Source organism: Mustelus asterias, chromosome 21, assembly GCF_964213995.1.
Source record: "Mustelus asterias chromosome 21, sMusAst1.hap1.1, whole genome shotgun sequence".
In the NCBI taxonomy this organism is placed as follows: domain Eukaryota; kingdom Metazoa; phylum Chordata; class Chondrichthyes; order Carcharhiniformes; family Triakidae; genus Mustelus; species Mustelus asterias.
This window is the reverse complement of record NC_135821.1, coordinates 81,509,580-81,754,299: the sequence shown is the minus strand read 5'-3', so window position 1 is coordinate 81,754,299 and position 244,720 is coordinate 81,509,580. Positions and strand designations below refer to the sequence as shown.

Genomic DNA, 244,720 nt, shown 5'->3' with positions numbered 1-244,720 from the left:
CCCCTCGCTCTGCCCCCCACGCGCTGCTCCCTCGCTCTGCTCCCTCGCTCTGCTCCCTCGCTCGCCCCTCCTCTGCCCCCACGCTCTGCCCCCGCTCTGCTCCCCCTCGCTCTGCCCCCCTCACTGTGCCCCCCTCGCTTTGCCCCCTCGCTCTGCCCCCTCACTCTGCCCGCTCGTTCTGCCCCCTCGCTCTGCCCCCCTCACTCTGCCCCCCTGCTCTGCCCCCTCGCTCTGCCCACCTCCCTCTGCCTCCCTCGCTCTGCCCCCACACCTGCCCCCTCGCTCTGCCCCCTCGCTCTGCCCCCCTCGCTCTGCCTCCCACACTCTGTCCCCCACGCGCTGCTCCCTTGCTCTGCTCCCTCGCTCTGCCCCCCTCGCTCTGCCCCCCTCACTTTGCTCCCTCACTCTGCTCCCTCACTCTGCCCCCAATGCTCTGCCCCCTCGCTCTGCCCCCCACACTCTGTCCCCCATGCGCTGCTCCCTCGCTCTGCCCCCTCGCTCTGCCCCCCTCACTCTGCTCCCTCACTCTGCTCCCTCACTCTGCCCCCACGCTCTGCCCCCTCGCTCTGCCCCCTCGCTCTGCCCCCATGCTCTGCCCCCACGCTCTGCCCCCTCGCTCTGTCCCCTCGCTCTGCCCCCTCGCTCCGCCCCCCTCGCTCTGCACCGCTCGCTCTGCCCTCTCACTCTGCCCCCTCGCTCTGCCCCCCTCGCTCTGCCCCCCTCGCTCTCCCCCCTCGCTCTGCCCCCTCGCTCTGCCCCCTCGCTCTGCCCCCACGCTCTGCCCCCTCGCTCTGCCCCCACGCTCTGCCCCCTCGCTCTGCCCCCTCGCTCTGCCCCCCTCGCTCTGTCCCCCTCGCTCTGCCCCCCTCGCTCTGCCCCCTCGCTCTGCCCCCACACACTGCCCCCTCGCTCTGCCCCCACACACTGCCCCCTCGCTCTGCCCCCTCGCTCTGCCCCCCTCGCACTGCCCCCCTCGCTCTGCCCCCCACACTCTGTCCCCCACGCGCTGCTCCCTCACTCTGCCCCCCTCACTCTGCCCCTCACTCTGCCCCCCTCGCTCTGCCCCCCTCGCTCTGCCCCCCTCACTCTGCTCCCTCACTCTGCCCCCACGCTCTGCCCCCCTCACTCTGCTCCCTCACCCTGTCCCCTCACCCTGCCCCCCTCACCCTGCCCCCCTCACCCTGCCCCCCTCACCCTGCTCCCTCACCCTGCCCCCACGCTCTGCCCCCTCGCTCCGCCCCCTCGCTCCGCCCCACGCTCCGCCCCCTCGCTCCGCCCCCACGCTCCGCCCCCTCGCTCCGCCCCCACGCTCCGCCCCCACGCTCCGCCCCCTCGCTCCGTCCCCTCGCTCTGCCCCGCTCACCCTGTCCCCTCACCTGCCCCCCTCACTCTGCCTCCTCGCTCTGCCCCCCTCACTCTGCCCCCTTATTCTGCCCCCACGCTCTGCCCCCCTCACTCTGCCCCCTCACTCTGCCCCCCTTATTCTGCCCTCACGCTCTGCCCCCCTCACTCTGCCCCCTCACTCTGCCCCCCTCACCCTGTCCCCTCACCCTGCCCCCCTCACTCTGCCCCCTCGCTCTGCCCCCTCACTCTGCCCCCCTCACCCTGTCCCCTCACCCTGCCCCCCTCACTCTGCCCCCCTCACTCTGCCCCCCTTATTCTGCCCCCACACTCTGCCCCCTCAGTCTGCTCCCTCAGTCTTGCTGAACTTTGAAAAGCCGCCGTTTCGACTTCGGCGCAACCGCGCGCAGCGCCCGGCTTCCGTCCGGCGCCATTTTAGCGGCGGAGTCGGTTCGAGAGAAGCGGAGCGGCCGAAAACAACAACAACACCGGGACCGGAAAACAACAACAACACCACCGGCACCGAGAGCAGGAGGAGTGGCGGGATGGGTGAGTGAGAGAGACCCAGGGATCGGCAGCACCGCCACGGATCACCCGGGCGGCGAGTGAGTGGGGTGAGGGTGATGTTAGGGTGGTTGGGGGGGGGGGAGGTTAGGTTCGGGTGGTTGGGGGGGGAGGTTAGGTTAGGGTGGTTGGGGGGGAGGTTAGGTTAGGGTGGTTGGGGGGGGGGAGGTTAGGTTAGGGTGGTTGGGGGGGGGGAGGTTAGGTTCGGGTGGTTGGGGGGGGGGAAGGTTAGGTTAGGGTGGTTGGGGGGGGGGAGGTTAGGTTCGGGTGGTTGGGGGGGGGAAGGTTAGGTTAGGGTGGTTGGGGGGGGAGGTTAGGTTGGGGTGGTTGGGGGGGGGGAGGTTAGGTTAGGGTGGTTGGGGGGGAGGTTAGGTTCGGGTGGTTGGGGGGGGAAGGTTAGGTTGGGGGGGGGAAGGTTAGGTTCGGGTGGTTGGGGGGGGGAAGGTTAGGTTAGGGTGGTTGGGGGGAGGTTAGGTTAGGGTGGTTGGGGGGGGGGGAGGTTAGGTTCGGGTGGTTGGGGGGGGGAAGGTTAGGTTAGGGTGGTTGGGGGGGGGGAGGTTAGGTTGGGGTGGTTGGGGGGGGGGAGGTAGGTTGGGGGGTTGGGGGGGGGGAGGTTAGGTTAGGGTGGTTGGGGGGGAGGTTAGGTTAGGGTGGTTGGGGGGGGGGAGGTTAGGTTCGGGTGGTTGGGGGGGGGAAGGTTAGGTTAGGGTGGTTGGGGGGGGAAGGTTAGGTTCGGGTGGTTGGGGGGGGGAAGGTTAGGTTCGGGTGGTTGGGGGGGGGAAGGTTAGGTTCGGGTGGTTGGGGGGGGAGGTTAGGTTGGGGTGGTTGGGGGGGGAGGTTAGGTTAGGGTGGTTGGGGGGGGAGGTTAGGTTAGGGTGGTTGGGGGGGGAGGTTAGGTTAGGGTGGTTGGGGGGGAGGTTAGGTTAGGGTGGTTGGGGGGGGAGGTTAGGTTAGGGTGGTTGGGGGGGAGGTTAGGTTAGGGTGGTTGTGGGGGGGGAGGTTAGGTTCGGGTGGTTGGGGGGGGGAAGGTTAGGTTAGGGTGTTGGGGGGGGGAGGTTAGGTTGGGGTGGTTGGGGGGGGGGAGGTTAGGTTAGGGTGGTTGGGGGGGAGGTTAGGTTAGGGTGGTTGGGGGGAGGTTAGGTTCGGGTGTTGGGGGGGGGAAGGTTAGGTTGGGGGGGGGAAGGTTAGGTTCGGGTGGTTGGGGGGGGGAAGGTTAGGTTAGGGTGGTTGGGGGGAGGTTAGGTTAGGGTGGTTGGGGGGGGGGAGGTTAGGTTCGGGTGGTTGGGGGGGGAGGTTAGGTTCGGGTGGTTGGGGGGGGAGGTTAGGTTCGGGTGGGGGTGGTTGGGGGGTGAGGTTAGGTTCGGGTGGTTGAGGGGGGAGGTTAGGTTCGGGTGGTTGGGGGGGAGGTTAGGTTCGGGTGGTTGGGGGGGGAGGTTAGGTTCGGGTGGTTGAGGGGGGAGGTTAGGTTCGGGTGGTTGGGGGGGGAGGTTAGGTTCGGGTGGTTGGGGGGGGAGGTTAGGTTCGGGTGGTTGGGGGGGGGAGGTTAGGTTCGGGTGGTTGGGGGGGGAGGTTAGGTTCGGGTGGTTGGGGGGGGAGGTTAGGTTAGGTTAGGGTTGTTGGGGGGGAGGTTAGGTTAGGTTAGGGTGGTTGGGGGGGAGGTTAGGTTAGGGTGGTTGGGGGGGAGGTTAGGTTAGGGTGGTTGGGGGGGAGGTTAGGTTAGGGTGGTTGGGGGGGGGAAGGTGAGGTTAGGTTAGGGTGGTTGGGGGGGGGGAAGGTGAGGTTAGGTTAGGGTGGTTGGGGGGGGAAGGTGAGGTTAGGTTAGGGTGGTTGGGGGGGGGGAAGGTGAGGTTAGGGTGGTTGGGGGGGGAAGGTGAGGTTAGGTTAGGGTGGTTGGGGGGGGAGGTTAGGTTAGGGTGGTTGGGGGGGAGGTTAGGTTAGGGTGGTTGGGGGGGGAGGTGAGGTTAGGTTAGGGTGGTTGGGGGGGAGGTTAGGTTAGGGTGGTTGGGGGGGAGGTTAGGTTAGGGTGGTTGGTGGGGTTAGGGTGAATCCGGAAGCGGGGAGGTTAGGGTGATCCGGGGTGGTGGTGGGGGGGGGGGGGCGGTTAGGGTGATCCCGGGGGGGGGGGGGGGGGGTTAGGGTGATCCCGGGGGAGGGGGGGGGGTTTAGGGTGATCCCGGGGGGAGGGGGAGGGGGGGGGGGTTAGGGTGATCCCGGGGGGGGGGCGGTTAGGGTGATCCGGGGGGGGGGCGGTTAGGGTGATCCGGGGGGGGGGGGCGCGGTTAGGGTGATCCCGGGGGGGGGGCGGTTAGGGTGATCCCGGGGGGGGGGGGGGGGAGTGTTAGGGTGATCCAGGGGGGCGCTTACGGTGATCGTGAGAGAGGTTTGGGTGATGGGGAGGGGGGTGTCAGGGGGCATCTTATGGAAGCAAAAAATAATGAAGGGAATAGATAAGATAGAGACATGGAGGTTGTTTCCACTGGCGGGTGAAACCAGAACTAGAGGGCATGGCCTCAAAAAAACGGGAAAAACAAAGAACAAAGAACAATACAGCACAGGAACAGGCCCTTCGGCCCTCCAAGCCCGCGCCGCTCCCCGGTCCAGGATTGAATCCTGAATCCAGGATCCCCGCCCAATTTTCCAGCCTATCTACATACTAATATCCTATCCACCGAGCTGTCCCTCACAGCTACGATGCTTTGTTCATCACAACCTATTAACTCACCCCTACCCCCCATTCCAGACCATGTGATCTCCAGGGAGAGGCGAAAACCCAGAGTGAAAACCCCAGGGCCAATATGGGGAAAAAAAAATCTGGGAAATTCCTCTCCGAATAGGACTGAGTTGAGGAGGAACTTCTTCACACAAAGGGTTGTCAATCTGTGGAATTCCCTGCCCAGTGAACCAGTTGAGGCTACATCATTGAATGTTCTTAAGGCAAAGATAAATTTTTGAACAGTAAAGGAATTAAGGGTTATGATGAACGGGAGGGCAAGTGGAGCTGAGTCCATAAAAAGATCAGCCATGATCTTATTGAATGGCAGAGAAGGTTCAAGGGGCCAAATGGCCTTCTCCTGCTCCTTGTTCTATGAGATGGGGTGAGCCTAGGGTGGGGGAAGGGGGAGAAAGGATGAGCCTGGGAGGGGTGGGATGTGTGATCGGGGTGGATTGGGCAGGGTTGTGCTGCCCTCTCTCCAAGTTTCTTCATGTGACTAATTCCATGCTGAATAATAGTTTTTAGAAGCTTGTCCGATGTTTGAGGTTTAACTTTATTTAATCAAGGGTTTGGATAGTTCATGTAGCTACTTGATCAGGCTGTGTATTACATATGGCAATGTTAAATTTATTATTTCAGGGTGTTCTGTTTTGGACTTCTATATATTAATCGCTAAAGGATGAAACCTTGTGACTTATACAAATTTACTTGATTTTTATATGCCTAAGACAATAATTGATGTGGTCAGCTTCCTTTTAGGTGAGTCACAATGGCTATGTGAGTTGGGTATTTGCAAACGTGTAACGGAATTTGTAGCAGTTAGTTCGGTTGTTATAGAGTCATAGCGTCATAGAACAATACAGTACGGAAACAGGCCCTTCAGCCCAACGGTCCATGCTGACCATGGTGCCCTCCCAGCTAGTCCCAATTGCCCGCCTTTGGCCCATATCCCCCTAATCCTTCTCATCCATGTATTTATCCAAATGCTTTTAAAATATTGTTATTGAACCTGCCTCAGCCACTTTTTCTGGCAGCTCATTCCGTAAACACATCACCCTTGGCGTGAAGAAGTTGCCCCTCGGGTCCCTTTTAAATCTTTCCCCTTTCACCTTAAACCTATGCCCTCTACCCTGGGAGAAAGATGTGTGTTCATCCTATCTATGCTCCTCATGATTTCATACACCTTAATAAGATCACCCCTCATTTCCGTACATTCCAAGCAAAGAAACCCAAGCCCGCATCTTCCTTTTTACTGAAAACTAATATGTTTCATGACTGGCATTGATTGACATGGATAAAAACAGAGTTAAAATATAACTTAATTTTCAGAGATTTGTGGTGTTAAGTGATTTAGAATTAACAGTTGGTTTATTTAAATTTTAAATGGTCATAGCAAATTTAAATGAGGAAGGCATTTTGAGGATCATTAATGCACAGGCCTGGCTTTTTTTTTGTAGAAAAGTGATAAAATAATATAGTTATAGCCCTCACTTTGGACTTGGGTTGTCGGCTGTAGCAGAGTGACTGATTAAATAACTTGCTTGAATAGGCAAAATTGGGATTTGGTTGACTGAAAATGTAAATTGTTGAAAAGAAAATTGGAATCTATTTGTGTGGTTTCACCCGGCTATTAATTTCTTTTGATCAATTACAATGCAAGCTACATTGGGAGGAAGGCATAATGATCTAGTTCATTAAAGAAAACAAAACTTGTATTTGTTTAGCATTGTTTATGTCTTCATGACCTCATAAAGCACTGCATGGCCAATCAATTGCTTTTGAAGTGCATCTCTTGTTATGTAGTAGGTAAATGCAAGCAGCTAATTCGCACAGTAAGGTCCCTGAGATGAATGATGACCAGTTAACCTGTTTAATGTTGGTTGAGGAACGCATGATGGCCAGGATACCAGAAGAATTTGCTTCTCCTCTTTGGGAAAAAGTGCCATGGAATCTCTTATAGCTACGTGACCATACTGACATTTGTTTATAGCATTCTTCAGGAGTGGGCATCGTTAGGAAGGCAGAATATATTGCCCATTCTTAATTGTCCTTAACAGAGTGCTGGTGATCCTTCTTCTTGAACCGCTGCAGTCATGTACTTGAGGTACACTAAAAATGCTGCTTGGTCGGGAGCTCTGAGATTTTGATCAAGTGATGAAAGGACAGTGAAATGTGTCCAATGGCAATATTATTAGTGCCTGAGCAATTTGTCACAGTAAGAGTTTTAACAACACCAGGTTAAAGTCCAACAGGTTTATTTGGGAGCAAATGCCATTAGCTTTCGGAGTGCTGCTCCTTCGTTAGATGGAGTGGAAATCTCAATTTGTCACAACCAAGAGGAGGGATTATTTTCTAACTTGTATTTGTGTAACTTGTACATTAGCACAAATGCATATAGAACAATGCTGGGTAAATCTGCCAGTAGTTAAGGGTGTATAAACGCTTTATACACTTTACATTTGATTACATAAATTTGAACATTTCCTTCTGCCATGGGCAGTAATGGAGTAGAATCTTAATCATAAATACTAACTTCTCTGATGTGATAAGAATACTTTCTGGAAAAATCATTGCTGCTTTCAAAAACTGTACACATATTTGGCATAATTAAATTTGATAGAGGTATTCAAAATCATGAGTGGTCTGACAGAATACATAGGAAAAACTTGTTGCCATTGGTGGAATGATCAAGAGTACGGATTCAAGGTAATTGACAAAGAGAAACAATGGAATCATGAGGAGAAACTTTTTTCATGCAGTGAGTGGTTAAGATCTGGAACAGAATTCCTGAATGTAGTGGAGGCAGGTTCAGTTGAGGCATTCAAGAGGGAATTAGATGATTATCTGAAAAGGAAGAATGTGCAGGGTTACAGGGAGAAGACAGGGGAGTGGTACGTTTGGAGAGCCAGTGCAAACATGATGTGCCAAATGGCTTCCATCTGTTATCTAATTCTGTCTACAATAATTTGATTTGACATGACTCCAATTCTGATTAGTTTAACCAGTAATGATATAGCATTTCTGAAAAGGATTGAAGAGGAAATTATGAAAATTGATCTTGCATAGGATACAGTATAAATCTTTAACATTTAGAATATGAGAACGAATATAGCACGGATAAAGACTATCCAAAATATAATCCAGAGAATATACTGTGCTCAGTGACCTGGGTTAATCTAAATGCTATTTTTTTGCTTTCTGTGTAACTTCATATGTGTAACTTCACATAAATCTAAACCAATCCAGATAACTAGAATCCACGATTCTGTACTCCAAATTCCCAAGTTACATAGGAACATAAGAAATAGGAGCAGAAGTAGGCAAATTAAGCCCTTTGTGCCTGCTCCGCAATCCTGACACATCCTGCTGTGAATAGTGGTGGACAATTCCACAACACATTGGAGGAGGAAACTCCACAAATATCCCCATCTTCAATGATGTGGAAGCGCAGCACATCAGTACAAATGACAATGCTAAAGCATCTGCAGCGATCTTCAGTCAGAAATGCCGAATTGATGATCCTCAGGGGCTCCTCCGGAAGTCTTCAGTTAATTAATTCACTCTAAGTTATGTAAAAACATAGGAATTAGGAGCAGAAGTAGGCAAATTCAGCCCTTCAATCAGATCATTTGATTTGACAAGACCCCAATTCAGATTAGTGTAACCAGTAATGATTTAGCATTTCTGAAAAGGATTGAAGAGGAAATTATGAAAATTGACCTTGCATAGGATACAGATTACTACCTCAATGGCTGAAAATTGGGAGAGGGGAGTGGGCAGCGGGACCTGGGTGTCCTTATGCACCAGTCGCTGAAGGTAAGCATGCAGGTGCCACAGGCGGTAAAGAAAGCAAATGGTATGTTGATCTTCATTGCAAGAGGTTTTGAGTACAGGAGCAGGGATGTGTTGTTGCAATCATATAGGGCCTTGGTGATGCCACACCTAGAACATTCTGTGCAGTTTTGGTCTCCTCCTCTGAGGAAGGATGCTCTTGCTCCCGAGGGAATGCAGCAAAGTTTACCAGGCTGAATCCGGGGATGGCGGGATTGATATATGAGGAGGGGTTGACTAGGTTAGGATTATTTTCGCTGGAGTTCAGATGAATCCAGGCATCCAGTGGAGGCGGCTGAGGGACTTCACTGGTGCATTCTGGGAGAGGTCGGACCAGCAACATCTACTAAGAAGTGGGAAGCGGAAGATCTGGTGTCAAGGAGCGATAAGCCCGAAACACTACATTAGTGTTTCCCTCCCTCCTCATCTAACTTAAAAAAAAAAGGCTGTGAGAAGGTAAAAGTGAAGATAAGAGTTTTATAAATTTTCTTAAATAATTTCATTGTTGCTAGAAATGTCAGTCAGTGGGGTTAAGTGCTGCACTTGTGAGATGTGGGATATCCGTGACGCTTCCAGTGTCTTGGACGAGTACATCTGCAGGAAGTGCACCCAATTGCAGTTCCATATAGACCATATGGATAGGTTGGAGCAGCAGTTGGATGCACTTAGGAGCATGAAGATGGCGGAAAGCGTCATAGATAGGAGCTTTAGAGACATGGTCACACCCAAGCTGCAGGCAGATAGATGGGTGACCGCTAGAAGGGGCAGGCAGTCAGTGCAGGAATCCCCTGTGGCCATCCCCCTCTCTAACATAGAAACATAGAAAACTATAGCACAAAACAGGCCCTTCGGCCCCACAAGTTGTGCCGAACATATCCCTACCTTTTAGGCCTACCTATAACCCTCCATCCTATTAAGTCCCATGTACTCATCCAGGAGTCTCTTAAAAGACCCTATTGAGTTTGCCTCCACCACCACTCGCCCACCACCCTCTTGTGTGAAAAACTTCCCCCTAACATTTCCCCTGTACCTACCCCCCAGCACCTTAAACCTGTGTCCTCTCGTAGCAGACATTTCCACCCTGTGAGAGTCCACCCGATCTATGCCTCTCAACATCTTATATACCTCTATTAGGTCTCCTCTCATCCTTTGTCTCTCCAAGGAGAAAAGACCGAGCTCCCTCAGCCTATCCACATAAGGCATGCCACTCAATCTAGGCAACATCCTTGTAAATCTCCTCTGCATCCTTTCAATCTTTTCCACATCCTTCCTGTAATGAGGCGACCAGAACTGAGCACAGTACTCCAAGTGGGGTCTGACGAGGGTCTTATATAGCTGCATCATTATCCCCGGACTCCTAAACTCAATCCTTCGATTGATAAAGGCCAGCACACCATACGCCTTCTTAACCACCTCCTCCACCTGCGGGGCCGATTTTAGAGTCCTATGGACCTGGACCCCAAGGTCCTTCTGATCCTCTACCGTACTAAGAGTCTTTCCCTTTATATTGTACTCCTTCATCCCATTTGACCTGCCAAAATGGACCACGATGCATTTATCTGGGTTGAAGTCCATCTGCCACTTGTCCGCCCAGTCTTGCATCCTATCTATGTCCCTCTGTAACTTCTGGCATCCCTCCAGACTATCCACAACCCCACCAACCTTCGTGCCGTCGGCAAACTTACCAACCCATCCCTCCACTTCCTCAGCCAGGTCATTTATGAAAATGACAAACAGCAAGGGTCCCAGAACAGATCCCTGGGGCACACCACTAGTGACCGGCCTCCAATTAGAAAATGACCCATCTATACACACTCTCTGCCTCCTTTGGGCAAGCCAGTTCTGGATCCACAGGGCAGCAGCCCCTTGGATCCCATGCCCTCTCACTTTTTCTAGAAGCCTTGCATGGGGGACCTTATCGAACGCCTTGCTAAAATCCATATAAACCACATCTACCGCTTTCCCTTCGTCAATGTGTTTAGTCACATTTTCGAAGAACTCCACCAGGCTCGTAAGGCACGATCTGCCTTTGACAAAGCCATGCTGAGTATTCTTGAGCATACTAAACCTCTCCAAATGCTCATAGAACATAGAACAGTACAGCACAGAACAGACCCTTCAGCCCACGATGTTGTGCCGAGCTTTATCTGAAACCAAGATCAAGCTATCCCACTCCCTATCATCCTGGTGTGCTCCATGTGCCTATCCAATAACCGCTTAAATGTTCCTAAAGTGTCTGACTCCACTATCACTGCAGGCAGTCCATTCCACACCCCAACCACTCTCTGCATAAAGAACCTACCTCTGATATCCTTCCTGTATTTCCCACCACGAACCCCATAGTTATGCCCCCTTGTAATAGCTCCATCCACCTGAGGAAATAGTCTTTGAACGTTCACTCTATCTATCCCCTTCATCATTTTATAAACCTCTATTAAGTCTCCCCTCAGCCTCCTCCGCTCCAGAGAAAACAGCCCCAGCTCCCTCAACCTTTCCTCATAAGACCTACCCTCCAAACCAGGCAGCATCCTGGTAAATCTCCTCTGCACTCTTTCCAGCGCTTCCACATCCTTCTTATAGTGAGGTGACCAGAACTGCACACAATATTCCAAATGTGGTCTCACCAAGGTCCTGTACAGTTGCAGCATAACCCCACGGCTCTTAAACTCCAACCCCCTGTTAATAAAAGCTAACACACTATAGGCCTTCTTCACAGCTCTATCCACTTGAATGGCAACCTTTAGAGATCTGTGGATATGGACCCCAAGATCTCTCTGTTCCTCCACAGTCTTCAGAACCCTACCTTTGACCCTGTAATCCACATTTAAATTAGTCCTACCAAAATGAATCACCTCACATTTATCAGGGTTAAACTCCATTTGCCATTTTTCAGCCCAGCTTTGCGTCCTATCTATGTTTCTTTGCAGCCCACAACAGCCCTCCACCTCATCCACTACTCCACCAATCTTGGTGTCATCAGCAAATTTACTGATCCACCCTTCAGCCCCCTCCTCTAAGTCATTAATAAAAATCACAAAGAGCAGAGGACCAAGCACTGATTCCTGCGGCACTCCGCTAGCAACCTGCCTCCAATCCAAAAATTTTCCATCGACCACCACCCTCTGTCTTCGATCAGATAGCCAGTTACCTATCCAATCGGCCAACTTTCCCTCTATCCCACACCTCCTCACTTTCATCATAAGCCGACCATGGGGGATCTTATCAAACGCCTGACTAAAATCCATGTATATGACATCAACTGCCCTACCTTCATCAACACACTTAGTTACCTCCTCAAACAATTCTATCAAATTTGTGAGCTCATAAATCTTGTCCCTCAGGATCTTCTCCATCAGCTTACCAACCACTGAGGTTAGACTCACCGGTCAGTAATTTCCTGGGCTATCCCTATTCCCCTTCTTGAAAATAGGAACCACATCCGCAATCCTCCGGCACCTCTCCCGTCTCCATCGACGACACAAAGATCATCGCCAGAGGCTCTGCAATCTCTTCCCTTGCCTCCCACAGTAACCTGGGGTACATCCCATCCGGACCGGCAACTTATCTATCTTGATGCCATTCAAAGATTCCAGCACAACCTCTTTGTTAAAGTCCACATACTCAATCTTTTCAGTCCACCGCAAGCCCACAGTACATCCACCCGAGTCCTTCTCCTCTGTGAAAACCGAGGCAAAATACTCATTAAGCATCTCTGCCATTTCTACTGGTTCCGTACTGATTTTCCCACCTTCACCTTTTATAGGCCCTATTCTTTCACGTCTCATCCTTTTACTCTTCACATATTTATAGAACGGTATAAACAAGTATACAGTTTTGGATACTGTTGGGGGATGGCCTATCAGGGGATAACAGCAGCAGCAGCACAACTGGCTCTGTTGTTAATAGGATTGAGGATTATAGGTAAGCCTATATATAAGCCTAGGTAGGTAGGGACATGACCGGCGCAACTTGTGGGCCGAAGGGCCTGTTTGTGCTGTATTTTTTCTATGTTAAGCAGGGAGGGACAAAGAACACTAAAGCAATAGTTATAGGGGACTCTATAGTTGGGGGTGCAGATAGGCACTTCTGTGGACGTGGAAGAAACTCCAGGATGGTATGCTGCCTCCCTGGTGCCAGGGTCCAGGATGTCTCTGAATGGGCAGAAAGCATTCTGAAGGGAGAGGGTGAACAGCCAGAGGTCGTGGTACATATTGGTACTAACGACAGAGGTAGGAAGAGTGGTGAGGTCCTGCAGCAGCAGTTTAGGGAGTTAGGTAGAAACTTAAAAAGCAGGACCTCGAGGGTTATAATCTCAGGATTACTCTCTGTGCCACATGCCAGTGAGGCTAGAAATAGGAAGATAGTGCAGCTCAACACGTGGCTAAACAGCTGATGTAGGAGGGAGGGCTTCAGAAATCTGGACCATTGGGATCTCTTTCAGGGCAGGTGGGACCTGTACAAGAAGGACGGATTGCATCTAAACTGGAAAGGCATAAATATTCTGGCCGGAAGGTTTGCTAGTGTCACACAGGAGGATTGAAACTAGTTTGGCAGGGGAGTGGGAACCAAAGCAAAGATGAATTAACTGAAGGGGAACCAGAGAGTAGGGCCAGTAAGACCCTGGGAAAGAGCAGACAGGGTGTGGTTGCTGATCAAAGGGGATCTGGTGGACTGAACTGCATTTGTTTCAATATAACAGGTAAGGCACGGGTAAGGCAGATGAACTTAGAGCTTGGATTAGTACTTGGAACTATGATGTTGTTGCTATTACAGATTTGGTTAAGGGAAGGACAGGACTGGCAGCTTAACATTCCAGGATACAGATGTTTCAGGCGGGATAGAGGGGGATGTAAAAGGAGTGGGGATGTTGCACTACTGGTTAAGGAGAATATCACAGCTGTACTGTGGGAGGACACCTCGGAGTGCTCATACAGTGGGGCAATATGGGTAGAGCTCAGGACTAGGAAGGGTGTGGTCACAATGTTGGGGGTTTACTATAGGCCGTCCTACAGCCAGCGGGAGATAGAGGAACAGATATGTAGACAGATTTTGGCAAGGTGTAAAAGTAACAGGGTTGTTGTGGTGGGAGATTTTAACTTTCCCTATGTTGACTGGGACTCACTTAGTGCTAGGGGCATGGATGGGGCAGAGTTTGTAAAGAGCATCCAGGAGGGCTTCTTGAAACAGTATGTAGATAGTCATGGCACAGTGGTTAGTACTGCTGCCGCACAGTGCTAGGGAGCCGGGTTCAATTCCCGGCCTCGGGTCACTGTCTGCATGGAGTTTGCACATTCTCCCCGTATCTGCATGGGTTTCTTCTGGCTGCTCCACTTTTCTCCCACAGTCCAAAGATGTGGGGGTTAGGTTGATTGGTCATGCTAAATTAACCCTAGTGTCAGGGGGATTAGCAGGGTAAATATAAGGGGTTACAGGAATAGGGCCTGGGTGGGATTGTGATTGACTCAATGGGCTGAATGGCCTCCTTCTGCACTGTAGGGATTTTATGATTCTATGATAGTCCAACTAGGGAAGGAGGCCTAGTATTGGACCTAGTATTGGGGAATGAGCCCGGCCAGGTGGTCGACGTTTCAGTAGAAGAGCAGTTCGAGAACAGTGACCACAATTCAGTAAGCTTTAAGGTCCTGATGGATAAAGGATAAGTGTAGTCCTCAAGTGAAGGTGCTAAATTGGGGGAAGGCTAATTACAACAATATTAGACAGGAACTGAAGAATGTAGATTGGGGGCAGATGTTTGAGGGCTAATCAACATCTGGCATGTGGGAGGCTTTCAAGTGTAAATTGATAGGGATTCAGGACCAGCACATTCCTGTAAGGACGAAGGATAAGTATGGCAAGTTTTGGGAACTTTGGATAACAATAGCTATTGTGAGCCAAGTCAAAGAGAAAAAGGAAGCATTTGTCAAAGCAAGGAGGCTGGGAACACACAAAGCAAGTGTGGAATACAAGGAAAGTAGAAAGAAACTTGAGCAAGGAGTAAAGAGGGCTAAAAGGGGTCAAAGAACAGAAAATTACAGCACAGGAACAGGCCCTTCAGCCCTCCAAGCCTGCACCGACCATGCTGCCCGACTGAACTAAAACCCCCTACCCTTCCGGGGACCTTATCCCCCTATTCCCATCCTAATCATGTATTTGTCAAGACGCCCCTTAAAAGTCACTATCGTATCCGCTTCCACTACCTCCCCCGGCAACGAGTTCCAGGCACCACCACCCACTGTGTAAAAAAAACTTGCCTCATACATCTCCTTTAAACCTTGCCCCTCGTGCCTTAAATCTGCACCCCCTAGTAATTGACTCTTCCACCCTGGGAAAAAGCTTCTGACTATCCACTCTGTCCATGCCTCTCATAATCTTGTAGACTTCTATCAGGTCTCCCCCTCAACCTCCGTCGTTCCAGTGAGAACAAACCAAGTTTCTCCAACCTCTCCTCATAGCTAATGCCCTCCATACCAGGCAACATCCTGGTAAATCTTTTCTGTACCCTCTCCAAAACCTCCACATCCTTCTGGTACTGTGGCGACCAGAATTGAACACTATATTCCAAGTGCAGCCTAACTAAGGTTCTATAAAGCTGCAACATGACTTGCCAATTTTTAAACTCAGTACCCCGGCTGATGAAGGCAAGCATGCCGTTTACCTTCTTGACTACCTTCTCCACCTGCATTGCCACTTTCAGTGACCTGTGTACCTGTATGCCCAGATCCCTTTGTCTGTCAATACTCTTAAGGGTTCTGCCACTTACTGTATATTTCCTATCTGTATTAGAGCTTCCAAAATGCATTACCTCACACTTGTCCGGATTAAATTCCATCTGCCATCTCTCAGCCCAAGTCTCCAACTGATCTATATCCTGCTGTATCCTCTGATGGTCCTCATCGCTATCTGCAAATCCACCAACCTTTATGTCGTCCGCAAACTTACTAATCAAACCAGTTACATTTACCTCCAAATCATTCCTCCAAGTCATTGGCCAGCAGGATTAAGGAAAATCCCAAGGCTTTTTATACAAATATAAAGAGCAAGAGGGTAGCCAGAGAGAGAGTTAGGCTCCTGAGGACAGGGGAGGAAATCTCTGCATGGAGCCAGAGGAAATGGACGAGGTATTAAATGAGTACTTTGCGTCAGTGTTCACCAAAGAGAAGGACTTGGTGGATGATGAGTCTGGGAAAGGGTGTGTAGATAGTTTGAGTCATGTTGAGATCAAAAAGGAGAGTTATGGGGTTCTTGAGAAACGCTAAGGTAGACAAATCCCCAGGGCCTGATGGGATATACCCCAGAATACTGAAAGAAGCAAGGGAGGAAATTACTGGGGCCTTGAGAGAAACCCTTGCATTCTCACTGGCTCCAGGGGAGGTCCCAAGGATTGGAGAATAGCCAATGTTGTTCCTTTGTTTCAGAAGGGTAGCAAGAATATTCCAGGTAATTACAGGCCAGTGAGCCTGTAATTACAGGCCAGTGAGTGGTAGGGAAATTATTGGAGAGGATTCTTTGAGACAGGATTTACTCCCACTTGAAAATAAGTGGATGTATTAGTGAGAGGCAACATAGTTTTGTGAAGGGGAGGATATGCCTCACTAACTTGATCGAGTTTTTCAAGGAAGTGAGGAAGATGATTGATGAGGGTAGGGTAGTGGATGTTGTCTACATGGACTTCAGTAAGGCCTTTGACAAGGTCCATCATGGCAGATTGGTGCAGAAGGAATCAGAGGTGAGCTGGCAAGGTGGATATAGAAGTGGAGATGCCGGCGTTGGACTGGGGTAAACACAGTAAGGAGTCTAACAACACCAGGTTAAAGTCCAACAGATTTATTTGTTGGCAAATGCCACTAGCTTTCGGAGTGCAGCTCCTTCATCAGGTGAGTGGGAGATCTGCTAACAAACCGCAAACCAGCTGTTTGTTCGCAGATCTCCCACTCACCTGACGAAGGAGCAGCGCTCCCATAGGATATCATGGGACTTAATAGGATTGAGGGTTATAGGTAAGCCTATATATAGGCCGAGATAGGTAGGGATATGACCGGCGCAACTTGTGGGCCGAAGGGCCTGTTTGTGCTGTAGTTTTTCTATGTAATGCATTTTGGAAGGTTTTTTACACAGAGGGTGGTGAGTGCCTGGAACTCGCTGCAGGGGGAGGTAGTCGAAGCAGATACGATAGTGACTTTTCAGGAGCGTCTGGACAAATACATGAATAGGATGGGAAGGGAGGGATATGGTCCCCGGAAAGGTAGGGGGTTTTAGTTCAGCTAGGCAGCATAGTTGGTGCAGACTTATAAGAACATAAGAAATAGGAGCAGGAGGAGGCCATCTAGCCCCTCGAGCCTGCCCCGCCATTCAATAAGATCATGGCTGATCTGAAGTAGATCAGTTCCACTTACCCGCCTGATCCCTATAACCCCTAATTCCCTTACCGATCAGGAATCCACCTATCCGTGATTTAAACATATTCAACGAGGTAGCCTCCACCACTTCAGTGGGCAGAGAATTCCAGAGATTCACCACCCTCTGAGAGAAGAAGTTCCTCCTCAACACTGTCCTAAACTGACCCCCCTTTATTTTGAGGCTGTGCCCTCTAGTTCTAGTTTCCTTTCCAAGTGGAAAGAATCTCTCCACCTCTACCCTATCCAGCCCCTTCATTATCTTATAGGTCTCTATAAGATCCCCCCTCAGCCTTCTAAATTCCAACGAGTACAAACCCAATCTGCTCAGTCTCTCCTCATAATCAACACCCCTCATCTCTGGTATCAACCTGGTGATCCTTCTCTACACTCCCTCCAAGGCCAATATATCCTTCTGCAAATAAGGGGACCAATACTGCACACAGTATTCCAGCTGCGGCCTCACCAATGCCCTGTACAGATGCAGCAAGACATCTCTGCTTTTATATTCTATCCTCCTTGCGATATAGGCCAACATCCCATTTGCCTTGTTGATTACCTGTTTCACCTGCAGACTGGGTTTTTGCGTCTCATGCACAAGGACCCCCAGGTCCCTCTGCACAGCAGCATGTTGTAATTTCTTTCCATTTAAATAATAAACCAATTTGCTATTATTTCTTCCAAAGTGAATAACCTCGCATTTGTTAACGTTATACTCCATCTGCCAGATCCTCGCCCACTCACTCAGCCTGTCCAAATCTCTCTGCAGACGTTCTACGCCCTCCACACGATTCACTTTTCCACTTATCTCTGTGTCGTCTGCAAACTTTGTTACCCTACACTCAGTCCCCTCCTCCAGATCGTCTATATAAATGGTAAATAGTTGAGACCCCAGTACCGATCCCTGCGGCATGCCACTAGTTACCATCCGCCAACCAGAAAAGCACCCGTTTATTCCGACTCTCTGCTTCCTGTCGGATAGCCAATCCCCAATCCACGCTAACACCCTACCCCCAACTCCGTGTGACCCAATCTTCTTCAGCAACCTTTTGTGAGGCACCTTATCAAACGCCTTTTGGAAATCCAAAAACACCGCATCCACCGGTTCCCCTCCGTCAACCGCACGAGTCACATCTTCATAAAAATCCAACAAGTTCGTCAAGCACGACTTACCCCTCATGAATCCATGCTGCGTCTGCTTAATCGAACCATTCTTATCCAGATGGCCTGCTATTTCTTCTTTAATGATGGATTCCAGCATTTTCCCAACTACAGACGTTAAGCTAACCGGCCTGTAGTTACCCGCCATTTGTCTATTTCCTTTTTTAAACAGCGGCGTAACATTAGCTGTTTTCCAATCCGCCGGCACTACCCCAGAATCCAATGAATTTTGATAAATAACCTCTGACATTTCTTTCAGTACCCTGGGATGCATTCCATCCGGGCCCAGGGACTTGTCCACCTTCAGTTCCGTTAGTCTACCAAGCACTGCCTCCCTGGTAACATTAATTGTATTGAGTACCTCTCCTCCTACCAACTCTCTATCGTTAATATTCGGTAAATTATTTGGAGGGCCGAAGGGCCTGTTCCTGTGCTGTAATTTTCTTTGTTCTTTGAATGAGGCGGGATCTCCAATAGACTTAAAATTCTAACAGGACTAGACAGAGTAGATGCAGGGAGCTTGTTCCCGATGGTGGGGGAGTCCAGAACCAGGGGTCACAGACTGAGGATTCGGGGTCGACCATTTAGGATGGAGTTGAGGAGACATTTCTTCACCCAGAGAGTGGTGAGCCTGTGGAATTCATTACCACAGGAAGTAGTTGATGCCAAAACATTGAATATACTCAAGAGGCGGCTGGATACAGCACTTGGGGTGAATGGGATCAAAGGTTATGGGGAAAAAGCAGGATTAGGCTATTGAGTTGGACGATCAGCAATGATCATAATGAATGGCGGAGCAGGCTCGAAGGGCCAAATGGCCTCCTCCTGCTCCTATTTTCTATGTTTCTATCATGGCTAATCTCTGTGGTCTCAAATCCACCTCTTCACCAGCTCCCATATCCCTCTTTTCCCTTTTTTCATTAGAAATATGTCTATCTCTTTCTTGAAACCATTCAATGATTCAGACTCCACCGCGCTATGGGGCAGTGAGTTCCACAAATTCACCACCCTCTGTGAGAAATAGTTCCTCCTCATCTCAGTTTTAAATCTACCAGCTTGCAACCTATACCTGTGACCTCTTGTTCTAGAAGCCCTAGAAGAGGAAACATTTGGTCTACATTTAATTTATCAATCTGTTTTAAAAATTTATCGATGATCCCCTCGCATCCTCCTAAACTCCAGTGAGTACAAGCCCAAACTGTTTAATCTCTCCTCATACATCATCCCCGGGATCAATCTGGTGAACCTCTGAACTGCCTCCAATGCCACCACATCCTTCCTCAAATAAGGAGAACATAAGAAATAGGAGCAGGAGTAGGCCGTCTGGCCCTTCGAGCCTGCCCCGCCATTCAACAAGATCATGGCTGATCTGAAGCGAATCAGTTCCACTTACCCGCCTACTCCCCATAACCCCTAATTCCCTTATCGATCAGAAAACTATCTACCCATGATTTAAACATATTCAACGAGGAAGCCTCCACCACTTCAATGGGCAGAGAATTCCAGAGATTCACTACCCTCTGAGAGGAGAAGTTCCCCCTCAACTCTGTTCTGAACCGGCCCCCCTTATTTTGAGGCTGTGCTCTCTAGTTCTGGTTTCCCTTCTAAGTGGAAAGAATCTCTCCACCTCTACCCTATCCAGCCCCTTCATTATCTTATATGTCTCTATAAGATCACCCCTCATCCTTCTAAACTCCAACGAGTACAGACCCAATCTGTTTAATCTCTCCTCATAAGCCACACCTCTCATCTCCGGTATCAACCTGGTGAACCTTCTCTGCACTCCCTCCAAGGCCAATATATCCTTTCGCAAATAAGGGGACCAAAACTGCACACAGTACTCCAGTTGCGGCCTCACCAGTGCCTTGTACAGTTGCAGCAAGACCTCCCTGCTTTTATATTCTATCCCCCTCGCGAGAGCAAGGAGACCAAAACTGGCCACAATACTCCAGATGTGGGCTCAGCAACACCCTATACAATTGCAACACTTCTCTACTTTTATACCCAGTCCTTTTGCAATAAATGACCAACATCCCATTTGCCTTTTTTATTATGTGCTATTCCTGCATACAGAGTTTCTGCGATTCATGAACATAGACACCCAGATCCCTCTGCCCGAGCGCATTTTGAATCTGCTTTCCATTTAGGTAATAATTTGCCTTTCAATTTTTTCGGCCAAAATGGATAACTTCACACTTATCCACATTAAATTCCATCTGCCAGATTTTGGCCCATTCTCCAAGCCTATCTATATCCGTCTGTAAAATCTTTATATCCTCTTCACTGCCTGCTTTCCCACCTATTTTAGTATCATCCGCAAATTTTGCTACGTTACACTCTGCCCCTGCGTGTGCAGATCATTGATAGATTGTAAACAGTTGAGGTCCGAGGACTGACCCCCTGCGGCACCTCACCAGTTAGATTTCTCCAAACAGAGAAGGACCCATTTATCTCGACCTTCTGCTTTCTGCCAGTCAGCCAATCCTCAATCCAATCTAGTACTCCCAATCATCTGTGATCTCACCTTCTGGCTCAGTCTTATATGCGGCACCTTGTCAAACGGCTTCTGGAAGTCTAGATAAACCACATCCATAGGCTCCCCACTATCTACCTTGCTGGTTACGTCCTCAGAGAAGGGCAGGACAGTTGGGGAACAATGGCGCACTGTGATTCTAGACTAAGGGCCAAGTGCTGGCAAGTGGGATTAGGTGGGCAGGCCAGGGCATTTCATCTGTCGGTGCAGATTCGATGGACCGAAGGGCCTCTTCTACACTGTAGGATCCTGTGATTCTGAACACAAGCAGGTTTGTCAAGCATGACTTACCCTTCATAAAACCATGCTGACAGTGGTGGATTGAGCTTTGTCTTTCCAAATGCTCATTCATCTCCTCCTTTGTGACTGATTCCGGCAACTTCCCCACCACAGAGGTCAAGCTAACCGGCCTATCGTTTCCTACTTTTTGACTCTCTCCCTTTTTGAATAGGGGCATCACATTAGCGTGTTTCCAGTCTACCGGCCCCTTGCCAGAATCCAAGGAATTTTGAAATATCACAGCCAATGCAGCCACTATTTCTGCTGCCACCTTCTTTAATACCCTAAGGTACCGGCCATCATGTTCCGGAGACCTATCTACCTTTAATCCCATTAGTTTATTCAATACCCTCTCCCTGATAATGGTTATTGCACCAAGTTGCTCTGCATTAACTAGTTTTTGAAAAATCTTCATTATTCTCAGCCGTGAAGACAAAGGCAAAATATTGGTTTCGTGCTTCTGCCATCTCTGTGTTCCCCATTAATATCTCACCAGTATCATCCTCTAAAGGGCCAATATTTACTTTAGTTATTCTCTTCCTCTTTATATATTTGTAGACGCTTTTGGTATCTGTTTTTGTTTTCTGCTAATTTCCTTTCGTAATTTATCTTGGCTCTTTTGATTCTATTTTTGGTAGTCTTTTGCTGAACATTAAAGTCCTCCCAATCCTCCAGCTTACCGCTATCTTTTGCAGTTTGGTATGCCCTAGTTTTTGCCTTTATGTCGTCTTTGACTTCCTTGTCTAGCCATGGAACGTTTTTCTTCATTTTACAATTCCTCTTCCTCAGGAATATACTTTAATTGAAAGGTATTCAATATCTCACTGAACATCCGCCATTGTTCCTCAACTGTCCTGCCCTCAATTATTCGTGCTCAGTTTACCTGGGCCAACTCTTTCCTCAGGCCTGGAAATTACCTGTGCCCAATGCTGAAACTCTAGTATGGCACTCTGTCTTCTCTGAATCTGAAATTCTAGCATGCTATGATCACTCTCTTTCCAAGAAAATCTTTGAGAACAAGACTATTTATTAACTCTTCTTTGTCACATAATACAAAATCTAAAATAGACCCATGGAATCTACAGTGCAGAAGGAGGCCATTTGGCCCATCGAGCCTGCACCAACAACAATCCCACCCAGGTCCTATCCCCATAATCCCGCACATTAACCGTCCTAATCCCCCTGACACTAAGAAACAATTTATCATGGCCAATCAACCTAACCCACACATCTTTGTACTCTGCAAGGAAATCATGCAGACATGGGGAGAACATGGAAACTCCACACAGACCGTCAGCCGAGGCCAGAATTGAAGCTGGATCCCTGGCGCTGTGAGGCAGCAGTGCTATAACCACTGTGCCACCGTGCCGCCCGAAAAACAGCCTGCTCCCTGGTTGGTTCCATAACATATTACTCTAAGAAACAATCCCTCATACACTCTATGAAATCTCCCTCAAGGCTACCTTTGCCAATTTGATTGGACTGTACGTATTACAGAGAAAGAGGTGCTGGAAGTCCTAAAACACATCAAGGTAGATAAATCCGCAGGACCTGATGAAGTGTATCCTAGGACATTATGGGAGGCTAGGGAGGAAATTGCGGGTCCCCTTGCAGAGATGTTTGAATCATCGATAGTCACGGGTGAGGTGCCTGAAGATTGGAGGGTGGCAAATGTTGTGCCTTTGTTTAAAAGGGGTTGCAGGGAAAAGCCTGGGAACTAAAGGCCAATGAGCCTCACATCTGTGATGGGTAAGTTGTTGGAGGGTATTTTGAGAGACAGGATCTACAGGCATTTAGAGACGCAAGGAATGATTAGGGACAGACAGCATGGCTTTGTGAGTGGAAAATCATGTCTCACAAATTTGAGCTATCTGATCAGCAGGCACATGCAGCGCGATTTGGAATCGCTGATATTTCTTTAGGCAGAGTGCCTATGGGGGTGCCTGAGAATGAACGGGTCTAAAAGTCAGATCTGAAACACTCCCAGTTTGAAGTCCACACTGCTCTTAGAATCAAAATGGTAAAATAGGGCCCTAAGACTTTCTATAGATACGTGAAGAGAAAGAGGTTGGTGAAGACAAATGTAAGTCCCCTACAGACAGAAACAGGGAATACATAATAGGGGACAAAGAAATGGCCGAGCAACTGAATACATACTTTGGTTCTGTCTTCACAAAAGATGACACAAATCAGATGCCAGAAATGTTGGACAATGCAAGATTTTGTGAGAGGGAAGAACTGAGGGAGATCAATATTAGTAGAGAAATGGTGTTGGGAAAATTGATGGGATTAAGGTGGATAAATCCCCAGGGCCTGATAATCTACATCCCAGAGTACTTAAGGAAGTGGCTCTAGAAATAGTGGATGCATTGGTGGTCATCTTCCAGGATTCTATAGACTCTGGAACACTCCCTGCAGATTGGAGGGCAGCGAATGTCACTCCAATATTCAAAAAGGGAGGTAGAGAGAAAACGGAATTATAGACCAGTCAGCTTAACATCGGTAGTGGGGAAAATTCTCGAATTCATTATCAAGGACTTTATAGCAGAGCATTTAGAAAGCAGTGGCAGGATCAGACCGAGTCAGCATGGATTTATGAAGGGGAAATCATGCTTGACAAATCTGTTGGAATTCTTTGAAGATGTAACTAGTAGAGCTGACAAGGGGGACCAGTCAATGTGGTATATTTGGACTTTCAGAAAGCGTTTGACGAAGTCCCGCACAAGAGATTATTGTGCAAGATTAAAGTGCATGGAATTGGGGGAAGTGTATTGAGACCAATAGAAAACCAGTTGGCAGGGAGGAAACAACGAGTAGGAATTAATGGGTGCTTTTCAAACTGGCAGGCAGTAACTAGTGGGGTGCCACAGGGATCGGTGCTGGAACCCCAGCCATTCACAATATATATTAATAATTTGGATGAGGGAACAAAATGTAATATCTCAAAGTTTGCAGATGATACCAATTGGATGGGAGGGTGAACTGTGACGAGGATGCTGAGATCCTGCAGAATGATCTGGACAGGTTGGGTGAGTGGGCTAATCAATAGCAGATGCAGTATAATTTGGATAAATGTGAGGTTATTCACTTTGGAAACAAAAACAAGAAGGCAGATTACTACCTGAGTGGCTGTAAATTGGGAGAGGGGAGTGTGCAGCAGGACCTGGGTGTCCTTGTGCACCAGTTGCTGAAGGTCAGCATGCAGGTGCAGCAGGCGGTAAAAAAGGCAAATGGCATGTTGGCCTTCATTGCAAGAGGTTTTGAGTACAGGAGCAGGGATGTTTTGTTGGAATTATACAAGGCCTTGGTGAGGCCCCACAGTAGAGTATTGTGTGCAGTTTTGGTCCCCTTTTCTGAGGAAGGATGTTCTTGCTCTCAAGAGAGCGCAGTGAAGATTTACCAGGCTGATTCTGGGGATGGTGGGACTGATGTATGAGGAGAGAATGACTGGGCTAGGATTGTTTTTGCTGGAGATCAGAAGAATGAGGGGGGATCTCATAGAGACTTATAAAATTCTAACAGGACCAGTCAGGGTAGATGCAGTGAGAATATTCCCAATGGTGGGGGAGTCCAGAACCAGGGATCACAGTCTGAGGATTCGGGTTGACCATTTGGACGGAGGTGAGGAGACATGTCTTCACCCAAAGAGTGGTGAGCCTTTGGAATTCATTATCACAGGAAGTAGTTGATGCCAAAACATTGAATGTATTCAAGAGGCGGCTGGATATAGCACTTGGGGTGAATGGGATCAAAGGTATGGGGAAAAAGCAGGATTAGGTTATTGAGTTGGATGATCAGCCATGATCATAATGAATGGTGGAGCAGGCTTGAAGGGCCAAATGGCCTCTTCCTGCTCCTATCCTCTATGTCTATATCCTCAACACTTGTGTCCTCAGCCCTTTACTATACTGATGCACCTATGATTGTGTGGCCAAATTCTCCTCCAACTCGACATTCAAGTTTGCTGATGACACCACCACCGTAGTGGGTCAGATCTCCAACAATGACAAGACGGAATACAGGAAAAAGGTAGAGAATCTGGTGAACTGATGCGATGACAATCTCTCCCTCAATGTCAGCAAAATGAAGGAGGTAGTGATCGACTTCAGGAAGTGTAATGGAGGACATGCCCCTGTCTACATCAACGGGGATGAAGTGGAAATGGTTGAGAGCTTCAAGTTTCCAGGTGTCCAGATCACCAACAACCTATCCTGGTCCCTCCATGTCAATGCTATATCCAGAAAGCTAACCAACGCCTCTGCTTTCTCAGGAGGCTAAGGAAATTCAGCATGTCCATTACGACTCTCTAAGAGAAATGGGACATTCAACTGATACAAGCCTGTTGACACTGATTTCTTAAAGAGCTCATGCCCAGGGCATACCCAGGATAACCGGCGTGCTGTTAGTAATGGTAGAACTAAATACAGCTGGGAGAGATCTGGACACAACAGCATTGAGGGTACGTTCACCAGTGAATCTGCAGATGCACCATAGAAAGCATTCTTTCTGGATGTATCACAGCTTGGTATGGCTCCTGCTCTGTCCAAGACCGCAAGAAACTACAAGGTGTTGTGAACGAAGCCCAGTCCATCACTCAAACCAGCCTCCCACCCGTTGGTACTGTCTATATTTCCTGCTGTCTCGGAAAAGCAGCCAGCATAATCAAGGACCCTACCCGGACATACTCTCTTCCACCTTCTTTCATCGGGAAAAAGATATAAAAGTCTGAGGTCACATACCAACTGATTCAAGAACAGCTTCTTCCCTGCTGCAATCAAACTTTGAATGGACCTACCTTGTATTAAGCTGCTCTTTCTCCACACCCGAGCATGGTAGGTTGTTGCATAAGGTTAAATCTCATGAGATCCAGGGTGAGGTAGCCAATTGGATACAAAATTGGTTTGATGACAGAAGACGGAGAGGATGGTTGTAGAGGGTTGTTTTTCAAACTGAAGGCCTGTGACCAGTGGTGTGTCTCAGGGATCAGTGCTGGGTTCTCTGTTATTTGTCATTTATATTAATGATTTGGATGAGAATTTAGGAGGCATGGTTCGTAAGTTTGTAGCTGACACCAAGAATGGTGGCATAGTGGACAGTGAAGAAGGTTATCTAGGATTGCAATGGGATCTTGATCAATTGGGCTAGTGGGCTGATGAATGGCACTTAATTTAGATAAATGTGAGATGGTACATTTTGGTAGATCGAACCAGGGCAGGACTTACTCAGTTAATGGTAGGGTGTTGGGGAGAGTTATAGAACAAAGAGATCTAGGGGTACAGGTTCATAGCTCCTTGAAAGTGGAATCACAGGTGGACAGAGTGATGAAGGCATTCGGCATGCTTGGTTTCATTGGTCAGAACATTGAATATAGGAGTTGGGATGTCTTGTTGCAATTGTACAAGACATTAGTAAGGCCACACTTAGAATACTGTGTGCCGTTCTGATTGTCCTATTATAGAAAGGATATTATTAAACTAGAAAGAGTGCAGAAAAGATTTACTAAGATGCTACCAGCACTTGATGGTTTGAATTATAAGGAGAGGCTGGATAGATTGGGACTTTTTTCCCCGGAGAGTAGGAAGCTTAGGAGTGATCTTATAGAAGTCTATAAAATAATGAGGGGCATAGATCAGCTAGATAGTCAACATCTTTTCCCAAAGGTAGGGGAGTCTAAAACTAGATGGCATTGGTTTAAGGTGAGAGGGGAGAGATACAAAAGGATCCAGAGGGGCAATATTTTCAGTGAGTGTCTGGAGCAAGCTGCCAGAGGTAATAGTGGAGGTGGGTACAATTTTGTTTTTTACAAAGCATTTTGACAGTTACGTGGGTAAGATGGGTATAGAGGGATATGGGCCAAACGCGGGCAAATGGGACTAGCTTCGTGGTTTTTTTTATATAAAGGACAGCCTGGGCAAGTTGGGCCGAAGGGCTTGTTTCCATGCTGTAAACCTCTATGATTTTAGCTATGACTGTAACACTACATTATGCACCCTCTCCTTTCCTTCTCTATGTTTGGTATGCTTTGTCATAAACAATACTTTTCACTGTATAGTAATACATGTGACAAATCAGATCAGCCATGATGATCCTGCCTACAGCGGAGCATGCATGAGGGGCCAAGTGGCCTGTTCTTATGTTCTATGATGATCTGTATTGAGTCATTTTATACAGTGGGACAAAACTTCTGAATCTCTCATATGTCAATTTTAACTTGATATTAAGCAGAAACGTGCTCAAAGTGACTTCAAGCTAGCATTTACATAAGTGGTTGGAACAGTGCATAAATCAACATTGTTCACTCTGTCATTCAGTTAATGTTTTGCTGAGTAAAATATGATTTAGCATTTGGTTAATTACTTGTCATCATTAGTCTGGTGTATGGCCCATCCAGGCAAACTGAATATCAGTTATAGATATTTGAATGAATTTTGAAGATGTGAATCAAAAATAATTTATCAATCAATATTAAGTTCTTGTTTGCAACATTTACTGATAGAAATTACGACATGGAGAAGAGTCCATATGCATTGGAAATTTTTAATACATTGGATACTTTATCTATTTTCACACACACTTTGCTCCTTCTACCGTTAAAAGGATTTTAAACATATTAACACCATTTCAGTCAGAATTTTAAAATCTCTGCTGTCCAAAGATTTTTTTATTCTAACTTCCATGTTAATTCTTGTTTGGATTTGTTGAACCTTTCCCCCATTGGTTCTATTGTGTTTGAGACTGATATCACTCAACATTTAACATCCTTTATTGAAGATCGCCATCAGATCAGTTCTTCATTTTCTTGACTGCTGAAAAATAGTATTTCATTTGTTCTCTCACGTAAATCTATTTCCTCTTTGCAGCTCTCCTCCCGGAAACATTATTTTATAGTGAAGTTTGAATCATTGAATTTAAGTTACAAAACTTATTTTGTCAACTAATTTGTTTTATTAACTATATTCCATTTATAAATTGTTAGCTGAAGTGTTGCACAAAGTCAGTCCATCCTTTTCCTACAGTATGTTTTGCAGTAAACTCTTTCAAAAAAGAGTGCTTAATTCCTTTTGCCTTTCCTGTTGCTACGGTGAAACCCATTTACAATGCAACTTCAGAGATAATCCCAGTGGCAGGAGAAGAAACTTTGATTGGGGATCTAACACTTATGGAAATCTATAGGCTTGGATTTGGGAGGCAATGTGTTCAAGGACCTTGGAGGTTAAAGAAAGTGAGTTTGGAGATGGAGCAGTAGTTTGCTAGGACGGTGTTCTCCTTTGCAGATGCTCCTTAAAGGTTACCTCCTTGACCAAACTTTTTGGTCACCCGGCCTAGTGTCTCCTTATGTGGCTCAGTGCCAAATTGGGTTTGGTATTGTTCCTGCACAGCACTTGGGTATGGAACTGCAATTTTTGTTGAATTGTCTCTGTTCACTATGATGTATTCTAATTATTTTTCCAGCAAATAGTAGTGCGAATTTGCCACTGGAGAATTGGGAGCACAACAGTGGCATTTTAACTTAATGTTTGTCATGTCAATGTTGCCTTGTGATGGATTTCACTGTTTAAACATTAACTTTTTTCCCATAGAAACCACGGCTAGTCCAGCAAAAGAAAATTATAGAATGAATCGTTACAAGAACAAAGCATTAAATCCTGAGGAGATGCGTAGGAGAAGAGAGGAAGAAGGGATTCAGCTAAGGAAGCAAAAGCGAGAACAACAGGTATGCCACCTGGTTTGGTTTGGGTCAGGCTTGTCCAGCCCATAGCCCCTTTGTGGCCCTGGAGCAATTTTTTAAAATGCTGGTCAGATAGCTCAATGAGGTTGAGGATTTCTGCAGGGGATTGCTGCAATCACAGCCTGATTCTCTCCTGCATTTGCTGCTGATAAGTGGAAGCACCAGTGGGAGGGCATAACCTTTCACCCCCTTGTTAATGAAGATTCTACCTCGCTCTGCCTTAAGAATATTCAAAGACTCTGCTCCCACTGCCTTTTGAGGAAGTGTGTTCCAAAGATTCACAACCTTCATTGAGAAAAATTTCTCCTCATCTCTAAAATGAGCAACCACCTATTTTTAAACTGAGAAAAAAGAACGAAGAACAGTACAGCACAGGAACAGGCCCTTCATCTCTCCAAGTCTGCGCCAACCACATTTACCTATCTAAACCAACTACTTATATCGCTCTATTCCCCGTTTGTTCGTATGCCTATCAAGATAAGTCTTAACTGCCTCAACCACCTCACTTGGCACTGCATTCCAGGCCCCCACCACCCTTTGTGTAAAAAAAAAAGCTTCCCCCGCACATCTCCACTGAATCTTCCCCCCCCCCTTATCTTGAACTTGTGCCCCCTTGTAATTGTCATCTCTGCCCTGGGAAAAAGCTTCCAACTGTTCAGCCTATCCATACCCCTCATAATTTTATAAACTTCTATCAGGTCGCCTCTCAGCCTCCATTTTTCCAGGGAGAACAATTTCACTTTATTCAATCTCTCCTCATAGCTAATACCCTCCATACCAGGCAACATCCTGGTAAACATTTTCTGCACTCTCTCCAAAACCTCCACATCCTTCTGGTAGTGTGGTGACCAGAATTGGACACAGTATTCCAAATGTGGCCTAACGAACGTTATATATAACTGTAACATAATTTGCCAACTTTTATACTCGATGCCCCGGCCGATGAAGGCAAACATGCCATATGCTTTCTTCACCACCTTTTCCACCTGTGCTGCCACTTTTAAGGATCTGTGGACCTGCACTCCCAGATCTCTGTGTGTCTATGCTCCTGATGGTTCTGCCATTTATTTTATAGCTGACACCTGAATTGGATGTAGCAAAATGTATCACCTCGCATTTGTCCAGATTAAGTTCCATCTGCCATTTCTCCACTCAATTTTCCAGTCTATCTATATCCTGTTGTATTCTCTGACAGTCTTTTTTTTATTTATTAGTCACAAGTAAGGCTTACATTAACACTGCAATGACGTTACTGTGAAATTTCCATAGTTGCCACTAATGCCACTGGAAGGGGTGCAGAGGAGATTCACGAGGTTGATTCTGGAGTTGAGAGGGTTGGCTTATGAGGAGAGACTGAGGACTGGGGCTATACTCATTGGAATTCAGAAGAGTGAGGGGAGATCTTATAGAAACATAGAAGATTATGAAGGGAATAGGTAAGATAGAAGCAGGGAAGTTGTTTCCACTGGTAGGTGAAACTAGAACTAGGGGGCATGGCCTCAAAATAAGGGGAAGCAGATTTAGGACTGAGCTGAGGAGGAACTTCTTCACATAAAGGGTTGTGAATCTGTGGAATTCCCTGCCCAGTGAAGCAGTTGAGGCTATCTCATTGAATGTTTTTAAGGCAAGGATACATAACTTTTTGAACAGTAAAGGAATTAGGGGTTATGGTGAGTGGGCGGGTAAGTGGAGCTAAAGAGAACAAAGAACAGTACAGCACAGAAAACAGGCCCTTTGGCCCTCCAAGCCTGTGCCGCTCCTTGGTCCAACTAGACCAATCGTTTGTATCCCTCCATTCCCAGGCTGCTCATGTGACTATCCAGGTAAGTCTTAAACGATGTCAGCGTGCCTGCCTCCACCACCCTACTTGGCAGCGCATTCCAGGCCCCCACCACCCTCTGTGTAAAAAACATCCCTCTGATATCTGAGTTATACTTCGCCCCTCTCACCTTGAGCCCGTGACCCCTCGTGATCGTCACCTCCGACCTGGGAAAAAGCTTCCCACTGTTCACCCTATCTATCCCCTTCATAATCTTGTACACCTCTATTAGATCTCCCCTCATTCTCCGTCTTTCCAGGGAGAACAACCCCAGTTTACCCAATCTCTCCTCGTAGCTAAGACCCTCCATACCAGGCAACATCCTGGTAAACCTTCTCTGCACTCTCTCTAACGCCTCCACGTCCTTCTGGTAGTGCGGCGACCAGAACTGGACGCAGTACTCCAAATGTGGCCTAACCAGCGTTCTATACAGCTGCATCATCAGACTCCAGCTTTTATACTCTATACCCCGTCCTATAAAGGCAAGCATACCATATGCCTTTTTCACCACCTTCTCCACCTGTGTTGCCACCTTCAAGGATTTGTGGACTTGCACACCTAGGTCCCTCTGTGTTTCTATACTCCTGATGACTCTGCCATTTATTGTATAACTCCTCCCTACATTATTTCTTCCAAAATGCATCACTTCGCATTTATCCGGATTAAACTCCATCTGCCACCTCTCCGCCCAATTTTCCAGCCTATCTATATCCTGCTGTATTGCCCGACAATGCTCTTCGCTATCCGCAATTCCAGCCATCTTCGTGTCATCCGCAAACTTGCTGATTACACCAGTTACACCTTCTTCCAAATCGTTTATATATATCACAAATAGCAGAGGCCCCAGTACAGAGCCCTGCGGAACACCACTGCTCCACATCATGAACACCACTGGTCACAGACCTCCAGCCGGAAAAAGACCCTTCGACCACTACCCTCTGTCTCCTATGGCCAAGCCAGTTCTCCACCCATCTAGCCACTTCTCCTTGTATCCCATGAGCCTTAACCTTCTTAACCAACCTGCCATGTGGGACTTTGTCAAATGCCTTACTGAAATCCATATAGACGACGTCCATGGCCCTTCCTTCATCAACCGTTTTTGTCACTTCCTCAAAAAACTCCACCAAATTTGTAAGGCACGACCTCCCTCTTATAAAACCATGCTGTCTGTCACTAATGAGATTGTTCCGTTCTAAATGCACATACATCCTGTCTTTAAGAATCCTCTCCAACAACTTCCCTACCACGGACGTCAAGCTCACCAGCCCATAATTTCCTGGGTTATCCCTGCTACCCTTCTTAAACAACGGGACCACATTCGCTATCCTCCAATCCTCAGGGACCTCACCCGTGTCCAAAGAAGCGACAAAGATTTCCGTCAGAGGCCCAGCAATTTCATCTCTCGTCTCCCTGAGCAGTCGAGGATAGATGCCATCAGGCCCTGGGGCTTTGTCAGTTTTAATGTTCCCTAAAAAACCTAACACTTCCTCTCTTGTAATGGAGATTTTCTCTAACGGGTCAACACCTCCCTCCGAGACACTCCCGGTTAACACGCCCTCCTCTTTCGTGAATACCGATGCAAAGTATTCATTTAGGATCTCCCCTATTCCCTTGGGTTCTAAGCATAATTCCCCTCCTTTGTCCCTGAGAGGTCCGATTTTCTCCCTGACAACTCTTTTGTTCCTAACGTATGAATAGAATGCCTTAGGATTCTCCTTAATCCTGCCTGCCAAGAACATCTCGTGACCTCTTTTTGCCCTTCTAACTCCCCGTTTGAGTTCTTTCCTACTCTCTCTGTATTCCTCCAGAGCTCCATCTGTTTTCAGTTGCCTGGACTTAACGTACGCCTCCCTTTTCATTTTAATCAGATCCTCAATTTCCCTGGTTATCCACGGCTCTCGAATCCTACCTTTCCTATCTTTCCTTTTTACAGGCACATGCCTATCCTGCAGCCTTATCAGTAGTTCCTTAAAAGACTCCCACATGCCAGACGCGGACTTACCCTCGAACATCCTCTCCCAATCAACATCCACCAATTCCTGCCTAATCCGGCTATAGTTAGCCTTCCCCTAAGTCCACGAGAAGATTAGCCATGATCTTATTGAATGGCGGAGCAGGCTAATGGGGCCAGATGGCCTACTCCTGCTCCTAGTTCATATGTTCTTAATCCCGCGCCTGTTTGGGTCAATGCACCTAACCAGCACGTCCTAAGATTGTGGGAGGAAACCGGAGCACCCGGAGGAAACCGATGCAGACACGGGGAGAATGTGCAACTCCACACAGACAGTGACCCAAGTTGGGAATCGAACCTGGGTCCCTGGCGCTGTGAGACAGAAGTGCTGACCTCTGTGCCGCCGTGCCGCCCTCATCACTATTTGCAACTCCGTCAATCTTAGGGTCACCCACAAACTTGCTGGTCGGACCAGCTAACTTTTCTTCCAAGGCATTTATATAACAAACAGCAGAGGTCCCAGCACTGATCCCTGCGGAACACCACTAGTTATTGACCTCCATTCAGAAAAACACCCTTCCACCGCTACCCTCTGTCTTTTATAGCCAAGATGTGGAGATGCCGGCGTTGGACTGGGGTAAGCACAGTAAGAAGTCTCACAACACCAGGTTAAAGTCCAACAGGTTTATTTGGTAGCAAATACCATAAGCTTTCGGAGCACTGCTCCTTCGTCAGATGGAGTGGATATCTGCTCTCAAACAGTGCACAGACACAGAAATCAAGTTACAGAATACTAATTAGAATGCGAATCTCTACAGCCAGCCAGGTCTTAAAGGTACAGACAATGTGGGTGGAGGGAGTATTCAACACATGTTAAAGAGATGTGTATTGTCTCCAGACAGAACAGCGAGTGAGATTCTGCAAGACCAGGGGGAAAGCTGTGGGGGTTACTGATAATGTGACATAAATCCAACATCCCGGTTTAGGCCGTCCTCATGTGTGCGGAACTTGGCTATCAGTTTCTGCTCAGCGACTCTGCTCTGTCGTGTGTCGTGAAGGCCGCCTTGGAGAACGCTTACCTGAAGATCCAAGGCTGAATGCCCGTGACTGCTGATGTTGGCATGTTGAGGTGCGAATTTTGTCCCCATGGCTGTTCCGTGTGTCTGGCACGGGTATTCGGCCTTGGATCTTCAGGTAAGCGATCTCCAAGGCGGCCTTCACGACACACGACAGCGCAGAGTCGCTGAGCAGAAACTGATAGCCAAGTTCTGCACACATGAGGACGGCCTAAACCGGGATCTTGGATTTATGTCACATTATCAGTAACCCCCACAGCTTTCCCCCTGGTCTTGCAGAATCTCACTAGCTGTTCTGTCTGGAGACAATACACATCTCTTTAACCTGTGTTGAATGCTCCCTCCACCCACATTGTCTGTACCTTTAAGACCTGGCTGGTTGTAGAGATTCGCATTCTAATTAGTATTCTGTAACTTGATTTCTGTGTCTGTGCACTGTTTGAGAGCAGATATCCACTCCATCTGACGAAGGAGCAGTGTTCCGAAAGCTTATGGTATTTGCTACCAAATAAACCTGTTGGACTTTAACCTGGTGTTGTGAGACTTCTTACTGTTTCATAGCCAAGTCAGTTCTGAATCCATCTAGCTGGTTCGCCCCTGATCCCGTGAGATTTAATCTTTTGCACCAGCCTGCCATGAGGGACCTTGTCGAATGCCTTACTAAAGTCCATGTAGACAACATTCACAGCCCTTCCCTTGTCAATCATTTTTGTCACCTCCTCAAAATAGTAAATTCAGTTAGTGAGACATGACCTCCCACGTACAAAACCATAGTCTGTTGCTAACAAGACCATTCAGTTCTGAGACCCCTAGTAATGCAGACGTCACAAAAGTGGGTGGAAAGCCAAGTGCGAGAGGGATACAAGCAGTTTACAAAAGATAGTCATAGGGGACTTAATAATCAGGGGCACAGATAGACGCTTCCATGTTTGTGAAAGAGACTCCAGAATGGTGTGTTGCCTCCCTGTTGCCAGGGTCAAGGATGTCACTGAATAGCTGCGGGGCATCTTGAATGGGGGAGTGTGATAAGGCAGAGGTCATGGTACATGTTGGTACCAATGACAGGTAGAAAGAGGGATGAGGTCTTGCATCAAGAATTCAGGGAGTTAGGCAATTGACCTCTCGGGTTGTACTCTCCGGATTACTCCCAGTGCCACGAGCTAGTGAGTACAGAAATAGGAGAATAGCACAAATGAATGCGTGGCTGAAGGGTTGGTGCAGGAGGGAGGGTTTTAGATTCCTGAACCACTGGAACCATTCTTGGGGAAGGTGGGACCTGTACAAGCAGGACGGTCTACATCTGAACCAGAGTGGGACTAACATCCTTGCTGGCGGATTTGCTGGTGCTGTTGGGAAGAATTAAACTGGATTGGCAGGGGGAGGGAACCCAGACTGTGAGTAGAATAGGGACACAGTATAACATAGAAACGCAATCAGGTCAGAGGGAATACAGCGGTAGTAAGTTTCAAGGGAGTAAGACATGGCTGGAGGACCTCTACTTTAATGCCAGGAGTAGTAAAGGTAAAATGGATCCGTTAAGGATGAGGACTGACACATGTAATTTTGATATAATACCCAACCATGTCTCTGATGGCTGAGCAGCAGGATTGGCAGCTCAACATCCCGGGATATAGAATCTTCAGGTGAACAGAAAGGGGGTAAAAGAGAAGGAGGCATTGCATTATTAGTTAAGGAGGCAGTTACTGCAGTAAGGAGAGATGATATCTTGGAGGGGGCATCAAATGAAGCTTTGTGGGTAGAGTTTAAGAGTAAAAAAGGGACAGCTACGTTGCTAGGTGTTTATTATAGAACCCCAGATTGTCAGAGGGATATTGAAGAGCAAATATGTGTGCAATTCGCGGAGAGGTGTAGAAATAACACTAGGCTAATTATATTTGATGATTTCAACTTTCCCAACATTAATTGGGATAGCCATCATGTTAAGGGCTTAGATGGAGTAGAGTTCTTAAAATGTATACAGGAAAACCTTTTACGTCAATATGTAGAGGATCCAACAAGGGAAGGAGCTGTGCTGGACCTAATTCTGGACCAGTCAGACAGGTGGTTGACCTGTTGGTGGGGGAGCATTTTGGTGATAGTGACCACAACATGGTTCAATTCAAGTTTGTTATGGCCAAAGAAATTGACAAGTTGCAGAGAAAGGTTTTGGATTGAGAGTAGATTTTAACAGAATATGGCAGGATCTGGCGAAGGTAGACTGGAATGAGTTACTTGTGGGGATATCTACAGAAGAGTAGTGGGGGGTGTTCAAAGATAAAATGAGAAGGGTACAGGCCCAACATATTCCCTCTAGGGTAATAGGAAGGCGTAACAAACCCAGAGATCCATGGATGAACAGAGACATTCGGGATACAATGAGAAGGAAAAGAGAGGCTTTTTACAAATATATGGGGAGTAAGTCTGTGGAGGCTTTAGTAGAGTACAGAAAGTGCAGATTGGAGCTTAAAAAATCAATTAGGAGAGCAAAGAGGGGATATGAGAAAGCTCTGGCTTGTAAAAGTAGAGAAAATCCTAAGATATTCTTTAATTATATCAATGGGAAGAGGATAACCAGGGAAAGAGTAGGGCCCATTAAGGATCAAGGGGGAAATCTGTGGGTGGAGGCAGAGGACATTGGTACGGTGTTAAACGAATATTTCACACATGTGAATGAGGAGGTAGTTATGGAACTTAATTTTGATTTGATTTACTATTCTCACATGTATTAACATACAATGAAAAATATTGTTTCTTGCATGCTATACAGACAAAACATACCATTCATAGAGAAGGAAACAAGAGAGTGCAGAATGTAGTGTTACAGTCATAGCTAGGGTGTAGAGAAAGATCAACTTGATGCAAGGTAAGTCCATTCAAAAGTCTGACAGCAGCAAGGAAGAAGCTGTTCTTGAGTTGGCTGGTACGTGACCTCAGACTTTTGTATCTTTTTCCCGAAGGAAGAAGGTGGAAGAGAGAATGTCCAGAGTGCGTGGGGTTCTTAATTATGCTGGCTGCTTTGCCGAGGCATCGGGAAGTGTAGACCGAGTCAATGGATGGGAGGCTGGCCAATGGAGAGAGACTGGGAGGCTGTAGAGAAAATTACCATAGGGAGTAACAAGGTATTGGCAGGCTTAACAGTGAACAAATCTCCAGGTCCGGATGAATTGTGTCCCAGGGTGTTCTGGGAGGCAAGGGAGGAAATTACAGGGACTCTGACCCAAATTTTTAATCCTCTCTGGCCACCAGGAGGGTTAGCCAAGTTCCGCACACATGAGGACGGCCTCAACCGGGATCTTGGGCTCATGTCACACTATCTGTAACCCCCACGACTTGCCTGTGCTTGCAAAATCTCACTTACTGTCCTGGCTGGAGACAATACAAATCTCTTTAACCTGTGCTTAACCCTCTCTCCACTCACATTGTCTGTACCTTTTAAGACTTGATTACCTGTAAAGACTCGCATTCCAACCATTATTTTGTAAATTGAGTTTGTGTCTTTATATTCCCTGTTTGTGAACAGAACTCCCACTTACCCGACGAAGGAGCAGCGCTCCGAAAGCTAGTGGCTTTTGCTACCAAGTAAACCTGTTGGACTTTAACCTGCTGTTGTGAGACTTCATACTGTTTACCCCAGTCCAACGCCAGCATCTCCACATCATCACCGGGAGGTGCCAGAGGACTGGAGAACAGATAATGTGGTCTCACTATTTAAGAAAGGTTATAGAGACAAGCTAGGGAACTACAGACCAGTGAGTCTCATGTCTGTGATTGAGAAACTACTGGAGAAGATTCTGAAGGAGAGAATCTATCTCCATCTGGAGAGGCAAGGTTTGATCAGGGATAGTCAGCATGGTTTTGTCAGAGGGAGGTCATGCCTAACAAATTTGATTGCGTTTTTTGAGCATGTGACCAAGTGCGTTGATGAGGGTAGTGCAGTTGATGTAATTTACATGGATTTCAGCAAAGTCCCACATGGAAGACTTACTAAGAAGGCAAATGCACATGGGATACAGGGTGATCTGATAAGGTGGATTCATAATTGGTTTAGCAGATGGAGACCAGTGGCATACCACAGGGATCCATGCTGGGCCCCCTACTGTTCGTCATTTATATAAATGACATTGATGACTATGTGGGGGGTAGGATCATTAAGTTTGCTGATGAGACAAAGATTGGCCGTGTAGTTAACAGTGAGGTTGTGTCTTGGGTTATAGGAAGATATAGACGAGATGGCCAAATGGGCAGATAGGTGGCAGATGGAATTTAACCCTGAAAAGTGTGAGGTGACGCACTTTTTGGAAGGAGTAATTTGACAAGGAAGGGTCTGACACTGGGAAGTTCCGAAGAACAAAGGGACCTTGATGTGTTTGTCCATAAATCTCTGAAGGTGGAAAGGCAAGTTAATAGGGTGATGAAAAAAGCATATGTCACACTCGCCTTTACCAATCGGAGTACAGATTACAAAAGCAGAGAGGTCACGATGGAGTTGTCTAGAACCTTGGTGAGGCTACAGCTGGAGCACTGTGTGCAGTTCTGGTTGCCACTTTATAGGAAGGGCATGAACACACTGGAAGGGGTGCAGAGGAGATTCACCCGGATGTTGCCTGAGATGGAACGTTTACATAGAACCTAGACCATTACAGCGCAGTACAGGCCCTTCGGCCCTCGATGTTGCGCCGACCAGTGAAACCAATCTAAAGCCCATCTAACCTACACTATTCCAATATCATCCATATGTTTATCCATTGACCATTTAAATGCCCTTAATGTTGGCGAGATCACTACTGCTGCAGGCAGGACATTCCACGCCCTTACTACTCTCTGAGTGAAGAACCTACCCCTGACATCTGAACTATACCTATCACCCTTCAATTTAAAGCTATTCCCTGTTTAAGTTTATAGAGGTTAGATAGGCTTGGGTTGTTTTCTCTGGAGCAGACTGAGGGGGTGACCTGATTGTGGCGTTCAAGATTATGAAAGGCATGGATAGGGTGGATAGGGAGCAGCTGTTCCCCTTAGTTGAAGGGTCAGTTATGAGGGGACACAAGTTAAAAGTGAGGGGTGGGAGGTTTTGGGGGATTTGAGAAAAAACCTTTTTACCCAGAGAGTGGTGACAGTCTGGAATACACTGCCTGGGAGGGTGGTGGAAGCGGGATGCATCACATCCTTTAAAAAGTATCTGGATGAGTACTTGCCATGCCATAACGTTCAAGGCTATGGGCCAAGTGCTGACAACTGGGGTTAGGTGAGCAGGTCAGGGCCTTTCATGCGTCGGTGCAGACTCAGTGGGTCGAAGGGCCTCTTTTGCACTGTATATTCTGTGAGTTGCCTGATGATTGTATCTCTGCTATTGTACCATGTAAGAATGATGCAGAATTAGTTCCAAGAGAAGAAATGTCTACTGAAGTTCCAAACATACTTCTAGGGTCAAGGACAGCCAAATTGCAGCCAACCAAAGAGGAATGGATGTCCTCCTGATCAACTTTAGTATTAACTGTGTGAAATGATTAATGATGCATAGTACTGTGTCTAGTGTATTATTGATACTATATTTAAACATCATAGTAATTAGTTGTCATTGCCATAGAAGTAAAGGGGGGGGACAGATGTTATATATTTAAGTGGTTGCACAATTGTTTTAAGGACTGATGAAATGATTTGATGGTGATGTCATTAGGGCACTTCACAAGCTGATGTTTAATTTCAGTGCAGAGAACCTCTCTTTCAGTAAACGGGTTATCTGTTTACCTGCCCACTACACAAAAAGATTGGATGAGCTTAAGTTGGGTCATTTTGTTTACAATTATTTCAGAAGTAAAATAAGCCAGTTTGAGCACTGCTGACAAGTTGGGTCCTGGTCAATTTCTCAATGAGGTCAAGTTTGAGTTGCTATTTTGGCACAATTAGTATTGCCAATGTCGATTCTATCAGTAGCTTAATTTTCCTCTTTCCACTTTTTTTAAAGAATGCTCAGACTGCTTACTTAACAGTGCCTGATTCCTTTTGAAATCACTTGGTTGTAAAGAACTTTAAGATGTCCTAAAATGTGATTTGACACGATGTGGATGTAAGTTCATTAATTACAAGAAACCTGGAGGTCATGGTTGGAAATTTAGTTTTCAATGTTATTCAGCAAAAAAACATGTTTTTAAACTTGCCTAAATGTATTTATAAAACGGAATTGAAAAACCTTGCATGTGAAATTGAGACATCCTCGAGTTGATCCCTAAAACTGTGACACTCATTCTTGGAAAAATTATTCCATGCTTTTACCTACCATCTCACCCTTTTGGATAACAAAAGAAATCTACAAAGTCAGCAACATTTTTGTTTATCCTTCACAAAATAATTATTTTCTGGAAAAGAGTGCATTATTAGAAAGTTCTGAGATTTGACGCAAAGTATTACTCTCTTCCAGCTATTTAAAAGGAGAAATGTGGAGCTCATCAATGAAGAGTCGGCCATATTTGAAAGTCCTCTCATGGATTCCTATGTCAGCTCAACTGCAGCAGGGGTAGGAACTATATGATGGATAACTGCATGTTAATTAATCAATATCTTCATGTTAATGTTATGGTACTGAATTAACAATTTGGTTATGTGTTCATACAACAAATTGTGAAATTGAATTCAATAAACACAAACATACGGATCAGGAGCAGGCAGCTCAGCCCCTCATGCCTGCTGCATCATTCAATACAATCATTGGTGCTCTGATTGTAGCCTCCACTTCACATTCCCACCTACCTCAGTAACATTTCACTCCCTTGTTAACCAAGAATCTACATTGCTCTACCTTGAGAATATTCAAAGACTCTGATCCCACTGCCTTTTGAGGAAGATTCAGAACCTTCAGAGAAAAACATTTCTCCTAATCTTTGTCTTAAATGAGCAACCACTTTTTTTTTTAAACCGATAAACCCCAATTCTAGATTATTGCACAAGAGGAAGCATCCACTCTGTCGACATCCCTCAAGATCTTGGGTTTCGAATAAGTCACCTCTTACTCTTGGAAACTCTAGTGGATACAAGCCTAGCTTGTCCAAGCTTTCCTCGTAAGACAATACAGCCGTTTCTTGTATTAGTCTAGTAGCCTTCTCTGAACTGCTTCTAACGCATATGCATCTTTCCTTAAATAAGGCGACAACAATACTGTACACAGTACTCCAAACATAGTCCTGTACAACTGAAGCATACCTGCATACTACCAGCCTTTTGTGATTCATGCACTAGAACATCTGGGTCCCTCTGACTCAGAGTTTTGCAATCTCTCACTATTTAGATAATGTGTTTTTTTATTCTTCCTTCCAAAATGGGCAATTTCACATTTTCCCACATCATACTCCATTTCCCAGATATTTGCCCACTCCAAATATCAGAATTGTTACAGTGCAGAAGGAGGCTATTTAGCCCATGTCGACACAGGCTGTCCAAATGAGCATCATGATTTGGTCTCATTCCCTTGATTTTTCCCCATACCCCTGCACATTGTTTCTACTCAAATAACCATCTAAAGCCCCCTTGAATGCTTCAATTTAACCTGCCTTCACCACGCTTCTGGGCAGTGCATTCCAGACCCGAACCACTCGTATGAAAAAGTTTTTTTTCACATATCACATTTACTGCTTTTGCAAATCGTTTTAAGTCTGTACCCTCTCTTTCTTGACCTTTTACCAGCGGTAACAGTTTCTCCCTATCTACTCTGTCCAGCGCCCTCATGATTTTGAACATCCCTATTAAATCTCCTCTTAGCCACCTTCTCTCCAAAGAGTCTCAGCCTCTCCAATCTATCCTCATAAGTGAAGTTTCTCATCCCTGGAACCATTCTTGTAAACCTCTTCTGCACTCTCTCCAGTGCATTCACATCCTTCCTATAGTGTGGTGCCAAGAACTATCCACAATATTCCAGCTAAGGTCTAACTGGTGTCTTGTAGGAGTTCTTCATAACCTCCTTTCTCTTGTATTCTTTGCCCTTATTAATAAAGCCCAGAACACTATACGCTTTATTAACTGCTCTCTCCGCCTATCTTGCCCCCTTCAATGATCTATGCACATATACAGATCCCTCTGCTCCTGCACCCCTTTAAGAATTTTACCCCTTATTTTGTATTGCCACTCCATGTCCTTCCAAACAAAATGCACCATCTCTCACTTCTCCACATTGAACTTCATCTGTCACCTATCTGCCCCCTCGACCAAATTTCTATGCCCTTTTGGAGTGTCCTCTTCACAATTTATAATGCTTCTAAGTTTTGTATCATCTGCAAACTTTGAAATTGTCCCCTGTACACCAAGAACATCATTAATATATATCAGGTAAATAATACTGACCCCTGGGGAACAGCACTACAAACTTTCCTCCAGTCCAAAAAATATCCATTGACTGTTACTCTCTGCTTCCTATTATTCAGCCAATTTTGTACCCACGTTGCTTCTGTCCTCTTCATTCCATGAGCTATAAATTTTCTCAAGTTTATTGTGTGGCACTGTGTCGAATGTTTTCAAAAAGTGCATGTACACCACATCAATAGCATTATCCTCATTGACCCTTTTTGTTAACTCCTCAAAAAACTCCAAGTTAGTTAAACACGATTTCCCAGTTAGAAATCCATGTTGGCTCTTCCAAATCATCGCACGTTTTCTTAAGTGACAATTAATTCTCTCCCAAATACTTGTTTCTGGAAACTTGCCCACCACTGATGTTAAACTGACTGACCTGTGTTTGTTGGGGCTACCAACCCTTTTTGAACATGGGTGTAAGATTTGTAATCCTCCATTCCTCTGGCATCTCCCCTAAGTCTAGAGAAGACTGGAAGATTATGGACAGCTCTTCAGCAATTTCCATTCTCACTGCCTTCAGTATCCTTGGATGCATCTCATTTGGTCCTGGTGCCTTGTCTATTCAACACTAATTTTGGACCCTTCTCAAGTTTCCTCGTCTGTTACCATGTCATGGGTAGCATATGCCACTTTGTAGTTTCCATTAGAACTAGGACAAGAACAAATTACTATAAAAGTTGCTGGGTTGTCATTCATTTGTGTGGCTTTCATATGAGTCTAATTTACACCACGGGCTGACTCGTACCTTCAAAATCACCCATCACGGTGTTTATTTCTACAAAAAAAATCACTACCGGTTCAAAACAAATGTCCCCCACCATCATCTTAAGGCAACACTATATGGCTGGTATCGCCCACATCTGAAAGACCATTTTATAAGTTCAAAAATCTACAAAGCACTGACTTAAAAAGTACAACTTGGGCATGAACTTAGAGGAGCTATATAATGTAATTTTTTTTTTCTGTAACATAGATGGATATACAAAGGCTGACAAGAAATTCTGGTGATTGAGGTTGAATGCATAACTGTATTAGCAGATGATGTAAAACCTCGAAACTTGTATTATTTTGTTGCAAGTGTTTCATTTTCTCTTTAATTCTATACTGATGCAGTTGAGTCAAAATAAATCGGTTAAGTGTTTTCATAATTCAAGCGCATATTTTTTGATGGACTGTTTTCTCTAGAGTTTTTATCTTATGTACTTTTGCAGGGCCAAGCTGGGTGCAGATCCAGACTTAAAAGCAAAATGCTGAGGATGCTGGAAATCTGAAATAAAAACGGTAAATACTAGAAATACAGCAGGACTGGCAGGATCTCTGGAGAGAGAAATGGAGTTAATGTTTTGGGTCCATATGACTCTTCAGAGCTGAGGAGAGGAATAAATTTGATGAATTATATACTATATAAACAGGAGCAGCTGGAGCAGAGTATAAGGTCAGTGATGGGTTGAAGCTGGGAGAGGTTGCAACAAAGTTTTAATGGCAGTGGGAAGGGCTATAGCAGGTGCTGATAGTGGTATAAAGGCAAGATTACTGAATTTTGTTAATGGGAGAACAAAGGTCAATACACAGTGAAAGCAAAACTAAAGAACAAGTTACAGATGGCCCAGTGTGGGGGAATGGGCTTTGCCTTGGGACAAAAAATGTTCTGGATTAATAAAGAGGGTTAAGATGGAGGAGAAAAGTGACAGTCTGAAATTGTTGAACTCAGTGTTCAGTGCTGAAGGCTGTCACATGCCTAATTTGTAAGATGAGGCGCAAGTCCTCCAGTTTGCAGTGGGCTTCACTGGAGCATTTCAACAGGCCAAGGACAGACACGTGGGGATGAGAGCAAGATTCTGCGTTGAAATGGCAAGCGACAGACAGGAAGGTTGGGTTATGCTTGCGGACTGAACAAAGGTCTTCCAAAATGGTCCCCCAGTCTGCATTTAAACTCCCAGTGTGGAGGAGACCGCATTGGGAGCAACGAATACAGTGGACCAAGTGAAATGTTGCTTCACCTGAAAGGAATATTTGTGCCTGGAACAGTAAGGAGGGAGGAGGTAAAGGAGCACATGTTGGACTTCCTGTGATTGCAAGGGAAGGGGATGAGGAGTTGGAAGTGATGGAGGGGAGTGGTCCTTGCAGAATGCTGACTGGCGGGGTGAGGGAAAGATGTGTTTCATGGTAGGTTCATGTTGGAGTTGATGGAAATGGAGGAGGATAATCCTTTGAATGTGATAGCCTGCTCGGGCCCAATCCCACAACTCTTTTTTTTTCCATTACATCAATCACTGCATGTCTGCTTCTTGTTCTCATCTGGACCTGAAAAGTTTATCGATTTTACTTCCAATTTCCATCTCTGATGCTTTTCTTCCTTTCCTTGATCTCGTCTCCATTTCTGGTGATATAGTGACCACCAATATTCATTATAAGCCCATCAATTCCCACAGCTACCTCGACCACAATTCTCACCCTGCTTCCTGTAAGGGCTTCATTCATTCTTCAAGTTTATCTAAATCCATCGCATTTGGCTCTTCTGACATGTCTACCTTTTTCCTTGACCGTGGTTCCCCCCCAACCCCTGTGATTGACAGGGCACTCAAACCATGTTCAGCCCATTTCCCGCATCTTTGCCCTCACCCCTTTGCCTCCCTCCCAGAACCATGATCGGCTCCCCTAGTCCTCAATTTCCACCTGGCAGCCTCTGCGTTCAAAGGATCATCCTCTGCCGTTTATTTCATCTCCAACATGGTGTCACCAAAGACACTATCTTCTGCTCACCCCCTACCACCCTGCCCCTTCTCACTCCTTTCAGGTGAAGCAATATTTCACTTGCATCTTCTTCAGTTTGGTATGCTGCATTCGCTACTCCTAATGCGGTCTCTTCAGACTGAGTGACTGCCTTGCAGGACAGCTTTGTCCAGCCCGCAAGCATGAACCTAGACTTCCTGTCATTTTAACTCAGTATCTTGCCCTCTTGCCGACATGTCTGCCCTTAGCCTGCTGCAATGTTCCAGTGAAGCCCAATACAGATTGGGAGAGCAGCACCTCATCTCCCAATTAAACATGTGACAATCCTTGGGACTCAACAGTGAGTCCAACAACTTTAGACTGTGACCTTTGTCCTCCATCATAACCCCTTTGTCAGACATGTCAGACCACCAAATTGTAGTGGTAACATTGGGAAAAGCATTAGACAGGAAATCACGGATGCATGTGATAAAGGAACATCTGTGATTATGGGCATCTTTAATCTGCATTTAGATTGGGAGAGTCAAATTAGTTACAGTACAATAGAGGAGGAATTTCTGGAGTGTATACGTGATGGTTTTCTGGAGCAATACGTTGAGGAACCTACAAGGGAGCAGGCCATCTTGGACTGGGTGTTGTGCAATGAGAAAGGATTAGATGGCAATCTAGTTGTGGGTGAAGCTTGGGAACGAGTGATCATAATATGATAGAATTCTTTATCAAGGTGGATAGTGATGTAACTGATTCTGAGGCCAGGTAACTGTGATAATATGGGGCATGAATTGGCCATGATGGATTGGGAAACATTACTGAAAGGAAAGACATTGGACAGGCAATGGCAGGCATTTAAAGAACAAATAGGTGAACTCCAGAAGTTGTTTATTTCTGTTTGGTGCAAGAGTGATGTGGAGATGCCGGCGTTGGACTGGGGTGAGCACAGTAAGAAGTCTCTCAACACCAGATTAAAGTCCAACAGGTTTACTTGGTAGCACCAAATACACCTGTTGGACTTTAACCTGGTGTTGTGAGACTTCTTACTGTGCAAGAGTGGTCAGGGAATTGTGGCCATACCGTGGCTTAACAAGGGAAATTAGAGATAGTATCAGATTCAAGGAAAAAGCATACAAATTGGCAAGAAAAAGCAGTAGGCTTGAGGATTGGGAGCAGTTTGAAATTCAGCAAAGGAGGACCAAGGGACTGATTTAAGAAGGGAAAAATAAAGTATGAAAGTAAGCTAGCAGGGAACATAAACACTGACTGTAAACGTTTCTGTAGCTGTATAGAGAAAAAAAGATTGACAAAAACGAATGTAGGCTCCTTACAGTCAGAAATGGGAGAATTCATAACGGGGAACAAAGAAATGGCTGAGGAATTAAATTTGTACTTTGCTTCAGTCTTCACAAACAAAGACATGAATAATGTACCAGAAGTACCGAAAGAAACATGTGTGAGTGAGGAGCTGAAGGAAATCTGCAAGAGTAGAGAAATCGTTTTCAGGAAATTGATGGGGTTGAAGGTGGATAAATCTCCTGGTCTTGATAATTTTCATCCCAGAGTACTTAAGGAAGTGGCCCTGGAAATAGTAGATCCATTGGCGGTTATTTTCCAAAATTCTTTGGACTCTGGCATAGTTCCTACCGATTGGAGGGTAGCGAATATAAGCCCGCTATTCAAAAAGAGAGGTAGAGAGAAAACAGGGTCCTATAAACCAGTGAGCCTAACTTCGGTACTGGGGAAGTTGCTGGAGTTTTTTTACCAAGGACTTCATAGCTCGGCATTTGGAAGGCAGTGGGTTAAAGTTTTCTAAAAGTTTATTTATTAGTGTCACGGTTAGGTTTACATTAACACTAATGAAGTTACAGTGAAAATCCCCGAGCTGCCACACTCCGGTTCTGTTCGGGTACACTGAGGGAGAATTTAGCATGGCCAATGCACCTAACCAGCACGTCTTTCAGAGTGTGGCAGGAAACCAGAGCACCCGGAGGAAACCCACGCAGACATGGGGAGAACGTGCAGATTCTGCACAGGTCGTGACCCAAGCCGTGATTGAACCTGGCTCTCTGGCGCTGTGAGGCAGCAGTGCTAACCACTGTGCCACCGTGCTGCCCCGTGATTTCCCTTTTGTAAATCCATGCTGACTTTGTCTGATTATTGGTATAATCAGACAAAGTCAGCATGGATTTACAAAAGGGAAATCATACTTGACGAATCTATTAGAATTTTTTGAGAATGTAACCAGTAGAATTGACTGAGGAGAACCAATGCATATGGTTTATTTAGACTTTCAGAAAGCTTTCAACAAGGTCTCAGATAACAGACTACTATATAAAGTTAAACACGTGGGATTGCAGATAATGTCTTGAGATGGATAGAAAGCTGGTTAGCAATTAGGAAGCAAAGAGTTGGCATAAATGGGTCTTTTTGTGATTGGCAGTCAGTGACGAGTGGGGTTCCGTAGGGCTTTGTGCTAGGACCCCAACTTTTCACATTATATATTAATGATTGTGAAGAGGGAACTGAATGCATTATCTCCAAATTTGCAGATGATACAAAGTTGGGTGGAAGGGTGAGCTGGGGGAAGGATGCAGAGGTGCTTCAGTGTGATTTGGACAGGCTGAGCATGTGGGCATGTGCATGGCAGATGCAGTATAATATGGATAAATGTGAGGTTATCCACTTTGGTAGCACAGTAAGAAGTCTCACAACACCAGGTTAATGTGAGTCACCTGATGAAGGAGCAGCGCTCCAAAAGTTCGTGATGCCAAATAAACCTGTTGGACTTTAATCTGGTGTTGTGAGACTTCTTACTGTGCCCACCCTAGTCGAACGCTGGCATCTCCACAACTTTGGTAGCAATAATAGCAAGACAGATTATTACTTGAATGGATATAAATTGAAACAGGTGGATACTCAACGAGACCTTGGGGTCCTCGTGCATCAGTCGCTGAAAGTGAGCGTGCAGGCAGTAAAAAAAAAGCAAATATGTTGGCCTTCACAGCGAGAGGATTTGAGTATAGGGATTGGGATGTTTTGCTGAAATTGCATAAGGCGTTGGTGAAGCCACATCTGGAATATTGTGTGCAGTTTTGGTGTCCTTATCTGAGGAAGGATGTTCTTGCTTTGGAGGGAGTACAGCAAAGGTTTACCAGGCTGATTCCTGGGATGGCAGGTCTGTCATCTGAGAAGAGACTAAGTCGGTTAGGATTATATTCACTGGAGTTTAGAAGAATGAGAGGGGGATCTCATGGCAACTTATAAAATTCTGACAGGGTTAGACAGGGTAGATTAAAAAAATGTTCCTGATAGTGGGGGAGTCCAGAACTAGGGGTCATAGTTTGAGGATAAGGGGTAAACCTTTTAGAACTGAGGTGAGGAGAAATTTCTTCACCCAGAGGATGGTGAATGTGTGGAATTCACTACCACAGAATGTAATTGAAAACAGTGTGTCATTTTCAATAAGAAACTAGCTATGGCTCTTGGAGCTAAAGGGATCAAGGGATAGGGGGAGAAAGGGGGGGGATCAGGATATTGAATTTGATGATCAAAATGAATAGCGGAGCAGGCTCGAAAGGCCAAATGGCCTACTCGTGCTTCTAGTTTCTATGTCTAATCCAAAACATTTTTTGCTCCATGGTGAAGTTCCCTTCCATCTCGCCCACTGGGCATCTGTCACTTTAGTTTTGCTTTCATTGTGCACTGACCTTTGTTCGCCCATTAAAAAAATTCTGCAATCTTGCCTTTATATCATGATCAGCATCTTCTGTAGCCCTTCACACTGTCATTAATGCTTCCTCTGTTTTGTTCCCTACGCATCTTTGTTGCAATCTCTTCTAGCTCCTACCTATCAGTGCCTGAAGCTGCTCCACCCCCTTATACAGTGTAAAATTCATCACATTTCTCCCCTTCTTTAGTTCTGAAGAAGAGCCTTATGGATTTGAAATGTAATTTTGTTTCTCTCCACAGATGCTGCCAAATCTGCCCAGTCTTTCTGTATTTTCTGCTTATTTCAACTTTTTAAAGTCTGCAGTATTTTGCTTTTGTATCATAATTGCTTTCGTGTTAAATATTTATGAATTGCTGGATTGTTACAAAGAAATGATGCTATTTATATCTTATAAATTGTATTTTCAATTCAGGAGGGTGTGATCTCAAGGGAAATGGTACAGATGCTTTTCTCTGACGATACTGAGCAGCAGCTGGCTACCACTCAAAAATTTCGAAAATTGCTTTCTAAAGGTAACAAAACCTCAACTGAAAATCAAAGGAAATGTGGACGATGTCAAAAATTGCTAATCGAACAATTGTTTTCAGGACAATGGCCCTTCTGAAATTATATATTCTTTGAGGCTCTTAAAATGGAAACCTGGTTACGTTTAATTTAAAGGTTCCTTGTATTGACAGACCCACATGGTTAACCAAAGATTGGGATCAGAACCAACAATGCTCATATTCATTTAACCAAACACATGCCACATATAATACTAAACCAGAACATGGTGAAAATACTCAGCATGTATGGCAGCATCTGAAGAAGAGTCGTACGACTCAAAATGTTAACTGTTTCCACGGACTCTGCCAGACCTGCTGTGCTTTTCCAGCATTTTCTGTTTTAAATCAGATTTCCAGTATCTCCAGTATTTTGCTTTTATTTTAGTGCCACACGTAGTATTGTCCAAATGTTTTCTCTGAAATTACAACTTTCATAATCATAAGAGGTTTATGGCACAGGAGGAAGCATTCCAATTATTGTGTTCTTTGCACTAACAATTCAAAACTGCTTCACTGACTTCCAAATAAATTTTGAAATGCATCTCGTCACTTTTAACCATTTGTAGAGCACTGATTTTGTTTGCACATAGAATTGTGGCAAACACTCCCGTTTAACCCATTTTAATAAAACGTTCTACCGTTATTGCTGGTACTTGTTCAGCTGACAGAATGGGAGTTGCTTTTAAATGGCATGGCCTGCATTAGGGTCTCATCTTACAGATGTTTATTTTTGCTTCTATTAATATTTGCAGAATGATACTTAGAAACCTAACTAAGAGGTAGGGTGAGTTAATTGTTCGTTGTATTTAAATGACAGCAATGCAACCAATCGATCTTGCTCTTCTTTTGGTTGCTGCTGGAGCTGAGGAGGAGAAACTGGAGGAAGAATTGCGGGCCCAGGAGGCCCGGGCCTTACCACTTGCAGGACCGGAGGGAGACGACCATCAGAGGCAGGAGGTGGCCACCATTCACCCAGAGCGGGGGCTTCGGAGAAGGAGGGAGCAAAGACCCCGGCAGTTCCGTGTACGAGTGTGCTTTGAGGAGATGTCGGACACTGTATGCTGCCGACGTCTCCGACTCCGAAAGGATACTGTGCGACACATGTGCAACCTATTGCAGGACCTGGCGCCTAGGAGCAAGGGGAGGGGGGGACACCCACTCTCAGTGGCTGTCAGATTGACGGCTGCTCTGAACTTTTATGCGACTGGCGCCTTCCAGAGCCTGAGTGGAGATGTCTGTGGCATCTCCCAGTCTTCAGTCCACACCTGTGTCAAGCAGGTCACTGAAGCCCTGTCTGCCCGGGCTGGGCAGGACATCAAATTCAACCTGGACCAGGCCCATCAGGAAGCCCGGGCTGCGGGGTTCGCTGCAATTGCAGGGATGCCAAATGTGCAGGGGGTGGTCGACTGCACCCATGTCGCCCTCAGGGCCTTCCTCTGCTGTGACTCGGCCATTGCTTGGAGCCTGCCACCCATGGTGAGGATCCCCTGCCCCAGGCTTTCTACTGCAGACGCCACCCTTGCAGTGTTGGCATTGGAAGCATGCATGACGGGCAATAGCTGGTCCGTCTGAAAGCTTTGGGACTCCTCCCAGCAGCCTTGCAGTTGGTCCAGTGTGGTCGTCAGCCCCTCCTGCATTCCCTGGCTCGGTTGCTGCATCTCCAGCAGCTGAGGGAGAAGTGATCTCAGAGGCCCAGCATGTAGCCTGGGGCCAGCTGAGTCCTCGCCTCCAGCAAGCCCCCGCATGCCAGAGGCCTCGGACGTTTCCTCCTCCACCCAATGTACATCAGCAGATGTGTCGTGCTCACCAGATTGTGACCCAGAAGCCTCAACACTAACTGGACCCACCGACGTGCCTGTTTCTGCTATGGTGAGTTGTGAGGTACAAGCTGACTGATAAACAGTGTCACCTTCGGAGATCCCTTCACCCATATCCTCCGAGGACTCGTCCGAGCTATCGTTCTCAGGATGGATAGGAGCTGTAGCTGGGGCCTGCGGTCCAGAAGGCCCCGGGGCATCAGGATCTGTCCCTGAAACACAGGGCACAAGGTTAAGTGCAAGGGAGGGAGAGGAATCCGGGATGCCAAACACATGAATCACATGGCTCCCTTGAGCATAGAACACTGAACCCAGACAATTACATCACAGGAACAGGCCCTTCGGCCCTCCAACCCTGTAGCGACCAGGCTACCCATCTGATTTAATAAGAACATAACATAAGAAATAGGAGCAGGAGTAGGCCATCTAGCCCCTCGAGCCTGCCCCGCCATTCAATAAGATCATGGCTGATCTGAAGTAGATCAGTTCCACTTACCCGCCTGATCCCCATAACCCCTAATTCCCTTACCGATCAGGAATCCACCTATCCGTGATTTAAACATATTCAACGAGGTAGCCTCCACCACTTCAGTGGGCAGAGAATTCCAGAGATTCACCACCCTCTGAGAGAAGAAGTTCCTCCTCAACTCTGTCCTAAACTGACCCCCCTTTACTTTGAGGCTGTGCCCTCTAGTTCTAGTTTCCTTTCTAAGTGGAAAGAATCTCTCCACCTCTACCCTATCCAACCCCTTCATTATTTTATAGGTCTCTATAAGATACCCCCTCAGCCTTCTAAATTCCAACGAATACAAACCCAATCTGCTCAGTCTCTCCTCATAGTCAACACCCCTCATCTCAGGTATCAACCTGGTGAACCTTCTCTGCACTCCCTCCAAGGCCAATATATCCTTCCGCAAATAAGGGGACCAATACTGCATGCAGTATTCCAGCTGCGGCCTCACCAATGCCCTGTACAGATGCAGCAAACTTTGAGGCAACTCCACATCAGATGCAGCAAGACATCTCTGCTTTTATATTCTATCCCCCTTGCGATATAGGCCAACATCCCATTTGCCTTCTTGATCACCTGTTGCACCTGCAGACTGGGTTTTTGCCTCTCATGCACAAGGACCCCCAGGTCCCTCTGCACAGCAGCATGTTGTAATTTCTTTCCATTTAGATAGAATTTGTTTGCCCCTATCCTTCTGGGGGCCATATGCTTCTATTCCCATCCCATTCAGATAGCTGTAGAGATGCCCCTTTAAATGTCCCTATAGTTTCCACTTCCACGACCTCTCCGGGCAGTGAGTTCCAGGCACCCACTATCCTCTCTATGCAAATAAAATGCCTCGAACATCTCCTTTACACCTTGCCCCTTGCACCCAAAACTCGTGCCCCCAAGAAGTTGCCTCAAAGTGAGTGTAGGAATGACAGGTGCTCGCGTCTGGACAGCAGACCGACCATGCTGTTGCTGACAGCCCGCGTCTCCCCTTCTCTGGTGAGCTCCAGCACCCGCTCCTCGGACAGGGTGAGGACCTGGAGGTCTTGGCGTTTATTGGTAGGGGGATTGAATTTAGGAGTCGTAGCGTTATGTTGCAACTGTACACAACTCTGGTGCGGCCGCACTTGGAGTACTGTGTGCAGTTCTGGTCCCCACATTACAGGAAGGATGTGGAGGCTTTGGAGAGGGTGCAGAGGAGGTTTACCAGGATGTTGCCTGGTATGGAGGGGAGATCCTATGAGGAGAGGCTGAGGGATTTGGGATTGTTTTCGCTGGAAAGGCGGCGGCTAAGAGGGGATCTTATTGAAACATATAAGATGATTAGAGGTTTAGATAGGGTGGATAGTGATAGCCTTTTTCCTCTGATGGAGAAATCCAGCACGAGGGGGCATGGCTTTAAATTGAGGGGGGGTAGTTATAGAACCGATGTCAGGGGTAGGTTCTTTACCCAGAGGGTGGTGAGGGATTGGAATGCCCTGCCAGCATCAGTAGTAAATGCGCCTAGTTTGGGGGCGTTTAAGAGATCCGTAGATAGGTTCATGGACGAAAAGAAATTGGTTTAGGTTGGAGGGTCACAGTTTTTTTTTAACTGGTCGGTGCAACATCGTGGGCCGAAGGGCCTGTTCTGCGCTGTAATGTTCTATGTTCTATGTCTGGCTCACCACCCCCTGTCTTCGCCCTCTCACGAGTGTTGTGCTCGGTCTTCTTCTGTGGAGACAGAAGGAACCATAAAATAAATGGTGGTGTGACTCATGCAGAGAATCAGGTGGTGACCCTTAGAGGGCAAACACAGTGGGGCTCATTGGAGGGAAAGGAAGGAGGTGCTTGGGGGTCAGGAGCTGAAAGCATGTCGGGTGCTGGAAATGGGAGGATCTGGGGGAGATATGGGGGAACATGCTAAATGGGATTCAGCACTCATTCTTGCTGCACGGATGAGGTCACTGATTTTTTTCCGGCACTGCCTCGCGATCGGGGGGCCAGTGCCTTGGCACTGACCGAGGCGGCGACTGCCTCCCAGGCCGCATGGCCATCAGCCCCCCTGGGTCTGCACACTCCTGGGAGGAAGAGGGTGGCCCGCCTCGCCTCTGCTGCATCCAGCAGCCTCCCCAAGTCGTCCTCAGAAAATCAGGGGGCTGGTCATGCGCACATTGTCCTGTACTGCCTGCCTGGCCATTCTGGAGTTTTTTTTATGGAGCTGCCCTTCGTTAGGGCAGATCAGCTGCAGGCAGTTTGACAGAGCATTCCAGCAAGTTCCATGCAGTTTCCTTGTTAGCATTAAGGGGAAAGCAAGTGAGCACTTGCAGGTGTGCTGCTGGGGGGGAGGGGAGGTGGGTGGTGGTGGATGAGTGCCTTAATGATTAGCAACAGGGGAGAGAGAGGGAGGTGTCACACAGCCATCAGGGTGTAAATGAGATGGGGCCTTGTGCGGGAGGGTCCAGGCTGGGGGTGAGGGGGATCACTCTGCCTGATATCTGTAGGGTGGAGGGGGGATCTCTCTGCCTGAGATCGGTGGGGGGAAGTGGGGAGGGAGCCACGATTGTTCTGGGTGGCGGTGGGTCTGTAATGTGGGGGTGGGGCTAGGGAGAGGCATTATCCAGCCCGGGAGCAATGTGACAGGTGCGCTTTTTCAATTTTATTTCTAACTGCGCATGCGCAGTTCAGAGCTCCGATCGTTTCAGCCGCGCTAAGCCCCGCCCACAGCGCGAATGGGACTGGCGATTTTTTTTTCAGGCTGAGTGCGCATGGGGGCGCATGAAAGCAGATTTCTAAGTCGGATCTGCATTACGCCCAGATTCAGCACTTAGAATGAAAATGGTAAAATCGGGCCCTAGATGTCAAAGCTGAATGCTCTATGGAATGGAATGCTTCATCAAAGCATTCCATGTTCCACTTGAGTCTGGGCGACCCTTCGTCAGAGCTTCAACTACTGGCTGCTTCAACTACTTCCCTTAGCATTAACTTTACAAATTGCACTAGATGAGTTTTATAAAACAGAATACACACCAGGCCCATAAATGTCAGATTTATGAATTGATCATTCAAGCCTGAACTCGCATTACTTTATGTAACTTTGATCTGCATTTTAAAGGGTGTAAGGCAACCCGCCTCTACCACCCTCCCAGGCAGCGCATTCCAGATATCACTGCTCTCTCTGTAAAAAATGTTTTTCCTCACATCCCCTTAAACCTCCCACCCCTCACCTTGAAGTTATGTTCACTTGTGACTGACTCTTCAACTTAAGGGGAACAGCTGCTCCCTATCCGCTCTGTCCATGCTCCATATAACCTTGTACACCCCAATCAGGTCACCTTTAAGTCTTCTCTACTCCAGTGAAAACAACCCAAGCCTAACCAACCTCTCTTCATAACTTAAATTTTCCATCCCAGGAGCATCCTGGTGAATCTCTGCATTCCTTCCAGTTGATCTTTCCGCATTGAAGAAATGTTTTATTTTTGTTAACGGGCAGTCCCATGATTTTGTTCATCCATGTCTCCAAGTTCTGGTCTATTGAGCCAGGGTTCAATTCTGGAACCTGACTGTTCAGTTGTAACGTCAGCTGGGATTGTAACATCCCTTTGGTAGGTGCTGCCAAAGAAGCCTTGGCTATTTATTGCAGCTTATTTGGAGATGGTACGCACTCTTCCCACAATACACCACTTACCTGAGTGATTGTTTAAGTTTGTGAATAGGTTACTTTGTCTTGGATTGGTGTTGAGCTCCTTGAGTGTTTTTGAAACTACACTTATTCAGACAAGTAGCGTGTTCTACCATGCTCCTAACATTTGTCTTTATAGATGGTGGATAGACTTTGGAGAGTCAAAGGTGAATCCCTTATTGAAGAATAACCAGTCTCTGAACTACTTTTGTAGCCACGGTATTTATATGACTGATCTGGTTTCTGGTCAGTGATGATCTTGAAGTCGGAAAATATACCTCTTGAGGCTGGTATGAGTCAAAATACAGTCAGGCTTTATTCTCACAAGCTTATGGGAGAACTTGACCCCTTGAAAGCGGAAGCCAAAGTTCTCTCTGAACACAAGAAGTGTGGATATTTATATATCAGGGTTCCCAATACAAGCCATAAAGCAAAGTCCAGTTAACAGTCCTTGATCGTAAATTATAGTTCCTTTAACAGCTTCTGATAGTCTCTAACCATGATCCAGAGACTATCTGGTATCCTTGGGTCATAAAGCACAATTCTCCTGGTAGTCGAAGCCAAGGTGCCACCTCTGGTCCCCTGCTCTTCCCGCAGCTTTTCCTTTGAGGTGACTGAGTACAAGTGCAGCTGTCCCAGTGGGAGTCCTCCTTCAAACGGCCATTCTCGCACTCTACCATTTGCTTCCTTTGTTTAAATCATACACAAGCCTACGAGAAAGAAAGACTTACCCCCTAACATCTATATTTAACTGTCTGTTTTATCAGAATGATATAAACAAGCGAAGGAACCAAGAACAAATGGCTTATACTACTAAAAGTAAAAGATGAAAGACATGAACAAATGGCTTATACTACTACCAGGAGCAATATAAACAAAGGGGAGGCTAGCCATAAGGAAGGGCTATGTTTATGATACATTCCAGGTACAAAGTTCAACCTTTTAGGCACAAAATACATTGAGTACAAAAAAAAATTAACCCTTTCCCTTCATCAATCCCCCCTTTTGGTCAGAGGCCAAGTGCAAACATGGCCCCATGACCAACTCAGAGCCAAATGTTACCAATATATATGGGCCTACCTCCTTCATCAGGAAGTCTGCCCCTTCTGCCTGTACACTTGCACTCGGCATAATTCGGGCTGTTCGTTCAATAATGCCATACAAATACAACATGCGATAACAATGACAATTAATACAATTAACCCGTGCATCAGGTATGATCCCCACGACCCGAACCATTGCCCCAGCCATCCCAGAGGGTTATAATTATGATATTGGCTCCCTTCACCTTGTATTGTCATCGTCACTCGTTTGATATGATCTGCCAAAGGAGTTATATTTTCCGAACCATCTGGGATATATGTGCAGCATTCAGATTCAATTATAGCACACGTTTCTTCCTGGAAAGCCAACACATAATCAAGTGTCAATCGGTTCTATAAAGCAACAGTCCGGATAGCTACAACCTCAGTTGATACTTCAGAGAAGGCTGTGCTCACCTCCTCGAACCTGTCTCTAGTTTCATTCGCAATTCTCTCCAAGTTCGAGGCCATATGTATAAGTTCCTGAGCTGCTTTTGCTGTCCCATAAAGTGGGAAAGCTATCATAAAGAACCATTCTGTCTCACTAATGGTGAATATAGGGTACCACCTATGCTAAATAACACGATCCTACCCAATCCCAAGGAAGCCATGGTTCGGCATTGTTTCCACAGATACAACAGGTACCGTTATATGCAGTCATGCTGCTCATATAAGTAGAGGAGAGTCTGACCAGGACATCAGCAGTGGGGCAATGGATTGTAATCTGTTGCACCAAAGCCCAGGCACCACTGGTGACATTAACCTGCTGGGTACAGTAGCTACGGCCAATAAGTATGGTTCCATTTCTTACCAAGCAGATAGATCCCCCCTTGTTGGTTTTTCACAACATGCCTGATGGGGTTTTTAAATGTCACTTCCATGTCCCATCGTGGGTTCCATCCTGATTCGAAATCCCCTCTACTATTCCCGGAGATGACAAAGGGATAGGGAATAAAGGACTTTTCCCCCCTTTCTTTCGTGCATGGGAATATGTGAGCAGACCCAGCACTTGCTCAAAATTTTGACTGCAATACATACAAGTGAGATATATACATGAAAGAGTTCATGTGATAGGGTCGGATTTTAGAGGATTGGTACAACGATTGCTTGGATCGACCAAATCTCGTGTTGATGTACATATCCTCCCGAGCCCTCTGCTGTTGCCGTGTACAGATCCATCCCGGTCCCTCAGCTAAACACCAAAAATTCCAGTTACACCACATTACATGCATGGGAGACCCCAATCACCTCGCCCCTCCAACAGAGTTAGCAACATGGCATGGTTAAGGACTCACCTGAAGAAGGGGCTTAGAGCTTCGAAAGCTTGTGTGGCTTTTGCTACCAAATAAACCTGTTGGACTTTAACCTGGTGTTGTTAAACTTCTTACTATGGTTAAGGAATCCCAAGCAGCGGTCCCTACGGGTTACCTCCCAGGGACTTATTCCATGTATCGGAAGGTTACAATAGACAGAGCCATCGTTACAGAGAAGCTTGCGATGCTCTATCCTCAAGTCTACACAATTCCATCTATACTTCCCCTCCATAACTAGCAGGGCAAGGGTCGTGAGAAGCAGCAAGAAAATCATCCTATCACTTAACTAATAACCCGCGCAACCGTTATACAATGGTCCAAAGGCTATACCGCCCACGCGCCACTGCCCGCGAACCCGTTCAGCTTGCTTGGAGGTCAACCGTCTCGCATATCTGTGAATTAAGCACACTACACAATCTTAACTTTATAGGGGCCCTTCCATTGAGGGGCGAACCCAGGTTTGTCAAGTAGTGCTTTTACTTGGACGCAACGTCCCGCCCGTCACGGAGCATTTCAAGCTCTCTCTCTCTGTCTCTTTGTCCCGGATTGTCTTTTACCAATTTGCGCATCCCTTTAAGTTGGGTGCTCCGTTCCAACACATATCTCCTGAATTCATCTTTTAGTGAAGATTCTGTCATTAATTCATAAGGGGTTAATCCGGTTGTCCGGTTTGTGGTAATTCTTAATCTCATCAGTATAGTGGGCAATAGCTCTGTTCACAATTTCCCGATATCTGTATGGCTTTAGCTCGTACATTATACAGTTAACTACACACCCCCCTTCCATAGAAAGCTTAGTATGAATTAAATAACACTTTAAACTGGTTTTTGCCTGCAGTTGGACATCCATTCATTTGTAAATAATCTCATCAAAAAACATCGCATTCCCCATTAAAATCGCATACCATACAGCTCCAATCTTTATATAATGTACCCTGACATTATCTCTAGTTTAATCATTTGTATGGCGAGGAAAACAGGAAGCTCCTACAGAATTATGTTTTATCAACACACAACATATAATATATAACTATATTATACAAAATTGGTGAAGGCTTTTCAGGGTTTGATTTTATTTCCGGGTCTATATAGCAGTGCTATACTGTATAATAAAAATAATCAAGCGGCAGTTGTATCATACTTTACACACCATAACTGTGATATCCAAACCCCTTTAATCCAATCCGTTTCCAATTTAAACCGAGCTCAGTGGTTGGTAAGTTGATGGAGAGGATCCTGAGAGACAGGATTTATGATCATCTAGAGAAGTTTAGTATGATCAAAAGTAGTCAGCACGGCTTTGTCAGGGGCAGGTCGTGCCTTACGAGCCTGGTTGAGTTCTTTGAAAATGTGACCAAGCACATTGACGAAGGAAGAGCGGTGGATGTGGTCTATATGGACTTCAGCAAAGCGTTCGATAAGGTCCCCCATGCAAGACTTCTTGAGAAAGTGAGAGGGCATGGGATCCAAGGGGCTGTTGCCTTGTGGATCCAGAACTGGCTTGCCTGCAGAAGGCAGAGAGTGGCTGTGGAGGGGTCTTTCTCTGCATGGAGGTCAGTGACCAGTGGAGTGCCCCAGGGATCTGTTCTGGGACCCTTGCTGTTTGTCATTTTCATAAATGACCTGGATGAGGAAGTGGAGGGATGGGTTGGTAAGTTTGCTGACGACACCAAGGTAGGTGGTGTTGTGGATAGTTTGGAGGGATGTCAGAAGTTGCAGCGAGACATAGATAGAATGCAAGACTGGGCGGAGAAGTGGCAGATGGACTTCAACCCGGATAAGTGTGTAGTGATCCATTTTGGCAGATCCAATGGGATGGAGCAGCAGTATAAAATGAAGGGTACCATTCTTAGCAGTGTAGAGGATCAGAAGGACCTTGGGGTCCGGGTCCATAGGACTCTTAAATCGGCCTCGCAGGTGGAGGATGCGGTCAAGAAGGCGTATGGCGTACTAGCCTTCATTAATCGAGGGATTGAGTTTAGGAGTCGGGAGATAATGCTGCAGCTTTATAGGACCCTGGTTAGACCCCACTTGGAGTACTGCGCGCAGTTCTGGTCACCTCATTACAGGAAAGATGTTGAAGCCATTGAAAGGGTGCAGAGGAGATTTACAAGGATGTTGCCTGGATTGGGGGGCATGCCTTATGAGGATAGGTTGAGGGAGCTTGGTCTCTTCTCCCTGGAGAGACGAAGGATGAGAGGTGACCTGATAGAGGTTTACAAGATGTTGAGGGGTCTGGATAGGGTGGACTCTCAGAGGCTATTTCCAAGGGCTGAAATGGTTGCTACGAGAGGACACAGGTTTAAGGTGCTGGGGGGTAGGTACAGGGGGGATGTCAGGGGTAAGTTTTTCACTCAGAGGGTGGTGGGTGAGTGGAATCGGCTGACGTCGGTGGTGGTGGAGGCAAACTCGTTGGGGTCTTTTAAGAGACTTCTGGATGAGTACATGGGATTTAATGGGATTGAGGGCTATAGATAGGCCTAGAGGTGGGGATGTGATCGGCGCAACTTGTGGGCCGAAGGGCCTGTTTGTGCTGTGGCTTTCTATGTTCTATGTTCTAAACCCCCCCCCGCACTCGAGGAAAACAACAGGCGCCAAATCAAAACCAAAGTCGGTACAATACACACTAGTTAATTAATCAGAAACATTTTGGTTTGATTTTAACTGGCTAGATTTTAAACTTGACAATGCTCAATATTTGGCAAACTTTGAACAATAGATAGCACATAAAATTCCAATGGCAGTACATAATTTTAACCAGGTTACAGAATATTAAACTATCAGACATTTGTAAGGACAATTTGCATTGGCAACTAAGATTCAATTGATTAATCTCCTGCTGGAACGTGAAATAAGCAGAATTACAATTCATTTCACTTAAAATATTTTAAACTGACTCATAGACAGTACATTTACCTCATTCTTTTGTTCTTGCTTATCTACTTTTCCATAAAATTACTTAATTTCTTCTCCCAATTTCTCAACTAACTCTCTCATAATCTTCACTCTAAGACAAAGGAGAGAGCACATGGTTCCCTCCCAGGTTTAAATCCTTTCTTAACAAATTCAAACACAGGTTTATTCAAAATTCAAATTGGCTATTTCCAACTTCAAATTATGTACTTTGATTTTGAAACTTCAATTTATCTTCTAATTTTATTTAAACTCTATCAAACCCACTGTTGTAAAATCACATCAAAACAAACAACTGTGTTAAACACACACAGACACACATGGAAGCTTCCAACACTCATTCAAACTTAACATCTTAAACTGAGATGTAAGTAAAACATTTAAAAGAATACAGAGCTTGGATTAAGACAGTCACTTTTATTCTTCTTTCTTCCAAACTGTAATTAAAACTCAAAACAGAAGTAAATGCAAGAAATCTTATCACTTTAATCTTTAACAGTCTTAACACCTTCCCAGTTCTCCTGAGGCTAAACTAAGGTCATTTATTATCCGCAATAAACACTCCACGAGAACAAACAAAGGCTTCAACAATTCCTGCTCTCAATTTAATACAACAACAACCACCTACATTCGACTAGAAACCAGATCACACAAACACACTGAAATACAAAAACTAAGATCTCTCCTATCCACCTCCAGGTATGCCATTAGCCCATTCTACCAACTCATCATAGTTCGGGGTACTGAGAATTCCCATTTTAAGGATTTTTTGGTGAACACTAAAGAATTCATCCTTAAAAGCCTGGATGAACGCTCAATCCCCTCGAACTGGGTTTCCTTGTCCAGAGCACTCCTGATGTACCTGGGACAACCATCCCCCACATTCAGAAGCTCCTTTTAGCTGTTTCGTTGTGGTCAATCTGCTCCAGTTAGTGGGAGCATTCCCTAATACTCTCAGAATTTCTACCTTAAATTGTGTGAAGGGTGTCTGTTGGGCATCTATCTCTGATGTTAGGGCGACTACATGTGTCCACTGCCCCCCACTATAATCCTGTGCTGGAGGAGCGGCGGGTCCACCTGCTCCCTGTCTCCACTTATCCGCTGGACAGGCTGCCCTGACCAGCTGGTGTACGTCTCTCAGGTGTAATAGGCATCCTACCCAGGTTGTGTCTAATTCTTCCCAGAATTTAGTGTTTGCGCTTCTAGGTTGTAATTTACCCAGGGAAGCCATTATCTGCTGCCTCTCACCTGAGATGAATGGTTCATAATTTACTTTTGGCTGTGCATCTGTTCCCCCTTGGGTTACTAGCACTAAGTTGTGTTCTAGGGCTTCCCATTCCTCTGGAAGAGCGTTTAGTCCCTGTTGTGTGGACTCATAAGGAGGTAGAGGAATGGTTTCCCCTCTCCATTGCTTTTCTTCTAATACTTGGTTTTGTTTCTCCAGTTCCCTTACTCTGCATTCTAACTCCCTAATCCTTTCTTTATCCTCACTCCACTTCTGAGTAGAGGTGACGACTTGCTCAATTAGTCCAGCTAACTGATGTATTAACAATACTCCTATTTCCTTTGTCATGTTTCTCTTTTCTTTATCCAACCACTTATGCTGTTGGCCCAGAGGGCAGGATAAGTTCCACCCCCCTTTTCTCATCTGTTTAATGAATTTGTTCCTCTCAGTCATACACTCATTTATCAGGGATTCCGGAAGTCCCCACTGTCTTTGTGCTTGTGATCCCACCATAATACAGATAAGTTTTATACTCACCACTTGGAGCCTTCTATTCTCCCTTCTCGCTCTCCCACTCCTAGGTCGCTCTTATCAGAGTCTGGTGTTACCTGTCAGGGGTGATCAAATCCCTCCGTACCACCGCTTACACTATTAAGCTTGCACTATTAAGCTTACTTCTACTTCGGAGATCACTTAGACAGTCTCTCTCGCACACAGACAGTTTCTTTCTTTCTCACTCACGTCTGAACATCACACCTCAGGCAACTTTTCTCCAGTCTTTACACTCACTTGAGAATCCATAACAGACAAATGCCTCCTTGTCCGTATGTGTTCAGCTCAGATGTCTTTCACTCTCACACACTCGCACCACACATGATCAGCCCACTGTAGTTTGACTCACCCTATTAGGTTCAGAACTCTATTCCAGTACACAGGTTGTGGCCATTCAACCGGGGCCCGCAAACAGAGTCCTGCAAACAGATCCGGGGGTCTCCCGGCTTTCGGCACCAAAATGAAGTCGGAAAATATACTTCTTGAGGCTGGTATGAGTCAAAATACAGTCAGGCTTTATTCTCACAAGCTTATGGGAGAACTTGACCCCTTGAAAGCGGAAGCCAAAGTTCTCTCTGAACACAAGAAGCGTGGATATTTATATATCAGGGTTCCCAATACAAGCCATAAAGCAAAGCCCAGTTAACAGTCCTTGATCATAAATTATAGTTCCTTTAACAGCTTCTGATAGTCTCTGGATCATGGTTAGAGACTATCTGGTATCCTTGGGTCATAAAGCACAATTCTCCTGGTAGTCGAAGCCAAGGTGCCACCTCTGGTCCCCTGCTCTTCCCGCAGCTTTTCCTTTGAGGTGACTGAGTACAAGTGCAGCTGTCCCAGTGGGAGTCCTCCTTCAAACGGCCATTCTCGCACTCTACCATTTGCTTCCTTTGTTTAAATCATACACAAGCCTACGAGAAAGAAAGACTTACCCCCTAACATCTATATTTAACTGTTTGTTTTATCAGAATGATATAAACAAGGGAGGGAACCATGAACAAATGGCTTATACTACTAAAAGTAAAAGATGAAAGACATGAACAAATGGCTTATACTACTACCAGGAGCAATATAAACAAAGGGGAGGCTAGCCATAAGGAAGGGCTATGTTTATGATACATTCCAGGTACAAAGTTCAACCTTTTAGGCACAAAATACATTGAGTACAAAAAAAACATTAACCCTTTCCCTTCAATCTCCAGGGTGTTAATGCTGTTGGATACTAGCTGGAGGCGGATAGGCTCTTGTTCAGAGATGGTCATTGCTTGCCACTAGTGTAGCTCATTTTTTATTTACCACTTGTAAGTCCAAACCTGATGATGCCCACATCTTTCTTCATACAGACATTGAGGCTTCATCATCTGAGGAGTTGCAAATGAACACTGCAATCATCAACAAGCATCTCCACTTTAGACTTTATGATGAAAGGAAGGACATTAAAGCAGCTGAAAGTGATTGGGCCTAAGACACTACACTGAGAAACACCAGCAGGGATGTTCTGGGGTTGAGATGATTGCCCTCCAGCAACCACCTTCCTTTTTATGCTGTGTAAGACCCTAGCCTATTGGTAAACATCGATGTTAGAAGCATAAAAAAATCCTAGCAGGAGTAGGCCATTCGACCCTTTGAGCCTGCTTCACCATTATTCATTTACTTGGTCTCCACAGCTTTCTGTGGTAGGGAATTCCACAGGTTCACCACCCTCTGAGTGAAGAATTTTCTTCTTATCTAAGTACCCCTTTTCCTGAAACTGTGATTTCCCCCATTGTAGATTCCCTTGATAGATGAAACAGGATTCCTGCATCCAGTCTATCCAATCCTGTCAGGATTTTTATATGTTTCAATTAGATCCCCTCTCATTTTTCTAGATTCCAATGAATATAGGCCCAGTCTACACAATCTGTCCTCATACAACCGCATCCCATAGGAACATAGGAATTAGGAGCAGAAGTAGGCAAATTCAGCCCTCAAGCCTGCTCCACCATTCAATCAGATCATGGCTGATCTCTCCCTAATCTCAAATCCAACTCCCCATCTGTTCCCAATATCCCTCTGTCACTTTTTTCATTAGAAATATATCTATCTCTCTCTTGAAACCATTCAACAATTCCGACTCCACCGCACTATGGGGCAGTGAGATCCTCAAATTCACCACCCTCTGCGAGAAGTAGTTCCTCCTCATCTCAGTTTTAAATCTACCACCTCGCAACCTATACCTGTGACCTGTTGTTTTAAATTGCCCCATAAGAGGAAACATTTGGTCTACATTTACTTTATCAATCCCTTTTAATCCTAGGAATCAGTATGGCAAACTTGCTACACTCTCTCTATGGTAAGTATGTCCTTTCATAGATAAGGAGACCAAGCCTGTTGAAACTGTACTCGTACAGGTTGGCTAGCAGCAAGGCTTCTTCTGGAGTACAAGGCTTTAACATTACACCTGGAATGTTGTTGTAGCCTGTTGCTTTGCTTGCTGTGCCCAGTGCCCTCAGCAATTTCTTGATACCAAATGAAGTGATGCAATTAGCTGAAAACTGATATCTGTAACCTCAGGGAAAGGCTGAGATGGGATCATCCATTTAACATTTGTTGTTGAAGTTGGCAGTAAATACTTCAGTCTTGTCTTTTTCACTCTTGCTGGGCTTCACCATCATTGGGAATGGGGATGTTCATGGCATTTTTGCCTACTTTGTTTAATTGTCCACCACTATTCACAATATGTGGCAGGACTGGAGAACTTTGACCTAATCTGTTGCTTGTGGGGCTGTTTAGTTCTGTCTATAGCATGCTACTTCTGTTGTGTACAAACATATATACAAACATTTGAATTAGGACCAGGAGTAGGTCAGTCGACTCCTCGAGCTTCCTCCGCCATTTGATAAAAATATGGTTAATCTGATTGTAGCCTCAACTCTACTTTTCTGTCTACCCCTTCCAAGCAACATAATCATGCTTCCATTGTCATTTCTTGATCGCTGAAGGGTTTGGGAGTTGTGCTAGGAAAGAAAAATACTTGTGCATGAAATCTTTCAGTGAGGAGAAACCATTGCAGACCACCTTCCACGTGTGTCTTGATGGAACGAAACCTCGAACCAATGGCAAGGACACCAAATTGTTTTGGAAGTTTAATTCTGCTATGGCCTTCATTAGCTGGAACAGCCATTGAGATATTCCAAATGGCCTGTTTTGCGACTGAGGTCTTGTTTGCCAGAGCCCCACCTGCTCAGTACTTCTAGGGTTCCTAACAGGCCTTCAGGGTAACTGAAGAAGCCCAGGACACAAGTGGTCCCATCGTACTTCATCCTGGTTTGATTGACCCTTTCATACTCATTATCCAGGTTCTGCAGTGAGGACAAGGGTCTATGCCCTATAACATGGATGTAATCCTGTGTGTAGCTTCATCAACTTTGCACATCGTTTTTCGATATGCCTGGTTCTTCTCCTGGAATAGAAGATATGGAACTGGGTCAGAGATTTTTCTTTCCTGATGTGGATGATATCAGAACCTTTGCGCAATAGGGTCAAACCAGACATCTGCCATTGTGCTAAATATTGTGCTAAACCGGAAGTCGACCGGGCGCGGGGTCACGTGGGCGGACATTTTAGTAGTTTTTTTTTATTTAAGCGAGCGAAGTATAAAAGGGAGGCCGCAGTATACAGCGGGCAGCGTCGGGAGCGGACAGCAGAGTGAGTGGGGAAGCAGAGTGTGAACTGTAAGGGCTTCGGCTCACAGGGCTTAGGTGGAAAGGGCGAAGCAGGGTAAGTTATTTTTATCCAAACCTATAAAGGAAAAGGGTAACTATGAGTGATAGACCAGTTTGTTGCTTTCAGTGTGGGATGTGGGAGTTCCTGGAAACACCTAGCCTCCCGGAAGACCACATTTGCGCCAGGTGCGTGGAACTGCAGCTCCTGAGGGACCGCGTCATGGAACTGGAGCTGCAGATTGCTGACCTTCGTCTAGTCAGGGAGAATGAGAGACTAATAGACATGAGTTATAGGCAAGTAGTTACACCAGGGCCTCGGGAGGAAGACACGTGGGTCACAGTTAGGAGGAGTAAAGGTCAGAAGGGTAACGTACGAGAGAGTATCCCAGTGATTGTCTCTCATAGCAGGAAGGGCTCGGCTCTTAGTGAGCAATTAGTGGAGGGGTCACCTGTGGTTGTCCCCCTCCAAAACAAGTATATTGTTTTGGATAGTGTGGAGGAGGATGACTCTCCAGGGGTAAGCCACAGTGACCAGGTCACTGACACAGAGTCAGGCTCTGTGGCCCGGAAAGGAAAGAGAGGAATTAGGAGAGCAATAGTGGTGGGGGATGCATCGGTTAGAGGCACGGACAGGTGATTCTGTGGGTGCGAACGGGACTCCAGGATGGTAGTCTGCCTACCTGGTGCTCGGGTACTGGATGTCTCCAAGCGGATAGGAGGCATATTAAAAGGGGAAGATAAAGAAACGGATGTCGTTGTACACATTGGTACAAATGACGTAGATAGGAAGAGCAGGGGGATCCTACGAGAGCAATTCAGGGAGTTGGGAAATAGGCTAAAAAGTAGGGCCTCCAGGGTGGCAATATCTGGGCTGCTCCCAATGCCTCGTGCCAGTGAGGCTAGGAATAGGGAGTTAGTACAATTGAACGCTTGGCTAGAGGACTGGTCCAGGAGGGAGGGCTTCATTTTCCTGGATTATTGGGAAGTTTTCAAGAGAGGATGGCACCTGTACAAGAAGGACGAGTCACAACTAAATTGGAAGGGCACGAATATCCTGGCTGGGAGTTTTGCTAGTGCAGTTCGGGTGGGTTTAAACTAATATGGCAGGGGGGGTGGGGATCAAAAAATTAGTCTACAAGTGTAGAGGCTGGGGACGAGCTTCGGGCCAGGACAAGGCTGGCAAAGAAGAAGAGCACTCTGGGGGAGGATGACCTCACTGGGCCTGGAGGTCTGGAGTGCCTCTACTTCAATGCAAGGAGCGTAGCAGGTAAGACAGACGAACGTAGGGCATTAATGCTTACGAGAAATTTGGATGTGGTTGCAGTGACAGAGACTTGGTTGAGAGAGGGACAGGACTGGCAGCTGAATATTCCGGGGTACAAGTGTTTTAGGCGAGACAGAGGAGGGGCCAAAAGAGGTGGGGGAGTAGCAGTATTAGTTAGAGAACATATTACAGCGGTGCAGAGGGAGGACAATTCAGAGGGGTCGTGTAACGAGTCACTGTGGGTGGAGCTCAGAAACAGGAAGGGCGCAGTCACTATGTTGGGAGTATACTACAGGCCCCCCAATAGCCCAAGGGAAGTGGAAGAACAGATATGTCAGGAGATACTGGATAGGTGCAGGAAAAATAGGGTTGTTGTAGTGGGAGACTTCAATTTCCCTGGTACAGACTGGAAATCGCTTAGAGCTGGGACTCTGAATTGGGAGGAATTTGTAAAATGTACACAGGAAGGTTCTTTGGAACAATATGTAGATAGCCCGACTAGAGAGGGGGCTATACTGGACCTAGTACTGGGGAATGAGCCGGTCAGGTCTTCAAAGTTTCGATAGGGGAACATGTGGCAAACCGTGACCACAATTCTGTTAGCTTTAGGATAGCGATGAAAAAGGATGAGTGGTGTCCCAAGGGTAAGGTGTTGAATTGAGGGAAGGCTAACTTTAGTGGGATTAGGCAGAAATTGGCAGCTGTTGATTGGGAGAGGCTGTTTGAGGGTAAATCCGCATCTGGCATGTGGGAGTCTTTTAAGGAACAGTTGTTCGGGGTGCAGGACGGGCATGTGCCTGTAAAAAAGGATAGGAAGGGTAGGATTCGAGAACCGTGGATAACCAGGGAAATTGAGGGACTGGTCAAAAGGAAAAGAGAGGCGTACGTTAGGTCCAGGCAGCTAAAAACGGAGGGAGCTCTGGAAGAATACAAAGAAAGTAGGAAATAACTCAAACGAGGAATTAGAAGGGCAAAAAGGGGTCACGAAATGTCCTTGGCAGACAGGATTAAGGAGAATCCCAAGGCATTTTATTCATACGTTCAGAACAAAAGGGTTGTCAGGGAAAAAATCGGACCTCTCAGGGACAACAGTGGGGAATTATGCTTAGAGCCCAAAGAAGTAGGGGAGATCCTAAATGAATACTTTGCATCGGTATTCACAAAGGAGAGGGATGTATTGACTGGGAGTGTCTCGGAGGGGAGTGTTGAACCGTTAGAGAAAATCTCCATTACAAGGGAGGAAGTGTTAGGTTTTTTAGAGAATATATAGACTGACAAATCCCCAGGGCCTGATGGAATCTTTCCAAGGCTGCTCAGGGAGACGAGAGATGAAATCGCTGGGCCTCTGACACAAATCTTTGTCTCGTCACTGAACACAGGTGAGGTCCCAGAGGATTGGAGGATAGCTAATGTGGTCCTGTTATTTAAGAAGGATAACTCGGGTAATTATAGGCCGGTGAGCTTGACGTCCGTGGTAGGGAAGTTGTTGGAGAGGATTCTTAGAGTTGGGATGTATGCGCATTTAGAAAGGAATAAACTCATTCACGATAGTCAGCATGGTTTTGTGTGAGGGAGGTCATGCCTCACTAACCTGGTGGAGTTTTTTGAAGAAGTGACTAGAATGGTTGACGAGGGAAGGGCCGTGGATGCCGTCTATATGGACTTTAGTAAAGCATTTGACAAAGTACCTCATGGTAGGCTGGTGAAAAAGGTTGGATTTCATGGGATAAAGGGGGAGGTGGCTAGATGGGTGGAGAACTGGCTTGGTCACAGAAGACAGAGGGTGGTAGTGGAAGGGTCTTTTTCCGGCTGGAGGCCTGTGACTAGTGGTGTTCCGCAGGGCTCTGTATTGGGACCTCTGCTGTTTGTGATTTATATAAACGATCTGGAAGAAGGTGTAACTGGGGTGATCAGTAAGTTTGCGGACGACACGAAAATGGCTGGACTTGCAGATAGTGAGGAACATTGTCAGAGGCTACAGATGGATATAGATTGGCTGGAAATTTGGGCAAAGAAATGGCAGATGGAGTTCAATCCAGATAAATGCGAAGTGATGCATTTTGGTCGAGCTAATGTTGGGGGGAGCTATACGATAAATGGCAGAACCATAAAGGGTGTAGATACGCAGAGGGACCTGGGTGTGCAAGTCCACAGATCCTTGAAGGTGACGTCACAGGTGGAGAAGGTGTGAAGAAGGCATATGGCATGCTTGCCTTTATAGGACGGGGCATAGAGTATAAAAGTTGGGGTCTGATGTTGCGGTTGTATAGAACGTTGGTTCGGCCGCATTTGGAATACTGCGTCCAGTTCTGGTCGCCACACTACCAGAAGGACGTGGAGGCATTAGAGAGAGTACAGAGGAGGTTTACCAGGATGTTGCCTGGTATGGAAGGGCTTAGTTATGAGGAGAGATTGGGTAAACTGGGGTTGTTCTCACTGGAAAGACTGAGGATGAGGGGAGACCTAATAGAGGTGTATAAAATTATGAAAGGCATAGATAGGGTGAACGGTGGGAAGCTTTTTCCCAGGTTGGTGGTGACGTTCACGAGGGGTCATAGGTTCAAGGTGAGGGGGGGGGGAGGTTTAACACGGATATCAGAAGGACATATTTTACAGAGGGGGTGGTGGGGGCCTGGAATGCGCTGCCAGGCAAAGTGGTGGAGGCGGGCACACTGGGAACGTTTAAGACTTATCTAGATAGCCACATGAACGGAGTGGGAATGGAGGGATACAAAAGAATGATCTAATTTGGACCAGGGAGCGTCGTGGGCTTGGAGGGCCGAAGGGCCTGTTCCTGTGCTGTATTGTTCTTTGTTCTTTGTATTACATGACTGTTACCCAAAGAACATCAGATTGGAGACTTGGGTGGATAGATGACAGATGGAGTTCAATCGGAACAAATGCATTTTGGAAGGTCTAATACCGATGGGAAATATACAATAAATGGCAGAACACTTAGGAGTATTGATAGGCAGAGGGATCTGGGTGTAGAGGTATACACGTCACTAAAAGTGGCAACGCAGGTGGAGAAGGTAGTCAAGAAGGCATGCGGCATTCTTGTCTTCATCGACCGGGGCATTGAGTTTAAAAATTGGCAAGTCATGTTGCAGCTTTATAGAATCTTAGTTAGGCCACACTTGGAATATAGTGTTCAATTCTGGTCGCCACACTACCAGAAGGATGTGGAGGCTTTGGAGAGGGTACAGAAAAGATTTTCCAGGATGTTGCCTGGTATGGAGGGCATTAGCTACGAGGAGAGGTTGGAGAAACTTTGTTTGTTCTCACTGGAACGACGGAGGTTGAGAGGCGACCTGATAGAAGTCTACAAGAGAATGTGCTAAAAACATGATTAGGGGCATAGACAAAGTGGATAGTCAGAAACTTGTTCCCACAGTGGAAGAGTCAATTACTGGGGGGCATAGGTTTAAGGTGCGAGGGACAAGGTTTAAAGGAGATGTCCGAGGCAAATTTTTTTACACTGAGGGTGGTGGATGCCTGGAACTTGCTGCCGGGGGAGGTAGTGGAAGCAGATACGATAGTGAGTTTTAAGGGGTGTCTGGACAAATACATGAATAGGATGGGAATAGAGGGATATGGTCCCTGGTAGGGCAAGGGGTTTTAGTTCAGTCAGGCAGCATGGTCAGTGCAGGCTTGGAGGGCCGAAGGGCCTGTTCCTGCGCTGTAACTTTCTGTGTTCTTTGTTCTAGGTCTAAGATTATACAGTCTGACTAGCCAGGTACAAGGTTTAATGCTGTTTTTGTGGTAATTTTCTTCTAAATGTACATGTACCTGCTTTTCTGATTCTGAATTTTCTAATGATTCCTCTGCCTCCTTGTCATTTTGCACAATTGTTACCCTCTTTGTGAAGTACTCAAGTCTAAATCGTCCACTTTCCTCTTGGAGGCAGTGCATACGATCTCTTGTGATCGTAGCAAACAATTTATTATGGCTCAGTTTATCTGTATTAAAATAATTATTTAGTAGTACAGAACTTGGTTTTGGCTGAAAAAAGATACGCTGTCAAAGCTTTTCATCTTGTACTCATCAGAACAATTCCCAAGAATACCAAATGTAAAGGGGACAACAATTTATAGTTCATGAAAGGAAAGTGCTGATTGGTTGGCAAGTGAATTCTGTTAGTGATGTTACCATGGCAAATGCACCAATTACTTTTATTAATTTGCGGGATGTGAGTGTCACTGGCTAGGTCACCATTTATTGCCCATCCCTAGTTGCCTTCAGAAGCTGGTGAGCTGCCTTCTTGATTAGCTGCAGTCCCTGAGCTGTAGGTACTGAAGATTGAAGGTTAACTGCCAAGCTTTGCTGAATTCAAACTACAGTAAGAAGTTTAACAACACCAGGTTAAAGTCCAACAGGTTTATTTGGTAGCAAAAGCCACACAAGCTTTCGGAGCTCCAAGCCCCTTCTTCAGACGAGAGAAATTACTGTGTTTACCCCAGTCCAACGCCGGCATCTCCACATCAGGAATTCAAACTAGACAGACTTTGGCCAAGGCATTGCTCTTAAAACTGAACAACACTGCAAACAGATACCCACAGATCTGAACAAAGAACACATCCGCCAACTCAACAGTCTGATCAAGAGCTTTGATCCAGACCTTCAGAGCACCCTGCATGCTCTCATTCCACGTGCTCCCCGCATTGGGGATCTCTACTGCCTTCTGAAGATGCACAAGGCCAACGCACCCGGCCGTCCCATCGTATCAGGCAACGGGATCCTGTTTGAGAACCTGTCTGGCTCCATCGAGGGCATCCTGAAACCCATCGTACAAAGAACTCCCAGCTTCTGTCGCAACACTACAGACATCTTATAGAAACTCAGCATCTATGGACCAGGTGAACCAGGAAGTTCCGGGGGAGGCTTGGTTGCTGCTGGTGGTGATTGAGTTTCTCAAGTTTCCTGTTCTTGGTGTACATGTAGGTGGCATAGTTCCGTTGTTTCGTCTGCTTGGTGGTGTCTCATCGCTGGTCGTCCACGACGGCGGCATTACTGCAACAGCCTCAATACTCAACACCGACAACTGCCAATCTCCAATTTTACACCTGGAACAGCCGTTGGGACCAAATTCACACCTCAATATGCCAACATCTTCATGCACGAGTTTGAGCAATACCTCTTCATCGCACAGGGGCTTCAACCGACGTTGTACACCAGATACATCGACGATAATTTTTTTCCTTTGAACTCACGGCGAAGAATCATTGAAACGACTACACAATGACATCAACAAGTTCCATCCCACCATCAGACTCACCATGGACTACTCTCCAGAATTGGTTGCTACCTTGGGGGGGGGGGGGACACCTCCATCAAGGATGATCACCTCAGCACTGCACTCTTATCCCAAGCCCAGGGATAACCTCACGATGCTTCATTTCTCCAGCTTCCACCCTAAACACATTAAAGAAACCATCCCTTATGGACAAGCCCTCCGTATTCATTGGATCTGCTCGGATGAGGAGAAACGCAACAGACACCAGGGCCTGATGGAATCTATCCCAGGCTGCTCAGGGAGACGAGAGATGAAATCGCTGGGCCTCTGACGCAAATCTTTGTCTCGTCACTGGACACAGGTGAGGTCCCAGAGGATTGGAGGATAGCTAATGTGGTCCCGTTATTTAAGAAGGGTAGGAAGGATAACCTGGGAAATTATAGGCCGGTGAGCTTTATGTCCGTGGTCGGGAGTTGTTGGAGAGGATTCTTAGAGATAGGATGTATGCGCATTTAGAAAGGAATAAACTCATTAACGATAGTCAGCATGGTTTTGTGAAAGGGAGGTCATGCCTCACTAACCTGGTGGAGTTTTTTGAAGAAGTGAGTAGAATGGTTGACGAGGGAAGGGCCGTGGATGTCGTCTGTATGGACTTTAGTAAAGCGTTTGACAAAGTACCTCATGGTAGGTTGGTGCAAAAGGTTGGATCTCATGGGATAAAGGGGGAGGTGGCTAGATGGGTGGAGAACTGGCTTGGTCACAGAAGACAGAGGGTGGTAGTGGAAGGGTCTTTTTCCGGCTGGATGCCTGTGACTAGTGGTGTTCACAGTAAGAAGTCTCACAACACCAGGTTTATTTGGTAGCAAATACCATAAGCTTTCGGAGCGCTGCTCCTTCGTCAGGTGGAGTGGAAATGTGCTCTCAAACAGTGCACAGAAACAGAAATCAAGTTACAGAATACTAATTAGAATGCGAATCCCTACAGCCAGCCAGGTCTTAAAGGTACAGACAATGTGGGTGGAGGGAGCATTCAACACAGGTTAAAGAGATGTGCATTGTCTCCAGACAGAACAGCTAGTGAGATTCTGCAAGTCCAGGGGGCAAGCTGTGGGGGTTACTGATAATGTGACATAAATCCAACATCCCGGTTTAGGCCGTCCTCATGTGTGCGGAACATGGCTATCAGTTTCTGCTCAGCGACTCTGCGCTGTCGTGTGTCATGAAGGCCGCCTTGGAGAACGCTTACCTGAAGATCCACGGCTGAATGCCCGTGACTGCTGAAGTGCTCCCCCACAGGAAGAGAACAGTCTTGCCTGGTGATTGTCGAGCGGTGTTCATTCATCCGTTGTCGTAGCGTCTGCATGGTTTCCCCAATGTACCATGCCTCGGGACATCCTTTCCTGCAGCGTATCAGGTAGACAACGTTGGCCGAGTTGCAAGAGTAGGTACCATGTACCTGGTAAATGGTGTTCTCACGTGAGATGATGGCATCCGTGTTGATGATCCGGCACGTCTTGCAGAGGTTGCTGTGGCAGGGTTGTGTGGTGTCGTGGTCACTGTTCTCCGAAAAGCTGGGTAGTTTGCTGCGGACAATGGTCTGTTTGAGGTTGCGTGGTTGTTTGAAGGCAAGAAGTGGGGGTGTGGGGATGGCCTTGGCGAGATGTTCGTCTTCATCAATGACATGTTGAAGGCTAGTGGTGTTCCGCAGGGCTCTGTATTGGGACCTCTGCTGTTTGTGATTTATGTAAACGATCTGGAAGAAGGTATCACTGGGGTCATCAGTAAGTTTGTGGACTACACGAAAATGGCTGGACTTGCAGATAGTGAGGAACATTGTCAGCGGCTACAGAAGGATATAGATAGGCTAGAAATTTGGGCAAAGAAATGGCAGATGGAGTTCAATCCAGATAAATGCGAAGTGATGCATTTTGGTAGAACTAACGTAGGGGGGAGCTATACGATAAATGGCAGAACCATAAAGGGTGTAGATACGCAGAGGGACCTGGGTGTGCAAGTCCACAGATCCTTGAAGGTGACGGCACAGGTGGAGAAGGTAGTGAAGAAGGCATATGGCATGCTTGCCTTTATAGGACGGGGCATAGAGTATAAAAGTTGGGGTCTGATGTTGCGGTTGTATAGAACGTTGGTTCGGCCGCATTTGGAATACTGCGCCCAGTTCTGGTCGCCACACTACCAGAAGGACGTGGAGGCTTTAGAGAGAGTGCAGAGGAGGTTTACCAGGATGTTGTCTGGTATGGAAGGGCTTAGTTATGAGGAGAGATTGGGTAAACTGGGGTTCTCACTGGAAAGACGGAGGATGAGGGGTGACCTAATGAAGGTATATAAAATTATGAAAGGCATAGATAGGGTGAACGGTGGGAAGCTTTTTCCCAGGTTGGTGGTGACGTTCACGAGGGGTCATAGGTTCAAGGTGAGGGGGGGGGAGGTTTAACACGGATATCAGAAGGACGTATTTTACACAGAGGGTGGTGGGGGCCTGGAATGCGCTGCCAGGCAAGGTGGTGGAGGCAGACACACTGGGAACGTTTAAGACTTATCTAGATAGCCACATGAACGGAGTTGGAATGGAGGGATACAAAAGAATGGTTAAGTTTGGACCAGGGAACGGCGCGGTCTTGGAAGGCCGAAGGGCCTGTTCCTGTGCTGTATTGTTCTTTGTTCTTTGACACCTACTGAAGCTGAAAGACACCCTCGTAAGAGCATGATATGGCACTCAACTCAATGATTGACAGTTCTGATGCGCCACAGCAAAATACCACACCGACCTTCTCAGAAGACAAACACGGGACATGACTGACAGAATACCCTTCGTCCGGAGCGGAGAAACTGCGACATTTCCTTCAGAGCCTTCAATATGTCATCGATGAAGACGAACATCTCACCAAGGCCATCCCCACACCCCCACTACTTGCCTTCCAACAACTCCCAAAACTCAAACAGACCATTGTCAGCAGCAAACTACCCAGTCTTCAGGAGAACAACGACCACGATACCACACAATCCTGCCACAGCGATCTCTGCAAGACATGCTGGATCATCAACATGGATACCACCATCACACATGAGAACACCACCCAACAGATACACAGTACATTCTTGTGCGACTTGGCCAACGTTGTCTATCTCATACGTTGCAGGAAAGGATGTCCCGAGGTGTGGTACATCGGTGAGGCCATGCAAACACTACGACAACGGATGAATGGACACCGCCCAACAATCGCCAGGCAGGAGTATTCCCTTCCCGTCGGGGAACACTTCAGCACTCAAGGGCATTCAGCCTCCGATCTTTGGGTAAGCGTTCTCCAAGGCGTCCTTCAAGACACACGATAAAGCAGAATTGGCAAGCAGAAACTGATAGCCAAGTTCCGCACACATGAGGACGGCCTCAATTGGGATCTTAGGTTCATGTCACACTACCTGTAACCCCCACCATTTGGCCTGGGTTTGCAAAATGCTACCAACTGTTCTGGCTTGAGACAATTCACACCTCTTTAACCTGTGATTATCCCTTTCTCCACTCACTGATTGTACCTGTAGAGACTTGATTACCTCGAAACACTCACCTTCCAACCATTCTTCACATTCCAATCTGTAATTATTTTGCAATTGTGTCCTTGTCTATATACGCTGTGTTAGTCAACCAACCTTAACTGATCTGATGAAGCAGCAGCGCTCCGAAAGCTCGTGATTCCAAATAAACCTGTTGGACTTTAACCTGGTGTTCTGAAACTTCTTACTGTGCCCACCCCAGTCCAACGCTAGCATCTCCACACCAGAGTAATTGGGGTGAAGAGGTCTTGTGGTGCAGTGGGTAGCATCCCTGCCTCTGAGCCCGAAGCTGTGAGTTCAAGTTGCTCGCCAGGACTTGATGCTCAAGGAGCGTGTGTTCATACAGGTTTCAGCCAAACAGGTTATGTATCAACGTGTAAATCCTTTCAACATAAGCCTAGTCAGCCAGGTGCTTATGATAGATAGATAGATACCCTACAGTGCAGAAAGAGGCCCTTCAGCCCATCGAGTCTGCACCGACCACAATCCCACCCAGGCCCTATCCCCATATCCCACCCACTAATCCCTCCCGCTTGAAAGGCGTCTTTACCATCACTGGCCATAGCTCTAGTAAAAGTGCACGATGTCGCAGCAACTTGGAATCCTTGGGGAGGGGTTTGGTTGCCTCAATTGGTCAGATAGCAAGTGTGGATCAGATTAGTGCAACAGCATGGGATTCAATCCCCGGTCCATCTGATGTTGATCTGGGACCTGCCTCTTTGCCACACCCCTGGCGAAGTGGGCTGTGTGTCAACAGAGAACTCAAGTAGTAGTAGTTGTAATTGGGAATGTCAAAGTTAACTAATCCTTTAACCCCCTTCGTTCTTAAATTCTGAAATGATTCGAAGTGATAGTCGTTATTGATTTTGTTTAATTCACTATGGGCCAATTCAAAGATGGAGGAGCCAGATACCTTATGGGAGAAGGAAAATGAGATATCTTGCCGGAGTAATGGCACAATTGTAAATCAAAAGTCGGGGCTTGAGACAATCTGGGAGGAGCACATTGACTGGATTAAGTTGAATTGAGTTAGAGCTGAGAGAAAGTAGGATGACCTCATTGAGAAGGAAGGCATTGCAACCCATGCCTTTTGGCATGCTGCAACAGGGAAAAGTCACTGGCTTAACATCACAGTCACAGCATTTTGACAATTCTCAGGAATGTGAAATTTGGGAATGCAGGCAACTGTTGAGTAGGTGCAGGTGCTGCATATATGGTATCCCATCAATGAAAAACCTTCTTGTGCTTTCCAGAATTGGCATGCATTCTTGGCCAAAGGAGAATAAAACAATTATTAATAAGTTGATTTGATACATGCAAATGTCTGAGTAGTAATATCAAAGCACAACAACATTATACTCTGGGTAGAAGCGTAATCTCCACATGACTATGCAAATTAACTGTGCCCTGTGCATAGTTTCACCCATCAGTACTTAAATGTATCTGTGTGGTCCCTTCTGTAGCTTCTCCTTATGAGGAATAATGCCAAACTACCAAATATCACCGTGTTCTCTGCCCAAGGAATCATTTCTACTTTCTATACACGAGTAAAGAAAGACTAGTAACACAGAGACAAAGGTTAATCCTCTAAGGACCCAGGTTCAAACCCCACCAAGGCAGATGCTGAAATTTGAATTTTTAAAATTCAATTGTGGAATATGGGCATTGCTGCCAGTACTTATTACTCTTGAGAAGGTGGTGGTGAGCTGCCTTCTTGAAACACTGCAGTCCATGTGCTATGGGTTGACCCACAATGCCGTTAGGGAGGGAATTCCAGGATTTTGACCCAGTGACTGTGAAGGAACGGTGATATATTTCCAAGTCAGGATGGTGGGTGGCTTGGAGGGGAACTTCCAGTTGGTGGTGTTCCCATATATCTATTGCTCTTGTTCTTCTAGATGGAAATAGTGGTAGGTTTGGCAGGTGCTGTCTAAGGATCTATAGTGAATTTCTGAGTGCATCTTGTAGATAATAGACATTTCTGCTACTGAGCATGGTGGAGGGAGCGGATGTTTGTGGATGTGATGCCAATCAAGCGGGCTGCTTGTCCTGGATGGCCAGTGTTACTGGAGCTTCACCCATCCAGGCAAGTGGAGAGTATTCCATTTCACTCCTGACTTGTGCCTTATAGATTGTGGATAGGCTTTGGGGAGTCAGGAGGTGAGTTATTCGCTGCAGTATTCCTTGCCCCGACCTGCTCTTGTAGCCACAGTTTTTGTGTGGTGAGTCAAGTTTCATTAGTGTAGCCAGATCTTTGTTGACCAGCATAGACGTAATCGACCGAATAGCCTTGTTCAATGCTGTAAACGTCTGTGAATATATGTGACTGCAGATCCATAGCAATTTGGTTAACTCTTAAATGTCTTCTGTCATGGCCTAGCAAGCAGTCAGTTCAGGGCGGTTTGGATGAGCAATAAATGCTGGCCCAGCCAGTGACTCTCACTTCCCACGAATGAAAAAAAAATGACAAAACCTATGGAGGTCAGTTTAACTAAATTATTATCTCACTGCTATTTGAACAGCCCAGTTACAAATAATGTCGAGTACCCAGCTGCCCACCCAAGGAAGGTCAGACTTCCCATGCTTCAACTCTTATCACCTCAACTCTTGGCCCACGGCCAAGCTTGACTAAAGCAAGAAAAAACATACTGGCTTTGGTAGTCAGTTATTTTGTCTCAGCTCCACCCACAATAGGACCTAGGATTCTGCTGAGCTTTTAGTTCTCCTGATGCAGGCAGTCTATTCTTGTGCCCTGCTAGATTTCTGCTATTTTTAGCCAATTACAAAACCTTGGGCTCATAAAGCATTTGTCCATGATGGCCCACACCATGGTTTCCCATCAAGTCACCTCTCAACTTTTTTTTTTTAGCTAAAAGCATTTTACAAGAAGGACTTAAAAAGATTCTGTGCAAGTACTATTACTCAATTTGATTTATTATTGTCACGTATTAGTATACAGTGAAAAGTATTGTTTCTTGTGCGCTACACAAGCAAAGCATACTGTTCATAAAGAAGGAAAGGAGAGAGTGCGGAGGAAAGAGAGAATGTTTGGAAAGAAGTTTTAGAAGCATAGAACGAGAGTAAAAGATAGAATTAAAAGGTATGTTGGGCAAAGCTTGACTGTAACTCTACATCCTACGCACTCTCATTTCCTCCTCTATGTATGATATGCTTTGTCTGTATAGCGCGCCAGAAACAATACTTTTCACTATGCTAATGTGACAATAATAAATCAAAATCAAAGCTTACAAGAAGATGCCTCGCTCTGGCGCCATCTTAAAGTTAAGTTAAAGTTTATTTATTAGACACAAGTAAGGCTTACATTAACAGTGCAATGAAGTTACTGTGAAATTCCCCGAGTTGCCACACTTCGACGCCTGTTCGGGTCAATGCACCTAACCACGTCTTTCAGACTGTGGGAGGAAACCGGAGCACCCGGAGGAAATCCACGCAGACACGGGGAGAACGTGCAAACTCCACACACAGAGTGACCCAAGCCAGAAATCGAATCCGGGCCCCTGGTGCTGTGAGGCAGCGGTGTTAACCACTGTGCCACCGTGCCGCCCCGGGTCTCTGACGCTGTGAGGCAGCAGTGCTAACCACTGTGCCACCATGCTGCCGGGAATCGAACCCGGGTCCCTGGCGCTGTGAAGCAGCAGTGCTAACCACTGTGCCACCATGCCGTCGGGAATTGAACCCGGGTCCCTGGTGCTGTGAGGCAACAGTGCTAACCACTGTATCACTGTGCTGACCCGGGTCCCTGGCGCTGTGAGGCAGCAGTGCTAACCACTGTGCCACCATGCTGCCCCAGGTTCCTGGTGCTGTGAGGCAGCAGTGCCAACCACTGTGCCACCGTGCTGACCCGGGTCCCTGGCGCTGTGAGGCAGCAGTGCTAACCACCGTGCCGCCCCTTTAACTCTCTTGGAAGAGATTCCCGTGCAATCCTTGTGCAGGCTCTAATTTACACAGTCATTTCAAATGTTTGAGGGGTGCAAAATCACATCATGAAATTGAAGTAGTGTAGCGTGAGTCAAAGCCTTGTTAGTTTTCTTTAATTAGCAGGAAAACCCATTTCACAAGATTCTTGCACAGGTAAGCAAATGGTTGCACATTTTACATTCATTGTTCTCACTGGAACATTTGCACTCCCAGGATATTATCAATACACCTGAGTCACATTTCTTCACCAGGTTAAAGTCCAACAGGTTTATTTGGTAGCAAAAGCCACACAAGCTTTCGGAGCTCTAAGCCCCTTCTTCAGGTGAGTGGGAATTCTGTTCACAAACAGAGCATATAAAGACACAAACTCAATTTACATGAATAATGGTTGGAATGCGAATACTTACAACTAATCAAGTCTTTAAGAAACAAAACAATGTGAGTGGAGAGAGCATCAAGACAGGCTAAAAAGATGTGTATTGTCTCCAGACAAGACAGCCAGTGAAACTCTGCAGGTCCAGTCAACTGTGGGGGTTACAAATAGTGTGACATGAACCCAATATCCCGGTTGAGGCCGTCCTCGTGTGTGCGGAACTTGGCTATCAGTTTCTGCTCAGCGACTCTGCGCTGTCGTGTGTCGCGAAGGCCGCCTTGGAGAACGCTTACCCGAATATCAGAGGCCGAATGCCTGTGACCGCTGAAGTGCTCCCCAACAGGAAGAGAACAGTCTTGCCTGGTGATTGTCGAGCGGTGTTCATTCATCCGTTGTCGTAGCGTCTGCATAGTTTCCCCAATGTACCATGCCTCGGGACATCCTTTCTTGCAGCGTATCAGGTAGACAACGTTGGCCGAATTGCAAGAGTATGTACCGTGTGCCTGGTGGATGGTGTTCTCACGTGAGATGATGGCATCTGTGTCGATGATCCGGCACGTCTTGCAGAGGTTGCTGTGGCAGAGTTGTGTGGTGTCATGGTCACTGTTCTCCTGAAGGCTGGGTAGTTTGCTGCACGGTGGCACAGTGGAGAGGATCTCCAAGAAGATCGCGCATATCGACACAGACATCAAGTTTCTACAAAGATGCAAGAAAGCAGACAAGATACCAAAAGGACTACGGATCACGAACCCACTCAGGTCAACCTATAACACAGACTACGCTGAGAGACTTTGCCGTCGCACCTCTCTCACCCTCCTCAACCACCTCATACACCAACTCTACAGCAAACGCCGCAGCCTGGAAACCAAGATAGAGTCCATATTCTCAACTTGCGCTCAGGATGCAGACCAGCTGCGAAACTCTGCCAAGCAGACGAGACAAAGGAACTACACCATCTACATGCACACCAAGAACAGGAAACTTGAGAAACTCGGCATCTCCACCAGCAGCAACCAAGCCTCCCCCCGTACCACAGTAGAAAACAGTACCACTGCAGGGAAGTCCATTGTCAACTTGTCCGACTACACCCTTCAACCAGATGAAATCGAAGTTCTCAGCCGAGGGCTTAATTTTTGCCCCACCACCAAAATAGACCCCATCAGTCTCGCAGCAGACACAGAGGAATTCATCAGGCGAATGAGGCTGAGGGAGTTCTTCCACAAACCCCGAGTGGCCAACAACGAACACAATGAGACAGCCAATGAACCGGAACAGCCGACAGAGAGATCCGCAGTGCATCCGAAGAGGAAAGAGTCGAATTGGACTCCTCCGGAAGGCCGCTGCCCTCGACTTGACATGTATGCCCAAGCCGTCAGGAGGTGCGTCAACACCAAATTCATCAGCCGCACTCACAAGACAGCCCCGAACATCACCCAAGCACAACGTAACGCCATCCACGCTCTCAAGACCAACCGCAACATTGTCATCAAACCAGCAGACAAAGGAGGGGCCATCGTCATACTGAACAGAACGGATTACTGCAAAGAAGTGTACCGACAACTCAACAACGAGGAACACTACAGACAGTTACCTGCAGATCCGACCAAAGAACACACCCGTCAACTCAACACTCTGATCAAGACCTTTGATCCGGACCTTCAGAACACCCTCCGTGCTCTCATCCCTCCGGCTGGAGGTCTGTGACCAGTGGTGTTCCGCAGGGCTCTGTACTGGGACCTCTGCTATTTGTGATATATATAAATGATTTGGAAGAAGGTGTAACTGGTGTAATCAGCAAGTTTGCGGATGACACGAAGATGGCTGGAATTGCGGATAGCGAAGAGCATTGTCGGGCAATACAGCAGGATATAGATAGGCTGGAAAATTGGGCGGAGAGGTGGCAGATGGAGTTTAATCCGGATAAATGCGAAGTGATGCATTTTGGAAGAAATAATGTAGGGAGGAGTTATACAATAAATGGCAGAGTCATCAGGAGTATAGAAACACAGAGGGACCTAGGTGTGCAAGTCCACAAATCCTTGAAGGTGGCAACACAGGTGGAGAAAGTGGTGAAGAAGGCATATGGTATGCTTGCCTTTATAGGACGGGGTATAGAGTATAAAAACTGGAGTCTGATGATGCAGCTGTATAGAACGCTGGTTAGGCCACATTTGGAGTACTGTGTCCAGTTCTGGTCGCCGCACTACCAGAAGGACGTGGAGGCATTGGAGAGAGTGCAGAGAAGGATGTTGCCTGGTATGGAGGGTCTTGGCTATGAGGAGAGATTGGGTAGACTGGGGTTGTTCTCCTTGGAAAGACGGAGAATGAGGGGAGATCTAATAGAGGTATACAAGATTATGAAGGGTATAGATAGGGTGAACAGTGGGAAGCTTTTTCCCAGGTCGGAGGTGACGATCACGAGGGGTCACAGGCTCAAGCTGAGAGGGGAGAAGTATAACTCAGACATCAGAGGGACGTTTTTTACACAGAGGATGGTGGGGACCTGGAATGCGCTGCCAAGTAAGGTGGTGGAGGCAGGCACGCTAACATCGTTTAAGACTTACCTGGATAGTCACATGAGCAGCCAGGGAATGGAGGGATACAAACGATTGGTCTAGTTGGACCAAGGAGCGGCACAAGCTTGGAGGGCCGAAGGGCCTGTTTCCTGTGCTGTACTGTTCTTTGTTCTTTGTACTCCCCGCGTTGGAGATCTCTACTGCCTCCCGAAGATACACAAGGCAAACACACCCGGCCGTCCCATCGTATCGGGCAATGGGACCCTGTGCGAGAACCTCTCCGGCTATGTCGAGGGCATCCTGAAACCCATTGTACAAAGAACCCCCAGCTTTTGTCGCGACACGACGGACTTCCTACAGAAACTCGGCACGCATGGAGCAGTTGAACCAGGAGTGCTCCTCGTCACAATGGATGTCTCGGCACTCTACACCAGCATCCCCCATGACGATGGCATTGCTGCAACGGCCTCAGTGCTCAGCGCCAACAACTGCCAGTTTCCAGATGCAATTTTACATCTCATCCGCTTCATCCTGGACCACAATATCTTCACCTTCAACAACCAGTTCTTCATCCAGACACACGGAACAGCCATGGGGACCAAATTCGCACCTCAATATGCCAACATCTTCATGCACAGGTTCGAACAAGACTTCTTCACCGCACGGGACCTTCAACCGATGCTATACACTAGATACATCGATGACATTTTCTTCCTTTGGACTCATGGTGAACAATCACTGAAACAACTATATGATGACATCAACAAGTTCCATCCCACCATCAGACTCACCATAGACTACTCTCCGGAATCGGTTGCATTCTTGGACACACGCATCTCCATTAAGGACGGTCACCTCAGCACCTCACTGTACCGCAAGCCCACGGGTAACCTCACGATGCTCCACTTCTCCAGATTCCACCCTAAACACGTTAAAGAAGCCATCCCCTCTGGACAAGTCCTCCGTATACACAGGATCTGCTCGGATGAGGAGGATCGCAACAGACACCTCCAGACGCTGAAAGATGCCCTCATAAGAACAGGATATGGCGCTCGACTCATTGATCAACAGTTCCAATGCGCCACAGCGAAAAACCGCACCGACCTCCTCAGAAGACAAACACGGGACACAGTGGACAGAGTACCCTTCGTTGTCCAGTACTTCCCCGGAGCGGAGAAGCTACGGCATCTCCTCCGGAGCCTTCAACATGTCATTGATGAAGACGAACATCTCGCCAAGGCCATCCCCACACCCCCACTTCTTGCCTTCAAACAACCGCACAACCTCAAACGGACCATTGTCCGCAGCAAACTACCCAGCCTTCAGGAGAACAGTGACCATGACACCACACAACCCTGCCACAGCAACCTCTGCAAGACGTGCCGGATCATCGACACAGATGCCATCATCTCACGTGAGAACACCATCCACCAGGTACACGGTACATACTCTTGCAATTCGGCCAACGTTGTCTACCTGATACGCTGCAAGAAAGGATGTCCCGAGGCATGGTACATTGGGGAAACTATGCAGACGCTGCGACAACGGATGAATGAACACCGCTCGACAATCACCAGGTAAGACTGTTCTCTTCCTGTTGGGGAGCACTTCACTGGTCACGGGCATTCGGCCTCTGATATTCGGGTAAGCGTTCTCCAAGGCGGCCTTCGCGACACACGACAGCGCAGAGTCGCTGAGCAGAAACTGATAGCCAAGTTCCGCACACATGAGGACGGCCTCAACCAGGATATTGGGTTCATGTCACACTATTTGTAACCCCCACAGTTGACTGGACCTGCAGAGTTTCACTGGCTGTCTTGTCTGGAGACAATACACATCTTTTTAGCCTGTCTTGATGCTCTCTCCACTCACATTGTTTTGTTTCTTAAAGACTTGATTAGTTGTAAGTATTCGCATTCCAACCATTATTCATGTAAATTGAGTTTGTGTCTTTATATGCTCTGTTTGTGAACAGAATTCCCACTCACCTGAAGAAGGGGCTTAGAGCTCCGAAAGCTTGTGTGGCTTTTGCTACCAAATAAACCTGTTGGACTTTAACCTGGTGTTGTTAAACTTCTTACTGTGTTTACCCCAGTCCAACACCGGTATCTCCACATCATCACATTTCTTCGACACTTGTAATGAGCTATCTGTCATTTCTTCCCGATCTCTTTTTCAGGAACTGAAAAGTGACCTTGTGTTAGGTCTCGGTAGAGACCAGTAATTTTTTTTGTTTAATTCAGAATCTGGGTATTTACTAATAAAAAAAGAAACCCTAAGGTTCACAGTTTAAATCAAAGATGTTTTACTACACACAAATCAAAGAATGTGAATACCAATAAACTGTATCTTAAATAGTCAGTAAAATTAATGATAATAAAAGTAGAATGAATTCAGTAACCTATAATCTAAACTGAATTCTCTCCATTGCATTTCTTCTGCAACGATTACATTTATATTCCCAATAAATTTAAGTCAGATATTTAACAAAAATTGGAAGATTAACCGCTTGGTCTGAGTAGTGCTTTGAAAATTCATATAAAGATTGAGATTCCTTGGGCCTTCTGCTTACTTCTAACCTTTCCTCATAAGACAGTCCACTCATTCTAGGTGTCAATCTAATAAATCTCCTCTGAACCGCCTCCGATGCATTTACATCCTTCTGTAAATAAGGAATCATACAGCAAAACAAACAAGTCAGAGCCAGTGCAGCTGGCTGGATGGCCTCTTCTTTAACACCAGGAGTATTGCAGGCAAAACGGATGAGTTAAGGGTAATGATTGACACGTGAAAGTGTGATATAGTAACCATCACAGAGACATGGTTGAAGGAAGGACATGATTGGCAACTCAACATTCTGGGATATAGAATCTTAAGGGGAGGAGATGAAAGAGAAGGAGGCATTGCATTATTAGTTAAGGAGTCAGTTACTGCAGTAAGGAAACATGGTATCTTGAAGGGGGCATCAGATGAAGCTTTGTGGGTAGAGTTTAGGAATATTAAAGGGGCAGCCACATTAAGGGCCCGATTTTACCATTTTGATTCTAAGTGCAGAATCTGGGTGTGATTCAGATCCAACTTGTAAACCTGTTCTCAGGCCCCCCCATAACCACTCAGCCTGAAAAAAAGGTCACGAGTCTGAATTGCACTGTGGGTGGGGCTTATCGCACCCGAAACGCTGCTGCTCCAATTGGAGCCTTCAACTACGCAAGCGCAGTAAAAAAAAAATTGAAAAACGCTCCTCTGCCACATCGCTCCCGGGCCACAAAAACCAGATCAGGCCCGGGAGCAATGGCCCCCATAGACATCGCCCCACCCCCACAACATAACTGTCCCCCCTTATTCACAACCCCCCCACCACTAGAGATCCATCTGCTCCCCCCTCCCCCAGCCAGAGAGCAATCTGGCCAACGATTCCCCCCCCCCGCCACTCCACCACCGGAGATCCATCTGGCCCCACCGCCCCCCCCCAAACAGAGAACAATTTGGCCTGCCCCCTCCTCTCCCCTCCACCAGAGAATGATCTGGCCCGCCTCCCTCCCGTGATATCGTGATGGTGATCGTACAATTAAAGTTTGTTATGGGCAAGGAAGCTGGACAAGCCGCAAAAAAAAGTTTTGGATGGGGGAAGAGTGGATTTTAGTAAAATAAGACAGGATCTGGCCGAGGTGGACTGGGAACAGTTACTAATGGGAACATCTACAGAAGAGCGTGGGAGGCATTAAAAAAGAAAATGGGGAGCATGCAAGCCCTGCATGTTCCGTCCAGGGTGATAGATAGGAATAACAATCACAGAGAACCATGGATGACCAGAGATATTCAGGATAAAATGAGAAGGAAAAGAAAGCCTTTTTAAAATGCACAAGGGGAGCAAATCAGTGGAGGCATTAATAAGATATAGAAAGTGCAGGGTGGAGCTTAGAAAGCAATTAGGAATGCAAAGAGGGGATATGAGAATGCTCTGGCTGGTGAAAGTAGGGAAAATCCCAAGATGTTCTATAAGTATATCACTGGGAAGAGGATAACCAGGGAAAGAGTAGGGCCCATGAGGGACCAAGAGGGCAATCTGTGGGTGGAGCCAGAGGACATGAGTAGACTGTTAAATGAAAACTTCACATCCGTCTTCACCCAAGAGAATGAGGACGGTGGTATGGAATTTGGGGAGAAAGATTGTGAGGTTCTTGAGCAAATTGACATAGGGAAGGACAAGGTATTGGAGCTGTTGGCAGCCTTAAAAGTGGATGCATCTCCAGGTCAAGATGAATTATGCCCTAGGCTGCTGAGAAAGGGAGGAGATTGCAGATGCTTTGTCTCAAATTTTCAATTTCTCTCTGGCCACAGGGGAGGTACAGTAAGAAGTCTCACAATACCAGGTTAAAGTCCAACAGGTTTGCTTGGTAGCACAAGCCACAGGGGAGGTGCCAGATGACTAGAGAATAGCTAATGTGGTTCTGCTATTTAAGAGGGATATAGAGATAAACCAGGGAACTACAGACCTGTGAGTCACACGTCAGTGGTAGGAAAGCTATTAGAGAAATTTCTGAAGGAGACTATCCATCTCCACTTGAAGAGGCAAAGCTTGATCAGGGATAGTCAGCATGGCTTCGTCAGAGGGAGGTCATGCCTGAAAAATTTGATTGAATTTTTTTGAGGAGGCGACCAGGTGTTTAGACAAGGGTAGTGCAGTTGATGTAGTTTATATGGATTTCAGAAAACCTTTGACAAGGTCTCACATGGGAGACTTGTAAAGAAGGTAAATTCACATGGGATGCAGTGGAATTGATAAAGTGGATTCAAAATTGGCTCAGTTGTAGGAGACAAGGTGATGACAAGGTTGCTTGAGTGACTGGAAGACAGTGTCCAGAGGCATACCATAGGGATCCGTGTTCCGCCCTCTGTTGTTCGTCATTTATATAAATTACATTGAAGACTGGGTGAGGGGGGGGTTGGATTATTAAGTTTGCAGATGACACAAAGATTGGATGGGTGGTTAACAGTGAAGCGGAATGTTTTGAGATATTGACGGAATGGTCAAATGGGCGCTTAAGTGGCAGATGGAATTTAACTCCGAAAAGTTAGAATTGATACACTTCGGGTGGAGTAATCTGACAAGAAAGTATTCAATGAATGGTAGGACGCTGGGCAATTCTGTGGAACCAAGGGACCTTGGCGTGTTTGTCCACAGATCTCTGAAAGTGGAAGGACATGTTAGTAGGGTGAGGAAAAAGGCATATGGGACACTTGCCTTTATTAATCGAGGCATAGATTACAAAAGCAGTAAGTCATGTGAGATCACAGCTAGAACTGTGTGCAGTTCTGGTCGCCACATTATTGGAAGGATGTGATTGTACTGGAGGGGGTGCAGAGGAGATTCACCAAGATACTGACTGGGACAGAACATTTAAGTTATGAAGAGAGATTGCGTAAGCTTGGGTTATTTTCATTAGAGCAGAGAAGACTCGGGGGCGATCTGATCGAGGTGTACAAGATTATGAGAGACAGGGACAAAGTGAATAAGGAGCAACTGTTCCCCTTAGTTAAAGGGTCTGTCATGAGGGGACAAAGGTTCAAGGTGAGGAGCAGAACGTTTAGGGGGGATGTGAGGGAAATCTTTTTTTCCCAGAGGGTGGTGACGGTCTGGAATGTGCTGCCTGGGAAGGTGTAGAGACGGGTTGCCTCGCATCCTTTAAAAAATATCTGGATGAGCATTTGGCACATCATAACATTCAGGGCTATGGGCCAAGTGCTGGCAGATGGGATTAGGTGGGAGTTCAGGTGTTTCTAATGTGTCAGTGTGGACTCGATGGGCAAAAGGGCCTTTTCAAAGAACAAAGAACAATACAGCACAGGAACACGCCCTTCGGCCCTCCAAGCCTGCACCGATCATGTGTTTCTAACTAGACCATCCGTTTGTATCCCTCTACTCCCAGTCTGTTCATGTGGCTATCTTGATAAGTCTTAAATGATCCTAGCGTGTCTGCCTCAACCACCTTGCTTGGTAGTGCATTCCAGGCCCCCACCACCCTCTGTGTAAAAAAAAACATCCCCCGCATATCTGTATTGAACCTTGCCCCCCTTACCTTGAACTTGTGATCCCTTGTGTTTGTCATTTCTGACCTGGGAAAAAGCTTCCAACTGTTCACCCTATCTATGCCCTTCATAATTTTATAAACTTCTATTAGGTCGCCCCTCAACCTCCGTCTTTCCAGGGAGAACAACCCTAGTTTACTCAATCTCACCTCATAGCTAATACCCTCCATACCAGGCAGCATCCTGGTAAACCTTTTCTGTACTCTCTCCAAAGCCTCCACGTCCTTCTGGTAGTGTGGCGACCAGAACTGGACGCAGTATTCCAAATGTGGCCTAACCAACGTTCTATACAGCTGCAACATCATATGCCAACTTTTATATTCTATGCCCCGTCCAATAAAGGCAAGCATGCCATATGCCTTCTTCACCACCTTTTCCACCTGTGCTGCCACCATTAAGGATCTGTGGACTTGCACACCCAGATCCCTCTGTGTGTCTATACTCCTGATGGTTCTGCCATTTATTGTATAGCTCCCCCCTGCATTAGATCTACCAAAATGCATCACTTCGCATTTATCTGGATTAAATTCCATCTGCCATTTCTCCGCCCAATTTTCCAGCCTATCTATATCCTGCTGTATTCTCTGACAATGTTCATTACTATCCGCAACTCCAGTAATCTTTGTGTCGTCCGCAAACTTACTAATCAGACCAACTACATCATCTTCCAAATCATTTAGAACATAGAACATTACAGCGCAGTACAGGCCCTTCGGCCCTCGATGTTGCGCCGACCAGTGAAACCAATCTAAAGCCCATCTAACCTACACTATTCCAATATCATCCATATGTTTATCCAATAACCATTTGAATGCTCTTAACGTTGGCGAGTCCACTACTGCTGCAGGCAGGGCATTCCACGCCCTTACTACTCTCTGAGTAAAGAACCTACCTCTAACATCTGTCCTATATCTCTCACCCCTCAATTTAAAGCCATGTCCCCTCGTGTTAGCCATCACCATCCGAGAGAAAAAGGCTCTCTCTATCCACCCTATTTAATCCTCTGATCATCTTGTGTGCCTCTATTAAGTCACCTCTTAACCTTCTTCTCTCTAACGAAAAACAACCTCAAGCCCCTCAGCCTTTCCTCATACGATTTTCCCACCATACCAGGCAACATCCTGGTAAATCTCCTCTGCACCCTTTCCAACACTTCCACATCCTTCCTATAATGCGGCGACCAGAACTGTATGCAATACTCCAAGTGCGGCCGCATCAGAGTTTTGTACAGTTGCAACATGACCACCTGGCTCCGAAACTCAATCCCTCTACCAATAAAAGCTAACACACCGTACGCCTTCTTAACAACCCTATCAACCTGGGTGCCAACTTTCAGGGATCTATGCACATGGACACCCAGATCCCTCTGTTCATCCACACTACCAAGTATCTTACCATTAGTCAAGTACTCTGTATTCCTGTTACTCCTTCCAAAGTGAATCACTTCGCACTTTTCCACATTAAACTCCATTTGCCACCTCTCAGCCCAGCTCTGCAGCTTATCTATGTCCCTCTGTAACCTGCCACTTCCCTCCGCACTGTCTACAACTCCACTGACTTTAGTGTCATCCGCAAATTTACTAACCCATCCTTCTATGCCCTCATCCAGGTCATTAATAAAAATGACAAACAGCAGTGGTCCTAAAACAGATCCTTGCGGTACACCACAAGTAACTGAACTCCAGGATGAATATTTCCCATCAACCACCACCCTCTGTTTTCTTACAGCTAGCCAATTCCTGATCCAAACCACTAAATCACCCTCAATCCCATGTGTCAGTATTTTCTGCAAAAGCTTACCATGGGGTACCTTATCAAACGCTTTGCTGAAATCCATTTACACCACATCAACCGCTTTACCCTCATCCACCTCTTTGGTCACCTTCTCAAAGAACTCAATAAGGTTTGTGAGGCACGACCTACCCTTCACAAAACCATGCTGACTATCCCTAATCAAATTATTCCTTTCCAGGTGATTATAAATCCTATCTCTTATAATCCTTTCCAATGCTTTGCCCACAACAGAAGTAAGGCTCACCGGTCTATAATTACCAGGGTTGTCCCTACTCCCCTTTTTGAACAAGGGGACAACATTTGCTATCCTCCAGTCTTCTGGCACTATTCCTGTAGACAGTGACGACATAAAGATCAAAGCCAAAGGCTCTGCAATCTCTTCTCTAGCCTCCCAGAGAATCCTAGGATAAATCCCATCCGGCCCAAGGGACTTCTCTATTTTTACCCTTTCCAGAATTGCTAACACCTCCTCCTTATGAACCTCAATCCCATCCAGTCCAACAGCTTGCATCTCCGTACTCCCCTCGACACTGTCCCTCTCCAGTGTGAGTACTGATGAAAAATATTCATTTAGTGCCTCTCCTATCTCTTCAGACTCCACGCACAACTTCCCACTCCTGTCCTTGACTGGCCCTAATCTTACTCTAGTCATTCTTTTACTCCTGACATACCGATAGAAAGCTTTAGGGTTTTCCTTGATCCTACCTGCCAAAGACTTCTCGTGACCCCTCCTGGCTCTTAACTCTTTCTGTAGGTCCTTCCTGGCTAACTTGTAACTTTCAAGCTCCCTAACTGAGCCTTCACGTCCCCCATGGTCGGCTTATGATGAAAGTGAGGTGGTGTGGGATAGAGGGAAAGTTGGCCGATTGGATAGGTAACTGGCTGTCTGAGCGAAGACAGAGGGTGGTGGTGGATGGAAGATTTTCGGACTGGAGGCAGGTTGCTAGCGGAGTGCCGCAGGGATCAGTGCTTAGTCCTCTGCTCTTTGTGATTTTTATTAATGACTTAGAGGAGGGGGCTGAAGGGTGGATCAGTAAATTTGCTGATGACACCAAGATTGGTGGAGTAGTGGATGAGGTGGAGGGCTGTTGTAGGCTGGAAAGAGACATAGATAGGATGCAAAGCTGGGCTGAAAAATGGCAAATGGAGTTTAACCCTGATAAATGTGAGGTGATTCATTTTGGTAGGACAAATTTAAATGTGGATTACAGGGTCAAAGGTAGGGTTCTGAAGAGTGTGGAGGAACAGAGAGATCTTGGGGTCCATATCCACAGGTCTCTAAAGGTTGCCACTCAAGTGGATAGAGCTGTGAAGAAGGCCTATAGTGTGTTAGCTTTTATTAACAGGGGGTTGGAGTTTAAGAGCCGTGGGGTTTTGCTGCAACTGTACAGGACCTTGGTGAGACCACATTTGGACTATTGTGTGCAGTTCTGGTCACCTCACTATAAGAAGGATGTGGAAGCGCTGGAAAGAGTGCAGAGGAGATTTACCAGGATGCTGCCTGGTTTGGAGGGTAGTCTTATGAGGAAAGGTTGAGGGAGCTAGGGCTGTTCTCTCTGGAGCGCAGGAGGCTGAGGGGAGACTTAATAGAGGTTTATAAAATGATGAAGGGGATCGATAGAGTGAACGTTCAAAGACTATTTCCTCGGGTGAATGGAGCTATTACAAGGGGGCATAACTATAGGGTTTGTGGTGGGAGATATAGGAAGGATATCAGAGGTAGGTTCTTTACGCAGAGAGTGGTTGGGGTGTGGAATGGACTGCCTGCAGTGATAGTGGAGTCAGACACTTTAGGAACATTTAAGCGGTTATTGGATAGGCACATGGAGCACACCAGGGTGATAGGGAGTGGGATAGCTTGATCTTGGTTTTAGATAAAGCTCGGCACAACATCGTGGGCCGAAGGGCCTGTTCTGTGCTGTACTGTTCTATGTTCTATCTTTACATAAGTCTCCTTCTTCCTCTTCACAAGAGATTCAACCTCCTTAGTAAACCACGGTTCCCTCACACGTCTGCTTCCTCCCTGCCTGACAGGTACATATTTATCAAGGGCGCGTAGTAGCTGTTCCTTGAACAAGTTCCACATTTCAATTGTGCCCATCCCCTGCAGTTTCCTTCCCCAACCTGTGTCAGCTAAATCCCGCCTAATCGCATCATAATTTCCTTTCCCCCAGCTATAACTCTTGCCCTTTGGTATATACCTATCCTTTTCCATAGCTAAGGTAAACGTAACCGAATTGTGGTCACTGTCACCAAAGTGCTCACCTACATCCAAATCTAACACCTGGCCTGGTTCATTACCTAGTACCAAATCCAATGTGGCCTCGCCTCTTGTTTGAGAGATATTTATATATCTCACAAACAGCAGAGGTCCCAGTACAGAGCCCCTGCGGAACACCACTAATCACAGACCTCCAATCAGAAAAAGACCCCTCCACTGCTACCCTTTGTCTTCTATGGCCAAGCCAGTTCTGTACCCATCTAGCTAGCTCACCTTTGACCCCGTGAGATTTAACCTTTTGCACCAGCCTGCCATGAGGGACCTTGTCAAATGCTTTACTAAAATCCATGTAGACGACATCCACGGCCCTTTCCTCGTCAATCATTTTTGTTACCTCCTCAAAAAACTCAACCAAATTTATGAGGCATGACCTCCCTCGTACAAAACCATGTTGTCTATCGCTAATGAGACTATTCAGTTCTAAATATGTATAGATCCTATCTCGAAGAATCTTCTCCAACAATTTCCCTACCACAGACATCAAGCTCACTGGCCTATAATTACCCGGGTTATCCTTGCTACCCTTCTTAAATAACGGGACCACAGTTGCTATCCTCCAATCCTCTGGGACCTCACCTGTGTCCAATGAAGAAACAAAGATTTCTGTTAGAGGTCTAGCAATTTCATCTCTTGTCTCTCTCAGTAATCTAGGACAGATGCCATCTGGCCCTGGGGATTTGTCTACCTTGATGCTTCCTAAAACACCCAACACTTCCTCTCTTGTAATTGCAATTTGTTCTAATGGGTCTACACATCCCTCTGAGACACTACCAATCAACGTGTCCCTCTCCTTTGTGAATACTGATGCAAAGTATTCATTTAGGATCTCACCTACTTCCTTGGGTTCTAAGCATAATTCCCCTCCTTTGTTCTTGAGAGGTCCGACTCTTTCTCTGACAACCCTCTTGTTCCTAACGTATGTATAAAATGCCTTGGGATTCTCCTTAATCCTGTCTACCAAGGACATTTCGTGACCCCTTTTTGCCCTTCTAACTCCCTGTTTGAGTTCTTTTCTACTTTCTCTGTATTCCTCCAGTGCTTCATCTGTTTTTAGCTGCCTGGACCTTGTGTATGCCTCTTTTTTCTTTTTGATTAGACCCACAAATTCTCTGGTTATCCACGGCTCTCGAATCCTACCTTTCCTGTCCTTCCTTTTTACAGGCACATGCCTGTCCTGCACTCCTATCAAATGCTCCTTACAAGTCTCCCGCATGCCAGATGTGGATTTACCCTCGAACATTCTCTCCCAGTCAACAGCCACCAAATCCTGCCTAATCCGGCTGTAGTTAGTCTTCCCCCAATTCAGCACCTTACCCATAGGACAACACTCATCCTTTTCCATGACTATCCGAAAGTTTACAGAATTGTGGTCACTGTTCGCCACATGTTCCCCCACTGAAACTTTGATGACCTGACCGGGCTCATTCCCCAGTACTAAGTCCAATATAGCCCCCTCTCTAGTTGGACTGTCAACATATGTTCCAAATAACCTTCCTGGACACATTTTACAAATTCCTCCCCGTCCGGACCCCCAGCCCTAAGGGATTTCCAGTCTATATAAGGGAAATTAAAGTCTCCCACTACAACAACCCTATTTTTTCTACACCTGTCCAGAATCTCCTTACATATTCGTTCCTCAACTCCCCGTGGGCTGTTGGGAGGTCTGTAGTATACCTCCAGCATAGTGACTACGTCCTTCCTGTTTCTGAGCTCTACCCAGTGTCTCGTTACATGATCCTTCCAAATTGTCCACCCTCTGTACCGCTGTAATATGCTCCCTAACCAGTATTGCTACTCCCCCACCTCTTCTAGCCCCTCCTCTGTCTCGCCTAAAACACTTATACCCCGGAATATTCAGTTGCCAGTCCTGTCCTTTTAACCAAGTCTCTGCCACTGCAATCACATCCAAGTTCCGCGCATGCATTAAGGCTCTAAGTTCACCTGTCTTGCCTGTTACGCTCCTTGCACTGAAGCAGATGCACTCCAGACCTCCAGGCCTACTGAGTTCATCCTCCCCCAGATTGCTCTTCCTCTTAGGTAGTCTTGTCCTGGCCCCATGCTTGTCCCCAATCTCTATGTTTGCTGACCTATTGTTCTGATCCCCACCCCCCTGCCACATTAGTTTAAACCCACCCGAACCACACTAGCAAACCTCTCAGCCAGGATATTGGTGCCCCTCCAGTTCAGGTGTAACCCGTCCTTCTTGTACAGGTCCCATACTCCCTGGAAGACTTCCCAGTGATCCACTGTGCTGTATGATTTTTTGCACTTTTCTGTGCTGCATGATTCTAAAACTGCACACAACATTTGAGATGAGGTCTTGCCAATGCCCTGTATAACTGAAGCCTTGGATCTTTTTAAATTTCCAGCATTCACAGTATTTTGCTTTTATCATAACTTTCATGTTCAGTTCCTCTCATAATAAAGGATAACACTCCATTAGCCATCTTAATTACTTGTTGTATCGGCATACTTAGCTTTTGTGACCTGTGTACTAAAACACCCAGGTCCCTCTGCATTTCAGAATTCTGCAGTAATTTTCCATTTAAGTAATACTCAGCTTTTATACTCTACCTGCCTATGTTTCTATGTGAACAACTTCACATTTTCCCAGCTGCCAGATTTTTGTCTACTCATTCACTTAACCTACCTATGTCCGTCTTCAACCTTCTTATGTCCATTTCACAACATACTTTCTTACATATAATTATGTCATCCGCAAATTTAGCTACCATGCCTTCACTCTCCTTGTCCAAGTCATTGATACAAATTGCAAAAAGTTGAGGCCCCAGCATAAACCCCTGTGGGACTCCACTCATCACATCCTGCCAATCAGAAAAAGACCCATTTACGCATAGTCTGTTTTCTGCCATCTATGCATGCTAATGTGTTAAACCTTACACCATAAGCTTTTATTTTCTGCAATAACCTTTTAGACACCATATCAAATACCATCTGAAAATCCAAGTACAGCGTGCCCAAGGCTCCGCTTTATTCAGAGCGCATATTATTCCTTCAGCGAACTCTAATACATGATTTTCCTTTCACAAAACCATGCTGACTCTTCCTGATTGCCTTGAGTTTCTGTTAAGTGCCTGGCTATAATCTCCTCAATGATCAATTGTAAAACCTTCTCCAAGACAGATTTCAAGCTAACTGGCCTATAGTTTCTTGTTTTTTGCCTCCCTCCCTTCTTGAATAGAGGGGTTGTAATTGCTACTTTCCAGACTGATGGAATATTTCCAGAATCTAGCAAATTTTGGAAAATTAACGCCAACATATGTATCTCTCTCACCACCTCTTTTAAAACCCTAGGATGAAGTTCATCAGGAATCTCAAACTAATCAGCCTGCACGCGGTTTGCCCAGTATTGTTTCCCTAGTGATTGTAATTTCATCAAGTCTCCCTCTCTCTACACCTCTTGGCTTACAGCTAATACTGGAATGTTTTTGCATCCTCTATAGTGAAGAAGAAGCGAAATATTTGTTAATTTCATCTGCCATTTCCTTATTATCTACTATTAACGCCCCATTGTCACTCTCTAGAGGACCAACACTTGCTTTACTTTCTCTTTTCCTTTATAATCATACTTTAATTTCTTTGTCCTGATTAACCATGTAGTCATTCTCTGCTGTTCATTCTGTTCTGATCAATCATCTGACTTGCCATTCTTGAACTCTGGAGTTTTACATCTAAAACTTTCTCTTATGTGTGCACTCTCTCTGAGCTTGGCTAGACCGTAAGTCCAGTACACTGTAGGGAGTCCTTCAGTTAACAAGAGATTTAAACTCTTTTTTTTTCTAAGAATTCCACAAAATTTTCTACAACACTAGTTGTGTTGATCACTTCTTCAATAGGAGGATTTGGCACAAATTTCAACTGAACTTTAGAGGGGCTTGGTTTCCCTTCTACTGCCAATTTGTTATCAAATATAAAACCTAAACTGTTTGAACACCAAATTACGTCTCTATAATTTAACTTACATTGACCACTTTTCCTCTATTTATCTCTCAGGCAACCTGGTCGCATGATCATTTACTGGCAGCTAGGTGCTTTACCAGAAATCATATCCTGGAGAAACCTAGTTCTTAAAGGGACCATCACCCCAAGATAAAATGTAATTTTTCCCCCAAAAGGACATGGGCCATCACAATAGAATTACATATTGAAAAAAGTACATATTGAAAAGGTCAGCCCAAGTTCAATTAAAAGATTTTGGATTATTCAAATCAAACACCTGCTAGTGCATGCTGAAATTGGAGACCGAGCATGCAAGGAAAACTCTGTGGGTGTGTTTTAAATATATGTGCATGAATAATTTTCCCTTTCTTGTAAATGGACCAATGTATAAAGGCTGCTTGAAAATTTCGAATTGCATGTATTTTTTAAAAAACACACCTGTTTAATCTCTTCAACTTGTTGTTATGAAACCTTGTGTTTATTCGTAGAGCCAAATCCTCCTATTGATGAAGTAATCAACACATCTGGTGTTGTGGAAAGATTTGTGGAATTCTTGAAAAGAAATGAAAATTGCACACTACAGGTAAATCTTTAATGCCATTCTTTTTGATGTCAGCTTGTGTGTTTGCTAATTAGAAAAGCCGAAGTGAAGGAATATTTTATTAGTGTCAACATTTTTAATTCCAAAGAAGTAGACAAGTAGAAGGAGCTGAGATATAGATCAAACATGATCTTGTGTGATAGAGCAACGGGCTGAATGACCTTGTCATGCTAAAATGTAACAGCAAAGAAGTGAGAATTATGCAGTAAGAAGATATAGCCTCTGCATTGCGTTTCATACAAAAATACCAGGTTATGATTTGTACTATAGTTTTGTCAAGGTTCGTTTTTCAGAGACCCTTGCGTACTTGATGCAAGAGCAAGACACTGATCTGTATAAGAAAACCCAGTCCTTTATTTTCAAGCAAGTACAAGCTTCCGGAGAATCGCTTTTCCAACTCAGCACAGTGTTCTGAGTTTAGCCGAGCGATACTCTCCGAAAAAGGGGGCAGTTCCCCCCCTTTATACTATTTTTACAGCAGTTGGTCGCGTACACAGTATTGCTTCACCCAAATCACGTGCTTAGCAACAGCAAGAGTAAAATACAAAGACAGTATGAGAAAAACCATAAATATGTCGAAAACCCACCCCTGGTTGCCATCGAAACTGCACGTCCACCATTGTTCAAGTGTGAGATCGCAACCGTTTCCCATATATCTTGGGACACTACTTTGCACATAAAGCAAATGTTATCGCCTTCAAACAAGGACACATTAGCAGAGTCCAGTCTAGACCGGCCTGTTCGAGCAGGAGTTTATCTACAAGGTCAGGAGCAGTTCAGAATAGGGAGTATGTGCTGATTGTCCACAAATTGTTCAAAACAACAAGATGTAGTTAAGTTTTTCAAATGGCCAAGATCATAGGAAATTAATGGGATGTTAACCCATTAACATCTCAGTTTTACAGAAAAATAATCCACGAGTTGCTTGTAAATTAGTAAATACATTCATGTATTTTCACACCAAGAATTTTGTTTTGGGATAGTGGATCACCAATATATTAATGGGATAAATTGCTAAACGTGCAGAACATTTGATTTTTATGATCATGATTTGAAATCACATTTGTTGTAAAAGTCCATGATTTGCTTTCAATTAATTACATTGAGCTAAAGACATCCTGACTAAATTAACTTGGTTTTTAGGAGCTTAATTGCTATATAGCATGTGCATGTCTGAGTATGTATGTGTATTTATAAAATAATATGTAGTGAAGTAGGTGATTGAATATATGTTTGTGTGTTTAATATTAAAAAATGACTATATCTATGGAGGTTAGTTTTTTGGGGGGGTGGAGAATGGAGAAAGAGGAGGAGGGGTTACCTTGTGTGTTACATGAATTGAATCTCCCAAGCTCATTGAGAGAGCTGGTGCAGATGCACTGGGCTAAATTGCTGCCACCTGTACTGTAACAATTCTGTGAAAAGGTCCGAGAACAAAGAACAGTACAGCACAGGAAACAGGCCCTTCGGCCTTCCAAGCCTGTGCCGCTCATTGGTCCAACCAGACCATTCGTTTGTATCCCTCCATTCCCAGACTGCTCATGTGACTATCCAGGTAAGTCTTAAACTATGCCAGCGTGTCTGCCTCCACCACCCTACTTGGCAGCGCATTCCAGGCCCCCACCACTCTCTATGTAAAAATCGTCCCTCTGATATCTGAGTTATACCTCGCCCCTCTCACCTTGAGTCCGTGACCCCTCGTGATCGTCACCTCCGACCTGGGAAAAAGCTTCCCACTGTTCACCCTTTCTATACCCTTCATAATTTTGTACACCTAGTTCGAGGATCTTAATATCTTGAATATAAGTTTGCAAAGAAAAGTTAGGAAACCATAGTTTCTGGCTAGGCTGCTTCAAATATCTGCAGGGGCATCGACTTGGGGATAAGTCACACTTCTTCCAATCCTATTGTTTAGACAACTAGCTAGTCCTCTCTCAAAAGGTTCTTCTCACTTCCATGCGAAAATTACTTTAGAAGAGTTGTCCGTTGAGATATTCAGAATATGATGGGTAGTTTATTTGATATTAGGCATTGTCATGCCACAGATACTAAATATGAAATACATATGGGTGGCAAGAAGCAGCAGTGTTGCTTAAAACAGCGAGCTATAGCCAGTCTGTAGATTCAGAGCCATGTTTGGAATGAGAAGTCAATCACAGGGAACCAGGTAGGTGATTGACTGGTGAGTATTTCCTATTTAGCTTATCTAAGCTGGGAATAAACTGGTAAGTCTTATCAGTTTTCTTTAAGGTTTATTATCAGTAAGGTACGAGCAGGGTTTATTAGCATTAATAACCTTTACCAATAGTAGTAAATTTTATTAAAAGTAAAGTTTATGCTTTGGTGGCAGTAATGAGGTGCACCCATGAGGTTGAGAGATTCGTGGATAGCATGTTTATAGGTGTGGTCACCCGGCAGGTTAAGAGTTTGCAGAGGAAAAGGGAATGAGAGTCCACCAGATGGTAAAGTAGAAATATGCAGGCATTTGCTGAGTACATTCCACTCTGAATACTGATGAGTGTGATTGTTTTTCTGGGGAGTGTTGCCAGCGCCAAGTCCATGGCACCATTGGTGGCTCAGTTGTTCAGTGGGAAGTACAAGGAAGACTGGAAGAGCAATAGTAATAGGTGATTCAGTCGTCAGGGTAATAGATATTTCTGCAACCACAGATGTGAATTGAGGATGGTGTGTTGCCTCCCTGGTGCCAAGGTCAAGATTGTTACTGAACAGCTGCAGAGCACCCAGAGAGGGGGAGGATGAGCAGCTAGCAGTCATGGTCCACATTGGAATGAATAACATGAGCAAAAAGAGGGATGTGGTCCTGCAGACAGAATTTAGGGTGTTAGGTAGGAAATTAGCAAGCAAGATGTCAAACGTAGTAATCTCCGGGTTACTCCTAGTACCTCATGCAAGTGAGTATAGAAATAGAAGCAAGAAGCAGATGAATGTGTGACTGGAAAGATGGTGCAGGATGGAAGGCTTTAGATTCGTGGAACATTGGGACTGGGTTTAGGGAAGATGGAATCTGTACGTGCAGAATAAATTACACCTAAATAGAGTTGAGACTGAGTTCCTTGCAGGGTGATTTGCTAGTGCTATTGGGAATGGTTTAAATTAATTTAGCAGGGGTGTGGGATCCAGGAGGAAATAGTGGAAAGAAACATCAAGGTGTACTGGGAAGTTATTTGGTGGGGTCAGAGGGAGAAAATTATATGCATGTATATAAATGCACAGTATGTGGATAATAAGATTGAGTACAAATGCTGATTGGCATGTGGAAATATGATTTTGTGTCAAGAATGGATCTGGCTCAAAGAAGGGCCGGGCTGATTATTAAATATTCTCGGATACAAGGTGTTCAGGAAGGAAAGGAAGAAAAGCTGGAGGAGTTGCCATATTGATAAAGGGGAGGATTGCAGTGCAGGAGAGAGAGCATATCCCAAAGGGGTCAAGGGCAGAATCTATTTGTCTAGAACCAAGGACCAAAAAAGTTGCAGTTACATTGCTCAGTGTAGTCGAGACGCCACCAAGTGGAAAGGATGCAGAGGAAGGAATTTTGAAGTAAGTTACAGAGAGTTCCAAGAATAAATAGAGTAACTTAAAGGAACTTTAATTATCCAAATGTAACCCCCTGCTGACAACTATATGCTCTGACCAGCTGAGTTAAGTAAAGCTGTACCTGGGATGTGCTTGATGTTGTAAGGGGCTACTATGTAAATGTTCAATTAGCAGGATCCTGAGTTCTTAGCGGTTGGTGTTGAGCGAGGCTAAATTTCCTATTTACCAATAAATGTCAGTACAGGCGTGAATAAAAAGGATTAGTGTATGCAGTTGCAATCTAGAGTAATAACCTATTAATAATAGCGCGGTGCCTCCTAAAATGGTAAGTATGTAAACCTTATAATAAGAAAAGGTTCAGGACAACCATGCAAAAGGAAGAGTCCCAAACTAAAAATTTCTCAATTAAACAGTTTCAACCCTGAGAAATGTTCAAAATATTACCAAGCGCTTGGATTTATAAACGTTGGGGCCCATACGTTGGTGCACATATGAAGAAAACACATCCTCAACAACACACTGCTGATACCGTTCAGTGTCTGATAGTATAGTCTCCAGTTACTCACGCAACCACCACACACACAGTCCAGAAGGGTCTGCGAGCGGGAAGATGATGCAGCAGGAAAGAAAAGTGCAGCAAGCTGTCCATGTATTGACGCAGGTCCAGTGCGCTGAAGTCTGTCCTCCTCGGCAGTGCTACTTAGCAAGTTAGCTTCAGCTAATCCTCGTTCTCTCCGTCTTCTCAGTGAAAACTACGCCCAGCGTTTATAGCTGACTGTCCCTCACCGGCAGTTTCTAGCAGAAATGTCCACGCTTGAGACTACAAGACGATGCACTTTACACTTTTTCTCAACAGTAATGAAAATAACAAACAGGACTAAACCTTACTGCCTTTCACTTCAAACTGGAAAAAACGAGTTACTAAACTGCGACAAACACGAGCTTTAACTGCACAGTAATATTTGTGCCCATACTGTGAAGTATGTTAGTCTACAAATATTATTTGCCTCGACGTTAAAACTGGGTTTTTGCCGCATGGAAACAGCTCCTCTTCCCCACGTGTGTCTCCCCACTGCAGCTTCCTCTCCCCCACGTGTGAGGCAGCTTCCTCTTCCCCACGTGTGTCTCCCCACTGCAGCTTCCTCTTCCCCACGTGTATCCCCCCACTGCAGCTTCCTCTGCCTCCCACCGTTTTTTTTCCCCTCTCCCTAAGTAATCTGATTGGCTTAAAGTGCAGCTCTCTAGAAAACGGATTGGCTTAGCTCACATCACTCAAACAAACAGTATCTGTTCAGGGTATTTGGCCCAGTAAACAGGATATTGAAACTCACAAGAAAACAAAGAACAATGGGAAATGTCTTTTTCATTAAATTTACCCATATTTCAAGAAAACACGCTCTTTTCATTTTTCTTTTATTTATCCTTTTTTTCAGACCCCTACACAAATATACTGGAATAGTAGTAGTGTAAAGGGCAGAGAGTGGAAAGAGTTTCTGGAGTGTGTTGAAAATTTTCTACAACAATGTGTTTCCAGTCCAACAAGAGGCAGAAATACCAAATCTGGTTATTGGGTATGAGCTGAGCCAAGTGGATCAAATATCAGTAGGAGAATATTTAGGGCATAGTGAACATTGTGTAATAAGGCTTAAAGTGGCTAGGGAAAAGGGAAAACTGGGGATAAATAATTAACTTGGGGGGTGGGGGGGGGGGGGGGGGGGGGACTTTAATGCTGTAAGAATGGGTTTGAGCCAAATAATTTTGATTCGAAGGCTGATGGGAAAAATGGAAGCTGAACAATGGGCTGCTTTCAAAGAACAAAGGAACCCTAGTGTCAGGGGGATTAGCAGGATAAACATGTGGGGTTACAGGAATAGGGCCTCAGTGGGATTGTGGTTGTGCAGACTCTGCTGTACTGTAGGGATTGTATGGTTCTATGAAAGTACTCCACTCACCTGATGAAGGGGCAGCACTCCGAAAGCTCGTGATTCCAAATAAACCTGTTGGATTTTAACCTGGTGTTGTGAGACTTCTTACTGTTCCCATCCCAGTCCAACGCTGGTATCTCCACATCAAAGAAAAGTACAGCACAGGAACAGGCCCTTCGGCGCTCCAAGCCTGTGCTGATCACGATGCCCTAACTAAACTAAAAAAAACTTCTGCCCTTACTCGGTCCATATCCCTCTATTCCTCTCCATTCATGTACCCATCCAGATGCCTCTTAAATGTTGCTAATGTGCCTTCCACCACCACCTCTGGCAACACGTTCCAGGCACCCATCACTCTCTGTGTGAAAAACTTCCCCCACACATCTCCCTTAAACTTTCCCCTCTCACCTTCAACATGTGCCCCACTGTAATTGACACTTTCACCCTGGGAAAATGCCTCTGACTATCCACCCTGTCTATGCCTCTCCTAATTTTCTTGCCAAGGCGAGAACCGGTATGAACCTCGCAGGCTTCGTCGCCTGCTTTTCTTGCTGTATTGAAAAACGCTGCATTTTAAAGGGGAAAGTTAGATTCACACCATCAGCTGGAAGGGTGAGCTCTAAAGATGCCGGCAGGGCCAGGAATCAAGGGCGCCCTAATCTTTGATTTAAATAAAAGGTGCCTCTTCCCCCTCCCATCTCCAAATGATCGACCCCGCACTCCCCCAACATCACAGCGTCAACATCGCACCTTCCCCCTCATAGTCATTGGCCCTCTCCCCCAGCCACAGATATGAGGGCCTGCCTCTGGCAGTGCCAGGGCACTGTCTGGCCATGTCCCTCACGACCTGAGGCTATTATCTATCTTTGCGCCCCTGGCATGGTCATCGTGACTAGTTTACGTTTTTGCGCCGGCGAGATCTCAAATCAAGATCTCGCCGGCCCAAATCCCATTTTGGCCCTCTCACGATATTTAGTGGCCATTATGGCATTTGCACCCATGGCTAGCGTGGCCACTGGATCACAGCCTATAATTAAAGTTGATACACCAGGACTGGGTGAGATGCATTCAAGTGTACTAATAACTGAATGTGGAAATTGCAAAGGTGCTGGGCACAATCTTCCAGACTTTCTGAGGTTCAGTTGTGGTGTCAGAGGACTGGAGAATTGTTACATCCTTATTCAAAAGTGGGTGTAAAGATGAGCCCAGCGACTACAATCCAGTCAGTTTAACTTTACAAACCAACAAATATAAGAGCAGAGGCAGACCATTTGGCCACTCAAGCCTGCACCACCATTCAATAACATCATGGCTGATCTGTTTATGTTTTGAGTTTCACATTCCCATCTACTCCCAATAATCTTTTTATCCCTTTCCTAAGAACTGACCCCCATTTCCACTAAGTGCTCTGTCATCTGAATGGACAAAGCATTCAAACACACACAAGAAATGGAAGCAGGAGTAGACCATTTAGCTCGTCGAGCCTGCTCTGCCATTGAATGATGCATGGCTGATCATTGAATTCAATATCCTGATCCCTCCGCAACAGGAGGGATCAGGATATTGGGATCGCATTGGGGAACTGGAACTGCAGCTCAATGACCTTTGTCTGGTTAGGGAGAATGAAGAGGTGATAGATAGGAGTTACAGGCAGGTGGTCACACCGGGGCCACGAGAGACAGACAAGTGGGTCACGGTTAGGAAGGGGAAGGGGAAAGGTCAGGTACTAGAGAGTACCCCAGTGGCTGTGCCCCTTAAAAATAAGTACTCCTGTTTAAGTACTGTTGGGGGGAGCAGCCTACCTGGGGGAAGCAACAGTGGCCGTGCCTCCGGCGCAGAGTCCGGCCCGGCAGCTCAGAAGGGGAGGGAAAGGGAGGATGAGCAAACTGACCACAGCACCAGGGTACAGGGAGCTGTCCAAGTGGGGGAGAAAAAGGAAATGTAGTAGAAATTGGGGATAGTACACTTTTGGATGCTGTTGAGGGGGGGGGGGCTTAGCAGGGGTAAGCCATGGTGTACAGGTCACTGGATCAGAGTCTGTCCTTGTGGCTCAGAAGGGAAGGGGGGAGAGGAGTAGAGGATTAGTTATTGGGGACTCCATAGTTAATGGGACGGATAGGAGATTCTGCGGGAACGAGAGAGACTCGCGGTCGGTGTGTTGCCTCCCAGGAGCCAGAGTCCGCGATGTCTCGGATCGTGTTTTCGATATCCTTAAGGGGGAGGGGGACCAGCCCCAAGTTGCGGTTCACATAGGCACTCAAGACATAGGTAGGAAAAGAGATGGGGATGTAAGGCAGAAATTCAGGGAGTTAGGGTGGAAGCTTAGGGCTAGAACAAACAAAGTTGTTATCTCTGGTTTGTTACCCGTGCCACGTGATAGTGAGGACAGGAATAGGGAGAGAGAGCAGTTGAACACGTGGTTACAGGGATGGTGCAGGAGGGAGGGATTCAGATACCTGGACAATTGGGGCTCTTTCTGGGGTAGGTGGGACCTCTACAAACAGGATGGTCTGCACTTGAACCAGAGGGGTGCCAATATCTTGGGGGGGAAATTTGCTAATGCTCTTCGGGAGAGTTTAAACTAATTCAGCAGGGGGGTGGGTACCTGAATTGTAGCTCCGGTGTACAGGAGGTTGAGAGTAGTGAGGTCATGGATGAGGTTTCAGAGTTGCAGGAGTGTACTGGCAGTCAGGAAGGCGGTTGGAAGTATGTATACTTCAATGCCAGGAGCATCCGGAATAAGGTGGGTGAGCTTGCAGCATAGGTTGGTATCTGGGATTTCGATGTTGTGGCCATCTCGGAGACATGGATAGAGCAGGGACAGGAATGGTTGTTGCAGGTTCCGGGGTTTAGATGTTTCAGTAAGTGCAGGGAAGGTGGTAAAAGAGGGGGAGGTGTGGCATTGTTAGTCAAGGACAGTATTACGGTGGCAGAAAGGACATTTGATGAGGACTCATCTACTGAGGTAGTTTGGGCTGAGGTTAGAAACAGGAAAGGAGAGGTCACACTGTTGGGAGTTTTTTATAGACCTCCGAAAAGTTCCAGAGATGTAGAGGAAAAGATTGCAAAGATGATTCTGGATAGGAGCGAAAGTAACAGGGTAGTTGTACTGGGGGACTTTAACTTTACAAATATTGACTGGAAAAGCTATAGTTCGAGTACATTAGAGGGGTCGGTTTTTGTCCAGTGTGTGCAGGAAGGCTTCCTGACGCAGTATGTAGATAGACCAACAAGAGGCGAGGCCACATTGGATTTGGTACTGGGTAATGAACCAGGCCAGGTGTTAGATTTGGAGGTAGGTGAGCACTTTGGTGACAGTGACTACAATTCGATTACTTTTTCTTTAGCAATGGAAAAGGATAGGTATATACCAAAGGGCAAGAGTTATAGCTGGGGGAAAGGAAATTATGATGCGATTAGGCGAGATTTAGGATGCATAGGTTGGGGAAGGAAATTGCAGGGGATGGGCACAATTGTAATGTGGAACTTGTTCAAGGAACAGCTACTACGCGTCCTTGATAAATATGTACCTGTCAGGCAGGGAGGAAGCAGACGTGTGAGGGAACCGTGGTTTACTAAGGAGGTTGAATCTCTTGTGAAGAGGAAGGAGGAGACTTATGTTAAGATGAGATGTGAAGGCTCAGTTAGGGCGTTTGAGAGTTACAAGTTAGCCAGGAAGGACCTAAAGAAAGAGTTAAGAGCCAGGAGGGGACATGAGAAGTCTTTGGCAGGTAGGATCAAGGAAAACCCGAAAGCTTTCTATAGGTATGTCAGGAGTAAAAGAATGACTAGGGTAAGATTAGGGCCAGTCAAGGACAGGAGTGGGAAGTTGTGCGTGGAGTCTGAAGAGATAGGAGAGGCACTAAATGAATATTTTTCGTCGGTATTCACACTGGAGGGACACAGTGTTGTTGAGGGGAGTACTGAGATGCAGGCTGTTGGACTGGATGGTATTGATGTTCATAAGGAGGAGGTGTTAGCAATTCTGGAAAGGGTAAAAATAGATAAGTCCCCTGGGCCGGATGGGATTTATCCTAGGATTCTCTGGGAGGCTAGAGAGGAGATTGCAGAGCCTTTGGCTTTGATCTTTGTGTCGTCATTGTCTACAGGAACAGTGCCAGAAGACTGGAGGATAGCAAATGTTGTCCCCTTGTTCAAGAAGGGGAGTAGGGACAACCCTGGTAATTATAGACCGGTGAGCCTTACTTCTGTTGTGGGCAAAGTATTGGAAAGGATTATAAGAGATAGGATTTATAATCACCTAGAAAGAAATAATTTGATTAGGGATAGTCAGCACGGTTTTGTGAAGGGTAGGTCGTGCCTCACAAACCTTATTGAGTTCTTTGAGAAGGTGACCAAAGAGGTAGATGAGGGTAAAGCGGTTGATGTGGTGTATATGGATTTCAGCAAAGCGTTTGATAAGGTTCCCCATGGTAAGCTTTTTCAGAAAATACGGACACATGGGGTTGAGGGTGATTTAGTGGTTTGGATCAAGAATTGGCTAGCTGTAATAAAACAGAGGGTGGTGGTTGATGGGAAATATTCATCCTGGAGTTCAGTTACTTGTGGTGTACCGCAAGGATCTGTTTTAGGGCCACTGCTGTTTGTCATTTTTATTAGTGACCTGGATGAGGGCATAGAAGGATGGATTAGTAAATTTGCGGATGACACTAAAGTCGGTGGAGTTGTAGACAGTGCGGAGGGAAGTGGCAGGTTACAGAGGGACATAGATAAGCTGCAGAGCTGGGCTGAGAGGTGGCAAATGGAGTTTAATGCGGAAAAGTGTGAGGTGATTCACTTTGGAAGGAGTAACAGGAATACAGAGTACTGGGCTAATGGTAAGATACTTGGTAGTGTGGATGAACAGAGGGATCTGGGTGTCCATGTGCATAGATCCCTGAAAGTTGGCACCCAGGTTGATAGGGTTGTTAAGAAGGCGTACGGTGTGTTAGCTTTTATTGGTAGAGGGATTGAGTTTCGGAGCCAGGAGGTCATGCTGCAACTGTACAAAACTCTGGTGCGGCCGCATTTGGAGTATTGCGTACAGTTCTGGTCGCCGTATTATAGGAAAGATGTGGAAGTGTTGGAAAGGGTGCAGAGGAGAATTACCAGGATGTTGCCTGGTATGGTGGGAAAATCGTATGAGGAAAGGCTGAGGGACTTGAGGTTGTTTTCGTTAGAGAGAAGAAGGTTAAGAGGTGACTTAATAGAGGCATACAAGATGATCAGAGGATTAGATAGGGTGGATATTGAGAGCCTTTTTCCTCGGATGGTGTTGGCTAGCACGAGGGGACATAGCTTTAAATTGAGGGGTGAGAGATATAGGACAGATGTTATTGGTAGGTTCTTTACTCAGAGAGTAGTAAGGGCGTGGAAAGCCCTGCCTGCAGCAGTAGTGGACTCGTCAACATTAAGAGCATTCACATGGTTATTGGATAAACATATGGATGATATTGGAATAGTGTAGATTAGAGGAGCTTTAGATTGGTACCACTGGTCGGCGCAACATCGAGGGCCGAAGGGCCTGTACTGCGCTGTAATGTTCTATGTTCTCCGTCCCTTCTCTTCCCCCCCCGCCCCACCATATCCCCTGATCCCTTTAGCTCCAAGAACTATATCTAATTTCTTCTTGAAATCAGACATTTTGGCCTTGAGAGCTTTCTGTGGTAGTGAATTCCACACATTCGCCACTTTCTGGGTGAAGAAATTTCTCCTCACCTCAGTTCTAAAAGATTTACTCCTTATCCTCGATCTATGACCCCTAGTTCCGGACTCCTCCATCATTTTGGTACATTCTTCTTGAATCTACCCTGTCTAACCCTGTTAGAATTTTATAAGTTTCTATGAGGTCCCCTCTCACTCTTCTAAACTCCAGTGAATATAATCTTAACCAACTTGACCACACACATCTTGTCCAAATCATACTGAAGCATCTCTGCATCCTCCTCGCAGCTCACCCTCCCACCCAACTTTATATCATCTGCAAATTTGGAGATAATACATTCAGTTCCCTCTCCCAAATCATTCATATATAATGTGAATAATTCAGTACAATCATGGCTGATCTATGCCAGCCTCAACTCCTTTTCTGTGCCAATTTCCCCATAACCCTCTATTCCTCGGTCGATCAAATACTTATCCACCTCCACTTTAAATACTTCTAATGATCCAGCCTCCGCTACCCTTTGGGACAGAGAATTCCAGAGATTCACCACCCTCTGCGAGAAGAAATTTCTATGCAACTCAGTTCTAAATGATTGGCCCTTTATCTTGTAGCTATGTCCCCTTTTTCGAGATTCTCTCAGTAGTGAAAACATCTGACCATCCACCCTGTCCAGCCCCTTCAGAATCTTGTATGTTTGAGTAAGGTTGCCCCTCACTCTTCTAAACTTCAAGGAATACAGACCCAGTCTAATCTCTCTTGACGGGACAACCCCCTCGCCCCTGGAATTAGCCTAGTGAATGTATTTTGTACTGCCTCCAATGTTACTTCATCCTTTGGTCAAATGGGATGAGCAGGTCAAATGGGATGAAGGAGTACAATATAAAGGGAAAGACTCTTAGTACGGTAGAGGATCAGAAGGACCTTGGGGTCCAGGTCCATCGGACTCTAAAATCGACCCCGCAGGTGGAGGAGGTGGTTAAGAAGGCGTATGGTGTGCTGGCCTTTATCAATCGAGGGATTGAGTTTAGGAGTCCGGGGATAATGCTGCAGCTATACAAGACCCTCGTCAGACCCCACTTGGAGTACTGTGCTCAGTTCTGGTCGCCTCATTACAGGAAGAATGTGGAAAAGATTGAAAGGGTGCAGAGGACATTTACAAGGATGTTGCCTGGATTGAGTGGCATGCCTTATGAGGATAGGCTGAGGGAGCTCAGTCTTTTCTCCTTGGAGAGACGTAGAATGAGAGGAGACCTAATAGAGGTATATAAGATGTTGAGAGGCATAGATCGGGTGAACTCTCAGAGGCTTTTTCCCAGGGTGGAAATGGCTGCTACAAGAGGACACAGGTTTAAGGTGCTGGGGGGTAGGTACAGGGGAGATGTTAGGGGTACGTTTTTCACACAGAGGGTGGTGGGCGAGTGGAATCAGCTGCCGTCAGTGGTGGCGGAGGCAAACTCAATAGGGTCTTTTAAGAGACTCCTGGATGAGTACATGGAGCGTAATAGGATGGAGGGTTATAGGTAGGTCTAGAAGGTAGGGATATGTTCGGCACAATTTGTGGGGCCGAAGGACCTGTTTTGTGCTGTAGTTTTTCTATGTTTCTATACCTGCTCCCACCACCTCCCCGGGCAGCGCATTCCAGACATTCACCACCCACTGTGTAAAAATAAAAAACTTGCCTCGCACATCTCTAAACTTTTCGCCATGCACCATAAACCGATGTCCCCTTTTTTTACCCCAGGAAAGAGCATCTGATTATCCACTCTGTCCATGCCACTCATAATCTTGTAAATCTCTATTAGGTCACCCCTCAACCTCCGTCGTTCCAGTGAAAGCAAACCGAGTTTCTCCAACCTCTCCTTTTAGCTAATACCCTCCAGACCAGGGAACATCCTGGTAAACCTCTTCTGTACCCTCTCCAAAGCATCCACATCCTTCTGATAGTATGGCGACCAGAATTGTACACACTATTCTAAATGAGGCCTAACTAAGGTTCTGTACAGCTGCAGCATGAGCTGAAATTTTTGTAGAGTCGTAGATGTTTACAGCATGGAAATAGGCCCTTTGGCCCAACTTGTCCATGCTGCCTTTTTTTTAAAACCCCTAAGCTAGTCCCAATTGCCCAAATTTGGCCCATATCCCTCTATACCCATCTTACCCATGTAACTGTCTAAACGCTTTTTAAAAGCCAAAATTGTATCCGTCTCTACTACTACCTCTGGCAGCTTGTTCCAGACACTCCACCCTCTGTGTGAAAAAATTGCCTCTCCGGATCCTTTTGTATCTCTCCCCTCTCATCTTAAACCTATGCCCTCTAGTTTAAGACTTCCCTACCTTTGGGAAAAGATATTGACTATCTAGCTGATCTATGCCCCTCATTATTTTATAGACCTCTATAAGACCACCCCTCAGCCTCCTACACTCCAGCGAAAAAAGTCCCAGTCTATCCAGCCTCTCCTTATAACTCAAACCATCAAGTCCCGGTAGCATCTTAGTAAATCTCTTCTGCATTCTTTCTAGTTTAATAATATCCTTTCTACAATAGGGTGACCAGAATTGTACACAGTATTCCAAGTGTGACCTTACCAATGTCTTGTACAACTTCAACAAGACGTCCCAACTCCTGTATTCAATGTTCTGACCTATGAAACCAAACATGCTGAATGCCTTCTTCACCACTCTGTCCACCTGTGACTCTACTTTCAAGCAGCTATGAACACGTAGATCTCTTTGTTCTGTAACTCTCCCCAACGCCCTACCATTAACTGAGTTCGTCCTGCCCTGGTTCAATCTACCAAAATGCATCACCTCGCATTTATCTAAATTAAACTCCATCTGCCATTCGTCAGCCCACTGGCCCAATTGGTCAGGATCTCGTTGCAATCAGAGATGATCTTCTTCACTGTCCACTATGCCACCAATCTTGGTGTCATCTGCAATGTCCCAACTGATGAAGGCAAGCATGCCCTATGTCTTCGTGACTACCTTATCCACCTGGGTTGCCACTTTGTGATCGGTGAACATGTGCACCCAGATCTCTCTGCCTATCAATACTCCTAAGGGTTCAACCATTTACTATATAATTCCTATATGCTTTGGACCTTCCAAAATGCATTACCTCACACTTGCCCAGATTAAACTCCATCTGCCATTTCTCTGCCCAAGTCTCCAACCGGGCTATATCTTGCTGTATCCTCTGACAATCCTCTTCACTATCCGCAACGCCACCAATTTTTGTGTCAATTTAACATTATCCTTGACCTCCTTTGTTAACCAAGGATTTTGCCTCTTTCTTGAGGAATCACTCTTTTTGATAGGGATAAACTCCCACTGAGCAGTTTGGACCAGCTGTTTGAATATCTGCCACTGTTTGTCTACAGACCTGCAGCTTAGCGTGTTTACCCAGTTCACCGTAGACACCCGCACACCATTATAATTGCCCTTAGTTAAGTTGAAGATGTGGAAATGCTGGCGTTGGACTGGGGTGGGCACGGTAAGAAGTCTCACAACACCAGGTTCAAGTCCCAACAGGTTTATCTGGTAGCACGAGCTTTCGGAGTGCTGCTCCTTCATCAGGTGAGTGGGCGCTCTCCATGTGCACACCACTCACCTGATGAAGGAGCAGCGCTCTGAAAGCTCGTGCTACCAAATAAGCCTGTTGGACTTTAACCTGGTGTTGTGAGACTTGTTAAGTTGAAGACACTGTTTATGGATCTATGGTATTCATCTGCAAGAATGTTGATTCCAGCATGGTTCAGTTGTAGGCCGTCCCAATGGTACAGCCCCCAATTTTCCCAGTACTGATTCCAATGTCCCACAAACTGAAACCCACTTCTCCCACACCATTCTTTGAGCCACATATTCATCTCTCTAATTTTACATGCCAGTTGCCAATTTTCATGTGGCCCTGGTAATAATCCAGAGATTAGAACCTTGGAGGTTCTGATCTTTAATTTAGTGCCTAAATCCTCAAACTGCCTTCATAGAACCTCCCTTCCTTGTTCTGCCTATGTCATTGGTGCCTACATGGACCATGACCACTGGATCCTCCCCCTCCCAGCACGACTTCCTCTCCAGCCCAGAGCAGATGTCCAAACCCTGGCACTTTGTGACTCTTGATCCTGGATACAGAGAACAGTGTCTTTCCCCCGGACTATACTTTCCCCAACTAGGACTACATGTGTCTTTTCTCTCCCCAACTTGAACAGCACCCTGAATCACGGTTAATTGCTCATCCTTCCTACAGTCCTCTCTCTCAACCACACAAGGAGCAAGAATCTCATACCTGTTGGACAGGGAAAGGGCTAAGACTGCTGCAGTGTTATCCCTTGGATCTCTCTACCTGCCTCACTTACAGTCACACCCTCCTGTCTCTGACCATTGGCCAGATTAAAGGTAGTTCATCTAAGGGTGTGATTGCCTCCTGAAACACAGCTTCTCGGCACCTCTTGCCCTCCCTGATGTGTCGCAGTGTTTGAAGCTCAGACTGCAGCTCATCAACTCTGAGCTGCGGTTCCTTGAGCAACCAATACTTACTGCAAATGTGTTCACTAGAAACCACAGTGGGGTCCACCAACTTCCACATCATGCAGATACAATACATCGCCTGACCCTCCAGCCCTACGTATTTAGTTAGTTTTTCTTTTAATTTTCAACTGGTTTTTAGCTTTTTAATCTGCAAGATATTTTTCTTTGTTACTGAGAGCGCACATCAAAATAAATAAGTATGATTTGATAGCCATTACTGAAACATTGCTGCAGGAGGACATGGTTATGGACCTGAATATTGGAGGTCACAGGACATTTAAGGAGGGCAGGGAATGAGGGATAGTGGAGGGGTGGTTCTGATAGTTAATGATAGTATGAGCACAATAGAGAGGAATGACCTAAATTCAAGAAATCAGGATGTAGAAAAGTTTTGGGTAGAGATGTGAAATGGTAAAGGCAAGAAGTCACTTGTGGGAATTGTGTAGAGGCCCTCTAATAGTAACGACATGGTAGGGTGGAGCATAAAGCAAGAAATAATGGGAACTTGTCAGAAAGGCACAATGATAATGATGGGAAATTTTAATCGACATATAGACCGGAAAATCAGATGGACCAATGAAGAGAATAGCTTAGATGAAGCAGCTGTAGAATGTTTTTGGGATAGTTTCCTAGAGCAGCATATTCTGGAGCCAACTAGAGAGCAGGTTATATTAGGTCTGGTATTGTGCAATGAGATGGGATTAATTAATGATCTGATAGTGAATGCACCCTTAGGTAGCAGTGAGCATAATAAGAATGTATTTCACGTTCAGTTTGAGGAAGAGAGGAGTGGGTCCAAAATTATGTTTTTAAGCTTAAATAAGGACAATTGTGAGAATGTGAAAGCAGAGTCTGCTGAAGTGAATTTGCCAATTAGGTGAAGGAATCAGTCAATAGCGATTCAGCGGTAAACATTTAAGAAGATATTTCCGAATACACAGAATTGATGCATTCCAGCGAGTAGGAAAAAGTCCTAGGGATGAACACCATCCATGGGCAACTAAAATGGTAAAAGATATTATCAAACTTAAAGAAAAAGCTTATAATTGTGAAAAGGCATATGGAATGTTGGAAGATTGGACAGAAAAAAAGGAACAACAAATGATGAATAAAAGATTAATAAGGGGAAAAATTAATAGTACAAGAGATAACTAGCCAGAAATATAAAAACAGATAGTTAAGAGTTTCTATAAATATTTTAAAAAGAAAGAAGTTAACAATGTGAGCATTGGTCCTACTGAAAGTGAGTGTGGAGAATTGAACAGGTATTTTGCATCAGTCTTCGCTGTAAAGGATAAAACTAACTTCTCGGAAGCAGCCATAAATCAGGAAATTGAAGGGAGGGACGAACTCAGGGAAAGTTACAATCACCAGAGAAAGTAGTACTGAGTAAATTTAGGGAGCTGTGGGCTGACAAGTGCCCAGATCCTGATGGACTTCATCCTGTGGTCTGGAGCTCGATGGTGCTTTGGTTTTAATTTTCCAGAACTCCTTAGATTTGGAGAAAGTCAAAGAACAAAGAAAATTACAGCACAGGAACAGGCCTTTGGTCCTCCAAGCCTGCACCGACCATGCTGCCCGACTGAACTAAAACCTCCTACCCTTCCGGGGACCATATCCCTCTATTTCATCCTATTTATGCATTTGTCCAGACACCCCTTAAAAGTCACTACCGTATCCGCTTCCACTACCTCCCCCAGCAACGAGTTCCAGACACCCACCACTCTCTGTGTAAAAAAAAACCTGCCTCGTACATCTCCTTTAAACCTTGCCCCTCGCACCTTAAACCTGTGCCCCCTAGTAATTGACTCTTCCACCCTGGGAAAAAGCTTCTGACTATCCACTCTGTCCATGCCTCTCATAATCTTGTAGACTTCTATCAGGTCTCACCTCAACCTCCGTCGCTCCAGTGAGAACAAACCAAGTTTCTCCAACCTCTCCTCATAGCTAATGCCTTCCATACCAGGCAAAATCCTGGTAAATCTTTTCTGTACCCTCTCCAAAGCCTCCACATCCTTCTGGTAGTGTGGCAACCAGAATTGAACACTATATTCCAAGTGCGGCCTAACTAAGGTTCTATAAAGCTGCAACATGACTTGCCAATTTTTAAACTCAATACCCCGACTGATGAAGGCAAGCATGTCGTATGCTTTCTGTACAGAGGGATCTGGGTGTACAGGTACACAGGTCACTGAAAGTGGCAATGCAGGTGGAGAAGGTAGTCAAGAAGGCATACGGCATGCTTGCCTTCATCGGCCGGGGTATTGAGTTTAAAAATTGGCAAGTCATGTTGCAGCTTTATCGAACCTTAGTTAGGCTACACTTGGAATATAGTGTTCAGTTCTGGTCGTTAAACTACCAGAAGGATGTGGAGGCTTTGGAGAGGGTACAGAAAAGATTTACCAGGATGTTGCCTGGTATGGAGGGCATTGGCTATGAGGAGAGATTGGAGAAACTTGTTTACGATTTACATAAATGATTTGGAGTTGGGGACCAAGTGTAGTGTGTCAAAATCCGCAGATGACACAAAGATGAGTGGCAGAGCAAAGTATGCAGAGGACGCTGAAAGTCTGCAAAGGGATATAGATAGTCTAAGTGAGTGGGCGAGGGTCTGGCAGATGGAGTACAATGTTGGTAAATGTGAGGTCATCCATTTTGATAGGAATAACAGCAAAATGGACTATTATTTAAATGGTAAAAAATTGCAGCATGCTGCTGTGCAGAGGGACCTGGGTGTCCTTGTGCATGAATCACAAGAAGTTGGTTTGCAGGTGCAGCAGGTAATTAAGAAGGTAAATGGAATTTTGTCCTTCAATGCTAGAGGGATGGAGTTTAAAAACAGCGAGGTTATGTTGCAGCTGTATCAGGTGCTGGTGAGGCCACACCTGGAGCACTGTGTACAGTGTTGGTCTCCTTACTTGAGAAAGGATATACTGGCACTGGAGGGGGTGCAGTGAAGATTCACTCGGTTGATTCTGGAGTTGAGAGGGTTGGCTTATGAGGAGAGACTGAGTAGACTAGGGCTATACTCATTGAAATTCAGAAGAACGAGAGGAGATATTATAGAAACATATAAGATTATGAAGGGAATAAATAAGAAGCAAGGAAATTGTTTCCACTGGCAGGTGAAACGAGAACTAGGGGGCATGACTTCAAAATAAGGGGAAGCAGATTTAGAACTGAGTTGAGGAGGAACTTCTTCACACAAAGGGTTGTGAATCTGTGGAATTCCCTGCTCAGTGAAGCAGTTGAGGCTATCTCATTGAATGTTTTTAAGGCAAGGGTAGATAAATTTTTGAACAGTAAAGGAATTAAGGGTTATGGTGAGCGGGTGGGTAAGTGGAGCTGAGTCCACAAAAAGATCAGCCATGATCTTATTGAATGGCGGAGCAGGCTTGAGGGGCCAGATGGCCTACTCCTGCTCCTAGTTCTTACATTCTTAAACTTGGTTTGTCCTCACTGGAACGATGGAGGTTGAGGGTTGACCTGATAGGAGTCGACAAGATTATGAGGAGCATGAACAGAGTGGATAATCAGAAGCTTTTTCCCCAGGGTAGAAGAGTCAATTACTAGGGGCCATAGGTTTAAGGTAGGAGGGGCAAGGTTTAAAGGAGATGTACGAGGCAAGTTTTTTTATACAGAGGATGGTGGGTGCCTGGAACTCGCTGCCGGGGGAGGTAGTGGAAGTGGATACGATAGTGGATACGATTTGTCTGGACAAATGCATCAATAGGATGGAATAGAGGGATATGGTCCCTGGAAGGGTTGGAGGTTTTAGTTCAGTCGGGCAGCATGGTCGGTGCAGGCTTGGAGGACCGAAAGGCCTGATCCTATGCTGTAATTTTCTTTGTTCTTTGAGGAAGTAACATGCACTGTGGATAAAGGGGAACCGAACCAGTGGATGTACTCAGATTTCCAGAAGGCATTTATTAAAGTGTCACATCAAAGGTTATTGTGGAAAATAAAAGCTCGTAGTGTGGGTCAACATATTGGCATGGTCAGAAGATTGGCTAGCTAACAGGATACCTGAAGAGGGGGCTTGGAGCTCCGAAAGCTTGTGTGGCTTTTGCTACCAAATAAACCTGTTGGACTTTAACCTGGTGTTGTTGAACTTCTTACTGTGTTTACCCCAGTCCAACGCCGGCATCTCCACATCATAGCTAACAGGAAACAGAGACTTGGCACAAAAGGGTATTTTTCAGGTCAGCAAGATGTAATGAACTGTATGTCACAGGGATCAGTACTGGGAACTCTACTTAATTTATATAAATGACTTGGATGAAGGGATGGGTGGGATGCTTGCTGTTGTTCGGCTTTTAATTTAAGCACCATTTGATTTATTATTACACGTATTAGCATACAGTGAAAAGTATTATTTCTTGCGCGCTATACAGATAAAGCATAGAGAAGGAAAGGAGAGAGTGCAGAATGTAGTGTTAAAGTCATAGCTAGGGTGTAGAGAAAGATCAACTTAGTGCAAGGTAGGTCCATTCAAAAGTCTGATAGCAGCAGGGAAGAAGCTGTTCTTGAGTCGATTGGTACGTGACCTCAGACCTTGCAAGCATTCCAGTTTAATGAGACAAACAAGGACAGTAATTGACTCTTTAATTCATTCAACAATTTCTCTCTCCATTTAACACTTCAGGTACCCACTCAAACTTGAACACTTGCAAATCATTAATTATTTTACTGAACTTTAAAGTTTTTTCTAAAGTTTACTTATTAGTGTCACAAATAGACTTACATAAACTCTGCAATGAAGTTGCTGTGAAAATCCCCTAGTCGTCACACTCTGGCGCCTGTTCGGGTACACTGAGGGAGAATTTTAGCATGGCCAATGCACCTAACCTACACATCTTTTGGACTGAGAGAGGAAATTGGAGCACCCGGAGGAAACCCATGCAGACACGGGGAGAACATGCAGACTTCTCACAGACAGTGACCCAAGCCGGGAATTGAACCCTGGTCCCTGGCTCTGTGAGGCAGCAGTGCTAACCACCGTGCCGTCCCTACTTTAACTCTAACTTTAACTCTTAACTGAACATTAACTAACTGAACATTAACTTGAATTATTTAACTGAAAATAGATATTACCGAGTTCCGGGAAAACCTTGGCCAAGAAATATTCCCGCTATAGAATCTATCTTCTTCTCTGAAACATCCTTTAGGGCCCACGTCTTTTGATAGTTAGTCTCTATATAGAGTTGCTGCTGGCAAACAAAGGACTGCAGTGATTTTTGTCCACAAATTCTCCACTTGCTTCCAGAAGATTCTCTGTCATCCAGCCAACTGTGTAACCAGAAACCGATCACATGGTTCGAACATCCAATGAAATTACTTGCAAACGATGCCTTTACACTTAGTGTTCCACACATAGCAGCAATAAAAGTCAAGCCACGATGTCTGTTCGAATGTAAACAACTTCCCTTATTTAGTCAACACAGGAAGCTTCAGATCACAGCTCCAGACCACATACCTGACCCGGAGCAACTTTACGACCTGCAGCTGGTTTTAATTATAAACTGACCAGAAATCCCAGTATGCTTAACTCTTAGTCAAAATAGCCATTTTAAAACCACATTTGCCTTTATTGTTGTTAAATCATTGTTGTTGCAAATTTACTGATGACACAAAAATAGGTAATAAAGTAAGTTGTGAAGAAAACATAAGGAGGCTACAAAGGAATATAGATAGATTAAGGGAGTGGGGAAAGATCTGTCAAATGGAGTATAATGTGGAGAAATGTGAAATTGTCAATTTTGGCAGGAAGAATAAAGGAAGCAAATTATCTAAGTGATAAGAGATTGCAAAACTCTGAAACAGAAAATTGGAGAAGGCCATTTGGCCCTTTGAGCCTGCTTTGCCATTCATTGTGATCATGGCTGATCATCCAGCTCGTTAGTCTGATACCACCTTCCCCCATATCCTCTGACTCTCTTCGCCCCAAGAACTATATCTAACTCCTCTTTGAAAACATATAATATTTTGGCCTCAACTGCTTCCTGTGGTAGCGAATTCCACAGGATTACCACTCTCTGGGTGAAGAAATTTCTCCTCAATGAAAGCAAAATACTGTGGATGCTGGAATCTGAAACAAAAACAGAAAATTCTGGAAAATCTCAGCAGGTCTGACAGCACCTGTGGAGAGAGAATAGAGCCAACGTTTCGAGCCTGGATGATCCTTCATCAGAGCTGAGACGAAGGGTCATTCAGACTCAAAACGTTGGCTCTAAATTTCTCCTCGTCAGTCCTAAAAGGTTTATCTTTGGACTATGACCCCTGATTCTCGACTCCCCAGCATCGGGAACATCCTTCCCCCATCTATTCCATCTAATCCTGTTAGAATTTTATGGGTTTCTATGAGATCCTGCCTCATTTTTCTGAACTTCGGTGAATGTAATCCCAACCAACTCCATCTCTCCTCATACGTCAGTCCCGCCATCCCAGGAATTAGCTGGCAAGCCTTCTCTGCACTCCCACTATAGCAAGAATATCCTTCCTCAGCTAACCAAAGCAACATGCACTATTCCAGGTGTGGCATCACCAAGACCCTGTATAATTGCATCAGGTCAACCTATAACACAGACTACGCTGAGAGACTTTGCCGTCGCACCTCTCTCACCCTCCTCAAACACCTCATCAGGTCAACCTATAACACAGACTACGCTGAGAGACTTTGCCGTCGCACCTCTCTCACCCTCCTCAAACACCTCATCAGGTCAACCTATAACACAGACTACGCTGAGAGACTTTGCCGTCGCACCTCTCTCACCCTCCTCAAACACCTCATCCACAGCTTTCCCCCTGATCTTGCATAATATCACTAGCTGTTCTGTCTGGAGACAATACACATCTCTTTAACCGGTGTTTAATGTTCCCTCCACCCACATTATCTGTACCTTTTAAGACCTGGCTGGCTGTAGAGATTTGCATTCTAATTAGTATTCTGTAACTTGATTTCTGTGTCTGTGTACTGTTGGAGAACAGATATCCACTCCATCTGACGAAGGGGCATCGCTCCGAAAGCTTATGGTATTTGCTACCAAATAAACCTGTTGGACTTTAACCTGGTGTTGTGAGACTTCTTACTGTAATTGCACCAAGACATCCCTGCTCCTGTACTTGCATTCTCTCACTGTGAAGGCCAACATACATTTATCTTCTTCACCGCTTGCTGTACCTGCATTCATTACCTTCAACGACTGATGTACGAGGACACCCAAGTCTTGTTGCATGTTCCCTTCTCTTAATTTATAGCCATTCGGAAAAAGATCTATTTATTCCTTTCCACTAAGCAGTTTTCTATCAATCTCGATATGTTACCCCCACAATCCCACGTGCTTTAATTTTACTCGCTAATCTCTGATGTGGGACTTTGTGGGAAGCCTTCTGGAAGTTCAAATAAACCACATCTACTGGCTCCCCTTCATCAACTCGACTAGTTATATCCTCGAAGAATTCCAGTAAATTTGTCAAACATAATTTCCCTTTCATAATTCCCTTTTCAATAATGGGGTTACATTTTCAATAATGGGTTACATTAGCTACATTCCAATCTGTAGGAACTGTTCCAGTGTCTATAGAATCTTGAAAGATGACCACCAACGCATTCACTATTTCTCGGGTCACTTCCTTAAATTCTCTGCGATGTAGATTATTAGGCCCTGGGGATTTATTAGCCTTCAATCCCATCAATTTTCCCAACACCATTTATCAACTAATCCTGATTTCCTTCAGTTCCTCCCTCTCACTAAACCCTGTGCTCTCCAACATTTCTGGTATGTTATTTGTGTCCTCCTTTATGGAGACCGAACCAAGTATGGATTTAGTTGGTCCACCATTTCTTTGTTCCCTATTATAAACTCCCCTGTTTCTGACTGTAAGGAACCTACATTTGCTCTCTTCAATCTTTTTCTCTTTGCTTACCGATTAAAACTTTTACAGTCAGTTTTTATGTTCCCTGCCAGCTTACTCTTGTACTCTACTTTCCCATTCTTAATCAATCCCTTGGTCCTCCTTTGCTGAATTCTAAACTGCTCCCAATCCTCAGGTCTGTTGTTTTTTCTGGCCAGTTTGTATCCTCCTTCCTTGGATCTTATACCATCTCTTATTTCCTTTGTAAGCCATGGTTTGGCCACTAGAAACTAGAAGCAGGAGTAGGCAATTCGGCCCTTCGAGCCTGCTCCACTATTCATTACGATCATCTCTGATCATCGAAATCAATATCCTGATTTCCCCCCCCCCCCCCCCCCCTCTCTTATATCCCTTGATCCCTTTAGCCCCAAGAGCTATATCTAATTTCTTCTTTTGGCCTTAACTACTTTCTGTGGTAGTGAATTCCACACATTCACCACTCTTTGGGTGAAAAAAATTCTCCTTGCCTCAATTCTAAAAGGTTTACCCCTTATCCTCAAACTATGACCCCTAGTTCTGGACCCCCCACCATTGGGAACATTCTCTCTGAATCTACCTTCCTTTCTAACCCTATTAGAATTTTGTAAGTTTCTATGAGATCCCTTCTCACTCTTCTAAACTCCAGTGAATATAATCCTATAATATAATTTGTGCCAGACAGGAATAAACAATTGTTGCAGTTCACCCATGCGCTCTTTGAAAGTTTGCAATTGTTTATTCACCATTATCATTTTAAGTAACATTTGCCAGTCCATCATCGCCAACTCGCGTCTCATACCATTGTAGTTTCCTTTTTTAAGAATCAACTACGTCACTCTCCAACTAGATGAAGAATTCTATCATGTTTTGGTCACTCACCCCCCAAGGAGTCTTGCATAACTAGATTGCCAATTATTCCTTTCTCATCATGTAATACCCAGTCTGGGATGGCCTGTTCTTTATTTGGTTCCTTAACATATTGGTCCAGAAAACCATTCTGTACACACTCGGGGAATTGCTCCTCTATAGTATTTTGTCTAATTTGCCCATTCCATTTGCAGATTAAAGTCACACATGATTACTGATGTTAGACCATAAGACATAGGAGCAGAATTAGGCCACTCGGCCCATCAAGTCTGCTCCGCCATTCAATCATGACTGATTTTTTTCTCATCCCCATTCTCCTGCCTTTTCCCCATAACCCCTTATCCCCTGATCAATCAAGAACCTATCTATCTCTGTCTTAAAGACACTCAATGACCCGGCCTCCACAGCCTTCTGCGGCAAAGAGTTCCACCGATTCACCACTCTCTGGCTGAAGAAATTCCTCCTCGTTTCTGTTTTAAAGGATCGTCCCTTTAGCCTGAGGTTGTGCCCTCTGGTTCTAGCTTTTCCTACTAATGGAAACATCCTCTCCGCGTCCACTCTATCTAGGCCTCGCAGTATCCTGTAAGTTTCAATAAGATCACCCCTCACTCTTCTAAACTCCAACGAGTACACACCCAGAGTCCTCAACCGTTCCTCATACGACAAACTCTTCATTCCAGGGATCATTCTTGTGAACCTCCTCTGGACCCTTTCTAAGGCCGGCACATCCTTCCTTAGATATGGGGTCCAAAACTGCTCACCATACTTCAAATGGGGTCTGACCAGAGCCTTATACAGCCTCAGAAGTACATCCCTGCTCTTGTATTCTAGCCCTCTCGACATGAATGTTAACATTCCATTTGCCTTCCTAACTGCTGACTGAACCTGCGCGTTAACCTTAAGAGAATTTTGAACAATGACTCCCAAGTCCCTTTGTGTTTCTGATTTCCTAAGCATTTTCCCATTTAGAAAATAGTCTATGCCTCCATTCCTCCTTCCAAAGTGCATAACCTCACACTTTTCCACATTGTATTTCATCTGCCACTTCTTTACCCACTCTCCTAACCTGTCCAAGTCCTTCTGCAGCCCCTCTGCTTCCTCAATACTACCTGTCCCTCTACATATCTTTGTATCATCTGCAAACTTAGCAACAGTGCCTTCAGTTCCTTCCTCCAAATTGTTAATATATATTGTGAAAAGTTGTGGTCCCAGCACTGACCCCTGAGGCACACCACTAGTCACCAGTTCTTTTGTCGCATGCATCTCTAATTTCCAATTTAATGCCATTCCCAACATCACTACAGTTGGGAGTCTGTATACAACCCCTACGAATGTTTTGACCCCATAGTGTTTCTCAGCTCTCCCCGTATATATTCCACATCATCGGAGCTAATATTTTTCCTCCCTATTGGGTTAATTTCCTCTTTATCAGCAATGCAACCCCACTGCCTTTCCTTTTTTGTCTGTCCTTCCTAAATATACTGAATATCACTGGATATTCATTTCCCATCCCTGGTTAACCTGCAGCCATGTCTCCGTAAACCTGACTATATCATACCTGTTTACATCTATTTGCACAATTAATTCATCCACGTTATTGTGAATGCTTCGTGTGTTAAGGCATAAAGCCTTTGGGCTTTTTTTTTTACATTACTTGTCCTGATCCCACTATTTTTCACTGTGGCCCTGTTTGATTCTGTCCTTTGATTTCTCTGCCTATCACTTAGAACCTACCTCGGACATCCCTCCTATATCTCCCACCGTGAACCTGATAGTTATGCCCCCTGGTAACAGCTACATCCACCCGAGAAAATAGTCTCTGAACGTCCACTCTATCTATCCCCCCTCATCATTTTATAAACCTCTATTAACAAAGAACAATACAGCACAGGAACAGGCCCTTCTGCCCTCCAAGCCCGTGCCGCTCCCTGGTCCAAACTAGACCATTCTTTTGTATCCCTCCATTCCCACTCCTTTCATATGGCTATCTAGATAAGTCTTAAACGTTCCCAGTGTGTCCGCCTCCACCACCTTGCCTGGCAGCGCATTCCAGGCCCTCCCCACCCTCTGTGTAAAATATGTCCTTCTGATATCTGTGTTAAACCTTCCCCCCCCGCCTTCAGCTTGAACCTATGACCCCTCGTGAACGTCACCACCGACCTGGGGAAAAGCTTCCCACCGTTCACCCTATCTATGCCTTTCATAATTTTATACATCTCTATTAAGTCTCCCCTCATCCTCCGTCTTTCCAGGGAGAACAACCCCAGTTTACCCAATCTCTCCTCATAACTAAGCCCCTCCATACCAGGCAACATCCTGGTAAACCTCCTCTGTACTCTCTCCAAAGCCTCCACGTCCTTCTGGTAGTGTGGCGACCAGAACTGGACGCAGTATTCCAGATGCGGCCGAACCAACGTTCTATACATCTGCAACATCAGACCCCAACTTTTATATTCTATGCCCCGTCCTATAAAGGCAAGCATGCCATATGCCGCCTTCACCACCTTCTCTACCTGTGACGTCACCTTCAAGGATCTGTGGACTTGCACACCCAGGTCCCTCTGCGTATCTACACCCTTTATGGTTCTGCCATTTATCGTATAGCTCCTCCCTACATTATTTCTACCAAAATGCATCACTTCGCATTTATCAGGATTGAACTCCATCTGCCATTTCTTTGCCCAAATTTCCAGCCTATCTATATCCTTCTGTAGCCTCTGACAATGCTCCTCACTATCTGCAAGCCCCGCCAATTTTGTGTCGTCCGCAAACTTACTGATCACCCCAGTTACACCTTCTTCCAGATCGTTTATATAAATCACAAACAGCAGAGGTCCCAATACAGAGCCCTGCGGAACACCACTAGTCACAGGCCTCCAGCCGGAAAAAGACCCTTCCACTACCACCCTCTGTCTTCTGTGACCAAGCCAGTTCTCCACCCATCTAGCCACCTCCCCCTTTATCCCATGAGATCCAACCTTTTTCACCAGCCTACCGTGAGGGACTTTGTCAAACGCTTTACTAAAGTCCATATAGACGACATCCACGGCCCTTCCCTCGTCAACCATTCTGGTCACTTCTTCAAAAAACTCCACCAGGTTAGTGAGGCATGACCTCCCTCTCACAAAACCATGCTGACTATCGTTAATGAGTTTATTCCTTTCTAAATGCGCATACATCCTATCTCTAAGAATCTTCTCCAACAACTTCCCCACCACGGACGTCAAGCTCACCGGCCTATAATTACCCGGGTTATCCTTCCTACCCTTCTTAAATAACGGGACCACATTAGCTATCCTCCAATCCTCTGGGACCTCACCTGCTACCAAGTAAACCTGTTGGACTTTAACCTGGTGTTGTGAGACTTCTTACTGACCTCACCTGTGTCCAGTGACGAGACATAGATTTGCGTCAGAGGCCCAGCGATTTCATCTCTCGTCTCCCTGAGCAGCCTTGGATAGATTCCATCAGGCCCTGGGGATTTGTCAGTCTTTATATTCTTTAACAAACCTAACACTTCCTCCCTTGTAATGGAGATTTTCTCCAACGGTTCAACACTCCCCTCCGAGACACTCCCAGTCAACACATCCCTCTCCTTTGTGAATACCGACGCAAAGTATTCATTTAGGATCTCCCCTACTGCTTTGGGCTCCAAGCATAATTCCCCACTTTTGTCCCTGAGAGTCCGGTTTTTCCCTGACAACCCTTTTGTTCCTAACGTATGAATAAAATGCCACGGTTCTCGAATCTACCCTTCCTATCCTTTTTTACAGGCACATGCCTGTCCTGTCGCCCTAACAACTGTTCCTTAAAAGACTCACACATGCCAGATGTGGATTTACCCTCAAACAGCCTCTCCCAATCAACAGCTGCCAATTTCTGCCTAATCCCACTAAAGTTAGCCTTCCCCCAATCCAACACCTTACCCTTGGGACACCACTCATCCTTTTTCATCACTATCCTAAAGCTAACAGAATTGTGGTCACTATTTGCCACATGTTCCCCTGCCGAAACTTTGAAGACCTTTGAAGAACTTTGAAGCTCTAAAGAGAAAAGCCCTAGCTCCCTCAACCTTTCCTCATAAGCCCTACCCTCCAAACCAGGCAGCATCCTGGTAAATCTCCTTTGCACTCTTTCCAATGCTTCCACATCCTTCTTATAGTGAGGTGACCAGAACTGCACACAATATTCCAAATGTGGTCTCACCAAGGTCCTGCACAAAGAACAAAGAATAATACAGCACAGGAACAGGCTCTTCGGCTCTCCAAGCCTGCGCCGCTCCCTGGTCCAAACGAGACCATTCTTTTATATCCCTCCATTCCCACTCCATTCATGTGGTTATCCAGATAAGTCTTAAACGTTCCCAGTATGCCCCGCCTCCACCCCCTTGCCTGGCAGCGCATTCCAGGCCCCCACCGCCCTCTGTGTAAAATATGTCCTTCTGATATCCGTGTTTAAACCCCCCCCCCCCCCGAACCTATGACCCCTCATGAACGTCACCACCGACCTGGGAAAAAGCTTCCCACCGTTCACCCTATCTATGCCTTTCATAATTTTTTACAGTTGCAGCATAACCCCACAGCTCTTAAACTCAAACTCCCTGTTAATAAACGCTAACACACTATCGGCCTTCTTCACGGCTCTATCCACTTGAGTGGCAACCTTCAGAGATCTGTGGATATGAACCGAAAGATCTCTCTGTTCCTCCACATTCCTCAGAACCCTGCCGTTGACCCTGTAATCCGCATTCAAATTTGTCCTACCGAAATGAATCACCTCGCACTTATCAGGGTTAAACTCCATTTGCCATTTTTCGGCCCAGCTCTGCATCCTATCAATGTCTCTTTGCAGACTACAACAGCCCTCCACCTCATCCACTACTCCACCAATCTTGGTGTCATCGGCAAATTTACTGACCCACCCTTCAGCCCCCTCCTCCAAGTCATTGATAAGAATCACAAATAGCAGACGACCCAGCACTGATCCCTGTGGTACACCGCTGGTAACTGGTCTCCAGTCTGAAAATTTTCCATCCACCACCACCCTCTGTCTTCTATGAGATAGCCAGCTACTTATCCAATTGGCCAAATTTCCCTCTATCCCACACCTCCTTACTTTCTTCATGAGCCAACCATGGGGAACCTTAGAAAGAAAGAAGAAAGAAACCCTACAGTGCAGAAGGAGGCCACTCGGCCCATCGAGTCTGCACCGACCACAATCCCACCCAGGCCCCACCCCCACACATCCACCTGCTAATCCCTCTAACCTACGCATCTCAGGACTCTAAGGGGCAATTTTTAACCTGGCCAATCAACCTAACCCGCACATCTTTGGACTGTGGTAGGAAACCGGAGCACCCGGAGGAAACCCACGCAGACACGAGGAGAATGTGCAAACTCCACACAGACAGTGACCCGAGCCGGGAATCGAACCCGGGACCCTGGAGCTAGTGAAGCAGTAGTGCTAACCACTGTGCTACCGTGCCGCCCTTATCAAATGCCTTACTAAAATCGATGTATACGACATCAACTGCTCTACCTTCATCTACACACTTAGTTACCTCCTCAAAGAATTCAAGCAAATTTGTGAGGCAAGACTTACCCTTCACGAATCCATGTTGACTATCCCGGATTAAGCTGCATCTATCCAAATGGTCATAAATCCTATCCCTCAGAACCTTTTCCATTAACTTACTGACCACCGAAGTAAGACTAACCGGCCTATAATTGCCAGGGTCATTCCTATTTCCTTCCTTGAACAGAGGAACAACATTCGCCACTCTCCAGTTCTCTGGCACTATCCCCGTGGACAGTGAGGACCCAAAGATCAAAGCCAAAGGCTCTGCAATCTCATCCCTTGCCTCCCAAAGAATCCTAGGATATATCCCATCTGGCCCAGGCAGTGCCGGATTTAGACTTGGTGAGGCCCTAAGCTATATAAAACTTGGAGGCCCCTTGTTAAAAAGTTGCACCAAAAGGTCTCACAAAGGTGCGTACTAAAACAGGACCTTGGGTCGCCACAAAAAAAATTGAAAACATAATTATGCCTTTTAATTATTTAATAGCAAGGTATTTAAAGTGAAAAATACAAATTATTTTCAAATGAATGCATTTACTGATTACATATTTATCATTTGGCTGGCTTGATCTCGCATAGATTTTGGTAATTTTTTGAGTTGCTCTTCAAGCTGGTGCTTTCTTTTTCTTTTTCTTTTCTGGTATCCGCTCTTAAATGTTCTCTTCATTGTAAACCTTCTGAAATTTTGTGAGGCCCCTGCGGATTGTGAGGCCCTAAGCTGTAGCTTGTTTAGCTTATGCCTAAATCCGGCACTGGGCACAGGGGACTTATCGACCCTCAGGTTTTTCAAAATTGCTAATACATCTTCCCTCAGAACATCTACCTCCTCCAGCCTATCAGCCTGTATCTCACACACATCCTCAAAAACATGGCCCCTCTCCTTGGTGAACACTGAAGAAAAGTATTCATTCATCGCCTCTCCTATCTCTTCTGACTCCATGCACATGTTCCCACTACTGCCCTTGACCAGCCCTAACCTCACCCTGGTCATTCTTTTATTTCTCTCCTATTATTTCTCACGCATCCATTCTTCATAACTTAAATGTTCCATCCCAGGCAGCATCCTGGTGAATCTCCTCTGCATCCCCTCCAGTGCAATCACATCCTTCCGATAATGTGGGGACCAGAACTGCACACAGTACTCGAGCTGTGGCCTCACCAAAGTTCTATACAACTCCAACGTGACTTACCTGCTGTTGTAATCTATGCCTTGAATGATGAAGGCAAGTGTCCCATATGCCTTTTACTCCACCCTACTAACATGCCCTTCCACCTTCAGAGATCTATGGACAATACACCAAGGTCCCTTTGTTCCACAGAACTTCCTAGTGTCCTGCCATTAATTGAGCACGTGTCAAATTACTCCTTCCAAAAGTACTCACTCTTCAAGGTTAAAACCCTAACCCTAACACACGCGCACACACACACACATACACATAGGCTTGACCTCCCTCTGACAAAGCAATACTGACTGTCCCTGCCTCTCCAAGTGCAGATAGATAGTCTCATTCAGAAGTTTCTCCAATGGTTTCCCTACCACTACCTTCTTCCCTCTGTGAATTTGCTCAAGAGCCTTACAATCTCTCTTCCTGAATTGCATACCTTCATTCTCATTCCCTTGGGTGAAGAAAGATGTGAAGTATTCATTCAACACTTTACCAATGTCCTCTGGCTCCACCCACAGATTTCCCCCCGGTCCCTAATGGGCCCTACTCTTTTTCTCTAGTTATTCTCTTCCCATTGATATACTTATAGAATATCTTGGGATTTTCCTTGCTTTTGCCAGCCAGAGCTTTCTCATATTCTGTCTTTGCATTCCTAATTGCTTTCTTAAGTCTACTCTGCAATTTCTATACTTCACGAATGCCTCAGCTGATTTGCTCCCCTTGTACATGTTGAAAGTTTTTCTTTTCCTTCTCACCGTATCCTGAATATCTCTGTTCATACATGGTTCTCTGCGCTTGTTATTCCTACCTATCACCCTCGAGGGAACATGCTGGGCTTGCACCCTCCCCATTTCCTTTTTGTTTGCCCCATGGTCTTCTGTAGATTTCCCATTCGTAGCTGTTCCCAATCTACCTTGGCCCCAGACCTGGCCTTATTTTACTAAAATCCACTCTCCCCCAATCCAAAACCTTTTCATAATCTTATTAAATGGCAGAGCAGGCTGAAGGGGCTGAATGGTCTACTCCTGCTCCCTGTTCCTATGTTCTAATGGAGAGAGTTCCAAAGTCGTGCAACCCTCAAAGACATTTCTCATCATCTCTGAGCTCTAGGATGACCTCTAATTTAAAAACATTGTCCTCTAGTTCTAGACTCACCAACAAGAGGAGACATCTTTCCAATGTCTACCTTGTCAAGATCATTCGGGGCCTTTGGTGGTGGGAAGCTTCTAGAAACAGTCATTCAAGACAAAATCAATAGTTATGTGGACAAATATGGTTTAGTTAAGGAAAACCAGCAAGGATTTCTTGGGGAGAAATAGTGTTGAAGTTTTTTAAAGAAGTTAGTAGAGTGGGTTGATGGGGACAATGCTGTTGATGTGGTTGATGTGGTGTATGTGGACTTCAATGCATTTGATAAAGTACCACACAACAGACTTGTGAGCAAAGTTATAGTTCATAGAATAAAAGGGACAGTAGCAATATGGTTGCAATATTGACTGACTAACAAGAAACAGTGTAGTGGTTATTATTTCAGGCTGGAAGAACATTTGTAATGGAATTCTCCAGAGGTCAGTGCTGGGAACCTTGATGGTTCTATATTAATAATCTAGATGTGAAAAGTAATTTGAAAATATGTCATGGAATCATAGAGGTTTACAGCATGAAAACAGGCCCTTTGGCCCAACTTGTCCATGCCGCCCCTTTCTTTTAACCACTAATCTAGTCCCAACTGCCTGCATTTGGCCCATATCCCTCTATACCCATCTTACCCATGTAACTGTCTAAACGCTTTTTAAAAGACAAAACTGTACCCGCCTCTACAACTACCTCTGGCAGCTTGTTCACTGTGTGGAATGCACCTCACTTTTTGTGAAGCTAATACTGCACCCACAAGGAATTAACCTGTGTATTTTCTGTGTTTTTACAAATGATGTAATGCATCAATACAAGGTAGATTGTGGGGAGAGGCTGGAGCACAGAAATCATTCTTAAAAGAGCTTTTTATTTTAGTCATCCAGAAGAAAATGTAATCCCAAACGTTAGTTCAAACATTGATTTGTTTTTGTTCCTTTCCAGTTCGAAGCAGCATGGGCTTTGACAAATATAGCTTCAGGTACATCTCTCCAAACCAAAGTAGTAATAGAAGCTGGTGCTGTGCCCATTTTTATTGAGCTGTTAAATTCTGAGTTTGAGGATGTACAAGAACAGGTAAGATTGCTATATTTAATTGTTAATTTTAACTGTCTATTTCTTTCCTGGTATTTTTGTAAACTATGAAGCAAGTAGAAAATGAGAAACAAAATTTTCGAATTTTTTATGTGGTTGCATGAAATTCTTAAGGGGGAGAGTGAGTAGCCAGAGGTCGTTGTGCACGTTGGTATCAATGACATAGGTAGAAAGAGGGACAGGTCCTGAAAAATGAGTACAGGAAGTTAAGAAAAAGGCTGAAGAACAGGACCACGAGGGTAGTCGTCTCTGGATTACTACCAGTGCCATGTGCTAGTGAGGCAAGGAATAGAAGATAGGACAGATGAATGCGTGGCTAAGGAGCTGGTGCAGGGGGCAGGGTTTCACCTTCTTGGATCATTGGGATCCCTTCTGGGGCAGAGGTGACCTGTACAAGAGGGACAGGTTCTACCTAAACTGGAGGGATCCAATATCTTTGCAGGTAGGTTTGTTAGTGCTATTCTGGAGGGTTTAAAGTACAGTGGCAAGGGGCCGGGAAACAGAGCAGCAGGTCAGCAAGTGGAGGGATTGAGGGGAAGGAAGGTGCTGGGATCAATAAGCCTGAATGCAAGGACAGGCAGAGACAGTGTAATGAACACAATGGGGCTGATGGGCTGAACTGTGTGTATTTCAATGCAAAGAGTATTATGGATAAGGCAGATTAGGTTGGAGCCTGGATCAGTACATGGGACTATAATGTTGTGGCTGAGAGAGGGACGGGACTGACTGCTCAACGTTCCAGGGTTTCGATGTTTTAGACGAGATAGAGAGGGAGGTAAAAGAGGTGGAGGAGTTACATTGCTAATCAGAGAGAATGTCACAGCTGCACTCAGAGAGGACATAGTAGAGGGCTTTTTTACTGAGGCAATATGGGTACAGCTCAAAAATAAGGGTGCAATCACTCTGATGGGATTATATCAAAGGCCCCCCAACAGCCATCAGAACATTGAGGAACAAATATGTACAACAAAGAACAGTATAGCACAGGCCCTTCAGCCCATCAAGTCTGTGCTGACACAGATGCCTCTCTAATCTAATATTTTCCAGCCACTTCGTGGTCCATATCCCTCTATTCCCTGCCTATTCAGGTATCCATCCAGATGCCTCTTGAACGTTGTTTTAGAATTTGCTTCCACCACCTCCGGCAGCGCGTTCTAGGCATTCGCCACCCTCTGTGTGAAACACTTGTCCCTTATATCTCTTTTAAAACTTCCCCCTCTCACTTTTGACCTATGCCCCCAAGTAATTGACCCTTCAACTCTGGGGGGAAAGCCTCTGACTATCCACTCGTGTATAAAATTATGAAAGGCATAGATGGGGTGAACGGTGGGAAGCTTTTCCCCAGGTCGGTGGTGACATTCACAAGGGGTCATAGGTTCAAGGTGAAGGGGGGGAGGTTTAACACAGATATCAGAAGGACATATTTTACACAGAGGGTGGTGGGGGCCTGGAATGCGCTGCCAGGCAAGGTGGTGGAGGCGGACACACTGGGAACGTTTAAGACTTATCTAGATAGCCATATGAACGGAGTGGGAATGGAGGGATACAAAAGAATGGTCTAGTTTGGACCAGGGAGCGGCACGGGCTTGGAGGGCCGAAGGGCCTGTTCCTGTGCTGTATTGTTCTTTGTTCTATCCAAGCCTGCCGTAATCTTGTAAATTTCTATCAGGTCCCCCTCATCCTCTGACGCTCCAATGAAAACAATCCAAGTTTGTTCATCCTTTCTTCATAATCCATATCCTCCAAACCAAGCAACATCCTGGTAAATCTCTTCTGCACCCTTTCCAATGCATCAAGATCCTTCTAGTAGCGTGGCGACCAGAATTGTACACAATACTCCAAATGCGGTCTAATCAAAGTCTTATACAGCTGCAACATGATTTTCCAATTCCTATACTCAGTGCCCCGACCGATGAAGGCCAGCATGCCATACGCCTTCTTGACCACCTTGTCCACTTGAATCGTCACCTTTAGGGAACTGTGGATCTGCACACATAGATTCCTCTGTATGCTACTATTGTTAAGGGCTCTACCATTTACTGTATACTTTCCTTCTGCAGTAGACCTTCTAAATCGCATCACCACATGTTTGTCAGGATTAAATTCCATCTGCCATCTTTCGGCCCAGGTCTCCAGCTGATTTATATCCTGCTGTATCCTCTGACAATCCTCCTCATTATCCGCTACTCCCCCAATTTTTGTAATATATATATTGCATATATATATATGTGTGTGTGTGTATATAAACAACAGAGGCCCCAGCACTGATCCTTGTGGGACACCGCTTGTTATAGACTTCCAGTCAGAAAAGTCTCCTTCCACTGCTACTCTCTGCTTCCTATGCGCAAGCCAGCTTTGTATCCATCTTATCAGCTCACCTCGGATCCCATATGACTTCACCTTCTGTATCAGCCTGCCATGAGGAACCTTATCGAAGACTTTACTAAAGTCCATGTATACAACACCCAGTGCCCTGCCCTGGTCAATTTTTCTTGTCACTTTCTCAAAGAACTCAATCAAGTTTGTGAGACATGATCTCCCCTTTACAAAACCATGCTGCCTATTGCTAATAAGCCTATTCTCTTCCAGATGTGAGTACATCCTGTCCCTGAGAATCTTCTCCAATAATTTCCTCACCACTGATGTAAGGCTCACAGGCTGTAATTTCCCAGATTGTCTCTTCTGCCCTTCTTAAACAGAGGAACAATGATAGCTACTCTCCAATCCTCTGGTACCTCACCCATGAATAAGAAGACGCAAAGAATTTGGCCAAGGCCTCAACAATTTCTTCTCTTGCCTCTCTCAGTATTCTGGGATAGACCCTATCTGGCTCTAGGGACTTGTCCACCTTAATGTTTTTGAAAACCTCCAAAACCACCTCCCATTTTATCTCAACATGTCCTAGAATGTCAGCATCCTCCTTTCTACAGTCACCATCCGCCATATCCTTCTCCTTTGTGAATACTGATGCAAAGTACTCGTTAAGGACCTCGCCCGCCTCATATGGCTCCACACACAAATTCCCTCCACTGTCCTTGAGTGGACCTACTCTTTTCTTAGCTATCCTTGTCCTCCTTTATTACGCATAAAAATTCTTGGGATTCTCCTTAATCCTGCCTGCCAAGGACATTTCATGGCCCCTTTTTGCCCTCCTAAGTCTCTGTTTAAGCTCTTTTCTGCTATCTTTGTATCCCTCAAGAAAGAGCCTTATCTGTTTTCAATTTCCTGAAACCTATGTATGCCTCCTCTTTCTTTTTCATTTAGCTCATAATCTCTCTTGTCATCCAGGGTTACTGAATCTTGCCATCTTTATCCTTCATTTTTACAGTGACATACTTGTCCTGAATTGTTGACAACTGACTTTTTGAAGACTCCCACATATCGGATGTGGATTTCCCTCAAACAGCCGCCCCCAGTCTACATTCCTTAGCTCCTGCCTAATACTGTCGTGGTTAGCCTTCCCCCAGTTTCGTACCCTCACTCTGGGACTACTTCTATCCTTTTCTACAAGTATCTTGAAACTTATAGAATTGTGATCACTGGTCCAAAAATGGTTCCTCACTGAGACATCAATCACTTGTCCAGGCTCGTTTCTCAGAGCCAGGTCTAAGATAGCCCCATCTGGAGTTAGACTATCTACATATTGCTTCAAGAAGTATCTTGGACAGACTGAACAAACTCTACCCCGTCCAAGCCTCTGGCACTGAAGGAATCCCATTCTATGTTGGGAAAGTTAAAATCACCCATCACAAGAAGTCATTGACAGTACTATCAAGCAGCACCTGCTCAGCAATAACTGCTCAGTGACGCCCAGTTTGGGTTTCGCCAGGATCACTCAGCTCCTGACCTCATTATAGCCTTGGTTCAAACATGGATGAAAGAGCTCAATTCCAGAGGTGAGGTGAGAGTGACAGCCCTTGACATCAAGGCCGCATTCAACCGAGTGTGGCATCAAGGAACCCTAGCCAAACTGGAATCAATGGGTATCACGGGGCAAACACTCCGCTAGTTAGAGTCATACCTGGTACATAGGAAAATGATTGTGGTTGTGGAGGGTCAGTCATCCCAGCTGCAGGACATCTCTGCAGGAGTCCCTCCGGGTGGATGTCCTAGACCCAACAATCTTCAGCTGCTTCATCAATAACCGTCCCTCCATCATAAGGTCAGAAGTGAGGATGTTCGCCGATGATTCCACAGCGTTCAGCACCATTTGCGATTCCTCAGATACTGAAGCAATCCATGTTCAAATGCAACACGATCTGTCCAATATCCATGCTTGGGCTGACAAGTGGCAAGGTAACACAAGCCACACAAATGCCAGGCAATGACCATCACCAATAAGAGACACTCTGACCACTGCCCCTTGATATTCAATGGTGTTACCATCACTGAATCCTCCACTGTCAACATCCTTGGGGTTACCATTGACCAGAAACTCAACTGGACTCACCACATAAACACAGTGGCTACAAGAGTAGATCAGAGGCTAGGAATACTGTAGCGAGTTTCTCACCACCTGACTCCCCAAAGCCTATCGACCATCTACAAGGCACAAGTCAGGAGTGTGATGGAATACTCCCAACTTGCCTGGATGGGTGAAGATCCAACAACACTCAAGAAGCTTGACACCATTCAGGACAAAGCAGCCCACTTGATTGGCACCACATCCACTCCCTCAGCTTCCCATCCATTGACTCTGTCTACACTTCCTGCTGCCTCAGAAAAGCAGCCAGCATAATTAAGGACCCCACACACCCCGGACATTCTCTCTTCTGCCGCTTTCCATCAGGAAAAAGATATAAAAGTCTGAGGTCACGTACCAACCGATTCGAGAACAGCTTCTTCCCTGCTGCTGTCAGACTTTTGAATGGAAATACTTTGCATTAAGGTGATCCTTCTCTACACTCTAGCTATGACTGTAACACTACATTCTGCACTCTTTCGTTTCCTTCTCTATGAACGGTATGTTTTGTCTGTATAGCGCACAAGAAACAATACTTTCACTGTATGTTAACATATGTGACAGTAATAAATTAAATCAAATCAAGTCCACCGCTCGGTAGCAGCAGTGTGTACTATCTACAAGATGCACTGCAGCAATTCACCAAAGTTCCTTACACAGCATCTTCCAAACCCACGACACTTCCATCTAGAAGGTCAAGAGCAGCAGATACATGGGAACACCACCACCTGAAAGTTCCCCTCCAAGCCACTCACCATCCTGACTTGGAAATATACCGCCATTCCTTCGCAGTCGCTGGGTCAGAATCCTGGAATTCCCTCCCTAACGGGTTTGTGGGCCAACCCACAGCACATAAGACCATAAGACCATAAGACATAGGAGCGGAAGTAAGGCCATTCGGCCCATCGAGTCCACTCCACCATTCAATCATGGTTGATTTCAACTCCATTTACCCGCTCTCTCCCCATAGCCCTTAATTCCTCGAGAAATCAAGAATTTATCAATTTCTGTCTTGAAGACGCTCAACGTCTCGGCCTCCACAGCCCTCTGTGGCAATGAATTCCACAGACCCACCACTCTCTGGCTGAAGAAATTTCTCCTCATCTCTGTTCTAAAGTGACTCCCTTTTATTCTAAGGCTGTGCCCCCGCGTCCTAGTCTCCCCTGTTAATGGAAACAACTTCCCTACGTCCATCCTATCTAAGCCGTTCATTATCTTGTAAGTTTCTATCAGATCTCCCCTCAACCTCCTAAACTCCAATGAATATAATCCCACGATCCTCAGACGTTCATCGTATGTCAGGCCTACCATTCCTGGGATCATCCGTGTGAATCTCCGCTGGACCCGCTCCAGTGCCAGTATGTCCTTCCTGAGGTGTGGGGCCCAAAATTGCTCACAGTACTCCAAATGGGGCCTAACCAGTGCTTTATAAAGCCTCAGAAGTACATCCCTGCTTTTGTATTCCAAGCCTCTTGAGATAAATGACAACATTACATTTGCTTTCCTAATTACGGACTCAACCTGCAAGTTTACCTTTAGAGAATCCTGGACTAGGACTCCCAAGTCCCTTTGCACTTTAGCATTATGAATTTTGTCACCGTTTAGAAAATAGTCCATGCCTCTATTCTTTTTTCCAAAGTGTACGACCTCGCACTTGCCCACGTTGAATTTCATCAGCCACTTCTTGGACCACTCTCCTAAACTGTCTAAATCTTTCTGCAGCCTCCCCACCTCCTCAATACTACCTGCCCCTCCACCTATCTTTGTATCATCGGCAAACTTGGCCAGAATGCTCCCAGTCCCGTCATCTAGATCGTTAATATATAAAGAGAACAGCTGTGGCCCCAACACTGAACCCTGCGGGACACCACTTGTCACCGGTTGCCATTCTGAGAAAGAACCTTTTATCCCAACTCTCTGCCTTCTGTCTGACAGCCAATCGTCAATCCATGTTAGTACCTTGCCTCGAATACCATGGGCCCTTATTTTACTCAGCAGTCTCCCGTGAGGCACCTTGTCAAAGGCCTTTTGGAAGTCAAGATAGATAACATCCATTGGCTCTCCTTGGTCTAACCTATTTGTTATCTCTTCAAAGAACTCTAACAGGTTTGTCAGGCACAACCTCCCCTTACTAAATCCATGCTGACTTGTCTTAATCCGACCCTGCACTTCCAAGAATTTAGAAATCTCATCCTTAACGATGGATTCTAGAATTTTGCCAACAACTGAGGTTAGGCTAATTGGCCTATAATTTTCCATCTTTTTTCTTGTTCCCTTCTTGAACAGTGGGGTTACAACAGCGATTTTCCAATCCTCTGGGACTTTCCCTGACTCCAGTGACTTTTGAAAGATCACAACTAACGCCTCCACTATTTCTTCAGCTATCTCCTTTAGAACTCTAGGATGTAGCCCATCTGGGCCCGGAGATTTATCAATTTTCAGACCTTTTAGTTTCTCTAGCACTTTCTCCTTTGTGATGGCAACCATATTCAACTCTGCCCCCTGACTTTCCTGAATTGTTGGGATATTACTCATGTCTTCTACTGTGAAGACTGACGCAAAGTACTTATTAAGTTCCTCAGCTATTTCCTTGTCTCCCATCACTAGATTACCAGCGTCATTTTGGAGCGGCCCAATGTCTACTTTTGCCTCCCGTTTGTTTTTAATGTATTTAAAGAAACTTTTACTATCATTCCTAATGTTACTGGCTAGCCTACCTTCATATTTGATCCTCTCCTTCCTTATTTCTCTCTTTGTTATCCTCTGTTTGTTTTTATAGCCTTCCCAATCTTCTGACTTCCCACTACTCTTTGCCACATTATAGGCTCTCTCTTTTGCCTTGATGCATTCCCTGACTTCCTTTGTCAGCCATGGCTGCCTAATCCCCCCTCTGATAACCTTTCTTTTGTTTGGGATGAACCTCTGCACTGTGTCCTCAATTACTCCCAGAAACTCCTGCCATTGCTGTTCTACTGTCTTTCCCACTAGGCTCTGCTTCCAGTCGATTTTTGTCAGTTCCTCCCTCATGCGCCTGTAATTACCTTTATTTAACTGTAGAACCTTCACATCTGATTCTGCCTTCCTTCCTTTCAAATTGCAGACTGAATTCTACCATATTATGATCACTGCTTCCTAAGTGTTCCCTTACTTTAAGATCTTTTATCACGTCTGGCTCATTACATAACACTAAGTCCAGAATAGCCTGTTCCCTCGTGGGCTCCATCACAAGCTGTTCCAAAAAGCCGTCCTGTAAACATTCAACATGGACTGCAGCGATTCAAGAAGGCAGCTCACCACCACCTTCTCAAAGGCAATTAGGGATGGGCAATAAATGCTGGCCTTGCCAGTGACGCCCATATCCCACAAATGAATAAAAAAAGCCTGTTGTTTTTACATCTTCCCATAATCTGTTGACATGTCAGTTCCTCCACTTCACAGTGGCTGTTGGGAGGTCTGTAGTACAACCCCAATAGTGTGATTGCACCGCCCTGTTCCTGAGTTCTACCCAAATGGCCTCACTGCATGATCCCACCAAGGTGTCCTCCCTCTGTATAGCTGTGATATTCTCCCTAATCGGTAAAATAACACCCCCACCTTTCTTGTCACGCTCTCTATCTCGCATGAAGCATCTAAATAAAGTAATGTAAAAGGAAAGTTTATTTATTAGTCACAAGTCAGCTTACATTAACACTGCAATGAAGTTACTGTGAAAATCCCCCAGTGACAACACTCTGGCGCCTGTTTGGGTACACTGAGGGAGAATTTAGCATAGCCAATGCAAATCCTGGAATATCAAGCTGCCAGTCCTGCTCTTCTTTCATCCAAGTCTCCGTAATTGCCACAACATCATAGTCCCATGTAGTAATCCAAGCTTTAAGTTCATCCACCTTAGCTGTCATGCTCCTTGCGTTAAAGCAAACACACCTCAGACCATCTGTCCTGTCATATTTTGTACACTCTCCCTGTGTTTTATTTCTCTTACCTAACTGGACCCATTCAGCGAGTTCTCCACAGTCTCTGTACTCTGTGGCTCTTTTTGATTTTTATCTTTGGTTTCTCTGCCTTCCACTTTTTCCCCATACCGCCTTTTTGTTTCCGTCCCCACCTTACTTCCCTTTGACTTCCTGCATCGGTTCCCATCCCCCTGCCAAATTCGTTTCAACCCTTCCCAATAGCACTAGCAAACACTCCCCCTAGGACATTGTTTCCAGTCCTGCCCAGGTGCAGACCGTCCGATTTGTACTGGTCCCACCTCTCCCAGAACTGGTTCCAGTGTCCCAGGAATTTAAATCATAGAAACAAAGAAGATAGGAGCAGGAGGAGGCCATTTGAGCCTGCCCCACCATTCATTACGATATGGCTAATCATCCAACTCAATAGCCTAATCCTGCTATTTCCTCATAATCTTTGATCCCATTCACCCCAAGTGCTATATAGAAACATAGAAAAACTACAGCACAAAACAGGCCCTTTGGCCCACAAGTTGTGCCGAACACATACCTACCTTCTAGACCTACCTATAACCCTCCATCCTATTAAGCTCCATGTACTCATCCAGGAGTCTCTTAAAAGACCCTATTGAGTTCGCCTCCACCACCACTGACGGCAGCCGATTCCACTCGCCCACCACCCGGCACGGTAGCACAGTGGTTAGCACTGCTGCTTCACAGCTCCAAGGTCCCGGGTTCGATTCCCGGCTCGGTCACTGTCAGTGTGGAGTTTGCACATTCTCCTCGTGTCTGCGTGGGTTTCCTCCGGGTGCTCCGGTTTCCTCCCACAGTCCAAAGATGTGCGGGTTAGGTTGATTGGCCAGGTTAAAAATTGCCCCTTAGAGTCCTGGGATGTGTAGGTTAGAGGGATTAGCGGGTAAATATGTGGGGGTAGGGCCTGGGTGGGATTGTGGTCGGTGCAGACTCGATGGGCCGAATGGCCTCCTTCTGCACTGTAGGGTTTCTATCTTCTATCTATCTATCACCCTCTGTGTGAAAAGCTTACCCCTAACATCTCCCCTGTACCTACCCCCCAGCACTCTAAACCTGTGTCCTCTCCTAGCAGACATTTCCACCCTGGGAAAAAGCCTCCGAGAGTCCACCCGATCTATGCCTCTCAACATCTTATACACCTCTATTAGGCCTCCTCTCATCCTTCGTCTCTCCAAGGAGAAAAGACCGAGCTCCCTCAGCCTATCCTCATAAGGCATGCCACTCAATCCAGGCAACATCCTTGTAAATCTTCTCTGCACCCTTTCAATCTTTTCCACATCCTTCCTATAGTGAGGCGACCAGAACTGAGCACAGTACTCCAAGTGGGGTCTGACGAGGGTCTTATATAGCTGCATCATTATCCCCGGACTCCTAAACTCAATCCCTCGATTGATAAAGGCCAGCACACCATACGCCTTCTTAACCACATCCTCCACCTGCGGGGCCGATTTCAGAGTCCTATGGACCCGGACCCCAAGGTCCTTCTGATCCTCTACAGTAGAACATAGAACAGTACAGCACAGAACAGGCCCTTCGGCCCACGATGGCGGCACGGTAGCACAGTGATTAGCACTGCTGCTTCACAGCTCCAGGGACCTGGGTTTGATTCCCGGCTTGGGTCACTGTCTGTGTGGAGTTTACACATTCTCCTCGTGTCTGCGTGGGTTTCCTCCGGGTGCTCCGGTTTCCTCCCACAGTCCAAAGACGTGCGGGGTTAGGTTGATTGGCCATGCTAGAAATTGCCCTTAGTGACCTGAGATGCGTAGGTTAGAGGGATTAGTGAGTAAATATGGAGGGGTAGGGCCTGGGTGGGATTGTGGTTGGTGCAGACTCGATGGGCCAAATGGCCTCTTTCTGTACTGTAGGGTTTCTATGATTTCTATGACAGTTTCTATGATGTTGTGCCGAGCTTTATCTGAAACCAAGATCAAGCTATCCCACTCCCTATCATCCTGGTGTGCTCCATGTGCCTATCCAATAACCGCTTAAATGTTCCTAAAGTGTATGACTCCACTATCACTGCAGGCAGTCCATTCCACACCCCAACCACACTCTGCGTAAAGAACCTACCTCTGATATCCTTCCTATATCTCCCACCATGACCCCTATAGTTATGCCCCCTTGTAATAACTCCATCCACCCGAGGAAATAGTCTTTGAACGTTCACTCTATCTATCCCCTTCATCATTTTATAAACCTCTATTAAGTCTCCCCTCAGCCTCCTCTGCTCCAGAGAGAACAGCCCGAGCTCCCTCAGCCTTTCCTCATAAGACCTACCCTCCAAACCAGGCAGCATCCTGGTAAATCTCCTCTGCACTCTTTCCAGCGCTTCCACATCCTTCTTATAGTGAGGTGACCAGAACTGCACACAATATTCCAAATGTGGTCTCACCAAGGTCCTGTACAGTTGCAGCATAACCCCATGGCTCTTAAACTCTAACCCCCTGCTAATAAAAGCTAACACACTATAGGCCTTCTTCACAGCTCTATCCACTTGAGTGGCAACCTTTAGAGATCTGTGGATATGGACCCCAAGATATCTCTGTTCCTCCACAGTCTTCAGAACCCTACCTTTGACCCTGCAATCCACATTTAAATTAGTCCTACCAAAATGAATCACCTCACATTTATCAGGGTTAAACTCCATTTGCCATTTGTCAGCCCAGCTTTGCATCCTATCTATGTCTCTTTGCAGCCTACAACAGCCCCACCTCATCCACTACTCCACCAATCTTGGTGTCATCAGCAATTAATCCTAAGAGTCTTTCCCTTTATATTGTACTCCTTCATCCCATTTGACCTACCAAAATGGACCACGACGCATTTATCTGGGTTGAAGTCCATCTGCCACTTGTCCGCCCAGTCTTGCATCCTATCTATGTCCCTCTGTAACTTCTGACATCCCTCCAGACTATCCACAACCCCACCAACCTTCGTGTCGTCGGCAAACTTACCAACCCATCCCTCCGCTTCCTCATCCAGGTCATTTTTGCAAATGACAAACAGCAAGGGTCCCAGAACAGATCCCTGGGGCACACCACTGGTGACCGACCTCCATTTAGAAAAATATCCAGCCACCTCTTGAATACATTCAATGTTTTGGCATCAACTACTTCCTGTGGTAATGAATTCCACAGGCTCACCACTCTTTGGGTGAAGAAATGTCTCCTCACCTCCGTCCTAAATGGTCTATCCTGAATTCTCAGATTGTGACCCCTGGTTCTGGACTCCCCCACCATTGGGAATCCCTTGCTCTTGCACCATCCCTCAAGCCATGTATTCATCTTAGCTATCCTGACATTCCTACTCTGATTAGCACGTGGCACTGATAGCAATCCTGAAATTACTACCTTTGAGGTCCTACTTTTTGGTTTAATTCCTAACCCTCTAAATTCAGCTTCTAGGACCTCATCCTGTTTTTTACCTATATTGTTGGTGCCGATATGCACCACGACAGCGAGTTGTTCACCCTTCCCCTCCAGAATGCCCTGCAGCCACTCTGCAACATCCTTGACACTTGTACCGGGAGGCAACATATCATCCTGGAGTTTTGTTTGTGTCCACAGAAACACCTGTCTATTCCCCTTTTATATGTAGGCAGATGATGGAAAGATGCAATAACAGCAGGGTTGTTATAGTGGAAGACTTTAACTTCCCTAATATTGACTGGGACTTCCTTAGAGCAGGAGGCTTAAGATGGGGCAGAATTTGCGAGGTGCATCAAGGTGGGTTTCTTGAAACAGTATGTGGATAGTCCAATTAGAGGAGCGACCATACTGGACCTTGTATTGGCAGATGAGCCTGGCCAGGTGACTGACCTTTCAATGGGAGAGCATTTTGGAAATAGTGATCACAACTCCTTAAGTTTTAAGATAGCTATGAATAAGGATAAGTCAGGACCTTGCGGGAGGGTATTAATCTGGGGGAGGGCAAATAATGACAGTATTAGGTAGGAGCTAGGGAGAGTTAATTGGGAGCAGCTGTTTTTGGGCAAATCCACATTTGACATTTGACATGTCAGAGTTGATTAAAAACCTACTGATTCGAGTTCAGGACTGGCGTGTTCTAGTAAGGAGGAAGGATTAGGATGGTAAGGTAAGGGACCCCTTAGGGAGGTTATGAATTTAATTAAAAGGGAAATAGAAACATATGCAAGGTTTAGGAAGCTAAAATCAGACGGGTTCCGTGAGGAATATAAAGAAAGCAAGAAAGAACTGAAGAAGCAATTAGAGCAAGGAGAGGCAATGAAATGGCCTTGGCAAGTTGGGCTAAAGAGAATCCCAAGGCATTTTAGACATGCATTAAAAACAAGAGGATAACTAGGGAGAGGGTAGGACAAGTCAATCATATAGGAGGGAACTTGTGCTTGGAGGCAGAGAATGTGGGCGAGATCCTAAATGAATACTTTGTGTCAGTATTCACCAAGAAGAAGGAGATGGAGGATAGTGAGACTAGTGTGGAGCATGCTAATATCCTAGAGCATTTTGAGATAAAGAAAGAAGTGGTGTTGGGTCTCTTGAAGCACATTAAGGTGGATAAGTCCCCAGGGCTTGATGAGATCTACCCCGGGTTATTAAGTGAGGAGATTGCTTGGCCCCTGACAAAGACTCTGTATCCTCGTTAGCCACTGAAGAGGTCCTGGAGGACTGGTAAGTAACTAATGTTGTTTCTCTGTTCAAAAAAAGAATTCGGGATCATCCAGGAAATTATAGACTGGTGAGTTTCACACCAGTGATTGGGAAGCTATTGGAGAGGATCCTTACAGATAGCATTTACACGCAACAGGGAGGCAAAGGCCTAGTGCTATTATCACGAGACTATTAATGCAGGAACTCAGCTAATGTTCTGGGGACCCAGGTTTGAATCCCGCCACGAAATCTGAATTCAATAAAAAATATCTGGAATTAAGAATCTACTGATGACCATGAAACCTTTGTCAAATGTCAGAAAAACCCATCTGGTTCACTAATGTTCTTTTGGGAAGGAAATCTGCCATCCTTACCTGGTCTGGCCTACATGTGACTCCAGAGCTACAGCAATGTGGTTAACCCTCAACTGCCCTCTGAAATGGCCTAACAAGGAATCTTTGGGAGGCAAGGGATGAGATTGCAGAGCCTTTGGCTTTGATCTTTCGGTCCTCACTGTCCACGGGGATGGTGCCAGAGGACTGGAGAGTGGCGAATGTTGTTCCTCTGTTAAAGAAAGGGAATAGAAATGACCCTGGTAATTATAGACCGGTTAGTCTTACTTCGGTGGTTGGTAAATTGATGGAAAAGGTCCTTAGGGATGGGATTTACGACCATTTAGAAAGATGCGGATTAATCCGGGATAGTCAGCACGGATTTGTGAAGGGCAAGTCGTGCCTCACAAATTTGATAGAATTTTTTGAGGAGGTAACTAAGTGTGTTGATGAAGGTAGGGCAGTTGATGTCATATACATGGATTTTAGTAAGGCGTTTGATAAGGTCCCCCATGGTCGGCTTATAGAACCATAGAAAATTACAGCTCAGAAACAGGCCTTTTGGCCCTTCTTGTCTGTGCCGAACCATTTTATGCCTAGTCCCACTGACCTGCACTTGGACCATATCCCTCCACACCCCTCTCATCCATGAACCCGTCCAAGTTTTTCTTAAATGTTAAAAGTGACCCCGCATTTACCACTTTATCCGGCAGCTCATTCCACACTCCCACCACTCTCTGCGTGAAGAAGCCCCCCCTAATATTCCCTTTAAACTTTTCTCCTTTCACCCTTAACCCATGCCCTCTGGTTTTTTTCTCCCCCAGCTTCAGCGGAAAAAGCCTGCTTGCATTCACTCTATTTATACCCATCAAAATTTTATACACCTCTATCAAATCTCCCCTCAATCTTCTACGCTCCAGGGAATAAAGTCCCAACCTATTCAATCTCTCTCTGTAACTCAGCTTCTCAAGTCCCGGCAACATTCTTGTGAACCTTCTCTGCACTCTTTCAATCTTATTTACATCCTTCCTGTAACTAGGTGACCAAAACTGTACACAATACTCCAAATTTGGCCTCACCAATGCCTTATATAACCTTACCATAACACTCCAACTTTTATACTCGATACTCCGATTTATAAAGGCCAATGTACCAAAGGCACTCTTTACGACCCTATCCACCTGTGACGTCACTTTTAGGGAACTCTGTACCTGTATTCCCAGATCCCTCTGTTCAACTGCACTCTTCAGAGTCCTACCATTTACCCTGTACGTTCTTCTTTGGTTTGTCCTTCCAAAGTGCAATATCTCACACTTGTCTGCGTTAAATTCCATTTGCCATTTTTCAGCCCATTTTTCTAGTTGGTCCAAATCCCTCTGCAAGCTTTGAAAACCTTCCTCACTGTCCACTACACCTCCAACCTTTGTATCATCAGCAAACTTGCTGATCCAATTGACCACATTATCATTCAGGTCATTGATATAGATGACAAACAACAATGGACCCAACACCGATCCCTGCGGCACACCACTAGTCACAGGCCTCCACTCAGAGAAGCAATCCTCCACAACCACTCTCTGGCTTCTTCCATTGAGCCAGTGTCTTATCCAATTTACTACCTCCCCATGTATACCCAGCGACTGAACCTTCCTAACTAACCTCCCATGAGGGACCTTGTCAAAGGCCTTGCTGAAATCCAGGTAGACAACATCCACTGCCTTCCCTTCATCCACTTTCCTGGTAACCTCCTCGAAAAACTCTAATAGATTGGTCAAACATGACCTACCACGCACAAAGCCATGTTGACTCTCCCTAATAAGTCCCTGTCTATCCAAATATTTGTAGATCCTATCCCTTATCACACCTTCCAATAACTTGCCCACCACCGACGTCAAACTTACTGGCCGATAATTTCCCGGATTTCTTTTGGAACCTTTTTTAAACAACGGAACAACATGAGCCACCCTCCAATCATCCGGCACCTCCCCCGTGAATACTTACATTTTAAATATGTCTGCCAGGGCCCCTGCAAGTTCAACACTAGCTTCCCTCAAGGTCCGTGGGAATACCCTGTCCGGTCCTGGGGATTTATCCACTCTGATTTGCCTCAAGACAGCAAGCACCTCCTCCCCTTTAATCTGTAAAGGTTCCATGGCCTCCCTACCAGTTTGCCCTATTTCCATAGACTCCATGCCCGTTTCCTCAGTAAATACGGATGCAAAAAACCCATTTAGTATCTCCCCCATCTCTTTTGGTTCCATACACAGTCTACCACTCTGGTCTTCAAGAGGACCAATTTTATCCCTCACTATCCTTTTGCTCCTAACATACCTATAGAAGCTCTTTGGATTTTCCTTCACTCTGTCTGCCAAAGCAACCTCATGTCCTTATGATGAAAGTAAGGAGGTGTGGGATAGAGGGAAAGTTGGCCGATTGGATAGGTAACTGGCTATCTGATCGAAGACAGAGGGTGGTGGTGGATGGAAAATCTTTGGACTGGAGGCAGGTTGCTAGCGGAGTGCCACAGGGATCAGTGCTTGGTCCTCTGCTCTTTGTGATTTTTATTAATGACTTAGAGGAGGGGGCTGAAGGGTGGATCAGTAAATTTGCTGATGACACCAAGATTGGTGGAGTAGTGGATGAGGTGAAGGGCTGTTGTAGGCTGGAAAGAGACATAGATAGGATGCAAAGCTGGGCTGAAAAATGGCAAATGGAGTTTAACCCTGATAAATGTGAGGTGATTCATTTTGGTAGGACTAATTTAAATGTGGATTACAGGGTCAAAGGTAGGGTTCTGAAGAGTGTGGAGGAACAGAGAGATCTTGGGGTCCATATCCACAGATCTCTAAAGGTTGCCACTCAAGTGGATAGAGCTGTGAAGAAGGCCTATAGTGTGTTAGCTTTTATTAACAGGGGGTTGGAGTTTAAGAGCCGTGGGGTTATGCTGCAACTGTACAGGACCTTGGTGAGACCACATTTGGAATATTGTGTGCAGTTCTGGTCACCTCACTATAAGAAGGATGTGGAAGCGCTGGAAAGAGTGCAGAGGAGATTTACCAGGATGCTGCCTGGTTTGGAGGGTAGGTCTTATGAGGAAAGGTTGAGGGAGCTGGGGCTGTTCTCTCTGGAGCGGAGGAGGTTGAGGGGAGACTTAATAGAGGTTTATAAAATGATGAAGGGGATAGATAGAGTGAACGTTCAAAGACTATTTCCTCGGGTGGATGGAGCTATTACAAGGGGGCATAACTATAGGGTTCATGGTGGGAGATATAGGAAGGATATCAGAGGTAGGTTCTTTACGCAGAGAGTGGTTGGGGTGTGGAATGGACTGCCTGCAGTGATAGTGGAGTCATACACTTTAGGAACATTTAAGCGGTTATTGGATAGGCACATGGAGCACACCAGGATGATAGGGAGTGGGATAGCTTGATCTTGGTTTCAGATAAAGCTCGGCACAACATCGTGGGCTGAAGGGCCTGTTCTGTGCTGTACTGTTCTATGTTCAGAGGGCAGTTGAGAGTCAACCACACAGCTTCCATTAGGGATGGGCAATAAATGCTGGCCTGCCAGCGATGCCCATGTCCCATGAATGAATAATAAAAAAAATTTGGGAAAAATGGTCTAATTAGGGAAAGTCAGCATGGCTTTGTGCGGGGCAGGTCATGTCTTAATAAGTTGATTTTTTTTCAGGGGGTGGCGAAGGTGATTGATATGGGTAGAGCAGTGGATATTGTCTGCATGGATTTTAGTAAGGCTTTCAACAAGGTCTCTCATGGTAGGCTCATCCAGAAGATTAACATGCATGTGATCCACGGTGACTTGGCCGCTTAAATTCAGAATTGGCTTGCCCAAAGAAGCCAGTAGTAGTGGAAGGGTGTTTTTCTGGCTGGAGGTCCGTGACTAGTGGTGTTCTGCAGGGATCCGTACTGGGACCTCTGCTGTTAGTGATATCTTTAAATGACTTGGATGAGAGCGCAGCAGGACCTGGGTGTCCTTGTGCACCCGTTGCTGAGGGTACGCATGCAAGTGCAGCAAGCGGTCAATAAGGCAAATGGCATGTCGGCCTTCATTGCGAGAGGTTTTGAGTACTGGAGCAGAGATGTGTTGTTGCAATTATACAGGGACTTGGTGAGGCCACACCTAGAGTATTGTGTGCAGTTTTGGTCTCCTTTTTGGAGGAAGGATGTTCTTACTCTCAAGGGAGTGCAGTGAAGGTTTACCCGGCTGATTCCAGGGATGGCGGGACTGATGTATGAGAAGAGATTGACTAGGTTAGGATTGTTTTCGCTGGAGTTCAGACGAATGAGGGGGGATCTCCTCGAGACTTATAAAATTCTAGCAGGTCTAGACAGGATAGATGCAGGGATGATATTCCCGATGGTGGGGGAGTCCAGTACCAGGGGTCACAGTCTGAGGATTCAGGATAAATCATTTAGGACGGAGGTGAGGAGACATTCCTTCACCCAAAGAGTGGTGAGCCTGTGGAATTCATTACCACAGGAAGTAGTTGATGCCAAAACATTGAATGTATTCAAGAGGTGGCTGGATATAGCACTTGTGGGGGGAATGGCATCAAAGGTTATGGGGAGAAAGCAGGATTAGGCTATTGAGTTGGATGATCAGCCATGATCGTAATGAATGGTGGAGCACGCCTGAGGACCAGATGGCCTCCTCCTGCTCCTATCTTCTATGTTTCTAAAACATAGATGGGAGGGTTAATAAGTTTGCAGACAACACAAAGATAGTTGGAGTTGTGGATATTGTAGAAAGTTGTCAAAGGATGCACTGGGATATAAATCAGTTGCAGATATGAGCAGAGAAATGGCAGATGGAGTTTAATCCAGGTAAGTGTGAGGTACTGCACTTTGGGAGATTAAATATTAAGGATAAGTATATAGATAATGGCAGCACCCTGAACAGCATTGATGCACAGAGGGATCTTGGTGTTCAAGTCCATAGCTCCCTGAAGGTGACCATGCAAGTAGATGGGGTGATTAAAGAAGGCGTACAGCTTGCTTGCCTTTATTGACCGAGGCATTCAGTACAAGAGTCAGGATGTCAGCTTTATAAAACTGGTTAGGCTACACTTAGAGTATTGCATTCAATTCTGGTTGCCACATTACAGGAAGGCTTTGGAGAGGATGCGGAAGAGGTTTACCAGGATGCTGCCTGGATTAGAGGGTATGAGCAATAAGGAGAGGCTGGACAAACAAGGTTGTTTTCCCTGGAGCGGCGGAGGCTGAGGGGAGACCTGATAGAAGTTTATAAAATTGAGAGGCATAGATAGGGTTGACAGTCAGAATCTTTTTCCCAGAGTTGAAATGTCTAGTATTAGGGGACATTAGTGTTAGGGGCAGCACGGTGGCACAGTGGTTAGCACTGCTGCTTCATAGCGCCAGGGACCCAATTTCGATTCCTGGCTTGGGCCACTGTCTGTGTGGATTTTGCACCTTCTCCCCGTGTCTGCGTGCATTTCCTCCGGGTGCTCTGGTTTCCTCCCACATTCTGAAAGACGTGCTGGTTAGGTGCATTGACTCAAACAGGTGCCAGACTGTGGCGACTAGGGGAATTTCACAGTAACTTCATTGCAGTGTTAATGCAAGCCTTACTTATGACTAATAAATAAACTTAAAATAAACACGCACTTAAGGTAAGAGGGGAATGTTCAAAGGAGATGTGAGGGGCAAGTTTTTTACACAGAGTGTGGTAGGTGTCTGGAATGTGCTGCCAGGAGTGGTGTGCAGGCAGATACAATAGGAGCGTTTAAGGGACTTTTAGATAAGTACATGAATGTGCAAGGAATAGAGGGATATGGACCAAGGGCAGGCAGATGGGATTCGTTTAATTTGGTGTTATGTGTGGCAGAACATTGTGGGCCGAAGGGCCTGTTCCTGTGCTGTATTGTTCTTAAGTTTTAAAATCTATTTATCAGTTTCACAAGTAGGCTTACATTAACATTGCAATTAAGTTACTGTGAAAATCCCCTCGTCGCCACACTCTGGCACCTGTTTCGGTATCACTGAGAACATAAGAACTAGGAGTAGGAGTAGGCCATCTGGCCCCTTGAGCCTGCTCCACCATTCACTAAGATCATGGCTGATCTTTTTGTGGACTCAGCTCCACTTACCTACCCACTCACCATAGTCCTTAATTCCTTTACTGTTCAAAAATTTACCTATCCTTGCCTTAAAAACATTCAATGCAGTAGCCTCAACTGCTTCACTGGGCAGGGAATTCCACAGATTCACAACCGTTTGTGTGAAGAAGTTCCTCCTCAACTCAGTCCTAAATCTGCTCCCCCTTATTTTGAGGCCATGCCCCCTAGTTCTAGTTTCACCCGCCAGTGGAAACAACTTCCTTGCTTCTATTTTATCTATTCCTTCATAATCTTTTATGTTTCTATAAGTTCTCTCCTCATTCTTCTGAATTCCAGTGAATAAACCCCAGTCTACTCAGTCTCCAGGCGTGGCCTCACCAGCCCCTTATATAGCTGCAACATAACCTCATTGTTTTTAAACCCCATCTCTCTAGCAATGAAGGACAAAATTCCATTTGCCTTCTTAGTTACCTGCTGCACCTGCAAACCAACTCCTTGTGATTCTTGCACAAGGACACCCAGGTCCCTCTACACAGCAGCATGCTGCAATTTTTTACCATTTAAATAATAGGCTAAAAATGGGTTCTGCACCAGCGAGATCTCAGAATGATATCCACCCCACCTGCCTTTCATGATGATGTAATCAGGTTCACACACAAAAAGGCTGAGACTAATTTGCATATATTAACATGACATTAGCAGGCTTGCCACTGCTACTTCTGGCCTTATCCTAACTTCCCACCCAGCCAGCGTGAGATCATGCCGGTGGGAATCACTACTGGATTTTAAAAATCAAAACCAATCAAGGTGACCATGCTGTGGGTGCACAGGTAAGTAAGTGCCACCCCAGGGGGTGAGGGACATACCTGGGCACTGCCTCCGGCACTGCACTGCCCAGACACTCTCTGAGGAGCTCCATTGCGAGGGTTCCCCTTAACCATGGGAGGGGGCTGCCCTGCTGTGCGTGGGAGGGGTAGTGTTCCCCTTATCTGTGGGCAGTTGGATGGCAGGGTGGATGGGAGAGTTGACCTGTGTGTGAGCTCTCGATGTCTGGGTGCGGGTTTCCCCAGGTCTGTGGGGGGTGCTTTTATTTAGAGATTAAAATTAAAAATGCATTTGTTAGTCTGCCATCCAACTACCCACAGATAAGGGGTCATCACCCCTCCCGCACACAGAAGGGCAGCCTCCTCCCATGGTTAAGGGGAACCCCCGCAATGGAGCTCCTCAGAGGGTGCCTTGGCAGTGCAGTGCCGGAGTGCCAGGGGCAGTGCCCAGGCATGTCCCTCACTTACCTGTGCACCCACAAGCATGGTCACCTCGATTGGTTTTGGTTTTTGAAATCCAGTAGTGATTCCCGTCGGCATGATGTCACGCTGGCTGGGTGGGAAGTTAGGATAAGGCCAGAAGTTGGCTTACATTCACACTGCAATGAAGTTACTGTGAAAATCCCCTAGTCGCCACATTCCGGCACCTGTTTGGATACACTGAGGGAGAATTTAGCATGGCCAATGCACCTAACCTGCACATCTTTCGGACTGTGGGAGGAAACCGGAGCATCCGGAGAAAACCTTCGTGGACACAGGGAGAGCGTGCAGACTCCACACAGGCAGTGACCCAAGCCGGGAATCGGATTGGGATGCCCTTTAAAAGGAGCCCCGATCTCTGGATTTCTGACGTGGCTGGCTTTCTTAGGCTTTAGCTGACTCAATCTTGTTTCCACTTTGAAATGTCTCAGAATGCTGCTCAATACTGCTGTGTAACATATGAACTTCAGGCTGGTTTTCTTGCGTAGGCCAGCATTTTTGGGATGATTCCAATATTTACTCTTACCAAAAATTCATCATTCAAACATTTCTATTAAATCTTTCAATCTCTGCTCTATGAATAATAAAACTAGCTCCTCAGATCTTTTTATCTAACTCAAGTCTCTCATCTATGGTACCATTTTTGTAAAGCTCTTCACTCATGTCTAAGCCTTGAAATCCTAAAGTGTGGTGTGCAGGGATCTTGTGCTTTCGGGCTAAGTAGTTTAAGGCATTCTCTTTAGTCCTTTATATCTTTTGTGGGAAGGGACAACTGGCTAATGGTTTAGTTTCTACAATTTTGTTGAATGAGATTAATTTTAACTTGAAATATTTATGTGTTTTATAAAATTTAAAATGTTTTTTCTAGGCTGTTTGGGCTTTGGGAAACATTGCAGGTGACAGTGCAGTATGCAGGGACTTTGTCCTCCACTGTGCAATTCTTCCGCCTTTGTTACAGTAAGTATTTTTATTTTCGAGAGATTTTCTTCATTATCTGAATGTCAATTTCACCAGCAGTGGATGAGGAGGAGAAAGGTTGTGTATGCTCTTCAGGGCAATAGATCTTTATCATAGAGCCTATCAAACTGAAGTGTTGAAAGTTGGAGTGCAAATTTAGTTGAATGGCATATAGAATAATGGTTATTGACAATTAATAATTGTATACTGTGCACTCAACTATGTCTTTGACCAGGATTTAACGTACTATAACAGTTGAGGGGATGGGGTGAAAATGAAGAGCACATGTTAAAGTATTAGTGTTAATATGTAAAAAGCTAGAATGGTTGTTAATTAGTTTCTTAATGCATCTATTGCTAAGTTTAAAATTTTCTTTTCCAGTTAAAATTATACAACATGGTCTTATCTACAGCATGTAGTTTATTTGTAGTAATCTGATTATGTATTGAATTTTGTGCAAGCATTTATGAGCATTTCATGCTTGTTTTGTGTTTATCGTTTGTTTTAGGTTATTGACAAAATCTAACAGACTCACAATGACAAGAAATGCTGTCTGGGCATTGTCCAACCTATGCAGAGGCAAAAATCCACCACCTGATTTTGAGAAGGTAAATATCCTCTGTTACATTGTCTTTGCAGTTGAGCAAAATTTTCAGATGAGGTACGATGTGTAACTACCAGAACACGATTCTGTGTGGGTGGGTAGTTTCAAGTTATTAAGTTTAAGTCTTCATCATTAATTTGTGAAGTGCCAAATATAAAGATCTATTTTTCATTCTTGCAGGTATCCCCCTGCTTACCTGTGTTGTCTAGGCTACTGTTCAGCAGTGATCCTGACTTGCTTGCAGATGCTTGTTGGGCATTATCTTATCTGTCAGATGGACCCAATGAAAAAATTCAGGCTGTTATCGACTCTGGGGTTTGCAGACGATTGGTGGAGCTCTTAATGTAAGTATGTTTGCACAGAGATAGTATTCCTTATATCTTTTATGGTCATGGATTGAGTGCAAAGAGGTCAATTTTAAACCTTTTCATAAGTTTCAGGGTTTTGGCTACTAACTTGAACATCAATTGGTGGACAAAGCTTTAAGTTAGAAAAAACACAATTTTCGTAGTTAACAATTGTTCACTGGTTTATTGCACTTTCATCAATTTAAAGTTTCAAAATTCTGTTTACGTTTGTAAAAGTATATTTTGTGAATTTTCATGTGTTTTTTTTTCATTAATATCTCCCCTTCTACATATGTGTCATGTCAAAGCAGATGGCCTGTTTCTATGCCTTTACCACTACCAATTTGGGTCAGATGTGGGTTATGAATGCTTTACAGTGAAGCAATAACGCCCTCCTCGACATCTTCAGTAGTACAGGAGTTGGCAGTTTCCTACCTCCTGAAATGACTTCTAGGTTGTTAATGTTTGCATTGTTGGAACACCAAAGTGCTATGCTGTGCTCCCGCTACTTTGGGAATATTTTTAAAACAATCCATGATTTTTTTAAACAAAGTACATTAAAATTGTCTGCTGTAACTAATATGAAATACTACTAAATGTAATATGTTGGATGTATAATTTCTGACGGGCGTTTTTGTAAATACCCTCACAGGCATAATGACTACAAAGTTGCATCACCAGCATTAAGAGCTGTGGGTAACATAGTAACAGGTGATGATATCCAGACACAGGTAACTGCATCACTGACATGTATGTTTGGAGTCAGTTGTAAATCAGTTATTGTCTCTATTGGCTTTAGTTTAAAATAATTTGATGTTTTTCACGATTAGTTAATATAATAGAAACTCTCTAAAAGACATTTTAATAAAGTTGATCCCCTTAAGTTTTAGTTTGCAGAAACTTTTTCCTCTTTAATGTAGAGATGGATTGTTTGGAAAATTATTGAAGCAAAATACTGTAACTTTGTTGCACTCAATTGCAAAATTGTGTTTAGTGGCTTAATTTTTGTTCTGTCCAGGTCATATTAAATTGTTCAGCCTTGCCATGTCTTCTACATTTATTAAGTAGTCCAAAAGAATCCATAAGGAAAGAAGCTTGTTGGACTATTTCAAACATTACAGCTGGAAATAGAGCACAAATTCAGGTAGAGGAAAATAGTTTTCATTTGAAATTAGTGAATTTACATATTTGTATCCAATGTGTTTGATAAAAGTAATTTAAATTTACTTAATAGTTCATAGCTGCCTTGTGACATTTTGTCAAAGATTAGAACTTGAGAGTTTTGATTTATACATTTATTTTCAATGGATTTTAAATTCTAATCTAATGGTTATATAATCCTATAATTAACTTTACTTGAAGACAATCTCTGAAGTATTTCTCAAAAATCTGCTAACAGCATCATGTAGTCTGCAGTTCCCCAAATGTTAAAAAGAGTTTAAATGCATCATACTGTAGTGTTGCTAAGTGAGGTTGGGCCACTTTCTAGCCATTTGGAAGAAACCACATTTAATACTTGCGTCTGATTTTTTTTTACCATGTGCAAAGTTCTATTTAAATTGTTGTTTGCTTCTTCCAGAGTTGATACTGATGGAATGAGGAATTTTCTTTAATGTACACTTTTTCAAATATACAGATGGCAATTTTGTGGTGTCAGCTGTGACTTAGTTCGCAGGGTCCTCATCTTTGAATTGTCAGGTAGAAACATAGAAGTTGGAGTTGGCCATTCAGCCAATTGAGCCTGCTTCACCATTCAACATGGTCATGGCTGATGCTCTTTCTCGATGCCATATGTATGGGCTCTCTCCCAATACCTCTTCACACCTTTAGTGTCTAGAAATCTTATTCATTTCTTTCTTAAATATATTCAGTGAATTGGCCTTCACAGCCTCATTCTTCTAAATTCCAGTGAAATCAGCCCAGTCGCCCCAATCTCTCCTCATATGACAATCTTGCCATCCCAGGAATTAGTCTCGTAAATCTTCACTGCACTCCTTCAATGACAAATATATCCTTTCTTGGATAAAGATTCCAGGTTTGGTCTCACCAAAGCCCTGTACAGCTGCAGTAAGACATCCTTGCATTTGTACTCAAGTCCTCTTGCCAACATACCGTTTGCCTTTCCAATTGCTTGTTGTACTAGTGTACAAGGTATTTCCCAATCTAGCACCATTCAAATAATACTCTGCCATTCTGTTTCTCCGTCCGATGCGGATAACTTCACATTTATCCACATTATTCTACATCTGCCACATATTTGCTCAATCAAGTCACCTTGAAGCCTCTTAACATTCTCCTCACCACTCACATTTCCACAAAGTTTTGTGTCATCACCAAACTTGGAAATATTACTTTTGGTTCCCTCATCCAAATTATTGATGTATATTATGGATTGCTGGGACCCAAGCACAGATCCCTGCAGGACCTCTCTAGTCACCGCCTGCCATTTCAACATGGATCCATTTATCTTTACTCTTTGTTTCTTGTCTGCTAACCAATTCTCAATTCATGCCAATATATTACCCCCAATCTCATGCGCTTATGGACAGCACAATGGTTAGCACTGCTGCCTCACTGCTGGAAGGTAAAATCCAATACCAGTGGCTTGTGCTTAAACAAAGGAGACTATAAGGGGATGAGGGAGGAGTTGGCTAAGGTAGACAGGGAGCAAAATCTTTATGGTGGGACAATTGAAGAACAGTGCAGGACTTTCAAAGTGATCTTTCACAGTGCTCAGCAAAACTATATACCAGTGATGAGGAAGGACTGTAGAAAAAGAGATGATCAGCCATGGATATCTAAGGAAATAAAGGAGGGTATCAAATTGAAAGAAAATGCATACAAAGTGGCAAAGATTAGTGGGAACCGAGAGGATTGGGAAATCTTTAAAGGTCAGCAGAAAGCCACGAAAAAAGCTATAAAGAAAAGTAAGATGGATTATGAGAGTAAACTAGCTCAGAATATAAAAACAGAGAGCAAAGGTTTCTACAAATATATAAAATGAAAAAGAGTGGCTAAAGTAAACATTGGTCCTTTAGAGGGCGAGAAGGGGGATGTAATAACTGGAAATGAGAAAATGGCTGAGGCATTGAACAGGTATTTTGTGTCGGTCTTCACAGTGGAAGACACAAATAACATGCCAGAAATTGATGACAGGAAGGCTATGGCAGGTGAGAACCAAGAAACTATCATTATCACGAAAGAGGTAGTGTTGGGCAAATTAATGGGGCTAAAGGTAGACAAGTCTCCTGATCCTGATGGAATGCATCCCAGGGTACTAAAAGAGATGGCGGGAGAAATAGCAAATGCACTAGTGGTAATTTACCAAAATTCGCTGGACTCTGGGGTGATTCCCGCAGATTGGAAAACAGCAAATGTGACACCACTGTTTAAAAAAAGGAGGTAGACAAAAGGCAGGTAACTATAGGCCGGTTAGCTTAACTTCTATAGGAGGGAAAATGCTTGAATCTATCATGAAGGAAGAAATAGCAAGACATCTGGATATAAGTTGTCCCATTGGTAAGACGCAGCATGGGTTCATGAAGGGATAAAATTGGTCCTCTTGAAGACCAGAGTGGTAGACTGTGTATGGAACCAAAAGAGATGGGGGAGATACTAAATGGTTTTTTTGCATCCGTATTTACTGAGGAAACGGGCATGTAGTCTACGGAAATAGGGCAAACTGGTAGGGAGACCATGGAACCTTTACAGATTAAAGAGGAGGAGGTGCTTGCTGTCTTGAGGCAAATCAGAGTGGATAAATCCCTAGGACCGGACAGGGTATTCCCATGGACCTTGAGGGAAGCTAGTGTTGAACTTGCAGGGGCCCTGGCAGACATATTTAAAATGTAAGTATTCACGGGGGAGGTGCCGGATGATTGGAGGGTGGCTCATGTTGTTCCGTTGTTTAAAAAAGGTTCCAAAAGAAATCCGGGAAATTATCGGCCAGTAAGTTTGACGTCAGTGGTGGGCAAGTTATTGGAAGGTGTGATACGGGATAGGATCTACAAATATTTGGATAGACAGGGACTTATTAGGGAGAGTCAACATGGCTTTGTGCGTGGTAGGTCATGTTTGACCAATCTGTTAGAGTTTTTCGAGGAGGTTACCAGGAAAGTGGATGAAGGGAAGGCGGTGGATGTTGTCTACCTGGATTTCAGCAAGGCCTTTGACAAGGTCCCTCATGGGAGGTTAGTTAGGAAGGTTCAGTCGCTAGGTATACATGGGGAGGTAGTAAATTGGATAAGACACTGGCTCAATGGAAGAAGCCAGAGAGTGGTTGTGGAGGATTGCTTCTCTGCATGGAGGCCTGTGACTAGTGGTGTGCCGCAGGGATCGGTGTTGGGTCCATTGTTGTTTGTCATCTATATCAATGATCTGGATGATAATGTGGTAAATTGGATCAGCAAGTTTGCTGATGATACAAAGATTGGAGGTGTAGTGGACAGTGAGGAAGGTTTTCAAAGCTTGCAGAGAAATTTGGACCAACTAGAAAAATGGGCTGAAAAATGGCAAATGGAATTTAACGCAGACAAGTGTGAGATATTGCACTTTGGAAGGACAAATCAAAGTAGAACGTACAGGGTAAATGGTAGGACTCTGAAGAGTGCAGTTGAACAGAGGGATCTGGGAATACAGGTACAGAATTCCCTAAAAGTGACGTCACAGGTGGATAGGGTCGTAAAGAGTGCCTTTGGTGCATTGGCCTTTATAAATCGGAGTATCGAGTATAAAAGTTGGAGTGTTATGGTAAGGTTATATAAGGCATTGGTGAGGCCGAATTTGGAGTATTGTGTACAGTTTTGGTCACCTAGTTACAGGAAGGATGTAAATAAGATTGAAAGAGTGCAGAGAAGGTTCACAAGGATGTTGCCGGGACTTGAGAAGCTGAGTTACAGAGAGAGATTGAATAGGTTTGGGACTTTATTCCCTGGAGCGTAGAAGATTGAGGGGAGATTTGATAGAGGTGTATAAGATTTTGATGGGTATAGATAGAGTGAATGCAAGCAGGCTTTTTCCGCTGAGGCTAGGGGAGAAAAAAACCAGGGGGCATGGGTTAAGGGTGAAAGGAGAAAAGTTTAAAGGGAATATTAGGGGGGGCTTCTTCACGCAGAGAGTGGTGGGAGTGTGGAATGAGCTGCCGGATAAAGTGGTAAATGCGGGGTCACTTTTAACATTTAAGAAAAACTTGGACGGGTTCATGGATGAGAGAAGTGTGGAGGGATATGGTCCAAGTGCAGGTCAGTGGGACTAGGCATAAAATGGTTCGGCACAGACAAGAAGGGCCAAAAGGCCTGTTTCTGAGCTGTAATTTTCTATGGTTCTATGGAAGGGCAGGTCATGTTTGACTAATTTGGTGGAATTCTTTGAGAACATTACACGTGCAGTGGACAATGGGGAACCTGTGGATGTGGTGTGTCTGGATTTCCAGAACGCATTTGACAAGGTGTCGCACCAAAGACTGCTACGTAAGATAACGATGCATAGTGTTACGGGTAATGTATTAGCATGGATAGAGGATTTGTTAACTAACAGAAAGCAAAGATGCCTTGTACAAGACATTGGTAAGGCCACACATGGAATACAGTGTGCAATTCTGGTCATCCTATTATAGAAAGGATATTATTAAACTAGAAAGAGTGCAGAAAAGATTTACTAGGATGCTACCGGGACTTGATGGATTGAGTTATAAGGAGAGGCTGAATAGACTGGGACTTTTTTCTCTGGAGCGTAGGAGGCTGAGGGGTGACCTTATAGAGGTCTATAAAATAATGAGGGGCATAGACAAGGTAGATAGTCAATATCTTTTCCCAAAGGTAGGGGAGTCTAAAACTAGAGGCCATAGGTTTAAGGTGAGAGGGGAGAGATACAAAAGTGTCCAGAGGGGCAATTCTTTCACACAGAGGGTGGTGAGTGTCTGGAACAAGCAGCCAGGGGTAGTAGTAGAGGCGGGTACAATTTTGTCTTTTAAAAAGCATTTAGACAGTTACGTGGGTACGATGGGTATAGAGGGATAAGGGCCAAATGCGGGTAATTGGGATTAGCTTAGGGGTTTTAAAAAAATAAGAGCGACATGGACAAGTTGGGCCGAAGGGCCTGTTTCCGTGCTGTAAACCCTCTATCACTCTATGAGTGGGGGTAAAGGGGTGTTTTTCTGGTTGGCGATCAGTGACTAGTGGTGTGCCTCAGGGATCAGTATTGGGACCACAATTGTTTATGATTTACGTAGATGATTTGGAGTTGGGGACCAAGTGTAGTGTGTCAAAATTCGCAGATGACACTAAGATGGGTGGAAGAGCAAAGTGTGCAGAGGATGCTGAAAGTCTGCAAAGTCTAAGTGAGTGGGTCAGGGTCTGGCAGATGGAGTACAATGTTGGTAAATGTGAGGTCATCCATTTTGATAGGAATAACAGCAAAATGGACTATTATTTAAATGGTAAAAAATTGCAGCATGCTGCTGTGCAGAGGGACCTGGGTGTCCTTGTGCAGGAATCTCAAGGAGTTGGTTTGCAGGTGCAGCAGGTAATTAAGAAGGCAAATGGAATTTTGTCCTTCATTGCTAGAGGGATGGAGTTTAAAAACAATGAGGTTATGTTGCAGCTGTATCAGATGCTGGTGAGGCCACACCTGGAGTACTGTGTACAGTTTTGGTCTTTTTACTTGAGAAAGGATATTCTGGCACTGGAGGGGTTGCAGAAGAGATTCACTATGTCGATTACGGAGTTGAGAGGGTTGGCTTATGAGGAGAGACTAAGTAGACTGGGGCTATGCTCATTGGAATTCAGAAGAATGAGGGGAGATCTTATAGAAATATATAAGATTATGAAGGGAATAGATAAGATAGAAGCAGGGAAGTTGTTTCCACTGGCGGGTGAAACTAGAACTGGGGGGCATAGCCTCAAAATGGGGAAGCAGATTTAGGACTGAGTTGAGGAGGAACTTCTTCACAGAAAGGGTTGTGAATCTGTGGAATTCCCTGCCCAGTGAAGCAGTTGAGGCTATCTCATTGAATGTTTTTAAGGCAAGGATAGATACATTTTTGAACAGTAAAGCTATTAAGGGTTATGGTGAGTGGGCGGGCAAGTGGAGCTGAGTCTCTGCTCAGCGACTCTGCGCCGTCGTGTGTCATGAAGGCCGCCTTGGAGAACGCTTACCCAAAGATCAGAGGCCGAATGCCTGTGACTGCTGAAGTGTTCCCAACAGGAAGAGAACACTATTGCCTGGTGATTGTCGAGCGGTGTTCATTCATCCATTGTCGTAGCTCTGCATGGTCTCCCCAATGTACCATCCCTCGGGACATCCTTTCCTGCAGTGTATCAGGTAGACAACATTGGCCAAGTTGCAAGAGTAGGTACCGTGTAGCTGGTGGATGGTGTTCTCATGTGAGATGATGGCATCCGTGTCGATGATCCGGCACGTCTTGCAGAGGTTGCTATGGCAAGATTGTGTGGTGTCGTGGTCACTGTTCTCCTGAAGGCTGGGTAGTTTGCTGTGGACAATGGTCTGTTTGAGGTTGTGCGGTTGTTTGAAGGCAAGAAGTGGGCGTGTGGGGATGGCCTTGACGAGATATTCGTCTTCATCAATGACATGTTGAAGGCTCCGGAGAAGATGTCGTAGCTTCTCCGCTCCGGGGAAGTACTGGACGACGAAGAGTACTCTGTCCGCTGTGTCCCGTGTTTGTCTTCTGAGGAGGTCGGTGCGGTTTTTCGCTGTGGCGCGTCAGAACTGTCGATCGATGAGTCGAGCGCCATATCCTGTTCTTATGAGGGCATCTTTCAGCGTCTGGAGGTGTCTGTTGTGATCCTCCTCATCTGAGCAGATCCTGTGTATACGGAGGACTTGTCCGTAGGGGATGGTTTCTTTAACGTGTTTAGGGTGGAAGCTGGAGAGGTGGAGCATCGTGAGGTTATCCGTGGGCTTGCGGTACAGTGAAGTGCTGAGATGACCGTCCTTGATGGAGATGCGTGTGTCCAAGAATGCAACTGATTCCGGAGAGTAGTCCATGGTGAGTCTGATGGTGGGATGGAACTTGTCGATGTCACCATATAGTTGTTTCAGTGATGGTTCACCATGAGTTCAAAGGAAGAAAATGTCATCAATGTATCAAGTGTATAGCATCGGTTGAAGGTCCTGTGCGGTGAAGAGGTCTTGTTCGAACCTGTGCATGAAGATGTTGGCATATTGAGGTGCGAATTTTGTCCCCATGGCTGTTCCGTGTGTCTGGATGAAGAACTGGTTGTTGAAGGTGATGAGATTGTGGTCCAGGATGAAGCGGATGAGTTGTAAAATTGCATCTGGAAACTGGCAGTTGTCGGCGTTGAGTACTGAGGCAGTTGCAATAATGCCATCATCGTGGGGGATGCTGGTGTAGAGTGCCGAGACATCCATTGTGACGAGGAGTGCTCCTGGTTCAACTGCTCCATGTATGCTGAGTTTCTGTAGGAAGTCCGTAGAGTGAGGGAGGATCGCCATCCTCCCTCACTCTGCCACCGATCCACAGATTCCGAATGCAGTATGACAGCGAGTCCACCCCCACCTATCGCCCGCCCCCTCTGGCCCTTCCCCTTGGCATTGCCGATGCCTGGTGGGCAGTTCCAAGCTGTCCCTTGGGCATTGTCGATTTGTCCCTTGGGCAGTGCCAGGGGTCCAGGCTGGTACTGCCCAGGGACCCCTCTCCCTTATCCCTGACCTCCTCCGGGGGCCTCCATTGCCTCTCTTCATTCCAGCAAGATTGGGGCACCTGTTACCTGTTAGTAGGGAGTTGTTGTAAACCCCGATGGAGTGAACCACTCCTGGCAGTGTGGGGTGGGGGAGGTAGGTAGAGAGACGCTCACAGGCCTGGAGACTTCAGTCCTATTCCCACTAATAAGATGGAAATGTGGATTAGCATATTGTAATCAGCTCCGCGCCGATTTTTGAAAATCTTTGCTGCAGAGGCCGTGTCGCCCAATGGTAAGCCTGCACAACAGTCTCCACTGATATTTCCCGCTCACTGTGCTGCTAGAGCAGTGTAGCAGAATGGGAGAATTCCCCCCCCCCCCCCCACCTAGATTTTCTGAGCCAATGTCACTTTACGCGATTGCACTGATTTCACCCTTAATTAATAACACCACCGCACCTCCTCTCCCTTTTTGTCTGTCCTTCCTAAATATTGAATAGCCTTGGATATTCAGTTCCTAGCCTTGGTCACCCTGCCGCCATGTCTCTGGAATTGCAATCATATTGTACACGTGTATGTCAATTTGCGCAGTTAATTCATCTACCTTTTTGCGAGTACTCTGATACATCTGATATGCTGCCTTGCAATTTGTCTTTTTAACATTGTTACACGTGGGTTTTTTGTACGATGGCCCTGTAATGGGGCGGCACAATGGTTGGCACTGCTGCCTCACTGTGCCAGGGCCATGGGTTCGATTCCCAGCTTGGGTCACTGTCTGTGCGGACTCTGCACGTTCTCCCCATGTCTGTGTGGGTTTCCTCTGGGTGCTCAGGTTTCCTCCCACAGTCCGAAAGGTTAGGTGCAAAAGCCATGCTAAATTCCCCCTCAGTGTACCTGAACAGGCGCCAGAGTGTGGCGGCTAGGGGATTTTCACAGTAACTTCATTGCAGTGTTAATGTAAGCCTACTTGTGACACCAATAAATAAACTTTATTTGCTGCTAATCCTTGCTTCGTCTGTCTTCCACTTTTGCTTTCTACTTTTCTGTCATTCATCTCTACCGCTGTCTCCCCGTTCAGGTTTCCAAACCCCTGCCACTCTAGTTTAAACCCTCCCAAAAATCACGAGTAAATATCCCTGCAATGATATTAGTCCTGGTCATGCTAAGGTGCAACCCGTCCAGCTTTATAGGTCCCATCTTCCCCAGAATCAGTTCCAATGCCTCAGGAATCCAAATCACTCCCTCTGCACTATCTTTCCAGTCACTCGTTTATCTGAGGGACGTTTTTTACACAGAGGGTGGTGGGGGCCTGGAATGCGCTGCCAAGTAGGGTGGTGGAGGCAGGCACGCTGACATCGTTTAAGACTTACCTGGATAGTCACATGAGCAGCCTGGGAATGGAGGGATACAAACGATTGGTCTAGTTGGACCAAGGAGCGGCACAGGCTTGGAGGGCCGAAGGGCCTGTTTCCTGTGCTGTACTGTTCTTTGTTCTTTGTTCTTTGATCAATTCTATTCCTGCTCTGGCTAGCATGTGGCACAGTTCAATCCTCAGATTACTAATACTGGGGTCCTGCTTTTTAATTTATTGCCTTGTATTCCCTCCCTCACCGTGCAGCTGAACCACTTATGTTACCACTGATCTGGCTCTTGCTGCACTTTGTAGGTTCCAACTCCTACTTCAGGACTTTGAGTGTAAATCAAGGCCGACACTCCTATTCAGTACTGAGAGATTGCTGGAGTGTCAGAACTGCTGTTTTGTGTTTGAAAATACATTAAACCAAGGTCCTGTCAGCCCTGTCTGTTGTCCAGGTAGACATAACAGATCCCATGGCACTGTTTTGAATAAGAGCAGGGAAGTTATCCCCAGCCAGTATTTATCTTTCAATCAATATCGCTAAATGCAGATTAGATGGTCGTTGTTACTTTGCTGTTTGCGGGATGGCCTGTAATTATGAAAGATGCTATTAACATGCATGTCTTTTTTTTGTTCACTTCCTTTTATAAACGATTTTGGGTTTTCAGGCTGTAATAGATGCAAACATCTTCCCAGTGCTGATAGACCTTCTTCAGAAAGCAGAATTTCGGACAAGGAAAGAGGCAGCATGGGGCATCACAAATGCAACTTCTGGAGGAACACCTGAACAGATTAAGTGAGTGACATAAACATTTTATTTGTTTTATTTTACCTCATTGTTTCCAATCACTTTTTCCCTAATAAATTGTCAAACATTTTTATATCCTTTGCCAGTCTCTTTACAGGCTCCCATTTGGTACTTCTGACCATCGGTTTCGTTGGCCTTTGTTGTTGTTTGTATTTTTCCCGTTTAAAGAACCCGTGATAATCTTTCAGAAATACTAGGGGACAGAGGGTCTAGCATGAAGGAGGAACTAAAAGAAATCCTTATTAGTCAGGAAAATTGTACTGGGGAAATTGCTGGGATTAAAACCCGATAAGTCCCCAGGGCCTGATGCTCTGCATCCCAGAGTACTCGAGGAAGTGGCCCTAGAAATAGTGGATGCATTGGTATCATTTTCCAGCATTCTATAGACTCTGGAAGAGTTCCAGTGGATTAGGGGGTGGCTAATGTAACCCCGCTTTTTAAAAAAGGAGGGAGAGAGAAAACGGAATTACAGACCGGTTATCCTGACATCGGTGGTGGAGAAAATGCTGGAGTCAACTATTAAGGATGCAATAACTGAGCATTTGGAAAGTGGTTACAGGATAAGTCCAAGTCAGCATGGATTTACTAAAGGGAAATCGTGCTTGACAAATCTTCTGGAATTTTTTGAAGATTGAGTTTTTTGAAGGGGTAACCAAGAAGGTAAATGAGGGCAGTGCAGTTGATGTTGTCCAAATGGACTTTAGCAAGGTCTTTGACAAGGTACCGCATGGTAGGTTGTTGCATAAGGTTAAATCACATGGGATCCAGGGTGAGGTAGCTAAATGGATACAAAATTGGCTTGATGACAGAAGCCAGAGAGTTGTTTTTTAAACTGGAGGCCTGTGACCAGCAGTGTGCCTCAGGGATCAGTGCTGGGTCCACTGTTATTTGTCATTTATATTAATGATTTGGATGAGAATATAGGAGTCATGGTTAGTAAGTTTGCAGACGACACCAAGGTTGGTGGCATAGTGGACAATGAAGAAAGTTTATCTCGGACTGCAACAGGATCTTGATCAATTGGGCCAGTGGGCTTACGAGTGGCAGATGGAGTTTAATTTAGATAAATGCGAAGTGATGCATTTTGGTCGATTGAACCAGGGCAGGACTTACTCAGTTAATGGTAGGGCGCTGGGCAGAGTTACAGAACAAAGAGATCTAGGAGCACATGTTCATAGCTCCTTGAAAGTGGAGTCACACGTGGACAGAGTGGTGAAGAAGACATTTGGCATGCTTGGTTTCATTGGTCAGAACATTGAATACAGGAGTTGGGATGTCTTGTTGAAGATGTACAAGACATTGGTACGGCCACACTTGGAATACTGTGTACAGTTCTGGTCACCCTATTGTAGAAAGGATATTATTAAACTAGAAAGAGTGCAGAAAAGATTTACTGGGATGCTACCGGGACTTGATGGTTTGAGTTATAAGGAGAGGCTGGATAGACTAGGACATTTTTCTCTGGAGCGTAGAAGGCTGAGGGGTGATCTTATAGAGGCCTATAAAATAATGAGGGGCATAGATGAACTAGATAATCAATATCTTTTCCCAAAGATAGGAGAGTCTAAAACTAGAGGGCATAGGTTTAAGTTGAGAGGGGAGAGAGAGGCAATTTTTTCACACACAGGGCGGTGAGTGTCTGGAACAAGCTGCCAGAGGTGGTAGTAGAGGCGGGTACAATTTTGTCTTTTAAAAAGCATCTAGACAGCTACATGGGTAAGATGGGTGTAGAGGGATATGGGCCAAATGCGGGCAATTGGGACTAGCTTCGGGGTTTAAAAAAAAGGGCAGCATGGACAAGTTGGGCCGGAGGACCTGTTTCCATGCTGTAAACCTCTATGACTCTATGACTCCATAAAGCGGGAGTGGGATACAGAAAGTACATGCTCAGCCATGATCATATTGAATGGTGGTGCAGGCTCGAAGGGCCGAATGGCCTACTCCTCCACCTATTTTCTATGTTTCTGTAACATCTATAGAAATTTATGTTAATACTACAGAATATCTTTTGCATATTTTTCTTTTTTTCAGGTATCTTGTAAGCTTGGGTTGTATTAAGCCATTGTGTGACCTACTGACCGTTATGGACTCAAAAATAGTTCAAGTTGCCCTAAATGGGCTGGAAAATATTTTAAGGCTTGGAGAGCAGGAGGCTAAACAAAATGGAACTGGGATTAATCCGTACTGTAGCCTAATTGAAGAAGCTTATGGTAGGAGAAATGCTAAAAAAGAATTCAAAAATCCTAGTGATATTTATAAGAGCTCCAAAATAAATTTGTCCTATTCCTTTCTCACAGGTCTCGATAAAATTGAATTTTTGCAGAGCCATGAGAATCAGGAAATTTATCAGAAAGCCTTTGACCTTATTGAGCATTACTTCGGTGTGGAGGAAGAAGACAGTAGTATAGCGCCACAAGTGGATGAGATTGCACAGCAATTCCTCTTTCAACAGCAAGAGGCCCCCATGGAGGGTTTCCAGTTGTGAAGTGTGCAAGAAATGACCAGCAAACACATACCCCATCCTTGGTGACCCATCCAACCACACACGTTTAGTTGAAAAGAGTGACGGGAAACTTTTTTCTTCTCAAACAATTTTTTCCCCAAAGGAAAAATTAATTTAGTACAAAAAGTCACGCTTTTTTAATTTTTGAGTGGTAGAGTTGTTGGGTAACTGTTGCATTCCCCCTTTGTTTGTTTAATGTTGCATTGGAACTCTTATTTTTTTCAGTTTGTGCACTGTGGTGCATCTGTAAAAGGCAATTCTCCCAGAAATAAAGCTAGAGAAAGTCCAGTAAACATTAAACTTAACTCTGCTAGATTGAAATATTTAAGGAATGCTTGCAATTTATTTTTCCATAGCAGTGACAAATTTTAAGGTGGGGAGTTTGAGTTAGCATTTAACTGATGTAACTAAACTTCTTTAAAAGATTGCTTATGTCGATAACTAAGGCAGCCCTTGGCATATTGTCATTTATGAATGATTGCTACCATATTCAGGTAAACATGCCATTTGAACAATTAAATGGTAAAATGTACAGGTGTTGGAAAGAATTGTCTTTTGGATGGCTTTTTTGAGGGTTGCTGGGTGGATGGGTGTGAGAGTGCTTTAAATTCTTCACTGAGTAATTATGGGCGGCACGGTAGCACAGTGGTTAGCACTACTGCTTCACAGCTCCAGGGACCTGGGTTCGATTCCCAGCTTGGGTCACTGTCTGTGTGGAGTTTGCACATTCTCCTCGTGTCTGCGTGGGTTTCCTCCGGGTGCTCCGGTTTCCTCCCACAGTCCAAAGATGTGCGGGTTAGGTTGATTGGTCATGCTAAAATTGCTCCTTAATGTCCTGAGATGCGTAGGTTAGAAGGATTAGCGGGTAAATGTGTAGGGATACGGGGGTAGGGCCTGGCTGGGATTGTGGTCGGTGCAGACTCGATGGGCCAGATGGCCTCTTTCTGCACTGTAGGGTTTCTGTGATTCTATGAGTATATAGGAAAAATGTATCTGTTTTCAAAGATTTACTCCTAGAAGTTCCAGTGGATCTTATAATGAGCAGGTGCATACTGTGCTAATTCTGAATTCAGTGAACTATCGTGGCTAAAATCAAATAATCAGTTGCTTGGTTGCAATTGATGTTAATCAAGGATGGAACCAATATTCTAATTAGAAATTTCAGAGCAATGTATTTTGGAAGCAAGAGAGCATTCAGAATTGGGAAAAGACTTATTTTGAGGAGTTTAAATGTATATTCGCTACTGCCAGAACTGCTAAATGTTGAAAAACTTAGGTTTGTTTGATTATGGCTTAATTTAAACATTCAAATTTGATTTCTGTATTTTATTTTCCTCTTTAGAAAGAGAAGGGAGGTTAGAAATTTTGGTAATAGTTGGATAAAGAGCGGGACAGCTTAATGTAAGCTGATATATAGTTGGGGGAAAATTGTAAGCTGTGTGCTGTGTTAATGAAAATTCAAGTGTCTGGCCTTTCCAGGTGTTGCATCACAGCAGCTGCTGATCATGGATTTTAAAAAATACAAATTTGATCTGTCTAGAAATTTGAGAGTATTTAATGTGTAAACTGGAAGCTGCAGAATGCAAATCTCTAAATGTCAGTCCTTATTTATTTCATGTGTTAATTTAGAATAATGATAAAAATGTATTTGTCCCTTGCCAAGCCACTGGTTCAAAATCATTGCAACTATAGTTGCTAATCTGCCAAGTTTTATAGCACAATTGGATAGCTATTTTCCATCTGTAAACTTGCTTAAGTTTCTTCAGCAGCTGCCTGTTGAGTATCCAAACTCCATGTTTGTCTTCAGAAAAGCTGCAAAATAAACTAATTATAATTAATCCCAATTGTTACCTTTATCTGGGAGATCCGCAATGCTTTGTTTGGCAGTTGAGCAATGCGCAATGGTTAAACTAAACTACCAGATTTAGATTTCAATTTGTTTAGAATTTTTTAAAGTGATAAGATAGAAGTATTCACTCTAAAGTAAGAATAAAGTTATTTATCTAAACTGCTTTTTATTACAAAATGGCTTAGAAAATAGAATCTGAAATTACAATGCAAGTTACAGATATACTGCATTTTACTTTGCTATTACTTCACCCTTTAGATATAAAGTGCACAGGGAAAAGGAAACAAACTTACCTTAGGGATGAAATAAGGAAAACTGAACAAACTTGAAGCAAGTGTACAGATTCAAGCCAACGTTATTAAGAAAAAGAAATTTTGCTGTGAACACTTTTAAAATTTTACTGATAACTTTGTGCTTTGGCAAGGGAATACTTTGTCTACATTCTAACAGATTTGACATTTGCACACGTTATTGCATACATACCAGCATTACTCTTCTACACACTTTTACATCTATAATTTTAGAGGAAATGGCTTCCATAATGAATTCTGGTATACAATTCTTTATGAGGAGTAGGATTATATGTTGAACAAGGAGAGTGCATTCATTAGACAAACTGTGAATTTTAATTATTGAATTCTATTGAATATTGAAAAAGCCATTTTTCTCTACCTCTGCCACTGTGATCATCTTTGCCGAGGGGGTTGGGGACAGCTGTGATGGGGGTTGGGAGGATGTGCAAACAGATCACGCAATAAACATTAGAGATCTGTGAAGTAGAACCACCATGAACTGAGCTTGGCTATTCTTCCTCACTCTGAACTTGGGGATCCTTGTGGCCTAACTTTGCTACCACTCTAGTTCAAACCATTTTGGATTCACATTATAAAAGCAAATGTGTTGAAATATTCTTGCCAATTCATGAAAATGAGAGTAGGCAATATTTTAACATGTTGTATAAGGAAGCGATAAAGAAAGGAGCTCCTGGCTTCAGGGACAAGAATCTTATGCGAGAGCAGTTGGGCATTGATATTTTGAGTTGTGTGGTGTAATCATAAGTTCCAAAAAGTCTAACTTTCAGTTTTAAATTGAACATCCATTTTAGCCACAACTTTTAATGTGGCCGGTTCCAGTTCAGTTTGGTTTTATTTTTGTATATCCCTAACAGACCAGAGTGACACTGACTGACTTGACAAGATGTGTGATGTGATGGAAAGTTTGAAACCATTGCTTCAACAAAGACTAAGTTTCTTTTTTTCTAGTCAATACTTATTCTAGGTAGTAGGAATGGGCTCAGAACCAGACTTTCAAAAGCTGTAATCTCTCTCATACTGTGAAACGTTTATAGTGCAATTATTCCTACAAAGAAGCAGATTTTTGGTGCCTAACATTATGTAGTTTGCATACTATTTTTAATAGTATTTTTGCAGTAGTCCTCATTGTGCATCTGTTTGCTAAATAGGTATATATTGTTTGCTTAGTGTTCAGGTTTCTGCACGCTTTGCATTTTTTTTAAATTGAAGTTCTTTTTGCTGGCTGGCTGAGAGGTTTGTGCTTTTCTCTCCTGTCAGTTAGAATTATTAACATTGCATTTTGCACCTTCAACTAGAATGAAACATTATGTTGATTTTACTCCCTGGTTCTTGACTGGTGGAAATTGCGGCAGAGAAAGAAACTTGGGAAAAGAAGAGAAAGATCCATTAGAAATCACAAGCTGGTATAAAGATTTTTAAAAAACAAATTTCATGTGGTCAAAGAACCTAAATTAACAAACTCTTCCGGGTCTCTTGTACCATTGGAATTCACCAAACATCTCCGGTTCTGTGAAGAGTTACCCTGTAATCTTAGCAGCCTTTCACTGCTGCACATATTTGGTCCACATAAACTGAAAGAAAATTGTACAATGTTCCTTTCATTATATTGGGACATTGTGCAGGAAACAAGATCAAATTTTAGGTAAGTTAATGGAATAACTTTTGAAACAGCTAGGTGATCTTTTGGGGACTTGGAGGGAGAACTTTTCCCCCCAAAATCTTGACTTCCTTTTGTAAGAATAGCTAGGCCAGAAGTTACTAATCCTTTAACTGGCATTAACTGAAATATAAATTCAAACAGACCGACTCGAAGAAGATTTGCTATTAATCTCCTTACCCAAAATATTATGGAACTAGAGAAAACAGGAACAAGAGGAAGCCATTTGGCCCTTCATGCAGGCTCCACTATTCATTTTGTTTGTGACTGATCGCCCAGCTCCACCCACACCCCATAGCTAAAAATTTGCGTTAGAGAGAAAGTATATAATGGATATTGAGGATTTACCTGAACAGTTTTTTTTCAAACTTTGTTATTGAAAAATAGATTGTCCTAACAGTTAAAACATTATGCTATTTTGGAGCTTTTAACATCTGTTGAAGGGAATAAATGGCTTTTAACTATGCAACACACAGCTTCAATTTTATTAACAAACTATTTAGCAAAACTGGGAGAAAGTTAATTCTTGTAATGCTGAACATACCTTTTGCTGGCAAACTATTTACTAACATATCTGATGTCAATGCTGAAAACATTTGGACTCATGAATTTGAAGCGGGCCTAGATATGTTTCATATGTATTTTGAAATATCCTGTATCCTCTTGCTTCCAGCAAGCAGCATGAAGAGAAAACATTTCAGGTGTTTGGTTCTGTGCCCTTCACTAACTAATATATTTGTGGCAGCTGTTAACCATTTGATACTTTAGATTTTACTATATTCGATATTACAGCAAATAATTTTCCTCAAGGTTATGGTACATAATTTTCACATACAAACCAATAAATCGGTACTAATATTTCATGCTTTTGCTATATGACCATCAAAATTTCAAGCACTTCCATTTGCCAACTATGCAAACTTTTCCCTTGAGACCTTCTGACCAAGGTCCCCATCCTTAAATACTTCTAAATGTCTATAAATCATCTTTTTTGTCCAGGGAATTTTTGTACAGTTTTCTACTGATACTTTGATGTATAACATTGAAAAAATGTGCAATTTGGCCAGGAGAGAGTTTCAATTTGTAATAATTTGAGCTATTATAATTACTGTTACTTGAAATTGCTGGAATAAACCTGCTGTAGAGCAAGAACATACTAGCAACAGTCCATTTACAAGCAAAAAGTAATAAAGCTGCTACACCTTTTGAGACCTAACTTTATATTTTAAACTTGTAATTTGGATACCTTATTTTACTGAAAGTTTTTCCTTACTTTAATCCACTTGTAGCCTTCCTTTGCAAAATTACGGCATCAGACTTTCTACGGAACAAGAAAGCAAAATTACAATGCACTCCTGTTCTTTATTCATACAAGTGCCAGCCCGACCATGAGTCCACAAAGATTTATGTTTATCTTCTCAGTCTTTAACAATTTTATTTTACTTGAATGTGCACATATTTTGTGGATATGTGCAAACATGCTGCTCTTTTTTTTCCTCCTCAACTGCCACAACCACATTACTTCAGTGATGTTAGTAGTGGCAATCATTAGTATTATATGCACTAATCTGATCCATTGATTAGGCCGGATCTTTTTTGAGGGGGGTGGGGAGAGGGGGTGGTGGGCAGTGACAGTGGGTTGGATCGGAATATAAAATTGACCACTGACTAGAATTTCCAATTGTGCATGCCCATGGCCACAGTTTTAATTGCTGTCTTGCAAATAAGTGTAGTGGGATTAAAATTTGACAAGGATTTTTTTCTTGAACATATAGTTAAAATGCAGAACCAAAAAAATACATTCTATTTATTTTCATACATGCTATATTATATGACAGACTTTTTTTTTACTTGCTCTTCTACAGATGTTTGCAGATATAAAGTTTGTGTCCAAATTGCTGTTCCTCAAAACTTGAATCAAATCATATTTTCCCCTTTAGTTTTGGGAGGTCCTGTTACCATCCATATGGACTTCACAGATAATGATATGAATGCATAAGATGACAGAAGCAGATAGCACAAATAGAACATGACACACAAACATAATACAGCAAAAGCAATTGCAAATTCTGTTCCTTTGTTTAAAACACTGTAAATGTACAAGTATGAAATAAATACTGTTGCAAATCTATATTTTGTGTGTTACCTACTGATAATGTTTAGCTTTACAGAATATGTACAAAGCATAGTTTTGTAATGACAATATGGTAATAAAATTAAAGGGAAATCTGGCTTCCCTTTTCTGAGAGGAGCTGTAATCCAATGTTGCAATGATTACTGTTAACCTTGGAGAACCATTTGTGGGCCGTTCATTGTGAATTGCATCAAGTGATACTATTTTGCCACAAGTCTGACTGGAGTATGGAAAATTCCGTTGATCTCTGCTAAGGTCTACGATTGGTAAGGCAGTCAAAATGTCTTAAAAGGGCTACTGACAATTGTTTTGCACCAAAACAATGTAATCAAAACAATGTAATAAAAGGTGAACCTTTTTTACACTCGCTCCAAAACTTCCACATCCTTCTGATAGTGTGATAACCAGAACTGCACCCAATACTCCAAATGTGGCCTAGCCAAGGTTTTATATATCTGCAACATGATTTCTCAACTCCCGTATTCAATGTCCCAGCTGATGAAGGTAAGCATGTCGTATGCTTTCTTAATCACCTTGGCCACCTGTGTTGCCACTCTTGGGGAACTGTGGACCTGCACACCCAGATCCCTCTGTATGTTAATGTTCCGAAGGGTTCTGCCATTTACAGTGTAATTCATACCTAAATTTGATCCTCTAAAATGCATCACCTTGCATTTGTCCAGATTAAACTCCATCTGCCATTTCTGTGCCCAAGTCTCCAATCTATATTCTCTTGAATCCTCTGACAATCCCCAGCACTATCAGCAACTCCACCAGTCTTCATGTCATCCGCAAACTTATTAATCAGATCCCCCACATTTTCCTTCAGATCATTTATATACAAACAACAAGAGGTCCCAGCACCGATCCCTGTGGAACACCACCAGCTACAGATCTCCTTTCTGAAAAACACACTTCCACCGCTTCTCTTGTCTTCTATAACCAAGCCATTTCTGTATCCATCTAGCCAGCTCACCCCGAATCCCATGTGATTTTAGTTTTGTAAGAAGTCTCACAACACCAGGTTAAAGTCCAACAGGTTTATTTGGTAGCAAAAGCCACTAGCTTTCGGAGTGCTGCTCCTTCGTCAGGTAAGTGGAACTCCCACTTACCTGATGAAGGAGCAGCACTCAGAAAGCTAGTGGTTTTTGCTACCAAATAAATCTGTTGGACTTTAACCTGGTGTTGTGAGGCTTCTTATTGTGTTTACCCCAGTCCAATGCCGGCATCTCCACATCATTTTAGTTTTGTACCAGCCTGCCATGTGAGACCTTGTCAAAAACCTTACTAAACTCCATATAAACCACATCCACAGCCCTTCCTTCATCAATTTTGTTATCACCGCTTCAAAAAACTCATTGACCTTCCCTGTACAAAACCATGCTGCCTGTCACCAATTAGTCCAGTTTCCTGTAAATGTGCATATATCCTGTCCCTCAGTATCTTCTCCAAAAGCTTCCCCACCACTGATGTCAGGCTCAATGGCCTATAATTTGCTGGATTATCCCTGCTTCCTTTCTTAGACAAGGGAATAACATTGGCTATTCTCCAGTCCTCTTGAACCTTGCCTGTGGTCAAAGAGGTTGTGAAGATATCTGTTAAGACCCAGCTATTTCTTGCCTTGCGTCTCGTAGTAATCTGGGATAGATCCCATCTGGCCCTGGGGACTTGTCTGCCTTAATGCAATTTAGGATACAAAACACTTCCTCCTTTGATGTATTGACGTTCTCCAGAGTGTTCACACGCCTATCCCTGACCTCAACATCCGTCATGTTCTTCTCCTTGGTGAATACTAATACAAAGTACTCATTAAGGATTTCACCCACTTCCTGTGGCTCCATGTGCAACTTCTTGTGGTTTGACGTGTAACTTCCCTCCATTGTCCTTGAGTGGACCTACTCTTTCTCTTGTGTTACCCTCTTGCTCCCAATATATGCATAAAAAGCCTTGGGATTCTCCTTGACCTTGTTTGCTAAAGACCATTTCATGGCCCCTTTTAGCCCTTCTAATTCCACATTTAAGTTCCTTCCTACTTTCACTATACTCAAGGGCTTTGTCAGTTTTTTAGATGCCTAGACCTATCATATGCCTTCCTTTTTCCTTTTGACTAAGCTTACAATTTCCCTTGTCATCCATGGTTCCCGAATCCTGCAATTTCTATCCTTCATTTTTTGCGGGAACATGCCTGTCCTGCACTTCAATCAATTGACCTTTAAAAGCCTCCCACATGCCAGATGTGGATTTGCTCTCAAGTAGCCGCTCCCAATCCACATTCCCCAGTTCCTGTCTAATTTGGATGTAATTGGCCTTCACCCAATTAAGCACCCTCACCCGAGGGCTACTCTTGTCTTTATCTATTTTGGTGCTGGTACTGACCAGTGTGGACCTGCTGTGCTGGACCCCAATGTGCTCAGTCCAGTAGACATTTGCCCCTCTGCCACTGTCAGCCTGCAGAGGAAGGGTCCTGGGGGTTGGGTGGCCTTGGGCTGGGAACAAGGGGTTGACCTCACCACTCTCCCCCGGGAGAGGGTCTTGTGACTGGACTGCCCCTTGTAGTACTGGCCGACCTGTAGATCATACTTAGCATGGTGATATCAGGCAGTTCTGTGATTAACAACTTCATTCCGGACAGTCAGCTGTGAAAATTTGAAGTGGCCTGGTCACTTTAATCTTCATGCCCCATGGACAGCTGACAGGCTTTTAAATCATAGCACTCCAATAGAACCATAGAATATTACAGCACAGAAACAGGCCTTTTGGCCCTTCTTGGCTGTGCCGAACCATTTTTCTGCCTAGTCCCACTGACCTGCACCTGGACCATATCCCTCCACAACCGTCTCATCCATGTACCTGTCCAAGTTTTTCTTGAATGTTAAAAGTGAATCCGCATTCACCACTTCATCTGGCAGCTCATTCCACACTCCCACCATTCTCTGTGTGAAGAAGCCCCGCTAACATTCCCTTTAAACTTTTCACCCTTAACCCATGTCTAGTTTTTTTCTCCCCTAGCCTCAGTGGGAAAAGCCTGCTTGCATTCACTCTATCTATACCCATCATAATTTTATACACCTCTATCAAATCTCCCCTCATTCTTCTACGCTCCAGGGAATAAAGTCCTAACCTATTCAACCTTTCTCTGTAACTCAATTTCTCAAGTCCCGGCAACATCCTTGTATACCTTCTCTGCACTCTTTCAACCTTATTAATATCCTTCCTGTAATTAGGTGACCAAAACTGCACACAATACTCTAAATTCGGCCTCACAAATGTCTTATACAACCTCACCATAACATTCCAACTCTTATACTCAATACTTTGATTTATAAAGGCCAATGTACCAAAAGCACTCTTTACGACCCAATCTACCTGTGACGCCACGTTTAGGGAATTATGTATCTGTATTCCCAGATCCCTCTGTTCTACTGCATTCTTCAGTGTCCTAGCATTTACCTTGTATGTTCTACCTTGGTTTGTCCTTCCAAAGTGCAATACCTCACACTTGTCTGCATTAAACTCCATCTGCCATTTTTCAGCCCATTTTTCTAGCTGGTCCAAATCCTTCTGCAAGCTTTGAAAACCTTTCTCACGTTCCACTACACCTCCAATCTTTGTATCATCAGCAAATTTGCTGATCCAATTGACCACATTATCATCCAGATCATTGATATAGATGACAAACAACAATGGACCCAGCACTGATACCTGTGGCACACCACTAGTCATGATGTGGAGATGCCGGCGTTGGACTGGGGTAAACACAGTAAGAAGTTTAACAACACCAGGTTAAAGTCCAACAGGTTTATTTGGTAGCAAAAGCCACACAAGCTTTCGAGGCTCTGAGCCCCTTCTTCAGGTGAGTGGGAATTCTGTTCACAAACAGAACTTATAAGACACAGACTCAATTTACATGAATAATGGTTGGAATGCGAATACTTACAACTAATCCAGTCTTTAAGAAACAAAACAATGGGAGTGGAGAGAGCATCAAGACAGGCTAAAAAGATGTGTATTGTCTCCAGACAAGACAGCCAGTGAAACTCTGCAGGTCCACGCAACTGTGGGAGTTACAAATAGTGTGTCCGCAGCAAACTACCCAGCCTTCAGGAGAACAGTGACCAAGACACCACACAACCCTGCCACAGCAACCTCTGCAAGACGTGCCGGATCATCGACACAGATGCCATCATCTCACGTGAGAACACCATCCACCAGGTACACGGTACATACTCTTGCAACTCGGCCAACGTTGTCTACCTGATACGCTGCAAGAAAGGATGTCCCGAGGCATGGTACATTGGGGAAACTATGCAGACGCTGCGACAACGGATGAATGAACACCGCTCGACAATCACCAGGCAAGACTGTTCTCTTCCTGTTGGGGAGCACTTCAGCGGTCACGGGCATTCGGCCTCTGATATTCGGGTAAGCGTTCTCCAAGGCGGCCTTCGCGACACACGACAGCGCAGAGTCGCGGAGCAGAAACTGATAGCCAGGTTCCGCACACACAAGGACGGCCTCAACCGGGATATTGGGTTTATGTCACACTATTTCACATAAATATTTCTGCTTTTTTCCTCCTGAGTCTTTATCATGCGATCCTAGAATCAGAATTTATGTCACACTATTTGTAACTCCCACAGTTGCGTGGACCTGCAGAGTTTCACTGGCTGTCTTGTCTGGAGACAATACACATCTTTTTAGCCTGTCTTGATGCTCTCTCCACTCCCATTGTTTTGTTTCTTAAAGACTGGATTAGTTGTAAGTATTCGCATTCCAACCATTATTCATGTAAATTGAGTCTGTGTCTTATAAGTTCTGTTTGTGAACACCACTAGTCACAGGCCTCCCCTCAGAGAAGCAATCCTCCACTACCACTCTCTGGCTTCTGCCATTGAGCCAATGTCTAATCCAATTTACTACCTCTCCATGTATCCCTAGCGACTGAAGCTTGCAAACTAACCACCCATGCGGGACCTTGTCAACGGCCTTACTGAAGTCCATGTATACAACATCCACTGCCTTCCCTTCATCCACTTTCCTGGTAACCTCCTCGAAAAACTCTAATAGATTGGTTAAACATGACCTACCACGCACAAAGCCATGTTGACTCTCCCTAATAAGTCCCTGTCTATCCAAATATTTGTAGATCCTATCTCTTCGTACTCCTTCCAATAATTTACCTACCACTGATGTCAAACTTACCAGCCTATAATTTCCCGCATTACTTTTTGAGCCTTTTTTAAACAACGGAACAACATGAGCTATCCTCCAATCATCCGGTACCTCACCCATGGATACCGACATTTTAAATATATCTGCCGGGGCCCCTGCAATTTCAACACTAGTCTCCTTCAAAGTCCGAGGGAATACCCTGTCCGGTCCTGGGGATTTATCTACTCTGATTTGCCTCAAGACAGCAAGCACCTCCCCTTTAATCTGTATAGGTTCCATGCCTTATTTCCATAGACTCCATGCCAGTTTCCTTAGTAAATACGGATGCAAAAAACCCATTTAATATCTCCCCCATTTCTTTTGGTTCCATACATAGCCGACCACTCTGATCTTCAAGAAGACCAATTTTATCCCTTACTATCCTTTTGTTCTTAATATACCTGTAGAAGCTCTTAGGATTATCCTTCACCTTGTCTGCCAACGCAACCTCATGTCTTCTTTTAGCCCTCCTGATTTCTTTCTTAAGTAGTTTCTTGCACTGTTTATACTCCTCAAGCATCTTATTTGCTCCCTGTTGCCTATACATGTCATACATCTCTCTATCAGAGTTCCAATATCCCTCGAGAACCAAGGTTCCTTATTCTTATTCACTTTGTCTTTAATCCTGACAGGAACATACAAACTCTGCACTCTCAAAATTTCTCCTTTGAAGGCCTCCCACTTACCAATCACATCCTTGCCAGAGAACAGCCTGTCCCAATCCACGCTTTTTAGATCCTTTCTCATTTCTTCACATTTGGCCTTTTTCCAGTTTAGAACCTCAACCCGAGGACCAGATCTATCTTTATCCATGATCAAGTTGAAACTAATGGCGTTCTGATCACTGGAACCAAAGTGCTCCCCTACACACACTTCCATCACTTGTCCTAACTCGTTTCCTAATAGGAGATCTAATATTGCATCCTCTCTAGTTGGTCCCTCTATATATTGATTTAGAAAGTTTTCCTGAACACATTTTACAAACTCTAACCCGTCTAGACCTTTAACAGTATGGGAGTCCCAATCTATATGTGGAAAATTAAAATCCCCTACTATCACAACTTTATGTTTCCTGCCGTTGTCTGCTATCTCTCTGCAGATTTGCTCCTCCAATTCTCGCTGACTATTGGGTGGTCTATAATACAACCCCATTAATGTGGTCATACCTTTCCTGTTTCTCAGCTCCACCCATATGGCCTCAGTAGACAAGCCCTCTAATCTGTCCTGCCTGAGCACTGCTGTAACATTTTCCCTGACTAGTAATGCCACCCTCCCACCCTTCATCCCTCTGCCTCTATCACGTCTGAAACATCGGAACCCTGGAACATTGAGATGCCAGTCCTGCCCCTCCTGTAGCCAGGTTTTTCACTAATGGCTATAATGTCATAATTCCATGTGTCAATCCACGCCCTCAGCTTGTCTGCCTTCCCCACAATACTCCTGGCATTGAAATAGACACACCTCAGAAGATTATTACCACCAACACAACCCTTCTATTTGTGATTTTGCATGAACTATTAACATCATTTATTTTCACCCCCGCTCCACTATCTGCTCTGGCACTCTGGTTCCCATCCCCCTGCAAATCTAGTTTAAACCCTCCCCAACAACACTAGCAAACCTCCCTGCAAGTATATTGGTCCCCTTGTAGTTCAGGTAGGTCCCACCTGCCCCAGAAGAGGTCCCAATGATCTAGAAATCTGAAACCCTGCCCCTTACACCAGTTCCTCAGCCATGTGTTCATCCGCCCGAGCATCCTACTCTTCCCCTCACTGGCACGTGGCACAGGTAGCAATCCTGAGATTACCACCCTCGGGATCCTGCTTTTTAACTTCCTACCAAGCTCTCTATACTCACTCTTCAGGACCTCTTCACTCTTCCTTCCTACGTCATTGGTACCGATGTGTACCACGACATCTGGCTGATCACCCTCCCACTTCAGAATGCTGTGCACGTGATCAGAGACATCCCCGACCCTGGCACCCAGGAGGCAACAAACCATCCGGGAGTCTCTGTCACGACCACAGAACCTCCTGTCTGTACCTCTGACTATTGAGTCCCCTATCACTACCGCTCTCCTCTTCTTCCACCCTCCCTTCTGCGCTGCAGAACCAGACTCAGTGCCAGAGATCCGACTGCCCCAGGTAAGGCATCCCCCACAACAGTATCCAAATCAGTATATCTGTTGTGGCGGGGAATGGCCACAGGGGAACCCTGCTCTGCCTGCCCTTTCCCTTTCCCTCGCTTGACGGTAACCCAATTACCTGTGCTCTGTGCCTTTGGCGTAACTGCCTCCCTGAAGCTACTATCTATAAACTCTTCATTCTCCCGAATGATCTGGAGGTCATCCAGCTCCTGCTCCAGTTCCCTAACACGGTTTGTTAGGAGCTGCAGTTGGATGCACCTCCTGCAGGTGTCGTTGTCAGGGACACCGGAGGTCTCCCTGACTTCCCACATCCTGCAAGAGAAGCATTCCAACATCCAGCCTGGCATTCTTTCTACTCTGAAGAAACAAAAACAACTTACTGGAACCTACCCTCGCCTCTGCCTGTTCACGCCAAAGCCTGTTTGAGCCAAAGCCGTCCCACTCTGCTCCTTCTCACTCCGCCGCCCGCTCACAACTCTGCCCGCTGGATAGAGCGGCCTGCTTTTTAAACCTTCCGCGCGCTACTGGCTGACCTCAGGCGCCGGCGCAGTCTCGCGTTCCACTCGCTGCCTCCCTTGCTCTGACTCAAAAAATTCACTGGGGCCGACTTCCGGTTTTACACTTCCGGCTGCCTTAGAGAAAAGAAAAACTCCAAAAAAAAGAATTTTGAGGGGGAATATGAAGAAAGGGACATGACCCGCGAACAATGGGCAAAGCAGGAGGTGGAAAGAAAGGTAAAAAGGGAAGAAGAAGGTGCTAAAGTGGAAGGAGAACTGGATAACATACGCCGTATGAGGCAAGAGTTAGAGGAAGAGTTGATTCGGGTAAGGGTGTTAAAATGCGCAAATAGAAAAATGGAGGAAGAACAGAGTAAAAAAGGTGAGGAGGCAGTGGACAGTGAGGCAAGGTGTGAACAGGAGGAGGGTAAGGAAGAATGGGATGAAAAATGTAAATATAGCAAGGGAAGTGCAGGAGGAAAAGGACAGGGACAGGGAAAAGCACCCTATCAGAACCAGAGGGGACAAAACCAAGGATATAATCAAGGCCCCAGGCAGGGAGGACCACCTGGCCCTCCAGGGGTATGCTGGGGATGTGGGGAAACAGGACACATAAAGAGGAATTGTCCCCAAAACAGCTATAGACAAGGAGGTCAACAACAAATGAGTCAGCAAATGATGCAAGTGCCAACCAGTGACTGCCCAATGAGTCAGGGGCCAGTAAATCACCAGAGTTTCCTATAGGGAGGCCCAGAGAACCCCGAAATGGTAGGCCAGTATGTACAAATAACGGACACAGCAAATCAAGAACCTGTAATCAATGTTAGAATAGGGGGGGTTGAGATCCCCATGATGATAGATACAGGAGCTACTTGTACGTGCATACAGGAAAAATATGCAGGACACCTACCATTGTCAGGTCAGTTTGTAAAAACTATGGGGTTCTCGGGGAAAGCAGTATTGACTCAAATGACGATGCCGGTGCCTATCACCGGTGGAAACAAAACCACTCATGTGCCTGTGTTAGTATGCAATAAAACACCACTGAATTTGTTAGGCCGGGATGCAATCTTAGGGTTAGGGTTAAAATTAGAGTGTACAACTCAAGGAATTAATCTGACGGGCATGTACGTAATTAGGGTAAGGGGAGAAGAGTGGGCCAATGTATATTGGCTAGGGGACATAGAAGAACAAATTAAAAAGCAGGTATGGGAAATTTGGGGGACATTTGTAGAGGCACAGATTCCAGACGCCGAATGGCCAAAAACTGAACTACATAGCACAATGATTTTTGATAAAATACAACAGTCAGAGATACAGGAGAAGTGGAATAAAGAGGCAGGACAAGAACAGGAAATAAATTCAGACAGCATTTTAATCGGACCAGAGGGAGCAGCCCTCACAATTAGAAAGAATGAATGGGTCAGAAAATGGTTCTCAGTGCCTGAGACAGAACCACATGTTACGCTAAAGGTGAATCCTGATGACAGACCAAAGGATTTGGGACTTATGACGTTTAGGGCACAGGAACTGGAATTTATTAAAGCAAACAATGAGAATATTTGGATGTCGACTGACGGACAAATGATGAAAATATCTGTTAATGCAAGGATGACTGGAAGACCAAAAGAGGTAAAAATAGAGTTAAAAGATAAAGAAGTAGAGCAAGAATGGAGAGCAAAGTTAGAAAAAGATTTAGATTCTCTCCCTGAGGAATTGTGGTCAAAGAACAATACAGATGTAGGCAAAGTTAAAACAGCTACCCCAGTCGAAGTAAAATTGAAGCCAGGATGTCAAGGACCTTATAAACCACAATATCCAATCAAGGCAGAAGCAGTAAAAGGCATAAGAGAAACAATCAGAGGTTTAGTTGACGCAGGGGTGTTAAAAGAAACCCGAAGTAAATGTAACACACCCTTATTACCAGTTAAAAAGGCAGATGGGGAAAAGTGGAGGTTAGTACACGACCTGAGAGCAGTTAATGAAGTAGTTGAAAATATGCCAGTAGAAGTCCCTAACCCCTACACCTTATTGACTAACATACCGTCTGAAAGCAGATGGTTTACAGTAATAGACTTATGCTCAGCGTTTTTCAGTGTGCCCTTGGCACAAGCGAGTCAGTACCTATTTGCTTTCAAGTACGAGGGAAAACAGTACACATACAATAGAATGCCACAAGGATTCAAACACTCCCCACATGTATTCAACCAAGTGTTGAGAGCAGATTTGGCAGGGATACAACTAGAAGGAACACTGATACAATACGTGGATGACTTGTTGTTGTGTACAGAAACAAAGGAACAGTGTAGGGAAGAAAGTTTAAAACTGCTAGAAAAACTGGCGAAAGGAGGACATAAAGTGTCAAGAAAGAAATTACAGTTCTGTCAAAGAAAAGTAGAATACCTTGGAAGGGAAATAACTGTTGGACAAAAAAGAATAGCTCACCAGCAGATAGAAGCAGTATTGAAAATCCCAAAACCACAGACAGTGAGCACTAAAGCTATGACCAAATTACAAAATCTAAGGAAAAAAATGCATGACAATGCTGGATTTGGCCATAATATTTGGAATTGGCTTGATAATGTATTCGGACAATGGGGAGCATGGTTTGCAAAGGCAGGGGTTATAATAGTAGTAGTAGCAATCATAATTGGACTAATCTTTTGTTGTTTACTGCCTGCTTTGAGATCTTTTATTACCAGACTAATGATGCGACAAATGGTAGTGCGAATGGAGAATGAACAAATCCCCGAACAAGAAGTCCAGGAATGGGGTCAAGTTGAATTACCCCCACCGAATAGACTCATGATAACTTTGATTGAGACTGACGCTCCTTGTTTTGCGATGTAGCACTAAAGACTGCAAAAGAGGGGAAGATCTGTTTCAATGCGTTAAAAGAAGATGGAAATTTGATTTGTATACCAGTGATCAGTATTTTCCTTCCTCAGGAACAAGGACTGTTGACACAAACTCTACCGCTCAAGTTCATGGTTCACCGAATTCGACCCAGGAAACTGAGCTATCAACTGAACTGACAAAACAAGAGAAATCACTGAAATTGAAGCTGAAAGACTGTATAAACTAAATAGTAGTAGCGGCGACTAAGCGCGGGAAAAGAATTGTGTAAACTGTGATAAATTGTACTCTCCCTCCTTGTGATAGCATGGGAAAAGTAGGGGTAGGATGGATGGGGATAATACTAGTACTTAGTATGGGGGGTGGCAAGAGTAAAAATGAACAGGAAGAAGACAGATCGCATATAAATACTTACCTATATATGTCATATATGTATGCAGAAAGATTGAACATAAGCAAATGTTGGGTCTGCACTCATGTCCCAAGCCATTCCCAAGAAGGCCTACCACTCCAGTCTCTCCCTTTTCAGATTTCAGAAACTATAGAATGGATATTGAGACAAAATAAGACAGGGGAAGGAGGAAACATGACAATGTGGGAGTCAGCTGGGTATAGAATGACCAGGTTTGCTACATGGTACCAACCAACCTACGACCATTCCCAGTTCCCACCTGTACCGACGGTCCTAAAATCAAATGGACCAGGATCCTTCTGTTTAAAGAAAAATGTGGATGGAGCAAGAGTTGGAGAAAGTAAATGTCAGCAAACTGTAGAATGGCAACCACCTGTGAAAGATTTAAGTACAGCTGGTATGTTCAAAATAGACTGGACTGAAATATGCAACATCACATCAAGCAACGTGTGGGAAGGAAAAGCTGTACAACCTTGGATGACGTTGGCTGATAACTTTACGGCCTACAATGGAACTTACTTTATATGCGGTACAAAGGCATATCCCTGGCTTCCTGCGAACTGGACAGGCTCCTGTTATCTGGGATATGTAGTGCCCTATATGCACCACATGCCTTCCCTACGAAGCTACCCTTCGCGAGCAAAACGAACAATCAGTAAGACTGACTGGTTCTTTATGATGGCCTTTCCATTACATGGGACAGGAAGAACGGCAAACGAGTTAATTCTGATGGCCACAGCCCTGGAACAACTGGCTAATATCACTGCAGCTGAAGCTCGAAAAACAGGGCAAGCCTTGACAGAAGTATCAGCAGAACTGATGGCAGTCCGCACAGTAGCCCTGCAAAATAGACTGGCTTTGGACTATCTATTGGCCTCGCAGGGAGGAACATGTGCCATAATTTAACAAGAATGCTGTACTTACATACCAGATAAATCTGAGAATATAACTAACCTTGCAAAGCATATCAAGACACAAGCAGACCAACTCCAAAAGATAGGTCACGAATTCCATGATTATAACCCACCTGGATGGTTAGGATGGGTAGGAAATGGGATGTTTGATTGGATTTTTAAATCATTTATGTTACTGTTGCTTATAATAGTAGGGATAGCATTAGCAGGATGCTTATGTCGATGTGTAATTAACAGGGCAATGGACAGCATGTACCATTATCAATAGTATGAAAATAAGAGGAGATAATATGACCCTAAATACCATACGCATAGAGGGAAATACTTAAATGATCAAGCAAAATCAAGGAGGGAGAGATGTGTTAGTCCAAAGTGTATGAAATGTATTAATGCAAAAATGTATTTTAATGAACTATCAGGTAAAGGAAATCTGGAGGAGCAGTTCGCAATTAGGCTATTAATAAACAAAAAGGGATATTGATCCTACACTTAAGCTCCTCCACATTTCGTGAAACCAAACATAACTAAGACATATATTGGGAAAATATATCAAGAAATAGTTTAGTGAGACAATGATGTCTCAAAGAGGGGATATGTAAGGAATAATCATTAAGACAACATATATTGGAAGGAATAATTATTAGGACAAGTAGGAGATAATAATTAACATAGAAGAGATAATCACTACTTGAGAAGCTCTCATATATCACATATCTTATTAAGCATACACCTGTACCCTTTTAAGTGCACAATACCTTACCAGGTCAGTACACATGGATACTCACATAAATGAACATAAAGGCTGAAAGAAGTCAAGCAAACACACAGAAGCTGAAAGTAATTTCTTAAATAAACGTGAGAAAGTCAGACAACGGGAAAAAAGACTTGGCATAGCAGGATGCCCTACAATGGTTGAACAAATAACAACCTTGGCTGATTAGACAATAAACTTCAGATAAGAAGGCAAGATGTAACCACAGTGATATCATAGCACATTCATTAGTGACCAATCAGAAAGAAGGCAGATAACGTAGGTCTAGTAAACCATGGTGGCTAACAAAAAGTGGCCTTGGGGTCTGCAACAAAAAAACCTTGACTGTAAGATAAGAATTATGAAATATGAAGCTAAATGTGGATAAAAAGGACTGTCAGAGCACTGGTTTTTTGGATTCATCTGGAAATCCCGGCTTTATAGAAATGTATTAGCTAATAAAGCCTTGCTGCCTGGAAGATCAAGACTCAGACTCTCTATTCTGATTGATGAACTCTTCTTGCCGTCCACGGGGAACCACGGCAGAGGCGAGGGAAGAGATTGCAGAGCCTCTGGCGATGATCTTTGTGTCGTCGATGGAGACGAGAGAGGTGCCGGAGGATTGCGGATGTGGTTCCTATTTTCAAGAAGGGGAATAGGGATAGCCCAGGTAATTACCGACCGGTGAGTCTAACCTCAGTGGTTGGTAAACTGATGGAGAAGATCCTGAGGGACAGGATATATGAGCATTTAGAGTGGTTTAGTATGCTCAAGAATACTCAGCATAGCTTTGTCAAGGGCAGATCGTGCCTTACGAGCCTGGTGGAGTTCTTCGAAAATGTGACTAAACACATTGACGAAGGGAAAGCGGTAGATGTGGTTTATATGGATTTTAGCAAGGCGTTCGATAAGGTCCCCCATGCAAGGCTTCTCGAAAAAGTGAGAGGGCATGGGATCCAAGGGGCTGCTGCCCGGTGGATCCAGAACTGGCTTGCCCAAAGGAGGCAGAGAGTGGGTATAGATGGGTCTTTTTCTAAATGGAGGTCGGTCACCAGTGGTGTGCCCCAGGGATCTGTTCTGGGACCCTTGCTGTTTGTCATTTTCATAAAGGACCTGGATGAGGAAGCGGAGGGATGGGTTGGTAAGTTTGCGAAGGTTGGTGGGGTTGTGGATAGTCTGGAGGGATGTCAGAAGTTACAGAGGGACATAGATAGGATGCAAGACTGGGCAGACAAGTGGCAGATGGACTTCAACCCAGATAAATGTGTCGTGGTCCATTTTGGTAGGTCAAATGGGATGAAGGAGTACAATATAAAGGGAAAGACTCTTAGTAGTGTAGAGGATCAGAAGGATCTTGGGGTCCGGGTCCATAGGACTCTGAAATCGGCCCCGCAGGTGGAGGAGGTGGTAAGAAGGCGTATGGTGTGCTGCCCTTTATAAATCGAGGGATTGAATTTAGGAGTCCGGGGATAATGATGCAGCTATATAAGACCCTTGTCAGACCCCACTTGGAGTACTGTGCTCAGTTCTGGTCGCCTCACTATTGGAAGGATGTGGAAAAGATTGAAAGGGTGCAGAGGAGATTTACAAGGATGTTGCCTGGATTGAGTGGCATGCCTTATGAGGATAGGCTGAGGGAGCTCGGTCTTTTCTCCTTGGAGAGACGAAGGATGAGAGGAGACCTAATAGAGGTATATAAGATGTTGAGAGGCATAGATCGGGTGGACTCTCAGAGGCTTTTTCCCAGGGTGGAAATGGCTGCTACGAGAGGACACAGGTTTAAGGTGCTGGGGGGTAGGTACAGGGGAGATGTTAGGGGTAAGTTTTTCACACAGAGGGTGGTGGGCGAGTGGAATCGGCTGCCGTCAGTGGTGGTGGAGGCGAACTCAATCGGGTCTTTTAAGAGACTCCTGGATGAGTACATGGAGCTTAATAGGATGGAGGGTTATAGGTAGGTCTAGAAGGTAGCGATGTCTTCGGCACAACTTGTCAGCCGAAGGGCCTGTTTGTGCTGTAGTTTTTCTATGTTTCTATATACCCATCTCTGTTTAAAGAAAAACATTTTTCTTCTTTCGATTTGGGATTTTCTTTGGTTTCTGTAACTTTTCAAGTTTTACTGTCCTGGCTTTGTACTTTGATAGAGGAGGAATGGGCAGAGAGAAGAGGCTTCATATTCTGGTCCAATCAGAGCCACGACAAACCAGACAACCGGATTAACCCCTTATGAACTAATGACAGGAAGGACGATGCAATTACCAGAAAGCATCATAACAGGTGGGGCTGATGTAGGTCCACTAAAAGACAAAATTAAACGATATGTTTTGGAACTAAGCGCCCAACTGAAAGGGATGCGTAAATTAGTAAAGGATAATCAGGAAGGAAGAGACGCACAGAGAGAGCTTGAAATGCTCTCTGACGTCCCAACAGCGGGAAGTCGCGTCTTGGTAAAAACACTACCTGAAAAACCAGGGTTTGCACCAAAATGGAATGGGCCATATGAGGTCATAATCAGTGGAAATACCTGTGCCTGTCTGGACATAAGGGGGAAAGGTGTATGGAAACATTAGACCCAACTGAAATTATACAAAGAAACAAATGAGTGATATTAAAGTGACCAGAGCGCTTTCCCCAAAACAGGTGACGACTACAAGCAAGATTAACTGACGCGTGAGGGTTGGCAATATAGCCTTTGGAAAGTTGTTAACATAAAGTAATAAGATTGATACTTGCCTGTTGCGAACATGTCTAAGCTCGTGTATATGATTGCATATCTATGTTGTCGCGATTGTAAAATTGACTGGGCTAGAGGAAAACTTATTCTACAAGGCTCATGTACATTTACACGGTAATCGAACCGTGTGTTACCCGCTAGCCCAATCTGTAGGGGCCCTATTTGTGGCCACCTGGGTGGACCCCCATGACTTATATACAGCAGATACCTCAGATGCACCCTGTAAAGGACAGATAGGCAAATATAAAAGGGGTATACAGGGAAGATGTGTGGAACTAATAAACTCCACAGATCCTGTGTGACGGGGGCTCCGGGGTGTGAAAGGGGGAGTATGCACAATAATAGGAGACAAATGTATAACACATGTTACAGATGAATCTTACAACATCACCCAAGTCATTAATAACATAAGCAGCTCGATGACTTTAGACAAGGCCCCAAGAAGGGGAATAGCTGGCTCGAATAGTTATTGGGGGGATCCTATTTAATGCATGGACTGATCATTCTCGTTGCAATAATAATTGTCTGTTGCCTAATTGTTGGATGTCGTAATGTCTGCTGCAATGTAATGATGACTCGGATTGTGCCAGGAGCTAGTGTGATCAGCGAAGAAGAAGACCTGATGGGAACTCCCGAAGACACCGAGGACGACGAGGAAGGAAAGAGCGAGAAGGTGGGCATCTACCTATGAACGCGCGACCTGTTGGTTGAGAGTCAGGCATATCAATTGCCAAACCCGCGATGCTGCTATTGTTGGTCCATCGGATTATTAAATCATAATCCTGACTAAAAGGGGAAGCTGTTGGAGTAAAATCAAAATTAAAGGACACAAAATGGTTACCTGGCACAAAATGGACTCTGGGAAAAGACATTAAGATGTGCTGACTTGGGCACAGACATTGCACAGCAAGTTAAAACCTGTTAGTGTTTGAATTGCTGCAGGAAACAGATCAGATCTGGAGGCACCTCAGCTTTAGATAAAAGCAGGACCCAAAACAAAGAGTTTTGATAACGAGATCAGTCATTGATGGGGGACATAAATGCATAAATGTATCTACTCTATGTACAACGATGTGTTAAGTGCCGATGTCCGTCCTTGTCTATTATTTATAGAACGATATGCTAACGGCTAATGTCTGTACTTGTCTATTATTTGAAAAAGTATGAAGATGCTCAACTGCCATTGTAAAGTTGAGAAGGTGACTGCCTGCACTGCGGAGTGCCCAGCGCTTCACCCAAAGCTTTGTCCGAATAAACTGCATGTTGAATTTTTAAGTCTGACTCCGAGTGGTGATTTTCCCACAACAGACCAAACATAAGTGGAAGTGATATGAACCAACAGTCAGACACATAGCATGTACCACAATGTCTGCGGCCATCCAAGGACACACTTTACCTGAGGCAAGAGCTCAATTCGTTGGAAACTAACTGTTTTTTGCGCTTTATTTTATTGGACCTCTCTCTTCCTGGTATTGCCAACTATTGATTGTCCCAGATTGCTGCTGCCCAATCCCAAGCTAGTTGCTTTTCACAAACTATCTGCTATGTCAGACTGTGGGCCCGATTTTACCATTGCGTCGCGACCATTTTCGGGTGCGAAAACTTGGTAAAGTCAGGCATGAGGTGATTAGTGCGATCCACGCCAGCGCAGATGCCCACTTTACCAGGGCCTGAAAATGACCGTGATCCGAACTGCGCCCAAAATGGGCACAACGGCGATTTAAATGTATTTGCATGCATTTAAATTGAATTAATGGTCTGCCCGCCCAATTTTAGTGGAAATTCCCCCTTTACCATCGCGTTCACCCATCCAGATTCGGCACGAAACAGACATGCTCAACAAAGGTCCGATTTGGGCGCTCCAGCATCTGAAGAAGTAAGTTCAGAGCTTCCAACGGCTCTCTGACTCAGATCGGTGGTGAGGGGGGAGGGAGGCGGGTCAGATCATTCTCTGATGGGGGGGAGGGAGGGGGAAGCAGGTCAGGTCGTTCTCTGGTGGGGGGGAGGGAGGCGGGTCAGATCATTCTCTGGTGGTGGGGGGGGGAGGGGGGAAGGAGGCCCGATCGGTCTCTAGTGGGAGGGGGGAGAGGAGGAGGGAGGCCCGATCATTCTTTGGTGGGGGGGGGGGGGGGGGGGCGGAGAGGGAGGCCAGATCGCTCTCTGGTGGAGGGGGCGGCCTGATCATTCTCTGGTGGGGGTGGGGGGGGGGGGGGGGGGGGGGGGGGAAGAGGGGGACCGCTGTCACTCTGCGTGCAATTGGTGGGGGAAAAGGGGGGCAGAGGGTCGTGATCGGTCGGGGTAGTGGGGGGGGGGTGGATGGATAAGGGGGACAGTTATGTTGTGGGGGTGGAGTGATGTCTATGGGGGCCATTGCTCCTGGGCTGCTTTATCCGCTTTTTGCAGCCCAGGAACGATGTGACACGGGCACGTTTTTCCATTTTTTTGTCACTACGCATGTGCAGTTCCAAGCTCCAATCAGAGCAGCAGCGTTTCGGGCGCGATAAGCCCGTCCACAACGCGATTCAGATTCGCGACTTTTTTTTCAGGCTGAGTGCGTATGGGGGCGCCTGAGAACAGTCGTGCCGAGATTCAACACTTAGAATCAAAATGGTAAAATCGGGCCCGATGGATGGGATTATCTGGCCGCACTCGCCCCAAAACCGGATGAGAGGCTTGAACTATGAAGAAATTGTGGCTCTTTCCATTGGAGCCAAATTGAGAGATTAATAATGATGTCTAAAATTGAGGGTTTCTGATTTGGTAAAGTGAGAAAAACTCTTCACAATTCACATGATGCTGGATTTTCAGCTTTGTAACAATCATGGACAGAAATCCAGTCCAGCTGTTTGCAGGGAAGAATATCCTCAAAACAGCCAAACTTCAGAGAGGTAAACTTAATCTCGGGCAGCTTCCACAAACGGACACACAGAAAACAGAAACTCCAACTTCAGAGAGAGGGAAAAAGTATAGTTGCGAAACTAAAAAGTGGGCTTTTCTGTGAAGCATAGCTGTCCCTAGCCACATGACATGTCCTGTCAATCACCTCCAAACAAGCTCCACTCTGCAATGCTAAAGGACCATTAAAATGGCAGAACACTGCAATGGTCCAGATTAAAATCAACATGATGAAACAAAATTAATTATAATGCTTCAGCAACAATAAAGGACACTTCCCGTTGTCCTGGCAAAGTAATCAGCATAATCAAGGACCTCATGTCCCTGGACATTCTCTCTTCCACCTTCTTCCATCAGGAAAAAGATACAAAAGTCTGAGGTCACGTACCAACCGACTCAAGAACAGCTTCTTCCCTGCTGCTATCAAGACTTTTGAATGGACCTACCTTATGTTAAGTTGATCTTTCTCTACACCCTAGCTATGACTGTAACACTCCATTCTGCACTCTCTCCTTTTCTTCTCTATGAATGGTATGGTTTGTCTGTTTAGTGTGCAAAAAACAATACATTTCACTGTATACATATGACAATAATAAATCAAATACAGACAACACGGTGCCAACAAATTGCCAAGGACTGCAGAAACATCTGCAGAAAAACAGGATTCAAATATATATCTTAAAGACACAGTACCATGATACCTTATAGGGACAGAGTCACCATGGCCTGGGCAGTATATACCTCCTTAGTCAAGACGGATGCAAAGTATTCATTTCAGACCTCAGCCATGTCCCCAGTCTCCCATTTGTAAATTCCCTTTTAGATTGGCCCTACTCCTTTTACTATTTATATGTCTATAGAAGACTTTGGGATTTCCCTTTATGTTGGCTGCCTGCCTTTTCTCATAATCCCTCTTTCTCTAATGTGCTTTTTCACCTCCCCCCTGAACCTTCTGCGTTCCTCTTGGTTCTCAACTGTATTTTCTACCTGACAACTGTCATAAGCACCCTCTGGCTTCTATCAAGAAGCCAATTTTGTATCCATTTAGATACCTCACCCTGGATCCCGTGAGATTTAACCTTATGCAACAATCTACCATGCGGTACCTTGTCAAAGGCCTTGCTAAAGTCCATGTAGACAACATCAACTGCACTGCCCTCATCTACCTTGGTTACCCCTTCAAAAAACTCAATCAAATTTGTGAGACATGATTTTCCACTCACAAAGCCATGCTGACTGTCCCTAATCAGTCCTTGCATCTCTAAATGCCTGTAGATCCTGTCTCTCAAAATCCCTTCCAACAATTTACCCACCACAGATGTGAGGCTAACTAGCCTGTAGTTCCCAGGCTTTTCCCTGCAGTCCTTTTTAAACAAAGGCACAACATTTGCCGCTCTCCAATCTTCAGGCACTTCACCCGTGACTATCGATGATTCAAATATCTTGGCTAGGGGACCAGCAATTTCCTCCCTAGCCTCCCACAATGTCCTGGGATACACTTCATCAGGTCCCGGGGATTTATCTATCTTGATGCGCTTTAAGACTTCCAGCACCTCCTTCTCTATAATATGTACATTCAAGACATCACTATTTATTTCCCCAAGTTCCCTAACATCCATGTTTTTCTCAACAGTAAATACCGATGAGAAATATTCATTTAGGTTCTCACCCATCTCTTGTGGATCCGCACATAGATGACCTTGTTGATCCTTCAGAGGCCCTACTCTCTCCTTTGTTACTGTCCTTCCTTGAGCCAAGTCTCTGTTATCACCACAACATCATATTTCCACAATGCAATCTGTCCCAGTAACTCCCAACCTTATTTACTATAATCCGTGCATTCACATACATGCATTGTAACCATGATTTCGACATTCTCCCTTACTCCGACTTAACATATTAACTTATTCTTCTCTATACAAGTGCTTTCTGTTCCTCCCAGTATTTTCTGTATCCTGGCATTCCTCTCTAACCCTGTTAAATACTGCCTTGATATTATGCAGTGGTTCATGAAGGTGGCTTACCACCACCTTCCTTGGACATGAACATGGAGGATTATAGGGAAAAAGGGAATCAGAAAATGTCCAGGGCTACGAGGAAACATCAGGACAATGTGCAGGATTATGAAGAGTTTGACACTGAAGTAATTGGAGGGTTCTTTCAAAGATCTAGCATGGGCATGATGGGCTGAATGGGCCAACATTTATTCTGAAGAAGTCACAGGGACTCAAAGCATTAACTCTACCTCTCTCTGTTATTAATTTATCTCCAGCATCTGCAGTATTTTGTTGTTTTTTAGTGGCCAACATTAGGGGTGGCACTTCTGCCTCACAGCATCAGGGACCCAGGTTCGATTCCCGGCTTGGGTTCCTGTCTGCGCGGAATCTGCACGTTCTCCCCGTGTCTGCGTGGGTTTCCACCGGGTGCTCTGGTTTCCTCCCACAGTCCAAAGACGCGCTGGGTAGGGTGGATTGACCGTGTGTTATGAGATTAGGGCGGTACGTAAAAGCAAATCACTGCGGATGCTGGAATCTGAAACCAAAACAGAAAATACTGCAAAATCCCAGCAGCTCTCAGCCTGTGTGGGGGAAGAGGCAGCGCGCCTGGCCCAGTCAGGGTGACCCTTCCTCAGGCGGACAGTCGGTGCAGGCTCCCTAGGCCAGTGGCCTCTTTCTGCGCGGTACGGATTCTCTGGTTATATTCTTTGGACTGTGGGAGGAAACCAGAGCACCCGGTGGAAACCCACGCAGACACGGGGAGAACGTGCAGATTCCGCGCAGACAGTAACCCAAGCCGGGAATCGAACCTGGGTCCCTGATGCTGTGAGGCAGCAGTGAACCCGGGTCCCTGGCGCTGTGAGGCAGCAGTGAACCCGGGTCCCTGGCGCTGTGAGGCAGCAGTGAACCTGGGTCCCTGGCGCTGTGAGGCAGCAGTGAACCCGGGTCCCTGATGCTGTGAGGCAGCAGTGAACCCGGGTCCCTGATGCTGTGAGGCAGCAGTGAACCCGGGTCCCTGGCGCTGTGAGGCAGCAGTGAACCCGGGTCCCTGATGCTGTGAGGCAGCAGTGAACCCGGGTCCCTGGCGCTGTGAGGCAGCAGTGAACCCGGGTCCCTGATGCTGTGAGGCAGCAGTGAACCCGGGTCCCTGGCGCTGTGAGGCAGCAGTGAACCCGGGTCCCTGATGCTGTGAGGGAGCAGTGAACCCGGGTCCCTGGCGCTGTGAGGGAGCAGTGAACCCGGGTCCCTGATGCTGTGAGGGAGCAGTGAACCCGGGTCCCCGATGCTGTGAGGGAGCAGTGAACCCGGGTCCCTGGCGCTGTGAGGCAGCAGTGAACCCGGGTCCCTGGCGCTGGGAGGCAGCAGTGAACCCGGGTCCCTGGCGCTGTGAGGCAGCAGTGAACCCGGGTCCCTGGCGCTGTGAGGGAGCAGTGAACCCGGGTCCCTGGCGCTGTGAGGGAGCAGTGAACCCGGGTCCCTGGCGCTGTGAGGCAGCAGTGAACCCGGGTCCCTGGCGCTGTGAGGCAGCAGTGAACCCGGGTCCCTGGCGCTGTGAGGCAGCAGTGAACCCGGGTCCCTGATGCTGTGAGGCAGCAGTGAACCCGGGTCCCTGGCACTGTGAGGGAGCAGTGAACCCGGGTCCCTGGTGCTGTGAGGCAGCAGTGAACCCGGGTCCCTGATGCTGTGAGGCAGCAGTGAACCCGGGTCCCTGATGCTGTGAGGGAGCAGTGAACCCGGGTCCCTGGCGCTGTGAGGCAGCAGTGAACCTGGGTCCCTGGCGCTGTGAGGCAGCAGTGAACCTGGGTCCCTGGCGCTGTGAGGGAGCAGTGAACCCGGGTCCCTGGCGCTGTGAGGCAGCAGTGAACCTGGGTCCCTGGCGCTGTGAGGCAGCAGTGAACCCGGGTCCCTGGTGTTGTGAGGGAGCAGTGAACCCGGGTCCCTGGTGTTGTGAGGGAGCAGTGAACCCGGGTCCCTGGCGCTGTGAGGCAGCAGTGAACCCGGGTCCCTGGTGTTGTGAGGCAGCAGTGAACCCGGGTCCCTGGCGCTGTGAGGCAGCAGTGAACCCGGGTCCCTGGTGTTGTGAGGCAGCAGTGAACCCGGGTCCCTGGTGTTGTGAGGCAGCAGTGAACCCGGGTCCCTGGCACTGTGAGGCAGCAGTGAACCCGGGTCCCTGATGCTGTGAGACAGCAGTGAACCCGGGTCCCTGGCGCTGTGAGGGAGCAGTGAACCCGGGTCCCTGATGCTGTGAGGCAGCAGTGAACCCGGGTCCCTGGCGCTGTGAGGCAGCAGTGAACCCGCGTCCCTGATGCTGTGAGGCAGCAGTGAACCCGGGTCCCTGATGCTGTGAGACAGCAGTGAACCCGGGTCCCTGGTGCTGTGAGGCAGCAGTGAACCCGGGTCCCTGGCGCTGTGAGGCAGCAGTGAATCCGGGTCCCTGGCGCTGTGAGGGAGCAGTGAACCCGGGTCCCTGATGCTGTGAGGCAGCAGTGAACCCGGGTCCCTGGCGCTGGGAGGCAGCAGTGAACCCGGGTCCCTGATGCTGTGAGGCAGCAGTGAACCCGGGTCCCTGGCGCTGTGAGGCAGCAGTGAACCCGGGTCCCTGGTGTTGTGAGGGAGCAGTGAACCCGGGTCCCTGGTGTTGTGAGGGAGCAGTGAACCCGGGTCCCTGGTGTTGTGAGGCAGCAGTGAACCCGGGTCCCTGGCGCTGTGAGGCAGCAGTGAACCCGGGTCCCTGGCGCTGTGAGGCAGCAGTGAACCCGGGTCCCTGGCGCTGTGAGGCAGCAGTGAACCCGGGTCCCTGGCGCTGTGAGGGAGCAGTGAACCCGGGTCCCTGATGCTGTGAGGCAGTGAACCCGGGTCCCTGATGCTGTGAGGCAGCAGTGAACCCGGGTCCCTGGGGTTGGGGGGCAGCAGTGAACCCGGGTCCCTGGGGTTGGGGGGCAGCAGTGAACCCGGGTCCCTGGGGTTGGGGGGCAGCAGTGAACCCGGGTCCCTGGGGTTGGGGGGCAGCAGTGAACCCGGGTCCCTGGGGTTGGGGGGCAGCAGTGAACCTGGGTCCCTGACGCTGTGAGGCTGCAGTGAACCCGGGTCCCTGATGCTGTGAGGCAGCAGTGAACCCGGGTCCCTGATGCTGTGAGGGAGCAGTGAACCCGGGTCCCTGATGCTGTGAGGCAGCAGTGAACCCGGGTCCCTGGCGCTGTGAGGCAGCAGTGAACCCGGGTCCCTGATGCTGTGAGGCAGCAGTGAACCCGGGTCCCTGGCGCTGTGAGGCAGCAGTGAACCCGGGTCCCTGGCGCTGTGAGGCAGCAGTGAACCCGGGTCCCTGGCGCTGTGAGGCAGCAGTGAACCCGGGTCCCTGGCGCTGTGAGGCAGTGAACCCGGGTCCCTGATGCTGTGAGGCAGCAGTGAACCCGGGTCCCTGGCGCTGTGAGGCAGTGAACCCGGGTCCCTGATGCTGTGAGGCAGCAGTGAACCCGGGTCCCTGATGCTGTGAGGCAGCAGTGAACCCGGGTCCCTTGGGTTGGGGGGCAGCAGTGAACCCGGGTCCCTGGGGTTGGGGGGCAGCAGTGAACCCGGGTCCCTGGGGTTGGGGGGCAGCAGTGAACCCGGGTCCCTGGGGTTGGGGGGCAGCAGTGAACCCGGGTCCCTGGGGTTGGGGGGCAGCAGCGCCACCCCTAATGTTGTCCGACTCAATGAATTTTTGAAATGAAAAATAAACTTTAGCTGCCGGATCGATGATGGAAACCCCAAACAGACATGCATAACCAGAGCTCTGCCTATTCACCGCGGGGCGTTCTGGGAATGTAAAGCCCATGATGTGGAGATGCCGGCGTTGGACTGGGGTAAACACAGTAAGAAGTCTCACAACACCAGGTTAAAGTCCAACAGGTTTATTTGGTAGCAAAAGCCACTAGCTTTCGGAGCGCTTGCTGCTCCTTTGTCAGGTGGGTGGGAGTTCTGTTCACAAACAGGGCATATAAAGACACAAATTCAATTTACAAAATAATGGTTGGAATGCGAGTCTTTACAGGTAATCAAGTCTCAAAGGTACAGACAATGTGAGGAGAGAGCGTTAAGCACAGGTTAAAGAGATGTGTATTGTCTCCAGACAGGACAGTTAGTGAGACTTTGCAAGCCCAGGCAAGTCATGGGGGTTACAGATAGTGTGACATGAACCCAAGATCCCGGTTGAGGCCGTCCTCATGTGTGCGGAACTTGGCTATCAGTTTCTGCTCAGCGACTCTGCGTTGTCGTGTGTCGTGGTCACTGTTCTCCTGAAGGCTGGGTAGTTTGCTGCGGTTGAGAACCTCTCCGGCTACGTCGAGGGCATCCTGAAACCCATTGTATAAAGAACCCCCAGCTTTTGTCGCGACACTACGGACTTCCTACAGAAACTCAGCACACATGGAGCAGTTGAACCAGGAGCACTCCTCGTCACAATAGATGTCTCGGCACTCTACACCATCATCCCCCATGACGATGGCATTGCTGCAACTGCCTCAGTACTCAACGCCGACAACTGCCAGTTTCCAGATGCAATTTTACAACTCATCCGCTTCATCCTGGACCACAATCTCTTCACCTTCAACAACCAGTTCTTCATCCAGACACACGGAACAGCCATGGGGACCAAATTCGCACCTCAATATGCCAACATCTTCATGCACAGGTTCGAACAAGACCTCTTCACCGCACAGGACCTTCAACCGATGCTATACACTCGATACATCGCTGACATTTTCTTCCTTTGGACTCATGGTGAACAATCATTGAAACAACTATATGATGACATCAACAAGTTCCATCCCACCATCAGACTCACATTGGACTACTCTCCGGAATCGGTTGCATTCTTGGACACACGGACATCCATCAAGGCCGGTCTCCTCAGCACTTCACTGTACCGCAAGCCCACAGATAACCTCACGATGCTCCACTTCTCCAGCTTCCACCTTAAACACGTTAAAGAAGCCATCCCCTACGGACAAGCCCTCCGTATACACAGGATCTGCTCGGATGAGGAGGATCGCAACAGACACCTCCAGACGCTGAAAGACGCCCTCATAAGAACAGGATATGGCGCTCGACTCATCGATCGACAGTTCCGACGCGCCACAGCGAAAAGCCGCACCGACCTCCTCAGAAGACAAACACGGGAGACGGCGGACAGAGTACTCTTCGTCGTCCAGTACTTCCCCGGAGCGGAGAAGCTACGACATCTTCTCCGGAGCCTTCAACATGTCATTGGTGAAGACGAACATCTCGCCAAGGCCATCCCCACACCCCCACTTCTTGCCTTCAAACAACTGCACAACCTCAAACAGACCATTGTCCGCAGCAAACTACCCAGCCTTCAGGAGAACAGTGACCACGACACCACACAACCCTGCCACAGCAACCTCTGCAAGACGTGCCGGATCACCGACACAGATGCCATCATCTCACGTGAGAACACCATCTACCAGGTACACGGTACCTACTCTTGCAACTCGGCCAACGTTGTCTACCTGATACGCTGCAGGAAAGGATGTCCCGAGGCATGGTACACTGGAGAGACCATGCAGACGCTGCGACAACGGATGAATGAACACCGCTCGACAATCACCAGGCAAGACTGTTCTCTTCCTGTGGGGGAACACTTGAGCAGTCATGGGCATTCAGCCTCTGATCTTCGGGTAAGCGTTCTCCAAGGCGGCCTATAGAGTTTGTGTCTTTATATGCCCTGTTTGTGAACAGAACTCCCACTCACCTGACGAAGGAGCAGCGCTCCGAAAGCCTGTGGCTCGTGCTACCAAATAAACCTGTTGGACTTTAACCTGGTTTGTGACACTTCTTACACTGTAAAGCCCACCCACAACCCCCCGCGGCATCACATCTGCCGCAGACCGGAAGTCTGGGTTTCTCCAATCAGATTGGTTTTCTGCTGACGTCAGACAGCGGACGGCAGCATGCCAACGGAAGAACGTAACGATACTTCCGGTTAGTGTCGGAGAGGATCCGGAATTTCGGGCGAGTAGGGACGGAGTGGCCGCGTCGCTGGAGACTGCGCTGAGAGGCAGCAATAGACCGAGCTCCGTGTGCCACTTGTCCGCGGTGAGTGAATGTCCGGCCCGGGTTTGCCCCGGGATTGGGGCCGGGGGTCGGCCCCGGGACTGGGGCCGGGGGTCGGCCCCGGGACTGGGGCCGGGGGTCGGCCCCGGGACTGGGGCCGGGGGTCGGCCCCGGGACTGGGGCCGGGGGTCGGCCCCGGGACTGGGGCCGGGGGTCGGCCCCGGGACTGGGGCCGGGGGTCGGCCCCGGGACTGGGGCCGGGGGTCGGCCCCGGGACTGGGGCCGGGGGTCGGCCCCGGGACTGGGGCCGGGGGTCGGCCCCGGGCCGGGGGTCGGCCCCGGGACTGGGGCCGGGGGTCGGCCCCGGGACTGGGGCCGGGGGTCGGCCCCGGGACTGGGGCCGGGGGTCGGCCCCGCTGCCGATGAAGCTCGGTTGATGTTTGTTGCGCAATGTCGCCGTCACAATTCCCCCTCCTGCCAGTTTGTTCATTAATCTGCCCGGGGTTTGTGCAGATCAGCCCGGCCCTGGAGTTGTTCATTAGCTGGTAAAAATTGCTGAGTTTTACCGTTAAAATCTTTACGATTTGACAATCCGTAAGTTTTTTTCCTCTAGCCCTTTGGTCAGGAGCAAAATAGAACTATTCTGGATTGCTCCAAAAGCATGTCACATAATGTGATTAATGTGCTGTTTTCCAGTAAGTAGTTTTTAACTGTTCCATGTTGGACTGCACTCTGATTCTCCGCAGATGCTGCCAGACCTGCTGAGTGTTTCCAGCATTTTCTGTTTTTATTTCAGATTTCTAGCATCCACAGTAATTTGCTTTTATATTATGAAGAGAAATTCTTGTTAGGCAAGCGAATCAAAGGTTATCAGGGGAGATGGGAATGCGGAGCCCGAACACTCAGATCAGCCATGATCTTTCTGAATAATAGAGCAGGCTTGAGGGGTCAAATGGCCTACTTCTCCTATTTTGTACGTTTGTATGCATAAATACTCCAATTATCAAAATTAATCACAAGAATCGAGAGCAGTAGTAGACCATACAGTCCATTGTGGTTCCTCTACCTTTAACGTGATACTGCTGATCTTTAATTCCATGTTCCTGCCTGCTTCCTAGATCCATTGATTCCGAGACATCAAAAATCTGTCATCCTTAAATATATTCAATAATGGAGCATCCTTAAACGTCTGGAGTAGAGTCATTGAGGTTTACAGCACGGAAACAGGCCCTTCAGCCCAACTTATGCTGCCCAGTTTTTACCACTAAGCTAGTCTGAATTGCCCGCTTTTGACCGTATCCCTCTATACCCATCTTACCCATGTAACTGTCCAAATGCTTTTTAAAAGACAAAATTGTATCCGCCTCTACCACTACCTCTGGCAGCTTGTTCCAGACACCACCCTGTGTGAGAAAAAAGTGAATCGTGTGGAGGACGGAGAAGATCTGCAGAGAGATTTGGACAGGCTGAGTGAGTGGGCGAGGATATGGCAAATGGAGTATAACGTTGAGAAATGCGAGGTTATACACTTTGGAGGAAATAATAACAAATGGGATTACTATCTCAATGGAAACAAATTAAAACATGCTACCGTGCAAAGGGACCTGGGGGTCCTTGTGCATGAGACGCAAAAGCCCAGTCTGCAGGTACAACAGGTGATCAAGAAGGCAAATGGGATGTTGGCCTATATTGCGAGGGGGATAGAATATAAAAGCAGGGATGTCTTGATGCACCTGTACAGGGCATTGGTGAGGCCGCAGCTGGAATACTGTGTGCAGTATTGGTCCCCTGATATGAGGAAGGATATATTGGCATTGGAGGGAGTGCAGAGAAGGTTCACCAGGTTGATACCGGAGATGAGGGGTTTGGATTATGAGGAGAGGCTGAGGAGATTGGGTTTGTACTCGTTGGAGTTTAGAAGGATGAGGGGGGATCTTATGGAGACTTATAAGATAATGCGGGGGCTGGATAGGGTGGAGGCGGAGAGATTCTTTCCACTTCGTAAGGAAGTTAAAACTAGAGGACACAGCCTCAAAATAAAGGGGGGTCGGTTTAAGACAGAGTTGAGGAGGAACTTCTTCTCCCAGAGGGTGGTGAATCTCTGGAATTCTCTGCCCACTGAGGTGGTGGAGGCTACCTCGCTGAATATGTTTAAAGCGCGGATGGATGGATTCCTGATCGGTAAGGGAATTAAGGGTTATGGGGATCAGGCGGGTAAGTGGTACTGATCCACGTCAGATCAGCCATGATCTTATTGAATGGCGGGGCAGGCTCGAGGGGCTAGATGGCCTACTCCTGCTCCTATTTCTTATGTTCTTATGGACACTTTCGTATCTCTCCCCTCTCACCTTAAACCTATGTCCTCTAGTTTTAGACTCCCCTACCTTTGGGAAAAAATGTTGACTAGCTGATCTATGCCCCACATTATTTTATAGACCTCTATATGATCACTCCTTAGCCTCCTTACGCTCCAGGGAAAAAAGACCTAGTCTATCCAGCCCCTCCTTTTGGCTCAAACCATCAGGTGCCGGTAGCATTCTAGTAAGGCTTTTCTGCACTCTTTCTAGTTTAATAATATCCTTTTTATAACAGGGTGACCAGAACTGTACACAGTATCCCAAGTGTGGCCTTACCAATGTCTTGTACAACTTCAACAAGACGCCCCAACTCCTGTATTCAATGTTCTGACTAATGAAACCAAGCATGCTGAATGCCTTCTTCACTACTCTGTCCACCTGTGACTCCACTTTCAAGGATCTATGAACCTGTGCCCGTAGATCTTTGTTCTGTAACTCTCCCCAACACCCTACCATTAACTGAGTAAGTCCTGCCCTGGTTCGATCTACCAAAATGCATCATCTTGCATTTATCCAAATTAAACCCTATCTGCCATTCATCAGCCCACTGGCCCAATTGATCAAGATCCCATTGCAATCCTAGATAACCACCTTCACTATCCACTATGCCACCAATCTTGGTGTCATCTGCAAATTTACTAAACATGTCTCCTATATTCTCATCTAAATCATTAATATAAATGACAAATAACAGTGGATCCAGCACAGATCCCTGAGGCACACCTAGCACAGTCTAATAATTTACAACCTTTTCAGTGAAGAAATTCCTTCTCATCTCAATCATCAATGATTGTCCTCTTATCCTGAGATTGTGCCCCCTATGTTCCCCAGCCAATCTAGAAAAACTTCAAAATGCCTATCCATTCTCAATTCTCTGGGTGTCAGCTGTGTCTCAGTCTTTTCAGCTTCAAAGTTATCATTGCATATGATGAATAGCTAGATAATTTCAGTCTTTATTTCTACAATACTCATTCCAATTGCCAATTTACTTAAAGTATTTTTGCTAAGTCCCTTTGTTTATTACATAAAGTGTTTGATAAAAAGTTTCAAATCTTTATTCCTAATTTGGAATATTTGTTTAATATCCAGTTCACATTTCGGAGTTTGTAAATCCCAGTAAGATTTACATAATTTATTTCTTTTATAAGGTTTTCTTTCCAATATTTCTATCACCCCAGTGTACGCATGGACGCATGATGCATATGGGTTACTGCGTAGCTGGGAGGGATCAAAGGGGTTCTGAAAGTGGCCTGAACTGCAATAAACAAATCTTGAAAAGTTGATTTTGTTTTAGCATCCTGCACCCTTTGGCTGTATTATTGTTTAAAAGTGGCCATTTTTAAACACGCTTATTTTACTTAATCTCTTCATCCACTTTTTTAATCCATCTTCTGTAGGAGGTGGTTTTTGCTGACATAATTCCAAGAGCAGAATGCTTGCTTTTATAAATCAGAATTAATATAGTTTTGCAGCTAGGTTAGGGTTACATTACTTAGAAATATTCAATCTTGTGTATAGATCAATCGCTGACTTTTGATCAAAAAATCCTAACACTTTCAGGTTACCATCCATTCGCCGACTCGCTCCCTCTTGTTGACTCTCCTGGACACTGCATCTTCTGCAGGCTGAATCTCTCTCATCAATTCTCTTGTTCCTCAGTTTCTCTCTTGTGCTCTCACTGTGAGCCAGGACTCAGGAGAGTGTTCCATTCCCAGAGGCAGAGTGCTCCCACATGCGCCAGGCAGGTGACACGCTCTGTTGGCCCAGCTGCAAAACAACAGTGAAATGAAAATCCTGAAGTCTGGTATCATATCCAAGAACATTACTGGATTTCAACTCCTTGAAAATATCACTCATGTTTAAGTTGGCACTTTTTACCTGGAAATTTTGACTCAAAAGTTGACTTTCAGGCTGTTATGATCCCAGCCTGATACTATTGGACAAATTAGATCCCAGGGTGGAACCTGACTTGATAGATCCAAATTTTTATTTTTTATTTGGAAACATGGAAGGCAACTACTGACGAGTGTCACAAAGTCTGCTGATGGACTTTTTAAAAAAAAAAAAATTTATTAAACAAGAAAAGATGAACTTTTTTGCAATAAGCTTTGCGCAGGTGAAGTGGGAGACAGCCTGAGCGAGGCAGCCAGAGTGGGATTGAAACTTGGTAATTTGGAGCAGTTTGGTGATTCGGTATAGAGTTTTTTGTTTTCTTCTTGCATTGTAACCGTTAATATGCAGAGAGAGATCCAGAGAGCATCTTGGGAAGGTGAGTGATATAAAGACCTTGGGTATCTGCAGTGATAAGTGAAGGTAAGAGTTTAATAAATTTTCTTAAATTTAATTGGTGATAGAAATGTCAGTCAGTGGGGTTAAGTGCTGCACTTGAGATGTGGGAGGTCCATGATGGTTCCTGCGTCTCGGACGACTACATCTGCAGGAAGTGCACCTTATTGCAGCTCCTCACAGACCGCATGGATAGGTTGGAACAGCAGTTGGATGCACTTAGGAGCATGAGGGTGGCGGAAAGCGTCATAGATAGGAGCTTTGGAGACGTGGTCACACCCAAGGTGCAGGCAGATAGATGGGTGACCGCTAGAAGGGGCAGGCAGTCAGTGCAGGAATCCCCTGTGGTCGTACCCCTCTCTAACAAGTATCCCATTATGGATACTGTTGGGGGGATGGTCTATCAGGGGATAGCAGCAGCCAGAGCAGTGGCACCACGACTGGCTCTGTTGTTAAGCAGGGAGGGACAAAGAGCACTAGAGCAATAGTTATAGGGGACTGTATAGTTAGGGGTACAGATAGGTGTTTCTGTGGCTCCAGGATGGTATGTTGCCTCCCTGGTGCGAGGGTCCAGGATGTCTCTGAATGGGCAGAAAGCTTTCTAAAGGGAGAGGGCGAACAGTCAGAGGTCATGATACATATTGACTTAGGTAGAGAGAGTGATGAGGTCCTGCAGCAGCAGTTTAAGAAGTTAGGTAGAAAGTTAAAAAGCAGGACCTCCAGGCTTGTAATCTCAGGATTACTCCCTGTGCTGGTGTGGGAGAGTTTCAGATATCTGGACTATTGGGATCTCTTCCAGGGCAGGTGGGACCTGTACAAGAAGGATGGGTTACATCTAAACTGAAGGGGCATAAATATTCTGGCTGGGAGGTTCACTAGTGTCACACGGGAGGATTTAAACTAGTTTGGCAGGGTGTGGGAACCAAAGCAAAGGTGAATTATCTGAAGGGGAGCCAGAGAGTAGGGCCAGTAAGACTCAGTGGAAGAGCAGGCAGGGTGTGGTTGCTGATCAAAGGAGGTCTGGTGGACTGAAGTGTATTTGTTTAAATGCGAGAAGTGTAACAGGTAAGGCAGATGAACTTGGATTAGTACTTGGGACTATGATGTTGTTGCCTTTACAGAGACTTAGTTAAGGGAAGGACAGGATTGGCAGTTTAACATTCCAGGATACAGATGTTTCAGGTGGGATAGAGGGGGATGTAAAAGGGGTGGGGGAGTTGCACTACTGGTTAAGGAGAATATAGTAAGAAGTTTAACAACACCAGGTTAAAGTCCAACAGGTTTATTTGGTAGCAAAAGCCACACAAGCTTTCGAGGCTCTGAGCCCCTTCTTCAGAAGCTTCCCCTGAAGAAGGGGCTCAGAGCCTCGAAAGCTTGTGTGGCTTTTGCTACCAAATAAACCTGTTGGACTTTAACCTGGTGTTGTTAAACTTCTTACTGTGTTTACCCCAGTCCAACGCCGGCATCTCCACATCATAAGGAGAATATCACAGCTGTACTACGGAAGGACACCTCGGAGGGCTTATACAGTGAGGCAATATGGGTAGAGGTCAGGAATAAGGAGGGTGTAGTCACAATGTTGGGGGTTTACCAAAAGCCTCCCAATAGCCAGCAGGAGATAGAGGAAGAGATATGTGGGCAGTTTTTGGCAGGGTGTAAAAGTAACAGTTGTTGTGGTGGGAGATTTTAACTTCCCCTATATTGACTGGGACTCACTTAGGGGCGTGGATGGGGCAGAGTTTGTAAGAAGCATCCAGGAGGGCTTCTTGAAACAGTATGTAGATAGTCCAACTAGGGAAGGGGCCGTACTGGACCTGGTATTGGGGAATGGGCCCGGCCAGGTGGTCGACGTTTCAACAGGGGAGCAGTTTGGGAACAGTGACCACAATTCAGTAAGCTTTAAGATACTGATGGATAAAGATAAGTGTAGTCCTCAGGTGAAGGTGCCTCACACTTTCAATTCCTCCTTTCATCCTCAGTTGGAATCTTGCGTTCGTATGTCATCTTCACACATTTTCCTATCACTTGGACATAATCTCTCATTTTGTTTTAAGCAGACTGTCTGTTCAGGCAATGTTCTTTTGTCAGATTTGTGGTATCCCTCTGCCTTTCCCCACAACTTATGTCAGACTCCTATTTATTGACTACAGCTCAGCCTTCGACACCATTATTCCTACAAAATTCATCTCTAAGCTCCGTGGACTAGGGCTCGGTTCCTCAGTCTGCAACTGTTTGCTAGACTTCCGAACCCACAGACTGCAATCAGTAAGGATAGGCAACATAACCTCCTCCAGGATTATCCTCAACACCAGTGTCCCACAAGGCTGTGTCCGCAGCCCCTTACAATGCTCCTTATACACATGACTGTGTGGCCAAATTCCCCTCCAATTCAATTTTTAGGTTTGCTGATGGCACCACTAGTGGATCAGATTTCAAACAATGATGAAATGGTGTACAGAAAAGAGACAATCTGGCGAATTGGTGTGATGACAATCTCTCCCTCAATAATAGTCTGCCATTTGTTTCTCCATTTAAAGCAGAGAACTTCACATTTATCCATGTTATACTGTATCTGCCACACATTTGAGCTATCAGTCAACATGTTTAGATCACCTGAAGCCTCTTCAATCCTCCTCACCACACTCATTCCCATCATGTCAGCAAACTTGGAAATATTACATTCGTTTCCCATATCCAACTCATTGATGCATATTGTGAGTAGCTGAATCCCGAGCACTGATCCCTGCAGGGACCTAATCCTGCCATTGCCACAGTCTGCCATTTTGGAAAAGACCCATTTATTCCTACTCTCTGTTTCTGTTTGCAAACCCATTCTCAATCCATAACAATATATTACCCCCAATCCCATGTACTTTAATTCTGCACACTAATGTTTTATTTGGGACTTTATCAAATGATTTCTAAAAATCCAATGCATCACATCCACTGGTTCACCCTTATCTAATATTCTAGTTGTGTCCTCAAATATTTCCGGGTTTTTCAAACGTGATTTCCCTTTCATAAATCAATATTGCCTTTGCCTAATCTGTTTGATATTTTCTTAGTGTCCAGTTATCATATTTATAATAGACTCTAACGTTGTGCCTATTTACTATGCGTTTGATAAGGTCCCCCACAGTTGGCTTATGATGAAAGTGAGGAGGTGTGGGATAGAGGGAAAGTTGGCCGATTGGATAGGTAACTGGCTATCTGATCGAAGACAGAGGGTGATGGTGGATGGAAAATTTTCGGACTGGAGGCAGGTTGCTAGCGGAGTGCCGCAGGGATCAGTGCTGGGTCCTCTGCTATTTGTGATTTTTATTAATGACTTGGAGGAGGGGGCTGAAGGGTGGATCAGTAAATTTGCTGATTACACCAAGATTGGTGGAGTAGTGGATGAGGTGGAGGGCTGTTGTAGACTGCAAAGAGACATAGATAGGATGCAAAGCTGGGCTGAAAAATGGCAGATGGAGTTTAACCCTGATAAATGTGAGGTGATTCATTTTAGTAGAACAAATTTAAATCCGGATTACAGGGTCAAAGGTAGGGTTCTGAAGACTGGAGAAACAGAGAGATCTTGGGGTCCATATCCACAGATCTCTGAAGATTGCCACTCAAGTGGATAGAGCTTTGAAGAAGGCCTATAGTGTGTTAGCTTTTATTAACAGGGGGTTGGAGTTTAAGAGCCGTGGGGTTATGTTGCAACTGTACAGGACTTTGGTGAGACCACATTTGGAATATTGTGTGCAGTTCTGGTCACCTCACTATAAGAAGGATGTGGAAGCGCTGGAAAGAGTGCAGAGGAGATTTACCAGGATGCTGCCTGATTTGGAGGGTAGGTCTTATGAGGAAAGGTTGAGGGAGCTGGGGCTGTTCTCTCTGGAGCGGAGGAGGCTGAGGGGAGACTTAATAGAGGTTTATAAAATGATGAAGGGGATAGATAGAGTGAACGTTCAAAGACTATTTCCTCAGGTGGATGGAGCTATTACAAGGGGGCATAACTATAGGGTTCATGGTGGGAGATATAGGAAGGATGTCCGAGGTAGGTTCTTTACTGGATAGCTATCTGGATAATGTGTATAAAGAGAAAGTCACGTCCCTTAGACTGACTAACGTAGCTGGGGGGTCAGGGACAACAGGGAATGGCTGCGGGTGAGGCGGGCAGTGGGGGGAAGAAGGCGGGCAGAGGGGGGAAGAAGGGAAGTAGTTTGCGGGAGGTAAAGTCCCAAGAACCTCAGCCCTTAAATCTGTGTAACAGGTTTGAGGTTCTTGCCACCAGTGTAGATGGAAAAATGACTGCGAGAAGGACGAGCAAACTGTCGGCAGTACCAGGGTGCAGGGTGCTGCTGCAACGGAGAAATCCAAGAGAAATGTAGTAGTAATTGGGGATAGTGTAGTTAACGGCATAGACACTGTTCTCTGTGACCAGGAGAAGCAATACCGTAGGTTGTGTTGCCTGCCTGGTGCTCGGGTCCACGATGTATCATCTGGGTTGCAGAGGAATCTGGAGTGGGAGGGTGAAAATCCAGTTGTCGTGGTCCATGTAGGTGCCAATGACAAAGACAAAGCAGGAACTAAGGATCTACAGAGGGAGTACGAAGAGCTGGGGAACAAATTAAAAAGCAGAACCAACAAGGTGGTAATCTCTGGACTACCTGAGCCACACACAAATTGGCGCAGGGTTAATAGGATTAAGGAGACGAATGTGTGGCTCAAGGATTGGTGTGGGAGGAATGGGTTCGAATTCATGGGGCATTGGCACCAGTATTTGGGCAGATGGGACCTGTATAGATGGGATGGTCTCCGTTTGAACCGTGCTGGGACCAGAGTCCTAGCGAATTGTATCGCTAGGGCTGTAGATAGGGCTTTAAACTAATTTATTGGGGGGAGGGTGCAGAGGTAAGAGGAATTACAAAATTAATGGTAGAGGAGAGGGAGCGAGTGCAAGTGAATGAGGGCATTCAAGTAGTTAAAGGAGTAGAGGGCGAGGGAGAGGTTGATAGCGTTTCATCAAATCGGGTCCAGATAAAAGCTGGAATAAAGACACTTTGCCCGAATGCAAGAAGCATTCAGAACAAAGTTAATGAGTTGATGGTGCAAATCAGCACTAATGGGTATGATCTAGTGGCCATTACAGAAACGTGGCTGCACGGAGACCAGGACTGGGAGATGAATATCCAGGGGTATCAGGCATTTAGGAAGAATAGACAGGAAGGAAAAGGTGGTGGGGTAGCTCTGTTAATAGAAGATAATATCAGGGTAGTAGTGAGGGATGACATAGGCTCTAAGGAACAAAACGTGGAATCGTTATGGGTAGAAATAAGGAATAGTAGGGGGAGAAAGACACTAGTAGGCATGGTCTATAGGCCCCCAAATAATAATGTTGAGGTGGGGAGGGCTATAAACAAGCAAATAATGGATGCGTGCAAAAATGGAACGGCAATAATCTTGGGGGACTTCAACCTGCATATTGATTGGCTGACTCAAGTTGGAAGGGGTGGGATGGAGGAAGAGTTCTTAGAATGCTGTCGGGATAGTTACCTTGAACAGTATGTCACAGAACCGACGAGGGAACGAGTTATCTTAGATCTGGTAATGTGTAACGAGGTAGGTAGAATTAAGGATGTTCTTGTGAAGGACCCTCTTGGGTCAAGTGATCACAATATGGTCGAATTTCTGATACAAATGGAAGAGGAGAAAGTAGGGTCCCATACCAGTGTCTTCTGTTTGAACAGAGGGAAGTACGATAGGATGAGGGCTGAATTGGGTAAGGTGGACTGGGAGAGAAGACTGGTAGGTAGGACCGCTGAGGAACAGTGGAGGATTTTTAAGGAGATCCTTTTCAGTACTCAGCAACAATATATTCCGGTGATAAAGAAGGGCTGTAAGAAAAGGGATAACCAGCCGTGGATAACGAAGGAAATGAAGGAGAGTATTAAGTTAAAGACTGATGCGTACAGAGTGCCCAAAAATAGTGGAGAATCGGAAGATTGGGAAAACTTTAAGAAACAACAAAGAACGACTAAGAAAGCGATAAAGAAAGGAAAGATAGGTTATGAAGCTAGGCTAGCTCTAAATATAAAAAATGATAGTAAAAGCTTTTACAAATATATAAAAAGGAATAGAGTGGCAAGAGTGAATGTTGGACCCTTGGAGGACGAGAGGGGGGATTTAATAGTGGGAAATGAGGAAATGGCTGAAACTTTAAATAAGTTTTTTGTGTCGGTCTTCACGGTGGAAGACACAAATAGTTTACCGAATATTAACGATAGAGGGTTGGTAGGAGGAGAGGTACTCAATACAATTAATGTTAACAGGGAGGCGGTGCTTGGTAGACTAACGGGACTGAAGGTGGACAAGTCCCCGGGCCCGGATGGAATGCATCCCAGGGTACTGAAAGAAATGTCAGAGGTAATAGTGGATGCGTTAGTGGTTATTTATCAAAATTCGTTGGATTCTGGGGTAGTGCCGGCGGATTGGAAAACGGCTAATGTTACGCCGCTGTTTAAAAAAGGAAATAGACAAAAGGCTGGTAACTACAGGCTGGTTAGCTTAACGTCTGTAGTTGGGAAAATGCTGGAATCAATCATGAAAGAAGAAATAGCAGGCCATCTGGATAAGAATGGTTCGATTAAGCAGGCGCAGCATGGATTCATGAGGGGAAAGTCGTGCTTGACGAACTTGTTGGATTTTTATGAAGATGTGACTAGTGCGGTTGACGGAGAGGAACCGGTGGATGCGGTGTTTTTGGATTTCCAAAAGGCGCTTCATAAGGTGCCTCACAAAAGGTTGCTGAAGAAGATTGGGTCACACGGAGTTGGGGGTAGGGTGTTAGCGTGGATTGGTGATTGGCTATCCGACAGGAAGCAGAGAGTCGGAATAAACGGGTGCTTTTCTGGTTGGCGGATGGTAACTAGTGGCGTGCCGCAGGGATAGGTACTGGGGCCTCAACTATTTACCATTTATATAGACGATCTGGAGGAGGGGACTGAGTGTAGGGTAACAAAGTTTGCAGATGACACAAAGAAAAGTGGAAAAGTGAATCGTGTGGAGGGCGTAGAAGGTCTGCAGAGAGATTTGGACAGGCTGAGTGAGTGGGCGAGGATCTGGCAGATGGAGTATAACGTTAACAAATGCGAGGTTATTCACTTTGGAAGAAATAATAGCAAATTGGATTATTATCTAAATGGAAAGAAATTACAACATGCTGCTGTGCAGAGGGACCTGGGGGTCCTTGTGCATGAGATGCAAAAACCCAGTCAGCAGGTGCAACAGGTGATCAAGAAGACAAATGGGATGATGGCCTATATCGCAAGGGGGATAGAATATAAAAGCAGAGATGTCTTGCTGCATCTGTACAGGGCATTGGTGAGGCCGCAGCTGGAATACTGTGTGCAGTATTAGAACATAGAACATTACAGCGCAGTACAGGCCCTTCGGCCCTCGATGTTGCGCCGACCAGTGGTACCAATCTAAAGACCCTCTAATCTACACTATTCCAATATCATCCATATGTTTGTCCAATAACCACTTGAACGCTCTCAACGTTGACGAGTCCACCACTGCTGCAGGCAGGGCATTCCACGCCCTTACTACTCTCTGAGTAAAGAACCTACCTCTAACATCTGTCCTATATCTCTCACCCCTCAATTTAAAGCTATGTCCCCTCTTGCTAGCCAACACCATCCGAGGAAAAAGGCGCTCACTATCCACCCTATCTAATCCTCTGATCATCTTGTATGCCTCTATTAAGTCACCTCTTAACCTTCTTCTCTCTAACGAAAACAACCTCAAGGCCCTCAGCCTTTCCTCATACGATTTTCCCACCATACCAGGCAACATCCTGGTAAATCTCCTCTGCACCCTTTCCAACACTTCCACATCTTTCCTATAATACGGCGACCAGAACTGTACGCAATACTCCAAATGTGGCCGCACCAGAGTTTTGTACAGTTGCAGCATGACCTCCTGGCTCTGAAACTCAATCCCTCTACCAATAAAAGCTAACACACCGTACGCCGCCTTAACAACCCTATCAACCTGGGTGCCAACTTTCAGGGATCTATGCACATGGACACCCAGATCCCTCTGTTCATCCACACTACCAAGTATCTTACCATTAGCCCAGTACTCTGTATTCCTGTTACTCCTTCCAAAGTGAATCACCTCACACTTTTCCGCATTAAACTCCATTTGCCACCTCTCAGCCCAGCTCTGCAGCTTATCTATATCCCTCTGTAACCTGCCACTTCCCTCCGCACTGTCTACAACTCCACCGACTTTAGTGTCATCCGCAAATTTACTAATCCATCCTTCCACGCCCTCATCCAGGTTATTAATAAAAATGACAAAAAGCAGTGGCCCAAAAACAGATCCTTGCGGTACACCACTAGTAACTGAACTCCAGGATGAATATTTCCCATCAACCACCACCCTTTGTTTTATTACAGCTAGCCAATTCCTGATCCAAACCACTAAATCACCCTCAATCCCATGTGTCTATTTTCTGCAAAAGCTTACCATGGGGAACCTTATCAAACGCTTTACTGAAATCCATATACACCACATCAACCGCTTTACCCTCATCCACCTCTTTGGTCACCTTCTCAAAGAACTCAATAAGGTTTGTGAGGCACGACCTACCCTTCACAAAACCGTGCTGACTATCCCTAATCAAATTATTCCTTTCCAGGTGATTATAAATCCTATCTCTTATAATCCTTTCCAATACTTTGCCCACAACAGAAGTAAGGCTCACCGGTCTATAATTACCAGGGTTGTCCCTACTCCCCTTTTTGAACAAGGGGACAACATTTGCTGTCCTCCAGTCTTCTGGCACCGTTCCTGTAGACAATGACGACACAAAGATCAAAGGCTCTGCAATCTGCTCTCTAGCCTCCCAGAGAATCCTAGGATAAATCCCATCCGGCCCAGGGGACTTATCTATTTTTACCCTTTCCAGAATTGCTAACACCTCCTCCTTATGAACATCAATACCATCCAGTCCAACAGCCTGCATCTCAGTACTCCCCTCAACAACACTGTGTCCCTCCAGTGTGAATACCGACGAAAAATATTCATTTAGTGCCTCTCCTATCTCTTCAGACTCCACACACAACTTCCCACTCCTGTCCTTGACTGGCCCTAATCTTACCCTAGTCATTCTTTTACTCCTGACATACCTATAGAAAGCTTTCGGGTTTTCCTTGATCCTACCTGCCAAAGACTTCTCATGTCCCCTCCTGGCTCTTAACTCTTTCTTTAGGTCCTTCCTGGCTAACTTGTAACTCTCAAACGCCCTAACTGAGCCTTCACATCTCATCTTAACATAAGTCTCCTCCTTCCTCTTCACAAGAGATTCAACCTCCTTAGTAAACCACGGTTCCCTCACACGTCTGCTTCCTCCCTGCCTGACAGGTACATATTTATCAAGGACGCGTAGTAGCTGTTCCTTGAACAAGTTCCACATTACAATTGTGCCCATCCCCTGCAGTTTCTTTCCCCAACCTATGCCAGCTAAATCTCGCCTAATCGCATCATAATTTCCTTTCCCCCAGCTATAACTCTTGCCCTTTGGCATATACCTATCCTTTTCCATTGCTAAAGTAAACGTAATCGAATTGTAGTCACTGTCACCAAAGTGCTCACCTACCTCCAAATCTAACACCTGGCCTGGTTCATTACCCAGTACCAAATCCAATGTGGCCTCGCCTCTTGTTGGTCTATCTACATACTGCGTCAGGAAGCCTTCCTGCACACACTGGACAAAAACCGACCCCTCTAATGTACTCGAACTATAGCTTTTCCAGTCAATATTTGTAAAGTTAAAGTCCCCCAGTACAACTACCCTGTTACTTTCGCTCCTATCCAGAATCATCTTTGCAATCTTTTCCTCTACATCTCTGGAACTTTTCGGAGGTCTATAAAAAAACTCCCAACAGGGTGACCTCTCCTTTCCTGTTTCTAACCTCAGCCCAAACTACCTCAGTAGATGAGTCCTCATCAAATGTCCTTTCTGCCACCGTAATACTGTCCTTAACTAACAATGCCACACCTCCCCCTCTTTTACCACCTTCCCTGCACTTACTGAAACATCTAAACCCTGGAACCTGCAACAACCATTCCTGTCCCTACTCTATCCATGTCTCCGAGATGGCCACAACATCGAAATCCCAGGTACCAACCCATGCTGCAAGCTCACCCACCTTATTCCGGATGCTCCTGGCGTTGAAGTATACACACTTCAAACCGCCTTCCTGCCTGCCAGTACACTCCTGCAACTCTGAAACCTCATCCATGACCTCACTACTCTCAACCTCCTGGACACCGGAGCTACAATTCAGGTACCCACCCCCCTGCTGAATTAGTTTAAACCCTCCCGAAGAGCATTAGCAAATTTCCCCCCCAAGATACTGGTACCCCTCCGGTTCAAGTGCAGACCATCCTGTTTGTAGAGGTTCCACCTACCCCAGAAAGAGCCCCAATTGTCCAGGTATCTGAATCCCTCCCTCCTGCACCATCCCTGTAACCACGTGTTCAACTGCTCTCTCTCCCTATTCCTCTCCTCACTATCACGTGGCACGGGTAACAAACCAGAGATAACAACTTTGTTTGTTCTAGCCCTAAGCTTCCACCCTAACTCCCTGAATTTCTGCCTTACATCCCCATCCCTTTTCCTACCTATGTCTTGAGTGCCTATGTGAACCGCAACTTGGGGCTGGTCCCCCTCCCCCTTAAGGATATCGAAAACACGATCCGAGACATCGCGGACTCTGGCTCCTGGGAGGCAACACACCGACCGCGAGTCTCTCTCGTTCCCGCAGAATCTCCTATCCGTCCCTTTAACTATGGAGTCCCCAATAACTAATCCTCTACTCCTCTCCCCCCTTCCCTTCTGAGCAACAAGGACAGACTCTGATCCAGTGACCTGTACACCATGGCTTACCCCTGCTAAGTCGTCCCCCCCCAACAGCATCCAAAAGTGTACTATCCCCAATTTCTACTACATTCCTTGTTTCTCCCCCCACTTGGATGGCTCCCTGTACCCTGGTGCTGTGGTCAGTTTGCTCATCCTCCCTTTCCCTCCCCTTCTGAGCTGCCGGGCCGGACTCTGCGCCGGAGGCACGGCCACTGTTGCTTCCCCCAGGTGGGCTGCTCCCCCCAACAGTACTTAAACAGGAGTACTTATTTTTAAGGTGCACAGCCACTGGGGTACTCTCTAGTACCTGACCTTTCCCCTTCCCCTTCCTAACCGTGACCTACTTGTCTGTCTCTCGTGGCCCCGGTGTGACCACCTGCCTGTAACTCCTATCTATCACCTCTTCATTCTCCCTAACCAGACGAAGGTCATTGAGCTGCAGTTCCAGTTCCCCAACGCGGTCCCTTAAGAGCTGCAGCTCGACGCACCTGGTGCAGATATGGACGTCCGGGAGGTTAGCTGACTCCAGGACCTCCCACATCAGACACTGAGAACAACAAACTGGCCTCACAATCATAATTCCCCCTTTCTTCCGATGACACAGGAAAAACTGTCTAAACCTACCCCACCTCTGCCTGTTTACGCCGAAGCCCTGATGAGCCAAAGCCCGTTAGCTCTCACTCTACTTCCCACTCACTCCACTGCCCACTCCCGACGCTGCCCGCTCAAAAGTGTGGCCTGCTTTTAAACCCTCCAAAAACCTTCCCAGGCTTGTCCTGGGCCTACTTCCTGTTTTGCAAAAAAAAGCCTCCGATTTTTAACACACATTTAACTGAAAAATAAATAAATAAATCACATGCAGGAACACACTCCCTTACTCTCAGCCTGCTCCTGTGGGACACTTTATTGGTCCCCTTATTTGCAGAAGGATATATTGGCCTTGGAGGGAGTGCAGAGAAGGTTCACCAGGTTGATACCAGAGATGAGGGGTGTTGACTATGAGGATAGACTGAGCAGATTGGGTTTGTATTCGTTGAATTTAGAAGGCTGAGGGGGGATCTCATAGAGACCTATAAGATAATGAAGGGGCTGGTTAGGGTAGAGATGGAGAGATTCTTTCCACTTAGAAAGGAAACTAGAACTAGAGGGCACAGCCTCAAAATAAAGGGGGGTCGGTTTAGGACAGAGTTGAGGAGGAACTTCTTCTCTCAGAGGGTGGTGAATCTCTGGAATTCTCTGCCCACTGAAGTGGTGGAGGCTACCTCGTTGTATATGTTTAAATCACGGATAGATGGATTCCTGATCGGTAAGGGAATTAGGGGTTATCGGGATCAGGCGGGTAAGTGGAACTGATCCACTTCAGATCAGCCATGATCTTATTGAATGGCGGGGCAGGCTCGAGAGGCTAGATGGCCTACTCCTGCTCCTATTTCTTATGTTCTTATGTTCTTACTCAGAGAGTGGTTGGGGTGTGGAATGGACTGCCTGCAGTGATAGTGGAGTCAGACGCTTTAGGAACATTTAAGCGGTTATTGGATAGGCACATGGAGCACACCAGGATGATAGGGAATGGGGTAGCTTGATCTTGGTTTCAGATAAAGCTCGGCACAACATCGTGGGCCGAAGGGCCTGTTCTGTGCTGTACTGTTCTATGTTCTACTGATGGAGCTTATCAGTCTGTAGTCCCTTGTTTTACGTCTTTCTCACTTGCTCCTTAAATAGCAAGGTGAATTTGCCACCCTCCAATCTGTGTATATATAGCTGCAAGAAAAATAGGATGGTAATAGTAGGGGACTTTAACTTTCCCAAGATTAACTGGCACAGCCATAGCATTAGGGGCTTGGATGGAGAGAAATTTATTGTGTGTGTTCAGGAGGAATTTCTCATTCAGTATGTGGATGGCCCGACTAGAGAGGGGGCAAAACTTAACCTCCTTGGGAAATAAAGGCAGGTGACAGAAGTGTTAGTGAGAGATTACTTTGGGACCAGTGACCATAATTCCATTAATTTTAAGATTGCTATGGAGAATGATAGGTCTGGCCCAAAAGTTAAAATTCTAAATTGGGGCAAGGCCAATTTTGATGGTATCAGACAGGAACTTCCAAAAATTAATTGGGGGAGCCTGTGGGCAGGCAAAGGAACGTCTGGTAAGTGGCTTCAGGGTAAGCACATTCCCTTTTGAGTGAAGGGCAAGGCTGGTAGAAGTAGAGAACCCTGGATGACTCGGGATATTGAGGCCTTGGTCTAAAATAAGAAGGAGGCATATGATATGCATAGGCAGCTGGAGTCAAGTGGCTCCCTTGAAGAGTATAGAAGTTGTCAGAGTAGAGTTGAGAGAAATCAGGAAGGCAAAAAGAGGACATGAGATTGCTTTGGCGGATGAGGCAAAGGAGAATCCAAAGAGCTCTACCAATATATAAACAGCAAAAGAAAAACTAGGGAGAGAGTAGGGCCTCTTAAGGATCAACAAGGTCATCTGTGTGTGGATCCACAGGAGATGAGTGAGATCCTAAATTATTTTTTCAGAGGTTGGTGAGTGTCTGGAATGAGCTGCCAGAGGCAGTAGTAGAGGCGGGTACAATTTTGTGTTTTAAAAAGCAATTAGACAGTTGCATGGGTAAGATTGGTATAGAGGAATATGAGCGAAGTGTGGGCAATTGAGACTAGCTTAGTGGTAAAAACTGGGCGGCATGAACAAGTTGGGCTGAAGGGCCTGTTTCCATGCTGTAAACCTATATGGTTCTGTTGCCACTGTTCCAGAATCTACAGAATTTTAAAAGGTGACAACCAACACATCCATGGTTTCCATGGCTGCCCTCTTTCATACCCTGGGATGTAGATTATCAGAACTTTGGAATTTATCGACTCATTTTTCCAACCCTGTTTTTTCTCATTAAAAGCAAAATACTGCGGATGCTGGAATCTAAAACAAAAATAGAAAAATCTCAGCAGGCCTGACAGCATCTGTGGGGAGAGAATAGAGCCAATGTTTCGAGTCTGGATGACCCTTCGTCAGCGCTGTTTTTCTTGTAATTTTCTTCAATTCCTCCATCTCACTTGTGACACTACTGTTCCTTTAAGAAATGTATTTTTTATATTATGTTCTCTGCAGTTTGTAACCAAGCCTTTTGTTTTTGTTATTGGCACCAAGCTGCCTGATTAGATGTCCTTTTATTGCAGCTTGAATGGTTTAAATGGGATTTTGTTTCTTTTTAACCTGGGTCACATATGATGTCCTGGAGCTTAGCGAGTTTGACCTTTTTGAATTGTTAGGGGGAAGTATGATTGACAGGTCAGGTGGCGAGTTCTTTTACTTGAAGTTTGGCTGCTGTTTTAGTTAGAAGCTGTTTGGTTGGGCAGCAGACTGGAAGTAAGTTTTCTAGCTTCTCCCTGGAGTGAAAATTCTGCTGTCGATAGTTTGAACAAAGAAAATTACAGCACAGGGAAGGCCCTTTGGCCCTCCAAGCCTGCACCGACCATGCTGCCCGACTTAACTAAAACCCCCTACCCTTCCGGGGACCATATCCCTCTATTCCCATCCTATTCATGTATTTGTCAAGACGCCTCTTAAAAGTCACTATCGTATCTGCTTCCGCTGCCTCCCCCGGCAGCGAGTTCCAGGCACCCACTGCCCTCAAAAAAACTTGCCTCGTACATCTCTTTTAAACCTTGCCCCTTGCACCTTAAACCTGTGCCCCCTAGTAATAATAGTTCTCTAGCTAGTAATGAGAGGTAAGGATTGCCTCTGTCTCTTGCAGTGGTTTGCTAGCTAGAGGCCAGCAGTGGCTTTATCTCTACCTTGAGGTCTGCTGGAAGTTACAAAGCTGGGAAGTCCGTTTCAAAGGGCTAAGTTCCAAAATCACGTGAGCATTCTTATTTTCTGGGCTAAACCTGTGGCAGGTATATGTTTATTGTATGGGAACAGTGTGTTTAGTTATTAAAGTTTATACAATATTATGGTTGTTTTTTTTCTTGTTTCTAATTGGTAAAAGCTATTGCTGATTTTCTTTGTGTTGACTGTATTCTTAGATAAACTTTGATAAAAGCTCCATGGTGGGTCATTTGAATCATATCCTAGCAAAATTCAAAGTGCAAAACTTATGGTCTAGGCTGACTTCATGAAATACCTTGGTGTTTCTGACCTGGATTATGTAATACTAGACTCTTGGTTCCCTAGCATCTCTAGGAGGATATTTGTGTCTTCCTCCTTGAAGACAGAACAAAAGTAATTGTTTAATTATTCTGCCACTTCCTTGTTCTCCATTATAAATTCTCCCAATTTGGAATAGCTTCACTAATCTTTTTACTTAGTCATTTGCAGTCCACTTTTATGTTACTTCCATGCTTACTCTTGTACTCTATTTTTCCCCTCTTAATCAATCTCTTTATCCTCCTTTGCTGAATTCTGAACTGCTCCCAATCCTCAGGCTTGCTACTTTTTCTAACAACTTTATATATAAACTATCCTTAATTTCTTTTGCTGGCCATGGTTATGCCACATGTTGTGTTTTTGCACAGAAAGGAATGCATAACTGTTGCAATGCATACATTAGTTCATTATGCCTTTTAATTAAGTTCCCCAATATATTTTCGCCAACTCGCAAATCAAGCACTCGTAGTTTCCTTTGTTTCGATTTAGGACACTAATTTCGGATCGGACCTCTTCACTTTCCATCCTAATGAAGTATCCTGTTTTCATGGTCATGGTTCTTTAAAGGGCCCTGCACTCCAAGATTATTAATTAACTCGTCCTCTTCGCATAATATCAAATCTGGGATACCATGTTCCCTAGTTGGTTTCTCAACTCCAGGAATCCCCCTGCCCGACATTGTTGCTAATTTGATTTGCCCAATCTATATGTAGATTCAAGTCATCCATGATTACTTAGCACCCTTGTTATATGCATCTCACATTTCCAGTTTAATGCTAGCCCTTACTTTGCCACTACTGTTTAGAGACCTATGCACAACTCCCACTACTGTTGTCTGCCCCATGTTGCTCTACCGAGCCTGAATCTACATCTAGATTTTCTGAGCCACCGTCCACTCACCACTGCACTCATTCCATCCTTAACTGACAACGCCGTCCCACCTCCCTTTCTGCCTGTCCTGTCTAAATATCAGATGTTTAGTTCCCAGCCTGATTACCTTCTAGCCATGTCTCCATATCAGACCCTTGTTTATCAATTTGTGTTGTTACTTTGTCTACCTTATTGTGAATGCTCCATGCATTTAGATGTAGTGCCTTTAGACTTGTCTTTTTAACATTTTTGCAGTTTTTTGTACTATGGTCCTATTTGTTGCCAGCCTTTGTTTCCCCAGCCTTCCATGTTTGCTTTCTACTTTTCTTGTCTTTCATTTCTATCTTTGTTTCTTGTTTGTGTCTCCTTCCTCAGATTCCCAACTCCCTGTCACTCTAAACATTCTTCAACAATTCAAACCCTCCCCAACAGCAGGAGCAAATATCCCTGTAAGGAGATTGGCCCTGGTCTTGCTGGGATGCAACCCATCCAGGTTGTACAAACCTGTCTTCTGCTGAATTGATCCGAATGCCTCAGGAATCCAAGTATCTCCTCTTACACCATCTCTCCTGCATGGATTCATTTGATCTATCCTCTTATTGCTGCACTCGCTAGCATGTGGCACTGAGTAATTCTGAGATTACTACCTTTGTAGTCCTTTTTAATTTATTTCCTAGCTCCTTATATTCTGCTTTCAGGACCTCATCCCTCTGAGTTACATCATTGGTACCGATATGGATCACCCTTGCCCATCAGAATGTCTAACAGCAGCTCAGGGATATCCCTGATCCTGGCATCAGGGAGGCAACATCCCATCTTCATGTCATGTCTGCTGCCACAGAAACACCAATCTGTTCCCCTTAATCACAGAATTCCCTCTCACTATTGCGCTCCAACTCTTTTTACTCCTCCCTCCGTTGCCTGCCCCCTCCCATGCAGCTGAGCCCCTCGTGTTGCCACCTACCTGGCTCTTGCTGGATTCCCCAGAGACACCACGTTTCCCAACAGTATCCAAAATGGAAAAGATGGGGATGGACTCAGGAGACTCCTGCACTATCTGCCTAGTGCTTTCACTGTGGTGGTCATCTGCTCCCATTCTGCCTTTGCCCTCCTTACCTGTAGTTTGACCACTTCACTGTACGTGCTATCCACAAAGAACAAAGGAAATTACAGCACAGGAACAGGCCCTTCAGCCCTCCAAGCTTGCACCGACCATGCTGCCTGTCTGAAGTAAAACCCCCTACCCTTCTGGGGACCATATCTCTCTATTCCCATTCTATTCATGTACTTGTCAAGACACCCCTTAAAAGTCACTATCGTATCTGCTTCCACTACCACCTCCTGCAGCGAGTTCCAGGCACCCACCACCCTCTTTGTAAAAAAAAAAAACTTGCTTCGTACATCTCCTTTAAACCTTGCCCCGTCGCACTTTAAACCTATGCCCCCTAGTAATTGACGCTTCTGACTATCCACTCTGTCCATTCCCCTCATAATCTTGTAGACTTCTATCAGGTCGCCCCTCAATCTTCGTCGTTCCAGTGAGAACAAACCAATTTTCTCCAATCTCTCCTCATAGCTAATGCCCTCCATACCAGGCAACATCCTGGTAAATCTTTTCTGTACCCTCTCCAAAGCTTCCACATTCTTCTGGTAGTGTGGCGACCAGAATTGAACACTATATTCCAAGAGTGGCCTAACTAAGATTCTATAAAGCTGCAACATGACTTGCCAATTTTAAAAAATGATCGCATCCTTCCCACATCACACGAGGAATATTCCACAGGTGGTGAGCATACTTACTACCATGGCTTAGTGTAATAACTCATCACAGTGATGTTACTTTTTTAATCTTGCCCCTCTCTCCGGACTCTTCATTGAATTCTTGCCACTTTCTCCACGCTGTTTATTTGATTTATTATTGTCACATATTGGGATACAATGAAAAATATTGTTTCTTGCACACTATACAGACAAAACATGCTATTCACAGAGTACATAGGGGAGAAGGAAAGGAGAGGGTGCAGAATATAGTGTTACAGTTGCAAATAGGGTGAAGAGTTTAGTTTAATATATGATAGGTCCATTCAAAGGTCTGATGGCAGCAGGGAAGAAAAAGGCAGTTCTTGAGTCGCCTGGTACATATTCTCAGACTTTTGTATCTTTTTCTCGATGGAAGAAAGTGGAAGAGAATATGTCCAAGGTAAGTGGGGTCTTTGATTATGCCAACTGCTTTTCCGAGGTACCAGGAAGTATAGACGGAGTCAATGAATGGGAGGCTGGTTTGTGTGATGGATTGGGCTACGTTCACAACCCTTCATCGTTTTTTGCGGTCTTGGTTAGAGCAGGAGCCATACCAAGCTGTGATACATCCGGAAAGGATGCTTTCTATGGTGCATCTGTAAAATTTGGTGAGAGTTGTAGCAGACATGCCAAATTTCCTTGGTCTTCTGAGAAAGTAGAGGTGTTGGTAGGCTTTCTTTACTATAGTGTCGGCGAGGAATGGACCAGGACAGGTTGTTGGTGATCTGAACACCTTGAAACTGGAAGCTCACGATCATTTCCACTTCTTCACCGTTGATGTAGACAGGAGCATGTTTTCCACTCCACTTCCTGAAGTCGATGACTATCTCTTTCGTTTTGTTGACATTGAGGGAGAGATTATTGTCATCATACCATTTCACCAGATTCTCCATCTCTTTTCATCTCATCATTGTTTGAGATCCGACCCACTACAGTGGTGCCATCAGCAAACTTGAAAATCGAGTTGGTGGGGAATTTGGCCACACAGTCATAGGTGTATAAGGAGTATAGTAGGGGGCTGAGAACATAGCCCTGTGGGGTACCAGTGTTGAGGATAATCATGGACCTATCCTTACTGATTGTGGCCCGTGGGGCAGCACGGTAGCACAGTGGTTAGCACTGCTGCTTCACAGCTCCAGGGACCTGGGTTTGATTCCTGGCTTGGGTCACTGTCTGTGTGGAGTTTGCACATTCTCCTCGTGTCTGCGTGGGTTTCCTCCGGGTACTCCGGTTTCCTCCCACAGTCCAAAGATGTGCGGGTTAGGTTGATTGGCCATGCTAAAATTGCCTCTGTGTCCTGGGATGCATAGATTAGAGGCATTAGCGGGTAAAGTATGTAGAGATATGGGGGTAGGGCCTGGGTGGGATTGTGGTTGGTGCAGACTCGATGGGCCGAATGGCCTCTTTCTGTACTGTAGGGTTTCTATGTTTCTTTCTAAGTCCAGGATCCAGCCACAGAGGGAGGAGCTGAGTCCCAGGCCAAAGACTTTGGAGATGGGTTTTGTTGGGATAATGGTCTTGAAGGCTGGGCTGTTGAAGTCTCGTCTCTCACTCTTCGCATTCTTTACTGATGGCTCGCTCTTATTGAATCATTACAGAAGAAAGCCATTCAGCTCATCAAGCCTACACCAACAACAATCTCACCCAGGCGCTATCCCCACAACCCCACATATTTATCCTCCTAATCCTCCTGTCACTAAGGAGCTATTTAGTATGGCCGAGACAAAGGCAGTGCAGTGGATGTAGTTTATATGGATTTCAGTAAAGCCTTTGTCAAGGTCCCACATGGGAGACTTGTAAAAGAACAAAGAACAGTACAGCACAGGAAACAGGCCCTTCGGCCCTCCAAGCCTGTGCCGCTCCTTGGTCCAACTAGACCAATCGTTTGTATCCCTCCATTCCCAGGCTGCTCATGTGACTATCCAGGTAAGTCTTAAACGATGTTAGCGTGCCTGCCTCCACCACCCTACTTGGCAGCGCATTCCAGGCCCCCACCACCCTCTGTGTAAAAAATGTCCCTCTGATGTCTGAGTTATACTTCGCCCCTCTCAGCTTGAGCCCGTGACCCCTCGTGATCGTCACCTCCGACCTGGGAAAAAGCTTCCCACTGTTCACCCTATCTATACCCTTCATAATCTTGTATACCTCTATTAGATCTCCCCTCATTCTCTGTCTTTCCAAGGAGAACAACCGCAGACCCTCCATACCAGGCAACATCCTGGTAAACCTTCTCTGCACTCTCTCCAATGCCTTCACGTCCTTCTGGTAGTGCGGCGACCAGAACTGGACGCAGTACTCCAAATGTGGCCTAACCAGCGTTCTATACAATTGCATCATCAGACTCCAGCTTTTATACTCTATACCCCGTCCTATAAAGGCAAGCATACCATATGCCTTCTTCACCACCTTCTCCACCTAAAGAAAGTAAATTCGCATGGGATACAGGTTAGTTTGATAAGGTGGATTCAAAATTGGCTCAGTTGTAGGGGACAGAGGGTGATAACTGAAGGATGCTTTAGTGACTGGAAGCCAGTGTCCAGTGGTGTACCACAAGGATCTGTGTTGGGCCCCCTGTTAATTGTGTCATTTATATAAATGACATGATGACTATGTGGGGGGTAGGATTAGTAAGTTTGCGAATGACACAAAGATTGGATGGATGGTTAACAGTGAGGCGGAGTGTCTTGGACTACAAGATGTAGACGGAATAGTCAAATGGGCAGATAAGTGGCAGGTGGAATTTAACCCTGAAAAGTGTGAGGTGATACATTTTGGAAGGAATAATTTGACAAGTAAGTATTCAATGAATAGTAGGACACTAATAAATTCTGTGGAACAAAGGGATCTTGGCATGTTTGTCCATAGATGTCTGAAAGTGGAAGGGCATGTTAGGGTGGTGAAAAAGGTATATAGGACACTTGCCTTTATCAATCGATGCATAGATTACAAAAGCAGGGAAACCATGTTGGAATTGTATAGAACTTTGGTGAGACCACAGCTTGAGTACTGTGTGAAGTTCTGGTCGCCACATTATTGGAAGGACGTGATCACACTGGAAGGGATGCAGAGGAGATTTACCAGGATGCTGCCTGGGATGGAACATTTAAGTTATGAAGAGAGGTTGGATAGGCTTGGGTTGTTTTCTTTGGAGCAGAGAAGACTGAGGGGTGACCTGATCAAGGTGCTCAAGATTGAGAGACATGGGCAAGTGAATAAGGAGCAGCTATTCTTCTTAGTTGAAGAGTCAGTCACAAGAGGGCATAGGTTCAAGATGAGGGGCAGGAGGGTACGGGGGATGTGAGGTTAAACTTTTTTACTCAGAGGGTGGTGACAGTCTGGAGCGCACTGCCTGGGAAGGTGGTGGAGGCGGTTTGCTTCACACCCTTTTAAAAAGTATCTGGATGAGTACTTGGCACATCATAACATTCAGAGGTATGGGCCAAGTGCTGGCAGATGGGATCAGGTAGAAGTTCGGGTGTTTCTAATGTGTTGGTGCAGACTCGATGGGCCTTTATAAGCTCAAGTGATAAGTTGGTGGTGATTGTTTTTAATGTGTTTATTTACAATAAAATTTGTTTTTGTTGGCATAGTTCTGTCAGTTAATTGGTGTTCAGATTTCTTCTTTAAATGTTAACACTCCCTAACAAGATAACAGCACCCCCTCTCTTACCTCAACACCCTTCCTGTAGTATAGAACCCAAAGGTACGCTTCCAATATGGTTATAGTTAGATTCTGTATTGTTTCGTCATTGTATCTAGCCCTTTCTTTCTATGTTATAAAGCCCATTATTTAATTGGCTGTTTCTAATTACCTGAGCTGCTTGAGGTGCTATTTTTCACGTCTTTTGAACCAGGTCCTTAAGTCCATTTACTATTCCTTATAATACAGCCTTTCTTTTTTCAATGTATTCTTTATATAACCAAAATGTGCCTTCTCTCACTTAGTAACGTTGATAGCTATCTGCCAAATTTCCCTATCCACCATTTTACCAATGTCCATTGGCAACTTTCTTTGGTACTTGGGATTTCTTGCTTTGATTCTTATTTTACTTTAGTCTGCAAATTTGGCCACTAATATTTCTAGCTTTGTATTCAAGTACTTGTGCAGAGTAAGAGGGATCAGAGGTGAGATGGCAAGGTGGATGCAAAACTGGCTCGGTCAAAGAAGACAGGGTAGCAGTGGAAGGGTGCGTTTCTGAATGGAGGGCTGTGACAAGTGGCGTTCCTCAGGGATCAGTGCTGGGACCGTTGCTGTTTGTAATATATATAAATGAATTGGAGGAAAATGTAACTGGTTTGATTAGTAAGTTTGCGGACGACACAAAGGTTGGTGGATTTGCGGATAGCGATGAGGAACATCAAAGGATACAGCAGGATATGGATCAGTTGGAGATTGGGCGGAGAGATGGCAAATGGAGTTTAGTCTGGACAAATGTGAGGTAATGCATTTTGGAAGGTCTAATACAGATAGAAAATATACAGTAAATGGCAGAACCCTTAGGAATATTGATAGGCAAAGGGATCCGGGTGTACAGGTACACAGGTCACTGAAAGTGGCAATGCAGGTGGAGAAGGTAGTCAAGAAGGCATACAGCATGCTTGCCTTCATCGGCCAGGGCATTGAGTTTAAAAATTGGCAAGTCATGTTGCAGCTTTATAGAACCTTAGGCCGTACTTGGAATGTAATGTTCAATTTTGGTCACCATACTATCAGAAGGATGTGGATGCTTTGGAGAGGGTACAGAAAAGATTTACCAGGATGTTGCCTGGTTTGGAGGGCATTAGCTATGAAGAGAGGTCGGAGAAACTTGGTTTGTTCTCTCTGGAACGACGGAGGTTGAGGGGCGACCTGATAGAAGTCTACAAGATAATGAGAGGCATGGACAGAATGGATAGTCAGGAGCTTTTTCCCAGGGTGGAAGAGTCAGTTACTAGGGGACATAGGTTTACGGTGCGAGGGGCAAGGTTTAAAGGAGATGTAGAAACATAGAAAAACTACAGCACAAACAGGCCCTTCGGCCCACAAGTTGTGCTGAACACATCCCTACCTTCTGGACCTACCTATAACCCTCCACCCTATTACGCTCCATGTACTCATCCAGGAGTCTCTTAAAAGACCCTATTGAGTTCGCCTCCACCACCACTGACGGCAGCCAATTCCACTCGCCCACCGCCCTCTGTGTGAAAAACTTACCCCTAACATCTCCCCTGTACCTACCCCCCAGCACCCTAAACCTGTGTCCTCTCGTAGCAGACATTTCCACCCTGGGAAAAAGCCTCTGAGAGTCCACCTGATCTATGCCTCTCAACATCTTATACACCTCTATTAGGTCTCCTCCCATCCTTCGTCTCTCCAAGGAGAAAAGACCGAGCTCCCTCAGCCTATCCTCATAAGGCATGCCACTCAATCCAGGCAACATCGTTGTAAATCTCCTCTGCACCCTTTCAATCTTTTCCACCTCCTTCCGAGAGTGAGGCGACCAAAACTGAGCACAGTACTCCAAGTGGGGTCTGACGAGGGTCTTGTATAGCTGCATCATTATCCCTGGACTCCTAAACTTAATCCCTTGATTGATAAAGGCCAGCACACCATACGCCTTCTGAACCACCTCCTCCACCTGCGGAGCCGATTTCAGAGTCCTATGGAGCCGGACCCCAAGGTCGTTCTGATCCTCTACAGTACTAAGAGTCTTTCCCTTTATATTGTACTCCTTCATCCCATTTGACCTACCAAAATGGACCACGACGCATTTATCTGGGTTGAAGTCCATCTGCCACTTGTCCGCCCAGTCTTGCATCCTATCCATGTCCCTCTGTAACTTCTGACATCCCTCCAGACTATCCACAACCCCACCAACCTTCGTGCCGTCGGCAAACTTACCAACCCATCCCTCCGCTTCCTCGTCCAGGTCATTTATGAAAATGACAAACAGCAAGGGTCCCAGAACAGATCCCTGGGGCACACCACTGGTGACCGACCTCCATTTAGAAAAAGACCCATCTATACCCACTCTCTGCCTCCTCTGGGCAGCCCCTTGGATCCCATGCCCTCTCGCTTTTTCTAGAAGCCTTGCATGGGGGACCTTATCGAACGCCTTGCTAAAATCCATATAAACCACATCTACCGCCTTCCCTTCGTCAATGTGTTTAGTCACATTTTCGAATAACTCCACCAGACTTGTAAGGCACGATCTGCCCTTGACAAAGCCATGCTGAGTATTCTTGAGCATACTAAACCTCTCTCAATGCTCATATATCCTGTCCCTCAGGATCTTCTCCATCAGTTTACCAACCATGTACGAGGCAGATTTTTTACACAGGGTGGTGGGTGTCTGGAACCCGTTGCCGGGGGAGGTAGTGGAAGCAGACTTTTAAGAGGCGTCTTGACAAATGCATGAATAGGATGGGCATAGAGGAATATGGTCCCCGGAAGGGAGGGGATTTTAGTTCAGTCGGGCAGCATGGTCGGTGCAGGTTTGGATGGCTGAAGAGCCTGTTCCTGTGCTGTAACTTTCTTTGTTCTTTGTTCTAATAGATCCCATGGGCTGCCACCCTTCTGAGAGATCCCCTATTAATCAATTTCAATCCATTTTGCTACCTTTCCCCTAGCTCCACATCTTGTAATATTTTCTAATCTTCTGTATTTTAACTTCTCAAAGTTTGGAAGTCCATGTACATCACATCCATAAGTGTAGGTTTTGAAAAAACGACAGCGAGCTTGCTCACATCCCTTACACCCATTCTGTTACCATATACCTGTAGCCCAGCAGTCGTCTTTTCCTCAAGTGTCCATGTAGTTTCCTTTTGAAATCATTGATCATATTTGCTTCTATCACTCTCGTAGGCAGCAAGTTCTATCAAATTTTGCAAGTACAGAATTTACTTAATGCAGAGTAACTTTGGAATTAATTGTTCCAATCTTGAAACAGTTACTTTTGAAGTGTCTCGTCACTGGACACAGGTGAGGTCCCAGAGGATTGGAGGATAGCTAATGTGGTCCCGTTATTTAAGAAGGGTAGGAAGGATAACCTGGGAAATTATAGGCTGGTGAGCTTGACATCCGTGGTAGGGAAGTTGTTGGAGAAGATTCTTAGAGATAGGATGTATGCGCATTTAGAAAGGAATAAACTCATTAACGATAGTCAGCATGGTTTTGTGAGAGGGAGGTCATGCCTCACTAACCTGGTGGAGTTTTTTGAAGAAGTGACTAGAATGGTTGACGAAGGAAGGGCCGTGGATGTCGTCTATATGGACTTTAGTAAAGCGTTTGACAAAGTCCCTCATGGTAGGTTGGTGCAAAAGATTGGATCTCATGGGATAAAAGGGGAGGTGGCTAGATGGGTGGATGAAATATATCCTAGGATTCTTTGGGAGGCAAGGGATGAGATTGCAGAGCCTTTGGCTTTGATCTTTGGGTCCTCACTGTCCACGGGGATGGTGCCAGAGGACTGGAGAATGGCGAATGTTGTTCCTCTGTTTAAGAAAGGGAATAGAAATGGCCCTGGTAATTATAGACCGGTTAGTCTTTCTTCGGTAAATTGATGGAAAAGGTCCTTGGGGATGGGCTTTACGACCATTTAGAAAGATGCGGATTAATCCGGGATAGTCAGCACTGATTCGTGAAGGGCAAGTCGTGTCTCACAAATTTGATTGAATTTTTTGAGGTGGTAACTAAGTGTGTTGATGAAGGTAGGGCAGTTGATGTCATATACATGGATTTTAGTAAGGCGTTTGATAAGGTCCCCCATGGTCAGCTTATGATGAAAGTGAGGGGGTGTGGGATAGAGGGAAAGTTGGCCAGATTGGATAGGTGACTGGCTGTCTGATCGAAGACAGAGGGTGGTGGTGGATGGAAAATTTTCGGATTGGAGGCAGTTTGCTAGTGGAGTGCCACAGGGATCAGTGCTTGGTCCTCTGCTCTTTGTGATTTTTATTAATGACTTAGAGGAGGGGGCTGAAGGGTGGATCAGTAAATTTGCTGATGACACCAAGATTGGTGGAGTAGTGGATGAGGTGGAGGGCTGTTGTCGGCTGCAAAGAGACATAGATAGGATGCAAAGCTGGGCTGAAAAATGGCAAATGGAGTTTTACCCTGACAAATGTGAGGTGATTCATTTTGGTAGGACTAATTTAAATGTGGATTACAGGGTCAAAGGTAGGGTTCTGAAGAGTGTGGAGGAACAGAGAGATCTTGGGGTCCATATCCACAGATCTCTAAAGGTTGCCACTCAAGTGGATAGAGCTGTGAAGAAGGCCTATAGTGTGTTAGCTTTTATTAACAGGGGGTTGGAGTTTAAGAGCCGTGGGGTTATGCTGCAACTGTACAGGACCTTGGTGAGACCACATTTGGAATATTGTGTGCAGTTCTGGTCACCTCACTATAAGAAGGATGTGGAAGCGCTGGAAAGAGTGCAGAGGAGATTTACCAGGATGCTGCCTGGTTTGGAGGGTAGGTCTTATGAGGAAAGGTTGAGGGAGCTAGGGCTGTTCTCTCTGGAGCGGAGGAGGCTGAGGGGAGACTTAATAGAGGTTTATAAAATGATGAAGGGGATAGATAGAGTGAATGTTCAAAGACTATTTCCTCGGGTGGATGGAGCTATTACAAGGGGGCATAACTATAGGGTTTGTGGTGGGAGATATAGGAAGCATATGAGAGGTAGGTTCTTTACGCAGAGAGTGGTTGGGGTGTGGAATGGACGGCCTGCAGTGATCGTGGAGTCAGACACTTTAGGAACATTTAAGTGGTTATTGGATAGGCACATGGAGCACACCAGGATGATAGGGAGTGGGATAGCTTGATCTTGGTTTCAGATAAAGCTCGGCACAACATCGTGGTTGTCTGTGCTGTACTGTTCTATGTTCTATAACATTGTCAGAGGCTACAGAAGGATACAGATAGGCTGGAAATTTGGGCAAAGAAATGGCAGATGGAGTTCAATCCAGATAAATGCGAAGTGATGCATTTTGGTAGAACTAATGTAGGGGGGAGCTATATGATAAATGGCAGAACCATAAAGGGTGTAGATACGCAGAGGGACCTGGGTGTGCAAGTCCACAGATCCTTGAAGGTGACGTCACGGGTGGAGAAGGTAGTGAATAAGGCATATGGCATGCTTGCCTCTATAGGACGGGGCATTGAGTATAAAAGTTGGGGTCTGATGTTGCAGTTGTATAGAACATTGGTTCGGCCACATTTGGAATACTGGGCCCAGTTCTGGTCGCCACACTACCAAAAGGACGTGGAGGCTTTAGAGAGAGTGCAGAGGAGGTTTACCAGGATGTTGCCTGGTATGGAAGGGCTTAATTATGAGGAGAGATTGGGTAAACTGGGGTTGTTCTCACTGGAAAGACGGAGGATGAGGGGTGACCTAATAGAGGTATATAAAGTTATGAAAGGCATAGATAGGGTGAACGGTGGGAAGCTTTTTCCCAGGTCGGTGGTGACGTTCACGAGGGGTCATCGGTTCAAGGTGAGGGGGGGGGAGGTTTAACACTGATATCAGAAGGACGTATTTTACACAGAGGGTGGTGGGGGCCTGGAATGCGCTGCCGGGCAAGCTGGTGGAGGCGGACACACTGGGAACGTTTAAGACTTATCTAGATAGCCATATGAACGGAGTGGGAATGGAGGGATACAAAAGAATGGTCTAGTTTGGACCAGGGAGCGGCGCGGGCTTGGAGGGCCGAAGGGCCTGTTCCTGTGCTGTATTGTTCTTTGTAAGTGTTATTATTGGTTGGCTGGAATATTTGACTTTAGTTGTAATTTTAATAAGTATTGCATTCTACCAGGTAATTCCTTTCCTTTTGTTTCTGTGCAGGTTTTTATTCAGTAAACTATGAAGAATCAAGATTCTGAAAGTAAGTTCAGTCCATCTGCTGATGGTCATGAGACACCAGTGGTTGATGGTGTAGCAGCAGAGAGGGCAGACCCTGCTGGTAGAGAGGACTGTCTCAGTGTTGTTGCTGCTGGACCTGAAGCCAATTATCAAACCTGCAAAAAGTCTGGTGATCAGAATGGGCTTGCTCAAAGCCATGATAATGTAAGTAACAGTGAAGATGTACTGAATGGAACAACTGCAGGAGATGGCTGCGAGGGATCATTAGTTGGTCAAGAAACTCCTGCTGGAGATGGCTTGGATACCCTCCAGCCTGAATCTTCAACAGCTGATGTCTCAGATGAGCTTAGTAGACAGCTTGAAGATATACTGAACACATATTGCTGCAACCTGGCTGAGCATTGTTCTGTTGTGCAGCCTGAGGAATCTCCTGAAATGGAAGAAGCGGAGAAATGCGTTAACACTGAGCCTCTGAGGAATGGTGTGCGGGAGATTGAATGTGGAGGTATGAATGAAGAGATTGAAAAGGTTGTGAAGGCTGAGGCTCGAGTAGAAGATGTGAAAGAGAATGGAGATGTTCCAAACAACAAGGATCAGAAAAAAGCTCCAGAAAAGAAGAAAGCCAAAGCTTTAGGTAAGTCAAACTTCTCTTGGCTAAAGGATTGATTATGAGGTGTTCAGTGTAACTTTTTAACTTTTCTATCTTTCTGGAATTCGCACAATTTTAGTTTTCTCAATGATGCAGTTAAAGGACAGGGAATAGAATTAGATTAGGTGGCTCCATTCAACAGCCTGCATTGAGACAAGCCAGAGGACTAAAAGATTTCCATTTGTGTTATTTCTGATTTGATTTATTATTGTCACATGTATTGGGATATAGTAAAAAGCATTGCTTCTTGCGTGCTATACAGACAAAACCTACCCTTCATAGAGTACATAGGGGAGAAGGAGAGGGTGGAGAATATTGTGTTAGTCATAGCTAGGGTGTAGGGAAAGATTAGATTAATATATGGTAGGCCCATTCAAAAGTCTGGCAGCCGGGAGGAAACTGTTCTTGAGTCGGTTGGTACGTGATCTCAGACTTTTGTATCTTTTTCCCAACGGTAGAAGGTGGAAGAGAGAATGTCCAGGGTATGTGAGGTCCTTGATTATGCTGGCTGCTTTTCCAAGACAGTGGGAAGTGTGGACAGAGTGGATGGATAGGAGGCTGGTTTGTATTCACAACCCTTTGTAGTTTCTTGTGGCCTTGGTCAGAGCAGGAGCTGTACCAAGCTGTAATACATCTGGGAAGGATGCTTTCTCTGGTGCATCTATAAAAGTTGGAGAGTTGTAGCAGACATGCCAAATTTTCTGAGGCTCCTGAGAAAATTCTGATTCGATGACTGAATAAATACTTAATTGCCCAAAAGGACCCTCCCATTTATGGGGCAGGACAGAAAATCTCTTATTGCCTTGACACACTTTTCAGTGATCACTTGGTGTTGAATTACTTCAGAACCAATCTGAAATACTGCCTCTCGTTAGATACACGGTCTTCCTGCTGAAGTGTAATTGCTGAATTGACTTGGGAAGACTACAGAGATCTGAAATATTAATTTTCAGTCCGAAGCAAAATTAGGATAATTCTAAAATCAACTTGTTGCTTTAAATATTGAATATTTAATTTCTGTTCAGATGTGTAAATCTAACTTGGTGTTTACATGTTCTCTCATGTTTACGATATTTAACTTAACTTTTAATTATAGCTAATATAACTAGTAAATAATTTCTTTATAAATGCAATTTTAAACTGATGATCTGCAATTAATGTTGCAAGGATTAAAGTATATTTTGTGTTCAGTTTTTTAAAATCTGCAATAGTAGACATTTGCTGCTTTGTTCTAAAGCTAAAGAGTAAACAAAGCTCATGTTATGAATTCCATCTAAACTTGGATTCCAACTTTCAATACACAACACATGCCAGGATGTGGTTCAATGTGTTGCTACAATAATAAAATTAATCTCTGGCAAATTTTGGATATTCACTCGTGCTGAATAAAACACTAGTGAATATCCAAAGCACTGAATACGACTTCAGAAAGTGGAAAGGAGAAAATGCCCCTGTCTACATCAACGGGTACGAAGTAGAAAGGGACGAGAGCTTCAAGATTTTAGGTGTCCAGATCACCAACAACCTGTCCTGGTCCCTCCATGCCGACACTATAGTTAAGAAAGCCCACCAATGCCTCTACTTTACCAAAAGACTAAGGAAATTTGGCATGTCAGCTACGACTCTCCAAATTCTACGGATGCACCATAGAGAGCATTCTTTCTGGTTGTATCACAGCTTGGTATGGCTCCTGCTCTTCCCAAGACCACTAGGAACTACAAAACGTCGTGAATGTAGCCGAATCCATCACGCAAACCAGCCTCCCATCCATTGACTCTGTCTACACTTCCCAATGCCCTGGCAAAGCAGCCAGCATAATTAAGGACCCCAGGCACCCTGGACATTCCCTCTTCCACCTTCTTCCTTCGGGAAAAAGATACAAAAGTCTAAGGTCTCGTACCAACCGACTCAAGAACAGCTTCTTCCCTGCTGCTGTCAGACTTTTGAATGGACTTACCTTGCATTAAGTTGATCTTTCTCTACACCCTAGCTATGATTATAACACTACATTCTCACCCTCTCATTTCCTTCTGAGAGTGGTATATTTTGTCTGTATAGCGTGCAAGAAACAATACTTTTCACTCTGTTAATACATGTGACAATAATAAATCAAATCAAAAACATACAAGATTACAAAATTGCTGAAAGTTTACAAGTGCTCGCACTTCTGGGGCAACAGATAATCTCAAATTTCACATTCCCATCTACCCCCGATAACCTTTCATCCCTTTGCTTATCAAGAATGTTTCTGTCTCTGCCTTAAAACTATTCAAAAGACTTCTACTGCCTTTTCATTTTGGTCTTTAGTTCTATTGCTTCAATTACCTTTTTTACTGGGAAAGCCATTGATAAAATCTTTAACTTTTTAAGTATTTCATCCAGGCAAACCTACATTTTAGGTTTAAATAAAATGATGAGAAAACAATATCTCATATTTTCATTTGCATTTATACCTTTTGTGTAATTAACATTTCACAACTCTATAGTTTTCTTTAGACATAACTGAGAAAATAATAAGGAAGAGCTTAGACCATTTGGCCTCTCATTAGTTGTCAGCCGTCATTTGGTTGACAGGACTCTTGTCAGAGTTAGAAAGTAATGGGATCAAGTGCCACTCCAGAGCATTGAACACAAATCCAGGCTGATAATCCAGAACTGTAATGAGGCAGAGCTGCCTTGTCGAAGGTGCAGCCTTTCGCATTAATGTTAAACTGCCCTTTCCATGGCACTATTTTGAAGAAGTACAGGGGAGTTAGCCACAGCATTTTGGGCCAATATTTATCTCTCAATCAACATCTCAGAAGCAAATGATCTTGTTGTTATCACATTGCTCTTTGTGGGAGTGTGCTATGTGCAAATTGGCTGCTATGTTTCCTCCATTGCAGCACTTCAAAAAGTACTTCATTGACTGTAAAACTGAGAGATCATGAAATACCCTATATAATTGAAACTTCTTCCTAATCTTTTCCCTGCTCCTCCCTCTCAATCTCCCCCCTCTCCCACATCCTTCAATAATGTTTTAATTGCTTCTTCACATTTGTGACAACAGGAATCAGACTTTGTACTTCAGAGTCCCCTTGCTCAATTTTCTCCCAGTATGCAATAACGGTAAAACGACATACATTTTATATAGTGCTTTTAACTGAAATGATGTCTCAAAATGTTTGAGTTGGACAAAGTTGGGTGCTAAGCCAAACAAAGGTGATATTTTAGAGGTGTCAAACATTTTGGTCAAAGCAGTGGACTTTACAGTAGAGAGATTTGGGGAGAATTCTTGAGATTGGAATCTAATTGTTTGAAGACACGACTGCCAGTGATGGAGGGCGCGAGAAATCGGAATCAGAAGCCAGAGTAGGCAAAATGCAGCATTCTCTGAAGGCTGGAGGAGGTTAGAGTTAGAACATTACAGCGCAGAACAGGCCCTTCGGCCCACGATGTTGCACCGACCAGTTAAAAAAAAAACTGTGACCCTCCAACCTAAACCAATTTCTTTTCGTCCATGAACCTATCTACGGATCTCTTAAACGCCCCCAAACTAGGCGCATTTACTACTGATGCTGGCAGGGCATTCCAATCCCTCACCACCCTCTGGGTAAAGAACCTACCCCTGACATCGGTTCTATAACTACCCCCCCTCAATTTAAAGCCATGCCCCCTCGTGCTGGATTTCTCCATCAGAGGAAAAAGGCTATCACTATCCACCCTATCTAAACCTCTAATCATCTTATATGTTTCAATAAGATCCCCTCTTAGCCGCCGCCTTTCCAGCGAAAACAATCCCAAATCCCTCAGCCTCTCCTCATAGGATCTCCCCTCCATACCAGGCAACATCCTGGTAAACCTCCTCTGCACCCTCTCCAAAGCCTCCACATCCTTCCTGTAATGTGGGGACCAGAACTGCACACAGTACTCCAAGTGCGGCCGCACCAGAGTTGTGTACAGTTGCAACATAACGCTACGACTCCTAAATTCAATCCCCCTACCAATAAACGCCAAGACACCATATGCCTTCTTAACAACCTTATCTACTTGATTCCCAACTTTCAGGGATCTATGCACACATACACCTAGATCCCTCTGCTCCTCCACACTATTCAAAGTCCTCCCGTTAGCCCTATACTCAACACATCTGTTATTCCTACCAAAGTGAATTACCTCACACTTCTCCGCATTAAACTCCATCCGCCACCTCTCGGCCCAACTTTGCAACCTGTCTAAGTCTTCCTGCAAACTACGACACCCTTCCTCACTGTCTACCACACCACCGACTTTGGTGTCATCAGCAAATTTGCTAATCCACCCAACTATACCCTCATCCAGATCATTAATAAATATTGCAAACAGCAGTGGCCCCAAAACAGATCCCTGAGGTACACCACTTGTAACCGCACTCCATGATGAATATTTACTATCAACCACCACCCTCTGTTTCCTATCCGCTAGCCAATTCCTGATCCAATTTCCTAGATCACCCCCAATCCCATACATCTGCATTTTCTGCAGAAGCCTACCATGGTGAACCTTATCAAACGCCTTACTAAAATCCATATATACCACGTCCACTGCCTTGCCCCCATCCACCTCCTTGGTCACTTTCTCAAAAAACTCAATAAGGTTAGTAAGGCACGACCTACCTGCCACAAAACCATGCTGACTATCACCTATCAATTCATTACTCTCCAAATAACTATAAATCCTATCCCTTATAATTTTTTCCAACATCTTGCCGACAACAGAAGTGAGACTCACCGGTCTATAATTCCCGGGGAAGTCTCTGTTCCCCTTCTTAAACAATGGGACAACATTCGCTAACCTCCAATCTTCTGGTACTATACCAGAGGCCAACGACGACCTGAAGATCAGAGCCAGAGGCTCTGCAATCACTTCTCTTGCCTCCCAGAGAATCCTTGGATAAATCCCATCCGGACCAGGGGATTTATCTATTTTCAGACCCTCCAGAATATCCTGCACATCCTCCTTATCAACTGTAATACTGTCTATTCTACTCCCTTGCAACCCAGTGTCCTCCTCAGCTATATTCATGTCCCCTTGCGTGAACACCGAAGAGAAATATTGGTTCAATGCTTCACCAATCTCCTCCGGTTCCACACATAACTTCCCTCTGCCATCTATAACTGGCCCTAAACTTGCCCTAACCAACCTTCTGTTCTTGACATACCTATAGAACGCCTTAGGATTCTCTTTAACCCTATCCGCCAAAGTCTTCTCATGTCCCCTTTTAGCCCTTCTAAGCTCGCTCTTCAACTCCCTCTTAGCCAATCTAAAGCTTTCTAGTGCACTACCCGAGTGCTCACGTCTCATCCGAACATAAGCCTCCTTTTTCTTTTTAACCAACAAAGAAACTTTTTTGGTGCACCACGGTTCCCTAGCCCTACCAATTCCTCCTTGCCTGACAGGGACATACCTATCACAGACTCGCAGTAGCTGCTCCTTGAAAAAACTCCACATGTCGGACGTTCCCAGTCCCTGTAATCTCCTAGTCCAACCTATGTTTCCTAATTCTCTCCTAATAGCCTCATAATTACCCTTCCCCCAGCTAAAACCACTGGCCCGAGGTTCATGCCTATCCCTTTCCATCACTAAGGTGAACGTAACCGAATTGTGGTCACTATCACCAAAATGCACACCAACTTCCAAGTCTAGCACCTGGTCTGGCTCATTTCCCAGCACCAGATCCAATATAGCCTCACCTCTAGTTGGCCTGTCTACATACTGAGTCAAAAAACCTTCCTGCACGCTTTGAACAAAAACTGACCCCTCTAACGAGCTAGAGCTATAACAATTCCAGTCAATATTAGTCAAGTTAAAATCCCCCATAACAATTGCCCTATTACTTTCACTCCTAAGCAGGATTGACTCCGCAATCCTTTCCTCAACCTCTCTAGAACTTTTAGGAGGTCTATAAAAGACTCCCAACAGGGTGACCTCTCCTCTCCTATTTCTAATCTCCGCCCATACTACCTCAACAGATAAGTCCTCATCAAACCTCCTCTCTGACACTGTGATACAATCTCTGACCAATAATGAGTTGGGAGAGATAAAGCCCTGAAGGCACTGAAACATGGGGATGAGTTTTTTCAGCTTTAGTCCTGTACTTGCTAAATGCCTCCTAAATTCGTGGGTGTGGGCCAGGATACAAGCAGCAGAGATTTGGCTGAAGTTTATGGGAGAGGGAGGATGGGAAGTTGGCCAGTAGACAATTGGCATAGACAGAACTGGAGGTGACAAATTATTTTCATTTATTAGTAGTTGATTTGTCTGCTGGATTGTAAAATAAATCCAAGTCCTTTCCAGAAATTTAAACTCAACTGCATTTCGTATTTTAGTATCCTCTACAAAGTTAATACTTTGAATTGGTTTGCATAAGACCATTAAAGCAAATGACATCAAGGGGCTGAAGCACTGATCCCTGCGCAATTTCACTGATTATCTTCTCCTCGTGATGACAGTTTGTTTTCCCTACACACGTACCTAAATCCAGAATGCTTTTGCAACAGTTGGCAGTTTAGTGAGGGTGAAGAGAAACAAAGCTTCCTTATGAAAGAGTCATCTTGCCAAGGTTATATGCCATCAGACGCATTAGAACTTTGTCAAAGTTTTTTTGCAACTAAAAATGACACATGCATGTAGTGCTGCTTGTATCTATGCCAGCTCCCACCAGTCTTGATAAGGCACTGGTGAATGTTCTATCTCCCTTACTGCTTGAGTGTTTTCAGGGTCAATTATGACAACATTGCACCTGACCCTGGAAGCCTTCATCACTTAGATTCATCATTTGAGGTGTGCTAATCTTATTTAGTAGTCTAATTTTTTTGTATTTGCAATGCTTTTAGAATGTATAAGATTTTCTGTTTGTTAATTAAGCCAATTAGATTTTTTAATATTTTATTTTCTTCCTCGCTCCTTTTGTGTTGGTGGAGTCACCATAGTTCTTAAATTCTCAAGTCTTGTAATTTCTACCACATGGCAGACTGATCAGAAAAGTGAAATCCCATTGGATACAGGGGAAAGTGGCAAGTTGAATCCAAAAATGGGCTCAGTGACAGAAAACATAAAGGCATGGATCTTATTGAATGCCGGAGCAGGCTCGGAGGGCCGAACAGCCTACTCTTGTTCCAATTTCTTAAGATCTAATGGTTGATGTTTCGGCAAATGGAATGCAATTTCCAGTGAAGTTCCACCAGGCTGAGTATTGGGCCCCTTGCTATTTGTTGAATAAGTTAAAGATTTTGATTTGCATGTGGGAGACATGATTAGGATATTTGAGATGACACAGAAATTGACTGTGTAGTTGATAGTGAAGAGGATAGCTGTTGTCTCCAAAATGATATCAATGATTTGATTGAGTGGGCAGAAAAGTGGCAACTGGAATTCAAACCAGAGAAGTGTGAGCAAAACTGGAGTCAGTGGGAATCATCAGGAAAAATTCTCTGCTGTTTGGAGTCATACCTGGCACAAAACAAGATGGTCGTCATTATTGAAGATCACTCCTCTCCACTCCAGGCCATCACTTTAGGAGTTCCTCGGAGTAGTATCCTGGGCCCAACAATCTGTTTCATCAATGACCTTCCATTATAAGATGAGAAGTGGGGATGTTCGCTGCAATGTTCAGCAACAACATCCAAAGATGTGCAGGTTTGGTGGATTGGCAATGGCAGGTTGCCCCTTAGTGTTACCAAGATGGATTAGCCATGGTAAATGTGTGGGGTTATGGGGATAGGATGGGAGAGGAGGCCTGGGTCAGGTACATTTGGCCCATCGAGTCTGCACCAATTCTGTCAGAGAGTTGGTGCAGACTTGATGGGCCAAATGGCCTCCTTTGGTAGTCTAGGTATTCTATGATTCTATAAACATTCATGACTCCTCAGATACTGAAGCAGTCCATGTCCAAATGCAGGAAGACTGGATAATATCCAGGATTGGGCTGACAAGCGGTAAGTAACATTTGCACCTCAAGTGCCAGGTCAACAAAAGAGAATCTAACCATTGCCCTTTGGCATTCAATGGCATTACCATCACCAAATCCACCACTATCAACATCCTGGGGGTGATTACCATTGACCAGAAACTGAAATGGACTAGCCCTATAAATAATAATGCTACAAGAGCAGGGCAAAGGTTGAGAATCCTGCGGCATGTGACTCGCCTCCTCACTCCTCAAAGCCTGGCACAAGTCAGGAGTGTGATGGACTATTCTCCATTTTCCTGGGCTCAACAGTCAAGAAGCTTGACGACAACACCCAAGGCAAAGTAGCCTGCTTGATTACAAATATTTGCTCCTTCCACTACTGCACAATGGCAACAGAGTGTACCATCTACAAGATGCGCTGCAGGAGCTTACCAAGGCTCCTTAGGCAGCACCGTCCAAATTTATAACCACTACTATCTGAAGGACAAGGGAAGCAGACATATGAGAATACAACCTCCTGGAAGTTACCCTCCCAATTCACTCACCATCCTGACCTGGAAATTGTTCCTTCCCTGTTGCTGGGTCAAAATCCTGAAGCTCATTACCTCCCTCAAGTACTGTGGGTGTACCTACGCCACGTGAATGGCGGCAGCTCACTATCACATTCTTGGACAATTAGAGATGGGCAATAAATATTGGCCTAGCCAGCGATGTCCACATCCCATGAATGAATTAAAAAGGAATCCATGTGGCAAAGGCAAACGAAAGCTAGGGAATATGCAGTAAATTGGAGGATGTTGAGATGGATAGAGGAAGTGAGAGAAGTTGGAGTGCATGTCCAAAGGTCCCTCAAAGTGGAAGGTCAGGTGAATAAGGTGATAATGAAAGCATATGGAATGCTTTTCTTTTGGATGAGGTATTGAAGATAAAAGAAGGGATGTAATGCTGGTTAGGTCACAGTGGGATTTTGTGTACAGGTCTGGTTGCCATATTACAGGACGGACATAATTGCTGTGGAGGGAATGCAGAGGAGATTTACGAGAATGTTGCTAGGGATTGAAAATTGCAGCTATGAAGAAAAACTGGGACAGGCTGGGGTTATTTTCCTTCGAACTGAGGGGAGAACTAATTGTATACAAAATTGAGGATTCAGTTAGGGTAGGCAGGAAAGATGGGGTGGCACGGTGATGCAGTGGTTAGCACTGCTGCTTCACAGCGCCAGGGACCCAGGTTCGGTTCCGGCCTCAGGTCACTGTCTGTGTGGAGATTGCACTTTCTCCCTGTGTGTCTGCATTGGTTTCCTCTGGGTGCTCCGGTTTCCTCCCACAGTCCAAAGATGTGCGGGTTAGGTTGATTAGCCATGCTAAATTGACTCTATCAGGGGGATTGACAGGGTAAATGAGGGTTATGGGAATAGGGAGTGGGTGGGATTGTGGTCGGTACAGATCCGATGGCTGAATGGCCTCCTTCTGTACTGTAGGAATTCTAAGACTCTATCTGTTTCCCTTAGCTGAGGGGTCAATGGTCAATTACCAGGAGGCAGAGATTTAAGGTAAGGAAGGATTAGAGGGGACATGAGGAAAAACCTTTCACCCCGAGGGTGGTGAGCATCTAGAATTCACTTTCTGCATCGGTGTTTGAGGCAGGAACGCTCAATTCATTTAAAAGGTACCTAGATCAACGCCTGAAGTGTTGCTTCTTTTCCCCCCTTTCTTTGGCCAGTGCAGATACGATAGGCTGAATGGTCTCTTTCTGTACCGTAATTTTTCTGTGGATTTTGAAATTCAATCTATTAAAATGATATTGAGCAGGTTACAATTGGAACCAAATCACAATCAAGTTGCAGCTAACACAGCACAATAACAGCCGAGTGTTGCAATTGTAAAGCTTTCTCTTCGTTGTTGAGTATGTTCAAGGCTAAAATCGATAGTTTTTATTTGAACGTGGGGCAAGTGGACTTGAGGTCAAAGATGAGTTGTGATGTTGAATTGTGAAGCAGATTCAAGGGACTGAATGGCAGCCCATTGCTCCTGTTCCTTGTGTTTTCTGGGTTTGAATATGGGAAAGGGGATGAAGGGAATGAGTTTTAATGGAATCAACTCCAACAAGGCACAAAGCTACATGTAGTTTTGCATCACTAGGATAGCCTGCCACTAAAGGCATGAGTTTGATTGTTGGGACAAATGGAAAATACCACATAATGCAGCAAAGGACAGGGAAGTTGCTGCAGTAACAGAAGGAAAATTATATTTCTTTTTTCTCATCTTTATGGTATTTATTAATGAATAGCCTACACAAAATTTAAAGGAATAAAAATACTGGTTCAGTTTGATTTTATAAACATTTGAGTAAAGCTTAGACTGCACTAATCTTGATTATTCAGCTGCCACAAGTTAGTAAACTGATGAATCTATTTTAATCACCACCAAAATGCATTCTCTTCCCTATTCCCATTCAAACCCATATGATTTTAAAACGTTTTCCTGTCATGTATATTGCCTCTTACTGAATCAGAACACAACAGTTTCAAATTCCCATTAGTTTGCACATTCTGTTATTCATGAACTGAAACTAAACTTGTGAAATTCAGTAGTAACTTGTAATATTTTTATATATTTCTGTAAACTTTTGTGCTCCTTTGCTTCACTGTATCAAATACCGAAAAATACACTCATAAATTCGACTCCTGTTTCTCTCGCAGTTTGTGGACAGGGTGTCTTTGATCTAGTTACAGCAATTTATTCGGAGGAAAAACATGAATTCCTGCAGTAAGTCATTACTATGTGGAAGTTATCTTTCTGTAGACCATTTACAGCAGTTTCTTTTATTTCAGGTTTCTTGTTTTCAATTTTTCTTTAACATAAAGTGTTTCTTCAGTGTTCACCAAGGAGAGGGGCCATGTTTTTGAGGAAGAGAAGGTGTTACAGGCTAATAGGCTGGAGGAAATAGATGTTCGGAGGGAGGATGTCCTGGCAGTATGAATAAACTGAAGGTCGATAATTCCCCTGGGCCTGATGAAATATATCCTAGGATTCTTTGGGAGGCAAGGGATGAGATTGCAGAGCCTTTGGCTTTGATCTTTGGGTCCTCGCTGTCCACGGGGATGGTGCCAGAGGACTGCAGAGTGGCGAATGTTGTTCCTCTGTTTAAGAAAGGGAATAGAAATGACCCTGGTAATTATAGACCGGTTAGTCTTACTTCGGTGATTGATAAATTGATGGAAAAGGTCCTTAGGGATGGGATTTACGACCATTTAGAAAGATGCGGATTAATCCGGGATATTCAGCACGGATTCGTGAAGGGCAAGTCGTGCCTCACAAATTTGATTGAATTTTTTGAGGTGGTAACTAAGTGTGTTGATGAAGGTAGGGCAGTTGATGTCATATACATGGATTTTAGTAAGGCGTTTGATAAGGTCCCCCATGGTCGGCTTATGATGAAAGTGAGGAGGTGTGGGATAGAGGGAAAGTTGGCCGATTGGATAGGTAACTGGCTATCTGATCGAAGACAGAGGGTGGTGGTGGATGGAAAATTTTCGGACTGGAGGCAGGTTGCTAGTAGAGTGCCACAGGGATCAGTGCTTGGTCCTCTGCTCTTTGTGATTTTTATTAATGACTTAGAGGAGGGGGCTGAAGGGTGGATCAGTAAATTTGCTGATGACACCAAGATTGGTGGAGTAGTGGATGAGGTGGAGGGCTGTTGTCGGCTGCAAAGAGACATAGATAGGATGCAAAGCTGGGCTGAAAAATGGCAAATGGAGTTTAACCCTGATAAATGTGAGGTGATTCATTTTGGTAGGACTAATTTAAATGTGGATTACAGGGTCAAAGGTAGGGTTCTGAAGAGTGTGGAGGAACAGAGAGATCTTGGGGTCCATATCCACAGATCTCTAAAGGTTGCCACTCAAGTGGATAGAGCTGTGAAGAAGGCCTATAGTGTGTTAGTTTTTATTAACAGGGGGGTTGGAGTTTAAGAGCCGTGGGGTTATGCTGCAACTGTACAGGACCTTGGTGAGACCACATTTGGGATAGTGTGTGCAGTTCTGGTCACCTCACTATAAAAAGGATCCGGAAGCGCTGGAAAGAGTGCAGAGGAGATTTACCAGGATGCTGCCTGGTTTGGAGGGTAGGTCTTATGAGGAAAGGATGAGGGAGCTAGGGCTGTTCGGTTTATAACATGATGAAGGGGATAGATAGAGTGAACGTTCAAAGACTATTTCCTCGGGTGGATGGAGCTATTACAAGGGGGCATAACTATAGGGTTCATGGTGGGAGATATAGGAAGGATACCAGAGGTAAGTTCTTTACGCAGAGAGTGGTTGGGGTGTGGAATGGACTGCCTGCAGTGATAGTGGAGTCAGACACTTTAGGAACATTTAAGCGGCTATTGGATAGGCACATGGAGCACACCAGGATGATAGGGAGTGGGATAGCTTGATCTTGGTTTCAGATAAAGCTCGGCACAACATCGTGTGCCGAAGGGCCTGTTCTGTGCTGTACTGTTCTATGAGCATTTTATTCTATATTAGTGAAGTGTGTCTTAACTCGTGTGTGGTTTAGCATTTTGTGCAGATATATTGAATAATTGCTCTCACTTAGTCTGGTATGTTTCAATTCCTAAAGCAGTTTGTATACATCTGATGTGCAGACAATTTATGTAGACCTCCAAAGGATAAAATGTGACTAGGGTGCAGGAGCACCCTCCAAGTCTGACAGTGCAGGCTTGGAGGGCCAAAGGGCCCGTTCCTGTGCTGTAATTTTCTTTGTTCTTTGATCATACAGGTTGTGCTGTTCCTGCTATGCACTGAGTAGCATAAACACAGCCTTTCGAACAGATTATTGATTGACAAGTATGTTATGGGGACCGCAATGAGGGAGGGAAGAAGAAGACATTTGAAAGTATGTTCATGCATCGATTTGCTAGTGAGAAATGTGTTACATTTCTAGTCT

General features: G+C 45.4%; 2 protein-coding genes across 4 annotated transcripts in view; both read left to right on the top strand.

The window, feature by feature from the left end:
• The first annotated feature begins 1,740 nt into the window (after window positions 1-1,740).
• LOC144509457 (importin subunit alpha-7) lies at window positions 1,741-168,769 on the top strand. Of its 3 annotated transcripts, XM_078238359.1 has the most exons (14): window positions 1,741-1,890; window positions 28,396-28,529; window positions 39,809-39,904; window positions 48,600-48,699; window positions 97,003-97,097; window positions 130,370-130,501; window positions 152,194-152,282; window positions 152,791-152,890; window positions 153,067-153,230; window positions 153,886-153,964; window positions 154,252-154,377; window positions 163,918-164,045; window positions 166,089-166,267; window positions 166,355-168,769. In XM_078238359.1, exons 1-14 carry the CDS (start codon window positions 1,887-1,889, stop codon window positions 166,540-166,542), a joined length of 1,614 nt encoding a protein of 537 aa, XP_078094485.1. In that variant the 5' UTR covers window positions 1,741-1,886; the 3' UTR covers window positions 166,543-168,769. The 3 variants fall into 3 exon arrangements, with proteins under 3 accessions (XP_078094485.1, XP_078094486.1, XP_078094488.1); XM_078238360.1 differs by lacking the exon at window positions 130,370-130,501 and having other exon boundaries at window positions 166,355-168,100; XM_078238362.1 differs by lacking the exons at window positions 1,741-1,890; window positions 28,396-28,529; window positions 39,809-39,904 and adding an exon at window positions 42,941-43,011 and having other exon boundaries at window positions 166,355-168,100.
• A 30,086-nt stretch (window positions 168,770-198,855) lies between these two features.
• Window positions 198,856-244,720, top strand: part of LOC144509456 (alpha-taxilin-like) — a 119,783-nt gene continuing 73,918 nt past the window's right edge. The window contains exons 1-2 of the mRNA XM_078238358.1: window positions 198,856-199,017; window positions 231,175-231,826. Of these exons, the coding sequence (XP_078094484.1) occupies window positions 231,193-231,826 (634 nt within the window). The 5' untranslated portion in view covers window positions 198,856-199,017; window positions 231,175-231,192. The remainder of the gene's footprint in view (window positions 199,018-231,174; window positions 231,827-244,720) is intronic.

Excerpts from the sequence above, each read along its gene's own strand:
- LOC144509457 (XM_078238359.1), top strand. Across the intron at positions 152,891-153,066 it reads CACCACCTGATTTTGAGAAG|GTATCCCCCTGCTTACCTGT; the intron begins GTAAATATCCTC and ends TCATTCTTGCAG. Across the intron at positions 166,268-166,354 it reads CCTAATTGAAGAAGCTTATG|GTCTCGATAAAATTGAATTT; the intron begins GTAGGAGAAATG and ends CCTTTCTCACAG.